Source organism: Eumetopias jubatus, unplaced genomic scaffold, assembly GCF_037043125.1.
Source record: "Eumetopias jubatus isolate StellerSeaLion01/CBP00866 unplaced genomic scaffold, mEumJub1_p1.0 scaffold_5, whole genome shotgun sequence".
NCBI lineage: Eukaryota > Metazoa > Chordata > Mammalia > Carnivora > Otariidae > Eumetopias > Eumetopias jubatus.
Genome location: NW_028274811.1, coordinates 49,729,534 through 49,939,312, shown reverse-complemented (window position 1 = coordinate 49,939,312; position 209,779 = coordinate 49,729,534). Strand labels below are relative to the sequence as shown.

Genomic DNA, 209,779 nt, shown 5'->3' with positions numbered 1-209,779 from the left:
CCCCGCCGGGGAGGCTGAGAGCCCCCAAGCCTCCTTCGTCCCGGCCGATTGAGTTTCTTTGTAAGACAGTAATCGGTGCGAAGGGTTCAAGTCCAGCCCCGATTTTAAGGCTGCAGGTATCTCTTTCAACTGCAGCACTCCCAACTTCCTCTAATGGCACGCTTGGTTTGCAGGAAACCACAGAGGCGGCTCGGTAGAGCTTCCCACGCCGGCCCTCGCTCGGAGCTTGCTCGCACAGCAAAGCAGCTGGGGCTCCTCCAAGTCTCAGCCTCACACCGGCGAGGAGACAAAGCTGACGCTGGGAGGGGGAAAATGGCCCGCGAAATTGCCTCAAGATAGTGCCTTTGTTAGAGGACGCGCTGGACACACTCCGAAGGCGACGTAGGCTTCCAACCCCAGCGGTTTCGGTGGTGCAGTCTTGAATTGCGCTGGCCCTAATAATTCAGTCTGGCAGGGTTTGCGTTTATTGCGGAGAGAGACTCTTAAGCATTCCATCAACACATATGGCATAAAACGCTTCAACCATAACATTGCCCAGTTTTTGCTGTTACCGCTTTAAATATGTTAACAGACAAGACGGCCTTGTTTTACCGGAGAAGGAACGTAATACGGAACAAACCATTCCCCGCCCCCAGTCTCTGCTGTTCTTAACCCTGTACAATGATGGTCATTAGTCTCTGTGTCCCCGAAGTCATTGCTTCAGTTCTTCCGTCTGTGTTCCAGACATAATTATTTATTACCTAGCTTGAATAAAGACCTGTATGCCCTATAATTACTGACTTGCATCCAAAGGAAGGAGTTCATAAAGTCCATCAAAGAATTGTTTACCAAAGTGAGTTGTACTCTAGTGAAAACTCTTGAAATAACTCCAAAGGTGTTCAAGACATTCTGTTAGTGTGACAGCATTTTAACTACTTCCAGAACTGCTGGAATTAACACAGGTAGTTCTTTAGGATAGAGCAGAAGTTGAAGGTTCCCAAATAGTACCAAAGTGTTCAGTTTTACTCAGTGCAGGACGGAGGTAAGAGAGCATTTAACTACAGCTAGGAAATGAAACGACAGCCAGGTGTAATAGTAACACCAAGCTAGTTAAGCCGTCTTATGAGAATATGAATCGTAGCCGTTGTATAAAATCTAAAGTTGGTATATTGCTTATGCTATTTTTAATCTCACAAGAAGGATTTCCTGCTCCCCTTTCAAAGACAGGCTTGCCTCTGACCAAACTCAGTAGCATAGCCCTGAACTCAAAGGGTCCCTCTACTAAAGCGTCCCAAGATGTAGTATCTCCCATACCAGCCTGTCACCGGCTGGAATCTGGAATTTCAATGTTGTATTTAGTCTCAGGTTGGTTCAAGACTCCTTTAAATGTGGCATCATAGATTCAGCTAAGCCTAACCACCACCACCCCTTCCCAAACCTAAATAATAGGACCAGACCAGTCCCTAGGTTAGGGACTTTTCCACCCCTACTTAAACGCCTACTGGGGTCCAATCTGGCCGATTACCATTTAGGCTAGAAAAGTTTTTATAATCAAAACCCCTCCTCCAACTCACCTAAAATTTTAATGCTGGAGTTTAATCCCTTTGAGTCGTTTATTTCTCTAGCACAAAGCCATAATCCTGGGAAAGGTAATATTTAAGCCTTATTAGTCATTTATACCTAATTCATCATATTGCTTCCCCAAAGCAGCTTTGGATGGGAGGGAATATAGAGATTGCATATGATGATGCTGAAAAGGTAGGAGAGGGAAATGTGGTTCCATTCTTTGGGGAAATACATGAAGAGAAGTATAGACAATAAAGTGCCCCCATTTGATTGTTAAATAAGTCCTACGTGTACTGCAAAATGAGCCCCAAAGCACTGACCTTAAGAGGTTGGAAGCCAGGATACACTTACCAATATTAATTATTTTGACAAATATTTCTTTAATGATGCCTTTGTAAAATATCTTTGGCAGGAATTCTGTATCTGTGCTCATATAGAAGAGTGAAATGACAGATATATGATCAGGGTATTCAGTAATCAGAAATAATGATTCATCTTTGTTATTCATCAGTGACTACTTAGTTCTAACTCACATGAGCAGCACATACAGATATAGCCAAATCTTCCATTTGTTCTCTTATTATAAGGCATTCTTGTTCTGTGCTTTACAGATTTGTTTCCTTTGAAAATCCTCCTGCAGTTCAACTAAGATGGACTTAACATTTCAATTATGATTAAAAGGAGAACTAAAACCCCACCTTCAACAAGCCTGCCTAACTGTGATTCTGTAATGATTAACTGAACTCCAAGACCACCTTAGAGAGAAAGCTAAATGTTGATACTCTAGCTTCATCTTCCCCATTGTGATTCTCTAAATAATTCTCTGTGAAAGGCAGGGAATTCTTTCTTTGGGATTCCCCTTCCCAATGGCTGGGCTCAGGAGAGGAATTACTGTCTGCTAGAGATAAGCCACATATCTGAAGGAAAGTCTTAAGGTCTTAAGCATTCCAGTGAATGCACATAGCATCCATCAGGGGAAAAAAAAAAAAAGTCTCAGCAAAGAGCCTGTCTACTGTTTTAAAAAGGGTCCCGCTGTCATTTCCCTGTACCAGCTAGGCAGCTATGCAGAAGCACTGTGAAAAGAAAGTAAGGTAAGTTCAGGATGATCATTCTTCTTTTCTTCCTTTCTCAACACCTAGTGAAGAATTGGTTACCTAAAACCAAAGTCTTTATCACGGTAGTATTAGGGGAAAAATAATCTAGAATAAAGTCAGATTTTTTAAAAGTCTGGAAGCATTAGATCAACTAGATCAAAATGTATTATAACATGTATTTTTAATAAGGATTGACTTCCCTATTTTCACTTCCCTCTTAGCCCCTTCATAGGGAGAGGGCAGGAGGTTAGGGTAGCAAGTGTGTGGGAAAAGGACACTTGGGTTCAAAAGAGGCAATACATGCAGGAACCAAAATTAGGGATCTTATAATACTTTGGGAATGGAATCATCCCTCCTGTAGCATGCCTTTCTGACATATTTTCAATAATATTTTTTTGGAACAGAGGTAAGTCTGCCTCTTGTGAAAAGCTTTATGAAAAGCTTTCAAGTTTTTTGCCCTTGTATATACTTGATAATCTTTTTTTCCATCCTATACATTTTGTAGCCTAACAGGATTGAATTTCTCCTCAGATGTCTTATGAATTTTTTTAAAGTGGAGAGAAAATAAATAATGCATGGTGGTTATTTATATGACCTCTGAAACAAGACAGCTTGAATTAGAAATTTGGCTACTGAGTGACCTTGGGCAAGTTCCTGAATATCTATAAACATAAACTTGAGCTTCCTCATCTCTACAATGGGGACTATAATATTAACTGCCTCATAGATTATTGGGAGGACATCATAGGACAATGCTCATAAACTGCTCAGCACAGTGTTTGGCACATAAAAGCGTTAACTACTATTAGTAGTTCACTTTAAAATGCACTGATAACATGTACCATGCTTCCATCATTTCTAAGATGGCCACATAGTGTATTATTAAAACCAGAATACTTTTGAAAGGAAAAGTACACATTAATAACAGTTACACAGAGACAACAAATATAAAACCATGACTGTCCTGGACCAACTAAAACAAATAGTCACCCTAATTATTTCCAACTTTACTACTTCCTTCTGATCACTTCCCCTCTCATATCTTCCCTGGTATGAACCATAATATATGTCAATCATATTATAGTATGCATACTTCCTTCTAAATCATAACAGTATTAATCAACAGAAAAGTTTAAATACTGCTGCCTTTCAATGCAGGCTTTCACTTATGAATACCATCTTTCTTTGGGTAACGAAACAGCTATTTTCCTACTCAAACGCACAGTAACTTTATATTTTTCTATAGTTTTTTTTAAAAAACTGTTTAGCATCAAATATGAATGAAAATAGCCAATACATGAGTGTGAAGCATAATTTGAGATATAGTGTGAGGCTAAATGCCTTGCTCTCAATGGCAACTATGTAACATAAAAACTTGTTTAGCTAAGCAACATACCTTTCCTATTTCAAAATAAATCATCTCTATGTTGTTGATGACAATATCATCAGAATACTGGAGAAATCTCACTTAAATCTTGCTTAATCAGTATTTGGAAAATGAAACTTCTCAATTGGATTTTCTAAAATAATTCTGGATATACTTTAACACTCATACTTTCTTCCATTGGGGAAAAAATGTATTTTCTGGGAATTGAGTGTAAATTTTCCTTCAAAGATGTTGAGGTAAACAATAGCATATTTTAAAATGTTTCCTCTATCTTGTTTTCCTTAGCCCAATCCCTTTATTTTTCTGCCATTAATGTCAACCATCAGATCAATCATGTAGTATTTTAGTTTTCTTAGTTTTTAAATTTTCCAGTTTCCCTCTAAAATAGATACTAAATTTGTCTTCCTTCTACCTCTGGAAACTCCTTCCGAGGGTTTATGTTTTCCTTATACAAAACTTTTTATTGTATATTTTTCATATTTCCTGCCATACACCATGCCAAACTATTAATAGAGATGTCATTTTCCTTCCAAAGGATTTGTAATTCTTTACATAGAAATAAATATGTAGAGAAGAAATGGTTTTCAAATATTTTATGTGATAATTTCAACATAATTTTTATTTTTCATTCTTGATATTTTATTTCATTTACCTGATTTCCAGCCACTTTACTTCATAGATAACTGATATTTCTAGTTTGTCTTCTGTCATAATGAAACCTTAGCTAATAAGTTCTTTGTCATCAATCTTGTCATCTTTCGGAAAAGTTCTGGCACTGACATTAGCATTTATTAGCTGATGACCTTGGACAAATGATTTAATCTCTGTGTAATAATTCATGGTCTATAAAATGGAAAGATAAGCCTTTTCTTATCTGTCTCATGGGGTTATTGTAGATAGCAAATGAGATGAGGTACATGAAAGCACACTATAAATATTACATAAATAAAAACTGTCTTTTTTCTATCAGTAGTAATACATTTCATTATCATCAATAAAATATCATAAGCCATATTCTATGTCCATTGACTTAGTGGCTCTAATAGTATGCATACATTAGATTACATATTAAATGCAGGGTTTATTTTCTATAAAGTCTGTAACCTAAAAGAAGAGGTAGGTATAAACTCATCAAATTCTATATAAAAATTCAAGTCATTAATTCAGCTGTCCAAAATTCAGAAGCTTTATTATTCAGACACTGGCTAGATTTTACACCATGAAATGTTGCTAGGCAAATTAGAAGTGTTAATTTTAGGGAGAATCTTTGGCCTACTTAAAGATAATAAGCTTTTAAAACTCTAGAATCTGAACATTTTTAGTAGTGTTTGAATAAGCATGAAGGGACCTTAAGAGGTGGGTCATCTGGTTTCTAGTTCAGCTGCATTTTTTTAAAAAGATTTTATTTATTTATTTGAGAGAGAGAGAAAGCACATGAGGGGGGTAGGGTCGGGGGAGAAGCAGACTCCCTGCCGAGTAGGGAGCCCGATGTGGGACTCGATGCGGGACTCGATCCAGGGACTCAGTCCAGGTACTCAATCAAGGTACTACAGGATCATGACCTGAGCTGAAGGCAGTCGCTTAACCAACTGAGCCACCCAGGTGCCCCTAGTTCAGCTGCATTTTATAGGTGAGAGAACTTAGATTTGAAGACTTGCCCAAAGTCATATTACTGGTTAGAGGCAGAACCATAATTAGAACACAGTTCCCCCCCCATTTCAGTATGTGTTCTTCTATACCATACTGCCACCATATAGTAATCTAAACATGAAACAACCAGAAACTGCCAAAGAAAAGTTTGACAGAATTACCTAAATGTATAGACCGTCTGTTGGCAAAAGCCACTATAAGCCAAGTTAAAAGACAAATGACAGTTGGAGGAAAAAAAAAAACATATATAAGAAACAATAGCTAATATAATATATAAAGGGCTTTTATAAATCCAGAACAAAATAATAATCCAATAGAAGTATTTACAGAAGACATAAATCAACAGTTAATACACACACATACATAATACAAAGAACCAATAAAAATTTGAAATATGTAATGGCCTCAAAAAGCAGGTAGAGAACAATCTCATTTAAAAAACCAAGATAAGTTGGAGCACCTGGCTGGCTCAGTTGTAAGAGCATGTGACTCTTGATCTCAGGCTTGTGAGTTCAAGCCCCACATTGGGTGTGGAGGTTACTAAAATAAATAAACTTTGTTATAAAACAAAACAAGATAACTGAAAGTCCAGTCAGCTTTTGCTATTGGTATTATAGTTGGGGTGATAGCTCTTTTTCAACTCTCTCAATGAGCAAAAGGAACCCCAGTGGGCTATAGCAAAAGATGATCCTATGACTTTGATAGAAAGGGAAGTGAGCCATTCCGATGACAACTAAATTGGAATTAAATTAACTTATGGGGCGCCTGGGTGGCTCAGTTGGTTAAGTGGCCACTCTTGATTTCAGCTCAGGTCATGATCTTGGGGTCATGATCTTGGAGTTGTGAGATGGAGTCCTGCCTCTGCTTCTCTCTCTCTCCCTCTGCCCCCCCCCCACATGTACATGCTCTCTCTCTCAAATAATCTTAAAAAAAAAAAAACAACTTAAACATGGTCCCAGAAACTAGTCTTTTCTGGTGCTGCTGCTCTCCATGAATGTCTATAGGGAAGCTCAACAGCACCAACTGGAAAGGGTCAGAGCTGGGCATACACTAGTGGGCCTCTCTTTGGGCATATTCCCCTAGGCCAGACCACCAGGCTTCTCGATATGCATTTGCCACACTGTGCTCAAATTAAGGTTATATACTTTCAAAACCATGGATTTTAAGATACTAGGGTTCTCAAATAAGTGCTAAACAGTGTGAAATGGTAGCAAATTGTTCTAGCAAATCAAAATTGTGTTTATGTAATGAGTTTAAGGCCCTGAAATTAACTCCCAAATTCCCTTAGGGTTACAGACTGAGGTTCTGTTTAGCGCTGGGGAATCCTGTGAAAGGATCCAAGGAGTCAAGTGCAGGAACAGCCATAGGAGTGGGGAAGAGGCAGAAGAAAGTTGGCCTCTATTTCTAATGTGAACTCTCCCTACTCTTCACACCTCCTTGGACTTGCTTCCTGGCAAGTGTTCCAAAGACAAGTAATAGGGAAAAAATGGGATCAGGTAGGACAAGAAGAGAAAAAAGTAGTCCTAAAACGATTTTTAAAAAGAAACCAAACCTAAAACCAGAAAGTGAAGCAAAATATTTTTAAAAGATTGAAATAAATTTGTAGAAAACAGGGGCGCCTGGGTGGCTCAGTCATTAAGCGTCTGCCTTCGGCTCAGGTCATGATCCCAGGGCCCTGGGATCAAGCCCCACATCGGGCTCCCTGCTCGGCGGGAAGCCTGCTTCTCCCTCTCCTACTCCCCCTGCTTGTGTTCCCTCTCTCGCTATGTCTCTCTCTGTCAAATAAATAAATAAAATCTTAAAAAAAATAAAAAAAAAATTTGTAGAAAACACAATGGATGAAGGGAGAGAGAAAATAAGAGTCAGAAATCACTAAAAAGAGCAAATAGAAAAAAAATGTTTAAGGGACACCTGGGTGTCTCAGCTGGTTAACCATCTGCCTTCGGCTCAGGTCATGATCCTAGGATCCTAGGATTGAGCCCCACGCCAGCGAGAGAGGGAGAGGGAGAAGCAGGCTCCCACTGAGCAGGGAACCTGATGGTGGGGTTCAATCCCAGGACTCTGGGATCACGACCTGAGCCGAAGGCAGAGGCTTAACGACTGAGCCACCCAGGTGCCCCTAAATAAAATCTTAAAAAAAAAAAAAACATTTAAACCTTCCTAAAAGCCAGAAAATGAGATTGATTTCAACATACTATAAAAGATGAATGACATTGGATAAACTCAAAACAAGACAAAGAAACCCCCCAAATCTATAACATAAAAAAATAATAAAACAATAATACTTGTGAATGCATAGAAAGAAAGAAACTGCTTGAGGCAATTCAGTTTCTGAGTAAGTCTGATATCTCTAGGAAACAGGGTCCTGCTGTACCAGGACCTCCTAGGTTAATGGAACAGAGGGCTCCTCCGAAGCTGCCCTGGGACCCTGAACTACCTGTGGAAGCAAAGATCTGACTTCTACAGCTGATTCAAGCAGCATTACGTGGCCTGCATGAACTTCTCCCAAGCCAAGCCCTGACTTCCCTCCTCTTCTTATAGGCATAGTAAGTTATATTGCCAGTTAATAGATAACCTGCCTGTACAAGATCACTTAGGTAGGAATTTGTAGAGCTAGAGTATGAACCCAGCAACCTGAACCCAGAGTGTCAATGCCAACCATTAAATTCTGTGGTGTCCCGTAATGACTTTTAATGCCTGTACCAGTAGCTTTTCCACAGCCATTTATAAGCCGACATTCTCACTTTTAATCACTGGGGATTTTTTTCATAATTCACAACCTCCGTAGAAGAAAAACAAAAGCAGTTTTAATTTCATCTTGAAATACTTCCTGTTTCTTAGTCTTCTTCCTCTGCTCATTTAAAACAAAAGCTCGGCCCTTTCTTTTCTTCTTGTTTCCCTCTATCATAAAACCCATGTGTATACATTGTAGAGAATAAAGGGCTTACAAAGCATACAAAACAAGAAAAAAATATTCCACCGAATACAAACAATTAAAAATAGGACCCTGGTAATGAGGTTATTCAAGTGCCTGAACATATCTGTAGAGACTCGATGGTTTTAAGGCCTTTTCGGCAGAACCCAATGCTCATTTTTGTGTAGCAGCCAAGATTGTGCTAGACTGACAACTGGAGTTACATCTTTATTGGTGGGATTGGATAAAAAATAAGCCATTCCGGGGCGCCTGGGTGGCTCAGTCGTTAAGCGTCTGCCTTCGGCTCAGGTCATGATCCCAGGGTCTTGGGATCGAGCCCCACATCGGGCTCCCTGCTCCGCGGGAAGCCTGCTTCGCTTCTCCCTCTCCCACTCCCCCTGCTTGTGTTCCCTCTCTCACTGTGTCTCTCTCTGTCAAATAAATAAATAAAATCTTTAAAAAAAAAAAAATAAGCCATTCCAATTTGGTACTGCAGTAGTTTACTTTCAAGTGTTGATTCTATGTTTTCTCTTAACCTCTTACATAATCATCCCATCTCATTTTACCAAAAACCATTTCCATGGGAACCTTGCTGATAATTATTCTTTATGCATGCTTAATGGAGTATGACAGAAACAGAGTGAGCATGGCTTCAATACCGATGTACCAAGTGCTGTCTAATATCTTGATATTCTTCTCTTCCTTTAAAGTATATATGACTCATTGATGCTTCTAAGCCACTGGCAGAGAAGGTAGTTTAAAAATCATTACCAACAGGGGCGCCTAGGTGGCTCAGGTCATGATCAGAGGGTCCTGGGATCGAGCCCCACATCGGGCTCTCTGCTTGGTGGGAAGCCTGCTTCTCCCTCTCCCACTCCCCCTGCTTGTGTTCCTGCTCTTGCTATCTCTCTCTGTCAAAAAAAAAAAAAAAAAAAAATCATTACCAACATAAATTTCCATCCAGAGACTCTACTTTTTACTTTCTCACACCACCTCATTTAAAGTCTTTTGTGTTTAAAAGTATGTAACAGCCCTACAGGAAGGTATTATGTGTTTCATCTATTGCTCCAAAAGAAGCGAAAAACTAGACTATTAACCTGCTGTGTAATCCCTGCACAGACTACAACGCCTTTCAGTGGGAAGCCAGGCTCTGCCAAGAGCTGGGAGGACTGCAGTTTAAACATTACAGGGTCAAGTTCAGCATTTGTTCCATTCACAGATCTCCCACTGACATCAATGAGAGTTTTGTGCAGAGTAGAATTTCTTCCTCAGTCAAATGATTTCTGTAATGCCTTCTATTTTGCCAGAACATATTCCACAAAGAATGTAATAAAGGAAATATACGTAGTACCTCTCTTTTTTTATCCCTACTCTTGATTTCAATAACATGTCATCTCCAAAAAAAGCATTGTTCTTATAGAACATGATTTAGAAGGTAAATAAGCCAGTGCAGAGAATGTAAAGAGATTTTTCAATCAATCTAGGCTCACTTATTCACAGGTTTTGAAAGGGTTTTGTTTTTTTTTTTTGCCTGTGATATAAACATCACAAATGAATTCAGTCAACAAGGCTTTGAACCAAAGAAATTTTATGCACTATGATATATCATAATTGACTGACTGGGAACATGGAGTTCCTAAGCTATTAGACTAAGGTATGTGGAACTAAGTATCAATTCCACAAACATCCCTAGGTAAGTAAAGCCTGCTAAACAGGACAAGTGAAGGTACTGAATTTTATAGAATTGTTGGAAGGGTAGGCAATCTATATTAGTGAAGAGTTTGAACACTACAGTGTAATTTTATTGTTCTTAAGTAATACAGTAACATCAATAAAAATTAATGTACTTCAACAAATGAATATGGATAATTTATAATTAGCCCATTGTTTATGTGAGTTATAATTTTTGTGGGAAAGAAAATATTAGAATAGTAAAATATTAAATTCCTTTTAAAGGAAATAAAATATTAGGTATTTTTCTTTGAATAACTATAGTAATTATCTGATTAACACTTCTATCAGCTTGTAAAATGAGACATTAATTTACATTACAAATTCACTCTGATGTCTAATATCATAATGTAAGCTTCTCTTTGACTTTTAAGATTTAAAAAGAAATCTGCAATTTCTTATAGACTTGAAAATCTGGTGTATGTTTTGCTTAATCTTCAGAAATATTTTAAAACAGATTGGATCCTAAACATCATTAGTATTCTATAAAAAGTTTTGGCATGACACATTCATACTTCATGTAAGGGAGATGCTCTTACTTTTCTGTTGCTCAGGAAAGTTTTTAAAAAGGCAATCTGAGGACAAAGAGAGCTGATAGAAGGTAAAAACAAAATAGGCACTTTGGCCTATGCAACAACTCACTCCCTGTTATGTCCAACAATTGCCCAACTTCAAAATTTCTTGTTTTCTTGTTTTTTTTAATTTTATTTTTAAGTAATCTCTACACCCAGTATGGAGCCTGAACCTACAACCCTGGGGTCAAGAGTAGCATGCTCTATGGACTGAGCCAGCCAGGCGCCCCTAGAATAAATTTCTACAGAGGTTCACTCCTTCAAATTGGAACTGTGCCAGGCCTTTTAGAAAAATCGCAAAGTTACACCACCTGCTATTTATTAATGGTACACTCAAACAGTAAAAACCTCTTCGGGAATTCAAACAGACGTTAGATATCAATGGCATTTGTGGAATATCTATCACAGATCCAGTATGAGGCTAGGCATTTCACAAGCGATATCTCACAAGGCAATTTAAGAGATATCAAGTTAAGAAGTTTTAGAGAAATCTATGATTTATATGGCAATTTTAGAATTTCAGGAAGAATCAGTTGTTCTATGGTCCTAGGAATCAGAAAAGTCCCCACTTAGGAGTTACCATTACAAACAGACCATCAATTCTTTTGTGGTCTTTTGAGTTGGGGACTGTTCATCAGATATCTGGGATGGTGTGGCAGTTTTAAAATATATCTACAAATTCTTTGGGGTGCCTGGGTGGCACAGTTGTTTAAATGACCAACTCTTGGTTTCTGCTGGGGTTGTGATCTCAGGGTCGTCAGAATTTACGCTCAGCATGGAGTCTGCTTGGGACTCTTCGTCTCCTTCTGCCCCACCCCTTCTCTAAAATAAATAAATAAGTCTTTAAATAAAATAAAATAAAATACATTTACAAATTCTTTGATATCCCTCTCACCAAAAGTGCGATCTATGCACTCTGTCCTTGTAAATGGGCTGCTTTTGATTTGGCTTCAACCAATAGAGAACAGAGAAAATGACACTAAGTGATTCCCTAGGTGAGGGCATAAAAGGCAATATGCTTCTACTTTATTCACTGGAATACTAACTTTTGAAGACATCAGCTACCAACTCAACATTCTGTCTTCCCCGAGGCCATCATGTATGAGAAAGGTCAAATTAGCCACATGGCAAGACCGCAGAGAGAGGCCCTGTGACTATAAATAGGAATTGAGAGAGCTGACCAGCCAGTCTCAAGTTCTGCCAGCCCCCCTTCTCCTTCCAGCCCTCCCCTCCCCACAACTGTCACAGCTCCAGCCACAATCACACGAGAAATTACGAAGGCTGGAACTGCATAGCCACGCCCTCCCCAAGTTTCTGACCCAGGGAAAATACGAGATATAATATTTATAGCATTTAAGCCAATAAATGTTGGGGTATTGTGTTACACAGCAATAGTAACCAGAACAGATACAAATTTTTTTACTTAAAAATTTTTTTGTGTTGAAACAAAAAATTTTTTATTGAAAAATTTCAAATATAGTCTAGAGAGACTATACAATGAACTCTCATGTATATAATGCAGATTCAACACATTAAAATTTTGCCACATTTGCTTCATTTCTTCCCCTTTTTCTTCTTTGTTGAAATACTTTAAACTGCATCCTAGACAATGTGTTATGTCAAGTAACATGATACTGAAGTATGAATATCTAAAAAAATAGACATTTTCTTACATAATGAAAATGTCATCATCACACTTAACAAAATTAACAAAAATTCTCTGGCATCATCTAATATCCAGATTATAATCAAATTTTTTGATTGCCTCAACATTGTGTTTTTACAGTTCTCAGAATAAGAATTCAAACAATGTCTACATATAGCGTTTGGTTATTGTGCCTGTTAGCCTTTTTTTTTTCCTAAAAAAAAAATCACTTCTCCCACCCTTTCCCCCCAAGCCATTAACTATTTGCAGAAACCAGATAATGTCTGAAGAATGTTTGCTTTCTTGTGGTGTCATTTAGCTTGCACCTTTATTCCCGGTAGTTACTATAAATGAAACTTGGATCAAAAGAATTGATTAGATTCAGGGTCAACTTTTTTCTCCCCACAAGGATACTTGATAAATGCCATGTGCATCATAATACATCACATCGGGAGGCACAAGGTATCTGTTGTTTCACTGTTAAAGTGCTAAGATTGATTAGTCATGCTGACAGCCTTATTATCCCTCATGGTAAAGTTCTTTCTCATCTGCCTTTCAACTAATGGTTTCACTCAATGATGATTGTTGCCTGAGTCAAGTATTACATCATTGCTACTGGGATGTCACTGCTCCTAGACCTTTTCAATAGCTAGTAGTAGGAAACATGTAAATTAGAAAAAGAAAAAAATGCTGATAGTAGTGATAATCCCAATTCAAAATTAATATTGTGACATTATAACAACATAATCCTGTAGGATTTCTCTTAAATTCTCTGATTTTCTACATGTTTCCCTTACACTGAAAACCTTCATTCTTAAGATCAATATAATTATTTATTTGCATTAATCTACAGTGTGTTTAAAATAGTTTCAGAATAATAATATCAATATTGTCTCTAACAATTAGAAACAGAACACAGCTTACAATTTCTTTGTACTTGTTCTTAGAATATGTTCTGTTAAGGTATACCTTTGAAATAATTACTTTCTTTGTATCTTTTTAGTTGTATCTTTTGTGTTACTGAGTTGATATTAGGTTCATTTGTTTCAATTCATTCAGCTCAGTTCAAGTTAACTTCATTTGTTTCAGTCTGTTTGTAATTTTTATAGATTGCTTTAAAAATGTTTTTATTTTATTTTTTGAGTATGTGCAACATTCATATACTTTACATGGCCAAATGATCTAACAAAATACATGCAGAGAAGCCGGTTCATTTTTTTTCCCCACCACTCCAATCATTTCTTTTTCGAGATGGTGATTTTTTATTAGTTTCAGTTTAGTGCTATGTTTTTAAAATATTTTCATTCACTTATGTTATTTTTGAGAGACTGTGAAGGATGACAATTAGTCTTTAGGCTGAATTGCTAAAGTTAATTCCTAGGATCATGACAGCTGTAGATTAAGGAAGAATTAGTGTTCAGATGCAGTGGTCTTCATACAAACAATTCATTTTGGCTTTTCTCTCATGGTTTCACCATCAAAGCCTTTTTTTTTTTTTAAGCGGGCTCTGTGCCCAACATGGGCCCGAACTCACCACCAGGAGATCAAGAGTCCTCATGCTCTACTGACTGAGGCAGCGAGGGGTCCCGCCATCAAAGCCTTTTTTAAATGGAGAAGTACTTCTCTGGCTCTCTTCTTCATGGTTATTTACCACCTCTACAGAAATGTGCTTACCTAGTTAAAAGATTCTTTTTTTTTCTTTAAGATTTTATTTTTTTAAGTAATCTCTACACCCAACATGGGGCTCAAACTTACAACCCCAAGATCAAGAGTTGCATGCTCCATTGACTGAGCCAGCCAGGTGCCCCTAAAGGATTCTTTTTAATGGTTAGAAAACAAAATGCATAATAGGATTCCATTTTGTATATATTTTTCAAGAAAAAAAAAGCAGTGACATGATATACCAAAATAACAATGTACTTATTTGTGAAGAATGAAATTTTAGATTATTTAATTTTAATTTTTTTCTATATTTTCTTATTTTTCCAATGACGATATACTTGCATAATGTTATAGGGAAATGTGCTTTACTTTATATAGAAAAATAATAAAATAATCTTTTAAAAATGACCAGGTGAATGATAAATTAGTATTATAGATACAGAATTTTTGTTTGGGATCATGAAAAAGTTCTGGAAATAGATAGTGGTGATGGTTGCATAACACCGTGAATGTACTTAATTCTAGTGAATTGTACACTTAAAAATGGTTAAGATGGTAAGTTTTATGTTATGTATACTTTACTACAATAAAAAAATAAAGTTAAAGAAAGTAAAAAAAGTTACTGCATATTATCCCTAGTACTAAATGAAACTCACCAAGTACCATGATCTTGCCATATTTCAGTCATGTTTTTTGAAAGTTTATTTATTTATTTATTTTTTTAGTAATCTCTATACCCACTGTGGGGCTCAAACTCATGACCCTGAGATCAAGAGTCGCACGTTCTACCAACTGAGCCAGCCAGATGCCCCATAAATTTATGTTCTTTAGGCAGATGTCCAAAACATTATTACTTGCTTGTTGCATAGAAAGAATAAATATAAACTAATATTTACTGAGGGACTGAATAAACATGTTACACATAAGATATCATTTAATATTCCCCAAAGTCCATGAGATAAGTACCATTATTACCTCCATTTTAAATCCAAAGAAACCGAGGCTAAGAAAGTTGAAATCACTTGTCAAAGGCCACTCAGCTCGTAAGTGGCAAAAACGGGATTTCACCAAAGGTCTGTTTGACACCAAATCACTACTTTTAACCACCATGTTATAATACTTTGACTATACTAGCTCTGGATTATAGGGACCAGTTACACATTCTTGTGCTTATATTGTTTCATAACTTTTCAGATATGAGTTGACTTAAGATGTCTGCCATGTTTACTTTTAAACTTGTGTTTCTGCGATGTTTAAAAATTGGTTAATTAAGTTTTCATAGAAATCATTACTAAGATTATTATTCTTATTAATTTCATAGTCATGTCAAATAATGATGATGGTGGTACATTTGCTCTATTTCAGCTGAGAGACAGAGTCAACAAGAATGTGCAATTTAGGATGGATTTTGAACACATTTTTCCAAGACGAGGTCAGCAGCTTTCTGGAAATGCTGGGAGGGAAATTACATAATTAGCTTTCTAAACCCAGCAACTTTAGAGTCTCCAGGGTCTGGGGAGAAGATCAGGGTTTGGGTTAGATCTGAGTTTAAGAAATGTAGTCACCTCTCACATTCTTCTAATTTAGAAGCTTGAAGTGTACTTTGTTTGTATACTCCTACGGCAGCATGCTGCTCCTAAGACCCACTCCTTACTTCTTCCTCATACTCCAAAGTTCTCAGGAGTGAGTTCTGGTTAAGAGGTGGTAGTATTTGGACCTATTATGGTGTTCTGGCATGGCTTAGAGCTCCTGCAAGGATCCTGGAGTCAATCCATTCCCCTGGATGCTGTTATGAATTTCAATTCTGAACCAGACCTGTGGCCACACTCCTAGATGGACTATTAATAAGATCACATTTCTTGGGCTCTTTCAACTGACCCTTTAGACACTGAAGACTCAGGTTAGGGGAGCAGTAAGCTACCTAGGATTTGGGTGCACACAAGCAGTCACAAAATGAAAAGTGTCTCTACAGGGAGCCTACTTATAACTTTGCATTGTACTGACTTAATTTTCCCAAATAAAATGTAATTTATTCATTTAAAAGAAAGAATGCCATTTCCAGAGCTGTTGAGACAAATGTAAATTTAAGAGCAATACAAGGCCACTCTTGAAAGAAATGTGAAAAACAATTAAAATTTATCAATATTAACAGTACTTTTAGTATGAGAATGAGAAAGTAAGTTTCACGCCAAGAATTTGTCCAGTCGTGCAGAACTGAAGTCTGAGCATGCAAGTAACTCAGTTAATCAGGGTCAAAGGAGGATAATTAAATATGCCTTTGAGGTTAAAAAAAAAAAAGAACATGTAAAAATTGGGTGAACATGCAGAAACCAAAAAATCCAGAGGTCTTACCCCCTTGGAGTCCAAAAGATCCGACACTGAGAATATTTTCCACACTCTTAGTTAAGACTCTGAAAAGTTCTTCACATAAATTTCTACTGCCCACAAATATGCCCTTAGCCATTGTACACATGACCAGCATTAGACATTCCCACTTAAAAAGAAGGGGTGTCTACCAGGGGAAGGCATGCACAAGGAATAATGAGTTCATATTCAATGTCCATTATCCTTGTCCATGAAGAGAAGCTATGGAATAGGGCATTCAAAACAGAGGATAACCCCCAAATCACTCATATTTCAATTTGAAATACATTTGTTCATTGTAAATTGCTTCTTTATTGTATCTTTACGTAGGTCGAAATGTCTCAACTTTAAAACTACTGACATTCTGGACCTGATTATTCTTTGTTGCAGGTACCCTGTGTATTGTAGGATGTCACCAGCACCTCTGGCTTCTATCACCAGATGCCAGTTTTGACAACCTAAAATGTCCCCTGCAAGGCAAAACCAGTCCCAACTGAAACCCACTGATTCACACCAATATCAAAGTTAATTTGTCTCTTCTGCTGGCACGCACCAGCTGGGTGGTAGGAGAAGTGGCAAAGAGGAGAAGAAGAAGCTGACCCGGGACAAAGAAAATTTATTGCAGATAATCTGCAGTGTAGATAATAAACAAGTAATTTATGGAAATTAAATATAGGGCTGAAAGCATCTTATTAGAACCAAGGTTCTCAACTGGTAGACAGTGAATGATTGAGGTTGATATAAACACAGGACATGGTTGTAATCACCTTCCGGCTGCCAGACCCCAGCCACTGATGATCAAATCAAGTATTCCTTTTATAGAACTGAATGACTCGATACACATTGTGCAGTTGAGAGCTTGCTTGTTTTTCATTCATTGACAGCTGGTCTAGCAGAAAGTCTGCCAGACGCTTGGGTCAGGCAACCAAATTCCAAAAAGCATATTGAACCTGAGAAGCTATAGGCCTGATGAATAAAGATTTTCACAAAGAAGAAGTAATAATCACTTCTAACTGAAATATACATTTGATAGTATTTCTGATGCACTTAAGCAAAGTATGTTTTAGCCTCTCTTATGTGTTTTATATATAATTTATGGTCAAAAATCTATTTCTATCAGAAAGTCTTAATTGTTGATAGCAGGATGGTACATGAGTAAGTACAAAACACAGGTTAATCCCCTACCTGCCCCCTTCTACTCACTAACTCCCCCAAGGATAGTCACCAGACTGATTTCTAACAGTGTCGATAACTTTTGCCTGTTTTTGTATTTTATTTAAGTGGAATAATATAATGTGTGTTATTTTGTGTCTGGCTTCTTGACATTACTTTGTGAGATTCATCCAGGTTTGTGTGTGTGTGTGTGTGTGTGTGTGTGTGTGTAACTGTAATTGTTTCTTCTTTTGTTGCCATGTATTAATCCAATGAGTTAATATCCCACAATTAATTTCTCTATTGGTGGGTTGTTTTCAGTTGGAATTATTAAAAATAGTGATTCTCAGGGCATCTGTGTAGCTCATTCGGTTAGGCGACTGCCTTCAGCTCAGGTCATGATCCCAGGGTCCTAGGATAGAGCCCCACATCGGGCTCCCTGTTCAGTGGGAGGCCTGCTTCTCCCTCTTCCTCTGCCGCTTCCACTGCTAGTGCTCTCCTGCTCTCTCATTCTGCCAAATAAATAAATAAAATCTGAAAAAAATAAAAAAATAGTAATTCTCTGAAAAAAAAAATACAGGCTGCAAAGGGTACATTCTTTAGGAGACTACACATGTTGACTGTATTTCTTCTTGTTCTTCTATTAATGAAACTGACTGGGTCCTGAACTCTGTTGTCTGCCTGGTGTGAAGCATTTAACAAAAAAGTTGAACAGATGTGCTTGTGGAATGGGAAAAGTCTACTCACTTGTATTTCTATCAGGTTCAACAACCATACTCTTTGTATGTTCATGAATAGATAGGTATCTACTTAGAGAAAAAAATTAAGAGTTGAGATGTGTCCAGGGGTTGATCCTTGAATCTAATGTGTGCAATCATTTTATTCATGAATTTAATGAAGACCACCAGAAAAAAAAAACATTTATTGTATATCTGACACAGTGCCTGGAACAAGAAAGGCACGTATTTGTTGAATAAGTGAGTAACTAAATGGACGGATGGCAAGAGACGTCGCATGACTAAGAGACAAAGCCAATATGGTTAGTAAGAAAAAAATGTTATTTAAGAAAATATTAACAAGACAAAACAGTCTGCCCAGCGTCAGACAGCCAGAAAATGGATGAACTGAGTTCTGAACCCAAGCAGTCTAACGTCAAAGCACTTAACTTCCAAAGCAGGTACAATGCTCAGAAAAGTAATTCTAAGAGGGATAAATGTAAATTCCTGAATTTAAGAGGAAAAAATAAATCACACAAGGGAAGAACTGTGTACTGTGAATGGCCACACTTCATATAAGAGACCTGATGACTTTAGTTGACCACATCACAGCTGAGCCCACAGAGCGATGTGCTAGGTGAAAAAGCAGATGCCGCCTGAGGCTATGTTAATCGAGAGAATATCCCAGTCAAAGCAATACGAGCTCTGTTCCAAATAGCTCAGCATCTTTGACTTCTCTCTGACCAGTGTCTCGGATAGGATGCTGTAAAAAGATTCAGCTCCTATCCCTGTGTTCTTGTGTGGGTTTTTTTTTTTAAGGCAGGCTTGAACTCACGACCCTGAGATCAAGACCAGAGCTGAGATGGAGAGTCACAAACTTAACTGACCAAACCGCCCAGGTGCGCCCCTCTTGTGTTTTACTGTCACTGGAAATATGTAGGCTTTACCCCATACAGACAACTAACAAGAACACGTTAGGTCACTTCAATTCAACCATTCTGGATTACTAATTTTTTGCTTCAGGTCCAATTCTTGCCCTCTGTTCTCCTTACTTGACATTTTGAATTGTCCCTTACTTCTGGGCCACACCTAAATGGGAAGTATCTTTGCTTGTACTTCACAGACCCAAGCCAGCAAGGTCCACTCCCACAACCAGCCTAAATCCTCTGGCCTGGATCACCCTCTGGGCCCAAATAATTTGGAAAGGGGATTCGGTATGTCTCAGTTCGCTCTAAGATGGCACATTATATTTGGTTATGTGAGTCTTGTTAAAACATAATGATAAGCTAAGGGCAATCAAGATGATGAAATATCTAGAAACCACGCCACATGTACACGTTTGATCTTAGCCAAAAGACTGAAAAAGAATGGGTTACAAAAGGAAAAACTGAAGAAGCTGGAGGAGTTTATTACGGACAAGAAAAGGAAATGGTGTATGGTAGGCCTGATTGTGTTCTGCATTTGAACAGCTGTTATGCAGATAAGGGAAGAGTTAATCTCATTTCATTAGTAGGAAATACAAATGGATGGAAGCTTTAACGGACACTTTGGATCTGATGGGAGGAAGAACTTAACCATAAAAAGCCATCTATGTTAGTCATTTTTGACACACTGAAGAGAATGTAGTGTTATTCTACTTTTCCTTTTTTTTTTAAATTGAAGCATAAATAACATACAATGTAACATTAGTGTCAGGTGTACAATATAATGATTCAACAATTCTGTACATCTCTCAGTGCTCATCAAGATAAGTGTACCCTTGATCCCTTTCATCTGTTTCACCCCTCCCCCACCTTCCCTTCCTGGCAACCACCAGTTTATTCTCAGTGTTTAAGAGTCTGGTTCTTTTTGTCTCTTTTTTTCTTCGTTTGCTCATTTGTTTTGTTTCTGAAATTCCACATACAAGTGAAGTCATATAGTATTTGTCTTTCTCTGACTGACTTATTTCACTTAGCGTTATACTCTCTGGGTCCATCCATGTTGTTGCAAAAGGCAAGATCTCAAGGAATGCACTGTCTTTTGAAACTGAAAAATTCATGGGAAATGCTGGCTTCAGAATTGAGGGGAACACAGGGCAAAAACACAACAGAGCATAAGATTCCACAACATTCTGAGTCACTTTAAATTATTTCCAAAGGTTGGAGTGTTTTAGCCTCAATTTCTTGGAAGAGGTTGGTTTTTAAAATATTTTGAAGAATAAAATAGAGATGACTTTCAGGGACACAATGAAAGACTGCTTGACACAATGCAGCTGCAGTGGAGAGAAGAAAATAATGGGTATAGTAAGGGGTTTTCTGTTTGACTAGACTGGAACAAGAAGTATATTGGATGAAGAGTGAAAGGATGGGGAATTTGAGAGAGTGGCAGAACACATGGTGAGTCAGTCTTAATCTACCTCCCATGGTATTTATGAAACACTTTAGATCATAGATTCCTAAAAAGTTCTTAAATGTTTACTTATATGGAAAATGAAATCGGCTTATCTGGAAAATAATTATATACAAAAACATATCAATATGTTATTAAAATATCCCATTATTGGATAATTTGCCAATAAGTCTATGATAATATTTATAGACCTGAGATTTCTAAATAATATATCAAATAATATATAAAGTATCAAGATCCTATGCTTAATATTTTTTTATTCACAGAATATCTTTGGAAGGGCACCTGGGTGGCTCAGATGGTTAAGCGTCTGCCTTCGGCTTGGGTCATGATCCTGGGGTCCTGGGATCGAGTCCTGCATCGGGCTCCCTGCTCCTTGGGAGCCTGCTTCTCCCTCTGCCTCTCTCTCTCTGTCTCTGTCTCTCATGAATAAATAAATTAAAAAAAAATCTTAAAAAAAAAGAATATCTTTGGAAGAAGATACAAAAAATTGGTACTAATTGCCTCTCAGAAGGAAACTTACAGGGCAGGGGATGGAGGTGGAAGGGAGAATTTTCATTTCACACCTGTTTGGTACTACTTGAAATTTTATATCATATGTATGTATTATCTAGTCAACCTTAACTGAATTATTAATTAATAAGAAAGGAAATCTTTGATACAGGTTTCAGTCAGTATCAAAAGTTTAAAAAAAACTCCATATACATTTTTCCATTGATCTGACTGTGGGTTTTCATCTCCTTCCCTTTCCACATAATTTGGATCTTGTTTTATTTTTTATATTTTTTATTTATTTATTTGAGAGAGAGAATGAGAGAGAGAGAGCACAAGAGGGAAGAGGGTCAGAGGGAGAAGCAGATTCCCTGCTGAGCAGGGAGCCCGATGCGGGACTCGATCCCGGGACTCCAGGATCATGACCTGAGCCGAAGGCAGTTGCCCAACCAACTGAGCCACCCAGGCGCCCTGGATCTTGTTTTAATAAGCTTCTTTTAACAAGGAACACGGCTAACTAAAAATAGCTATTTGATCTACCTTATTTGAGGGCAAGCCCTTGAACCAGACTTATCTTCTCCTTGCTATCGGTCATTGTGGAACCTTGATGGGAAAATTACTGAGGCAGGAATGGCTAGAAGTAGTTTAAATGACCACCTCTCAAAATGTCCAATTTTCTCCATTCCTGTTGTTCCTATCTTAACCTGGGACATCAGATGCTCTCTCCTGTTTGCCTCTAGTCTCCTCAACACACTGTTTTCAGTCCTGTGTCTCTGACCTTTTTCTCCACTTTGCGGCCAATGATCTAATCATATCGCTCCGGCTCAAAGCCCTTGGATAGCTCACCATTGTCCTCAGGAGGAAATCCAGATTCCTTCATGTGACTTACAAGGCCTTTCAGGATGTGGTCCCTGTCTCTTCATCATCTCTTGCCACCCTCCCCATCTGAGCTTTCCATCTCTGGCATGCCTTCTCTGACTTTCCATGCGTTCTCTGACTCTTGGGATAGCAGAAGAGTCTGCTACACCATCTTTGCCTGGCTAATTCCTATTCTTGAGTTCTTATAGATATCACATCCCAAGGAAAGCCTCTCAGCCCCCCGAAATCTGGGTGAAGACACCCTCTCTTTCGGGAGCACCCTGTACCTCCTTTTGTTGTCTGTTACTTCACTGCTCTGTACTCACTCCACTTCCCCTGCTTTCCACACAAGACTCTCAGCTCCAGGAAGACAGGGATCATATACAGTTACACCCCAGACCTTAGCACAAGTCTTGGATCGGAGAAACATTTAAGCCAATTACAGGCATATTCAGGAGAAGGAAACTGTTTTTATTTATTTGTTATTATTTGAAAGAGAGAGAGGGAGTATGAGAGAGAGAGAGAGCATAAGCAGGGGGCGGTGACAGAGGGAAAGGGAGAAGCAGACTCCGCGCTGAACAGGGAGCCTGACACAGGACTCGATCCCAGGACCCCGGGATCATGACCTGAGCCGAAGGCAGACGCTTAACCGACTGAGCCACCCAGCACCCCGAAAGGAACTATTCTTTCTTATGTGCTGAAAAACAAGATTGTCCTGTTTGGTAGTAGAGACTCGCCTGGCAGGAACCATGGAAAAGAGGGATCTTATCAGTTTAATTTATTAAATTGTGTTAATATAGTTTTGTTCATGGATATTGTCTTTATTGAATTCCTGGAAGGAAGGCATTAGAATATTTCCTTTGAGTTGAGGGTCTGTTTATATCCAGGACACACATTAATAAGGTTGGCTCTGTGGTTAGAGAATTGTATAGTATAAGAATACCTGGACATCTAATTTATTTGATTAGGACTTTATTAAATTTTCCTGAAAGTCACCTTGCTTGCCACCACTCTTTCTCTTATAGCTCCTACCTCTGCACAAAATACTTTGAAATAACCTCTTTTCAGTTTATAGTATTTTATCCTAGTATGAGCAAGTGCTCTTACCTCTAAATAAAATGGTATGAAATTCAATTCTTATAAAATCACACATTATAATTCCTCAATTTAAAATTTGAAACATTTTTCTTCCTTTTCAGGGAAAAAGCAAATATGAAATTAGATATAGCCAACAATCTTAAGCCTTACTAGCATATCAGATAAGCTGTAATATAAGAATATGTCTTAAATACACGTGAACTCACATAAACATAGACCTACACGGAGAAAAGAATGGAAGAAAGCACAACAAAATATTAAGTTTGGTGGATGTGGGATTATGAATAGTTTTTGTTTTCTTTAATTTTTTCCTCCAATGTTTCTACAAGGAGGAGGGCTGTATTTTCCGTATAATTAATGAAAATCAATAAACTTTAAAAATAGGTCTGATGTATTTAATGTATCTTTTTCTTTTCTCCCGATGCTTGAAGTCTCTGAGTTCTCAATTTATGAAGTGAATCAACACACTCTTGTCTTAACTTTGGGTGACATACTGTCCCCATAGGAACCTAGCATTAATGGCTCTGCTTCTAGTCTTTTAACAGGAATGTGATTCTTCTTTCTGGATGTAATTCCATAGAAAGCTTGTACATAGTCTTCAGATCATTATTCCTTGTGTGGCTACCAATTTTTGTCTTAATCTGCATGTGTATGTTTCAGGACATTCAGAACATGAATTAGGGCTTCTGACATAACTACACATCTTACACAAATGGGATATGACAGAAATCAGTTTCCAAGAGCCTGCAGATGGTACTAGATTTTGTGACTATTTGCTTACATTAGGTAATGGTAGAGAAAGTAGGTATTCTGTAAATGCTCTTATTTCCTTCTCATGTTCGTGATACCTGAGAAAACAAGAAAGAAACTCAACAACCATTTTTACCTTCCATTCTTTTTTCCTGTAGCATTTCTTAGCCCAACAAAAAGTCTCCAGATTTTATGTGTCTTTTTCCTTTATAAAAGTTTAAACAAATATCTTGGAAAATGGCCCTTCAAGTAAAGCAAAGTTAACTTCATTTCTTGACAGTTTGCCTGAGAGCCGCTATACTGGTTCGTAGGGGCGCTGAACTCTTGGAAGTGGAAGGACAGAGGTAATATTCTGGGAGAAATAGCCAGTACAATCATCATTTGTACATTTTAGAGCGCTTGTTTAAAAGCTCATTAGGTGGAAGAAATATGGGAAGAAGCATGAGCTCTCTCAATCAATAATGTAGGACCCTCCCCCCCCGCCCCCGCTCAAAAGACAGTGTTCTTACCTGTTCACTACTTGGTCATTTGAACTTTTGAGCCATCTTGGGCACTTAGCCTTGAACGTAAAAGCCTCTAAATTCTGAGAGTAGTAATAATACACTGCTTCAGTCTTTCGGGTAGCATATTTCTATTCTTTTCTAGCCATTCTCATTGGAAAAATCAATTGCTTTCTAAAAAAGTCAACTGATTGTTTTGTCCACTATACCCCATGAAGAACAGTAGATCTTATCCAGTCTTGTGGCTTTAGTTCCCACCTCTACACCAATGGCTCCCAGTTCTCCATCTCTTACCCAGACAGATCTCTCTCTCCTGAGTCCCCGACAACCAACTGCCTGCTAAATTTCTCAATTTGAATGTACCAGAAGCACCTCAATGCTATGTATTCAAAACTTACCATCTTTCCATACTTTAATTTCTTCTTTCATCTTTAATTTCTTACCCAAGTGAATGGCCCCACTATTGACCTAGTTTCCCAAGCCAGCAACCTATTATCTTGACCCATACTTGTCCATCATCTCCCACATCCAAATGTCAAGTCTTGTTGATTTTGTTTGCTAAACAGATCTCAAATCACTTCTCTTCATCATCATTGCCACTCACAGTTTAGACCACTAACATTTCTCACCTCAATTACTGCAAAATTTTTCTAAATCACTTCCTTGCCTTTGGTCTCTGTCCTTGAAGATCTAATCTAGCTAGAGTGATCATTCTAAAACACAAATCTGATCATGTCACTCTTGTACTACAAATGATGTATTGGATGTCCACTGCCCTCAGAATTAAGTCCAAATTTCTCAACCTGGCTTTATAAGATTTTCATGATCTGGTCCCTAATCATTTCTACAGTTTCAGCCCCCTTCCACCTCCCCTTCCCCCAAACTTTGTCATGGCCACAATGAGCTTCTTTTTGCGTGCTCTATTATTTCCTGGTCTTTGTATATACCACACTCACCACCTGGAACACTTCGGCTTCTCTGCATCACCTGATACTGGTTATCTGCTACACTCAGTCTCAGATCTCAGTGTAAGTGGCATGTTCCCTGGGAAGCCTTCCCAGAATCACTCCCGCCCTAGATTGAGTAAGGTACCTTACTATATTCCTGTAATGCTCCCCACTTACCCTTGTGTTTTCATTTTTTGGTTTACTTGTCTGTGTCCTTCTACTAGATCAGTAGCTCCCTATGGACAAATAGTGTCTTGTCTACTTTTACATCGCTTCTAAAGTGATATTGTAAAGGTCTTGTAAAGAACCTAGTAAAGTTCTAGAGCCAGTATTTCTCAACTAACAGTTGTTGAATGAACGAATAAAAAGTTATAGAAATAACAGGTTCCCTGGCTGCTGGAACATTTATAAATAAACGTTAAGTTATTCTGACTGCTTGGATTAGCAAGTAAACCTGTAGACCTAGGCCAGATTGGAGGAAATCAAGACTCTGATTTTTGGTAGAGCCTGGCCTAGATTAAACTGACTTGAGAGCTAGTTGTTTCCTTAAGGATCTGAGGCATGTGACTTGTAAAAAGCCCCTAATCCCCGATTCCAAAAGAAATAATTTCATCTTCAAAACTTGTATTTTTTAGGTTATAAACTAGGCAGAGTGAATTTGCTTTTCTTTTCCTTGTTGGAGTATTCTTCTAGGGATTAGATGTTTTCAACCTTAGATTCCAGAAAAACAGATAAGAGAAGATTAGTGCTACAGAACAATGTAGTGACAGAGGTTTTGAATGGAAGGATTGAACAGTTAGAATATTTTTATGGGAATATGCCAGAAACTGAGGTGAACAAGAGATAAAGCCCCTGCTGTAGAGAAGGGAGGAGTCAGACAACAAGCAAACAAATAAATCAAGAAGATAAAATCAGAAAGTGATCAATGTTATGGTGTGAAAACAGGATGATGTGATAGAGGGTGGGGGGAGGGAGGGGGCTGCTTACAATAGGGGGTCAACGAAGGCCTCTTTAAAGAAGGGACTTTTGAGCTGAGATGTGAATAATGAAAAGGAGGCAGGCATGTAAAGAAATGAAGGAAGAATAATCCTGTTGGAAGGAATAGCAAGTGCAAAGAATAAATTTGCAAGTTCAAGGAACAGAAGAAAAAACAATGTGGCAGGGCAGATGAGCACAAGGAAGTGGGCGGGAGCTGATGGTACAAAGCCTTCAGCTTGTGCTGGGGAGTTCAGTTGAATAAACAGGGTACTGGGAAGCCACTGGAGGGTTCTAAGCCAGTGACTGGCTTTACCTAAATATTCTTGAATTTATAGATCAAGGAGGAAGGAGTTAAAAGTGAAAGAAAAAGTATTTTTTCAACCTCTCTTACTTAAACTAAAACCATGTGTTTGTGCTTTTCAGCATTTCAGGACCCAGAATGATTTGTTGATATATTAAAATGCATTTATTATACATTCCATTCCCTTAATTGAAGGAGAATTTAGAAATATCCCTGCCAATAGTGTTTCTAGGTGAAGAATCAACATTCCCTGGACATTTTAATTTTTTTTTATTATTCCTACCCATGGGGAGATTAGAAAGTAATTTTGTTTAAGAATTAAAATTAAAGTAATTACTAATTTTAACCTATTCTGCTCCCATGTGGTTATCTCAATTAAAATCAGAATCTGTAACAGTCACATCCAGCTGGAATTCAGGGTTTTAAAACCTTTCATTCTAGACCTTTAAGTGAATAGATGAAATCTTGCAAATCTCTGCTTAATTGCAATTTACACAGCCTTTCTAGTGAAACTATGAGGTTTAAATGTGAATTGAATCTGAGTTCAATTAAAAAGTTATTTGGATGGCATTCCTTGTTAGGAAATGTGATTTACATGGTGTTTGTTGATGACTGTAAAGCTTGGTTTGTTGTCTATAATTCAGAAGCTTTATATGGTTCTCTGTCAAAATAAAAATGTAATACACTGTAATAGTGAAACAGTATTTTTTTTCCTAAGGAGCTCAAAGCACTTTACTGATGTTTTCTCATTAGTCCTCACCATTTCCCCAAGGTAAGTAGATGGAAAGTATTATGCACATTCAGTAGAAGGGGGAACAAGGCCAAGAGAAGTGAATGAACATGCCCAAGGTCATATAATACGTCATGGCAGGGGAGGGATGAATCTCAGGTCTTCTAATTCCCAGGGATCTGGCATTTTGTAATGCAGGGCAAGGTACCAAACCAGTTCTTGTTTAGTTTGGTACATTTGAATCCCCACGTATACAAAATACATTTGTTCTAAGCTGTATCTCTGTTTGCTGTTTACATTGGCAATAATTATTGTTATTTTTTTAAAGATTTTATTTATTTATTTGAGAGACAGAGAGTGAGAGTGGGGAGAAGGGCAGAGGGGGAGGGAAAGGGGAAGAGAGAGAACCTCAAGCAGACTCCTCAGAGAGCCCAGAACCCAAGGTGGGGCTCCATCTCACACCCCTGAGATCATGACCTGAGTAAAAACCAAGAGTCCCACGCTTAACCAACTGAGCCACCCAGATGCCCCAATAATTATTAACTGTTATTTTCAAATGAAGACATTTGGGGGAGTTAAAAATGCAGTAAGATTAAAATATTAATCTCATATATTGCATGTGGGTTGTCTGTCTAGGAACATACCCTATAGGATATAGGAATTTTATCATTTTGTTAAAGACTAGATTTGTTGCTCACTATTTAAGGAATTAGAAATGTAAACACAGACACATATACACACACTTCATTGTATCGTTTTCTCATGAAATGTTTTTCCTCCATAATAGGATATTTGAAACCTGTGAGCTCCTATAAAAAGTTAAAAGTTGTTTAAGCTTTGGTTCTTAGGTTTTAAAGTGTTTACATGTCCTCTCATTTTAGTATATGTTCTTTTTTGCCTTCTTTTCTCTCTCTCCCATTTGGAATATGTGTAAAAAAAATCCAAACACACATAAGCATAGCAAATATAGTACAATAAACCTCCATATACCCTTCACCCTGATTATAATTACATATAATCATAATCACATAACTATAAAATTTTGCAATATTTATTTGTCCCTGTTTTTGCCTTTGCTGAAATTTCAAAAAGTACATCTCAGACATCAAGTCACCTCATCCCTGCATTCCTGACCTATGAATTTCTAAAATTAGGAACTTTATTTTTTAATTTATTTTTTAAAGATTTTATTTATTTATTATTTATTTATTTATTTATTTATTTATTTATTTATTTATTTATTCATTTCAGAGAGAGAGAGAGAGAGAGAAAGAGAGCAAGCTGGGGGAGGAGCAGATGCAGAGGCAGAGAACCCCAAGCAGACTCCATGCTGAGCACGGAGCCCAAGCCAGCCAGATGTGGGCGGATCCTGCAACCTGGAGATCCTGACCTGAGCCACAATCAAGAGTCTGTCACACCCACTGAGCTGCCCAGGTGCCCCAAATTAGGAACTCTTTTATTTATTTATTTATAAGATTTTATTTATTTATTTGACAGAGAGAGACAGTGAGAACAGGAACACAAGCAGGGGGAGTGGGAGAGGGAGAAGCAGGCTTCCCGCCGAGCAGGAAGCCTGATGTGGGGCTCGATCCCAGGACCCTGGGATCATGACCTGAGCCGAAGGCAGATGCTTAACGACTGAGCCACTCAGGTGCCCCCCAAATTAGGAACTCTTAAATCACACTCATGCTGCCATTATTGCACCAAAAATTTAACAATGCCTTTATATGATCTAAAATCCATTCCTTAATAAAGTTTCTCAGATTAGTAAAAAAACCCAAATCTTCTCATACGGGTGCCTGGGTGGTGTAGTCGGTTCAGTGTCGGACCCTTGGTTTTGGCTCAGGTCGTGATCTCAGGGTTGTGAGATCAAGCCCCCTGTTGGGCTCCCTATTCAGCAGGGAGTCTGCTTCCTCCTTTCCCTCTGCCCCTCCCACTTCTGCTCTATCTCTTAAATAAATAAAATCTTTTTTGAAAAAGTCTTGTGATGAGGACTGGGTATTATATGCAATTGATGAATTCTTGGACACTACATCTGAAACTATGATGTTCTATAGGTTGGCTATTGGAATTTAAATTAAAAAAAAAAGCCTTTTCATAGTTGGTTTGTTCAAAGCAGGATGCAAACACATGGCATCTGGTTATTGTGCAGCCCAATCTGGAGCAGCTTTTCTCCACCCACTGCTCTTAACTAGTGGCAGAAACCAGGTGAGCTGCCCTGAAGAATGTCCCACATTCTGAAATTATCTGTTTGCTTCTTTGTGGCATCATTTAACTTATTTCTCTATCTCCCATATTTGCTACTGTTGGAAGTAAACTCCAGAGACTTTATTATATTCATTTTTAAAAAAATTTTTGCTGCAAGGGTGCCTGGGTGGCTCATTCATTAAGCGTCTGCCTTTGGCTCAGGTCACGGTCCCAGGGTCCTGGGATCGAGTCCCACATCAGGCTCCCTGCTTAGCAGGAAGCCTGCTTCTTCCTCTCCCACTCCCCCTGTGTGTGTTCCCTCTCTCGCTGTCTCTCTCTCTGTCAAATAAATAAATAAAATCTTAAAAAAAAAATTGTTGCTGCAAGAACACTTCACAGAGACACTGTGAGCTTCCTAGACCATTGTATGAGGAGGCCCACATGTCTGGTTGTTCCACTCTTGGTGATGCTAAGATTATCAGAGGGTTCATGTAGTGACAGCCCAACCCCTCCCTTGTAAAGTTCCCCATCGGCCCTTCCAATAATGGTATCAACCATTTGGATCTTTGCCTGAATCAGTTATTTCAGGGATTTTAAATAATTATTTTACAAACCTATCATTCCTTCCACACTTAGCTGAAATTCTTCTGTAAAGAAGAATGTTTCCTCCTCAACTAAACCTATTAAACAGAGAATTGATGCTTAATTCTTTCCTTTGATTTGACAAGGGGTTGGTATCCCAGTTACATTCATCGGTGTCCAATGAAGTGGGTTTCAGATAACTGTATTCATGATTTTTCTTGATACTCAAATTCATGCACTGAATTTTTACTTCTAACAGCAGCAGACAGTGGAAGAATATAAAACAATCTATATTGTGTTTTGGAGAAAGCAGTGGAAGAGCACATAGGCACTTCTCTCTAGTATAAGGTACTTCCCTGACTCAACTGAGCCTTTTCTTTTGTTTCCTCTGGCTTTCCTTCACTCTCTCATGGGTATGAATGGGGTGTAGCAACCAAAGAGGAGGAAAAAGAGGGGGAAAAGGGCAGGTACAAAGAGGAGGGGTAGAATTGTGACTCATGGTTCAAAGCAAGCATCCTTGAAAAAAGAAATACAAAGGAACCAAATAATACTCCTATGCTATCTGCAACCTGGAAGGAAATGAACCAACTATAGGAAGTTCTTGATAACTTTAAGGTACATAACACTGAGCTTTATCAGTCTCTTGCCTTAATAATTGTGTAATTAATTGGTGAGAGTAGCTAAAATGGGGAGATGCTGATGACCAAGACTTCTTGCAATGCTAAACCTTTCATGTTGTACATCAGAACAAGATGAAATATCCTTATAAACCCATAAGCCAAGTTGGATTGTACTTTTGGTTTACCTATGAGTCCACAGGGTTTGTGGGATACTACCATTAACAGGGAACAAGGCCCTGTTTATGCAACTGCCACAGGCCTAACTGGTTGGATAACTTCTTTCTAATAACAACCCTTTATTCAACGACAATTATTGTAGGTGTCAGAAATAATTTCATCCTTTGCTCATATACAAAACGAAGTTGGGAGACTAGTTTTCAGCAATGAAGAGGATACTAACATTTTAATATCTTTTAATGTTAGAGATAGTTACATAACATAAAAGATATTTCCCAAATTAAAAGGGTTAATTGACAATATTTTCTGAATGGTTTAAAAGTTCATGTTAAAAATCATCCCTCAGAATAAGAATGCTTTGTTTTTCATTCACCTTCCTGTAATGGATATTAATCCCTTTAAGTATAAAACTTGAGACTGCTCTGCCAAATTACACATTCTAAAGACCAAATCTTTAAACACAGCCTAACATTCCTCAAAGACAAACAACATTAGGGATAGAGGTCTTAGAATATTTGAAGACAGGTGGGAGTAATAAATTACTGACCTTTTATGGAGAGCAAGCTTCAGTGGTGTCTTTTTCTAAAAACAGTTGAAAAGCTAAATCTTGACACTAAATTCTGCTGTCAATGTAGAGACAGTCCTTGTGGGGAAAGTTATCCAAAGGTTAGACTGGGAAAGTTTGAATAATGAGTTCCCAGAGGTTAAATGGAAATGACTGATTTTTGGTGTCTTGAGAGTACTTCTCATTAAGTAGCATATATATATTTGTGGATGGACATATGAGAGTTGGCATGGAATGTGAAGATCTTTGTTTCACACATTAACACCTACTAGGGAGAAACCACCATGAAAGAGGCACTAAACAACCAAATAGACAAAATGACTTGGCTGGTTGATGGCAGTCAGCCTATGTCATTGATCACCCCACAGCTGGCATGAGGGGCACATAGACAGAGCCATGGGGAAAAACAGAGACTGTGTATGAGCCCAGTTGCACAGGTTACCACTTACTGAATCTGATCTAATGGTGTCACTGTCCAATGGGCAACATGTCAGTAACAGAAAGCAATGTTGAGCCACCATTGCAATACTGTTTCCCAAAGAAGGGACACCAAATAGCACCTTGGTAAGAAGTTGAATACACTGGACCCCTTCCACTCATTTTTTTTTTGACAGTAATAGACAAATATTCTGTTTATATGCTAGCTTTTTCTGCCTACAGAGCCTCTGCTAGCACCACTGTCCAAGAGCTTATGGAACATTTGATCCACCAACATGGGATCCCACATAATAGCCATCAGACCAAGGACCCACTTCACAGCAAAGGAAATGTGAGAGTGGGCCCATGACCATGGGATTCCCTTGGCTTTATCACATGCCATCCCAACCAGAAGCTACTGGCCAGATAGAGATTTGGAATGGTTTGCTGAAGATATGCTTAAGTACCAGCTCAGAGCCAATAGTTTGTAAGGACAGGGCACCATCCTCAGGGTGCAGTGTCCCCAGTAGAACAAGTTCATGACACTAGGAGATAAAAGGTCAAAGCAGGAATGATCCTACTTACCATCATTCCAATAACCCACCTAGGGAATTTGTGCTGACCATCTCCTTACATTAGGTTCTTCAGGGTTAGCGATTCTGATCCCCAAAGGGAACCATTTTCCCCCAGGGAAAACAATAAGAACCTCATTAAACTATAAGCAGGCTATCCCTGAGCATTTCAAGCTTCTTGTGCTAAGGGACCAGCAAAGGTGAAGAGGAGTCACTATTCAGGCAGGACTAATTGACCCTGATCAAGAGGAGGCAGGGCCACTATTACACAATGGGGGCATGGAGGAACATGTGGAACTCAGTGATCTACTTGGGTACCTCTCGTTACAGTCTTGGCAGATGGTGGTGGAAACATGAGAGAGATGAGAGTAAGTACTCCTAGCCTGAGAAGGACATGGAGACAAGGGGCTCACTCCCCTTAGGAATGGTCATGCCACCAGCTAAGCCACCGAAACCAGCAGAGATGCTACCGAGAGTGAGGGGATTCCAGAATGGTGAGTGGCGGAGAGATACACTGAGTCTTAGTTGCAGGCCCAAGACTAGGCTCAGCAATAGCAGGTGTACTTTGTTTTGCTAGCCTTCCCCTCCTGAGGAAGGGAGGCCTGCTGGACATACACAAAGCACAAGGGATCATCTGGCAGTGCATCTGACAGACCGCCCTCAGCTGTCGGTTCTAGTAGGGATTGCCTTAGCTGCAGAGATCCGCCTTCCCCAAGGTCACACCCTTCTAGGGTAGCCCATACGCAGTGAAGGGTTAAGGTAAGGATATAAAGGTCGGGCTCATTTGGCCCAATGTGGGACAAGTCTGAGGGGTGATCTGATCGAAGCTCCAGAGCTCCCTAAGGAATTGCCTGAGGCGTGCATTGAAGTTTGGCTTCTCCCTCTGCTCAATCCTTCTTTCTCTCTCCCCTGGCAAATATACCAACCAGTAAGTTGCGTCTGAAGGTCCACTTCCTGGAGGACTACACAAACTGTGATTACTGGTTACAGAGAATCCTGCTTTCATGAATTTTCTTATTAGCCAATTTCTCTGGTTAGTCATGTCTATGTGGGGTGGACAGACTGCCCAGGCAGAGCTGGCCTCTCGCCTCTGCCGCCACACCTCGAAGTTTTCCTCCTTGCATTACGGCACTCACCACCTCGTGTTCAATTGTCGTTTATGCCCCAGGTCAGTCTGCCTTTCTGGCCTGCCACTCTCAGTCTGGAAACAAGGGACCTTCTCCTCACCAACCTTTGTGTTCCCAGTGTCTAATGCATAATCAGTGCTCAAACTATGCGGTTGAATGGGGATGAAGGGAAGAAAAAGTCTTCACTTTCAACAAGGCTTTTGTTTCACTCCTTCTTGAAGTTCTAAGCCCTTTAAGAAACAAACAAAAAAGATCATCATCAGACTATTTTCTATATTTGACTCGGTGTCAAAAAAAGTCATACTGATCACATTGGAACTTACTTTCCCTTTGTGTTGATTATGAATCAAGTGGTAAATGGCTACCAGCAGCAGCAGAGCAGGACCCGGTTTTCCAAGCAGGGGTGAAGTGTGACTGAGTCCCGTCCACTACTCTCGTCACTATCCTTGAAGTCAGTACCTCTGTGCTGACACATGCAGTCACCATTCACTGGTGACTAACCTAATGAGGAAGACAGATGAGTAAATAAAACCTGGATGCAGATAAGCCATGTTCTTCCTCAAACACCTGTGACAGCATCAGTAGCAGGACAAGAGAGAAATGTGAAGGCTTCTTTGAAATGAAGTAATAAAAGCCAACAGTAAGTAGAGTTTCATTGAAGACACACACACATACCCACAACCAAACCATCCCCACCTCCACCCCCACCCTTTTTCTTCCATAGGTAAGTAGCTAAGGAATCACAAACCTTTCCAGAAGAAGATAGTAATAGAAAGGGCAGGTTATTTACGGGAAAAGAAATTAGGTGATTAGATGACAACGAAGGGTTTGTGCAGTAAAAGTTCTAGGAAGATTGTACCAAAGATGAGCTCAGGGATCAATGGGGGGCACCAGAAGACTCATGTTCTCTCTTTCTCTCTACTTTGAGGGGGATATGGATTCAGGGAGCAGGCAAAGAATGGATTCATAGTCCTTTCTTACAAAATGAGAACCTAACCTTTAAATTAAGTGTTTAAAGGGATAGAACAGGAGGGATATAAAGTTTTGTACCAGGATATGAATTAATTACTTGCACATGGAAAAAGAACAAAGTGTCAGAAAGTTAATGCATCTTCTGGAAGACTAGCACAAGAGCTGACATCAGCAAGATAATAAATTTTACACTAAATTAATGAGTTGCCCTTTGTCAACAGTTAAGAATGCTACAGCACCCCCATCAGTAGGACTTGCTCTGTGAAGAATAATCGTGGATTTGTCCTAAACCAGCTCTACTCTTTTACTCTTTGGTCAGGAGCGAGAGCAGTGAACAGATTAGGAAATCAGCAGGATCTGTACTTAAGCACTCACAGAAGATCACACGATCAGGGGAGAACCCTGTCTAGGCAAGCATCATAGTCAGAGGAATATACTAAGGAAGATGCCAAAAGATAAACGGAGCACAGCACTGATTGAGGCAAGATGGAAAGTTGGCCATCATCCAGGTGTCCACTGCAATGCTCTAGGAACGTCCCTATTAAGCTTTAGTCCTAAAGCTACATGGAACCTTGTGTCTTACAACTGGGTAGATTGTGTGGGAGCCACAGAGACTGCTTTTCCTCTGACCTAAGGTCCACCCTGAAAGCATGCTCTCTCCTAACTCTTGGTCTCCCCACTCCAATGGTGAAATGAGCCAAGGGGAGATAAACCTAAGGAAAATGAACCAGTTAAAAGAACAAAGACTAACAACATGGGTGAATAGCACAGACATAACAGTGAGCAAAAGAAGCCAGATACAAAAAGAACACACTGTATGATTACATTTATATCAAGTTCAAGAAGAGCAAAACTAACATATGGTGACAGATGTCAGAATAGTAGTTATCTCTGGGTACAGGCTGGTGGGGGTGTTAGATATTGCCTGGAAAGGGATTCAAGATCTCTTTGGGGCTGTGAGGAATGTTCTGTATCTTGATCTGGGTAGGGGCTTCCTGAGTGTATCCAATATGTAAAAATTCATTAAAATATACATTTAAAAAGTCTGTGCTTCATGTATGTTACACCTCAAGATGGGGTAGAAAAAAATTTAATTTACTTACCTTTTTTTTTAATTTACTTACTTTTTTTAATCACTTATTTTTCACCCCATTTCCCTTTCCTTCCTTCCACCCCCGCAACACACCTTCATACCACACAAGTTATATAGACCAAGGACATTGGCCAGTTTACATCTGAGCTCCTCTTCCTCGGGAAACAGTGTAGGGAGGGGCCACTTTGCATCTTCTCTAGTGGCTGCAGGGTGCCAGGGATGCATTGGCAGTAACACAGTCCCAGACAGGGGCAATCGGTATGCGTAGAGTGCACTTCCTGAAATTTGCAAGTGAGGAGGGAAAGTCTGGAACCCTAAAGGAAAGGGACATCTGCAGAGATAGGACTAGGTACTTAACAGGGACTACAGAGCCTCAGTCACAAAAAGGTAGACCAGTGTCCTTTCCTGCCTGGAGGTTGCAATAACAGAAGGGGACCAGATACAGCGACAATTTTGCTCCACGCCATAGAACTAATATCCCAGGTTCTGTGATTTCCCTGGTCTCACAAGAGGATTAGCTCCAGAATCTGCAGTGGAATTAAACTACAGGGAAGGATTGTTGTGTGGCCCCATTTTTGTGAAAGGAGCCAGGGCAATCATTAGAAATACCATCCAAAGCCAGAGAACCTAAAGGAAACTCAACTCTCACCAAGGGATTAACCTGAAACCTTAGGCCCAATAACATTGTATTTTATTTTTTTTTAATTTTTAAAAAGATTATTTATTTATTTGAGAGAGCGAGAATGAGAGAGAGAGAGAGCACCTGAGAGGGGGGAGGGTCAGAGGGAGAAGCAGACTCCCTGCTGAGCAGCAGGGAGCCCGATGCGGGACGCGATCCCAGGACTCCAGGATCATGACCTGAGCCGAAGGCAGTCGTTTAACCAACTGAGCCACCCAGGCGCCCCAATAACATTGTATTTTAATCATGTGTCTTCCAAAAGGTAGTAAGAGGCACTGGAAACAAAAGCAACCTTGAACCTTTTCAGGATGTGAGACTTTGTCTATTACCTTCACGGCTTTTAGCTTTGCGAAAAATAGAATGTGTCACTGGCACAGTGCACATAACAGAATGGCAGGATGGACTCTCCCGCTGCAATCAGTAGATGCACGAACATAAGCATGGCTTGTGTAAGATCAGACATAGATGCTATTGTAACCCCAAAGACAGAGCAGCTCTCCGTCAGTCATTTAAGGACAACGTTAGCCATTTTAGCATGCAAAGACAACAACGCTGTCCGAAACAACAGCTGCGTCTGAGAATACACTCCTCATCAGAGACCAGCACCAAACTGGGCAATCACATAGCAGTCTGGTAATTAATTAAGCTTAGAGATTGTTCCAAGTTAGCTGCTGCTCTTATTATTCACCAATGCCATTTAATAGAAGGCTTTTTTCCCCCCAGTCAGGACAAGAGTACATGTTTATAAAGGTGAAAATCTTACTCCCAGGAATAGGAACTGTGCTGGTTACCTCTTCCTGAAATACCTCTTCCAGGATGCTCTTCCTGTACTCAACTGTTCTGGCTCTTCTTTCCAATGTATCAAATATGCATCATTCTAATTGGCTTTCAAGATATTCCATTACCTGGCCTCATTCTTTTTTTTAAGATTTATTTATTAATTTGAGAGAGAGAGAGAGAGAGAGAGAGAGAGAGAGAGAGAGAGAAGGGGCAGAGGAAGAGGGACAAGCAGACTCCCTGCTGAGAGTGGAGCCCGACTCAGGGCTTGACCCCATGGCCCTGAGATCATGACCCAAGCTGCAATCAAGAGTCAGATGCCCAACTGACTGAACCACCCAGGCACCCCCCTGGCCTCATTCTTTATAGCAAAATTTCTAACTCTCTGTGGGACTCTTTCTGCTTTGTCCAGTTTAGAAAGCCTTTGCTGGTGCTGTTCCCTTTACCTGGACCACCCCCTCAACTTGCCTCCTGTGTATTCAGATGCAAAGCCGGCTTCAGAACCAACTTCTAGATTTCCCTTCTACAGATGTGCAACTGTTCTGGATTCTCTTACCCGTGACTTAGAGAGTTCAGTCAGTGAGTTCATCCTCAATTCCCTCAGCACCTGAAAACAAAGCCATGATCCCTCAGACAAGTCAGTCCTCCCTCTCTTCATTTTATGGGGACAATCTTCTGTATTTTCTTATTGTTTGAAGTAATTTAACCTTTTCCAGTACCTTAGAAGCCCATGTGGCCCCTTCCTGATAACATCTTCATCTCTTTCCACCAAGAAGAACCCCATCGTAAATTTTTGGGTGAGAATTTCTCGAGTATATATACCTAAGACCTGGAATGGAAGTTTTAAGATTTCTTCAACTTTACCAAGTAATCCCCAATGGTTTTATAAAGTGCTCATAACAATTTATATTCCACTAGGGAAGGAGACTCTGAGACAGAGATTACGTGCAGAAAATTTATTAGGGAGAACTCTTGGGATCAGACCAAGTGTGGATGGGAGAGGGAAGGGGCTGAAGCCGGGCTGGACAGAGGGAGAAGTTGGGCTATAAAGCAATCTTGAGGAAAGCCTCTGCTCACTCACAGGGAGCTTTGAATCTGAGGTACTTCAGAGTTGTCCCTCTCTGGGGCTGGGGGGCTAGGCCTTCACAATCCCACGTGGCCACGTGTTAGCTATAGGATGCCACAGGGAGACTGCATCACTGTGGGCAAGACAATTGTCTTTAACGGTTTTGTGACACGGCCATAAACCGAATTCCCATAATGTGCCGACTGTGTCTGGGCTCTCCATTCTTTTCCATCTGTCTCTTTATACCACATTGGCACAATCACTATTCCTCCACTGGACCCATAGACCCATTTCGTGAGAATTTCCTTAAAATACTGAGTCTTCCTATCTAAAAAAGTGGTTTATCTTTCCAGATACTGAAATCTCCTTTAATGTCCATCAATAAAGTATATAATTATCTCTATACAGGTCTTGCATATGTTCTGTTAGACTTATTCCCCAATACTTTGTACTTTTCGTTGCTATTGTAAATGGTGTTTTCCACACCATGCTAGTGTTTAGAAACACAGTAAATTTTTATTTTGATCTAGTAATCTTCCGAAATTCTTACATTAATTTTAATAATTTCTCTGTAGATTCTTCTCAGTTTTCCAGTAATTACATCTATTTCATATTATCAAATTGACAATATGTTTCTGTAATAACTCATTACAATACAAAGAGTGTAAAATCAAAGTAATTATTTCCCTCTTCCGCTGCCACATTCCACACTCTGCGTCTTCATCTTCTTGAGTTTACCAACGTTAACAACCTCCCATGCATTTCCCCTTGTTCTTTCACTGTGTGTCCCAGTATGCAGGGAACTTTATTTGCTTTTACTGGGATGAGACCATAAGAAACACATTATTCTGCAACCTGTTTTTTCCCCTTGCCTATTACAATGAAGTTCCGTTATTCCATCCCTTTTTCTAATATCTTTATACATTTTGCGTAGATGAGCTCATATCACATATGCTAGTTGGCTTTTTTGCTTGGTTGGTTTGAATGCTTTCTTCCTGAAAAAGACAAAAACTGTGGCTAGTCAGCAGGCCAAATGTGAAGGCCTTGACCCTTCGTGAAAAGACTGCTGAACTAGTTACATAAGTATTAAGTTTAAATAAAACATTTAAGGTACTGGGCTGCCTGGGTGGCTCAGTTGTTAAGTGTCTGCCTTTGGCTCGGGTCATGATCCCAGGGTCCTGGGATCAGACCCCGCATCGGGCTCCCTGCTCAGTGGGGAGCCTGCTTCTCCCTCTCCTACTCCCCCTGCTTGTGTTCCCTCTCTTGCTCTCTCTCTCTCTCTAATAAACAAATAAAATCTTTAAAAAAACATTTAAGGTATCTATGTATCTTTTTTTAATGACTCACCCTGTGATTGACTTGTTTGACTACTGGACAGGACACAGAGTGAGGCACACATGCTGAGGGACCGAGTCTGTTCAAGTGTAAAGTCATGAGCAGACAACACAAGAAGAGGCCACGCTCAGCAAAAGACCTGTGAGGCCTTTGAAGATAAACGAACACCCTCACGTGCGTTGTCCTTGGGTAATGTAGTGTAGCAGGTGATTCCAACTGTTTCAGTGTTACTCTTGCTGTGCCACATGGATCACATCTGTCCCGTGGGATTACGTGACAACAGAAACTCTCCCAGTCAAGCTGCCAATAACTTGACTGAGATTTGAAAGCAGTAATCTCGTAGTGATTTTAAGCTAGAACTGAGGAAGTGAACATAACAAGACTTGGGGATTCTTGTTATGTCTTTGCAGTAGAGTGTTCTACTTCTATGACAACATACAAAATCCCATTATGTCAAAAATCTTGAACACATGGAGCCTTCTACAGAAGCATGATGTGTTATCTGCCAACAAGATATTAAAATAAATTCATCTGGTGTTTTCTGTAAATAAGTCACTATTGTTGTCTAGCATCTTGTAAGTACTGACTGTGTTTGGGAAAATAGAATTCTAGGAATGACTTATCCTATTTTCTGGGATTTCACTAAATGAAAGAGCATATTGTTTCTTTTGTGCATTTCATGTCAGCATTGTTTTACTGTTATAATTTCCTGTTAATATTTTATTCTTAGGACCATGAAGTCATAATTTTTTCCAAACTGAGTTGTTATTTCTTTGAAAGTTAATAGTATGTATATTTCACAATCTTCATGATCATCATTAACAACAAGCATTAAGTGCATATCATATAGGAAGCCCTACTGCATAGAGTTTGGAGGATACTAGAATATACGGCACAGAGTTTCTGCTACCTGGTAGTTGACTGTCTAGATGGAGAGATGAGATGTCATCAGATGATATAAAAGATAATCATAATACCAGCTATTTTATGGATTACTATGTTCTGCTAATATGGTAAGTGCTTTTTATAATTACTATAATCCTCACAATAACCGCACATGATAGGTAGTATGTCTCCATTTTACAAATGAGAATACCAAACTTAACAGAAATTTTGAACATGACTGTGAAGATTTATTCCTTTCTTCAATAATGATCACCTCTTGAGTATCAGAATCATAGTATATAAGAATTCGAGGGACAGAGAGCTCTGTTTGGTAGCACTCAATCTGAGCTTTGTAGCTTAGTTGGGTTTTAGCTCATGGAGAAGAGGGAAAGCAAGCAAGCAAGAGGAAACGTATTCCCAGAGGCCGAAAACATGAAAGCAAATTTGGTGAGAACAGTTGGGCTCAAGTGAGTATAAGTAGGAGAGTGAAGGTGAAATTCTGTCAACAAACATTTCTAAAAGACAGGCAAATGTGGTTTGGGGACAAGTTGAGTGCTTTAGGTATGAAACTAAGGAGTTTAGACTTATTCCACAGGAAGTGGTGATTCAAAAATGATTTAACAATGTTTAAATTATTTAAATGATAGTAGTACCATATGCATGTTTAAAAAATTCAATAATACAGAAGTATAGAAAGAATAAGGCAAAAATTCTCCTCCCTCCCATCATATCATAATTTTACTTCCCAGAAACAGTCACTGTTAATAGTTTGGGTTCCATCTTCCAACCTTTTAAAATTCATAAAAATATAGATCTACTTTTTATTTATTTATTTTTAAAGATTTTATTTATTTATTAGAGAGAAACAGCATGAGAGGGGAGAGGGTCAGAGGGAGAAGCAGGCTCTCTGCTGAACTGTGAGCCTGATGTGGGACTCGATCCCAGGACTCTGGGATCATGACCTGAGCTGAAGGCAGTTGCTTAACCAACTGAGCCACCCAGGCGCCCTAGATCTACTTTTTAACATAAGTGGGATATACCATCATGTTTTTTGCCCACTTGTTTTTTGTGGGTTTTTTTTAGTTTGTTTTTTTCACTCAGTAATGTACCAGGAATACCGCTGCATGTTAATACATGCTATGAGGACTCTTGGGCTGCCCCAAGCATTTCAAAGCTTGGATGCACTGAAATGAAAAAAAAAATTAGAAAAAATATATTAAAATATATTAACATAACCAATGTTGCAATAAATATCTTTGTATGATTATCTTCCTTGCCCAATTATTTCTTTAGGCTATGTTCCTAAAAGTGGAATTGCTGAATATATATATACATTAAAATTTGATATATGTTTTCAAATTGTCCTCTGGAAAAATTATGTCAGTTTCTACAGTCAAATAAAGTGTTTTGGAATGCTTTTTTCTCTGCACCTTCACCAACATCAGATCTTATCAACAGAGAAGCTTTTTGAGCAAGGATGTGACATGATCCTAACTGTGGTATGTCAGGTAGCTGGCTAATTCCAGATCATTATTTTTAATGCATGATTCATTGTCTATTTTAAGTCTCAAAGCCAACAACGGGGTAATCAGACATCTTAGAAATGAAGATTTCTAATGTAGTAGGAAGTCGACTGAACATAATAAATCTCACCTGCCAGAAAACTAATCTTACTACGTTAAGCCAATGGTTCTCAAACCTTGGTGTGCACTGAAATCATCTGAGGAGCTTTAAAGACTATCAATGTCTGGGTCTCATGTCCAATGTCTGGGTCCAAAATTCTCAATTGGTCTGAGCCTGGGCATTGAGATTTTTTTTTCAAATCCCCTTAGGTGATTCTAACATGAGCCACAATTGAGGATTCCTGCTTTAAATGTTAATTTTAAAAGTTCTGGAACTCCATGCCCACCCACCTCATAAATATGCCTGATGTAGCTTCCTTTTTCTGAGGCTGTCTTGAAAGTATGATATGCGTTCCACATTTGGGGGAGATCTCACTAGATTCAAACCAGGCACTATATAGTAACAGTCTGAAGAAATTTATATTTCTTTTTTGGCAAAGACCCTAGATTGTATTCCAAGGCTGAATTTCATTTCTACACTTTTAAGCCACAAAGGCTAAGAAATTTAAGTATTCACAGCTTTGAGTCAGACATTCTGTTAGGACTCAGGTGAATTAAATAGAGGTCTGGTTAATCTGCAGAAAACAAACAAAATGACAAACATGGTTCTTAGAACATTCCTTGGAAGGGGAAATGTTAAGTTAGAAGCTCTGGCCTGACTGACATACAGAGAAAGCAGCGTTTATACAAGGCAATATTAGTAGAATAATGAATGATTAGTCTAGTGGAGAATGGTTCTTCAAGTATTTCAACTGTGTGAGTTCCAATTTTTCCCATCTTGTTACTCTATGATCTTCAAACATATGCAGTATTGGAAGGATAATCCCATCATGTTGGGAGGGATGAATGTCCCCTCACTTTACCGCCCAGGAGAATGAGTAACTCACTTGCCACAGACCTCAGGATATTTTGGTACTCCATGTCAACCTCTCGTTTCCAAGCAGCAGCTGACACTTGAAAGAGAGCTTCTGCCCTTCAGAGATGGAAACTGATCTCTAAACATTGCTATTCTGAGTTTCACATTTGCCTGGGTTGGTAACTTTCTAGGTATTAGGAGAAGCAGGTTGCTGATCTTTGGCAATAGCATCTCACTGCAAACAGGATGTCCCTGGGTGTGATGGTAAACCAGCTCTGTGGGGCAGAAGCCAGGTGGAAGGGGGCTGATTTCCAGCATTTGCCAATTTCTGTGGTGTAAATGCTTCCATTGTGACTGATTTTAGGTTACCAAGGTCTAATAACCAGCACTCAAAATCATGAATATTTAACAATCAGCTCTCACCATCTGGCTCTAGTATGCGGCGGATTCTACCTCACCAAGAATCAACAATCTTGGTTTTCTGGTGAGTAACTATAGATTGACGGCTAAAATACACTGCAATTATTAGACTTGAGGCCATTTTGTTATTTAAAATTCAGTGTAAGTAAGCAGCAAAGCCCAGCTCACACCTAGGTCACAAGTTTCTCAGCATGGACTTTCAAAGACTCTAAGGTCTAACAATGTGAAAGCTAAGCTATTAGCACTTTTAGGAGGTTTATTTATAAGAATTTTTAAGAATTATAATCTAAAGTAAACTGATTATTTGGGGCTAGAACCATGGAATTTATTGAAATTTAAAGGATATTCAATCTAACAACTAAATCAACTTATTAGCAGTAATGGTTGCATGCTTGACCATGCCCCTTTTTTCTCATGAAGTTCAAATGCTCTTTGAGAAGAGAGCAGCTGTTCCAGATCCCATTTTGTTTGACCCAACTATAAGTTGTAATCTCTTTACTTTAGAGAGAGGATTTATTTTCCTTGTGAAGTCCTGTGTCCCTCAAGTGGATGCCTTCCAGAATAGAAAGGAGCACTGTTTGGCCTGGTTCCTATTTGGAAAAGGAACTGTCTACATCATCTTAGAAAATGATCATTTTTTAATATATCAGTTTGTAAGAGGTAGTCATTATTTTTATTTAGCACTATTCCCTTAAAAGTATATGAAATGTGTAAGTAAAACATGTCAGTTAATTACTATTTGAAATAATCATGTGTATGTGCTTTCTACACCACCATGTCATAAAAACTGCTTATTATATCACCATGCAAAGATAATAATAACACCTTGCATTTGTAAAAAGGTTGAGAGTATTCAGGAGTCTGAATAAATGTTAGTTTGTATCCTCACTTGTATCTTCAATGTGTTAATTAGTATCCTTCCTTGTAAAAACAAACACAAAAATAATACCTGCTTCATGGGGATATTTCGAGGATTAAATGAGATAATATGAATAAAGCACTTAGCATAAGCTTGGCATTTAGTAGATGCACAATAAAAATCAAGAAACTTTATTTTTGCAGTGCTATTCTTTTGTCCTTTTCAGGGTTCTTTAATTAATCCAATCTCATATGATCTTTTATTATAGTCATGTGAAGTATGTAAGGCAAATATCACTATAGCCCTTTTATTTTTTAATTTTATTTACTTATTTATTTATTTTGAGAGAGAGAGAGCGTGTGTGAGTGGTGGGGGGGTGGGGAGCAGAGGGAGAGGGAGACAGAAAATCTTAAGCAGGCTCCACGCCCAGTGCAGAATCTGATGCAGGGCTGGATCTCACGACCCTGAGATCACGACCTGAGCCGAAACCAAGAGTCACATGCTTAACTGATTGAGCCACCCAGGTGCCCCTATTATAGACCTTTTAAAGATAAGAAATGAAGGCTTAGAAAAATCAACGGTTTGATTCGAATTCCCCAGATGTAACAGCTGGTAAATGGCAACCTGGGATGGGTTTTTCATTATAATACATTATATATAATTAACCATAATACTATTTTGCTGACTCAAAATCGGGCTAAACTGACAAATAGCAGGAAAAGCAGTATTCTAATCAGAAACTTTTTTTTCATTCACAAGTAATGTAAAGATTGCTAGCTACTGATTTTGGAAATATTATTTCTTAAAAACAACCATGAGTTTTTTCTACTGGTTGCAACAGCAGAAACTATTTCTAACTGTCTCCTTTGTGCTGAATGCTATGTTCACAGCTTTATCCCTTTTGATCCCCAGAACAACCCTCTATGACAGAATTCTATTCTTTGTATAGATAATCAGTAATAGCTAATACTACCACCGCTTACTCTATGCCAGACACGGTGCCCAAGTGTTTTACATGTATTGTCTCATTTTAAGCAGCTTGACAACCTTCTGAGATAGGGAGATACCATGTTACTATTCCAGTTTGCTAATGAACTTGATATATAGACAAATTTGCTGGAATTATAGAGCAGGGAACTTTTTCTTAGGCCTCATCTCTGTGTAATTACATAATTTAAAGGTCCTGCAAGGATTATCTTTCCAGAGCCAGTAGCATTAAAAATAATCACTGAAGTACAGATTGGAGAGAAAATAGTTGTTGGAGCAAAATTCTGTTCCAAGTATGTTTGTGCCTTTCCTGATACTACCCCTCCCCCAGAGCTGTAGGATAACAAGACATGCTATGAAAAAACTTGAATTCTGGGGAGTCATTGTATTAGTCAGGCCCTATCCCATTTGAGTAAAAATAAATTCAGTTTGGCCACTGCACACTGAAAAGGAAACTATTCTTAACACCCAGTAACACATCATAGCCTTTCCAAAGATAAAAACGGTGATGGGGTCAAAGAAGTATGTTGTTTCAGGGCGTATGTTGCTATTATTAAAACAGTCTCTCTGCAGGAAGTATACACAGACAGCACACAAAAACAGGAAAGTCACTCAGGAACCTGCTTTAATACTCCTGGTCTGAACGCATGAAATTGCTCTAAAGTCACAAGGAATGGAGATAACAAATTAGAAGTCCTGAGAAGAACATAGCTTTTCTCCTACTTTAACTTGGGCAATATTGTGTTTTCAATCCTGTGAAAACTGATCCACATGGACTAAGGAATATAACTTTTTACCCCAACCCCATCATTTTACAGATAAAGAAACTAAGATTACAAGATTACTAAGATTATGATGGATATCTATCTAGCGTTTTTGCCTGCCCAGAATTTATTTCCCCTTCTGGTAACATCCCATCTCATGGAATTTTCTTTGGTACTCCTCTCTGATTCATGATCTTCCTGTTTTTAGAGGGCCGATCCCAGCCCTAAGTCCAGGAACGGGAATAAACCAGGCATGGACAAAGGAGGTCACACTAAGCGTTAACTGACAGGCATGAATCTGAAATGATTTAATAGAGGTTAAAGTAAATCCAAGACCACAAAGTTAATGCCCAAACTAGGGCTATATTCCAAGCACCACTGCTCTTTTCATACCATCATGCCACATAATCTCTGTAAATTAAAAAAAAAAGAAGTTCTTACTAATTTAAAAAATAGTCGTAGGTTCCATTCTAGTGCTGATAAGCCAGACTGTCTCAGCGTCAATGTCACTTCCTGTTTATATATTAGAATACGTGCAACGTATGCCCACATTTCCTTTTATTTCTTAGAGTAACAGCTTCTACTGGGGTACGGAGTGAACAATGATAACTTACTCCTCTATATTCAATATTCTTCTAGCCTAAAAAAAAAAATCATCCTATGGCACTAGGATCCCACAATCTATTTTATCCTTCCAATGACTGCAGTATGATTTACAGCTATGTGAAAAGGGGCTAAGGAAGAAATGGGAGGGAGCACAGTATTCCCGAATGCTTACTGTGGTTACATTGGAAGGACTAGATCAGAACTAACTTCCCCTCATTCCATTATTTTCCCATTTGGGGGAAAAATATATTTCAAAAATCGGTAAACTTATACTTTTCTAAAAGTCTATTCAAAGATCAGTTATCTGTACTTCAAATTATTCAGTCCTTTTTTATTCTCTTTTCTACTGTGGCCATTAATCTCCTCCTTAATTCTGCCAGGAGAAAAAGCTGTGAGTCAAGCTCAAGGCCGTTGGGCCTATCCTGGGCTGTCATTTTCCTAGGAGTGCCTGTGTGAAAGTGTGGCTCGGTCAGGGCTCCCAGGAAGACAGCCAACTCCCAGAAAATCAGTGAACAAAGGAAGAAGGAGGTTTAGGAATGACCCAGATCAATTTTAATTAACCATATCGATGTGGTCTCTTGTGACCTCAGGAAATTTGGAAATTACTTAGAACTACATTTGGGTGTCACACTTGGCCTCAAACACAACATATCTGAGTTCTTTTATCTTTTCCAAAACAGTTGTGTACTCCACACCCCAATATCTCTCAGCTCTGCCTCACTGCCTACATCTGATCCGTCATCAAGTGCCAGCGTGTGTTCTTCACCGTTCTCATATTGCTATATCGTCAACTGTTGTGTAGACTAACAGTTTCCCAGCTGCCAGGCTGGTCCTCCTCCCTCTAATCCTCCAGGGGCATCTTTAACATTACAAATAATCCTGCCCCTCCCCCACCCCCGCTTTACCTACAACTCAGAACCATTCGGCGGTTCCATATTTCCTTCAAGATAACATCCACGATTTTCTAGGATGGCATCCAAGGACTTCCAGGATCTGTCCTCTCTGGCTATCATTTCAGTATTGTCTGTCCCCAGCCCCTGGACACTCATGGCCTCGCTTTAGTCACATCAAGCTACCTGAGTTACCTATCTGTACAAATTACTATGGCCCCCTGGAAAACCTTGATCCTTCTATCTGGGGGGGATTAATTCACAGCTGTTGACAAAAGAGTTTGTATTGTGTGGTTGCTTTGGTATAAAACATGAAATGATTCATACGTAGGCTTCCCAAATGCAGAGTGTGTTTCCACAGGAACACACAAGAAACCGGCAATGTTGGTTGCCTCTGGAAAGGAGAACTATGAAACTGGAGATATAAGGGTAGGAGACTTTTCACTCTATACTCCTTTGTGCCTTCAGAATTTTGTGCCATGTAAATATGTCAACAGTGTGACTAAAGGGAAAGATTCATCTGCTTTATGAACCAGCAGTTCCACTCATTGGTATAAACAGAAGAGAAATGAATGCATATGTTCTCCGAAAGATGCGGACAAGAATATTTGTAGCAGCTTTTCTCATAATAGGCAAAACCTGAAAACATTCCAACTGTCCATCAACAGGAAAATGGATATACACATTGAATTATATTTATTGAATGGAATACCATGTAGCAATAAAAAAGAATAAACCATGATGCATTCTATCAGGGAGAGAATGTTGAACCACAGGATTCAACACAGAAGGGTAAATACTGGAAGGTTCTACTTATTTCAAGATCAAATACAGGCAAAAGTAATCAATGGTGACAGAAGTCAGAAGAGTGATTACCTCTGGTATGGAGGAGGGTGGGGCATGGAGGATATTGACTGGGAAGGAATAAATTTGGGGGTTCTTGGCAGTGTTCTATATCTTGAGGCGGGTGATGGTTAGAATGATATATACACATGTAAAATATGATTATATACCAGATATATACATATGGAAAAATAATTGACCATTACATTAAAGATGAGTGTATTTTACTGTACATATGTTAATGGAATTTTTAAAAGTTTTTAAAAAGCACAAAAATACGTTACCAATTTGAAAAAAAGTAGATAAAATAATTTTTTAAAATTTCACCCAAATGGAAAATGATTTCTCCCTTTACATCGACAAAAGTCAAGGCAACTTCCATACTAAAAGTCAGTAAGGAAAAAACACAGCAATAAGGAAAATACCAAAAACTTCTTTAAATTAAAGAAAGCGAGATGTTTGAAGCAACTGTTGATTGTAAAAAATTACAAAACAGAAACAAAACCAGAATTTTCTATCATAATCCAAAAGCTGAAAAGACTGTAATGTAATGCCTCAACCGACCAGGGGTAAGGAGTTCTTTTACACATTTATTAGGCAACTTTTAGAAACGTAGGTGAATAAAAGGGAACTTAGACTGATCTTTTATCTGGAGACACCGCGGGAACCTGGAGACAGAGCTCACTTTGTGGAAAAGCGGCAGCTTGAAATGGAAGCGACAAGGGCGGTAATGAGTAACTAAGGTTTACCTGGCACACAGAGGCAGGGCAATGGTGACCTTGGTGGGGGAAAGGACAGGAGAACCAGGTGGAAAGGGGCAAGGAAGAGACAAGGCTCTTGGCAGCCAGAATGTTTACAAGTGAATTTAAAATGTGTGTGAAACTTCAAAATAAGCCGTGTTCGACTAGATCCAAGGAGCTCAAGATCAAGAGGAGGACAGGAAGAGTCACCCAAAGTGAAAGCAATATGTGCTGCTTTTTAAAGACTCTTTTTTTCTCCGCCCCCCTCCCCTCCCCCGCCGGTTCCGGAGAGGCAGTAAGGTGCCAACAAGAGGTAAGCCCTCCACGTTCCCAAGATTTAATACTTTGAACTTATTGTCTGTCAGGTTTTCTTTCCTCTTGATAAGCTCTCTCTCTCTCTCTCTCTTTTTAAATTAAAAAGCAACAGAGTTTCATTGTAGAAAATTTGGGAAATACAGAAGAACTTTAAGGAGAAACCAAAAATCACTCACAAGATGACCACCGTAGCATTTCAGTATAGGACGATTTCTAATAGGTAGAGAACAGCCCAACAAGAGCAGGTCAGAGGCTCTCCTGCTCTAGGAACCCAGGTGGTGTTTATTATTGGAGATCTGTCATTTTTATTTTACTGGTGCATTTTCCCACTGGAATTTCCACGAAGGCGGAGATTTTGTTTGTGTTGTTCACGGCTATATCCTGGTGCCTGGCACATAATAGACACTCCAGAAATATTTGTTGAATTAGCTATTTTTTTCACATTTACTCACAAAGATTAGCTGCTACTTTTTATTTTTTCCTCCTCATAATTAAAACATTTTAATTCCTTTTCATGTTCCATTTCACGACTGTTCTTATTTTTCAGAACAATGTAGTCATTAAATAAAAAATGTCTGTTGAAATTAGGAAAATGTCAAATGTAAACAAAATTTTCATGATTTATATTAACACCACATTGCATTTCTTCTGTGATGCCTCCTTGTGCATTCTCCTGAATATTTGAAAAAACAATTCCTTCCATTCCTTACATTAATCTCTTGTTCACATAACTTACAAAACAGAACTTGAAAATCAGTTTAACTCTAGGGCATTGCAGCTCATTTCTCCTTAAAAACCATGATTTCTTTTTAAAATTTAAGTTGGGCTACTAATTATTTTCCCCCAAATTCAGGACTTGGCTTTGTTTTTTTTTTTTTTTTAAGATTTTATTTATTTATTTGACAGAGAGATAGAGAGCACAAGTAGGCAGAGGGAGAGGGAGGAGCAGGCTGTCCGCTGAGCAGGGAGCCGGACGTGGGGCTCGATCCCAGGACCCCAGGATCATGACCTGAGCCGAAGGCAGCCGCTTAACTGACAGAGCCACCCAGACGGCCCCAGGACTTTCTTTGATTAGTGAAAAATGATCCAGGAGATCTTATGATGCTTAGAAGTCCAGTGAGGGAAGTAAAGAATATTGAATATTTTTCAGTAAAAATTTTCAGGGAGGGCAGATGGAATTACTTAAGCTTGAAATATACCCAAAATTCTGTAGTCAATATTCCTACTCTTGGAATTAAAACAAGACCCTTGGAATCTTCCATAATCAGAGATAACCAGGGCCCTTCAACCATCCCAAACCAACCACGGCCTTGGGGACTACAAACACAGTTATTTTTGGGGGGGGAAAATACCACATAGTTAAGGGTGTTTTGGTTCATATAACTGGGAAGTCTAGAGGTAGAACTAATGGACGACGCTGAGTCCAGGGTCTTAGATAATGTCAGGGTTCTCTCTCTGAGCACCCATGTGATCAAATCTCAGAGGACCAGGTGGTCCTGCTTGGATCATGTACCCTATCCTGGATCATTAATAAGCGACCAGAGGAGAAAAATATTTGAATTGGCAGGACATGGTCAATGCCTGGGCATATACTCATCCATATAAAGAGGGAAGTGGGATCAACCTCACTCAAACCAAGTGAAGTGGATTCTCCACAAGGTGCATTCTGTTACCACATGGAATGGCAAAGGGAATTGGTGACCATGTTGAAATTTATCTGAGTCCTGTGCTCCTGGAACACAATCTCCCCCATATACACACCCACTCATCCTTTGTGTTCCAAGAAATGGCTTCCTGCAAAGAACCACCCTTCCCCATGTGATTTAGATTAGACTCGTGACCGCCTTGTTTACCTATGACAAGGCCAGACACAGACTGTATGAATTTCCATTCTTTGTCTCATAAATGATTCGCTGAACTGTTTACCCCACTGACCAAGGTGGACAAATGGCCATTAACTTAACTTGAGTAAACTTTAATCAGGTTTCTCTCCTTCCCCCTAAATTTGGTCCCTGAACTTGGCCTACCTTTGACCTGCCTGACCTCTGAGAAGCTTGCAAATCTTACGGTCTATGATTAGAGCCCTCCCTATTGCAACAGTCCCCCTCCCTTCACTGCAGTAATCCTTCGGAATAAAGTCTCTCCTTACCTCACTCCAGATTTGTATTTTACTTGACACTGGCCACACAAAACAATAGATGTTTACTGCAAACACTCTATTGTCCAGTCTGCTGCGTCTTAGGGGATGAAAATTAATTACACCAACCCTTCCCATCCTCTGTTTTGAACCAACAGAGAAGTAGAAAGAGAAGCCAGAATCAGTCAGGTAAGAGTTCAAAATGTCAGCTTCATCAAGGAATAAATAGAGAAAGAAAATGTGGTAAACACATACAATGGAATATTATTCGGCCTGAAAAAGGAAGGAAACTCTGAAACATGCTACCACATGAATGAACCTTGAAGATATGCTAAGTGAAATGAGGCAATCACAACAAAGATAAATACTGTTGGATTCTACTTATCTGAGCTACCTGGAATAATCACATTCAGAGAATCAGAAAGTAGAACAGTGGTTGCCAAGAGCTGGGAGAAAGGGGAAATGGAGTTGTTGATTAACAGATAGTGTCAGTTTGAAAGACAAAAAAAGGTTGTAGAGATTCTTTGCATAACAATGGGAATATCATTAACAATGCTGAATTGTATACTCAGACATGGTTTAGATGGTAAATTTTATGTTCTGTGCTTTTCACCATAATCAAAAATAATTTTTATAGAAGTCAGTTTCTTAACTAATAAAGCTGATAGGAGACTGTGATGTAGATCTGTGGTCAAATGAGCTTACTAATACTTTGCAGGTTTAAAATAAACTTCCAACTTCAGACCTTCTTGCAGGACAGGACCTACTGTAGTAAGGTTATCACAAGGTCAGTCTTTAAGGACAGGCCCCTCTGAAAGAAAAGAAGGGCCCAGTGACACATTAACACTTCCCCTCACTCAGTCTCACCAAAGAAGGTGCTTTTTTCCCAAGGCAAGAGTGAGCAAGGAGAGGCCTGAGTTCCTCCAAGTTGTCCTCACTGGGAAGCAGACAGGTTTCAGGGGATAATCATTTATTCCTAACCAGTCTGTTAAAAGAAAAACACATTAGAATATAGCCTGGGAAGGAATATGAAAAATGGCAAAGTTTTTCATAGTTTTGTTACTAGGATAACAGAATTTGGAGGGGTCTTTCTCTTTTCTCAAAATAATTTTATTGGTGTGCCTTTTTAAAAATATAATTTTGCTAACATTGGAGGTGTTACATTAATAATAATTTGATACATTTAATTTATTAAGTGGCCAAAAGGGGGAAAAAGAAAAAGGATTATTAATATACAGTTCTCATTTTATAATTAACTATTTTCTGGCTTTTTGTTATGTAAGTTTCATTAATTCTATCAGTGAAGCTAAACAGTTTCAAAATGCTTTTAATTGATATGAATGCCAAAACAAGAGGATAATTTTGTATTGTAAAGCATACATCTGACTTACATGTTTTCATTTGAAAAAGAAAGACATCCCTTTGGGCACAAAAACTTCAAGGTCAGATATAAGTCAATTAGATATACTTGACTGGCTACACATTTTTTTTTTTTTTTAAACGTACAATTCAGTTCCCTATAGGATTGGGACATCTCTGTCTTTCCAACATCTCTATGGAGAAGGTACAGCAGATTTCATTTTTCTAGGTTATCAGATGAGAAAACAAGCCTATTATGTTAAATTCAACGCTTGGGATTATATATCCACAGAGTGAAATAGCTGATTTAAAACTCTCTTGGACGCCTGGGTGGCTCAGTCAGTTAAGCATCTGCCTTGGGCTCAGGGCATGATCCCAGGGTCCTGGGATCGAGTCCCCCATCAGGCTCCTTGCTCAGCAGGGAGCCCACTTCTCCCTCTGCCTGCCATTCCCCAAGCTTGTACTCTCTCTCTCTCTCTGACAACTAAATAAGTGAGATCTTAAGAAAAAAAAACCCTCCCTTTTCTTCTTTCTGTGCTTTACAAAGAGGGTATATTTAAATATATACTTCTCTCTCATTAATTTGAGGTAAAAGGATTATCTTTAAAAGTTATGTGAAAAATGAAGGGGGGGGAATCAGGGGGGAGGACGAGCCATGAGAGACGATGGACTCCGAGACACACACTGAGGGTTCTAGAGGGGAGGGGGTGGGGGATGGGTCAGCCTGGTGATGGGTATTAAAGAGGGCACGTTCTGCATGGAGCACTGGGTGTTATACGCAAACAATGAATCATGGAACACTACATCAAGAACTAATGATGTAATGTATGGTGATTAACATAATAAAATAAAATTATAAAAAAAAGTTATGTGCAATCAGATTTTAAAGAGAAAAAACTTACACTAAATGTAAATTATACCTCAATTAAAAAACTTACAAAACAGAAAACAAGGTCGGTGAAAAAAATTTCTCTGCAGGAACTTTAGACAAATGAATGAGTACATTGAGAATCAGCTGTGATATGACACTTTGAATAAATAGTACAGAGTGAAACACGTTGCATCTTTTTAAAAAAGATAGATACTGTTATGTCAAAAAAATGTATATCCTCTATCAACCGAAAGCACATTTGGTTTGAATAATTTCTACATCCTCAGAGACATTCTCTCTCTAAGGAATCAATCCATTTAGGAAATTGCTTCCTAGAACTTGTACTAAAAAATGAAGAGGACTTATCTATCACATTTGCTTTGAGGGGAAAATGGTGTGCTTTAGATAAAACATTACAGTGACCAAAATACCTCCCATCTGTCAACTTTATATTCCTCTCATTTAGTTTCACGTCATGCACTTTGGCAGGATTCATGGGAGGAAAGCAGACAAGAACCTATTTTTACCATTGTTGAAAGCATGCCAATTTGGCAAGGGTGTGGGACAATGGGTACTCTCATACACAGTAAGAGTATAAATTGGTTCTGCCTTTCTGGAAGGTAATTTGGCAATATAAAGGATATCAAAAATTTAAATATGCATATATTTTGGCCCCAAAATTCAACTTCTGGGAATTTATCCCAGTGAACAAATTGAACAAGTATGTAAAGAGATACATAAAGGGTCTTCATGAAGCATTGTTTACAATGAGGATAAGTTAGAAACCACCTCAATCTTTTATCACTGGTAGAGTGATTAAATACATTATGATATATCTATTCAGTGGAGTACTTTGTGGTACTTTAGACCAATCATATATACTTGCGTTTAATGCTAAGGAAAGGTTATAGAATAGCATGTATAGTCTGGGCTGTGAAAATTTTTCTACATGCATAGGAAAATGCCTGGAAGAATATACAGCAAAATAATGTTATCTCTGGGTTGTGCAGTTTCAAGTGGTTTTTACTTTTTTATTCCTTTTATTTTTTTTTTTAAACCATATCATGAGCCTGTTCATTTCTTTAGTCCTACAATACATGTGTTCTGGCTTGAAAAAAGTTAAAACATGCCAACTTAAACAATTGTTTTAGGAGAAAGTACTTAAAATCATATATCTGCTAAGGGATTAATATCCGGAATATATAAAGAACTCCTACAATTCAACAACAAAAACATAAACAACCCAACTAAAAAATGGGCAAAGGACTTGAGCAGACCTTTCTCCAAGTATGATATGTAAATGAACAAGCACATAAAAAATATTCAAAATCACTTATCATTAGGGGATATGCAATTCATACCCACAATGAGATACCAATTCACACCAATTAGAATGACTATTATAAAAAAAAAGAAAATAACATGTGGCAATAACAATTTTGTGGAAAAATTGGAACACTTCTGTTTTGCTGGTGGGAATGTCGCTGTGGAAAACAATACAGTGGTTTCTCAAACCATTAAACATAGAATTGCTATATAATTTACCAATTCTACTTCCATATATATATATGCAAAAGAACCGAAAGCCGGGACTTGAACAGATACTTGCACACTAAAGTTCATAGTAGTATTAGTCACAATAGCCAAACAGTGGAAACAACCCAAATGTTTGAGAAAAAATGATGGGATAATAAAAATGTGATACACCCACACCCACACACACACCCACACACACACACCCACACACACACCCACACACACACACTGGGATGTTAATTCAGCCTTAAAAAGGAAAGAAATTCTAATATATGCTACAATGTGGATGAACCTTGAGGACATTATGCTAAATAATACAAGCCAAACACAAAAGGGCAAATACTATATATTTCCACTTCTGTGAGCTCTATAGAGTGGTTAAATTCATAGAAAGTAAAATGCTGGTTGCTAGGGGATGGGGAGGGTGGAATAAGGAGTTGGTGTTTAATGGGTACAATGGTGATGGTTCTACAACAATGTGAATGTACTTAATGCCACTGAACTGTGCACTTAAAAATGGTGAAAATGGTAAAGTTTATGTTATAGATTATTTTACCACAATAAAAACATTTTCTTTTCCTACCTAGCACTATTTCTGTCATGACTAACAAAGATCTAACTTGTCAGAAAAATACCTGTAGACTTTGGAAAACAGAAAACTGTTATTCATCTTAATTCATTTCCCTTAACCAGGCTTGGCCTTCATTGGAAGGTATAAGTGACCTTAATCCAAATTAATAGGGATTGAGTTAATCCTTTTCATTTCCTTCAATCCAATTAGGTTTATTTATATGTGACCCTTATTTCTTCAGCTTCTACCAGATACCTGAAAGACATGGGGAGATTGTGGGTAGTAACAGGCAGATGTTTTCAACAGACATGTCCGCTCTTTCAGCCCACCTGAAATAGGCTGGCCTGTCAGCGATTATAGCTCTCCAGGTTCTCAGAAGTAGTCTGGCTCTTACCAGTTTTTAATCTTTGTCAGGGACCGAGCTAGTCATGGCCACGACTGCTGTGACCCCAGCCTGTGCCACTCTCTCAGGCATTTTCGACAACCTCAGCTCCTGGCCTCAAAAGGAGCATGTACCTCCCTCTCTTCAATCTGACGGTAAGTTTCTATTCTTTTCAGGGACCGTCTCTCCACAGGTGGGGGCAGCTTTCAACTCCGCTGATGGAAGAACCTTATTCTGGTGGGGAGGCTCTCCATTCCCAAGTCCCCTCTGCTATTCCTCTCAGTGGCCATGGTGGCACGAAGGTGGGCAGACAGTGCTTGGCTTAGGACTGGGTGACGGTGGAGTGGTAATGGCATGAAGGAGGGCTGGGTCACAAATGACCTGACCTGGCCTCTGCTCGGTCACACCTAGGCAGGTCAGCAGCACCCCAGCTCCCCTGATGAGCCCCTGTGACAGGATCCAGATAAGAAATCTACCTTAGAGTATCTTCCATTCTGTGGCAATTTCCCTTCTAACCACCAAGAGAAAAATAAAACAAAAACAAACACCAGTCCCCTCCCCCGTTTCACTCTCTAAAACCCCATTCTTACTTAGTTAAAATCAGCTTTTCATCTAGAAAGAGAAAAGAAGGGTGTTCTTCTGTTGTTTTATGCGGGGGTGGGGCACCGTGCACTGGCCATATTTTTAACCTACAACTCGCTGTGGGTGGAGCCCAGGAGAACCTATGCAAGCAGGGCTTCTGCCTTCCTGCCCTGTACCTCCTCCTTCCTCGGGCAAATTCAAACACTGCTTTGATTCTCAAGGCCAGAGCACATAGCCTCACAGGACTTTAGAGCTAAAAGAGACTTTGAAAAACAGCCAGTCTAGTTGCTTTAGCTGCTGATGAAGTTCAAGGACCTTAAGTGATCTGGCCAAGAACGCGGCTATTAGGTGTAGAAATCTCCAACATTAAGTCTAGAGATAAGTAAGATCTCTCACTTTTTGTTGTTTGTTTTCAATCACTGCTTTAAGTATTATGAAGGGAGAAGTGAGAAGAGAAAAAGAATCTCAAATAGTTATTCTTGGGAGTTGTTCACAACTTGGAGGCAAGGTTTTTGTGGTGAAGGCAGTTGAAATTCTTGACTAAAATGAATAATTTTTAAGAAGTTGATATTTGCGTAACATTCTCCCATTCTCAGTGATATTTAAGAGTTAACAGAATTCAGCATATCGGGCTATTAGCTGCATAGATAGAATGGTTAAGAACTATGGATAATACAACAAAACAGCTAGTTGAAAAATAAGTTTCTGAAAATAATCAAAGTCACAAAGTTAGGCATGTACACACACACACACACACACACACATACACACACACACAGAGCATGTTTTCAATCTCAGCTTTGGAAGATTTTGGGTTTGATTTGCTTTTAGAAAAGGCCCTATTCTTTGTGACTGAACCACATATAATTACTTGGAATTGTCTTTCTAATCATCTTTCACAGTTTATACCAAGACTAGCATGCCTGATGTTTTGCTGGTGGCCGCAGAATGAAGTTGGAGAGATGGGGAAGGTTTAAGATCTGCCCATCATGTTTGGACAGCAGACAGACCTGGCTGCCAAGGTGGACTCCAGAAGCCTAGCCAGTTGGGACAGGCAGAGCCACTGATGCAGTGTCCAAAGGACACAATCATTTCAATTCCAGAAGTGATAACCACTGGGCTTCCAATAAAGCAGGCTGGACACAGCTGTCGGAAACTCAGGAGGTACTCACCACTCAGGACTCAGTCTAAAGGGTGATGTAGGGGCAAGGGTTAGAAGGACAGGGAAGGATAGGGGGATAATTTAAGTACAAAGATCAATACAGAGCTGACCTTACCGTAGACAGGGGGAGGGAGGAGATGGTAACATTACCATTTTCGTTCAGGGCTCATCCTTGCAGACACCCTAAGTCCAGTTAAGAACATGAATACTTGGGGACTAATTAGCCCCAGGCATTATCATTATGACATTGATAGTTGGAAGAAGTCACATTTTCAGCACTCCTGCATGCTTTTCATTTATATCACACAGAGAGAGAGAGAGACAGACAGACAGAGAGACAGAGACAGAGATTTATTACAAGGAACTGGCTTATGTGATTGTGAGGGCTAACTGGGCAAGTCCAGAATCTACAGGGCAAGCCATGAGGAAGGACAGCTGGAAACTCTCAGGAAGGAGTCGACCCTTAAGTCAACGGGCAGCATTTCTTCTTCCTTTGGAAAAACCTCAATTCTGTTCTTAACCCTTCCCACTGACTGGTTCTGGCTCACCCAGATTATGGAAGATAATCTCCTTTCCTTAAAGTCAAACAACAGTAGATGTTTATCACATCTACAAAATACCTTTACAGAAACACCCAGATGAGTGTTTGATTGAATAACCAGGTACTTTATAGCCTAGTCAAGTTGACAAATTAAACTGACCATTACACCAGTTCGGTATCATTGAGTTTGCATTACACCATGCTTCCCTGGGAGAGACAAATGCATTCCACCTATCTGTTATGATTATCATTCCTAAGATCTAAAAATGTGGGAGAGATAAAACCCAAAAATGTATTGCCTGTCTCGGAGATTTATAAACCTGAAATCGACTGAGACTGAGCCTTCTGGTGAAGACCTCAGTGGCGCCAGTCACGGAAACTAGGTAGGGCAGAGGTTAGGGGAGGTGGTACAGCCTCATAAAAAGAGGATGGACTTTGGAATCAGACACACCTGGGATTGAATTACAGCTTTACTACTCTGCAAATGTTGACTTTTAAACAAATTGCTATGTGAAAAAAAAAATCCATCTCTTGAGGTATAATTTACATACGATATAATTTAAGTGTATATGTCAATGAGTTGTAACAAATTTACACGTGTGTAATCATACACATGATCAAGATGTAGAAGTTCCCTGTACTCCTGCGCAGTCAACTGCCCCTACTCACCAGCCCAAGGCCACCACTGACGTGCGTTCTGTCACAATTTATCAATTCATTCATTTTAAACTAATATTATTGAGCACTTACTATGTGTCAGGCATCGTTCCGGGCACTGGGACATAGTAGTGAATAAAACAGATGAAAATAGCTGCCATTATGGAGAGAGAAACCGAAGGCAAACAAAAATCTATAAGGAAAATATAGGTAGGTCATATGGTGGTAACTTCCACAGATGAAAATAGAGAAAGTAATTGGGGAGAACCAGGGTGGGAGTGGGGGTGGGGCACATGTTGCTCTTTTCCCTGGGGGTAGTCGGGGACCAGCTCACCAGAAGGTGATGTTCGAACAAGCTGCAGATGGGAGTGAGGGCATGAAAAATGTGGATATGAGGACAAGCATGGTCTAGGGAGAAAGAGCAGCATGCACAACAGCCCACTGGGGAGTGTTGCTGGAATGTTTGAGAAACTGCAAAGAATCCAGTGTGTTCGGAGTGGAAGGGACAGAGAAGGAAAGCAGAAAAAGGTAGGAGAAGTAAAGAGGTCCAGCTAGGATAAGGCCCATAGTCCACTTTGACTTTTTATCTTAGTGTCATTAGAAGCCACTGCAGGGTTTTGAGTAGAGGACTGACTTATTCAAAAGAATCACTCTGGCTATGTTGGGAATTGACCCCAGAGACCAAGTGCAGAATTAGAGTAATGTGCCTGATACACAGTAGATGTTTGATACATTTTAGCTATTTGGGGGTTATTGATTTCTTAGCACAAATGAGGCTGTGATCTCTTTTTGTTTCTTTACTTGTTTCTGTATAGTGCAAATACAAATCCATTCATTTACCCAACACATATTTGTGGAACATGTCCATACTGGGTGCTGGAGAATAAATGTTGAGTTAAAGGAAGATACGATTGCTGCAAATTCATAGAAACAGAAAGTAGAATTGTACCGGGATGGGGGAGGAGGAAATGGAGTAGTGTATGTACAGTTTCAGTTTTGCAAGATGAAAATGTATGGAAATCTACTGCACAAAAATGTGAATATACTTTACTGAACCATATACTTGAACACGGTGAATGGTAAATTTTATGTTCTGTTTTTTTATTTAACCACAATTAAATTTTTTGATGAAAAAATACGATTTAAAGTTTTTTAAAAAGTGAAAAAAAGAGAAAAGACTATTAGGGGAGTTATCCAACAAATTAACAAGAGAAGTGTTAGGTAGGAATAAGTAGTTATGATGAAAAAAATAGTGGTGATGTACTGTGACTGGAGGGCTCCTTTAAAAACAAATTAAAACCAGTAAAAAAGGAAAGCATGACCTTATTTATATAAAGGTGTATTTAGGTGTCTGCTGCCTAACTAGACATTAATCACTTACAAGCAATATCCCAAACAATACGAAAAAGTCTTACTTCTTGGGGCACCTGGGTGGTTCAGTCGGTTGAGCCCCGAATCTTGATATCTTGATTTCGGCTCAGGTCATGACCTCAGGGTTATGAGATGGAGCCCCACGTCCAGCTCCATATCAGGCTTTGCTTGGGATTTTCTCCCTCTGCCCCTCCCCCCACTCACGCATGTGTGCTTTCTCTAAAATAAATAATCTTAAAAAAAAAATCTTACTTCTTTATCTCCTAGGAGGTGTAATCAGATATGTACTTAAAATGCTACTTGTTTTTCCTACTAAAAAGAGATGTGTACATGTGTGTATAACTTATGTATAGGTATGTATGTGTGTACACACACACACACACACACACCATTTGCTCATACATACATATACTTGTGTGTATATATGCATGTGCACGCAGGTGTGCATGCCACATTAAACAGAGATATGTCTGGTTGCTTACCCAGCTTATTCAGCACCCACGGAGTAAGACGACCATGTAATTTGTATACTTTTCTATATTGTTTTAATTTTTAAAGTAACAAGCACATAACATTTTCCCCAAAAGAATAAAGCTATTTTAAAAATTAAAACTACAACTCTACAATCCAGTTCTGGTATATGAGTTGATAAATGTGAGGTGCATAGAGCATGTCTAGAATGTAGTTAGTGTTAATAAAGCTCTAAGTACTCTACACCAATTTTCTCCCATTTTTTTTAAGATTTTATTTATTTATTTGACAGAGAGAGAGAGAAAGCAGGGGGAGTGGCAGGCAGAGGGAGAAGCAGGCTCCCTGCAGAGAAGGACTTGATTCTAGGACCCTGGGATCATGACCTCAGCTGAAGGCAGACGTTCAGCGGACTGAACCACCCAGGCGCCCACAAATTTTCTCCCTTAACCCTGACAGATACAGCAGATACAGACACGTTATACCAAAGATCCCACAATTTTTAAGTAAGGAGACCATATTTTATGGACAAATTTAAAAAAATTTTTTTTAAAACTCCTTTAACATAAATGGCTATTTAAAATGCCTCGGTCCTGCACTCGTGTAAAAACTCTTTACTGAGGATATTCTCAATTGATACTATAAATATATAACTGTTCTATGTGATTCGAAAGAATGACGTACACATTCTCATAAGGTTTCTGAAGTATCATTTAAAATAAATGAATCAAATAACTCCATTCTAAGATATACATAATTCACATAGAGAACTAAAATTTTTATCCCAACTTTATAGCAAAATTATTAATAATAGCACCAGTTTGCCCTTGAATAGTAACTTACGGTTTACAAAGCACATTCACACAGGTTGGCTCATCTTGAGCTTCAAAACCACTCAGTGAGGTGGTAGGGCAGGCCAGACATTAATATCATCGCAGACGGCTGAGGAAGCTGAATCCTGGGTGTATGCTTCAGCTAGAATGTCTTTGGTCACAAGTAATAAAACCCAATTCTAACTGGTTTAAATAACACAGAGATATGCTGGCTCACTTACTTGGATGCCCAGAGGTGAGGTGGTCTTCAGACTTGACACCATCTACCTGCACTTGACTGTATTTCTTTGCAATTCTCTTGTGTCTGCCCTTCATGAAGTACTGGCTTCATCTTGAGCCTCATACAGTTCTCGGCCTCAACACTCTACACGACAATGCCAGAGGAGAAGACCATTTCTTTCTGTCCCTTTGTCTTGAAAACGAGGAAGCCATCCTCAGAAGTCCTTAGCAAATTTCCCTCACTTATCATTGGCCCGGAGAAATTCATATCCCCATTCCTGAGTCAATTATTGGCAAGGGCCATGGGATTACCCTTAGATGAATCAAGATACTTGAGAATCTGGGCTCTGTTAGGAAAGAGGAGAAAGCGGAAGGGTAATGAGCACTGGTTGAGTACTACCACCTGGGAAAGAGCAGTCAGGAGTCAAATCCAACTCTCTTAGGTTAAGTCCTGTGGCTAAGAGTACCATGGAGGCCATGAGAGCAGGACTTGGGTCCTCTCACTCTCATGTTTTTCCTATAACAATCTCAACTTGATTTTCATTGGATTAGAATGCTCATTTTTTGGTGACTAACAACATAACATAATAAAATTAAAAAAAAAAGCTCATTCTTGACTTCTGTGGGGACACCCACGGAGCATCCTTAAAATGCTTGAATGTGGGAATTATCTATGCCTGCATCTTGCAAGACTGAGGTTGGATGGACTGGTAAAAATTTGCTTTGACAAATCTCTCAAAAGTGTTATGTTTTTTAAGTTAAAAAATATTTCAAGGAATAAAAAAACAAAGTTTTAGAGAGAGAAGGGGCAGAGGGAGAGAGAGAATCTCAAGCAGATTCTGTGCTGAGCTGAAACCAAGAGTTGGATGCTAAACGAACTGAGCCACCCAGGCACCCTGCATTGGATTTTTAAAGAAAAAATTGCTGCAGTTATAGTTGGAGCACTCTGAGCATCTCTCCCAGATCCATTCTTTTTCCCTCACCAGAGGAAATCATATTCTGAATTTGGTGTCCATTTTCATGTGGATGTTTTTATACTTTTAATACTACCTATAGATCTAAGATACATAGTATTATTTTAAATATATACACACACACACACACACACATGCATGCACACACACATACACTACTTTATATAAATACAAACCTGAACATAACCTTCTGCAATGGGACTTTTCATTCAATATTCTTTTAAGTAATACCTATATTGATATACGTACCTTTAGTTCACTCATCCTGATTGCAATAGAGCCTATTATTCAAATATACCCCAGGGTATTATCCACTCTTCTGTTGATGGATATTTTCTTGGTTTTCACTATTTTGCAATTCCAAACAAAGCTATTTGAGCATTCTAGTAGATATTTCATGATACACATTTAGAAGAATTTGTCTGGTACCTATCTTGGAGCGGAATTATTGGACATGTTCGTCTTCAACCTTAATAGGTCTCGTATTGCCACCTGTGATGTGGAATAGCATTGTTGGTTTCAGAAGTAATTTCTTTCTTCCCTTCTGTTTCCTATGCATTTGAAACTCTACAGTTTCTTGAATTTATCCCATTTTCTAGATTGGAAATTTGTTTTCTTTCCCTCATCATGGAAAATTGTAGTGCTTATTATGAGTCTCTTCATCTTGATATGTCTTTTTTAGGTTAGGCTGCTTTTTCCTTTGAAATATATTTTACTATTTATTAGACACAGTGAAATGACAATGAGAGAAAAGAAATAAACACACTCATCACTTTCTCTCCAAACTGTTGAGATAAAGTAATTTTTCTTGATAATTTTTTACTCACTTAACTAAATATACAATGTAATCAGAATTTGTGTATCTTGTACGGAGAATGGAATAAATATATCCCTCTTTCTTCTCACGGGAGAAATCCCAAGGTCAGAAGGCTTAAGAATAGCACTGATAACCAATTAGTTTAATTAGTATTTGGCAACTCTGTTTAGCAGAATCCTTGGACTTGCACCTGGAGTATAGAGATGACACTACTGAATGATGCCACTTTAGCATCCTAAAGCACCACTCTATTTTTACAGTGTCTACACCTAAGAGATTCAGCTGTACTTGGATATGCTTACAGCAAGCTCCCTGGGGACTTTCCCTGTTTGGGGGAAGAAGTAAGGTCAGTAAATAAAAATATACACCCTATTGTCCTAGGAAATGCAAAGGCAACCCAATAAACAAACATGAGATCATATTTCCATTTTGGTTGAGGACAAGGGGAACATTTAATCCTGAGGACAGTGAGAGAGAGACAAGAGGAAATTAAACACACGCTGATTGAGACTGTGCTGTTTTCTCTTGCAGTTTGCTTTGCAAAATCCAGATGGGAAAGGAATAAGCATTTACTTCTCTCGCTTTCCACACTTACCTTTTAAGTGTCTTAGCATCAGAAGAAGCACCCACCCTTAAACTGTATTTTCTTTACCCAAAGAATGTGGTGTGAGAATGTTGTATGAGAGGGTGGAGGTGCAGGCTGAGCTTTGTGGGCACAAAGAAGTATTCAAGATAAAAATCATGATAAAAAGGATAATTACTAAGACTTGAGACACAAGTTTGATTGGGGAGAGTTATTTATGTTGGTTATAGGTTCCTAGAGAGTTGACCCACACCATTTATCCTTTTGTTTATTGATTAGGCTGTTTAGAAATCTTAGAAACGGTTGTCAAGTTTGTCAAACAGCTCCTTTTATTGCTTCCCCTAGAGTCTCAAGATGACAGCTAGATTCTTCTGGCATGCACAGTAAAGGTCAACTTTGGTAATGTTCCATTAAAACAAGACTACAAAAGTTTCTATACATAAGAGGTAATAAGGAAGTTTTTAGGAGTTTTCTTTTTCTTCTTTTTCAGATTCTATTTTTAGGTAATTTCTACACCAAACATGGGGCTCGAACTCACAATCCCGAGATCAAGAGTCGCATGTTCCACCAACTGAGCCAGCCAGGTGCCTCTGGGAGTTTTCTTCTAACTTCATACCTTTTTATTATTAAAGGTAAGATCTGAACATTTGTTGGAAAGTAATGAGATATTCTCTTATATTATTTTTGAAAAGAGAACTTCCCTACTTATCTTGAATTAGAATAATAATTTGTATATTATTATATACAAGGTATATCTTGGGGAGCTTGGGTGGCTCAGTTGTTATGCGTCTGCCTTCGGCTCAGGTCATGATTCCAGGTCCTGGGATCGAGCCCCACATTGGGCTCCCTGCTTGGCTGGAAGCCTGCTTCTCCCTCTCCCACTCCCCCTGCTTGTGTTCCCTCTCTCGCTGTCTCTCTCTCTCTCTCTCTCTCTCTCTGTCAAATAAATAAATAAATAAATAATCTTAAAAAAAAAACAAAAAAACAGGTATATCTTGAAGCCAAACACTCTTTTCTTAAATATCACGGCCCCCCTCCCCTTTGAGTCCTGCAATGGTTAGCAGCCCCCACTTCCTGCTGTCAGGTTCTTGCCCCTGCAGTCTAACACTGACCTCCCGGCAGTTACCTTCAAACCGCAGCCTCCATACCAACCTGTCATTCCCGTCTCCAATATCAGAAACCTCTGTGTCGCTAAGTGGCACGTCTGCCTCACCCTTTCCCGGCTACAAGCACCCTTCCAGCTGTCGGTTCAGTGACCTTAAGCTGGGAGCGCGGGTGTGTTCAGGGGGAGAGAAGTGTATCCTCAGCACATGATCCACTTTCTGATGTAATGACTTCATGTCTATTATCCCAGAGGAATGCAGCAGGCGTCCTGACATTTTGTCTACTGGTACCCCAGACGACAGTGGGTTGCTGTACTGACATGCCCGGCTAAATCTGGATATGGTCCTGAGAATCTTATTAGGTAGACAGAGGAACTACTCGGGTCTCTGCAGAAGGTAACACACAGACACACCGCCCTTATAAAAGCAGGTGGCTTTAACTAGGGGAAAGTTAAATTAGGATTCAAGACATTTAACTAGGGCTTAATGAATGTTTTTTCCACCTTAACCTGATCTTCAGTAGATAAAAGGTCAACCAGGTAGCAGCAGTCTGGCTTTCTAGAACAAGTCTATAACCTTGCTTAAAATTGGGTTGATGAGCTATGAAAGAAGCCAAATCTTTGAGAGCTCTTAGGAATTCTGCAAACATTTTAAAATGGCATTTACTTATAGGCGTGGTTGTATATAATTTACCCTATTCTAGTCCTTCCAAACGTCTTATTTAGCATGCAGGCATTAGAATATTGACTGTAATTAAAATGGGATGTTGTGAGAAAAGCCCTCCAAGCTCCCGCCCTCAAACTAAAAAGCACCCCGATCTTTGTCCATGGCCTCACTAGCTCATTCTGCCTCAGACCTCTGTCATGCTCCTCCTGGGATTTGGAGACATTTGTGTAGATCTTCCATTTATCTAATTAGTCTTTTGGGAGAAAGACAGATGAAATAAAGGGAAGGCAGGAGAGAAAGTGAGTCTTCATAGGGCTGGTTAGACCACAGGGTGTAGCTTATCTACTGAAGAATTAGTGACAGGTAAATCATTACACAGAAGGACTGAGCTCTGTGAATTTGGAGGTTGTCTTCATTTAGATAAGTCACATTCAACTAGTCCTCTTTCCCTCCTTAATTAAGGCGGAATTAAAAAAAGGAAATGTAAAGTTGGATCACTTTCCCGAATGGCTTCAGAAAAATTGCCCTCAACATGGGCCCCCCAAAGGAAGAAATATGCTGGGGTATATAAGGGATTGATAGATGAAGTGTGAGAAATTTCTCTCTTGCCACCTGATCCCAGCTGGAAATTCACTGGCTAACTCTGCTGCTGACTGAACAAAACAGAGGATAATAGCCTCTGGCTGAAGATTTTATAATTGAAGCTGAGGCAGAGTGGGCCATGTGCGTGTTTAGAACAGTGATTGCATTGTGAATTACAACACAAGTCCCACTTGTCAGTCACACAAATGTTTAAGACCATAGAAAGGCATCTGATTTGGGACAGGGATGACAAAATGGATCTTTTGGTTTTCCCCACTTATCCCTGAATACAAAGGACTGATGACTGCTTTGTTCTGGGATAAAGTCTTACATTCCTTGTAGGACTTATCCAATCACTAACTGAAAGAAAATTCCTGTCTGGAATCACTCCTACCACTTTCCCAAAGAAGTATACTTTAGTTCTCATCACCCAATGGGGGAAAGAAAGCAATATAAAAGATATCACACCAGATTTTTTTTTGCTTTGTTTGCTAATCATCACTTTTCCTCATTTATCTTTAGTGACTGCCTCAATGTTAAACAATTGTAGTAAACAGTATTAAGAGACATGGCTCTAATTTGATAATATTTGTCAATACTTAAAACGTTTCTACCCTTTGAACCAGGAACTACACTTCCAAGAATTTATTTAACAGATAAACTGATAGCTGTAGAAAACGATATATTTGAAAAGATAGTCTTGGCAGCATTGTTTGTAATGTCTGAAGAGTGAAAATGTCCTAAAAGCTCACCGACAGGAAACTGATTAAATAAATTACAGTACATTTACACAAGGAAATGGGGTATAAAAGTTTCATGAAACTTGGAACTCTAAAGTTTTTTGTCTTGCACTGATCTGCTTAATTAATTGCTATCCCTAGTTAGAGAAGTTACAATGGGCAGTAAAGGGATTGAAGAGTTGGGTGCTTTTCCTTCAGCTCTTATTAGTAGTAATGGAAAATTAACAGTGATGGGAGAAGGAAGTAAGGAATCTTGACTCATTCTGGACCATATCTAAACAGCTCAATGCTCATCTTAATTAACAGTGTGTTTTCTGGATTTATAGGATGTACCAGTGCTTCTTGGGTATATTATACTTACCAGGTCAAGAGGAGTCCCATGTCAGTCCTCAAAGGGCTAGAGGTTTACAACTTTTTAAAAAATTTTTAAGTAGGCTCCATGCCCAACATGGAGCCTGACGTGGGGCTTGGACTCAACAACCCTGAGATCAAGACTTGAGTTGAGATCAAGAGTCAGATGCTTAACCGACTGGGCCACCCAGACGCCCTGGTTTATAACCATTTGATCACAGCACATAGATAGGGTTAAAGTGAGTATTTTCCTCTCTTACTTGTAAATCCCGTAATCACAGGGCCTAAGAAACTCCTGGATGTAACAGAGACGGAAGAGCACCATTTAGTTCCATTGCTGACAGGCTGAAAAGAGAAAATCAACCATTTTGTTAGAAATAAGTCTGTGGTGGCAGGTGGCATGAAAATCATAAAATTTGGTGACACAAAAGTCAAACTATACAATGGAGTCAACCAGTGTCGAGAAAAACAATAGAAAGGCTTTTTATACATATTCTTCTAAAATTTTTCTCAATGTATTTTAAACTTATTTGTCTTGGGGTACCTGGGTGGCTCAGTCGGTTAAGCATCTGCCTTTGGCTCAGGTCGTGATCCCAGGGTCCTCGGATCGAGCCCCATATGGGGCTCCCTGCTCAGCTGGGAGCCTGCTTCTCCCTCTCCCACTCCCCCTGCTTGTGTTCCCTCTCTTGCTGTGTCTGTCTCTGTCAAATAAATAAATAAAATCTTAAAAAAAAATAAATAAATGTATTTGTCTTCCCCCCTACATTTAAGCAACTTGAGCTCAGGATTTTTTGTCATTTTTTTTTGGTTCCTCAGTAGCCAAGCACAGTGCCTAATGGCACTTGATAGTCTTCAAAATGAATTAAAAAATAACAGTTTGAAAGCAAATTGTTTAAGATTGTCCTTAAGTTTTTCTGATTAATGCTAGGGATCCTTTTCCCAGAAAAATACACATATCCACATACACAAAAATTTCAATCGAATTTCTGGGCAATCACGGAGGTCTGCTTTCTCTCTTCTTTTCATAGATCTTCTAGGCAACAAGAGATTCTAGATTAAGAAATTCCTGGGTTTAGAGTACATGATCACAGAGAGAAATGGAAGAATCTTTAGAAATATTTCCTATTCCCCAATTTTTCTTTCACAAAAAGCATGTTTCTTTCATCTAAACTTCATGGAGAAACTCTTTGTCTCTAAGGAAAAGGGTCTCTTCATATGGAAGGTGTAAAAAATTCTTTATCTATGTAGTTTTAGATTCACCTATAGATACTGTGCAGTTATTATAGTAAAAAACAGCCTTATAGCAAAAAATAGTTTTAAAGAAGGTATTTTTTTAAAAGATTTATTCTATTTTTTTAAAAGATTTTATTTATTTGAGAGAGAGAGAGAGAGAGAGAGAGGGAAACAGCATGAGAGGGGATAGGGTCAGAGGGAGAACCAGGCTCCCCAGAGCTGGAGCCCGATGTGGGACTTGATCCCAGGACTCCGGGATCATGACCTGAGCCGAAGGCAGTCGCTTAACCAGCTGAGCCACCCAGGCGCCCAAGATTTACTTATTCTAGAGAAAGAGTGCGTGAGTGGGGGGAGGAGCAGGAGAGGGAAAGAATCCTCAAACAGACTCCCTGCTGAGTGTGGAGCCCAGTGTGGGGCTCAATCCCAGGACCCTGAGATCGTGACCTGAACCAAAATCAAGAGTGGGATGCTCAACTGACTGAGACACCAAGGTGGCCCAAGAAGGTATGTTTATTTAACAAACATTTAGGGACTACTCACTGAGTCAAGGACTGTGGAGGACAGGGGCTAGAAACAATGACTCAAATCCTACTAAGGTAGAGCGTGTGCATAATGAACTGGGTATTTGAGTTAGATTTTTGCCTCTGTGTATGTGTAATGAAGGTAATGATGGGTGGAATGAGCAGAGAGCAACTATAAATTCTGTAAAGGAAGAAAATGCAATTGCAAGAACCTTTGGTTTTATTACGGTCATACACAACTATTAGCTTCCCATCCTGTTCCCAGATTACCCACAAGGAGTCTGATGATAACCTCTGGATAAGCACTGACTAATTACAGATGAGGAGTAAGGCAACACTTGAACTATAAGTGCTTCAACTCTATCTTTGTGATATGAGTAGCTACAACCATCTACATGCCATTTCTAAGACCAAGCATGTAAACGTTTCTTCCACCTGAGTGAGGTCTTTCTAATGATTATATGTTTGTTGCATCTTAAACTTTGGGGAGACCTCAAAGCTGATGTGTGATGAATGTCTACTCAAAGGAGGAATGCCCTCCATAACACTCTGGGAAGCCACAGGCTTTGTTTGAATCCTCATTAACAGCAGCAGGATGAATTTGCAGTCAGCAGTAATTATTAGAAACCACTTCCTCATATTGAACTAAAATCTTGTATTTTCCAACCATTTCTCTAAGCTTTGGCTTCTGGAGCAATGCGGAGAAGATAATCCTATCTTCTCTCCCATACCCTTAAATGTTGGAACACAGCCATCATTTGTATTTCTGAATTCATCTCCAGGCTGCACTTCCCTTTCTTCAATGTATTCCTCTTGAGAAGTATTTTCAGTCATCACCTTCCTGTTCCTATTCACACACCGTAATACTTGGCCAAAGTCTGCTTAAAATGTGACACCTAGAACAGAACACGATATTCTAGCTGTGACTGATCTTAGCACATCTGAGTCCAGAGGAATTCTTTTGATCTGGACACAACCTTCCATCAACCCACTCTTACAGACTTTCATTCTTACCTCCTGCTCCCCTCCTAGGTGTGCTGTATTGTGGGCAAATAAATTTGGAATTTGGTTAAAAAAAATTGTCAGTGTATTTTTTTCCTGAGTATCACTGTCAAGTTTCCCTTCCGTTCACCTTGGCAATGGAGTGTGTCCAATTTCATCTTAAATTTGCCTCAGCACTGAAATGATTTTAAATCTTAATAAGATCCTATTTAACCACTGCAGATCTGTTATCTGGAAATTTGATAATACCCTTTATGGAATTTCTTGTGTCTTCATTCAAAGGATTGGAAATTTCCTTCAGTTTAATGTGAACCATTATTCAACTCTCTTAGTTGTTTCAATAGCTAGGAATCCACCTGGCTGATTATCCATCTAAGCCACAAAGATTTCAAAAGAGATGTCAAGTATCTTGTTGGATTCAATGAATCTGGTACCTTTAAACCAGCCTAAGCCAAACAGTTTCTCTGACAACAAACGCTAGGGACATTTTATCATTGCAGTAAAATTTTAGGTGAGCCTCCAAGGTCTATGAAATAAGCAGCCAGAATGGGTGCCAGGTCATGTGAGCAGAAACAAGAGAGCCTGTGTCATTTCCCTTTTCTTGAACATACACAGTGGACCAGATGCACTGGATCTATATTTTATTAGGAAAAGCAACTATGAGGTAAATTCAGCCAAATAAAAACTCAAGAATCATTCACTGGAGAGGGATATGAGAGGGGTTCTGTTCATTACCCCAGTTGTCAAGATTTTTTTCAGACAAAATCTTAAGTCTTACTGTGGGTGTGTCAGAAAAGGCTACATTGATCTAGTATTTAGATTTTATAACTTTACCCTTTGCCTTTGATAACAGCTGGTACTTAGGTGGATGTGTTTCCCATGTAAATTTCTCCATGAATGACAAATGAAGAAGTAAACTTTGGACATTGATGGTTTTTCAAAGAAACTGAAAGTATGTTTTTTTTTTTTTGCTTTTATTCTCACCAAACATTCATAAGAGAAGGCATATTTGATTTTGAGGGGCTAGCCAATTTCAGATGGGAGACACATAACTGTAATAATGTTGTGTTGAGAGAAGAAAGAAGCCTTGGTCATTGCATCTATTCAGATGAAATAGGGTTTCTCTTTTAACACTTTTAGGGGCTCAGTTAACCATGGCTAAACCCAGTTTTAATTCAATTCCTTCAGAGCATGAAAATTTCTTCTTGTGCATGACAGCAAAGGAAAAAATGAAAAATGGTCATAAACAAACCAGAGGATCCACTGAGGAGGCAGGATTGTTATACACATTAATTCATACACAAAGGCTAAAGGCAAAATGAGAAAGTAGAAAGTTAAGTCATTCCCTACTAGTTAAGGAAAGTACAAGTACTAAATCGTATCAATTAAAAATTTTTGAAAAAATATTTTCTCTATTTTGCCTTCTTACACAATGCAGTTTGTCAATTCTACAGAGCTACAGATATTTACCTGCCATCCTATTAGCTTTAGAAAAGCAAGATTTTCACGTAAATAGCTCAGGTGATAACTCTTCAAGATAATTTTTAGTTAATTCATCTAGGTAACATGCAGCATTCCTACTAAAGGGAAAAAAGTCTATGTTAGGTGGCATAACATCATGCCTTTTCTTTCTCTTCTCTGTAGTTACCCAAAACATCCCTAAATCTCCTGGATCAATAATCAAGAGAGAGACTTTATTATACATTGCTCAGTTCACAAATCTGAAGTGTAAGTTAGCTAATGACAATTTTTATAGTTTATCCACCATTCAAAATGCCTTACCAAAACTCTATGCTCTGATCTGGGAAAAAAAAAAGAAAAAGAAAAAATAGATGAATGGCTATATTCAAAAAGACATTAAAAAATAAGTCCTTAGTTTTTAATTATGCTAAAGAATAAGTATTTGAATTTACTGCTATGCTTTGGAAGATTTTAAATATCAGATGTGGACTTTATTTTTTTAAAGATTTTATTTATTTATTTGACAGAGAGAGACACAGCAAGAGAGGGAACACAAGCAGGGGGAGTGGGAGAGGGAGAAGCAGGCTTCCCGCGGAGCAGGGAGCCCGACGCAGGGCTCAGTCCCAGGACCCTGGGATCATGACCTGAACCGAAGGCAGACGCTTAACGACTGAGCCACCCAGGCGCCCCAGATGTGGACTTTAAATAAAAAGAACATCATAGAGCTTTTGTTTTCTTATGCATTTCAGTTTTAACATTAAAGTATGAAAGAAATGTGAGCTCACTGTCATGGATAATAATGCAACTTTATTGTGTGCAGCCTTTTTCACACCAAGTATTATTTTTCCATGTGAAGTAAGATTTAAAGTGATAAAGTTATTGTTAAGGAGACACACAGAAAGGCAACAGAAAAAGCTGAAGAGAGTTTTTGTCTGAAACTGGAAAACAGAACAGTCTGGGGGAAAAACAAAAGATATGAGAAAAGTACAAGTTAGAAAAAAACTACTTTGGGGGAGAGAAGGGCCACGCAATTGTCTCAGGGGGAGGGTAAGATTTCATGTGCATGTTTAATGCATGTGCTTGGCAATAATAATCTTAGAATTTTCTTCTGTGTTGTCTGAGCTCTTAATTTTTCCCACTGTCTATAATTTTATTATGCAGCATAATAAACATATGTATATATGTTTTTATTTAACACACAGTCCATTTGTCTAATTTTGTACCTCACCAGCAAAGTCATACCTCAGATACACAGTGGAAAACAACTGGAAGACCTATCAGAGTACATTCAGAGTTTGGATTTTTTAATTAAATTTTTTTTTTTTTTATTATCCTGTTTTGGTTTCCTTATTGAGTAGGCTCCTAGGGAAAAGTAAGTACTGTAAGTTTATTGGTCTGCCATAGAAGTAGAAGTTAGACTCATAAAAAAGAAAGTTAAAGAGAGATCCAAAGGTTCACTTAAAATAAAAATCACCAGACAAGATAGGCTACGAAGAGCCTCCTCCCTGTGGCTGAGTTAAAGAACACTTTGGATCAGCCGTCCTCAAACACTTCTGTCCAGAACTTACTCCTCTTCTGGAGTTTCTGAACTCTTTCTGCCTGACATCAGCTCTAGCTCTCTTCACTACACTGCCATTTGTGACATGTTTATCTGCCACCGTGAAGGAGATAAAGGAGGCAAAGTCCCTACCACTTACCAGAACATGAGAAAAGAAACATATCCTTGGACTTGCTTTAGTGCTCTAGTTGGCAAATATGTCGAAAGACTAACAATCTTCATATGCTGAGGTGGAAAGGAACCTCTAATACAAGATCGAAAATCCTCTAACACCAGATACAGAAACAATACACATTAGGCCAGTTCAGTTAAAACTCGTACTTTTTTTGGTACTCTCTGACAGGACTTTAGAAAAGATAAACCCCAATGTCGGAACATAATTTAAGTGTGGCAGAAAGGTGGAAATCGTAAGACCTGATATGCAAAGATAAATGCATTACTGAGGCATATTCCCCTGGCCCTGAGGTATGTGGGCAAAGAGGTCACACTTTACCATGAGACAGAGGGTCAAAGGTGATGCAGGGCTCCAAGAAAATATTTACCAGAGGAATGTGATGATTCATTTTCAGTCCAGAAATCTCAAGTACAAAGCTTTGCGATATAAGAAGGATCAAATTATATAATGTATATGATTCAATTTAAAAATTCTTAGCCCTCTTACATTATATTATCTAGAGTACAATAGTAAAAAATCAAATTACATTCATATGAAACTTTTATAAAAAGAAATCAAATCCATTTTTATGAAATTTTATAGTACAATTATTTTCTAATGGGTGTTTGCTTAGGTCATGGTATTTATAGTTCCATTTACATCTGCAAAATTTTTCAAAGCGAAAAACAAAAGGCAGTCAATAGAAATCTAAACTTTCATTTGTAAAACTCCCTTCAGTTTCCAGGCCAGTAACACATGGCGATGTCAACTTCTCCTCCAGACATGGACTGCTACCAAAGATCCCCAGTTTAAGGAGCGTGTAGGCCTCTACTCATTAGGAACGCTTTCTGGTTTGGCTCACGTTTCAAGAAATTCTGGAGCATGTCCATGCCGTCCAGAGATCCCCCAGGTTTCAGGATTAGGTTTCTGTATTTCATTCCAACCTAATAAAATAAAACATCATGCCTAATAATTCATTGTTAAAGCAATTTTCCAAATCCCTAGATGCAAAAAGAGAAAGGGGTAAGGGTGAAGAAAAAGGGACTTTACTCTGGATATTCTCTTTTGCCTAGACTACAGCTCTGTAGTACTTATTTGTTTTGGTAGCTATGAGATCTGAAGCTTACAAACTCTGGTCTTCTACATTCCTCTTTATTATTGTCTTATCTCCTTAGAGTCTCAACAGTGAGCAAACAGATGAACAAAAAACAGCCAAATGGAATGTATAACAGATTCTTATTTGTTAGCCCATCTCCCCATGCTATTTTAAAGGGTTAGCAAAGCAAGTGTTCAAGAAGGCCACAAACAGGGGGTCTGTGTACCTGTAAACAGTGGCACAACTATGGCCAAATGTTTTTATGAGGGGCTTATAGAAAACCCCTCATCTTTATGAAAGATAGTGGGAGAACAGCACAGGTCCCATGGTGTAGAGTAAGGTATTTCTGTGGGCCCAGAGCTGGGAATAAGGACGTTTGTGCAAAGTCCTCTTTGGGGAGGAGGTCTGGAATTTTAAAACACATTGCAGTTACTCTGCCTTTATTTACATAAATACATGAGCAAATAAGTGAAAGAAAACGATGGCAATGCAGAATCAGTGCTATTCAATATTTTCACTTCCTTTTCATCAGTATCTTTTGGGGAAGCAAAGCAAGACAATTCATGAAGCCTAATTCTAAATATACATATAAAATAAATACTTCACAGAGTAACACTTGGAAATGTATATCCATTGTATCATTTGATCAATATGACTAATAGTTTTTTTTTTTTTTAAGATTTATTTATTTTAGAGGGAGAGAGAGGGCGCACGAGCAAGCAGGGGGAGGGGAAGAGGGAGAGAGGATCCTTAAGCAGACTCCCTGCTTTTTTAAAAAAGTAAAACAAACAACAACAACAAGAAGACCCTTGGTAAAATTAATTTTAAATAAAATATTTTAACCACTATATCTACATTATCTCAACATGTATCAATATAAAAATTACTGAGATTTACTTTTTGTTGTAGGTCATCAAAATCTAGTGTGTTTTTTACTTTTACACCCAATTCTTCAGTGGCGCTAGCCACATTTCAGGTGCTTGACAGCCACAGGTGGCTACCACAGTGGACAGGTGGAGGGCCTAGAACATGCAGTGATCCTTAGAGGGGCTTGTTGGACAATATTCTAGTCTGACATTGAAAAGGCATGTAGTAATCTTGTTGCTTTATTTATAAACTTTGGATTAATTTTCTTAAAAAGGGTAGGGCCTGTAATCACTGATATTTGAATTCCTGAAAACCTGGTAATGAAGGCTTAGATCTAGATTTAATGTTCTTTAGGGGAAAAAAATGATGTGTAGTTTCTTACTTGGTCTGCAGCAATTTGTGACTGTTAGGACAGCAATCAGGGAACCTAAAATGTGAATGATGCCTACTCCTGCCAGAGACTTTATTGTTCTAAGAAGTAGCAGCTCAGGGGTCTTGAGCCCAACACAGTCTCCCTCCCTTCCCCTTCTTTCATTGCCCAATGTGCTTACATTTGCCTACAGTGTTGAATCAGCAGGGGGACTGGGCAGGCTGGGGAAGAAAGACTGTAGGGATACAGGAAGGACTTAGAAAACGTGAATTAAATTCATGTGCAGAATTACAAAAATATTTTAATCCTTTTTAATGGAAAAAAATGTAAGTATATACTAATAGCAGAGACAGCAGTATCATGAACCCTATGTACCCACCATCCAACCTCCATAATTAATATTTACCTGCAGAAATTCTTTTTTTTAAAGAATTTATTTATTTGAGAGAGAATGAGAGAGAGAGAGAGCACATGAGAGGGGGAAGGTCGGAGGGAGAAGCAGACTCCCTGCTGAGCAGGGAGCCCGATGTGGGACTCGATCCTGGGACTCCAGGGTCATGACCTGAGCCGAAGGCAGTCACTTAACCAACTGAGGCACCCAGGCACCCTACCTGCAGGAATTCTTAATGCTCAAGATCTGAGACCCTTTTACTTATTAAAAAGACCTATTTCGTTCTACAAATATTACAGGAACGTCAACAAAAATCTAGATTAAGATAAAGAATAAATCTCCCACAATGCTGATGTCTCACAAAACAGTGTCATTTGTTACAGAGGACTGTGGTTTTAGGGAGCAAAGAAAAGAGGCCCTTGAGGGAGCTGCCCGGCACTGTGCAGAAGCGGCTCAGGGCTCCTCCAAACAGTCCAGCCACCGTGGAGCTGGGTGCTATTCTGTCTCACGCACGGTACGCGGCTCAGCACAGCTCCAGTCCTGCCCTGAGTACGGCTCCAAACAAGTAGATTCAATTTTCTGAATTACAGAGCAATGGTCTTTTAATAGTTTCATTTCCTTCAAAATGAAGTTTGGAGAACAGTTGAAGAGTCATTTTGGTAATAGGATCTTGCTTTTCTTTAAAAATAAAACAAAACAAAACAAAACAAACCAACCAAAAAACAAACCAACAAAAAAAGAAAAGTTAAGTGAGTTTTCGTGTTTTCGGAAGGTACCGGCTCTCTGGGTGAGAGAACACCGTCTGGGAGACATATGTCACAGATGGAAGGAGTCTTTGCCCTAAGTTGTTCTAGTTTGTTTACATAATAACGAACCTTGAACTGGGAGGAAAGCAAAAAGAAGTTCTAAGACAACCATGGAGATCTTTCATGCTGAAAAAAATCCTTCAGGACGATCTGCAGATAGTAAGAGCTTCTATTAACTATTCCATGAAGGTAAGTCACATTAGTCACCTGTGTGGTTTTTAATCCTGGAAGATTAGAGTGTATCTACTGGCAACTGTGCAAATCCTCTCTAACATGATGTTCTCTAAAGCAAGGTCAGGAGTTTGGGAGTCAGGGCCAAATTCGAATCTTGGCTTCACCCTCGGCTCTGTGACCATGGGCCTTGGTTTCCTTACCTGTCAAGAAGGAATATACCTCCCTCACTTAGTCGATGGGGAATTAGAGATGATTTCAGTACACTGCCCACTCCCTAGTGTAACACATGGCATCCAGGGGCACTCAGTAACCCTCAGTGGTCATCCATCTCTCCTCTCATTTCCGCCCCTCTCTCACTGGCCCTACGTTCAGTGTCTCATGTACAGAGCAGGGACACGGATGCATTCCTGGCTTGGCATCTCCTTAAAATTAGTTCTGTCTCCTAATAAAGCTAAAAAAAATCACAAGAGACTTCATCTCCATTATTAAGAAGAAATAGACTCCCTAATTCAGTAGGAATATTAAGTAGGAGAGACAAGGCACTCATTTGATCTAAGAATATGTACCCTTTATTTGAGGTAATATTTTATTTATTTATTTATTATTTTAAAAGATTTATTCATCTATTTCAGAAAAAGAGAGAGCACGAGTGGGGGGTAGAGGCAGAGGGAGAAGGAGAGAAGCAGACTCCCCACTGAGCAGGGAGTCCAACCCGGGGCTTAATCCCGTGACCCCAAGATCATGACAGGAGCTGAAATCAAGAGTTGGATGCTCAACTGACTGAGCCACCCAGGCACCCCTTGAGGTAATATTTTAAGAACAATATAATGACCTGAAGGAAGGATGCCATCATCTATCAGTAATGAGAATATGTAAAGAGCCAATAACCTGGGTCTCTTGCTATCTCTGGCATCTGTGAGGCAGCACATGCCAACTTCCACTGCCTTCCAACCCTCCCTCCTTCCTGTTGTGACTGACTCTGGGGAGCAGAGCCAGAGTTGTCTCCTTCCTACTCTGAGGAACAGACATCAGGGCAAAGAACACAGGTGATGACAATCAGGCATCCAACAAGCTCACTGGGCAGCTTTAAAGGTGGACTTTGAAACCTTTCCTTCCACAGCCCATGGGTGAACTCCTTCCCAACAGCACACCCTTTGTTTTCTGTGACAGTTGGGAGATCGTGGGTGGAAAAGGAACACCTTGGACAACAACACAGAAAAAGGAAGAGAATCAGAGACTGGTGCTGGTAGTCAGGGAGATGGAAACGAGGACAGTGGGTAGGAATCTTTGCTTCATTAGAAGAGGCCTTCTGGAAACCTTAAGCAAAGTTTCAATTTGTGAGGGTAGAAGGACAGATCTTTATTTATGGGGAGGGAGATGAGGGGGAAAAAAAAAAGCAGGCTGGGCAGTAGTATAGAACGACCATAATTAAATATAACAGTTTTGAAGTAGAGGACACACAAAAGTGAATAAAACAGCTATTACAAGGGTCTTATGATCTAGGATGTGAGATAAAGGAATAGACAATTAACAATGTAGATTATTAGGGTTCAAAGAGAAATACAGAGAAGGGCTGTAAGAACACAGAGGAAGAAAAACTGCTTCTAGTTGGTTGGGATTCAAGACTTATAAGATCTGGCCTTGTAAATATGCAAGAAGTAAGCTGGAAATCAATCCCATTTCCTTCCTTTATCCCTAAATCAGGCAAAATCTAAGTCTGTTAGAAAAGGCTGAAGTGTAAGAAAAATCAGCTTTGGGGTGGTATATCAGGAGAGCTGAAGCAGAAGTTAATCCATTTGGAAGGACCTGCAGGAGAGGAAATTTCATATTCTCCCTTAGCAACACATTATAGCAGGAGCCGGGACCAGAATTGATTGAAAGGCACTGGAATACTTAGCTTTATATTACACATTCTCTGTCAGGTAACTTTTTTGTATGTTAACCCCAAATTCGCCATGTTTCTGTGTCTGTTACTGCAAGTAAAGATCTAGCTACTTCCTTATGGCATTACAGAATAAAATACATTTCTTCTTCATTGACGGAAAAACAAAGGTTAGCAATATTTCTAAACGCAAAAGAGGTGAAAGATAATTCTAGCTTAATAATATAATTGTCTTTGAATCCACAATGTCTATTACCTCTTAAGAAATTTTCCCACAATGAAGTTGCCTTATAAAAAGAAATGGTCCTAGTTAAAATGCCCCCATTTTTTTCAACCCTATGATTAGCTGCTGTATTTTGAAACTACATTTGGCGACCTTAAAGTTATCTTCAAAGAGCCCCTACAGCTTGCTGGAAAAGTGTTATTCCCCAGCAGCTCCCTTCTGTAGTTATTTAAGAGATGAGTTGGAGAAGGAAAAGATATGTCTGATAATGAGACATATTCTACTAGAAACATAGATTTTAGAATATATTTAACAAACTAATTAAATAGTTAGAATGGTCTATCTATTTATAATGAAGAAAAGAGAAAATCACAAATAAAACCAGAGGTAGCAAACTTCTGGCTATTATAGGTAAGTGGCCAATTCTAATACTTCGATAGAAGCCCTCAAAACAGAACGAAACCATCGTACCATAAAATATCCTATTGCTACATTTGGTATTAAGAAGACTATATATAGGTTTGGGGTGCCTGGCTGGCTCAGATGGTAGAGCATCTGACTTTTGATTTTGGGGTTGTGAGTTCGAGCCTCACACTGGGGGTATAGATTACCTTAACAACAACAACAAAAAGCTTTATATTTGATCCTCCTTATTATGGTTTTCCCAGTGAGTAGGGCACTTTCTAGTTAGGATTGCTAAGATCTGGAATGTTTCTCAGAGCAGATCTTGAGCTTTGCAGGATGGTAAGAGGTTACAGAGAGAAGGCCTGGAGATATTCTTTTGTTGATATCAATGACCAGGACCAATAATGTCAACAGTCCGCGATCTTTCAGTCTCCAGCCTCTGTGGAGTCTGGGGACTAAGAACAGCAGGCTCTGATTCCTTGAAGGGCCACACCACTATCTTCTCAAAATGATTCAAACACTTACTAGGTGAAACTAACATGTCATTATGTGTCAACTATACTTCAATTAAAAAAAAAAGGTGTCAACCTTATATACTACAGTGGCACCAATATGTACTCAATTGTGATGCTTATTAAGAAAGCTAAGACAGTCTAATTCTCCTTCCTTTCAAGGTGTCCTTTTATTTGTTTGCTTGCTTTTATTGTGGTTTATTACTGAAAGTTTCTAGAGTCTATTATTTATCCTTATTATTACAGAATTTTTATAATGGCTTTGGGAAACAATCTTTTTAACTCACTGTGCTGGGCAATAATAACTGGTCCCTTTCTACTGAAAACTTTGTAATTCTAGAAAATATAGCAGAATTCAATGATAAGGAAAAAAACATAAAACACACTCAGGAGGGTGAGGGCCTTGAGACAACATAGTCTACAGATACACTGTGATTGCTGTGGTACCCATGACTTCAGATCAAATTCAGTATTTCCTTATACTATGAAAAGTCTCTCAGGGCACCTGGCTGTCTCAGTTGGAGGAGCACGCAACTCTTGATCTTGGGGTTGTGAGTTCAAGTCCAAAGTTGGGTGCAGAGATTACTAAAAATAAATAAATAAATAAATAAATAAACAAAAAAAATTCTTTCTCTTCATCACAACAAACCTGTAATAATGACTGATGTTTTTGTAGAATGGGATTACTGTCTCAAAGTACTAACTTTTAATAAATGGGTATTTGAATTTTGTAAATAAGGTATTACTTTAAAGCAAACATTTGCAAAAAAAAAAAAATTAAAGCAAGCAAAACCAAACAAACAGTGCACTGTAGGAGGGAACAAAACGGCTATTTAAAAAGCTGTTCTAGTATCTGCCACTGCAAGGAAGAGTGTGAGGGTGAGGTGCACAGGGATTCCCCTTGTCACTGGAGCCAGATTCACTACTGTTGTGACAGCAGGGGAGCAAGAAATGACATGATATCCCAGAGTATTTGACAGGAAAACAAAAAGGAAGGGATTAAAGCTAGCTTCACGGCGTAAAATGAATAATATATAGCAATGTCAAATCCAGAATTATAGTAAAACTGAAAACTGTTTTTAACATTACAAAGCAACAATTCCAAGTTGTTGGGAATTTTGCTTTCTCCAAGTTCAACCCAGGTCCCTGGTCTAAATTAAAAGTAGTCTGGCTGCCTGCCAAGCTGTGAAACTTGAGAATAAGAGGAAGTACATGGAAGCATAGTGGCAGGGATTGAGTCTGCTGGAATTGCAAGTTCCTTGGGGTCCACTGGGATCAGTACTTTGGCTGTTCTGTTGACCGATGGAAGAGAAGAGGTCACGGTGAAGGGTACTGGAGATGTGGCCGCGTGAGTGGAAGCACAGAGGAGGTGAGTGAGGAAGCCTAATTGAAAAAGGTACCGGAGCACTTATGCCAGGAAGCCTCACCAACTAGTAAGAGCCAGTAACAGGTCATAATTGTACCTTTATATAACTAGACCTTGTGTCTCTTTAATCATTGATTTCTGATTTCTGCACTAATATGTGCTCTATGCAAAAATAAGGAAATTCTCCACAAAAAGCATAGGAAAATATTTAATAATCACTCATCAAGTTATCACCCGAAGCTAAGAATGGACATTTTGATGTACTCTTTTTCTAAACATACATTTTAAAATAAAAACTTACATTCTATGGTATAAAATATTCTATAACCTGATTTTTTTTTTCTGTTCTGTGTAAGAGTTATATTAAAAATTCCAGACATAAGAAAAAGCTTGTTGGAGCCCCTCCCTCATGCCCAAGTCCATTCTGCTCTTCAAAAAATGGAAAGGCCACTTTGGGTTGGAATGATTTGGAAGATTTCCAAAGTGAGTGGCCATTTGAGTAGGGCCTTTCAGAACGGTAAAATTTTTAAGCGGCACAGATGAGAAGGCACACATTTTAGGTGGAAGAAAGAGAAGGAACAATTTGTGAAGGTGCAAAGAGCTACAGGAACACACACATCTGGCTGACACAGAGTTCTGAGAAGTAAGGAAGGGATTGGATGGCTAAGCTGAGGGCTGTGAACAAGGAGAGGAATAACAAGGAGGAAATAAAAGAAAAAGAAAAAAATGGTAGGTGAGGGCCTTTGGAAGTTGGCGACTGGGTCATCAGTGGTAACTCTGGAGAGAAAGTAACTTTCCAGTTCAGTTGGTGGAGGCAAAAGCCAGATAAAAGAGGTTTGCCAAGACTGTTTCTTACAGCGAGAAATTAGGCTGTAAAAGGAAGAACAGTTGAGTAGTAGCAATAGGGTTGTCAAAGTCAGTAGCAATAACCCCAGTGTTTTCCCCAAGATGGCAAACCAGTAAGGCTTGGTATGAGAGACATCCCTGAGCAGAAGGGAAGAAGTAGTGAAGTATACGAGGAGAAAAAAAGATGAAGTACTCAGTCTTGATGGCCTTACTTTTCTTAGTGGAGAGGAGAGAGGTAGTGAGAGACTCAGGGGAACTCAATAAAGGAGGTGGACAGGACAGCAGAGTAACACTGCGTGTCCAGACAGGTCAGATAGCATGACTTTGTAGCAGGGCATGTTAATGGACTCGCACCATCTTCTCCAGAAAGCTCTGAATCCCAAGGGCACCATATCTAAGTGAGATGGTGGAGGAATCCAGGGCTGGGCACTTGGCTGAAGGTCATGCAGAAGTCAAGATATTTATGAGCACAGTCAGTGGTTGACCAAGGCAATAGGTTGGCCGGGGAAGGGAAGGAAGCATACAGTGACCTAAGAGCCTGGGTAGGGTGGGATAGAAGATGGTGTGATTGGAAAGGCTAGTGTAGAATGTAGGTGCCCTGGGAGTGGTTTTTTCTGGGGTGGGTGGGGGAGGTTGGGGGGATGGTGATCTAAATTACAGCAATGTATTTCAGTATATGTGTGAGGCACTATGCAATCCAGAAACATAAAGTTTGGGGGAACAAATCAGTTGGCTAAAAGAAGCACAAAGAGCCTGATTTTGATAATTTGTTCTTCTAATTTCTGAATCAAACAGAATAAAAAGCACACTGGAAAATGCATCAGCCCTAGAAATAATCTGACAGCTGAGTCTTCAACAAGAGTGGAGACTGGGGGACTGTAACTCAGGAAGGTTTGGCTGGTAGCCACCTGGCAGCCAATTCACTGTACACAGAAAGGAATGGCTCAGGTTAATGAAGCAGCTTAAATTACTTAGAGGAATTTGGGTTACAAACTACGTAGTAGGTGGGGTATGCCAGCCACAGAGGAAGGGTACCTCCCACAGAAAATGTATAAAGAATCTGTGTAGAGAATATCGCAACATACGCAGACCATTTCTATAAGGAAGGAGTTTAGCTTTCTTTCCCAACCTCTTATAAAACTAAAACATTGTACGGCACATGTCAAAACTAGCTGCTATAAATGCTCAAATGCATAAACAAAGCTTTGAATTTTAATTATGCAATATACTGGAATGTTAATAAGCCAGAAAATGCAGGTTTTTTTTTTTAAACTTAACAGAATTAGAGTTAGTCACTTGTACACTACAACTTAATGATGTATGATATGAAAAGAAGCAAGACTTAAAAGTTAAAAGCTGTTACCAAATCTCTTGCTCTAAAATCTAGGTGTAATAAATATTTTACACTAGGAATTAAAGGGGAGGGAGCAATTGAAATCAACAAAAGGAGAAAAGAAAATACAATACCTCTGGATTCATTATCCCTTCTTTTTTAAAACAGCTGTAAAACATGTCCATGGAAAACACTTCACTCCAAAGATATCCATAATATTGGCCATCATATCCCCCTGCCAAATGTCCAAAAGTGGCTGGCATATTTGTGCCTTTAAAGAAAGATACATTTCAATCAATGTGATGGCCAATGTTAATAATCAGGTTATCAGCTGGCTAAGGTTTCCCTATGGGGAGTCCAGACCCTGGGGAGAAGAGACAAGCAGGATCTCACCTGTAGTACTCCCTGGGTTTACCTGTGCCCTTGGCCAAGATGTTTACAAACTTCTCTGCTATGATGACTCAACCTCGGAGATGGTTTCGGCCCTAAGCTCTGGAATGCCTAACAATAGTTTCAGAGGCTTTGTCCACACCCATCAGATAGCTCAGTGTTTCAGAACTACTCAGTCCTTTCTTATACCTTAGACACATGTGTCTTACAGATACTTTGATCGTAAGCCTACTCTGCATCATACCTCTTTATATCTAAAATGTGTCAGAATGGCACTTATTTTAGGTTCATAATTACTGAAAAATAACTCTTTATTTAAAAAGCTAAAAAGGTTTTACCAACGCAATCTACCTCTAGGGCTACTTTTAAAAAAGGATTTTTTTTGTCAAAGTAGCCTCAGGCACAAAGTTGTTCTATGGTCTACTCTAAACAGATCACAAAAGGAAGTGAGGAGCCTGGATTGACTCAATTAACTCTTCTGATCTTCGGTACCACTATAAATGTGATGGACCCATTTAAATAACGACCTCGGTGGTGAAAAAAGTCACCGTACCAAACTATGTATACATGAACAACTACATGTTGGCTTAAAAAATATATATAACTATAAATGTGAATACACACGTGTGAGCACCTACCCACCCACATAAATAACATAAATATTGGGTTAGAAAGTGCTAAACTACCTTAACCGATCTCAGAACCAAACACAGAAACATGGCAGAAGCTTGTGCTTCTCTCTAAAATTGCCCCTTCTGCCAGTTTCTTAGTGAAATCACTGGGAAGTCAGTTGTCTATACACGGAGGGAGGAGCCAGGTGGGTACTGCCAAATGTGAATGGCTTTCTCTGCTCTGGGGTGGAGGCCAATTGCTCATGCCTGATTACACGAAAATGGGGCAAAGTGGGAGCCACCTCTCCTTTAAGCACATTTGGATAGGATAACTCATATGGACATGGTAAGCTTATCTGAGAGTCATGGCCTGATTACAGGAATCAGAAACAAATTACATGAGGTAAGCTGCCTGACCAACTCTCCCTTCCCTGGCAGGGCTGGTAGGTGTTTACCCTGCGCCTGACAGAAAAATGAATTCAAGTCTCGGTATTTACAAACCTGGAGTAGCAGCAACACCTAAAACCTCGGTGCAGTATTTGGCATATTCACTTGCAGCGTCCAGCGATGCGTCCGTATGGAGAGACTGGTCAACTTTGCTCAAAACAATCTGGCGTAAGGTCAGAAGACCTAATAACATAAGAATGTTTGGGCATGTTTTGGAGAAGAGAGAACTATGTGTTCTAATATCACAAGATCAAAGATTTCAAGAACTGATGCCTGTAGCATATACTACAAAATGGGAGCAAGGTATCTCATTTAAGATTTAAAAGGAGATAGCAATTCTAATGTATTTTCCTTTTCTAAAATTACAAGTCATACCTGTGTTGACCAGTCTGGAAGCAACAAGTTTTTCAAGCAGATCATCCATAATAGGGCTTCCATCTTTATAATGTTTTGACAATCTTCGGAGGGAATCCATGTCCCATACCCAATTTTCAAGCATTTGGGATGGCACCTCTACAAAGTCAGTTTCCACATTTGTTCCACTAAATCGTGCAAAATCAGTCTAGAAAGTAAACATAGAAGTGTTTTCTTTTTTTTTTTAAAGCACTGAATGAAAACTACCTATGTGATGAATCATAATTAAGACTCTCTAAAACTTGGGCACCTGGCTGGCTCAGTTGGTAGAGCATGTGACTCTTGATTTTGGGGTCATGAGTTTGAGCCCCACAGAGGGTACAGAGTTTACTTAAATATTAAAAAAAAAAAAAAGACTCTAAAACTTAAGTCAGAATCAGAGTCAACTGCCTCTTTGAATAAAGGGTTAGGATAACTTCAAATTTAAATGAAAGCAAATGCAGTAGCCAAGCAGCCTGAAAAATAACCACCAAGTACTTTATGTTAAATTAATATTTCATTCTTTTGAATCATAGACAAACTTGGAACAATCATCAGGAAATATAACTGAAAACAAAAATCGGTCTGAGTTAAAACGAGCCTTAAGCTTTGGAAGTAAAAATATTAAAAAAATTTTTTCCATTAAAAATGAATAGATTTAAGACAATTTCTCCCTACTTTTCTTTTCTGTTTGCTTCCTTTTGTTTATTCAATACATGCCTTTCTGGGGCACTCATCACTATTATTTAACTATTCAAGTTTCAATCAAAATCAACGAGTTAAATGACAACACTGCAGGCAGATATCCTTCGCATGTGTGTTATGTTTTGTGTTCTAAACTTTAAATGATTCTGAGATAACTGTGCTGTGGAAAGCCTGGTTGTACCTCACAGGGTAGAAGAGGTTATCTTAACACAAGAAGCCACTTCAGTGGGAGTTAGAGTTGTGGATGAGCCAGCAAGGGGGGTGAGTGAAATGCGTTTCCTGGACAAATAAAGGATATGCTCAGAAGTTAAAGCATCCCTTGTAAAAATAAAGGGCTTATTCTGAGGGTGTGGGCTAAGAGTTAAAAAAAAGAAAGTTTTTTTTTTTTTTTAAAGTGAAGTTTAGTAAATTGTTGACTCAGATGTCAGAAAAGCTCTTGATCAGAAAGAGGGGAATTCACTAGAGGAGCCTGATGTTTTCTAACCTGCACACCAGCCACAGAACTTCTGTAAAATTGACACGGGCAGAGGAGATTTAGCATTAAACCAACTGGGTCATCTGCAGAATGGTGTTATCGTTGTGTTGTCTTTCCCTGAACCTCTGTCCTGTTTCCCTCACAGATGTGTGACACCCCAACCCCTCCCTGACTTCATCATCCCTGGGGCTCTGCAGGGAAGGGAAAGGAAGGGCCGAAGCACCGGAGGCGGCAGCAGATGGGATGCCGAATCAGCAGCAAAGAACGATTCTGCTTTTGGCCCAGGGCAGAAGCACAGATGTCAACGCCATTCCACATTCTGCCTTCCTCTCTTTATGCAAAAAACTGTTTTGCTTGACTTCCTATTATAATTGCGGTGATTCTAGGTATGAAGAGCTGCAAATACTGAAGGGCCAAAGGGAATGAAATTCACTAGGCATTGGAATTGGGCCACCTGTGTTTGAGGACATCCCAATAAAAAGTTCTTCTAGGAAAGAGGCAAAGGTTCCAGAAAACTGAATACTTTGCCTCTTTCTGGTATATAATCTTCTAAAATAACAAACATCCTACACTTAGATAAAACAACCTGATACAATAATCATAATCGACATCTATTGAGACTTTACCAGGTAAAGCATTAGGCTGGGCCCTTTACATGGATTATCTGATTCAAATTCCAAAATGATTGTATGAAGTACATATTGTAATCTCTGTTGAGATAAGGAAATTGAAACATACTGACATGAACAGGAGAATGAGGATTTGAAACCCACGGTTTTAACCACAAATGCTATAATGCCTCTCTATCTTATAAGAAAGATGAAAAACATAAAAGGTTAAATTAGGATGTTACTAAGTGGCTAAATCCTCCTGGACGTTGTTTAAAGTAGAAAAGTCTTATATCAAACTTGCTTTCATAAGAAGAGCAAAACTGAGGTTTCAGTTGTGCTTCCTTAGAAATCCTACTTCCTCTCTACACTGGAAGATGTTTCAAGCACCAAACCTGAGGCTGCGTGTAGGGTCAGCCTTGGTAACCACCTACCCTGTTCCTGGGATTCTGTTACACTAACTGTATGACTTTCTAAAGATTACAGTTTTTAAATAAGTACTAACAGAGCAAATACAGGCGAATAAATCACACCATCAGCGACCACTATACAATTATTTTGACAAAAATACCTATTTTGTATATTCTGCTTGTGTGAATATTTTTCGATCAGCATTTGCAAATGAGGGTGCAAATCAACCCCAAATAACAAAATGCGTGTGTGTGTGTGTGTGTGTGTGTGTGTGTGTGTGTGTGTGTGTGTGTGTTTGGAGGCGGCGGCGGTGGTATTTCAGAACCTAGAAAAACATGAACAAATGAATAATTCATGAGCTAAAATTGAATAAAATAAAAATTAACGCAGTTATGTCATTCAGAGTAGAGAAGAGAGGGCTTATTCTGTCCAGAGCCATTGGGTGGTGGGGGAGAGAGCACAGCAAATGAATGAACAGATCAACAATGTCTTCTAAAGAACAAAAGGAAATGTTTGCAAAGAGTAAAACCTAAAAATAACCCTACTGCTTACTAATTTCCCGAAAGTCAGTCACGCTGTTTTCTCTGTGTGCCCTTTGAGCAGTATGATTTAAATATTTTTCAGATGAGGAGGACAAAGAACCTATGGGGAAACGCAAAAGCTCAATTTCCAGCAAACAACTAAATTCTGAAAAGAAAGGACTCCACAGTCAGCCACTGTATAAGTCTACAAAGAAACCCTGAACAAGTCTTAGGATCTAGTAGCCCGCTGGGGGTCTGACACTCAAAACAGCATGACTTCTGAATGATTACTCACTGTTGACCAGCCAGCAAACACCACTCCCTCGTTTTAAACTGTAGGTTCCGAAGAACCCTAAAAAGTCCTTATATAGTTTTCAGTAAGAACAATTTGAAGGTGTTGGATATATAGTAGCTTATAGGCTATAGTAACTACTGATGTTAATACACTTCCCAGATAAAGCAGAGCATTGTGAAATAAAAGTAATCTGATTAACAAATCACTTTGCAGGTGATACTTCAAAAAGTTCAAGAGCATTATTGCTGCAAGAAATGTTTTGACAATAAAAGCCTAGAAAACAATGTAAACTCAGATTTCTGTTTGGTTATAATTTCTTGAGAGGTAGAAAGTTGTCTAAAATGATGAGATTTTTCATTATTACTTTTTTAAACAGACAACAGGATGCTTAAAATATACACTATTACAGATTTTTACAACAGATCACTTGATGCTATAGAGATTAACTTCTCAATTCAGACAACACAGCAGGAACCAGAGCAAAATTATATAAACTAGAGCTCAAAAGTCATGTGAGCTTTTGGTGTATTTAAAGACCAAAGTCGTAAAGGACTATTGTTCTAATTAAGTGACTGAATGCTTTTAGGGGCTGCAACTAAAGTTTTTTTGTTGTTGTTTTTTAAAGATTTTATTTATTTGACAGAGAGAGACACAGTGTGAGAGGGAACACAAGCAGGGGGAGTGGGAGAGGGAGAAGCAGGCTTCCCGCGGAGCAGGGAGCGCGATGCGGGGCTCGATCCCAGAATCCTGGGATCATGATCTGAGCCGAAGGCAGACACTTAACCGACTGGGCCACTCAGGCGTCCCACAACTAAAGTTTTATATTCATGATACCAAATCCCAACTCAAAGAAAAAGCAGTTGCTGAAATCAGTAAGTGTCCTGTGTTCAGAGGCCCCAGGAGAATGGACTCTGGCTGTCTGAGGTGATCCCCTACTGATTTCCTAGCAGTCATTCCATATCCTGACATGTCTGATTTACCCCTAAACCTGGGGATGCTGCAGATGTTTATGTAACAAAACATTAAAAAAATAAAAGTGCCACTGTCTCCCAGACTTTGCCACAAATAGAGAGTTAAAATTCATACTTTTAACTTCACATACACCTACACATCAATGGAAGTAAGAGTAATAAAGAGACCCTGAATAATACTTCGTTAACTTGCTTATTAATCTTCACAGCAGCCCCACAGTTCAGCAGATCAGTATCACCACCATGATTTAAAAGACAATCTGCAGAGGTCTTAAATACTGTTCTTCTTTTTCTTTTTTTTTTTTGAGAGAGAGAGAGAGAGAGAGCTCGCACGTGCAAGTAGGGGCGGGGGTGGTAGTGGGGAGGGGCAGAAGGAAAGGGAGAGAGAATCTTAAGTAGGCTCCACGCCCAGCATGGAGCCTGAGGCTCTGAGAGATCATGACCTGAGCTGACATCAAGCACATGTGTACGTGTGTGCGTGTGTGCGTGTGTGTGTGTGTGTGTGTGTGTGTATGGAAATAAACACACAAATAAATAAAGTAACAAAAAAGAGATCCTGAAAGAAATCACTTCTAACACTTCTAACTGTGCAGGGCTGGGGGTAGGGAGCAGAGGCAATGAGGTTGTTGGTAAGTGTTTACTGTACTTGAGGACTAAAACTGAAAGGTCACCTTACACAGAGGGAGATGTGGAACTAGATAAACTCATTCATTCCACACATGCTTACGTGCGGTTGATTTAGAGGGAATGTCATTTAAGGGGCTAAGGAGAAAAAAGTCCATCCAACAGGAATACATACTTGGGAGATCAAATTCTGACCACATGACACAGTGCTGTCTCTAGGGCGTGGGACTGAGAGCACAAAAGTGGTTACAGGCAACAGAGTGGTGAAGAGCGTGACCATCAGATCGTGGGCGAACCATTGAACCCTCTTGAGTCTCAGTTCTCCCCATCTGGAAATGGGGGGGAATAAGAGTTTAATAAGAGAAGTAGGTTGGTAAATCTACTTCAGGAAATACTGTGAGGATAAAATTAATTAATGAACGTAACACACCGATTACAGCATCTGGCACATGGTCAGTGCCCACTAAATCTTGGCTGCTATTATCCTTCTCAGCCTGCCCAGTTTACCTAACCAGGTATGGTCTTGGCTGGTCTGATCATGCTTGTCCTTGGCTTCCTCCAAGGATCTATTTTCAGTATTAATACTGAAGATAAAACAAACCCACATTTTTTTCAACTCATTTCCCACCATTCACAATACTCGAAACTGCTTATTCTGCTCTAGCTTCGGGAATCAAATTTCCAAATAGGCAATAAACATTAAAACAACAGAAAAGCAAACACAAACCTGATGGTTTCTTTTATTTTTTTTATAATTTTATTTAAGAGAGAGAGAGCAGAAGAGTGTACATGAATGGGAGGGGCAGAGAGAGAATCCCAAGCAGACTCCATGATGAGTACAGAGCCTGAGACAGGATCCTTGTCAGGACCCTGAGATCACGACCTGAGCCGAAACCAAGAGTCGGAGGCTTAACCACTATGCCACCCAAGCGCCCCTAAACCAGATGGTTTCTAATCACCTTCCACAGATCTTTACCCAAAACTCTACTGAGGGTAGGCATTTGTGAATTTCTTAAACAGGAGGTGACAGTACCTTGCCTCATGGCAACTTTTTTCCTCCTCTTAAATTATGACTCGTGTGCTATGTGTTGATCCCCAAAGGGTTGAGTTATGTATAAATATATTTAGAAGAACACTTCAAATATGTATGGCACTTAATGCTTTCCCAAGTACCTTTCACACATTATTAAATCTTGCAGGCACACAGGGAAGTAGGTATGAGAATTGCTGTCCTCATTTATGAATGAAAAAAATGAGATGGCTCAAGAAGGCATAATAACTTGCTAAAAGTCACATAGTCAGGCCCACAAGTACATGGATGATTTTTAATAGTGTTTTTTTGTTTCTTTTTTTAAGATTTACTTATGAGAGAGACAGAGCGTTTACAAGCTGGAGGAGGGGCAGAGGGAGAGAATCCCAAGCAGACTCCTTGTCCAGCGTGGAGTCCCACATGGGAATCTGATCCTACAACCCAGGGATCAAGACCTGAGACGAAACCAAGAGTTGGACACTCAACCAATTGAGCCACCCAGGCGCCCCTAAAGCAGTGTTCTTATCCTAAACTGAGGGTGCCTTCCTGACCCCTGTACCACAGGGTTTATTTACAAGACAAGAAGCTCTCTATTAGTCTTCCGACCAAATTAATACATTATTTGGAACTACATAATTTGAAGTTCTTCTGCCCTTGCATCCTTTTCACTTTTAATTACTAAGGCTTTACTGTGATTCTGTGTTGCTTTAAGACATATTTATTATACATTTTTTGGGAGACATAGAGAGAGAGAGAGAGAGCAAGAGCGTGCGCATATACACGCAGGAGTGGGAGAGAGAACCTCAAGCAGACTCCACTGTGAGCGGAGCCTGATGTGGGGTTCGATCTCACAACCATGACATCATTATCTGAGCTGAAACCAAGAGTCGGCTGTCTAACCAACCGCGCCAACCAGGTGCCCCTGTGTTGCTTTAAAATAATGATCTTTTAACAGTCTACAACTGACTATTTCTAATGTGCACACCAACACAGACATCATTATGGAAACTGTTAAGAAGCATTACTTTTCTTTTCTAGCTAAGTTCAAAAGGCCAGTGATTACTGAGAGCTCAAACCACAATGAAGTCAAGAAACAGGAACAGATACTAGAGATGCCACCTCTTGATTGCTATCTTCAAAATTATATGCCCCATAGTATTAACACAAGAAAATACAAGTGAAACTCATCTGCTGAATGATGAAATAGTACACATATTGAACTACTGCACCTACATGTCTGAAAACTGGATGTTCTGGCAGTCACATTTAAATATTACTATGACAAGCTCCAACGAGCTCTTCTGGTCATCACACTTGCACAATGCCAAAGTGGGGAACGCAAACACTGAGCTGCCATATCTTAAAATCAATCTAGTGGATGTGTATGGCAATTTTTTTTTTAACTAGAGAAATAGAGAGAGAGAATCTTAAGCAGACTCCTTGCCCAGTGTGAAGCCTGATGTGGGCTTGATGAAACAACCTTTAGATCATCACCTGATCCGAAATCAAGAGTCAGACACTTAACCGACTAGCCACCCAGGCGCCCCTGTATGGCAGATTTTTAATTCACTATGTATTTCTCAAAGAAGTCAGAAGTACTACTAACCACAGAAGCTATTATGCTCTTTATTCACTACCACCCAATTTAGGTCAATACAAGAGGTTTTGAAATTATTATAAAGCTGCAAAAAAGTGGTTCTGTGCCTATTACTTTTTTTTTTTTTTAAAGATTTTATTTATTTATTTGAGAGAGAGAGAGAATGAGAGATAGAGAGCACGAGAGGGAGGAGGGTCAGAGGGTCAGAGGGAGAAGCAGACTCCCCGCCGAGCAGGGAGCCTGATGTGGGACTCGATCCCGGGACTCCAGGATCATGACCTGAGCCGAAGGCAGTCGCTTAACCAACTGAGCCACCCAGGCGTCCTGTGCCTATTACTTTTGAGACAAAAGTATTGATTATTGGTTCCATATACGATTGAAAGTTCTTTTTAAAAAATTTTTTTCAATTGAGCTGTAGTGGACATACAATATTATATTAGTTTCAGGTATACAACATAGTAATTCAATGTTTATATCTTTAAAAATTCTTAAAACATTACAGTATATTTGAAAGAATTAATAGACAAAAAGATTTTTCAAAGATAATCTCAGGAGCAGATGACCAATCAAAGGACTGTACTACATACTATTTAACTAAATGACACATTCTGTGTTCATGAAGGAAGTTAGGCAAACTCTAAGAATTGAATATAGTCCACTGTTTCAAGACAGAGACACCATATACCAACACTATCATCACCAAAATACTGTCATCAGTATTTCAGTATATATACTGATCATGTAAATATATTTCCATATAGTTTATATATTTCAGTCCCGAGTCAAAGAGCTCTAAAATGACATAATACCAGCAACATTATTTCCCAGCACTAAAAGTGGCTATCTCAAAGGATCAAAAATAACATAAAAGATCATGAGAATAACAGAGTGGTAGAGAAATGCATTATGAGCACAGGGTAAGCATATGGTACTCAGGTTCGAAGAGGACTGTGTCTAAAAACAAGAACACACATGAAGAGCACTGAAAACCTGATCCGAGAATCACTATTATTTTAATAAATGTGATCAAGACACCAAGTTACTTTCTTATGAAATCATTAGCTGATAATCAATATACAAATAAGGAGGAAACTGCTATAACCCAGGAGTTCTTAACTTGGAATTCATTATGGTCTGGGCTTCAAGGAATCTGTGAGCGCTTTGGAATCCCACGTAAAAATCTGAGTGTAGGGTGCCTGGGTAGCTCAACTGGTTAAGCAACTGCCTTCGGCTCAGGTCATGATCCTGGAGTCCCGGGATCGAGTCCCACATAGGGCTCCCCGCTCAGTGGGGAGTCTGCTTCTCCCTCTGAGCCTCTCCCCTCTCATGCTCTTTCTCACTCTCTCTCTCTCAAATAAATAAATAAAATCTTAAAAAAAAAGGAGAAAGAGAAGACGATGAAGAAGAAACTTAAAAAAAAAAATCTGAGCGTATGAGGTGTACGTACATTTTCCTAGAAGAGGTATCCACAGCTTAAATCAGATTTTCATAGAATCCTCATATTCAAAAAAGATCCACTATTCTAAAAACAGGCTACAGTTTATGTATGTACAAATATATAACTGGATCTTGGATAATCTAAGTAATATTCCAAAAGTCTAAAATTTAAAAAGGTATTTGACTTTTCTAAATTACTCATAAAAACATTTTAGAAAAATGGAAACTAGACTTATCCTAAATAAAGGAAACAGCTGGGGTGCCTGCATGGCTCAGATGGTTAAGCGTCTGACTTCGGTTCAGGTCATGATCTCAGGGTCCTGGGAGCAAGTCCGCATCGGGCTCCCTGCTCAGTGGGGAGCCTGTTTCTCCCTCTCCCTGCCACTCCCCCTGCTTGTGCGCGCTTGCTCTGTCTCTCTCTGACAATAAAAAAAAAAAAAAAAAGGGAACAGCCATAGAATGGACACTGATTGAAAATAAATATTTCAGGAACCCTATGGCTGTGAAAGTACTTTAAAACTATGTAAGAAAGAAAATTTAGGTTATTCTGGAAGATTTCTTTTCCTTAGATTAAAAACAGGATAAAAATGGCTCTATCAGTGTATGAGGACTTCTGTATCTGAATAGATTCATATCTTATTTCCCCCCCTTTTTTTTTAATAAACATGGAAACACCAGAATGTAGAGATAAGATGTTTGAAAGAACTAAACAGATTTTTTTTTTTTTTTTAAGAGAGAGGGAACACAAGCAGGGGGAGTGGGAGAGGGAGAAGCAGGCTTCCCATGGAGCAGGGAGCCCGACGCGGGGCTCGGTGCCAGGACCCTGGGATCATGACCTGAACCGAAGGCAGACGCTTAACGACTGAGCCACCCATGTGCCCCACTAAACAGATTTTTAATAATAGTGACAGTAATATTTTGGAATTGAGTGGGTACATTTTTGGTTATTACGATGATTAGGGGATATTCTGAGGTCCAGGGTTGCTAGATGTCCCGGACTGAACTGCACATGTCAGGACCAAAAAAAAAAAAATGTCCCATATGCTGCACACCATTCTTATGTCCTACTGGACATTCACATAAGTGAAAATTCTATAATTAAGTGAGCCCGGGTTTAAACTAACTCCACATATTTCTGTAAAGTATTTTGTACCAACTTTTAATTTTCAGGACTCTCTTTTTTAAGACTTTATTTATTTATTTGACAGAGAGAGATCACAGGTAGGCAGAGCAGCAGGCAGAGGGAGAGGGAGAAGCAGGCTCCCCAACTGAGAAGAGAACCCGATGTGGGGCTCAATCCCAGGACCCTGGGACCATGACCTGAGCCAAAGGCAGATGCTTAACTGACTGAGCCACCCAGGCGCCCCAATTTCCGGGACACTTAACTATTGGGATCTATATGTAAGTATAGATGTATAGATGACCTATGTAAGTCAAAGCAAGACTGCTTTTTCATAAGTTTCCCAAGAAATGTTCACCATTTTGGAAAATCATGTCACCACTGGTGCTATAGACCAATATGGAATGTCTCTGTTCCCCCCAATTCCTATGGTGAAACCTAATCCCCAATGTGATAATAGGAGATGAGACCTTTGGGAGTAATGAGGTCATGAAGGTAGAGCCTCCATGAATGGAATTAGTAGTGTCCTTATAAGAGAGAACCCAAGGAGCTCCCCCACCCTTCCACTAGGTAACGACAGTGAGAAGGCTCCATCTCTGAACCAGAAAGCAGGTTCTTACCAGATAAGAAATCTGCCAGCACCTTGATCCTGGACTTGTAGCCTCCAGAACTGGCTGAGAAATAAATTTCTGTTGCTTCTAAGCCACCCAGGCTATGATATTCTGCTACAGCAACCTGAACCAAGACAGCTGGCAATACCAGTCTAGGGCCTGAGTTGACAACACAAACCACATTTATCAGCCTGTAGTTTTTGCTGCTGGATTCAGGGTTATTCACAATGAAGACTTCATCATGTCTTACTACAGAGTCATGTCCAGGCATCACTATTTGGAAAACATAATTCAGTGAGGACATTATATCAACTAAAAAGAATTCTCTGTATGGAGAAAGGCTGTTAGGGAAAAATGAGTAAAATCCAAATAAAGTGCTGAGTCTTGTTAGGAGTACTGTAGGAATATTGGCTTCTTGGTTGTGACAAATCTATTATAATAATACTAGATGTTAACAGTAGAGGAAACAGGGTAAGGGGCATGTGGGCAATTTTTGTACTATCTTTGCATCTTTTCTGTAAATTGAAAACTATTCTAATAAAAAGCTTCTTATTGGGGTACCTGGGTGGCTCAGTTGTTAAGGGTCTGCCTTTGGCTCAGGTCATGATCCCGGGGTCCTGGGATCGAGCCTCGCATCGGGCTCCCTGCTCCGCGGGAAGCCTGCTTCTCCCTCCCCCACTCCCCCTGCTTGTGTTCCCTCTCTCACTGTGTCTCTGTCAAATAAATAAAATCTTTAAAAAAAAAATGCTTCTTATTAAGAAGTTTGCCTTTAGAGATGTATAGAGATTTCAAATTTGGAAAACTGTTCCTCCATTTCTGTTAATATCAGTTTTCCAAACTGTGAGGTTGAACTACTAACTTGATGTTTTCTTATGTCAGATAACAGCTAAATATTAACAAGTTCATATGGTTTATCCTCGAATATTATGGGCCTCATTTACTGAACTGTATTAAGAAGTTGAGAAAAAAGGTACTTTTCCTTTTCAGAAGTGGAGAAATCAGTTGCAATCCACTGCACACGCCCTTTTTGGCAAATTCTCCACATGGTTATACTATGTTACCTACGATTTTAATTTGAGGCTAGTCATGGGAGGTGTTTCAACATATTTATTATTAAAAAAGAAGTAGAGTCTGGGACAGTTGAAAACCACTCAACTAAACAAGCGGAAGAGAGAGGTAACAGCACAGTTTATCTGTGAAACTTACACTAAACTCCTACGGAGAAGAAAAGAATAAAAAGGAAAAAACAGACTATCTGTATGCCTTAATGATAATCATCTTTTTCCACAGGGTGGTATTCAATGAAGATCCTTCATCTGTGGATTAACCTCTGAGTAAAAGATATGCTATATAAGAGGATACAGTAAGAAAAATTTTTTTACAGAAGGCCTAGGAGATTTTTTTTTTTTTTAAGATTTTTATTTATTTATTTGACAGAGTGAGAGAGAGCACAAGCAGGGGGAGCGGCAGGCAGAGGGAGAGGGAGAAGCAGGCTCCTCGCTGAGCAGGGAGCCCGACAAGGGGCTCGATCCCAGGACCCTGAGATCATGACCTGAGCCAAAGGCAGACACTTAACTGACTGAGCCACCCAGGTGCCTGGCCTATGAGATTCCTGAGCATGTTCAGCTTCTGAAAAAACATGTTAAGGGGAGGAACGTAACAGCAGTAGAAAAAATAAAAAGCCGGAAAAACAATTGGTAGGTTTATGATAAAAAAAAAAAATCTCTCACCTGTGCACAAATCTGATGCATGACATGTCCAAATTCATGGAAGTAAGTCCGCACCTCATCGTGCCTCAGGAGAGAGGGACGGCCCGCTGTTGGCTGCGAGAAGTTCACCACGAGGGCGGCCACCGACATCATGCGGCTTCCATCAGGAAGGAGGCAGCCAGGCTGGAGACCAAAGCAGGCTGCGTGGTTGTACTTTCCTTCCCTGGGAACCAGAAGCATCACTGGTGAGATAGGAACACTCTTCCGTAGCAACAACACTGCTGTGACCTCTCTCAGTCATGAAGTCTTATTTGATACCAGAGGACACTTTGAAACATGTAATCCACCCTTGAGAAAGTAGGTCCACATTTTATTAAAATGGACAAACTGAAACTGAGCAAACAAAAACCCCACTATCACTTCACGTGTTATCTCCAAGGTTTCTTTTGTGGAAAAACCTTAACGTCAGAATCAAGAATATACACCACACCTAGTGCAGAGCCCAGTGTTTACTTTGATGGGATCTTGCTTTTCTTCTTCAAAGATGGTGTCACTAAACACAACTGTGTTAAAGCAAATTTGAGATAAGAGATATAGTTTGATTTACTAAGCAGATTTTTCTTAAAATTAGAATTGATAAAAACCAAATACCAGACAATAAGGTTGTTCCTTTTATTCAAGGAAGGAAGAATCAATATTCACAATTAAGTGTGCTCCTTTCTTTATAAACTAGTCAGGCCTTTTTGAAACAGAACGCTTTTAGTTAGCTTGGGAAAAAGCATAAATTACACTATAAAGTTATCTATTCTTGGACAATGGGGTATCAGTGATGGTCTCCCCAAAAGCTATGTGCAATTGGACTTTATTCTAGAAGTAGGTTTCCGTCTTTTTTTTTTTTTTTTTTGCTCAGAAGACTAACAGTATATTAAGGTTTTGGGGGTAGAACTTTTAGTTTTTGTTTTGACTGATATATAAATTTTTTATATTATCTTTTCTTTGTGACTCCTTATTAATCTGTTTACCCTGCTGATGTTATTCAAGTTAAAAAAAAAACCAAAACAACAATTAGCTTTTTCCAGCTTCCTATGATGAGGTATAGAGCTGGAAAGGGCATTGCTCCTATCCACACAACAACAATGAATTCATCACTAATGGGAAGGCAATCAACTAACTTATGATCTAAGACAGATGCCTCCAGGGATAGAGGAAGTGAGGAAGCAAGTACTTTTTTTTACCTGGGGAAAATACTGCAGAAACCAGTAAGTCTTTTAACACATTGATAAAGGCCGTGGTGGACCAGCAAAAGCAGGGAGCCACTGGGAGCTATAGATAAGGACCCTGTGCAGCCATTTGCAGGGTCTTCTCCCTGAACCTCGCTGTGGGCACACAAAAAGATGGTGGCAGGGTGACACCCTGCTAGAGCATCAGTCCTGATGCAGGCCTGGAGAGGAAGCGGCTGCCTTGACGGAGGAATGGAGCATTGCCCTGCTTCCAGGAGAAAGGGCAAGGAACTCTGCTGCCCTAAAAGCGCTGGTGAAAACCCACTGCCGAGGCCAGAAGAACAGAAAAAATCCTCTACCTCTGAAGGAAGGACAGGAACGCAGTGTGGGCCTGAGTCTGCTGAGTCCGGCTAAGTCAGCACTGAGCAGGGACATGGGAAGGAAGGCCGACAAAGGAGGGGACAGAAGCCATGAACGGGTACAGCAGAAACAATACAGGAACGTGATAATATTTTCAGCGAGCCCAGATTCGGTGGTTCAATGGGCTAGTCAGTGCTTTCTACAACAATTTCATGTAGTTAGTTGTAAATGTGTAAACAGATCTATAAACCTTATTTATTTCTTTTTAAAAATTTTATTTATTTGATAGAGAGAGAGACAGCGAGAGAGGGAACACAAGCAGGAGGGGTGGGAGAGGGAGAGGCAGGCTTCCCACGGAGCAAGGAGCCCGACGTGGGACTCGATCCCAGGACCCTGGGATCATGACCTGAGCCGAAGGCAGACGCTTAACGACTGAGCCACCCAGGCGCCCCTATAAACCTTATTTTTAACAGGGGAAAACTAAAGTAATCTGGACATGTTTATCCTATTATATTTTATACCTCTTAGTACATTAGGAAAGGCCAAACGTATTTTTTTCCCCAAAAGCATATTCATTTGAGAATAATACGGGTGCTACTGTGTTAGACAGACAAGGGTTGAGATATTTGGAGAAATTTTAAAGTCTAAGAATAGCTTAAAATCGGGGCACCTGGGTGGCTTAGTCGTTAGGCATCTGCCTTCGGCTCAGGTCATGATCCCAGGGTCCTGGGATCGAGCCCCACGTCGGGCTCCCTGCTCAGTGGGGAGCCTGCTTTGCCCTCTGCCTGCCGCTCCCCCTGCTTGTGCTCACGCTCTCTCTCTGTCAAATAAATAAATAAAACCTTAAAAAAAAAAAGAATAGCTTAAAATCAAAGACTTTCTACTGATTTAAAAATCAATGGCATTGAGGGGTCTTTAATCTTTCCTTGTAAGAAGAAACTTGATTTATTTAATTTTAAAGGATTCTATATTCTGACGTTTCACCTTTTCACATTGTCTATAAAATGATGGTGATTTTTAAAAATGTCCCTATCGCTCCTCCCCTAAGCAGCCTGAGATGATTTCTGAAAATGGTTTGCTATTCACTTGACCCAGAAAACCCTACAAAATCATGCAAATCAAGAGGTTCAAATCTGCATGTTCACTTTAAGAACACACGTGAAACCGCCCAGGTCATCAAGCGTCTGCAGATCCAAAAAGCCCCCAAGTATCTGAAGGATGCCACTTTGCAGAAGCAGTGTGTGCCATTCTGTCTCCACAATGGTGGAGTTGGGAGGTGTGCCCGGGCCAAACAGTGGGGCTGGACACAGGGTCGATGACCCAAGAAGAGTGAATTTTTACGGCACATGCTTAAAAATGTAGAGAGTAATGCTGTACCTTAAGGGTTTAAATGTAGATTCTCTGGTGAACAAAGCCCCCCAGATGTGGCATAGAACATACAGGGCTCATGGTCAGATTAACCCATACATGAGTGTTCCCTGCCACACTGAGAGGGTCCTGACTGAAAAAGAGCAGACTGTTCCTAAACCAGAACAGGACGTTGCACAGAAGAAAAAGATATCCCAGAAGAAACTGAAGAAACAAAAACTTATGTCCCAGGAGTAAATTCTGCATAAAATAAATGTAAATTAAAAAAATAATAATAAATAAAAAATAAAAATGTCCCTATCAAGCACCTTATGTTGGAACCATCAGAATATTTTTGGTTTTGTTTTGTTTGAGAATCTCAGTATTCAATGAATAAATACTGAAATGCGATTAAAAGAAAAAAGTAACTGGTTTTTCTTAAACGTACTCCAAATATCCTTTTTTGAGTCGCTAAGAAAAAACAAGTTACTCCATCTCACTTTTAGGAAGTGACAGGAAGGTGACAGGAAGTGAATATTAAGTAGGTCACTACTTTCACAAGAGATCAGCTTCTGATTCCCATACCAGTGCTGATAGCAATGGCCAGATCTCAGAGTACAGAAGAAACCAATTATATGTTGGCAGGGAGACAGCAGGCTGGGGTGGCAAGAGCTGCTATCTTTGACCCTGGAAGTAGAATCTGGGGACAGTTCTAGAAGACTCCAAGGTTGAAGGATTTCCCCTGAAAGAATTTCTGGCTTAACACAGTATGCTAACACTCTTATTAAAAAGAGACCCATCTACATTTGACAAGGGTTTATTTTTAGATCATTTCGAAACTGAAAGTAAGTCCATAAAACATTGCGATAAGGCACCATTGTCCACTGTCTGGATGACACAGTTATCCAACCTCCTTCCCAGCAGCCACCCAAAGTCATCCCAAGTCTGGGTTAAAAACTTGTTTGTGCTACAAAAGTAGGGGGTTACTGTAATTTCCTTTGGCCTAGTTAGTAAAATGAATCGGTAATTGTAACAGGCTGGCTTTGTTTTAAAAACAGCCTAGAGAGGAAGTGATCCAAATCCTTTCGTGTCTGATGAAGCACTATAGAGTCCATAGTTACCACATGTTTCAGAGACAATAATGTTTTCAATTCTTACCAATGATGGACTACCTAGCTTGGGTGATATGTATATATGGCCTAATGCACAAAACAATCCTAAAAAGGGATCACCAGTCCCATACTACCAAGGAGGAAACAGAATCTCAAAGATTTTAAGTCACTTAAGCGTCCAACTCAATTTGAATGACTACAAAGATTTTGCTATTCCTACTGTATTGTGCTGCCCCTCAGCCAGATTCAGGGAAATGGCCAGAGACTGAAGAGTACTGGCAGACAGATTACCTGAATAATAAATATTTGGAGGGCCAATTTTAAATTAAATAAGTGCAGTGCACACACCAGATGATGGTAACGATGATGATGGCTGCAATCATTTATTAAGCAATTGCTATAAGCAGGGTAGTCCTCCAGTTAATGTTTTGTACATAATTAACCAACTGTTTTATCTTTACAACCCTACAAAGCAGGTAGAATTAATATTCCCCTTTTACTGAACCTATAATATAGGTAAAGAAACTGAGGCACAGGAACATTAAGTAAAGTGGCCTAGTAGGTGACGGAGCCAGACACTCTGGCTTCAGAGCCCACATCTTTACTCCCATCACTAAGAACCATACATGAGCACTGTGGCAGACAAGGGTCGTAATCTGGGTAGGAATCCCCTCCCTAAGGTCCCTTCCCACAATGTGATTCTCAGTACCTTGGATAGAGGTCCAGGTAGAACTGTCCCAGAACTTCTCCTGTGGCTTTATCCTTCACAGTGTAAAGCGTCACACTTTTATTCCATACATGAGCATCTGCCACTTGCTCAAATGAAAGACCCAACAGCTCCTGGTAGATGTTCAGCAAGCCTTCAGTGACCACTTCAATTGGGAAGTATTCCTTGAGGATCTCTTGATCTATGGAGTACCTGAGTTCTTCTGTCTGAGTCATGTAGTAATGTAGGTCCCAGGCATTGATTTTCCCATCATATTCGAAACCTCTCTCTTCACATTCCTTTTTCTTCAAATTCAAAATAAACTCTCGCTCTGCCTCACCCAGTGGTTTTAATTTCTGGCTTAAATCATCTGTGCGGGAAGTGGGAAAAGTCCGTGATTTATTGCTTTTGGGAGCAAGCACATTCATACACATACCAGTGTTTTAGCATGGTGCTTCCTCCTTTGTAGTACTTGATGCAGATAACCGGGAGGAAGGAAGGGCGGAAGGAAGGAGGGAGGGAAGGAAAGCAGGCTCGACTATGACAGCCCTGCTGTTCTCTTCCCGGTAATTTATTTCGTGGCTCTTTGCCCTCCCATTTTTTCAGCACCAGCCAAACCAAGCCACAACTTTCTCACACCATCAACAAAGCTCGAGTTTATCTCAGAGAACTCTGACTCCAGAATGTTATAATTCAGGAAACAAAACAATAGTGAAACCATCTCATGTCCATGATTATTCTTCAATGAGATCAGGCTCCTCAAAAAGCCAGAGAAATGAAATCAGAGGCAACCTGTGATCACCATTACTAAAAACTGCTCAATACCTTTAACAGCCATGGGTTTTGTTTATCGCTAATCCCTTCCTATAAAGAATGTCTATTTGGATACAGCAATTCCACTTTTTAGATGGATACCATAATTTATATACTGTGGTTAATTTTGCCTATTTCACATTCTCCCTAATTTATTTTAATTTACAATTGGCATATTCCCATCTGAGTTGCCCTCTTGGCTGCCTGTACTCACCTACTCTCTCACAGGCCTAATCAGAATTAGATCACTTTGTATCTTCCATAAGTTTCCTTCTTTCTCTTTAGAGGGCTTCTCAGGCTGTAGCCTTCACCTCACACTCTGGGGTTGCCTCCCAAACTGCCATGTCCCATAGAGAGCCAAATACATGTTTGTCTTACATTTGTGACAAATCGTGCAGGACAAATACATAACAAGAGCATATGCATTTAGGCAAATACAGTGAAAACAGTCAAAGAAGAAGAAAAATGGAAATATACAACTGATTAAAAAAAGACCCCACCTAGAAAGGCTGTTACATGGCTTGTACGCTTTGCAGTGTTCATTTCGAGGACAAAGTCAGCATGTGTGCTATAGCCGAGGAGTTTGGCTACTTTGGCTCGCAGTGGGAGTAGTTGCTGCAGAATTACGGTGTTTTCCTAGTAATAAACAACAACAAAAACAAAGATTAATCATTAATTGGATCCACAGCATTAAAAGGAAGTTATTACATGTATTTTTAGGTTGGTAAAACGTCAATTATTTTTAAACCATCTCAACCTCCTAATAAATGACTCTACTTCAGTGTTAAAGACTTTTTTAAAATTCATGATCCAATTTTATTTCTGAAATACTTGACTTTTTAAGTCTCAGGAGATTGCTATGAGGTCTTAATAAAATTGTAGGTATTATAAACTTAGAGTGAAAATGTATTCTTAAGGACTACAGTGATTCCCCATTTAATTTCATTGGCAAGACTGCAACAAATATTGATACTTAAATTTGTTTTTGGGAGTTATAAATACATATAAACACAAGTTTGCCACTTTAACTTCACATCCATTAGTATGGCTATTATAAAAACAATAGAAAAAAGTGTTAATGAGGATGCGAAGAATTCGGAAACTTTGTATACTGCTGTGAATGTAAAAAGTGTAGCTGCTGTGGAAAACGGTATTGCAATTCCTTAAAAAATTAAGCACATAATTATCATATGATCCAGCAATTCCACTTGTTGGTATGTGTCCCAAAGAGTGGAAGCAGGAACTCAAAGAGAGATTTGTACACCTGTGTTCACTACACCATTATGTGAATAATAGCCAAGTGGTGGATGCAATCCAAATGTCCATCAATGGATAAATGGATAAAGAAAATGTGGTATACACATATAATGGATTATTATTCAGTCTTAAAAGGGAAAGAAAGAAATTTTGACAAATGCTAAAACAAGATATTATGCTAAGTAAAATAAGCCAGTCATAAAAGAATAAATATTACATGATTCCAACTTACATAAGGTTCCTCGAGGAGTCAAATTCATAGAGCCAGAAAGTAGAACAGTGGATGCCAGGGGTGGGGGGAAGGGGGGCTAGGAGTTAGCATTTAATGGGTGCAGAGTTTTGGCTGGGGAAGATAAAGAGTGTGAAGACAATGGTGGTGATGGCTGCACAGCTATGTGAACATAGTTAATACCACAGAACTCTCTACACTTATGAATGTTTCAGAGATTCGTTTCAAATCATTACAAACTTTTTCTTTGTTTTGTATGTATTAAGAACACAAATAATGATACTGCTTTATTTATTTTTTTGAAGATCTTATTTATTTAATTGACACAGAGAGACAGAGACACAGCGAGAGAGGGAACACAAGCAGGGGGAGTGGGGGAGGGAGAAGCAGGCTTCCCGCTGAGCAGGGAGCCCAAAGCGGGGCTCAATCCCAGGACCCTGGGATCATGACCTGAGGCGAAGGCAGTCGCTTAACCAACTGAGCCACCCAGGAGCCCCATATTTTATTAACAATAAAAGGAAAAGTTATCTCTTGGAGAAAGTAATAAATATTGAGGTGAAAGAAAAATTACCCCCAATAATTAACTCATATTTATAGACATGTTTCTAAGGAAGATCACACACCAGGGACAGTCTGGAGCAGTGTGAGTGACCACCTGGGGTCACAGCCACAGAAACTTCCCCCACTTGCCTCCCCTCCTGCTTTGAAGGACTCATTCTTTCCTCCCATTTCCACCCCAACATAGAGGAGTAGTTACTTTTTAGTCCATTTCGTTTTCAATACAAATTAATATCGACCCCTCCACCCCCTACCCCTAGACCAACCAGGGTTGGAAGGTGCCACCATTGGTGCTGCCTTCTCTCCCCACAGCCTGTAACTTAGTGTTTTGTTCTTAACTGTATTGTGATGGTTAGAAACTTCACGTATAGTTTGTGGAAATCATAGAATTAAACATATTGCTTAAGAGAAAAAACAAAACTAGTTGTGGCCACATGATCTACAATAGGACAGGGGACTCTCCAAGAAGTGATGAGTAGAATTCCCGGGTCGTCTCTTTACAGAGGCCTGTCCTTCGAGCTGCGAACTGCATATGACAACAAAGACTTAGGATGTCACAATACCAAGCTTTGGATCACTCACCTCTGCGCTGTTAGTTGCAAGAGAAATAAGCCTTTCTTTAAAAACTGTGGTAAAACATATATAACACAAGAAATGCCATTTTAACCATTTAAAAAATTAATTTAGACCTTTTAACATGTGTTTGCCATTTGACTTTTTGGGAAAAAAATCAAGTTGTAAACTTTTATTACAAATTAAAAATGAGGTTCTTAAAAATCTCAACTTGACCAGATATGAAACAATTTAAAAACCTTTAATGGTGTATTGAAAAGCACCCAGGCTTAAAAACACACACACACACACACACAAAAACCCCAAGCACATTTATCATTACCAAAAATGGACCTCTTCAGGTAAAAATAATAGAAACCCCATGCTGCATAGATAATGCAGATTAGAAATTCTGGTTATCTGCTCAATGGGCAAAAGGCAAGCACTTAAGGTCTTCAGCTCCAGTCTTTTGCTCATTTCTTATTGCTGGAATTTCTTATTTACCTCTTCTTGTTGGATGACTAAACCGGATGATGTCAGTGATGGTAAGCCCACATTTACTTAGCCCTGCTCTTTCAGGCTTACAAGCCAACCAGTTCTCAGCTGTAGACTGGCTGGTTTTGTCTCTGTGAAATCTCATAGTTTGGGGTTTTATGGGCATCTGCGTGGGTCACCAAAGTTCCATTGGCAGGGATCTTGAGGTGGCTGCTGATGTTGGGTCTCATCTTAATTTTCCTTACTTTCTTCAACTGGAGGTCCCCTGCGGAATCGTGGTCTCTACCCCCATATACACTGTCTCACTGGTCTGCCTTGCTCTCCTGCACCCTGCTTGCCGGCGCCCTCCAGCACTTCTCCCTGCACAGGGGGTGTAGGGGGTGGGGGAGACTGGAAGAGTGGTTGCCGCCCACTGCCAGGTGCAGTCAGGTGCGAACTGTGGCCTGCAGGCAGGCCGGCACGATAGGGCCCTCCTTCTTTCCCCACCCTCACAATTCTGGTACTTCTGCGGGTAACTGTGGGGAGGATCCCCGTGATAGAGAACATCTTTAATGGTGATCATCTGCTGCGTATTTACCGCCTTGCCCTGGGGCTCCACCAGCGCCGGCCATGTTTGCTGCCTCTGTACCCTTTCCTCCTCCAACATCAAACTCCAGCCTCGCTCTCTCTTACACTGCGCGGGTATTTCCCGCGGTTATTCTTTATGGCAGTCTGGTATACAAACACATCTTCCTCGGTCTCATTCCTGTCGATGGAACCACTTTACTGTTTCCAGAACCTTTGTTGTAATGACTTTGCTGTTGCCAGTGGGTGCCACGGAGGCTACTGCCCAGGATGCTGAGCCTGGTGTTCAAAGAGCAGAGGGTGAGCGGGGGCTGGGTCACCTCCCCCCACTTGCTGCTGGTAGTGACAGTGGTGGGGACTGGGCCAGCTGCACCTCCTGCTGGGTGTGATGGTAACTAGGCCATGGGGGTGGGGCTGCTCAGAGCTCTCTGGGGTCCACTCTCCTTCCCACATCTGCTGGAACTCCCATTTTAGCCATTTTTAAGTGTATAATTCAATGGCACTAATTGCGTTCAGTTCACACTGTTGTGCAACCACTACCACTATCTGTTTCCAAAACTTTTCCAACACCCCAAACGGAAACTTGGTAACCGTTAAACAGTAATTCCCCAGTGGCCCCAGCTTCTGCCAACCACTAATCCTTTCTGAAGAGAAACAGCTTTTATCTTATTTGAGTCACTGTGCTTTTTGTTGGCTTTTGTGTAGCTGCTTAACCTGTATCCTTACACCCACAGACGCTGATATTAGGAATAGGGTACTGTTATAAGAAAAATGAAAGTTGTACAGGAAGAGAAGGTGGGGACAGATACAATGCTGGCTGGGAAGCTGGCAATCCTCATTATACCATGGGTAACATTCGTTAAAACGATTTCATGTCATAACTTGGAAGAGAACAATTACCTACTGAGGCTTAGCTCTAGGGGAACTTCTGGGGAAAACTAATGTTGGTGCATGTTTTGTTGCTATTTGTGACTTTTAGAAAGATTACGAGAGAGATGAACTCACTTGAGAATGTTCAGTTTGCAGAGGTGGAAGGAAAAGACTTCTACTAACAGAGGTTCTGTCTGTGGTTTACAATCTAGGACTTCGGATGGATGGCAGAGACAATTGCTCTGTCCTCCTAATACCAGAGAAAAGACTGTCAGATTTACTGAATTGTAGAGATTAGTTTGAGAATGCTGCCTTCCCTCCTCAAGCCTACTGTTTCAGAAGGCCCCAAAGCAGATTCCATTAAATTGAGGAAAAGCAAGAGGGACAGGGTACAGGAACCAATATAAAAAGATCTGGTAGGTTTAAGAACGACTGACCAAAAATATTATTTGGGTTGAATTATTTTAACATGAATCGGACTGGATACAAACAGACAAGAAACCTACTAAGTTTTTGAGCGTATTATATTACCAAAGGCATCACGAGCTTGGCCTGCAAAAGCTTGTGGTTATTTGATCCCTAAAGCAACCCCCAGGCTTCAAACCAGCACCAGCATGAATCTTTACTAGTAGCCGCCCAGGATATGGTTGTGGAGGGTAACAGACAAGAAAAAATTCTTGGCAGGCAAAACCAGGGATCATGTAGTACAATTGCTAAACAAATTTCTGCTAGAAAAAAAACCCCAAATCACTTTAATGAGCTCTTCAAGGAACTTCATCAGAGCAAGGAATCCCCACAATTCCTGCCAGTTTTTGAAAATTGGTACGGGCCTACTGTATGTTTTCTGTTCTTTCCTTTTCCATATAGGAGTTTTTAGTGTGGTTACTGTGTTCCTATTCTACCACTGGGCGTGTGTCCTGGGGATGAATGGACCAGACAGCATGCCCTCTCTTTCATAGACTGCTAGATCATGAGGAAGCTCCAAGTGGGGAGAGCTCCAGACGTCATGGTCTTTGAGCTCAAGGCAGTAACTGGTCATGGTCTGGCATATGGTGAATGGGTTCTACGTGTGGGGAAAAAAGGCACTCACAGTTATCTGGAGAGGGAGACTGTGGTGGAGCTGTCTAGCTGACTCTGAGAATGCATTTCTAATTCTTCCTTTTTACCCTTTGGTAATAGAATCCCCTCAGCTGAGCAAATGGCTGTCAACTGAAGACTACATTTCCCAGGTTCCCCTGCAGCTGGGTACGACTAGATGATGGTATTTGAGTCAATAGGAGGTGAATGGAGTGGATGTATGTCATTTCCAGGTCTTCTTAAGGTGTGTCTCTGTCCTTTATTTTCCCACTTCTGAATAGGCCGGGAAATGGTGACAGCTGGAATGGCCTTGGAAGTCACTTGTTAAGGGCAGAGAGGTGCTCCACTAGCCCTGGACTGTTGACTTGGTGAAAGAATACAACTTTTAGTTTATTTAACCCATTCTATTTTAATTAGAACAGCTTAGGCTGTGGCCACACCAAGGCTACCAGTGAGCAAGAGAAAAGTTAAAAGCCTTCAGGAATTAGGAGGCATAATACTCAAATAGGCATGTTGGTCTCTGAGCTAACTTCAACACTGGTGAACAAAGCAAACCCTTTTCTCAAAATCTTCCACAAAAACGAAAGAAAGACAAACATTCAGAGTACCTCTTTGCACCTTGTATTAAATGCCATTTCCATCTTCCTTCTAGTTGCAGGGATACAACATTTCTTCATGACAGGAAAGTAGTGTGGATATTTTAAGGTAATTTTATACTTGTCATCATCTGTCTTTTCTAAACTGTCAATGAAATCATCAGGAAGAGCACCTGCAAGAAATCATTTTCTTATACATCAATTTTTCCACTCATTATTAGTTTATTTAGCATTGGCATGGTGCCTTTAAGAAGCTCTAGGAATTCTGTGGAGTAATTGAAATTCAAGTAAAATAATGACAATCCTTATAATATCATTTTGACGTTACTGGAATGGGGTGATCATTAGAGGACAGGTGGCTTAGGAGATGGTAATTCAAATTATGAATAGGCTTCAGTGTACTTGTGCAGATGGTGTTTTGATGGAGAACAGGAAAAACTAAGCCAAGAAAGATCCAGAACATATTGAGAAGAGACTAGTTTAAGTTATAATGTAGGGGATATTATAAGGTAAAAAATTTCAAGGCACTGAAGGCTGTTAAACACCAGCATAAGTTACCAAAAAATATTATGAAATTTCCTCTGGAGCATCTCTAGAAATAGTATACACACTTTTATTAGCGTAAAATCTAGGCATGGTTTGGCTGTCTTTTCTGTAGAAGGGGTGATAGGTTCTGTACAAGGTACTGGATCATTTTTTAAAGAATTCTTTCAACTTTGATTTGGCAAACTGTGAGGTAAGATTATTTCTCTAAATTATATTATTTAACCAGAAAAAAACCAGAATTTTACCAAGTTCAGCCTTGGAAAATACAAGGAAGGTATCGTCCTCATTGAGGTTTTTGTTGAAGTCAATACATAGCTCACTCATTCTTTTCTTCATTGCTTTGATTTCCTGAACAGAAGATACAAATATAGAACATTAACAATAAAAAGAAACTTTCATTTTTAATGCCATCAAATAAGTTTCACTTTTATATGAAGATTGGCTTCTATGCCCAACCCTCAGGAAGTATGTTTTTTAATGATGTGTTTCATAAAATGGTTTCCTGCCATATTCTATGCTGTGTCTGTGAGGATCTGTATGCAACATATACAAAAAGGCAATCCCAGTGATGTGTTAGAAATCAGTCATAAACTGGGCACCTGGGTGGCTCAGTTGGTTAAGCGACTGCCTTCGGCCCAGGTCGTGATCCCAGAATCCCGGGATCGAGGCCCGCATTGGGCTCCCTGCTCAGCAGGGAGTCTGCTTCCCCCTCTGACCCTCTCCCTCTCATGCTCTCTCTCACTCTCTTTCTCTCAAATGAATAAAATCTTTAAAAAAAAGAAATTAGTCATAAACTCGTAAGAACTAAATAAATTTAGGAGGTAGAGTCAAAGCAGACTCAGGCACATAATATATACACAAAATGAATAGTTGCTGGGTGAATAAATGATTCTAGTAGCCTGTTAATAATTAACATCTTTCAATCTTTTCCAAAGTTTTAATGTAGACATCAGTATTTGGTGCTGAAGCAAACCAAGAGACAATTAATTCTATGGTTGCTTTGGAAAAAAGGTCATGTCTTAGTTTTATAGAACTTTGTAAACTAAGGTGATACGGGCCTTAACATTTGTATAAAAACTATTAGGTGTGAAATCAAAGGAAGCAAAAAAGGAAACCACAAGAAAAAACACGAAATATTTTTATTAACCTGTCCCATCTTCTAAAAATGCTAGATAATGAAATTTACATCAACATCACCTGGGAATTTGTTAGAAATGAATATTCTTGAGACCCACACCAAGCCAACTAAAACACACTCTCAGAGGTGGGACCCTGTACTCAGAGCTTTCACAGCTTTGCTGTAAATCATCACTTGGTTTGCATGTCTTTCACACTTGTTTCCTGTTCTACTGTGTAGAAGAATGACCTGGTAATTCTGATGTGCACTAAAGTGGGGTCTGCTGACTGAACACATACTGTGCAGCACTGTTTTTGGACACTCCAGTTGTCACCCCAAGCTCCCTTCCACCTTTCCCCCATTCTACACTAGCCCTGTAGTTTGGGTGGGATCTGACCCTATCTGAAGCTCCAGGGTAACTCTACACTAGTTAGGTAATCCCATCCCCACTAGAGTATTGACTGGTTCGGGTAAGCCAGGCCTGGCATTCTCCTGACTAAAGGGGGATTCAGGATTAGGCATATGATCCAATCTGGGCCATTAAGACACAAGGGGAGGTTCGAGGGAAGCTTCTCTACATCCTTCTGGATGGTGGATCTTCTAGTTAATATAAGCAAATAAATCTCTTCTATTGTTTAAACTGTGTCAACAGGGTTTTGTCAGTTGTAAATACATTGCAACTAATACAATGCCTCAAACAGAAATGATGACTGACCTGGAAGACCAAAAGGTAAGGAAAGGGAGATCAGTCACACATTTCTCCTCTAACTAGGCTGAAGAGGATACAAGGTGTTCGAAGGGCATTTACGTGATAGAAAGGTACCTGTATCTCAGTGGTACCTTCAGTTATATCTACTATGCTGACATCACTTGGTTTGGATGTCTTTCACACTTGTTTCCTGTTCTACTGTTTAGAAGAATGACCTGGGGGCGCCTGGGTGGCTCAGATGGTTAAGCATCTGCCTTCGGCCCGGGTCATGATCCCAGGGTCCTGGGATTGAGCCCCACATCTGGCTCCTGACTCAGCAGGGAGCCTGCTTCTCCCTCTGCCTCTCCCCCTGCTCGTGCTCTCTCTCTCTCTGTCTCTCTGTATCTCCGTGTCTCGAATGAATAAATAAAATCTTAAAAAAAAAAAAAATAGACGAATGACCTGGAAACAGATCATGGGTTATATGTCCTGTCTAAGAAGAATGATTTAATTCTGTAGCTGGATTTACTTCTGAAACTGGAAGATGGGATCAGCATTAGACAAAAGAAAAAGTTTGAGAAGCACTTTTCAGTAGCTAATCTGTCTGCCTTTAAAGGGCATATGCAGTTGGCCCTTGAGCAACAGGGATTTGAACAATCTAGGGCAACCTATATACAGATTTTTTTCAATAAATAAAGTTCAGTACTATAAATGTGTTAAATGTGTTTTTTCTTCCTTACGATTTTCTCAACAACATTTTCTTTTTTCTGGCTTACTTTAAGAAGACAGTATATAAAACATGTAACATACAAAACACATGTTAATTGACTATGTTATGGGTAAAGCTTCTGGTCAATAGCAGGCTGTTAGTAGTTAAGTGTTTGAGGAGTCAGAAGTTATATGGATTTTTGACTGTGCAGCGGGGTTGCCACCTCAACCCCCAGGTTGTTCAAGGGCCAACTGTTTTAATCATAGGGTATTCCATTCCAAAGTGCTTATATTAAAACTCTCCATCATAAAAATTTTATTACCAGTGACCAAGGGAGTGTGGAGAGTGCAAATCAACTATTAAGACCTGGAAACAGCAATAAGAAAATGTAAAATAGAGCAGGGAAAATAAGCCCAGCACACATGAAACAGATATAATTTGCAAAGGATTAAAAAAAAAAACGATTATCAGTTGTCTGTCAGTCACCATGAGATTAAGAGGAGTTGTAGAATTTAAAACCACTGACTACCAAATACATTGTAAATGGATTTGTATTATGTATGCATTATTTTCCATATTACAAATGTGTTGTTTCCCAACCTGTTTTTTGTTGTATTTTATTTATTTATTTTTTCCCAGTAAGAAAAAGAAACACAAACTCACATTTTGTACTTGTTCTGGAAGATGGAGCCCATTCCTTTTTCCCATTTTAATGGACTTTTCCAAGTATCTTCTGGCTTCAGGTTTTATCTTACTCAGATCACATGTTTCCTGAAATGAAAGAGTGTGATAACCATTTCTGTTACAATAGCGCATGGGTAATTATAAACTGTGAGACCAAAGCAAATTTATTCATCATCTCTGTTGAGTTATGAAGCACATAGGTGATTACAAGGCAGGTTCTTTTGAAGACCTAATTTCTTTTATGCTTTAGTTAGCTTTGCTCATTTAAAAGAGAAAAATTAAATAAATAAAAAGCTAACCAGAATTGCCTTGCATCAGAATCAAGAGTGCCTGTACCACTTGAAGTGTGATAAAAGAAACATTTGCATAATCTCATTCTCAGCATTCTCTACGACCATGGTCTTTTTCAAAAAACATATTCCTTATCACAAATCATCTGGATTTAATTTTCCATCATTTGCTAACCTGGTTCCACCTGAGAGGCCAAAAGAGAAATAATGGGCAAATTCTACACAAATGCAGAGTGGGACTCTTTTGCCAACATACCAAACAAGGACAGCTGGATAAAACCCCAGCCAAAGGCTTCCAACACTTCAAAAATGCTTTACTGTCATTTGGCAAGAGAGATCAAGAGACTACAGCAAGCAGCATATGAACAAGTATCTGGGGAAAATGAGTCAACACTGCACAAAAAGAAGGAAAGCTGGACAGAACATTTGAACCTGTATGCAGCAACACAAACAACATCACTCAAAAGAATGGAGGGCCCTCGAGGAGAATGGAAAATTCCCCCGGCAATAGCAAGGTAATAAAAACACCAGATGTTTCTTCAAAACAGGTGGCAGAATATACATGGCACATCTGGATGGCTGGCCAGTTCATGTCCCTGGGAGGAAATGCACTCCGGACAGACTCTGCACTCCGGACAGACTCAGCAGGTGTAATGGATTCAGTTTGGGTGAGAGCCAATGAGGGACATCTGTCTCTAGAGCCTTAGAGACATACCATTGGGTACACTCTCTCTCTCCATCAAGACCTGGGCTACCCACCTCTCAGCTTTATATTTTCCCAACTAAATACATCTTTGAAAGAACAATGTTTAGCTTTAGAGCCTGCATTTTAGATTGTTGGTGTTAAGGCTTTTGCTGCAGTAACTCTGTAATTTTTCACATTTTGTTGCAGCAAGCAAATAGTGTATTTTATTTTTTTAAAGCTTTTATTTATTTATTTGGGGGGGGAGAGAGAGAGAGAGAGAGAGAGAGAACATGCATGAGTAGGGGGGAGAGGCAGAGGGAGGATAGGGAGGGGGAGAAGCAGACTCCCCACTGAGCAGGGAGCTCTACACAGGGGCTTAATCCCAGGACCCTGAGATCATGACCTAAGCCGAAGGCAGATGCTTGACCAACGGAGTCACCCAGGCCCCCCCAAATAGCTGTATTTTAACTGAGGGTACTACTTAATACAATGATCTGTATTTCACTTTGCCTATCAATACAAAATTTTATGTTCTAGTACTAAAGCACTTTTGTGCACATTACTCACTGTTTCCTCTGCGTTTATTCTCAGTGGAGGCAGAGAACAGTTAGATACCTTTTTCCATAATAACCTCCTTTTATATCCTTGGAGAACTTCTGAGCATGCTGGCATGACTGGAGTTGGAACCCTTCCTAACTGGTATTGGCACACGCTGGGATCCCAGCAGTAGGTGCTTGCAACAGGAAGAAACCCATAATGTCTAGGGAGATAACAGGGCTGTGGGCTGGCTCCCTTAGGGATGGCTAACAGTTCAAGTCACAGTGTTCATGTGCAAGTGATTAACCTGGGTTGATCAAGGCTGGTTTTAACAGCACAAGGAAGTATGTCCTGAGGTGTGGGGCACAGGAATAGGAGTTTCTAGAAGGTATAATACTGGGTATTGTAAGGTTGGGGAACGTCTAGGCACGAGCTATGTGTAGCAGGGACAGAGGAAAAAAATCCCCCATGAGAAGGGCCTAGAAAGAGCTGGTTAGTTGTGAAGGACCCAAATATGCAGGCAGAGATCCCGAGCAGAGGGCCTTCCCAGCAGGGCAGTGAGCCAAGGCAGAAGCTGGGCACAGTGCTGGACAGCAGGTCCTAGTACTTGGGTTCATGGGTTCACCTGGTCACAATGGCCCTGAGCTTAGGCTCATGACAAGTCTCAGCAGCTGACATGAGCAGAATTCTCACTCTATGCTACACTAAATCAGGAAGGGCTCACATACAATGAGCGCCTGGACTTGCCGTATCTTGGAGTGAGTACTTGGGCTGCTACTTCAGAAAGCCTAGAAGCATACTCAGTACAGTAAACTTAAAACTCATGGTCTTGATGAGGTAAAAACTATTGACTCCTCAAAAAGGTAAGACAAGCATAAACAGGTAGAAGGATGTTCTGAGAAAAATCTGCTCCGAATCAGGTTTAATTAAAATATGACTATCTGTACTGAAATATTTGACTTACCACAGAAATGACACTTAAAATTCTGACTCAATTGTAACAAGGCATCATCTGCCAGTCAGACTCTGAGGTCTCAGAAATCTCTGGAGGGCTCTCGTAGGAGTAAAACACTTCTAAAATGTGCTTCTAAAGCACATTCCTGTCCCAGAGCTGATCATATGAATATTCTCCCTTATAATCTCCAGGCAAGATCAGAATGACAGCTTAAGGATTTTCCAGCAGGGAATCAGCCAGTACTTCTAGACTGCTCTGCTGTAGTTGCACCTTCCTTCCTAAGAATTTAATCCACTTGAATTGGAACCAGGTCTCAGACATCTTTGGGTGAAGTTTCTCCTCTTTAGGGGTGGGGGAAGGCCTAAAGTGCTCTTCTGTAATTTATATCATCTGACAGTAGAGGCTCTTAACTTTATTTAATCTCTGTGGTGACAAGATTTAGTTTCTTCCTAACCTCCTCCTATAACAGAGAGGTTTTATATAAAAGTCTGAATGCGTGTGCACGCATTTGTGTGTACACTTACACATGTGCTTGTATATTCATATCACAGACAAGAAAATGATGTTTAAATGATCTTCCTAATATCACTCAGTTATTTATTAGGAAAAATGGATAGAAACAAATTCTCCAAAATTCTTACGTTGGTACTTTCCCCAATATATTATACCACTACATTACAACACCTTAACTTATTATCATTCTTCAAAATTTCATTACAAATAAGTGAAGATTTTTTAAATTTCTCTCCAATCCTCCCCACCGTCTATCCCTTAACTGTGTCCTTTTCTTTTTAAGACCCTCACATTTCCAGTTTCTAAAATATGTAAATAAAAAATAATTTCAGTGGGACTTTCTATATTGTGTATACAAAGTAGAAAATACATTGTTAAAAGAACCCTGGAAATTAAGATAGTATATTTCTCTGAATATCATTTAGGAAAATGGATTTATAAGCTTTGAATATGCTAAAGCAATAGAACATAACAACAGAGTAGAATACAGATCCTATTGCAAAAGCTAAGACAGAGGCATAACTTAATTAAATGAGTTATATTTGCAGTTTTCTTTCTTTCCTGTTCTTTTCAATGCTATATTTTCTGTTAGGTTTCTATCTGACTATTGTGAAAAGGGCATTCTTAGGTAGCTGCTTGTGCTACCAGAGAGGGGGGCCACACAAAGGCCTGCTTGCTGACATATTCAGCATACTACTACAAGCCCCTGCTTTGGTGTGAGCCAGAGGCCCAGTGAGGACACTGGGTGTGGGGAACCATACTTCATGAAGACACATTTTAACGGGGGCCAGTTCAGTTGCATTCAGCATACATTCACTGAGCTCCTACTCATATGCCAGGTATTGGAGAAACAAAGATGAATATCCTTGAGGTGCTCTAAGTAATATGAAGGAAAACAAATTTTTAGCAGGTAATATCAGTAGTAGGTAGTGAGTGAAGAGAGAGTTAAGTACTTGGGAAGCACAAGAGTGGTGTCTGGCTAATGGGGAAACTAAGGCAAGGTAGTTGATGCTTTGTATTAGGTCTCCAGCTACAATTTTCAGTAGTACTGATTATGACCAATAACTAGACTTACATGTTTCAAAATCAAGACGGGATGGTGTACGGGTGCCTGGGTGGCTCAGTTGGTTAAGTGGCTGCCTTTGGCTTAGGTCATGATCTCAGGGTCCTGGGATCGAGTCCCACATCAGGCTCCTGGCTCTGCGGGGGAGCCTGCTTCTCCCTCTGCCTACCACCCCCCCTGCCTGTTCTCTCTGTGTCAAATAAATAAATCTTAAAAAAAAAAAAAAAGGAAGGGATGGTATAGGTTAAGAAAATTACCATTACCACGCTGAATTTTGGACTTAGTTTTTTCTTTGCCTTTCTTTCTTTTTCTTCCTCCTCTTCTTCTTCTTCTTCTCTCTCCATTTCTCTCTTTCTCTTTTTTTTTTTTTGCCATAGTCTTAAGACACTGGATTGTGGATTTTAATTTGGCATAAGGTCTCCATGGCTGGTAGAGTAGGAGACCATACAATGCTTAAAAGCATCTTTACTTAATCCCATGACTTATTCTTTTACACTTTAACATTAAAACTTTAAGTCATTAATTGAAGATGAATTGGACTGACCAAAGCCCAGGGCTCTGAAAAAAATATAAACAATATTACAATAGATACCTGTATTTCTCGATTCAGCTGACATCACTGAGACTCCAACTTCACTAAAGAATCCCTCTTCTGTGCTTATTGGTTAGCAATCCACTGGAATAAAATATTATATGCCTGGATTGTTTTATTTTTTTTTTAAATTTTTAAAAAAGATTTTATTTATTTATTTGACAGAGAGAGAGACAGCAAGAGAGGAAAAACAAGCAGAGGAGTGGGACAGGGGGTCGATGCGGGGTTCGATCCCAGGACCCTGGGATCATGACCTGAGCTGAAGGCAGACACTTAATGACTGAGCCACCCAGGCACTCGCCTGGATTGTTTTAACATGGAGACACTGCATATTTTTCTCACCAACATGGCTTGAAAGAGGGTCTATGAAGCCTCTACTGGCTTCTGAGCCAACAACTAAGAAACCTTTGTCAAGACTGGGAAATGCCAAGACCTATGGCCCTGACTGCTGGCTTTTGATAATTGGACAAGTTTTTAGCTAAAGGAATGAGGAAATGCTTGTTTTAATTTCTTATTCTTTTTTTTCTTCTGGTGGAATTAAGGCTAAATTTAACATGTTAAATTTGCATGTAATATTTTTAATCTACAAATGAATAAAATTACACACATACGTTATAAAGACAAATTAAATCCACCCTTCAATTTATGAAATACAATAGTAACAACACTGCTGCATTTACCTGTGCAACAGAAAAACCATTCTCCTGACTTCTTTCTTTTTTTTTTGATAGAGAGAGAGACAGCCGTAGAGGGAACACAAGCAGGGGGAGCAGGAGAGGGAGAAGCAGGCTTCCTGCAGAGCAGGGAGTCCGATGCGGGGCTCAATCCCAGGACCCTGGGATCATGACCTGAGCCGAAGGCAGATGCTTAATTAACGACTGAGCCACTCAGGAGCCCTCATTTTCCTGACTTTTATGCTAAACATTTTTTCCAGTTTTACCACTTACATGTATATTGTGTAGTTTTGTTTCTATTTGAGCTTGCTAAAATGATATCCCAATGTATGCAGTGTTCTGCAACTTTTTTCTTTCATTGTTACTAAGATTCAGCCCTGCTGCTGCATGTGGCTGTAGCTTATTTACTGCTATAAAATATTCCAATGTAAATATACTAAAATGCATTGGTGCATTTTCCTGCTGATGGAAATCTGAGTTGTTTCAGTGTTTTGCTATTATAATGTTGCTATGAACATTTGTCCAATTTCACCTGTGTACAAACTCAAAAGTATTTCTAGGTCAACAGTGAGGGGGACAGCGAGGTTATGTTGAGTTATGGAGAATGTGAGATCCAACTTTCCTCCAAATTAGTTACTACTCTAATTTTTGAATTAATTTACACCTTTACCAGCTGGGCATAAACATTCCCACTGATTCACACTTGCAGATACTGGCCACTGTTAGACTTCTTTATTCTTGTCAGTCTGGTGAGTAAAAATGGTATCTTATTGTGACCTTCATTTGCACTTCCCTGATTATTAATAAGGCTGAACATCTTTTCATGTTAAATTGCCATATGTGTTTCTTCTGAAATATCTTTTCATGTCATTTGCTCATTTTTCTTTTGGGATGTTTGCCTTTTTTATTGATTGTAGTAGATCTTTATATATCCTAGGTACTAATGCTTTGCTAGTTTCACGTTTTACAAATTCTTAATTTAGTATTTAAGTATTTCAGTATTTTTAGTATTAGTCTTTTTTTTAAAGATTTCATTTATTTATTTGAGAGGGAGAGAGAGAACATGCGCACAAGGGGGGGGGGGGCAAAGGAAGAGAGAGAAGGAGGTTCCCAGCTGAGCAGGGAGCCTAATGCAGGGCTCGATCCCAGGACCCAGAGATCATAACCTGAGCTGAAGATAGATGCTTAACCAACTGAGCCACCCATGTGCCCCAGTATTAGTGTCTTTTCCCTTTATTAATGGAAGATCTTTATTTTTTTTAAAAGATTTATTTATTTTAGAGAGAGAAAGGGGGGGCAGCAGGGGAGAGGGGCAAAGGAAGAGGGAGAGAATCCTTAAGCAAACTCCCTGATGAGCAGGGAACCTGACTAGGGGCTCAATCTCAGGACCCTAAGATCATGACATGAGCCAAAACCAAGAGTCGGATGCTTAACCAACTGAGTCACCCAGGCGCCCCAGAAGTTCTTTATTTTGATCTAGTCATGTTTATCAGTCATTTTACAGTTAATACTTTATAGTTAACAAATATTTCCCTGCTCAGGTGTCATAAAGATATATTTCTATATAAACTTCTAGAAGCTGTTTCTCAGTTTGGTTGTGAGGAGGGGATCCAATTTTTCCTTTTCCTTCATGGATAAGCCATGTCCTAGCACCAGTTACTGAAGGCCTATCTTTTAGATCTGTCACCAACTGTTCCCACTTTCATTTGAGGAACTAAACATTTACCTCTGTGACTCCTAGGAAGTTACCATTTCTTCTTTTTTTTTTTTTTAAAGATTTTATTTATTTATTTGACAGAGAGAGAGAGAGCATGAGAGCAGGAACACAAGCGGGGGGAGTGGAAGAGGGAGAAGCAGGCTTCCTGCCGAGCAGGGAGCCCGATATGGGACTTGATCCCAGGACCCTGGCATCGTGACCTGAGCCGAAGGCAGACGCTTAATGACTGAGCCACCCAGGCACCCGGAAATTACCATTTCTGAGCTTCACTATCTCCATTTATAAAAAGGGATGCCTCACAAGATTGGTATAAAAGTTAAATTAGATAACTACAATGCTGTGCCAATGTAAACTACTAACCACATGTTAGGAAGGAGGTAGGAAGACTATGGTACACTAGTCTCAGGCTCAATTATAATTTCATCCATCTATAGTCAACACATGACTTATTTTGGAGATTTTGAAACGTGACTGCAAATTAGTTGATACTTCTTACGCTGAGATGTAGTGTCCCTTGAATTTGGGCAGACTGCAGTCAATCAATACAGTATGGCCGAAGTGATGTTATGTAACTTCTGAGATGGTCAGAAAAGGCAATGCAGCCCCTGTGGAGTGCGCTGCGACACCCTTGTTGGAGTCCTGAGTCTCCACGAAACATGTCCTACTACCCTGATGCTGCCATGCTATAAGAAAGCCCAAAGCACATAAGGAGACAATGTGGAGATGCTCAGACATGAAATGAAGAGAGAGGTATCTCTGGTTGGCTTCTGCATGCTTCAGCTCCAGACACCACTACCTCCAACCCATGCAAGACCCCAAGCCAGGGCTACCCAAATGCTTCCTTTCTCAATTCCTGATCCACAGAGACCATAACAGAAAATAAAATGATTGCAGCTCTTTCCAGCCAGTAAGTTTTGAATAGGTTATATACATCAGTAGACAACTGGGAGACTTATTGAGCACAGATTTTACATAAAGAACTGTGAAAAGTAATGTCGTATTTCTATTCATCAGTCCTAAGTGAAGAATGACATGAGAGCTAAAATAACATTTTAGATTGAATTAAGACCATTATAGATTATTGTCTACATTGGTGGTATCTTGAGACCTCAGTATTATTCAAAGCACCTTCATTTTAGTAGATCATGCCTGAAATTGCTGACTTCATATAAATTTAAGATCCTATTATCCAGCTTAATGAAGGCTTTACGTGTTACATCATGGTTGCCATATTTTACTTACAACATAACAGAGAAAAGTAAATAGAATACTTAGATATACTTTGTTTTTTTTTTTAAAGATTTATTTATTTATTTATTTGACAGAGAGAGACACAGTGAGAGAGGGAACACAAGCAGGGAGAGTGGGAGAGGGAGAAGCAGGCTTCCCACCAAGCAGGGAGTCCAATGCGGGGCTCGATCCCAGGACCCTGGGACTATGACCTGAGTTGAAGGCAGATGCTTAACGAATGAGCCACCCAGGTGCTCCTACTTTGTCTTTTTTTAAATTAATTTATTTTTTGAGAGACAGACACACACACAGCAAGTGGCGGGGAGGGGCAGAGGGAGAGAATCTTAAGATTCTCCACTATGGAGCCTGACTTGAGGCTTGATCTAACAACCCTGAGATGATGACCTGAGCCACAGTCAAGAGTTGGACGCTTAACCAACTGAGCCACGCAGGTGCCCATAACTTTGTCTTTTAATTATGAATGGGATGAGATTTACCATTTGTTAAAGTGTCCAATGCTACCAGAAACTCATACTGATAGTTTCAGATCTTAAAAAATACTGCCTAAATACTGAGCAATATATAGAATTGTTGAATCGCTATATTGTATACCTGAAACTAATTTAACACTGTATGTTAACTATACAAGAAATAAAATAAAATAAAATAAATACTGCTTAAACACAACTATTTGTCAAGGAAGGTGTTTGAAGGTAACTAAATTCACTAAATAAGCTTTAGTGCATTAAAAAAACCACAACAGCTATTTTTTATTATTCTGATCTAACCTTAACAGACATTGTAAAAGCTTTTAAAAATGGTCACACAACAGTCGACATGTATAGTAATAATTAATTACTCTTTTGGGAAAAAGTAAAAACTATGGAAACAATTCTGCAACTACTGTAAATTACCACAATAAAACGCTGAAGTGAACCTGCCCAAACACATGAACAAATATGATGAATCCACTGGCGTCTAGTTGGCATAGAACACTAGTATACTATACAGGCAGCAGTTTATTCCCAATTTAATGGGATCAGATCACAATACATACAGAATTTAAAAGTGTAACAGAAATCTAAAGTGACAAACCTCCCATATTGTGATAATATTCATAAAAATCAGAGAAAAGCATTAGATAGGACATATAACATTAAGATTGCAATACCTTCTTGAGGCTAGAAAGTCCCAAATGAAAACTTAGAAGTCAGAATGAAAACAGAGTTGATCAAAGGAAATTAGAAATTCTGGGAAAAAGTTCTAAAATACATATATAATATAGAGCTAGAAAGGAAATTAGATTTTGGGGGGATGAAATAAGAAATAGGAGACTGTAGGGACACCTGAGTGGCTCATTAGTTAATTGCCTGCCTTCGGCTCAGGTCATGATCCCAGGGTCCTGGAATCGAATTTTGCAACGGCTCAGGTCATGATCCCAGGATCCTGGAATCAAATTTTGCAACGGGCTCCTTGCTCAGCAGGGAGCCTGCTTCTCCCTCTGCCATTCGCACTGCTTGTGCTCGCTCTCTCTCTGACAAATAAATGAATAAAATCTTTAAAAAAAAAGAGAGACTGTAAGGGCCATGATTTGAATCACATAGAATAATAACTGGGGTCAAAAGAATAACACAATGTAACAATATAACTGTTACATTGTAACAGTTATAACAATTTATGTTATTTTTATAGTGCTAAAGATGAACAGTTATGAACCACAGAGATGAATATAAATTACAGGGGGAAGAGTGCCTGTTTGACATGAGGACAGATAGCATGAACATTTTACATGTCTAAATAAAGTCTTGATTACATATTCTTTAGTAAGTTACATATAAAACATCTGAAATAAAACTGCTTTTTTATTTAAACTCTTGCCATTATTTGCTAAAAAGAACAAAATTTTTGAGGTTTTGCATTAAAGACACATGCAAAATTAAACAAAAATGTCTAAGATTATAAAAAAATGGTTGTTTTCCTAACAAACTGCTGAGTGTCATGAAAATTTCAAAGCAAAGACATAATGAAATTCTAGGAAGCAAATCAACATTGGTAATGAAAAAAGCAAAACATTCAAGACAGACCCACCTAAAACATTCATTAGCCATCATTTCTGTGAGTCCTGAAAAATGTACAGGAATGATGTGTGCAGCATCAACAGTTAGGTCATCAACATGATGGCCAAAACCACATGATATTTGCAGATAAACTCACAATTCCATATGCTTGTAGCTGACCTGATCTAATATAAACCCTGCAACATTTTGAAAATTCTAAGAGGTTTTTACATTGAACCATTATGTTCATGATGGTTAAAAATCCTTAAATTTATAGATGTACACTTCTTTTACACTTGGTCTTCAGTGTTAAGTGAATATAACTGGCAATTCAACATAAACCTATGTGGTATAACAATATATAACACTAAAAAAAAACCAATATATAATGCTACGCTATGCCCATTAATATAATCATTAGAAACAAAATCCAGAAATTTTCAAATACTTCTTACTGTTGGTCAAAGATTTTTATTTTTTATAGTAGATTTCATTTTTCTTTTAAAGGGATTTATAATGTTAGGGTGCCGGGGTGGCTCAGTCGGTTAAGCTTCTGACTCTTGATTTTGGCTCAGGTCATGATCTCAGGATTGTGAGATCGAGCCCCATGAAGGGCTCTGCACTCAGCAGGAAGTCTGCTTGGGATTCTCTCTCTCCCTCTCTGACCCCACCCCTCTTTTGCACGCACATGTGCGCGCTCTCTCGCTCTCTCAAATAAATAAATAAATCTTTAAAGGGATTTATAATGTCATTTACCTGTAAATGTACAATTCTCAGAAATATATCTTCTCTCATGCTCATCTCAATATCAAAACGAGAAAGTCTTTTGTCTGCTTCTGTACTTGCTGCCCGTACATCTTTGTCAGAGGAGACGTGCTGGGGAAAGTCTAGCATGGTTCGTTCCACTGTCAATAGAGGAAAAAACCATAAGGACTCATCAAATCAGTACTAAGAAAAATACCTCCTACCTAGATGAATGATTATCCCAATTTAACTTTTCATTTTATACTTTCTGTAAAGGTTCCTAAGGCTATCAAGAAACAGCATCTAATGCAGGACTTGGCTGTGGCACTGGCATTATTAGGGACAATAAGGGTGTACACTGAGCACTTAACAAAGTATATTTAGGGTGTAATTTATTAACTGGGAATGCAGAAGGATAAAGACATAGTTCTCATAGTGACGCGTTTTATAGTCTGGGATGTGGGAGTATGGAATAGTTTGTGAAAAGATAAAGAACAATACAGGATAGAGCAGCTTACTTGTCAACGAATGGGATAGTAACTCAAAGACAGCAGTACTGAGAACTGGAGCACTATGTAATGCCTCACGGGGAAGGCTGGACCTTAGTATGGGCAGGGTAAGAGGAAGATCTCAGGAGAGGATTGGAGGGGAGACTAGAACAAGCATGGGGACTGGAAGAGACAGAGGATGTTTTAGAAAAAGGCAGACCAGGGGCGCCTGGGTGGCTCAGTTGTTAGGGGTCTGCCTTCGGCTCAGGTCATGATCCCAGGGTCCTGGGATCGAGCCCCACATTGGGCTCCCTGCTCCGCGGGAAGCCTGCTTCCCCTCTCCCACTCCCTCTGCTTGTGTCTCTCTGTCAAATAAATAAATAAATCTTAAAAAAAAAAAAATTAGGGACGCCTGGGTGGCTCAGTTGTTAAGCATCTGCCTTAGACTCAGGTCATGATCCCAGGATCCTGGGATGGAGCCCCACTCGGGCTCCCTGCTCAGCGGGAAGCCTGCTTCTCCCTCTCCCACTCCCCCTGCTTGTGTTCCCCCTCTCGCTGTGTCTCTCTCTGTCAAATAAATAAAATCTTTAAAAAAAAAAAAAGAAAAAACGAAAAAGGCAGACCAATTTAGTGGGAGGGGGTTTGTTTAGAATAGAAATTCTTAACCTTTACTACAGATTCCTTAGAGAATCATGTCAAAAACCCTCCCCCAAATGCTAACATTCATACAAGCATAAAAAAGTTCCATACAGTTACAGAAGATTCCCAGAAATCTCAGTGGACACAACCAGTAAGCAGCTCAATATTGGGGCTATTCCTGTTACATGATGGTGGTAATGCAGTCTGCTCTAATTTTCACATATTAGAATTGTTTCTTGGGTTTTTCATACATTTGTATTTTGACTTTAATCGGGCAAAAATCTGATGTCAGTAAAATAACCCATCTTACAGGAAAAAAATGAGTATCGTTTGTAGGGATGGTTGCAGCTATGCTGTGACAGTGAATACATGTTTGTTGTCTTTAGTACTTGGGCGGTATTCTAAAGAGGTAAAACTTCCACATGTGATACACAGTAGAGAGTAGAACATACCAAGAAATTGTCTAGTTAAACCAGCTACCTCACTTATGTCGGTCCTCTTCGAACATTGCTACAAATAAAGCTATAAAAAGTTGCCTAAAACATCTGAATAAATTCATAAGGTATGGTTTTAAAAATCAAGTTAAATAATTATTCTTTAAGTATTTCATGTAAAATATGCACTTTTATGTCTCTTGATTAAAGAAAGAATGGAACAGAATTAAAATTTCATATACACAGCACTTGTTTGATAGAGTTAACTATATAGTTACAATTTGTTTACTTTTTAAAATTAGCTCAAGAAGATATTAAGAAAAAAATCAAAATTGCTCCAGAACTAAAATGAAGAGAACAAAATGCAGGAGCCTAAAATTAGAAACATATTCTTTTTTTTTTTTTTAAGATTTTATTTATTTATTTGACAGAGAGAGACATAGCGACAGAGGGAACACAAGCAGGGGGAGTGGGAGAGGGAGAAGCAGGCTCCCCACCAAGCAGGGAGCCCAATGTGGGGCTCGATCCCAGGACCCTGGGATCATGACCTGAGCCGAAGGCAAACGCTTAATGACTGAGCCACCCATGTACCCTGTTAACATATTCTTAAACGAACCATTTCCTTCCTTACTTTGCCACAAAGACCTGAACCAGACTTATGTGCTCATTGCCAAACTATAAACAGTACCTGACACTAGACAAATGAGGTTTTAACAGCCATTGCAGGAGGCAGATCGAACTCTGAGAATATGTACCAATAAGAGAAAGTTAGTCTTTTAAAAAAAAGCTACTCCTAAACTCAAAAATTTTTATGATTAACTCAAAAAGCTAAACTTATGGGATAGCAAGAATACCAGACAACTAAAAATATATCCAAAAGATGTATTATTGGGGGGGGGGGCGCCTGGATGGCTCACTCGTTAAGCATCTGCCTTCGGCTCAGGTCATGATCCTGGGGTCCTGGGATTGAGCCCCGCATCAGGCTCCCTGCTCGCCAGGGAGCCTGCTTCTCCCTCTGCCGCTCCCCCCTGCTTGTGTTCCCGCTCTTGTTGTCTCTCTGTCAAATAAATGAATAAAATCTTTAAAAAAAAAAGATGTATTATTGGGGAAGAGGCAGAATTTAAGATAATTTTTAAAAAGATTTTGTTTTCTCCCCACTGATTTCTGTATTTGTTAAATGCGTAAGTCACCAGGCTGGCATACCATCTTGGCCATATGTGACTGAAGAATTGACACTCTGAACGAAGGACAAAACCACATACAGGGAGGGAGATACACATGAAGCTGCCTTCTGGGAAAACTCTGCCAAATGGGGACCAATTCCATCCCTCTGACTTTTTTTTTTTTTAAGATTTTATTTATTTATTTGACAGAGAGAGAGAGAGAGCATAAGCAGGGAGAGTGGGAGAGGGAGAAGCAAGCTTCCCGCTGAGCAGGGAGCCGGATGCGGGGCTCGATCCCAGGACCCTGGGATCATGACCTGAGCCGAAGGCAGACACCCAACGGACGGAGCCACCCAGGCGCCCCATCTATCCCTCTGACTTTGACTAATGAGACCAACCAGGTCTTTTTTATTCAGCAGTTTAAACTCAAGACTTTTAGCCAGATTTAGTGGTCATTAATCAGAGTGAAGCAGGTGGTGGTAAGAGGCAGAAAATGAAACAGAAGAGGTAAGAGAGTCCCTATTACGGTGGGACGTAGGGAAGGGAACTCTTGGTGATGAGGGGCTGATGGGGGTAAAGAGAGGACTACGTCACTAGGGCTGTGCAGGATTCTGGACAACCTTCCAAATTCCAGAATACATACAAATGTTTATGATATCCAATTCTACAGATAACCTATGCTCTTACAAAGCCTGGATACATGGCCAAGGTTGCTTAGTCATAATACACTCGAGAGTACACCTAACCCTTAGGGGCAACTGACGTGAATCTTCATTCCTTTTAACTCAAAGGGCCTAATACTTATATTACAAAGATAATATATTTTAAGTGTAGGAAATATGGAAAATAGAGAAAAGCAGAAAGAATAAATTTTTAAAAATCAACTGTAAACCTAAAACTTAAGAAATTAGCTATTATTTAAATCTGTGTATTTTCTTCTGGTTTCCTTCTCTGTGATTTTTTAAAAATGTTATTAAACACTGTTCCTTAACATGATCTTAATGGCTACATAGTGTTGCAGAGGCTGAATGTATCATTATTTGGCCTTTCTACTGGTTGGCACCCAGGGGTTGTTTCCAGGCTTTTGCTATGACAGAGTACCTGTTTAAACATGAATTCATACACAATTTTTCCTGTATCTGATTATTTCCTTAGATTAAAAGCCTAGATGCAGAACTGGAGGGCTAGGATGTGAACTTCTTAAGAGTTTTGGTGTATTATGTCAAAATACTCTCTAGAAAGCAGCTGTAACGAGAAGGTACATTTCGTAGCACCTCTGCCAACATAATAAAAACATTTTAATCTTACTTAATTCAATTCTAGGCAATTAATTAATGATTATGGAAAAATCAATGTCTTGTAAAATTGGAAAATGGACTGCCCAAACAGAATGCATAAGATGGGTTACGAGGCCTACAAAATGAACTGTCGAGGTGTTTCTGCATCCCACTCACCTATATACTTCACTTCTACATCTGCCAGTGCTTGCAAACAGTTCTCATAAGTTACTTCCTCAACATCAAGCATTCCGATAGCATCGTACACCTGTTTGGTCTGCACGATGAGCTCCTCAGTTCTTGTTTTAATTTGCTCTGGTGAAAGATCCCATCTTAAAACATTTCTGCCAGCTGCAGTATAGGAAGACATTGCCTGAAGAGGAGACATCACTTCTCTTCCTAAAGTCATTCTGAATAAAATCCTGGAACCACCAACTCTAAAAAGAATCAGAAAAAGAATAAAAATTAAGCACTTGTTGGTCCAAAGTCAATACACAAATGCGTATTATCTAATCGAATTAAAAAGGACTTTTTCATAAAATTGAGCAAATCTCTTTCAGGTGAACACATAAGCACAAAACTAAATGCCTTTGTATTTTTTTTCCTCCTTGAATGCAGATTTAATGGAATTAGTACTTACCAAACACTGAATTGGTTATGTAATTAAATCATGTTGAGAAATAAAGTTAGTGTCAAAGACATAATATTGTCCTTTACAAATTAAACAAGCAATCTTTCTTACTTAAATGTTTTTCCTGTGCTGGGATGCCTGGCTGGCCAAGTTGGTAGAGCATGTGACTCTTGATCTTGGGGTTCTAAGTTCAAGCCCCATGTTGTGTGTAGAGATTACTTACAAAAATAAAATCTTTAAAAAATAAAAATTAAAAAGAAATAAATGTTTTAAATGTTTTTTCTGTGCCAACATCCACTTACAGTGTAACAGACTCAAAACATATTTTGGGATTCAGCAAGGAAACATTTTCAAAAATGCTCTTTTTATAATGAACAATGTAAAGATTTTTTAACAAAAATTTCATGTAAATCAACTATGGCAATTTGAATTTAAGACTTGGGAATTAAACTCTGGTATTGCTATGACGTTATTCTAAAAGATAAAAGAAAAAGGAGATTAAGTGTATGGTACCAAGCTTTCACTTCCATAAAACTTTAAACTAATAATTGATGCCATACATGTGTATATACACCATATAGTATAATTTTAGAGTCTATAAATAAAAATATAATTAATAGCTAACATTTGTTGTGTGTTTAGGTACTGTACTAAAGGTTTTCCATTTATTCACTCAGTCCTCACAACAAAACTATGAGGCAGATAATGTGGTTATTCTCATTTTACCAAAGAGGAAACTAAAACACAGGAAAGTTAAGTAACCTGTCCAAGGTCACACAGTTGGTAATATGGTAGGAGCTAGGATTAAAAACATAGTAGAGATCCAGAACCTGCACTCTTAACTACTATGCTAAACTTCATTCCTATTATCTTACAAGATCCCAAAACAACCTTATGTGGTAGGCAGCACGTTATTCCCTTTTAATAGAAGATGCAGTTGAGGCTCAGAGAGGCTAAGTGACTTATCTAAGGTCATTCACTTAACAGATACTTCTGAGCATATACTGTCTGGTCATTGTGACAGGCATCAAAGAGAAACAGGCAAATTGAGTAGGACCCTGCTATTATAATACAGTGGAGAAACGAATTGATAAATGAACTATTATACTATATTGAGATGAGCCCTATGACAGGGATAAGCGGAGGGAACTCTGAAAGACCACAGAAGGAAGTTTTCTAGGAAGATTTTCCAGAGGGTACAAGGAGCAAGCCAAGATCTGGACGTGTCTAGAAATTATCCAAATGCCAAAAGCTGTAAGGAGAGAGGTCTGATAAGGTCAGTTGGAACTAGAGAATGAAGAGCCTTGGGAATCACTGAAGAGTTCAACCTTATCCTGAGGGCAGTGAGAGAGCCATCAAAGGGTTTTAATCAGGTAAGACATGAAGTAAGGTACACATTCTAGAGAAATCGCCTGAATTATAGTGAGTTGAAAGGTTTGGAAAAGAGAGATCATACTAGGGGAAAGCGATTACTGTAACTGGGGCATAATATATGGTATCCTGAACTAGGAAATAGGGGGAACTGGAGTGACTTAGAAGATATTCAGGAACTAGAATCAATATGATGTGGTACTTGGTTTAGGTGTGGGTAGAGGGAGAGAGAGTCAAGGATGTTGTCCGGGGTTCTGTCTTGAAACCAGACGGATGGGTGGTGGTGGTACCATCACTAAACTAGGAAATTCAGAAGGAGGTGGCTCTTTGCGGGGAAAAGGAGAAATTCAATTTTGGACTTGCCAAGTTTGAAGTGGCTGCAGCACATGTAAGTGGAGTTCATTAATATTAGATGGTAATTGGAGTTAAAGGGCTGGTTGAACTGGCCCAAGGGAGTCTGCAGAATAAGAACAGAACAACTGAGCCTTAACTCTAATTTAGTCATTGAGGTAGAACGAAACAAGCCAGAATGGATTTAGGAAGTTGTGAAAAGTACGCACAGAAAAAGGGAAGGAGTGCATAAGTGCTAAATGTACAAATCTCAAAAAAGATGGAAGAGTCTGTTAAATTTAGCAGCAGGAATGTCCCTGATGGCTCTGGCGAGAGCAGTGTCAGTGGGATGTTAGTGGTGGAAGTCAGAATCCTATGACTGAGGGGGAGGAAGAAGGTAAAGAACTGGAGAGTGCATCTAAGCAATTCTCTAGAGCTGGATATATTTCAGATAAGAAGAGAGACTACAGCCTCAGTAAAATAAATAAAACAGGTAAAGTGGGAGAACTTAGGTTATAGTAAAAAAAGTATGGGTTTGAATTTAAGAATTCAAAGGTTAAGCAGTCTGACAAGATCCAGGACATTTTCCCAGAAGTGGGCGGTTGATATAAACGAGGTGGAAGAGTACAAATGGCCGACCATCTAGTATTGGATAAATTGTCTATGTGAGGGGTCCCTGGGTGGCTCAGTTGGTTAAGCGGCTGCCCTAGGCTCAGGTCATGATCCCGAGGTCCTGGGATCGAGCCCTGCATCAGGCTCCCTGCTCTGCGGGGAGCCTGCTTCTCCCTCTCCCTCTGTCTGCCACTCCCCCTGCTTGTGCTCCCTCTCTCTGAGTCAAATAAATAAATAAAATCTTTTAAAAAAAATCATCTATGTGAACACATAGAGTCAGCAGCTTGATAGCTGAGCCTGGGAAGAGAAAGGAAGACTGAGCCAGAAACCAAAGTCTTCAAAGACTGGAGAAGACCAACCAGGTAGTTGGTGGAGGACATCATAAGCAGGGCATACAATGATAAAACAAGACTGTGAGCCTCAAAGGTGTTTTCATACAATGGTGAAGAAGTGTTCACCGGGGAGCATAACTGGGGGGGGAAGGCAGGAGCTGGGGAACAAAGAAGATGCAGTCTTTCCTCCTTACTTTGTGCTATATGGGGTGTGGAAGAAAAAGGGATGTAGAGAAACTATTTTCCCCAGGGTTGAATGTATTCCAGTAAAGGTTAATAGAAGAAAAGACAATCCGGAGAGTATAAAAAAGTGGAGGAGTTTGTTTATTATGGGACAAGGGTTCCAGAAAAAATGAGGGAGAAATCTAAGAGTAGAATAGATAGCTAGATAGGTGTTGGTTGTCCAGCCATTCGCTGCTTCTGTCTAACTAAGTATGTATACATTTTTCTTCCCGGTACCCATGCACCACCAACCCCCCTGCCCCAGTCCATGATCTGTGAAGGTAGCTGTCTTTACCCTCAGAACTCCTGTTCCCAATGTGTGTAAATGAGCAAGCTTATGTCCTGGACAGTAGCTGGTATCCACCTTAGGACAAAGAGAAGAACCTGACTTAGGATGAAACAAACACTGTGAACAGAAGGAAGGAAAGCAAATATTTACTGATATCCCTGAGCCCCTGCATCAGTTAATTCTGAAACCTGACCTAGAGCTACTTTCATTATGTTTAAGCCAGTTTGAAGACAGTTTCATGTTATTTACTTCATAGAGGATCCTAACTGATACAGGAATGAAAACTGATAAAGGAATGAACACACACACACACACACACACACACACACACACACACAAACAAGTATGAAGGTCACAACAAGAAATAATGGATGACTGGAGGGTCTTAAATGCTTGGTGGTGGCTGAAAATAATATGGACGAAAAGTTCGGTGTGTGGAGTTGGCTGAAAATGTCCAAAATAATTATTTCCATAATCCCTCATGGAAACACAGAACTGAGGCCACAAGGAGGAGTCAGCCATGACCATGACTGACCGGCTTTCCAAGGAAGTTCCAGTAAGAGTGAAGAGGCTGGTCATGGGATTGCTGATGTAATGACCAGCAAGTGGACTGATGACCGAAACATAGCACTTCTGCAGCTTAACCCTGTTCTTTTCTCGACTCTTCCAAGTACAAACCAATTATTACAGACAAATTTTCATTATTGTTAAACACTTTTTTTTTTTTAAGATTTTATTTGTCAGAGAGAGAGAGAGAGCACAAGCAGGGGGAGTGGCAGGCAGAGGGAGAGGGAGAAGCAGACTCCCCGCTGAGCAGGGAGCCCGACGAGGGGCTTGATCCCAGGGTTCTGGGATCATGACCTGAGCCGAAGGCAGCAGCTTAACCGACTGAGCCACCCAGGCACCCCACTGTTAAACACCTTTAAGAGAAAATTACTTCAAACATTTATTGATAAGATAAACCTCCACTAGTTTTCCTTTATTTCCTAATATTTATCTAAAGGTTGAGTGTTTGATCACAGCATACGTGATTTTAACTCAGTGAAACTGGTAAAGATATGAGCACCTCCACCCTGGCTGAAAAGGTATACTCATAATCACCCTTGTATGGTTTCTGTTGCAATTAATGAAAAACTACCCCTTCCTTGAAGTGACACTATTCCCCAAATATGGAAGGGATAAAAAGAAAGGAACAGAAGTTAGAAACCATAATTTTATGGGTCAAAAGAACACATTATATATATATATATATATATATATATATATATATATATATGATTTTATTTGTTTGACAGAGAGAGACACAGCGAGAGAGGGAACACAAGCAGGGGGAGTGGGAGAGGGAGAAGCAGGCTTCCCGCGGAGCAGGGAGCCCGATGCGGGGCTCGATCCCAGGACCCCGGGACAATGACCTGAGCCGAAGGCAGACGCTTAACGACTGAGCCACCCAGGCACCCCTATTTTTTTTACCTTATACTTTTTCTAACCTTTTGGGATTCTGTTTTAATCTCTTTCAGGATTTATAATTCTTGTTACCAAAGAAAAGGAGACAAAAGGATTCCCTCCTACTTGTAACTAAAACATTTTGATCTATTAAGAATTTTTCTATCTGCATCGTCTCTGCTTTTCCTCTTCCTTCGTCATTTTGCTGAATTATCCCTATTCCCCTTTGTTATGATTTCAAGCTCACTCAACACTTCAGATGCTGGTACGTTTATCTTTTCTTCCCCTTCAGTGGCTCCACAGCCCTGGAGAACTGCACCTGTGTGGGAGAACCAGTACACCTGCAATCACTCTAGCAAATGTGATTGTACCCTTGAGACTCTGGTGAGGATTTTTCTGGTAACTTTTTGCAACTACGAAGTACCAAAGTTGAAAGCAGGCAACGCAGCATGATTCTGTCTTCTCTACAGGAGTTATTACATGTAATTATTTGAAAATGAGACTCTAGATTAAAGCTGAGGTTTCTACTATGTAATTAAACACTAATTTGTTTGTTTTTCTTTCTATAAACTTCCAGGCTCTATTATTTCTGTACCATCCATACCTTCTTCATTGTCTCTTCTCTCTTTAAAGCGCTTTTCAACACAAAACTCGGAAACTTCTACCTAAGAAATAATACAGCATATTACAATGGAATTGACAGGAAGGTGCATTTGTTAGGGCTGCTGTGTCCTGTGTCCAACAAACAAATAAGGCTTGGCAAAAACAAAAACAAAAACAAAAAACAAGTGGCACAGATTTTGAAAGAGATCACCAGGTTGCAGAATTTCATTAGGAAAAATGAGCATGCTACAATTATTCTGAGTTAATTACTGTTTTAAAATTTTTGCAAAACATTTTATGGAATGTACTTTCAGAAATGCTCTGACTTATTGGATCATATTCTTTTGAAGCATAGTTTAAAGGCCCCCATTTCCTGCCATCAGGGCTTCTTTGACCATTCCTGTTCATCCAAATCTGAGCTTCTATCGCCTTTTACTTATGCCATTCATTTTAGGCATTTAAATTACTATCATCCACCTGTTCAATTGGCTTGACTCATACTCTGAATTAGACTAGGGCTTTCCCAAGCACAATAACCACTGTACATATCTTCTGTCAAAATCCCCAACCCTAACACACTGCACACTGCTGAGCACACAGTAGATGCTCATTTTGTACTTGAGATGGGACTGATGTGGCTAAAACACTGCAGCAACACTATCTTCCTTCAACGTCACAAATAAATACCCATGCAGGAAAACGTGTTTTATTAGAGCCAGGACTAGAGTGAAGATCATTCTGCAAAATGTCCTAACTTCTATTCCCCAAAATTTACACTTTATCCATGTCCTCATCCTTTCTCTAAAGTGGTGGCATAGCATTTCCTGAAACTTCCCCAATTCCTTAAAACACCCGGCAAACAGTCCTAGTATTGACTTTAGAACTAATGTTTATCTATAAGCTGCTATTGAGGACTGTAATGTTCCCAGACTGGAATTATGTTTTCGATCTCAACTCAAACTTCACCTTCTCCAGGAAGCCTTTTTTGACTATCTTTAGCTGTTTTAGGAACCATTCCTCTGTTAACCAATAGTACTCTACATGTCCAATGACCAAAGCACTTACCATACTGAAGGGTAATCACCTATTGACTTGGTTGTGTGTCCAATAGACCTTGAGCAGAGACTGGGTTTTAGTGATACATGCACACCCTGAACCTAACATTGTTTGTGGTACATGTATATTTTAACGGTGACAGGCTTACCCAAAAAATTCCACTTAAGGTTATTTAATACTTTTCTTCTATTATCTACATGTCCAATATACAAGTAGTTCCATCTGAGAGTATTTAGCCTCTGTTGAGCATTATATAAAGCTCTGATCTGCAATTAGAGAAGATGGTACAGACAGGAAGACAGCACGTATTGGATGGACTCAAGCATCCTGAATGTTGCTAATAATTTTTCTTCTGAATCGACTGCTGAATTGGAGAAACAAATTCAGGATTAGTACTCAATTGTCATTGAGCCCTCCAGTTTGGGTACTTAGAGCTCTCTAACAAAGGTAAGCACCTGGTATTTGAGTTACTAGTGGTCTAGGCAACAGCTTTTTCATGTAAGGACTTTTTATTTTTGTATTTTATTTTTTTTAAAAGACTTTATTAATTTATTTTGAGACAGAGTGAGAGTGAGAGAGAGATCATGAGCAGGGGGAGGGGCAGAGGGAGAAGCAGGCTCCTCGCTGAGGACCCTGGGATCATGACCTGAGCTGAGGGCAGATGTTTAACCGACTGAGCCACTCAGGCGTCCCCATTTAAGGACCTTTTAATTTGGCTTAGGATAGACCTGTTCCATGAACGGAATGTTATAGAATTACATGCCTTAGAATAAGTCACCTTTTACCAGTAAACAGAGACTCAGAGTCTTAGCCAAAATTATTTTTGATGTTCTTTAGCAGAACTGATGTCCAGAAAAATCCTTCTAGCTTGACTACTGAGTTTACAGGGAATGCAATTAAGTATGATAATCTCTTGAACCTCTACCCATTCCCGTGTTTTTTCTCTTAGTTTTAAAGAAAGAGGTGTCTTCCAACTTATGGTCTTCAATTTTCACGTCCTGCAAATTTTCCACTTACTGTCTCCACTTCCTTGTCTTATCACTAATTCGTCTACATTATTTCACTAAAAGTTCCCTGGCAAAGCTCACTTTTACTCTTCCCTAGTCCTTCTTCCACTTTTCTGACCATTTATTCTCCGTCTCCTCTGCTGGCTTCTCTTCCCGTACCCACCAAAAAAAGTTGGTGTCTCCCATGATTCCATCCAGATGCCTAGCTAGAGCTCTAGACCTGAAGACATCTCAAATGTAACATGTTCAAAATGTGATCTTTCTCATGAATTCCTACTCCCAGTTTACTCATCATCTAGGCTCCGAAGCTAGAAACTTGCCACATATATGACTGGTAAGTATCATCATCACTCCCACTATTTATTAAGAGCCTGTTAATGTGCTGGCATTATATCAAGAGTTTACATGATTTTTCTTGTTTAATCCTCCCAAGAAGCCAAGAGGCACATATTAATAACCTACTTGTATGGGGCATGGAGAGTAAAGTGTCAAGATCACAAAGCAGGTGTGGAGGTGGGATTTAAACCTAGATCTGCATGCAAAAGCCCATATTCTTAACTACTATGCTATACTCATGTTGCAACACATCCTAGAGAAGGAAAACAGTAGATTTCTCACTAGTCACACCTCCATGATTGTCCACCCGGCTCGTAATGGGTAGAGAATCAGGCAAGTCAAGCATACATACTGACGTCACTTGTCTCATCTGCTATCCATACCACTCCCTGAAGGAATGCTGCAAGGGCTGTGGAGGAGTGCCCAGCTTCAGCTTTCATCCAGCTCTGAAAAACAGGCCATGTAGGCATAGGCAGCTTAGAGTCACCCATTTTCAAAGACTAAAACACCTCAAATTGGGACAACCTGATGGTTACTCTTTGCACCCAGGTCTCATTCTTTTCCAGAGCCCTTTGATAACTGTTCTTAGGTAAGCAGTAAACTACTTGAAAAAGTGTACTCACCAGAAGCTGCAAACACATTCTTAATGTACTCAGGAAAACAATTTTACATTTCACGTAGATAAGGTTCAGCTGAAGCATTCTAAGAAAACTTTTATGCAACAAATGCTAGTTCTTTATTCCCTGGTGATTTCTCAGATAAGATACAGTGAGCTATTACCATCATCTGTGAATATGCCTACACTCCAGATTATATTATCAAGAAAAGATTCATCATAAAGGGACTTCCCATGAGGTAAATTAGTTGTTTCAGTCATTCCTTTAATTAATACTTACTGAAGTTACAAAGGTGAATAAGACACAGTTATTGCCCTGCAGGAGCTTACAGACTAGTGAGGAAGAGACAAAGAGACAGAATACAAGGCAGCAAATTTTATATGAATAAAGTGATGGGGAATTTAGAGGACAGAGCAAGCAACTCTGCCATGGGGAAGTTCTTCTGTATTTCTCACTCTCTGCATACAGACAGACAGACACACACACACACACACTTCTTTCTTTTATATCCTTTGTATAAAATATTTTATTTTCAATATTTTATTTTTTGTTCTTATTAGCTGTTGCTAAATAGCTAACAGAATTGATCTAGAGTTACTATACTTCCATTTTATTTCAATTAGCATTTGTGGAAGGTCTTCCACGTGTATTCCAGGAAATGTTCCTAACATTAGCTACTTCTAACTTCTAAATTCCTTAAGTTCAATGTTTCTGGGTCTATATGTCAACTGGATACTTACTCTATACAATCTGTATTAAAAAACTAAAAAATAAATGACACATCTAAAGACTGCTTTGGTCTTTCTTCAATCTATTAGGAAAAAAGCATGAATTTATAAGTTAAGTCCCTATGAAGTACCTGATACTCAGTAGATGTTTGTTGAATGAATTAAAATCAGTATGAAGATCGAATATCAGCCATAGATTGGCTGGTGAAACACTCAGAAGGCTGACTGATCTGTTTCTCCTAGGTCAGGGGAAGAATGAAGACATTCTCTTTCTAATTCTACTAGAATGTAAGCTCTTTAAGAACACACTCCATGTCTTACTCACCTTTGTGTTTCTTGGCAAATGTGGAAGAATGTCTTAGTTCAAAGTATACATGTTGTAATTGTTGAATCAATGAGATAGAAAAGTGATGAAAAATCTAAATTTGTCCTAGAATGACTATTAAGTTCAGCCCAAGACACCAAGTAAATAAGGTAATAAGGCAATCAAGAGAAAGTGCCAAGACAATAAAGTTGTTGAAGAAAAGTAATTAAGTAAGGGATCTATCATAAAGATACTTTGAGTCATGGACACATTATCTACAGAATATGCCAGTAGATTTGGAAAGTGAAGCACACAATAAGACTGCTCTTGCTTCCACCTGCTGGTATGGGAAAGTAATTTCTTAGATTATACAGAAAATGTTTAGCAGCTCTAGGAAAACTTTGAAAAAAAATGAACTTTCAAAGCGCTCTTGCAAAGGTAACATAGAGCGCTTTCCATAAAGAATCCATTCACAAAAACGTATACCATGATCTCAGCCACAAATACTTTGAATACAGAGCAGAACTACCCTAAACATAGAGACATTCCAGTGGCCTTTATTTTGAGTAGCCTCCTATGTTTGATAAAGCTAAAAGCAGTATCTATTTTCTTTCATTGTACAGTCCCTTTTTTGCACTCACAGAAGTAGCATTTAAATTTGATGACTAATGGTCACAGAAATTCACACATGTGAAAATACACAAATACATAGAAATGAGTGGATATAAAACTGGTGAAATGTGAATAAGGTTAGCAGATTGCATCAATTCCATATTGTAACTGGGGAAAACGGTATGAAGTGGATATGGGACCATTCTGTGTTATCTCTCATAGCTGCATGTAAATCTGTATCTCAACATTTAAAGTTTTTTTTAAGATTTTATTTATTTGAGAGAGAAACACAGAGATAGTGACAGAGGCAGCAAGAGAGAGCATAAGCAGGGAAGAAAGGGAGAAGCCGGCTCCCTGCTGAGCTGGGAGAACCGACTCAGGGCTCGATCCCAGTACCCTGGAATCATGACCTGAGCTGAAGGCAGATGCTTAACCGACTGGGCCACCCAGGCACCCCTCAAAATTTGAAGTTTTTTAAAAAGGTGGCTGAGTGCTGTATATACCACTGTGGCTCCTTTAAGGGGAGGGAGAGTCAAAGTATGACTGGCTTTTCCAAAGTATAAAATCCATGACTCCACAATGACATACATGAGTGAAAAAGAAAGGAGGAAGGAAGGAAGGAAGTAAAGAAGGAAGGAGGTAAGGAACCAAGGAAGGAAAAAAACAAGCTCCCGTACAGGTGATTTCCAAATATTTGGTGTAGACACTCCAAAATGCTCAAGAAGGTGAAGGTGAAGATTAATTTCTCTCCTGCCTTGGGTATGGGCTGCACTTAGTGACTTGCTCCCAGAGAGGAAGGGCATGGAGAAGTGGGGAAAAGTAACTTAACTTAATAGGAGAGAAACCTGGCAAACCCTACCTCAGCCAACTGACCAAGATTAACATCATCAGTGATGTCAAGTAGACACTGTGTACCCCTAAACATGATATGATAAAAAGGGCACAATATCTCTGCAATCTTCTTCCCCAAAACCTATAACCTTAGTCTTATTGTGAGATAAACACAAATTGAGGAATATTCCATAAAATACCTGTTGGTACTACTCAGAACTCTCAAGGCCGTTAAAAAACAAAGACTGAATCATTCTCACAGCCCAGAGGAGCCTAAGGGAACATGTGGATTAAATATAATGTGATCTCCTGAAAAGGGATTCTGAAAGAGGAAAAGGACATTTGGGAAAAATAAGTGAAATCTGAATAAAGTATAGAATTTAATTAATAGTAATGTACACATATTGGTTCCTTAGTCGTACTAAAGAACCGCTCTTGGTTCCATAGTAATGTAAGATGTTAACATCAGGGGAAACTGGGTAAGGGATTTATGGGAACTCTCTGTACTATCTTGGCAACTTCCCTATAAACCTGGAACTGTTTAAAAAAAACAAGTTTATTTTTAAATATCAACAAAAATTTGATGACTAAAATGACTGGGGCAGCTATAAAGGTCCAATCTTGGTCTTACATAATGAAAATATACTATTTATTCTGGAGCCAATGCCACATACAACTTTAGTTGTGTACAACTTCCTATTATCAGTAAGGCTTAAAAGCAGAACTAATTATATTGTACAAAGTCTCCCCTAGGAAAGAATGATGATACAGTTTGGTGAACTCTTTCTTAAAATATTCGTGATCTGGGGTGCCTGGGTGGTGCAGTCAGTTAAGTGACCCACTCCTGGTTTCAACTGACTCCTGGTTTTGGCTCAGCTCTTGATCTCAGGGTCGTGAGACTGAGCCTGGAGTTGGGCTGGGCTTGGAGCCCGCTTAAGATTCACTCTCTCTCCCTCTGCCCCTCCCTGTTTCCCTGCTGCCCCTTGTGCTGTCTCTCTCTAAAATAAATAAATGAATCTTTTTAAAAAGTTAGTGATCCACTTAAAAAAAAAAAAGGAAATTTTTAGATTTTGGAATGTAATGTAAATAAGTTCTTGTTCCCAAATTTCACTGTAAATAAATGAGAAGGGACTCTTCAAAGTCATCTTTTCCAAGAAATAGGAATAAAAATATAAAATGTTAGAAAGAAATTGCTTAAGGTCATGCGAAGAACTGTGTGACACTAGAAATACTTGTACTATTTCTACTGTTGGCAAAGAGAACTTATAGAGAAGGCTGATTACAAAGTTATAAGGAAGGAAATAGAAAAATCTCAGGTTCTGAAAAATAGGAAGCAGAAGATATTAGTCTAATTGTTTTTCTCCTAATGTTGTATATAGGACATGTGGTTTAATATTTATAGGTTTTAAAGAAATGCACTATAAATGAACATGAAAAGATTGCTTTTCTTAAATGCTTTAACTGGCTTAAGTAAAGCCACCTGAGAATCAGAGCATGTAAAATCAAGTGCTGCCTCACCAATGAAATCAAGACTTCCTTAATAATTCATTAGTAAATGGCCTACCCACACTCATGGAAAACCACAATTCAAAAAAGACATTCCACTTTTATTTTTCTCTAGGAGGATGAATAAATCATTTCCGGCACATTTAATTGGTGTTTGGGGTATACTTTTCACAATTGAAATCCTTACTTAATTACTCAGGAGACTTCTCTCCTCGGTACATTAGTTAATACTTAGGCCCTTTTTTGGGGGTCATCTCACATGGACATTTTGTTGAATGAATGATGATGGCTAAATCCTGTTAGGCCTAGCTAACAACTAGCTTGTTTTTCTTTTTAAAGACTGGTTCAGCCACAAATAGGTGTTTATTGTCATTACATGTGATGATGATATGTAGATTATGTATCTATTATCTATCAATTACTGTAGATTATGTATCTTTGAAAAATAATTTATCTCTCAGAGCTATATACTGAAATACTTATGATTAAGGTAATATAATGTTGGGAATATGTTTCAAAATAATTGAAGGAGGAAGTATATGAAAATAGACTGGCCATGAGCTGACAATTTTGAAGCTTGGTGAGGGAGGTGCGTCTACTAATTTTTGGCTTTGGTTTATGATTGAAATTCTACATAATAAAAAAATTAAAATGAATGACTTTTCATGTGCCTAGCTCTAGTTATTATTCTCACTTCAGACATGGTCTGAAAAACAGAACTTAACATGAACTCAATATATGAACTCATGCTGACAAGCATAGTAAAAGGGACACGAGGGGCACCTGGTTGGCTCAGTTGGTAGAGAATGCAACTCTTGATCTCAGGATTGTAAATTCAAGCCCCAGGCTGGGTGTAGAGATTGCTTAAAAATAAAATCTTAAAAATAAATAAATAAAAAGAAAAGGGATACTAAATGGAGCAAACCTTAAAGGAAAACAAGAGCACAAGAATAAATATATTTAACCCGTGAATGAAGATTTACAAATTCACAGTTTGAAGGGGCCTTAGAAACCAGCCAGTTCAAATCCTTTAATTTGGGATGAAGGCCAGTGAAGCCAACTATGGGCTTAGGCTTCAGCATTTTACTTTCTTGTAGATATAATGAATGTTCCATTGTAAATGGGTTGTTAGCGACGCTTCAAGGGACATGGCCAACAACTTTGAGTATAGCTATCAGATGGCTGGCATGCTACTTCACCTAGTTAGGAGTAAGCCTCTGGCAGCTGTGGGCCACTGTCAACCACCAATACCAGCACCATCAGCCAGCTGCCTGTACTTTTGTGAGAAATAAAGAAGTCAAGAGACTATGTGAGACAGGAAAATAATGACGACACCTTGTACTTCTATCAGATATGTACATCCTTAGCAAATTTTACATGATAAAAATGATTTCAAATTCTAGGACTGCCTACACAACCAAAAGGCTACTCTTTAAAGCAGAGAAGAGTTTCCTCACCAATAAAAGATAAAAGGTAGGTTTAAAAAATTTTTCCTAACAAACATGAAGATGAATAATTACCAACCCTCGGTCCTTTAGATTTCAAAGTCACACTGAAAGCAAAGGAAAGCACCTACCTGAATATAACACTAGGTCATTTTACTGACTTGTGAAGTCCTACCATGTCTATGCGCTACGCTAAGTGTTTCCTCGGCATCACCTCATTTAATCCTCACCCTATAGATGAAGAAACCAATGCAGAGAAACATTCAATTATGAACTCCAGAGTCACGTAGCTAAGTAAGTGGCATGTGTGGGATGTGAACCAAGCAATCTTATTCCAGAATCTGATAGCTTAACTATTTACTAAGCCAAGCTGCTGATTATCGGTAGAATAACAGAATTTCAGAACTGGAAGTCACTCAGAATGATTCTACTTTCTAGTGGAGCCCCAACAAGATTTGGTTAAGTGAGGATAGAAGGAGAAGGGGCATCCATGACCATTTTTCTGTTTTGCATAGAAATGAGTGAGAGCTAGAGGATTCAGGAGGAGAAGCAGATTAGACTGTTTCTGTTTCTTTTTCTTTTATAGGGGGAGGGTGAGAGGACTGGAGGAAAAAGGAGCTTTACATGTATTCAATTTTAGAAATATGCAGTTTGTAACACCAGTAAGCTATCCAAGTGGAGATACGTAATAGGCATTTGGAACTCAGAAGAAAGTGAATGCAAAGCTAGTTGGTAAAGATAAAAAAATGGGAGACTATGTGAGAAAGGAAAATAATGGCTTCAAGGAAGTTAATGGCTAGTATGGCAGAGAAACACATTAGAACTTAGCAAACACTGGGGCGCCTGGCTGGAGTTGGTGGAGCACGTGACTTTTGATCTTGGGGTTGCGAGTTCAAGCCCCACACTGGATGTAGAGATTACTTAAAAACAAAACCTTCAAAAAGTAAAAAAGAATTTAGCAAATACTTATTGATCATTTTCGTGTACCAGGCAATATAGGATTGTAAATGCAATTATATATAGTGTTACATCAAGATTGTTACAGTTGGATAGAGGACCAATACTCAACCCAGACTGGGGGAGTCAGAGAAAGCTTCCTGGAGATGGGATATGAATAGGAATTTACCTAGGAACGGACGCACTAGGATGCGTGAAGAAGCCTAAAAGCAAGCCTGGAATAATGGAAAGACTAACAGAGGTCCATTTTTAATCACTGGGTAGTGTATTCTAGGAATCACAGCCAATGTAGAAGTTAGAAATGGAAATCAGAGAGAAATGAAGCTGGAGAGGTTGATAGGCAAGACTTTTTTTTTTTTTTTTTTTTTTTACATCATGCTCGACTAGATTCTGAACTTCATCCTGTAGGCAATGGGATGCCCTCAGTGAGAGGGTAAGCTCTATCATTTAGCCAGGCAGGTTTCTTTCTTTTTCCACAGATAGCTGAGGGTGGGGGTGGGGGGTGGGAGGGTGTGGGAGACCAATTTTAGGAGGTAAAGGAGAGTAGTTGGGAGGCTTCACTAATCCAGATGGACAATGAGAATTTAAAGTGCGAATAGGAGTGGGAGAGAAAACAATGAATTCAAGAAATATTCAAATGGTAAGACTGGCAGGACTTTGTGAAAGACAGGATGCAGTGGTTTGTAATTTGGATGAGAGGGTGGATGGTATTATGGTATTACTGATCAAATACAGTGAACTTACCATTGCAAATAGAAACCACAACAGCAAGACCAGGCTGGGAGAAATAGTACTAGGTAAATTTCAGACAGGTTGCTTTATGAATGCCTGGAAGATATGGCAGGATGTGGAAGCGTGGTAATTCGGCAACTGGATATATGAACCCGATGACAGGACAGGGCTCTTGGTAAGAGACACAGACAGTGATGTCTTCAGATGTCCTTAGAACAGACTGGGACATCTCAGAGAGCACACATACAACAACAGTGGGGTTAGTGTGGAAAAGTAGGGAGGGGAAAAAAGACCGCAAACTAGCTTGGATTGGGGAAGGTTTCAGACAGGATGGTATGTGTAGAAGAGACTTCAGCATCTATGTAGGCTCAAGGAAAGGATACAGAAAAGGAGCTTTACAGTAGACATTGAGGAAAGAAACTTGAGAAAAACTAGCATTTGAGGGGCAGGTGTCAGGAAAAAGAAACTTGGTAAAATTTGAGGAATGCTCATAGTAGAGAAAATTAGGAATTTGCATCTCTGGAAGTCACGAATGTGTGGCCAACAGTGTAAATGTTACATAAAGACTAAGGCAAGTCAGGACTGGAAAGTATGCACTGGATTTGGCAACTGACACCCAAGACTCAATGTGTCATCTGTTAAGTGACTCTTCTCTCTCTTATTCTTTGGCAGCTAAATGAATCGAATTCATATTGAATTTGGAAACAACAAGAGGTTCTGAGTTTTTTCCTATGTGCTGCTCTTATGTTATCCTGCTTTCGTATAGGTGTGATTTGTTTAAATACAAGACTTCCTATTTAATATCATTCAGAATCTCTTTATTAGAATGGTGCTCTAGTGAGATGTGATCCTCTGGAACTTTAATTTTTCACCTTTACTTAGAGTCACCTGAAAACTTTATCAGTGGGTCATCTGTATCCTCCACCAGACACTGATGAAGCATTTGTGACTTTCAATAACCGCAGTCAGTTCTTATTACCCAAATCCTTAGGTCTACTTTTTTCTACCTTGAATGGAAGGGAAGAAATTATAAGTCACTATGTAGCCAGGTCGTATCAAGTATTGTGCGAGACATTTTCATGTACGTTAATTCCTGCAATCCTTACAAAAATGTCAGGTAGTTAATACTATCTCTAACATAGGGTTGAGGAAACAGAGGTTTTGTGAGATTATGCAAGCATGTGATACCGGGTCTACTTTCAAAGCCATGGAGATTATTGCACATTCCTTTTCCTTCCTTCCTTCCTTCCTTGTGTAATCTCCGTATACTGAGATTTGTTTTTTTCCAGTTTTGTTGAGACTAATTCATACATAATATTATATAAATTTAAGGTGTAGCACATTGTCTTTCTTGGAGTCATTTCATTAGTTTTTAGCATGTTTGCCTTGGATATTTAACTTACTCAATGTGGCTATTTCTAAATTCTGATAAAGGTCTGAGGGTATGAGAACACCCTTCTCTGATCTTCACACGTCCAAATTTTACCGCCTTCAAGGATCAATTATGACCTTGTCCCTCCCTTTTATCTTGGAACTATAATCTCTCCCTCCCCTGAACTCCCCTATCAATTTCTCTATTACTCTTTCTGGTACTTATCACCTTCTACCTTGTATTCTCACTTCTGCACTTACTGTATAAGTATTCTTAAGACTATCATTCATTGCATTTAATTTCTTTTTTTTTTTTAAAGACTTTTTATTTATTTATTTGACAGAGGGAGACAGTGAGAGAGGGAACACAAGCAGGGGGAGTGGGAGAGGGAGAAGCAGGCTTCCCGCTGAGCAGGGAGCCCGATGCGGGGCTCGATCCCAGGACCCTGGGATCATGACCTGAGCCGAAGGCAGACGCTTAATGACTGAGCCACCCAGGCACCCCTATTTAATTTCTTTTATACAAGGCATCCACATGATAAATTTATCTCACGAACACTACCAGGAAAAACTGTGTTCCTGATACTTCTTTTTAATTTAATTTTATTGTTATGTTAGTCACCATTCATTACATCATTAGTTTTTGATGTAGTGTTCCATGATTCATCGTTTGCGAATAACACCCAGTGCTCCATTCAGTACATGCCCTCCTTAAAACCCATCACCGGGCTAACCCGTCCCCTACCTCCCTCCCCTCTAAAACCCTCAGTTTGTTTCTTAACAATATAATTTCCCTTTGCCCTTATCGACAGAAAGCTTACAGTAAAATTCTGGGCCCCATTAAATTAACGAGGCTAACCCTAATGTTCTTTTTGATTTTTTTTTGTCTAATATTGTTTTCCTTTTATTTTTTTAATCTTAATGTGTATTTTTTAGGTAAGCAATCACAAATTAATTTTGGTAAAGAGGAGACCACAAAAAAATTTCAACAAGCAAATAATGCCAACTTAGGTGCCTTGCTTGACACATCTGTTCTCGTGGTATTTAGTAGCCCATGACATACAGTAACCGTACTCAGTTGATCTATGAGTGAATATAGATTTGGAAGTTACATATAGGTTTCAATCAGCCACATTCTACTACCCACCATTCCTGTAATTTTGCAATTTTTCAATGTCATTAGAAACATTTTTGATGAGCTGTAATACACCTTTACAAATCAGTAGCTGTGGGTCCTTTCTGCCATGCTAAGAAAGTTTTCGTGCTTTTACTTTTTCTCAGGTACCTCTGTGCAGTTATTGAAGTATAGTACTTGTAGCAAGGGTCTAAATCTAACAGCAGGTATAAGATGTGTTCCATCTTCTTTGGGTTCTCCTGGGTATTTTTTCCACTAGATAGGTCAAACTCCACGTCATTACCTTCTTGGTCTGACCAATAAGTACTTTTGCTGCACATGTCCAGACCAAGATTATGTTCTGCTCAGTGGCATGTTTCACCAGACCCAAGTAACTCCCAAATCATACAAGTCCAGCAAGTCTGGCTTTTGAGCCCTCGGCTGACCCCAGGCTCACTCACGAGAAGTTTGCCTTCTGTTCTTTCTCAGCTTGGTTGCTTCTGACCCAGTACTTCACAAGCTGGCACCTCCTTCAATTTCTTCAGTATCCAAGTTGACATATTTAGAATGAGTCTTGCTCCCAGAATATTCACTAGATTAGACTATTACTCTTCAGATCCATCAACTAGGTCTGTAGGGCACTAAGTCACTGTGTGAATGCCCCCAGCTATGACAAGGGAATATGACCAACATGATCTTTTCTAATATATGGCTTCTCTTCTGCCTCATACTCACCTAGTATATACTAAAAACTCCTCTGTATTTGTTGGTTAAGTTAACTTCCTATTGTGTTTTACTCTACTCTAATTTTTTATTATTCAACTAGGCTTAAATTAATACTTAGACATAGGTACTTTCCCCTGGAAATTCTATTTTTTGAGAAAAAAATGTGCAATAAGCTATTTATTTCACATAGGGTTTGAAACAGTTACTTTCTACTGTATTTTACCTGTTGTCAATATCAAAATGCCAAATCCAGGGGCCTATACTTCTTAGGTGTCACCACAGAATGCTGAATTTTCAGGTATTATCACTGATAACAACTTTTCATTCATCCATCCATCCATTCATTCATTTATTCAATAAATATCTATTAAGCATCTACCATGTGAATAACACCAAGCTAAGTGCTAGAGACGTAGAAAGAAACAACAATAACAAAAGAGGCTCCTGATCTCGGAAAACGTGTCAACTAGTGAGAAAGGCAAACATTACTACTAATGTGTGTGCTATGGAAGTACTTACAGTATTCAAAGGGACCAAATTTAGTAGGAATCAGGTAAGTTCATTCTGAGGAAGTGTAAAGTAAGCTGATATTAACAGCACCTATTACAATCTATTTTTTTTAAAGATTTTATTTTAGAGAGATAGAGAAAGAGAGAGAGAGAGAGAGAGAGAGAGAGAGAGAGAGAGAGAGAGAGAGAGAGCATGCACGTGCGTGAGCAGGGGAAGTGGCAGAGGGAGAGAATCTTCAAACAGACTCCCCATTGAGCATGGAGCCCAGCTCGGGGATCATGAGATCATGACCTGAGCTGAAACCAAGTGTTGGACGCTTAACCAACTAAGCCACCCAGGTATCCCATAATCTAACTACTTTAGAGATCTGTTTCATTATTCTTTGACTCCTTCAATAGAGTGAGGACCTGAACCCATGTGAGCAGGGATGGTTCCTTTTTGTTTTATTAAGTTTTAAATTTTAATTCCAGTATAGTTCACATATATTGTTACATTAGTTTCAGGTGTACAATATAGTGATTCAACACTTCTCTACATTACTCAGCGCTCATCATGATAAGTCCACACTTAATCCCCTTCACCTAATTCACCCAATCCCCCCACCCACCTCCCCTCTGGTAACCATCAGTTTGTTATTTCAAGTTAAGAGTCTATTTTTTGGATGGGCTCTTTTTTTCCCATTGTTCCTTTGTTTCTTAAATTCCACATATGAGTGAAATCATATGGTATTTGTCTTTCTCTGACTGACTCACTTCACTTAGCATTATACTCTCTAGCTCCAAGGCATAGTTGTCCACATGTATATTCTCAGTTTAGCTCAGTATCTAGCATAGGTAAAATATAAGTATCTTTTAAAAATATTTTATTTATTTATTTATTTATTTAGAGAGAGTGCAAGCATGGCGAGGAGCAGAGGGGGAGAGAGAGAGAATCCTAAGCACACTCTGCCTTCAGAGTGGAGCTCTACATGGGGCTCAGTTCCATGACCCTAAGATCATGACCTGAGCCGAAACTAAGAGTTGAATACTTCACCAACTGAGCTACCAAGGCACACCTATAAGTATTTTTTATGAGTGGAAATCAAATGAAATATATCTGTATGTATATAAATAATGCTCAAATCCAGTATGAAAAAATAAACAACCCAAAAGGAAAACAGACAAAAAACACCATATGAATAAAATACAAATGGAAAATAAACATGAAAATATACTCAAACTCATTGGTAAACATGGCAATGTGTACAAAATCCAAGAGAAACCATTTTACAACCACTGGATTGGCAAAAGGTCTGACACCGAGTGGCTGAGGATAAAGGATCAGTGGTTACTCATGAACACTATACAGGGAGAGGAAGTAAATTAGTATTACCACTCTGGAAGAAAACTGGATATCATTTGATAAAATAGAGAATGTATAGATCATACAACCTAGCAACTTTTCTCTTAGGCCCATACCCTTGCACATACGTATCAGGAGAAATTACAATATTCATAGCAATTGTTTATAATAACAAATAACTGGAAACAACATTGACAGGGAAATTGATAATAAATTTTGGAATGGTCACCCAGTGAAAGGTCTTATAGCAATAAAAATGAACCACAGCCATGTAAAACTAGTTTCATCATGTGAAACCAAACCACATGTTGTTAAGGAAAACATATATTTGTGTTATGACATTATAAAGAAAAACAACAGGAAAATAAACATACAGGACAGTGGTTAGCTCTGGAATAAGGAGGAGAGATATGGTCAGAAAGGGCACATAAAAGACTTCAAAGGTACTAGAAATCTCCTTTTAGATACACACTCTTTTTTCATTCTTTTAACTATAGATATCTAACTTTTTATATATAATACTTTATAACAACTTTTAAGATGAATAACAAGTATTAGCCAGGTTGTGGAAAAGTAGGGAGAGAGAAGAATGTTCCAAATAAGGGATCAGCATGTGTTAATTTAAGACGAGGAGATAAAGACATGAACTCTCTGGTTGAAACACTGAATTCACTGAGTGAGAGGAAAAGCTGGGACAGCTAAGTAGTGGTCAGACTGTATAGGGATTTATAAACCAATCAGAGTTTTGATTTTATCCTAAGGTTAATGGTGAACTAAAGATTTTCATTTTATTTTTCAAAGATTTATTTTGGAGAAAGAAAGAGAGAGAGAGGGAGGAAGGGAGGGAGGAAGGTGGGAGAGGGGCAGAGGGAGAGGGACAGAATCTCAAGCAGACTCCCCAGTGAGCGTGGAGGCTGATGCAGGGCTTGATCTTACAACCCTGAGATCATGACCTGAGCAGAAACTGAGTCGGATGCTTAATGACTGAGCCACCCAGGAGCCCCTGAACTAAAGAATTTTAAACTGGAGTGCGCCATGTCACATTTGGACTGCATAAAGGTCTCTGTTTTCATAAGGAAAGTATATTAGTAGGAAGCAAAAATTGAGGCTGTGATTCATGATAAGGATTTGGATTATAGCGGTGGTACTGCAAATAGAGAAAAGAGAAAGCCTTTAAACCTGGTAATTGATGAAAAAGATAGGGACAGAGAAAAAGGCCAGGGACAGCTCCTAGACTTCTGAGGTCAGTAAATGGTAACATTCATTGCGACAGAGAACAATGGCAAAAGAACAGATTTATAAGATTTGTAAATTGGTTTAGGATAAAGTGATAGTGAGATTAAACAATAACAGGTACTCAATAAATATTTGTAAAATGAAAAAGTGGACTGAATATAAGACTTCTAAAAGGAATTTCATAATTGGCAGTTGGAATCTAATATCATTCATCTATTTCTTTCAAATAAATAATTTGTATTTCTCTATGTTGTACCTTGGCATAGAAGAATTCCTCTGAGAACTGAAATCTGAAGTTGTATATATGTATAAACCACTGTATTAGAATGATAAGATCTAACAATGGGGTCTTTATTGTATGTATGTTATCGCATTGTAGAAAGCAGGCTATGCCTGAAAGCTGTGATTATTTCAGTCACTATGACCATTGTTAAGATGTGGGGCAGGAAAACTCGAAAGACTCCACCAAAAAACTGCTAGAACTGATAAATGAATTCAGCAAAGTCAAAGGATGCAAAATCAACATAATGAAATCTGTTATATTTCTATACACCAATGATAAAACAGCAGGAAGAGAAATTAAGAAAACAATCCCATTTACGATTGTACCGCAAACAGTAAGGTACCTAAGAGTAAACCCAAACAAAGCGGTGAAAGACCTGTACTCTGAAGACTATAAAATACTGATGAAAGAAACTGAAGATGACAGAAAGAAATGGAAAGACATTTCATGCTCATGGATTGGAAGAACAAATATTGTTAAAATGTCTACACTACCCAAAGCCATTCACACAGTTAATGTAATACCTATCAAAATACCAATAGCATTTTTCACAGAACTAGAACAAACAATCCTATAATTTGTATGGAACTACAAAAGACCCCAAATAGCCAAAGCAACCTTGAAAAAGAAAAGCAGAGCTGGAAGCATCATAATTCCAGACTCCAAGTTATATTACAAAGCTGTAGTAATCAAAACAGTAAGGTACTGCTACAAAAACAGACACAAAGATCAAAAAATTGGAATAGAAAACCCACTAATGAGCAGTTCAGGGCACCTGGGCTGGCCCCATTGGTAGAGCATGTGACTCTTGATCTCAGGGTTGTAAGCTCGAGCCCCACGTTGGATGTAGAGACTACTCAAAAATAAAATCTTAAAAAAAAAAAAGAAAGAAAGAAAAGAAAACCCAGAAAAGAACCCATAACCATATGGTTGATTAATCTTCGACAAAGCAGGAAAGAATATCCAATAAGAAAAAGAATGTCTCTTCAACAAATGGTGTTGGGAAAACTGGACAGGAATATGCTAAAGAATGAAACCAGACCACGTTCTAACACCATACACAAAAATAAATTCAAAATGGATTAAAGACCCAAATGTGAGACCTAAAACCATAAAAATCGTAGGAGGGAACACAGGCAGTAACTTCTTTGACATTGTCCATAGTAACTTCTTTCTAGATAAGTCTACGGAGGCAAGGGAAACAAAAGTAAAAACTAAACTACTGGGACTATATCAAAATAAAAAGCTTCTGTACAGCTAAGAAAACAATCAAAACTAAAAGGCAACCTTCGGAATGGGAGAAGATACTTGAAAATGACCTATCCAATAAAGGATTAGTATCCAAAATATATAAACAACTTACAAAACTCAACACCCATAAAACAAGCAATCCAACTTAAAAATGGGCAGAAGACATGAATAGACATTTTTCAAAAAAAGACATACAGATGGCCAACAGACAGGAAAAGATGCTCAACATCATTTATCATCAGGGGAATACAAATCAAAACTATAATATCTCACATCTGTCAGATTGGCTAAAATAAACAACACAAGAAACAACAGGTGTTGGCGAGGATGTGGAGAAAGGGGAACCCTTTGCATTGTTAGTGGGAATGCAAACTGGTGCAGCCACTCTGGAAAACAGTATGGAGATTCCTCAAAAAGTTAAAATTAGAACTACCCTATGATCCAGCAATTGCACTATTAGGTAATTTACCCAAAGAATACAAAAACACTAATTCAAAGGGATACATGCACCCTGATGTTTATAGCAGCATTATCTACAATAGCCAAATTATGGAAAGCCCAAGTGTCCATTGACTGAAAATGGATAAAGGAGATGTGCTGTGTGCATGTGTGCATGTGTGCGTGTGTGTGTGTGTGTGTATAAAATGGAATATTACTCAGCCATACAAAAAGAATGACATGGATGGAGCATTATGCTAAGCGAAATATGTCAGAGAAAAACAAATACCATATGATTTTAATCATTCGTGGGATTTAGAAACAATACAAATAAGCAAAGGGGAAAAAAGGGAGAAAGAAGCAAACCCAGAAAGACTCCTAACTATAGAGAACAAACTGATGGTTATGAGACGGGAGGTGAGTGGGGGATGGGTGAGATAGGTGATGGGGATTAAGGAGAGCAATTGCCGAGATCAGCGCCAGGTGTTGAACGGCAGTGCTGAATCACTACACTGTATACCTAAAACTAATGTTATACTGTATGTTAACTGAAATTTAAATTAAATAATAGTTAAAGGTAAAAAAAAAAAGGGTTCATCTCTTTCTGTATGGATATGCAACTGACCAAATATTATTTATTGAAAAAAGCCCTCCTTCCCCCTACTATAGCACTGGGGCACCTTTATTGTAAAAAATAGTTGTCAGGTATGTGTAAGTTTATTTCTGGACTCTGTTCCTTCATCTATTTTTCTATCCTCCCACCAATACCACATCGTGTTTTGTATTTTAGTAACTGTAGCTTTGTAATACCTTGATATTTGGTAGCTTACATCCTCTAACTTGATATTTTTCAAGTTTGTGTTTTGCTATTCTCAGCCCTTTGTGTTTCCATTTTAAATTTTAAAGAATCTATGTGTCAATTTCTACAAAAAGGTTTTCTGGGATTTTGACTGGAATTTTTTTTAAATTTTTTTATTGTTATGTTAATCACCATATATTACATAATTTGTTTTGGTGTACTGTTCCATGATTCATTGTTTGTTCATAACACCCAGTGCTCCACGCAGAATGTGCCCTCTTTAATACCCATCACCAGGCTAACCCATCCCCCCACCCTCCTCCCCTCCAGAACCCTCAGTTTGTTTTTCAGAGTCCATCATCTCTCCTGGTTCGTCCCCCCTCTGACTTACTCCCCTTCATTCTTCCTCTCCTGCTATCTTCTTCTTTTTCTTTTTTCTTAAAATATGTTGCGTTATTTGTTTCAGATCTGTGATTCAACAGTCTTACACAATTCACAGCGCTCACCGTAGCACATATCTTCCCCAATGTCTATCACCCAGCCACCCCATCCCTCCCACCCTGCACCACTCCAGCAACCCTCAGTTTGTTCCTGAGATTAAGAATTCCTCATATCAGTGAGGTCATATGATACATGTCTTTCTCTGATTGACTTATTTCACTCAGCATAACACCCTCCAGTTCCATCCATGTCGTTGCAAATGGCAAGATCTCATTCCTTTTGATGGCTGCATAATATTCCATTGTGTATATATACCACATCTTCTTTATCCATTCATCTGTCGATGGACATCTTGGCTCTTTCCACAGTTTGGCTATTGTGGACATTGCTGCTATAAACATTGGGGTGCACGTACCCCTTTGGGTCCCTACATTTGTATCTTTGGGGTAAATACCCAGTAGTGCAATTGCTGGATCGAATGGTAGCTCTAATTTCAACTGTTTGAGGAACCTCCATACTGTTTTCCAGAGGGGTTGCACCTGCTTGCATTCCCACCAACAGTGTAGGAGGCAGAACCCTCAGTTTGTTTTTCAGAGTCCATCATCTCTCCTGGTTTGTCTCCCCCTCTGACTTACTCCCCTTCATTCTTCCTCTCCTGCTATCTTCTTCTTTTTCTTTTTTCTTAAAATATGTTGCATTATTTGTTTCAGAAGTACAGATCTGTGATTCAACAGTCTTACACAATTCACAGCGCTCACTGTAGCACATATCTTCCCCAATGTCCATCACCCAGCCACCCCATCCCTCCCACCCCCGACCACTCCAGCAACCCTCAGTTTGTTCCTGAGATTAAGAATTCCTCATATCAGTGAGGTCATATTGACTGGAATTTTATTGAATCTAAAGGTTCATCTAGGGGAAATTGACAATTTTACAATATTAAGTAGTCCACTTTTCTGCGCTCCCCAGGAAGGGATCCATATAGTGTTGTTCTGCATTCCCACTGCAACGTAAAGGGAAACTATCACAATGTCTAGAGCCCTTGATGTCCAGCAAATGCAGCAGGAGGATGTCCTCAAATTCCTTGCAGCAGGAACCCACTTAGCTGGCACCAACCTTGACTTCCTGATGGAACAGTACATCTACAAAAGTGATGGTATCTACATCACAAATCTGAAGAGAACCCGAGAGAACCTTCTGCTGAGAGCTCATGCCACTGTTGCCATTGAAAACCTGGCTCATGTCAGTGTCCTATCACTCAGGAATACTGGCAAGCCAACTGTGCTGAAATTTGTGGCTGCTACTGGAGGCACTCCCATGGCTAGCACTCCTAGAACCTTCACTAACCAGACCCAGGAAGACTTCCGGGAGCCAAGACTTCTGGTGGTTACTGCTCACAGGGCTGACCACCAGCCTCTCACAAAGGCATCTTACATCAACTTGCCTACCATTGCTCTGTGTAACACAGATTCTCCTTTGTGCTATGTGGACATTGCCATCCCTTGCAACAACAAGGGGGCTCACTCAGGGGGTCTGATGTGGTGGATGCTGGCCCAGGGAAGTTCCGGGCATGTGTAGTACCATTTCCTCTGAACACCCATGGGAGGTCATGCCTGATCTCTACTTCTACAGAGTTCCTGAAGAGACTGAAAAGAGCAGGCCGCTGCTGAAAAGGCTGTGACCAAGGAGGAAATTCAGGGTGAATGGACTGCTCCAGGTCCTGAGTTCACTGCTACTCGAAGTCACAGACTGGTCTGAAGGTGTGCAGGTGCCCTCTCTGCCCCCTTCAGCAGTTCCCTGCTGAAGACCAGAGTGCTCAGCCTGCCCCTGAAGGCTGGTCTGCAGCTCCCACTGCTCAGGCCGCTGAATGGGACCAATCATTGAGTGGTCTTAAAGAGCAGCTGAAGGCAAACAAAATGGAAATAAAGTTGACGGAAAATAAAGACTTTCTACATTCAGTGGTCGAATCTCAAACTGACGTATCCTTTCGTTTGCTTAGATCTTCTTTTATTTCTTTCCGTAGTGTTTTGTAGTTTCCTCTGCTGATGTCTTACACACTTTTTGATTTATTCCTGTATAAAGTTTTTAATTCTATTTTTACTTATAAAATTTAAAATTTTCATTTCCCAGTTGTATCTTGCTAAGATAGAACTATAATTGAATTTTTTTATATTGATCTTTTATCCAGGAACCTTGCTAAATTCACTTATTCTAATATTTTAACCTTTAAATTTTCTATACACACAATTATGTCATTGTGAAAAATGGCAGTTCTATTTCTTCTTTTCCAATTTTTAATCTTTTTTTTTTCTTAAACTATTGCATTGGCTGAAACCTCAAGGACAGCATTGAATATATATAGTAAAAATGGTCATCTTTACCTCATTCCTGATCTCAGGAAGCCTTTTTAAAAATAATTTTACTAAAAAAAATAACTTTACTATTTTACATAAAGTTTTATGTAGGTTTTAAAAAATATACTTTATGAAGTTAAGGAAATCCTTCTATTCTTGGTTTGCCAAAAATTTTTTTTAAATCATGAACGGATATTAAATTTTATCAAATTCATTTTTGAATCTAGCAAAATAATCACATGATTTTTCTCCTTTATTCCATTAATTGGTTAATTTCATTGATTTTCTAATTTTTTTAAACTTACAAGAACCCACTAGTTTTCCCTTGTAGTGTCCTCCTGAATTCTTGGAATGAGGGTTGGTTGATCTCATAAATCTAATTGGGAAGTGTCAGCTGTTTTTCTATTCTTTGGAAATGTTTATATATGATTGGTATTACTCCTTAGATATTTGGAAGAATTCACTGCTGAAGCCATGTGGGTCTAGAGTTTTCTTTGTGGAAAAGTCTTTGAATACACACACAGTTTCTTCAATAAATATAGGATTTTCTATTTCTTGTGGTGTCCACTTTAATGTATTTTTCAGGGAATTTTTCCACTTACCTAAATTTTCAAATGTACTGGCAAACATTTCTTCACAAATACTCTCATCTTTGTAACATCTGTACAGTCTGTAGTGTTGGTCCCTATTTTACTCCTTTTATTCATGTGTTTCCTCTCATTTTTCTTGCTAAACAGTTGATCAATTTTATCAATATTTATTTATTTTTAAGATTTTATTTATTTGACAGAGACAGACACAGCGAGAGAGGGAATACAAGCAGGGGGGTTAGGAGAGGGAGAAGCAGACTCCCCGCTGAGCAGCGAGCCCAATGTGGGACTTGATCCCAGGACCCTGGGATCATGACCTGAGCCGAAGGCAGACGCTTAATGACTGAGCCACCCAGGGGCCCCATCAATATTTTTAAAGAACAAACTTTGGCTTTGTTGAATTTCCTTATTGCATGTTTCTTTTCTGTATCATTGATTTCTACTTTTTATTATTGCCTGCTTTCTATTTTCTTTGGGTTTAATTAGCTGTTCCTTTTCTAGCTTGAGATAAAAACTCAAATCTTCCTTCTTTGCTAATGTACTTAAAGACACATATTTTTTTCCTGAGCATTACAAAAGCTCTGTAATAGACTGCAAAAAGGACCACAAATTCTTCCTATCTCTGTCATTGTAATATAATTCAGCAGTTTTTTTCCACCAAGAGGTGTCTTCACCCTTGACTCTAGGTTTGGCCATGTGACTTGCTTTAGTCAATAAATGTTAGCAAATATAAAACAGAGACTTGGTAAGCTTTTAAGCACTGGAGCTTATCTTCTGTTGTGCTTGGAAACTTGAGAACACCAGGTGAATGAGAGCAATGCTTCCAAAAATATTTTTGTAGCTACATCTTATGCATGGTATGGCATACTCAAAGGGTAAAAAACCTACTCCTAAAGCAGAAAACTTTTGCACTGTTGGTGGGAATGCCAGCTGGTGTAGCCACTCTGGAAGAGTATGGAGGTTCCCCAAAAAGTTAAAAATAGAATCATTCTATGATCTGGCAATTGCCCTACTAGGTATTTACCCAAATACAAAAATACTAATTCAAAGGGATACATGCACTCTGATATTTATAGCAGCATTATCTATAAAAGCCAAATTATGGAAACAGCCCAAGTGTCCACTGATGAATGGGTTAGATGTGTGCACACGCACACACACACACACCACACTATTCTATTCCATATTGAATGGGATATTATTCAGCCAAAAAAATAAAATAAAATCTTGCCATTTGCAATGACACGGATGGACCTAGAGTATTATGCTAAGTGAAATAAGTCAATCAGAGAAAGACAAATACCATGAGTTTCACTCACATATGGAGTTTAAGAAACAAACGAGCAAAGGGAAAAAAAGGAGGGCGAGAGGCAAACTAAGAAACAGACTCTCAACTATAGAAAACAAACTGACGGTTTCCAGAAGGGAGGCGGGTGGGGGAACAGGAAGGAAAAATAAAAGACATGAGGCAGGAAAAAAGTTTTCCTCTTGGGTCTTGACCACAAATAAGACTAGGTATCAAAGGTACCAGCTATGTGTGGCTGGGAAATAAGAGGGTATCCTTTTGAACACCAAGCAGGAGGTATAGATAATCTCACAGTAGGTGAAATGGGATCTTCCAAAGTACACTGTGGTAAATTAGAAACCCTGTTTTGTAAGCTGGAGTTTCTCATACTTCCTGCAGTTTATGCTGATTTCCTTTTTGTTTCACTTAATAATTGGAAATGTCACTTCATGATAGGTAAAGGTTTCAAATGTGCAAAATGAAACATAAAAGTACTAGAAGAAAAGGCAGGTGATTTGAAAAATTATAGTCTTGGGGTAGGGACACACCTTCTAGGCATGCAATCAAAGGCAAAAGTCATAAAGGAAAAGACTGATATACTTGATTACAAAATAACTTTAAACTTTTGTAGGGCAAAAAAGCAGTAACAATCCACCCCAGAATTCAAAGACAAAAAAACCCTGCAATGTTTATGAAGGGCTATTACAAATTAATAATCTGAGGGGCGCCTGGGTGACTCAGTTGGTTAAGTGTCTGTGTCATGATCCCAGGGTCCCGGGATGGAGCCCTGCATCAGGCTCCCTGCTCAGCGGGGAGTCCGCTTCTCCTTCCCCTTCTCCCTCTGTCCTTCTCCCATTGCTTGTGCTCTCTCTCTCAAATAAATGAAATCTTTAAAAAAACCCAAAAAGCAAATTAATGATCTGAATTTGAAAACCTCCTAAATACAACTAGGTAATTCACAAACATGAAATAATAGCTAATAGCTAATAATAGCTAATATTTATCGAGATTTTATGTGCCAATGTGGTAGACTAACTGCTAACATGACCTCCATCTCACCTCTATATGTACCTATACTGCTCCTCCCATCAAGATACGACGTCTTTCTACCCATTTCTTGAACCTGGACTGGCCCTGTGAGTTGCTTTGGCCAGTAGAATGTGGCAGAGTTGATGGTGCTCCATCCAGTTCGAGCCTAAGCTTCAGGAGGCCTATATACACTTCACTCTCATGGAACTCTGCCATGGCCATGAGAACAGGTCAGAGTTAGTCTCCCAGAGAATTCAAGAGAATGTGAAAGAGAGCCAAGTGGCCCTAGTTTTCACCATCCTAGATTCCCATATATATGAGCCAAGATCAGCAGAGCTGCCTACACAGCCCATGGCTAACTGTAGGTGCAGAATGAGCCCAGTCAAGACCAGAAAAACTGTCCAACAAACATAACATTTGTCAGCAAACATAAATATCTGTCATTATACTCTGCGGAGATGCAGCTTGTTACATGGCATTATTGTGGCAATAGTAATGGACATAGTTAGGCAATGTTCAAAGTACTCTTTATTTACTCTCCATCTTAAAAAGATGATGTGAGATAATAGCAAATATATAGTGGTCTTTGTTCCTGGCTCCTGGCACTGAGCTCCTAAAACCCTTGTTATTACCTAAGTGATAAGAGCACTGGATCATCTTTTGTTGTAATATCTGGTTTCTGACCCTGGTTTCCGTCATAGGACTCCCGAAAACCTTGCAGTTTCCTGGGTGATAGGAGTGTCTTTTGCTCTGAGGAAGTGACTCTGTGTAGGCTCCCTGGATAAGGACTGGTCACTAGAAAGACTGAGCCATGATTAGAAGCTTGGAATTTTCAGCCCTGCTCCTCCCCCCATTCTCTTGAGAAGGGAGAAGGGCTGAAAATGGAGTTAATGATAGATCATGCCTACCTCATAAAACCTCCATAAAAATCCCTATGGTATGGGGTTTGGAGAACTTTCAGTTTGGTGAACAAATCCATGTACCAGGAGGGTGATATACCCCAACTTCGCAGGGACAGAAGCTACTGTGCTCAGGACCCTCCCAGACCTCACTGTATGTAACTCTTCATCTGGCTGTTCACCTATATCCTTATAATATCCTTTAATAAACTGGTAAACATGTTTCCTGAGTTCTGTGAGCCTCTCTAGCAAATTAATTGAACCCAAGGAGAGGGCCATGGGAAGCTCAGATTTATAGCCAATTGGTCAGAAGCACAGGTAACAACATGGACTTACAACTGGCATGTGGAGTGTGGGGACCAGTCCTTAACCTGTGGGATCTGACGATATCTCTAGGTAGGTAGTATCAGAATTGAGTTAAAATGTAGGACACCCAGCTGGTGACTCAGAGAATGGCTTGCTGTGGGGAAAACCTCCACACACATTTGGTGACTGTTCAGTGTCAGAAGTGAAGAGTTCTGTGTGAGTAGTAAAGGGACTCCCAGAAGGGAGAATTGTTTTTCTAATACAGATGAGTACAATTTTTCCCTCTCTTGTCTCATATCCTACTCACCTGTCTGAAAGATATTCTATTCTAGTCACAATGGCCTCTTCGATTTCTCAAACACACCAGGCACAGTTATCAACTTCTTCCTGAGCCCTCTCTTGTCAACGCTATAATTTCATTTTCACCAATACCGAATATCCCTCTTTTCTGCTTTATTTTTTGCCCCCTGGCACATGTCCCCATTTAACATACTTTATATTTTTCCTTAGTTGTCTCTCCCACTAGAACGTAAGCTGCATGAACACAAAGATTTTTGGCTGCTTTGTTCATTGCTGTATCATTAAAACTAGAATAATGTTTGGCACATAACAGCCACTCAAAAAATATTTGGTGAGTGAAAAAATCAGCCAATTAATTTCAACTTACTGATGAAGAAACAGACACAGAGAAATCAAGTAACTCTGCCTGAGACTGCAGTGCTAGCCAGTGGCAGGGACAGGTCCAGATTACTAGAGCCTAGTCTATTCTAGTCTAGAGTACTATACTTGCTACCTGCCTTTTTTTTTTTTTTTTAAGATTTTATTTATTTATTTGACAGAGAGAGACACAGCCAGAGAGGGAACACAAGCAGGGGGATGGGAGAGGGAGAAGCAGGCTTCCCGCGGGGCCGGGAGCCTGAGGTGGGGCTCGATCCCAGGACCCCGGGATCATGACCTGAGTGAAGGCAGACACTTTAATGACTGAGCCACCCAGGCGCCCCACTACCTGCCTTTCTAATGCAGAACTTGGCATATACATATGTATCCAATAAGCATCAATTTCCTTGGTTCTTCATACTTTAATCTAAGTACTTCTCCCCACAGAAGTTCTCTGCTTTGTCTTAACCAAAGAGGTGATAATATTTAAATCTGACTAAGTACCAGATGTTTCTGTCCAAAACCAGGGGTAAAGAACAACAAAAATCGTCCTTTACAACTTTTCAAAATCCATTTTTACAAATAATCTCAGTCCAGCCTTTGATATTTATAACTTAAAACCTTTCCCTCATTGGTATTTTTTTCTAGCACCATTGTCCTAAAATTCTGGGGTTTCTAGCTACTGGATTTGGGGGGACAATTGAAATTTTATTTAATTCCAGTTAAGATACAGAAATATTGTTAAATTTATGAATAACTATAATTTAATTTGTCTAACTTCCTGAGACTTCCCATATGAATAAATTCTCATATCAGAAACAAACAACTTTTTTGGTCTTCAGATCACAAGTCCTGAATTTTCATTAAAGAATTAAGCTCACCAAATAAACTCTCAAAAAAATGCAAGTCAATGCAAATTATAATAAGAAAACTTCCCGCTTCATAGACTGATACGGGTAAAAATTATTAAGATGTTCAGTGTTGGTAATGGTGTAGGAAACTAGCATTTACACACTCTACTGGTAAGAGGGTAATTTTGGTGGAATGTTCTGGAGAAAACTAGGATAGTAAGTGCCAAAGGCCTGGAAGATGTACATGCCCTTTGATGTACAAATTCCATTGCTCGGAACTTATACCAATGAAATAATTAAGGATTTGGAAAAAGACTTAAGAGCAAGAACGTTTATCTAAGTAAGCACTATTATTCATCGCAGGAAGTGGAAAAAGTTGTTACGTTCAAAAGTAGGGATTAATTATCACACATTTCTAAATGGACCACGTTGTAACTATATTATGGAAGGATGTTTACAGTACATAAGACTTATAAAAATATGGTATAATCCCATATTTGTAAAAAAAAAAAAAGTGTCTATATGAGGAAAAGATTTTGGGAGCTGTTAACAATTGGTTCTTCTGGATGGGTGGATTGTGTTTCTTTTGCTTGTGAATATTTTCTAAGTTTCCTACAATGAAAATGCATTGCTGTCATAATTTTTAAAACCACGGTTCTTTTTTTAATTGAATGAGGAAACTAGGGCCATTTTATATATATATATAAATATATAAAATTTGGACTAAATATCGTTGAGTCATCTTTCTTATTTGCTTTGTTGACAATGCCATCCATCCCTCACTCTACAGTATGCATCAGATTTTGCTTGGCTCATATGCTGTGTAATCTGGCTGAGAAAGGAGAAATTCACCTGGTTTAATCGCTATGGCAACAAAAGTTGAAAGAAATCTTAAGTATCATTGAGTCCAGTCCTTTTCATTTTACAAAATAAGGAACTTGAGAGAGATCCAAGATATTGAGTGATTTACCTAAGGTCACAAGATTATCTAAATGGCAACTACAACCAGTTTTCAGATTCTCTGTCCCCTTATTCCTAAGAAATTGGCCTAGGACCCCATCAATCATCCTGGCTGTCTAACTGGCTTTGGGAAGGGGGTATAGCAGCTCTACCAAGAGATAAACACAAAAGAAATCCTAAGTCAGTAAACAAAAACCTAGTTACTCTTAAAACACTAAAACGAACTCCCAAGTGTAGGAAGAAACAGGAAAAAATACAATCAAGAGAACACACAGGGCCTTCCACATTGTCTAGTATTGACTGTTTTTTAGAGGACAGAGTTCGAAACAAAGATTCTGTGATTAAGTCACTCACAAGTGCCATAAGTTAATGACTACTACTGCTATATATGTTGATTAACTGTAATATTATGCTGTTAAGTAACAAAATAGTTGATATATTTAGTTGGTTACCAGCTTCTAACAAGATAATAAACGCATGGCTTTTTATATATTTATTTTCTTCCACGCATAGACAAAGAATCTGAGTAACACATATCAGAGGTTCTCAAGATGTGTTCTGCCATCCTTGGGGGTGGGAATATGGGGAGGGGTCCTTGAGACCATTTCAAGTCATCTGGGAGGTTACAAGTACTTCATGATAATAGTATGATATTATTTACTTTTTTCACTTGGTTGACATTTGTACTGATGTTAAGAAGCAATGGTAGATGAAATTGTTGGCTCCTTAGAACACGTCAAGGCAGTGGCACCGGACTGTCTTAACAGTCATTATATTCTTCACTGCCACGACTCATGCTAAAAATGTCAATCTCACTTTCATGAAATAGTAAAATCTTTGATTTTATTAAATCTCAATCACTGAATGATATGTGTGGCAAAGTATGCATAAAGCACTTCTGCTGTATACTTGAGCACGAGAACTGTCCAGAAGATTTGGTTGCTGAAACCAAATGCACTTGTGCAACCGATTAAATTGGAGCTGAAACAGCTGCTTTTCTCATGGAACACTATTTGTACTTGAAAAGATGAGTGACAGACAAACTATGATTGATCAGACTGAAGTATTCAGCGGAAGTTCTCTCAAAAATGTAACAAAGTGAGCCTGTCACGTCGAGGAATGGATAGTATTTGTTACCACTGATAAAATTTCAGCTTTCAAATGAAAATTAGAATTTTGAAAAATTGTATCTGCCAGTGTGAGCTTGCCAGCTTCCGAATACCTCAAGACATTTATGATGGAGTGGACGATGATATAAAGGAATATGATTTGATATTGTATAATGTAATGTGTCAACATTAGGAAGATCTGTTTAACACAGTGTACTGTGATTTTCCAAGTAACCAATGTTTGATATTGGAAAATCATGTACGTGTAAAAGATCCATTTAAAATCCATGGATTTTAATGTAACAGAATACGAAAAGTACACTGATAGTTTCATATTCTGCATTGCAACTAATCTTTAAAAAACTACCACTTGTGAAACTTTGATATGATATCAAAGCATATCCATGATTACTTACTCCTGTTTTTCCAACTACATATAAGTGAGAGGTGGGATTTTCTTTTTAAACCAAAACAAAAGTGTAGCATATCAAATGCAGAAGCAGATCTAAGAATCCAGCTATTTTCTATTAAGTTACACATTTGTTTTGCACAAGTGTAAAACAATGCCACTCCTAGGATAGTTTTTATAAAAAACAGAAATAAAATGTTGGAGAAGATACAGAGAAGATGGAACTCTTGTTCACTGCTGACAGGAATGTAAAATGGTACAGGTGCTGTGGGAAACATAGTGGGTCCTCAAAAAATTAAACACAATTACCATATGGATCTACTAATTCTAAGTATACATGCCCAAAGAACTGAAAGGAGAGACTCAAACAGATGTGTGCACATCTATGATCATAGCAGTAATATTCAAAACAGCCAAAAGATGGAAACAACCCAAGTGATCACGGACAGGTGAATAAACAAACAAAATGGGGTATATCAATACAACGGAATATTATTCAGCCTTAAAAAGGCAGAAAATTCTGACCTAAGTCACAACACGGATGAACCTTAAAAACATGCTAACTCAAATAAGCCAGTCACAAAAGAACAAAAACTGTAGGATTCCACTTGAATGAGGTGCCTAATATAGTCAAAATCATAAAGACAGAAAGAATAGTGGTTACCAGGGATGGGAAAGAACATGAGGAGTTACTGTTTAATGGGTACAGAGTTTCACTTTGGGATGATGAAAAAGATCTGGAGATGGATAATGGTAATGGTTGTACAACTACGTAAATGTTCTTAATGTCACTGAATTGTGCACTTAAAAATGATTAAAATGGCAAATTTTACATTATGTATATTTTACAACCATAAAAAAAAACCTGAAGAAAAAAAAAAAGAAACCAAACCACAATTCCACTTTCTTTCTGATTTTTTTGGAGGAGTTTCAGAAAACAGTTATTTTTCATTAAAAATGTTATTTGTGCAGGTAATGAGTTTATTACTGTTTTCTTTTTACATAAATACTTTAAAAATCCCCTAATTTTCATTTCTAATATGGTAAATATGGGTAGTTATAATCGACATAAACAGAAGCTCTTAGATCCTCAGTAATTTTTGCAAGGTAAAGGCGTCCTGAGACTAAAAAGTTTGAGGACGGCTGTCTTACACAAAATTTATTCTCTTCTCACACCTGCGTTATGTATCTTCATTTGTTGGTATAGCTGCATTTGAAGCTGTATCACTTGCAGCCTGCAGACTAAAAGGACAGTGTGAAATATGGTAAAAATCATATTAACTCTTTATAATTATTACTGTCCCTTGGATGCACCATAATTACAGGGACTGAGAAACACAAAGCTCCACACAGATGAGTGGCCATATACAATAGAAAACTGTCAAAAAGCTTAAATGCTGAACATTTTCCAAAGTAGTTTTATAAGTATCTAGCCAGAAACACATATTTCCTTTTTTTCTGTTGGCTCTTCATTAGGATTTACAGTTCAAGGCTGGATTTGGGGATGGGGGTGGTAGAGGCATTGTTTCCGAAAACCACTCCATCTAGTGCATCCGTGCAAAGAATTTAATTCTCTCACCATCTTGCTACTGGTCTGTGGCAGAGGGGTGTGGCTTGGGAGCCAGGAAGCAATCCAAAACAGCAGCTGAGGCTGCCCCAAACCGTGTCCTAGCAATAATTTCCTCCATTTTGGGCCAAGTCAATTGGCCCCAGCAAGACGCCGAACGTTTTATGGGGAAGAGGTAAATAAAAAGGAAATTAGAAAGCATGGACCGAGATAAGCAGCAAAACCATAGCGGTTTCATCGCGCGCGTTTGTTAAACCATTTGTATGCTAATGATATGCGTGAGGGGCAAATCAGAATTGCTATTCCTGAGTCTACAGCTGCGGGCACTTTTAATAAGAGGTCCGCAGTTCTGGAGGGGGGGCGGAAGTCAAACGATTTTCTTATCCGAACCATCTTTCTGCATTCATTTCGGGCCAGGCCTGTGATCAGTCTTGCTGGCTGCAGCTGAGACAGTCCCAAACAAAGAGGAATGGATGCCCTCCCGAGGGAGTGGAGGAGAGAAAGGTGGCCCCAAGTGTCCGCGCCAGGTGTCCCTCAGGGTAGAGCATGCGGGCCGGGGGACGTAGAGTCCTAGGGCCGTCGGAGGGGTACGCTCGGGAAAGGCTGAGCACAGGCACCTGGCACGGACGGCACCACGCCCGGCCCACAGCCAAGGTTAACCCGCGCACGGGAGGTACCTGTGGAGGCCTCGCACAGCCGAAAGGCACTGGGCGATCATGGGAGGGACGAGAGGCGGCGGCGGCGGCGGGCGCGCTGTCCTCGGGTCTGCGCTGGGGGATGCGGGGCGCCGGGGAGCCGAGAGGCGGCCTAGCGCAGGAGGCAACAGCTGCGGCGGCGGCCAGCCGTGTCCGCGCCCTCCCACGTGCGGCAGCCCCACGCCGGAGCCCACTTCGGCCCCGCCCCCGACTTGCGCCCCGCCCCGCGCGCTGGCGCCGCCCGGGGGGCGGTTCTGGGGAGACCCAGTGGCCGGGAACGGAGCGCGCAGCCGGGTGGGCTGAGGGGCGACGGCGGCCTGGGAGCCGGGGAAGTTTGGGCGACCGTTGGCAGTGCTGCGATCGGGAGCCAGGCTGAAGCCGGAGGACCAGGGGGCGGGCGTCCCGGCTTACGGACGCCCCCGGGCCCGCTGCCACTGTCTCGCGTCCTCTCGCCTGGTAAGGGGCTTCTGTCTGGGATGGGTGCTTCTCCCCCTGCCCCAGATGGGGCCTGCACCGCGCACCCGCAGCAAACCCCGTCTGGGCCAAAACGAGGCCCGGGTAGAAAGGGAGGGAGAAGGAGGTCAATGTGCTCTGGGGAGAAGAAGGGGGAGAAGCCTGGAGGAGGTTGAATATCTTCGTTTCTCCTCCTCACCCTCTCTGCCCCCATTCTTTTTTTCACCTTCTGCTCTGGGGCCTTATTTAGTACTTGCAAGCCCATGGCCTAAAGACTGGGCTTGCCTTTAAAATAAGCCCAGGAACCATAAACATCCTGGCGGTGGGTACCACACCCTGGCTTTGGATTAGGGAACCTGGGGAACAGATGGATGATGCGATTTAGTGGAAATAAGCCATTAAGGCCGGCTGGCCCTGCGCCACTGTTTGGATGCGATAGTATTCCATGTGAATGAACATGACCGGGAGCTTCCAGCTTGTCCACGAGAGCACAGCTACTGCAGAGAGCACTGGTCGGTGTGTAGTATCCATCGACTTAGGCAATGATTTTCCGACAGTCTTGGTTAAATAGAAATGCCATTTTTATTAAGAATGACATTCAATGGTTGAACAACCTTCCATTAATATATTTCCTCCTCAAATAACAGTCTAACCCTACAAAAGTTGGTGCACGGTAAATTATACATACATTTTTAAAAATCTCATGAAATAGAGGAAGATGCTCATTGTAGATGAGCTTCTGAGTCAGCAGTATGAAATCTCCCTCAACTTAGTATGGAGGCCTTTTGGGGATTTCTACATCTGTATCTATTCCCCTGTCTTGATCTGTATCTGCGCTATATATACTGTTAAGAGACAGTGAGATATTCAGTGAGAGTCTAAGCTTCCGTTCTACATGTTTTGAGAAAAATTTACTTTTGCAGGTTTTAACATAATCTAATACTACTGGGTATAAGTGAAAATATGTAATACGTTGCCATAACAACACTTTGTGTTCTCCTGACTCTTTAAAAAGAAGAATGAAGGTAATAGAGGTTCTGTTTTTGCTTTTTACTTTTGATGTAATTTATAATCTAGTTATTTATAACCTTCCTGACAGATTCTTCAACATAACTTAGATCGCTGTTTTCCGTTTTTCTTATCAAGGAAAAGTGTTTAAGCTTTTAAAATGTCATCTATCAAGCACTTAGTTTATGCAGTTATTCGTTTCTTACGGGAACAAAGTCAGATGGATGCTTATACTTCAGATGAACAAGAAAGTTTGGAAGGTAGGCACCTGCTCTTTATGTTCATTTGTGTTATAATTGTAAACAAAGACTAAAATAGCCATAAGCCTGACTTTATGATCTATTAAAACAAAATTAAAATATTTTATTGATCTTTCAAGAAGAAAGATTGTGTTTCCATTTTCTGAGGCTTGTTTTAATTAACAACACAATACGAGGACAATTGTTCATTTATTGAACAACTGTTAAGTGTCAGAACTATGCTGTTCATACTGTAGGGAATTTTTTCTCTACAGTAACTGTTAAGTTAGTATTATCCTCACTTAACAGATAATGAAATGAAACCAGATAGATTGAGTGACATAACAGTGGAATGTGGCCATGTTGAGGTTTAAATCCTGGTTTTTACTCTGAAGATCTTGTCTCTTCCTAATAGGAAAGCATCCCATTTAGAATCAATATATGAAAATACCTTAGTCATCATAAAAGCAGTATGTAAAAGTGTAATAATTACATCACAATTAAGCTTTGTCAACTTTCTATTTGGGGATTTGAAAATGAGAGATTTCACTGTTGTTCTGTGTGAGCTTTAAATATTAGATTTGGTAATCTGTGAAGTTGAGCAGGACTTGGATGATAGCATCACGTGTTTCCTTGAATACCATCTTTTCTGCTTCACATTTATGCATTATAAAATTTAAATTCAGTATAACCATAACAGGGTAGAATTCTGCAGATGGGCTTATGGAGGTTGAATGACTGTAGCTTCCTTAAAGACTTAATTATTGCAATGAGACTGCATTTGGGAGAATTTAATAGATTATAATACAATTTGAATTGCCATCTTGAAGCTATTCCTCCTATCAAGGGGATGCATCTATTAATTTCAATAAGCACTTTCATTGTGAATATGCTTTTAAGAGGTGGGGATGAAAATTGGGCATTTGCTCTAAATCTGCTTGCAATCTGGTGAGACGCTATCTTTCCAGGTGGCAGTCAGAGGAATAGGTGACACACAGTTGGAGAGCATTGCAGTCGGTTCATTTCATATTAAGATCTTTTTGTCCTCCTTGGTGGTTAAACTATGTGAAGGTAAAGGTGACTGGTTATCTAAAGAAAACACTGGTTATGGTTGCTCAGTAGCAAACAGATAAAAGCAACCATTTAATAAAAGATGTTTCTTTTCTAATCAAAGGCAGTATAATACATCCTTCTAAGGGCCAGAAAGAAAATTGAGAGGTTTTTTAAAAATCAAGATGTTATGTCCTAATTTTAGGATGGTCTTCAGCCAAAAATATGTGCCTTCAGCTGTTTGTTATATATGGCAGTCAGAAATGGTGCCAATTGTTTTTGACCGACCCCTATTTTTGACTCTGTGAGTCTAATTTAATTGAGTATGAAATCATGTGGAGAAGTCTGCCCACCTTCTAGACATTTAAAAAACCCCTAGAAAAGGAGCCAAAGTTCTAGTACCAGGCTTACCATAGTGGTAAGGTCTTATAGTCTTATCAGCTTTGAGCTTTTTCATCAGCTAGTGTCACCCACTCCTAACTGTTGTCACCTACTGACATCTGTTTTATGTGCTCCTGTTCCCTGTCACTCTCTCTAGTACTACTCTGTCTGAATTCTTGGCAATTGCAACCACCTCATAGGTGTTTCTTTCAGTTCTCTCAGCAATCTGTTCCTTGACCTCCTTGTCATCCAGTGATCTCAACTACTCAGCCGCATGGTCATACCCTAGACTAGTGGTTCTCAACTCAGGGTGATTTTGCAATGTCTGGAGATACTTTTAATTGTCACCACTGAGGGCTGGTATTACTGGCATCTAGTGGGTAGAAGCCATCGATACTGCTAAACATACTGTAAGGCACAGGATGGCCCAAGAACAAAGTCTAAATTGTCAGTAGTGCCAAGGGTGAGAAACTCTTCCCTGGACCTTCTCATTATTGAAACTGCATTCTCTCCATGATCTCTATTGTAAACATTTCACTTCCTGACCACTACAGCCTGTCTGTGCTGCTCATTCCCCCTATAATCCCTACCTCAACAATCTTTGACCCTGTGGTACCTCCCGTCTGTTGATCCCTTACCTTTCACACCCCTCTTCTTCCCTTGCTTAGATTCCATGGTTCATCATTATGTTCATGCCCTTGTATATCTCTCCCTTTCTTGTAAAACCCAACCTTGCTTAAATTCAGCTCTCCACCAACTCTGTGTTCATATCCATGTGACTATGTATAGATGGAACAAAACATACAACTTTGCCGATTGGTCCCACTTTTAATTCATGACCATGAGCCTCAAGTGGACCTTTAATGCTGCCTGGCAATCACACTGTCTCTTCCAAGTTCTTTCATACTTGTGCTCTCCCAGACCACTACTTTAACACTTTCTCCTGTCTTCTCAAGCCCTCAAACCTTTTCCCCTGTACTCACTTTTAGTTGATGACCTTGCTTCTTACTCCACCAAGAGAATTAAAGTAATAAGAAAATAACTTCCACAGACTCCCCCAGCCCCCCTATCCACACACCAGCATCTACACACCCACACACTCTGCCTGCCTGCGTAGCTGTTACCATGTGCCATGGACTAAGTATTTGTGTTTTCTCGAAATTCATATGTTGAAACCTAATGCCCATTGTGATGATATTAGGAGGTGGGGCCTTCATGATTGGGATTAGTGCTCTTATAAGAGATCCCAGAGAGCTCCTTTGCTCCCACCATGTGAGGACGCAGTGAAGAGGCACCATCTGGGAACCAGAAAACAGGTCCTCACTAGACACTGAATTTGCTAGTATCTTGATCTTGGACTTCCCAGCCTTCAGAACTTTGAGATATAAATTTTTGTTGTTTATAAGCCACCTAGTCTATGGTGTTCTGTTGGAGCAGCCCAAACAGACTAAGACACCATAGACGAACCATCCATTGTCTTTTCTAAATGAAACCTCTCTACTGGCACACTGGATCTGATTCTGTCCTGTCTCACCTACTCTGGGGTATCACTCGAGTTATTCTACCCTTCTTGTTGTACCTCAGCAAATCTTCACTCTGTCCTGGATCATTTTTATCAGAATATACTTTTCATCATTTCTTCCTTCTTAAAAAAGCAAAAACAGCAGCTAATTACTCTTGCCGTATTAGCCCCCTGCTTCCAAACTACTGCCTACTTTTATTGTCTTCCCCTTTTGCTGGAAAACTCTTTGAAAGAATTGTATATATTTGCTTTTAAAAATTCCTCTCCTGGGGCACCTGGGTGGCTCAGTCATTAAGCATCTGCCTTCAGCTCAGGTCATGATCCCAGGGTCCTGGGATCAAGCCCCACTTCAGGCTCCCTGCTCAGCAGGGAGTCTGCTTCTCCCTCTCCGTCTCCCTCTCCATCTTCCTCTGTGTGCTCGCTTGCTCTCTCTCTCAAATAAATAAATAAAATATTAAAAAAAATAGAAAAAAAATTCCTCTCCTATTCTTTCTTAAACCCAATCCAGTTAGGCCTTATCCTCAGTCTCTCTACCCTGTTCTCATCAAGGTCATCCGTGATTTCTGGGTTATTTATTTCAGTGGTCAGTTCTCAGTCTCCATCTGTCTTACTAGCTGCCATTGATAAAGCTGATGATCTCCCTCATCTCCCCCCCACTCGCCACCACCGCCACTACCCTGTACTTGATTCAGTTGGCTTTCAGGATACCTCCTCACACTCTCTTAGTTTTCTTCTTATCTCATTGCTTGCTCCTTCCATCTCCTTTACTAGTCTCTTCTTTTCCCTGACCTGGAGTGCCCAGGGCCCCGTGCTTGGTCTTCTCTTCACTATCCATACTCACTTTCTTTATGGTATCCTTCAGTTTCTCGGCATTCAGTCAAGACCTTCCTTCTGAACTGCAGACTTTTATATCTGACTGCCTACTAGCTATCTCTGCTTCTCTGTCTAATAGGCATCTCAAACTGAACATTTCCAAGACTGAACTCCTGATCCTCCCACCCAAAATCTGTTCCTTATCTCAGTTGATGGCAACTCTGTCTTTTCAGTTGCTTAGGTCCAAAATTTGGGCATCATTCTGGACTCTTTTCTCTCAGACTCTGCATTTAATCATTTAGTTAATCCTGTTGGCTGTACCTTCAAAATATATCTAGAGTCTTACCATTTCCTCCATGTGCACTTATGTCACCCCTGGGTAGGATTAAGTGTTTCTCATCTGTTTTAATGTAGTAGCCTCTAACTAGTCTGTCTGCTTCTGTTCTTGCAGCTTTCTTGAATATTCCCAACACAACCGCCCGTGATCTTTTAAAACAGAGTAGGTCGGGGTGCCTGGCTGGCTCAGTCAGTAGAACATGTGACTCTTGATCTTGGGGTTGTAAGTTCAAGGCCCACGTTGGGTGTAGAGATTACTTAAAAATAAAATCTTTAAAAAATTTTTAAAAAGTATAACAGTATGTCAGATTCTGTCGTTTCTCTACTCAAAATCTTACAGTGACTCCTCATGTTACTTAGTCATGGTTTAAAGGATTTATATAATTTGGTCTTTTGTGATATGTTGTTCACAGACTCTTCCCCTTTCTCATTTGTCTTGAGGCAAATTAGCTTCCTAATTCTGAATACACGACATCCTCTTTCCTAAAGGCTTCTGTTGTAGTTGTTTTTTGCTGCTTAGATTGTTATTCCTCCAGTTAATGGTAATACCCCCCCATCTTCTTTGAGTCTTTTGACTCAAGTCTGAGTCTCAGATCTCTTTTCTGAAGGAGGCCTATGCTGGGCACTCTTGCGTCTGCAGCCTGCTTCCCTGCTCTGCTCTCCATACTTGCATCTCTTCGCCCTGCTCTACTTTTTATGGCTTATAGCCTACCTCTCCACCCCTGCCCCAAAAGGCCAGCCCCAAGAGGTCAGGGATTTTTTCTCTTTTATTCACTGATATATCTGAAGCATGTAGAAAATTGCCTGACACACGGTAGGTGCTCAGTAAGTATTTGTTGAATTGAATTGATGAATTGAGTCAAGTGATCCTGGGCCTATCACTCAGTTGGTCTGTATCTTAATTTCTCAGTCTGTTAGGTGAAGCTGTCTGCCTCCTCTCCATCTGATAGATTTGTCAAGAGAATCAGAATCAGTGATGGCAGGTACCTAGCATATGGTAGCTTTTGAATGAAGTGCTGTACAGATGGGATATGGTAGTGTTGAATAGAACTCTTCACTTGCCCTGCTCCTCATCAGTACCAAATGCACAATTATTGTTTGTTGTTAAAGTGGAACAGTAATTAGATACCGTATTTGTTTATATTTGTATGACTTATTCTTGAGTATGACCTCCTGAAAGGAGGATCAAATGTAATAATCCTTGTTTCATAAATGAGAATCTTGAGGTAATATAAGATAAATTATTGCACCTAGGTTATTTGATTTTTTTTGATTGGATGAAAAATGGTAACGAGGTAGTCCTGAGTTCTTGTCACACTACCCCCTCCCAGCCCCTCCCCCCCACCCCCGCCACTACTGCTTACTCTTTTTGTGTTCCTTGTGCTGGAAAACTCTTCGAAAGAGCTGTCTATACTTGCCTTTTCTAATGCCTCTCCTATTCTTTTTTGAACCTGTTCCAGTTGGGCCTTTGCCTCAGTCTCTCCACCCACACCATCATCATCAAGGCTAAACACTTTGGCAACTGGATTTACCTATCAAACAATTCTGTTTACCTACATAAGGAATCTAAAATAGTCAAACTCATAGAATCGGGAGTAGAGTGATAGTTGCCAGGGGCTGGGGAAGGGGAAAATAGGGAGGTGATGGTCAGAGGGTACAAAGTTTCAGTTATGCAAGATAATTGAGTTCTGAGGACTTACTAGTCTGCCTAGTGCCTATCACCAAGTGTATTCTGTACTAAAAATTTGGTAAGAAGGTAGATCTAGGTTAAGTGTTCTTACTACGCACCTACACACGAGAATAAAGGTGGTGAGAGGAAACTTTGGGAGGCGATGAGTATGTCTCCGGCCTCAACGGTAGTGATGGTTTCATGGGTGTATACTTATCCCCAAACTCATGAAGTTATAGACATTAATATGAACAGCTTTTTATTTTTTTAAAGATTTTATTTATTTGACAGAGAGAGACACAGCGAGAGAGGGAACACAAGCAGGGGGAGTGGGAGAGGAAGAAGCAGGTTTCCCACCAAGCAGGGAGCCTGATGTGGGGCTTGATCCCAGGACCCTGGGACCATGACCTGAGCCGAAGGCAGATGCTTAATGACTGAGCCACCCAGGCGCCCCACGAACAGCTTTTTATATGTCAACCATACCTCAGTAAAGTGGTTTGAAAAAACACAGGCCAAATAATTGTGTTCAAAACAGAACAGCCACCTCCTTTAATGATATTTAATTGTGTCTATTATGTACCAGATCTGTGTTTTAAGGTTAGTGGCAGCAGAGATAAAGGAGCTGGACTGAATTTCCTCAACAGGATAGAGCATAAAAATCCCTCAGTTACCATATGGACTTTCCACCTGTCAGTGTTTAACAGTAAAGTTACATACTGTGGGTTTTGGTTACGGACTTGGTTGTGTACTATCCCTCTTTCCCATGGCCATGCATTAATGTTCTGGAGGGGAGAAGTGCTTTTCTCTACAGATTTTATTGTTGTTATTTCCTCTGTAATTAAACTATTACTTCACTGTAAACAAAGACGTAGATTAAATTTATTGAACACCTATTATTTGCGAGATCTGTTAAAGTCAGAGATGAGTTAGATATAGTCCTTATCGTCGGGGACACTCTAATGTGGGAGACAGACGTTTAAACGCATGTAATATAGTATGGTAGGTTCAATAATAGAAACAGGTACCAACAACATGGCACAGTAAAGGCAATAACCATTCTGATCAGGGAGGAACAATACTGATCAAGAATAAATATATACACATAAACACCCACGTACATTTACCATTATTATTATTGTCGTTGTTTACATTGACTGTCTTCATGGCAATGGGAGCCTGTTTCCTTGTGGCCCAGTGTTTTTAGTGCTGGTACAGACTGAAGTTTGAGAACAGCCGCTTGGCAAGAATAGAAATTGAGAGAATGAGGAATGGGTAAACAGTGGATTATGTTCTATGTAAAAGACACTCTGACTTCTTATACTTGGTAATTTAGTTGCTTATTCAGTCCCTTTTCTAAGGAGAATTGTTCTCTGGATAGAAAAAATAATAGTATTTCTTTTGTGACAGAGGTATTTTTGTCAAGACCACAATTAATACATAATGTATCTTTTAGAAGTCATACACAAATGTAAGTGAATCTATAATAAATCAGACAGAGGAAGATGAATACTGTATGATCTCTCTTATATATGGAAGCTAATAAACAAACCAACCAAGCATATAGATAGAGAGAAGAGATTGGTGGTTGTCAGAGGTGGGGAGTGGGGTGAGAGAAGTGGGTGAACTGTTTTTGTGTTATTTTTAACTTATATTGAATACAAATAATAAAAAGTCCTCCACAAATGTAAGTGAATCTCTTTCACACTGTCTGGAAGTACACTGGACACTTGGGCTTCATTCTCATCTTATGGAACCGGAAGAGAATTCCTTTTCAAAGGAGAGCATCCTTAAGATGAGAATCTGCCTCCATTCCCCTCCATGAGTACTCATAGAAATGATAGGATAGCTTTCTTTCCTGTAATTGCCCTGGTTTGGACCCCTTGTTTGTTCAGATCATTTAAGTGGGAACCCTCCCCGATCAGAGGGGTCATTTCCTTTACTCTGTTGTGTAGCTGGTACATGTTTCTCTTAGTGAACTTATTATACTGTATTACATGCATTTAACTGTCTGTCTCCCACATTAGACTGTCTCTGAGGATAAGGCCTGTATCTTATTCCCTGTCTAATTCATTCTCAGCATTCCTACCAGACTTTTAGTTCTAAACACAAATCCAGTTATATTATTCTTCAGTGAATTCTTTAATGGCTCTCCATTTGCCTGTAGTGTGAAGTGCACATTCTTTGAGAGCGTTATATAAGGTACCTTGTCATCCAACAACAGACTTGCTTTCTAGCATAATCTCCCACCATATCTTTCCATCCCATCCGTACCCTGGCCACATCAGTTTTCTTGTCATACACCGAATGCAGATGATACACCTATCACCATTTAGCATGCCATGTATTTTTCTGCTTGTTTGCCACCTTCTCTTAAAATGTAAGCTTCATCACATGGATAGCGATTTTTGTCTTCAGGTTAACTGCTGTGTTTCTACCACCTTAGAACAGCACCTTGCACATCGTAGGAGCTTGGGGTAAATTTGCAGGCATGAATGAATTTTTTTAAAGCCCACCTATTTTCACCTAAGTAAATATGCCAGGATTAATATTTAGTGCCTCCTATGAGCCAGAATTTGTTTCTGTTACTATTTTTGGTCAGGTTGAGAATTCTGTTTCTCACATTAAAAAGAAGATTTTTTTGTTTTATTCAAGGCGTTAGAACATTGGTGGTTAATCAGATATTGGCAGAGAGGAATCAGTTGTTGTTAATGACCTGCTTCAATAAGAATATGATGTAATGGATATATTGAGAAATTATATTCTAGGTAACATTTTTCCTTAAGTAAGGAATAAGAAATCAAGTTGTCTTCCCTTAGCAGCTGGTCTATAAACAGAAATCTCTATGTAGCTGAACCATTTAGTTTTTCCTTATGTTCTCTGATCATAAATACTGAATTACCACAGATTGCACTGAGTGCAGATTTCTACCAGAAAAAAAGGTCATTTCTTTTTTTAGGTTGCTAATTTTTTTTTTCACTATTCAAATTTATTTCAAGTTGCAATTCAGTGCTTGGAGACAGTTTTTAAAATCAGCCCAGAAGATACCCATCTAGCAGTGTCACAGCCTTTGACAGAAATGTTCACCAATTCCTTCTGTAAGGTAAGCTGTCACTGTTTTCTCACTAGTATCTGACTTAAGTATGACTATGATAATTATGTTGAGTTGTTAACATTTGAGCGGCTAGGCCTTTACGTAACTAACTTCTTCCTGGGTTTAAGTTAGATAGTCACATGGACGTGATTGGGGACCTAAAATATAATTTTAACATGCTTTAGATTTTCATATTAGTAGCTATTCACATCCTCTCACCTTCTTTTATATTTAATGATTTGTCTTAGTTGCTTTTTATGTCCTTTATAGTATCTGAGCATTTTTAGATTTCTGACATGGAATACAGGTTAAAAAACAAAATTTTCCTGTTTACGGAGCAACTATGTAAAAATAGATTCGTCAGGAATTGAATCATCATTTTGAAGCAGATTTCATCAAATTTGGCCATTGATAGGGCTCTTTAAAACAGGGGAAAGCTCAAGGTCATTGTGCAAAAAGTAACGCTGAAAACCAAGTTTTCTGATATCCGTGCTCTCGAGAACTGTTTACAATGGTCTCTGGTTTCTGGCCTTTTTAGGGAACATGGACCATAAAATTGCCTGAAAAAATTTTTTTTTCAAAGACAGTTTTATTTATTGATTGATTTTTAGAGAGTAGCATAAGCAGGGAGCAGCGAGGGGTAGAAGGAGAAGGGAGAGAGAGAGAATCTTAAGCAGGCTCCGTGCCTAGTGCGGAGCCCCGTGGAGGGCTCAGTCTCAGAACCCTGAGATCATGACCTGAGCCGAAATCAAGAGTCTGACATTTAACCAGCTGAGCCACCCAGGTGTCCCTTAAACTGTCTGAAAAATTTTAAGGTTACTGACTTTAGGGCCCCAGGGTGACCTCCCCTGTGTTTTTTCATTACATTTTGGTGCCTCATGAACTCCTTTTGTTATTCTGGTTCTGTATTCAAGCTTCAATACAGAATGAGGAACTGAGGCGAGAGGCTACAGCATGTAGTGTATGCTTCAGCCTGGCGGGGACATTGCTGAGACTACCACATTGACTGTTTCTAGAACTTGTTGGAAGAGGTTCTGAGAGTTGCAATGAAGATGGCAATTTGGCAATATACTGTTCTCTCTTTCTGTACTTAGAAAAAAGAATAGTGCAGTTATCAGACGGATTAATTCTAATTCTATGACAAAGATGTAAGGAGATAGTGACGTGTCTATGTGCTCCCCATCAGAGAATTCCTCTTTGCTTTGCTTCGGTTGCTGTGGTTCTTTGATTGTCTGGGCTTCTGGCCTCCTTAGGGAGCCCTGTTTCAGTGGTTGGATATGCCCATGGTTGAAGCTGACTTTATTTAACTCCTAGGTGCCCAAGAGGCCTGTGCTTGAGACAACATTTGGATTTGCTCATTCCTTAGCGCCTGTCACTGTTGACCTCATACTAAAGAGATCAGAACTTTTTCTTTACCTCCCAGTAGGCTCAAATTGACTTTACATTCTGTTTAAGTAGGGCTCTGTTTTCTTTCTCTCTTACTATTTCCCTCTGATTATATTTAATTGTAAAAATTTTTTACTTACTATTTTTAAAATATAATTTCCTGGAACTGGCTCCATTGTGTGTCTGCATAGTGTTATCTGTGGTGTCCGTTCTTTGTTATTCTTATTTAACAGCAGCAACTTTATCACATACGTGTTTGTTAGCAGAGTACCTTAGAGAGAGTCTCAAACTTGCCCGAAGCAGCATCAAAATTGTTATAATTAAAGAAATTATTTGTCTCTATTCAGCCATCAAAAAGAATGAAATCTTGCCATTTGCAATGACGTGGATGGAGCTAGAGGGTGTTATGCTCAGCGAAATAAGCCAGTCAGAGAAAGAGACCATATGATATCACTCATGTGTGGAATTTAAGAAGCATACAAACAAGTAAAGGGTAAAAAAAAGAGAGACAAACCCAGAAACAGACTCTTCACTATAGAGAACACACTGAGGGTCACCAGAGGAGTGGGAGGTGGGGGATGGGTGAAACAGGTGGTGGGTTAAGGAGGGCACTTGTGGTGAGTACCAGGTAATGTATGGAATTATTGAATCACTATATTGTACACCTGAAACTAATACAATACTGTATGTTAACTAACTGGAATTAAAATAAAAACTTTAGAAAAAAAGAAATTATTCGTCTCACCAAGTGTCCTTGGTTGCTATGTTGGCCATTTTAGTTTTAGGATACTGCTCTTGTGTTTTTCCTCCCCAGTTAAGTTTATATACTAAATGGATTCATTCCTTTTATATAAAGTAGATAACCCTCGTCCCCACGTTATGGGCTGCTCAAATGTACTGAATGAATGTGAGAATTAGTTTTCAAAGATGTAAAACTGTGGCAATTTCATAAAAATAATTCAGAAGGATTTAGAAGACAGAACTGATTAGAGTCCATTTATCAATATGCCGTTTTTGTGACTCAAAAAAGCCACTTTTCCCCCATGTATTAAATGCCCAGCCTTGTTAGAAGAATGTGAAATGGAAGAAACCCTGGCAGCAAGTACGCAGGGCAGTCCTGTGTCCTTGAACTACACTTACATCCTAGGAGACCATAGTCAGTTTTAAGTAGTGACCTCTAGTTACAAGGATTCCCATTTCGATTCTGTACTTTTTTATTCCATTTTATTCCGATACTTTATGTTTAGAAAAACTGATTAGTAGAGAAAGATTACAAAAAATAAGAAGAACTCATGTACTTGATGAATGATTTTATACTTGTGGAAATTTTTGTGTAATTAGAGAAGTATATTTCCATCATTAGAGTTATCAAGTTCTGTGAAACCTTAGTCAAGACAAAGAACATGGTGGACATATTCTAAATGTAGTACATAGGTATATTAGTTACAAATTATGTTTTCTTGAAAAACTGTAGATTCACTCATGAACTTCGGAGTCAAGTGTAAAGGAGCACAATTTTAAAAAAGATCTTTCAAAAATGGAAAAATGCATTGTGTTCCCAGTGCCACTCAAGATATTTCTGCATGCACCTTTGGTTTGAACCTTATGAATGCAAAGGAGGTTTGAGGATGATAGTAACTACTGAAAACAGGAAATTTACATTGTTTTTTTATTTTATGGTGAAATTAATATATGTCCATTGTTTAAAAAAATTTAGTCAACGTGGAAAGATATAAAGAAGAGACTGAAAATTTTACCTCCAAATATTACAGTTAACCTTTTGTGTTAGAATTTTCCTGTCTTTGTTTTTTAGCCTGTGTGCATGTGTATGTGTTTGTGCACATATTTAAATAATAGGGTCATATTATTAATGCTTCTTTTTGTAAACTGTGAATTTGACTTACTAGGATATTTCTTTGGATATTAAACATTATGTTTCAAGATTTTCACTAATATAAACAATCTCTTGAACATATTTCTATTCCTAGTCTTTGTATACTGGTTAGCTATTTATTTATTTATTTTACCAGAATTTAATAGAATTTATTAGGAATTTCAGAAAAACAAAGCTTCACGACTATAGCTAATACATAATCTGGATAACAAAATATCCTGTTTTTACTTATAAATATAATGAATTTATTTCCAACAGCATGTTCATTTAAAAACAGTGAAGCAGGGACACCTGGGTGGCTCAGTTGGTTAAGCGACTGCCTTCGGCTCAGGTCATGATCTCAGGGTCCTGGGATCAAGTCCCGCATTGGGCTCCCTGCTCAGTGGAGAGCCTGCTTCTCCTTCTGCCTGCAGCTCCCCCTGCTCGTGCTCTCTCTTTCTCTGACAAATAAATAAAATCTTAAAAAAAAAAAATAAAAACAGTGAAGCATTTCCATTCACTAAAAATGTATTTGTCAATAAAATACATAATAAACTTGTAGCATAAATGTAAACTAGTCAATTTATTTCCATTACCCATGTTATAATTTGCCTTTATTTTATGGTTATAGTATTTTATTTTATTTTTTTTAAAGATTTTATTTATTTATTTGAGAGAGAGAGAATGAGAGATAGAGAGCATGAGAGGTAAGAGGGTCAGACGAGCAGGGAGCCCGATGCGGGACTCGATCCTGGGACTCCAGGATCATGACCTGAGCCGAAGGCAGTCGCTTAACCAACTGAGCCACCCAGGCGCCCTATGGTTATAGTATTTTAAGTGTACTGATTATTTATATTTGTTGTGCATGAAGTAGAATTTTTTGATCTCAGAAAAGCAAGTAAAAAATTTTGATTCACAGTAGTCCATTATTTTCTAGAGAAATTCTACATATTCATTTTTCTAATAAAAGTATGTATGAGAGGACTTTTACCCTATTTCTTTCTAACCCATTTATTTACAAGTTAAATTTCATTACATGTAATTACAGATGAGTTACTGTACTAGTTATTCATTATTATTTATAGTTCTGTGGGATGACTCTTTTATGTAGCTAAATGGAAATACATTGATTTTTATTTAATTTCAGAATGACATTCTGCCTCTCTCAAACTCAGTGCCTGAAGATGTGGGAAAAGCTGACCAATTAAAAGATGAAGGTGAGGATTTCATAGAGAAATTACTTATTTAGTAAAACTTTCTGAAACTCTGGAGAAAATGACTGTCAGTTGATAAGATTCTGGTTTATACTGCCAAGACTGGATTGTCATAAGACCACATGGCATTTGTGAAACAGATAGATGTGATAGGGAAGAAGCCTAGAAACATAGAATGGCTTGTGAGCAATATAGTTATGCTTTGCTTCAAGAGAAGCAGATCTCTTGTGAATAACACTTGGAAAACAAGTAACTTAAGGGGTGATTACTTATAACTGAATTTGCTGTGTGTACTCTAGGATCCCAAATTATTTTTATGCTTAAAGAGATGAAAATAATTTTCAGTATTATTTTAACTCTTGTATATTTAGTGTTTTTGAGTTCTTTGAAATTTGTTAATGCATGTATATGGCACTTAACTATTAGCTAGCACATTTAATTACTATATTACTACATCTTCTAATAGTGGCTCTTGAAGCATTCTTGGTTCTAATAAATAAGTCGCTGTTGAGGATCTGTGTTCAATTTTTCTATCATGTCATTTATGTTAAGCTATAGAGGAGAGTCAGGTCAGGCATACAAGATTTGTACTAAGAAACTGGGGAGCAGTTTTGATACTAGCAGTGAATGAGAGCCAAGAAATTCCCTGTCCTATAGGCAGAGAGTTATTAGGGAATATGCCACGTTCCGAAGATATACGGAATTGGTTCAGAACCATTTTTTTGGACTTTTCCCTACACTGAAGGAGGTAGTTTTTCTTTACACTGAAGAAGGTAGTTTAGTTATTAAAAAAAAAAAATAGTTGGTGTCTAAAGTGGTAGATATGGAAGAGAGAATGCTTTTCCTATTCCTCAGGACTTAACCTCTCTATTAAATTTATAAATACATACCTATATCACTGTTTTTAATGGCCACATAGTATTCCATGGTACTGTAAGACCATGATTGACTTACCTAGATAGATAATTTTGTAATCCTAAATAACATTGTCTTAACATCTTTGCATTTTTACTATTACTTGATTATTGTCGTAGGATTGCATCATAAAGTTCTGTCTTTCCAACAAACACACTGCTTTCGATTTTCAATTTCTTATTTCCTCTAAGAAATACTACTATAGTGACTTAAAATTTTAGAATGATGGCTTTCACAAATTATATGCAACAACCAGGCGCGCCTGGATGGCTCAACATTTAAGCCTTTGGCTCAGGTCGTGGTCCTGAAGTCCTGAGATTGAGCCCCACGTCGGTTTCCCTGCTCAGTGGGGAGTCTGCTTGTCCCTCTCCCACTGCAGGCCCCCCTGCCCCCACTTGTGCTCTCTCTTTCTCAAATAAATAAATAAAATCTTTTAAAAAAAATTAAGCAAGAAGCAGATCCTTATTGTCATTGGAATCAAGAGTACTCTCCAAAGAATTTGAATTTAAGCTATCCAGATAGAAATACATTTTCCATATATTTAGTTTCTAATTGAAACAACTTAACCTGATGTTTTTTTTTTTTTCTTGCTCAGTTTTGGAGTGTGTGAAATCACTGAGGGTAATATTGAATAAATGGCAAATTGAAATTTTATTTTTGTCCCTCATGTTTACGCCCTCTACAGGAGATTGCATTGCCCACACAGTTTGCTATGATATAGTGAATGTTGGTAAGATGAGGATTAGGAGGATATGCAGAGAGTCATTTACTGTTCCAGAATGGGTAACTGAACTACTCTTGCTTTTGCCTTTAACCAAAAGCTTTTATTCTTTCTTTTCCCTAAGACATGTCACATCCAAGACACGCTACACACAAAGTTAAAGCAATTACTATTTTTTATTTTATTTTATTTTATTTTATTTTATTTTATTTTATTTTATTTTATTTTATTTGAGTGTGTGCTGGGGGGAAGGAGGAGAGGGGAGAGGGGGAAGGTCAGAGGGAGAGGGAGAGAGAGAATCTCAAGCAGACTCCACACCCAGTGCAGAGCCCCACAAGGCCATTGTAGATTGTCAAGCATTAGGCTATTCCAGACTGTGTGTTCCACTTATCTGTGTTAATCAAGGCTTCTAACCAGCTAGTACCTTCCTGAAATGTTGCTTTCAAATATTTTTGTGTGTTTTTCTGAAGAGCCTCAGTAAGATCAGACAAAACCAAGATGGTTTCATTTCTGTCATTCCCTGACACATCACAAAAGTCTAGGCATATCTTACAGGTTGTCTTGATCAGTGGAGACAATTTTATAGGAGAGTACCACGTAAGCATAAAGTGCTACACAATGTTCAGTTATATTTATCTTTACAAATTTCTTCATCTGTGTCCTGAAGTTTTGTAGGTTAGATATTTTGTGACTTTAGGCTTTTTGTTAATGTATATAAATATATATATATATATACACATATAGTTTGTAGACATTTGATGTGCTGGTTTACAGGAAAAGACATACAATAGATTTTAATAATTAATAATGATGATGACGATGATAACAATGCCACCCTATTAGCGAACGATCTGTCACAACTGCTAACTCAGGAAAGGAGTGGGTGAACCCTGGTGCTGTTGGGACCAGCTTCTCTGTCTCTGGGAACACCAAGGGGACTGGACAATCAGAAGCACAGCTCCTGGCTGGGTTTGCCAACACTGTCACGAACAAACTCGGACACACTCTTGCGGGAGTAGCCAATAACTCAAGAGAGGAGGGTTTGGAAAAGAGAAATGAGAAATTTATTTCAGGTACCGGCAGCTAGGGGAGGTGGCCTCTCAAGCCTTAACAACCCACCTATCTGCCCACAAGGTGGACACCTAGAGTTTTACAGGGAGAGGTTAGGGGAGTACGTGCCAGAGAGCAGGCAGGGAGTGCGTGATCACAGCTGCGGATCGGTATGTTTTCAGCACATGATCATGGGTAGGGAAGGGGACTTGCGGTGTGTGGTCTTCTAGGCATTCCCTTACTATCAGTGCTTTTCTTGCCTGGCGGTGGGAATGTTCTGGTCATTGCACAACACCTTCATCGGTTGCCTCAAGAAAGTGTGGTAAGAAATAAGCACAATGGATTTTAGTTCAAACATGAGTTAAGTGGTCCTGTCTATTTCTGGTTTTAACTTTTGGGGTCTATAATGGACCCAGAGGACTCCCTAAGAACCCAAGATGAAAACGTCCAAGAGCAAAAAGAAAATCCACATAACCCAGAAAATTCCTCTTGCACAGGAAAAACAAACCTATTTAAGTACCTAGGCTCATGTAGTTAATATTATCTTGCTCTGTCATAAAAACTATGTAATCCTCTTAGCTTCCTTAGAGGTTTTATAGTTGTTACTTTTGGGGGGTGGGGATCTAAATTACTTTTTTTTTGAGTTTTTACAAAACAGTTTTATTGAGAGGCGCCTTGGTGGCGCAGTCAGTTGAGCATCTGACTCTTTGTTTTGGCTCAGGTCGTGATCTCCGGGTCTTGGGATCAAGCCCTGCCTTAGGCTCCGCACTCAGTGGGGGAGTCTGCTTGAGATTCTCTCTCCGTCTGTCTCTGTCCCTCCTCCTACTCGCTCTTTCTCTATCTAAAATAAAGAAATCAATCTAAAAAACCCCAGCTTTATTAAGAGCTATAATTTGCATACCATGCAATTTACTCCTTTAAAGTGTACACATTCATTGGTTTTGTAGTATATTCATTGAGTTGTGCAACCATTACCACAATTATAGAACATTTTTATCACCTCAAAAAGAAACCATGTAGCTATTAGTGGTCACTTTTTTTTTTTTTTAAGAGAGAGAGAGTGCATGTGAGCCTGTGCAAGCGTGAGTGGGGGCAGAGGGAGAGGGAGAGAGAATCCTAAGCAGTCTCCACGCTCAGTGCACAGCCCCACGTGAGGCTCAATCCCCCCACCCTGAGATCCTGACCTGAGTGGAGATCAAGAGTCGGATGTCTAGCCAACTGAACTACCCCGGTGCCTCTAGTGGTCACTCTTTATATTCATTTCTGATTCTTAATTTGCAGTAACTTTTTGCATGATTTTTTCTATCTATCTATCTATCTATTTATTTATTTATTTATTTATTTATTTATTTATTTTGGGGAGAAAGGTGTGGAGGGGTAGAGAGAGAATTTTAGGCATGTAGCCTGATGCAGGGGCTCGATCTCACCCTGAGATCATGACCTGAGTTGAAATCAAGAGTCAGACTTTGTTTAACAGACTGAGCCTCCCAGTTACCCTACTTTTGCATAATTTTAGATGCTTTTGTCTATCTGTGTTTCCTTTAATCTTCCTGCTCTTGTTCCTCATAAAGTTATATACCCTCCTCTTCCTATTAAGTAGCCAATGATCTATTAAAAGACCAAGCTAATAGAGAGTTTCTGGTTTAGAGAAAGTCAGAAGGAATAATTCAGGTTTTTGTGATTTAATCCTTCCTCTTAAGCAGTGTTTTAAAATTTAGATTTTGAACAGTGGTTCTTCAGTGAGCAGGACACTTTCTTCCATTTCATGGAATACGGAAGATAGCCATAGGAAATCCCTTATTTTGCTGGCCCGTTGTTACACTAGCTAAATTATTGCCAGATGTATCTGTAGATGCCCTTCTTGATGATTAGTACCCTGTGGGCTAGCCCTGGTATCTGAAATTCTTTCTAGAAATTAATGTCCAACAATCCCCTTTTAAAAATCTATCTCTGGAAGGAGTAGCACATAAAAATATCTGCCAATAACATATTAACATGATTAATTTTACCAGCTTCCCCACACAACAGAGTTCTGAGGGCTTGGCTTTTCAGCAGGTGTATGTTTTGACAGGGAAGGAGTGGAAAAGGGGGTCCAGATTGAGATGATGGCTGAGAAGGGTGTTGCATCTGGAATGGGGTGGGCAGCTCTAAAAAGAAAGGAGAGAGATGAAGACAAGGAAGGTGAGAAGAGATTCGATTTTACCACGAGATATTCATAATTGTTGCATTTACTCACTGATTGAAACCTGGATTTTATAAGGCATGCAAACATTAATTATTTTAAGACTTTGCATTATTAAAATCATTCAAACACACTGACGGCTGAGGAGTATCAGCCGTATATAACATTTATCTCTAGTGCCACTGAAAAATCATGTTGATGGGGCGTGTGGTTCGCTCAGTTTAGAACATGTGGCTCTTGATCTCGAGTTCATGAGTTCAAGTCCCACATTGTGGACAGAGTTTACTTAAAAAAAAATTGGGGCGCCTGGGTGGCTCAGTTGGTTAAGTGTCTGCCTTCGGCTCAGGTCATGATCCCAGGGTCCTGGGATCGAGCCCCGCATCGGGCTCCCAGCTCCGCAGGAAGCCTGCTTCTCCTTCTCCCTCTGCCTGCCGCTCTGTCTACTTGTGCTCTCTCTCTCTATCTCTGTCAAATAAATAAATAAAATCTTTAAAAGAATAAAATAAAAAAATTAAAAAAAGAAAAATCATCTTGCTGACCTTCATTTATTGTAGTTTCTGTGATTCACATTTATCTTTTGGACTTTATATTTTTTGTGTATATTGTATTTACTGTACATATTGATTATTTCAGGCAATAACCACATGAAAGAAGAGAATTTTGCTGCTGCTGTGGATTGTTACACACAGGCAATAGAACTGGATCCAAATAATGCGGTTTATTATTGCAACAGGTAAACTAGCACTATTGTGGAGAGTTTACAGTTCTTAAACTGTAATTTGCATTAATAGCTCTGAAGGAGAACTGTAAAATTCATTTTGAAAATTTTGAAAGTTCAGAAAAGTATAAAGAAGGAAAAATAAAACCTCATAAAATTACTGCTCAGAGCTAATCACTGTTACTCACTAACCTTCCGGCATATTTTGTTTAATGTGAGTATAATCAATTTCAGATTCAATGTTATTCAGTAGGCATGTCATAAACACATCCTTACTTTGTTGAAACTCTTTCTAAACATTATTTAAATGGATACAAATTAGTCTATTAGTACTTGCTCATTTTTTTATACTTCCAGTACCTATCATTGTGGCTGGCAAGAAGCACTCGTTATTTTTTGATAAATGGATAAATGTACCTTAATTTATTTTATCTTACTGTTGTTTTTTTAATGTACCCTAATTTACATAACTGCTGACTTACTGGCCAACTTTGAGGTTGTTCATTTTTTTTCAATATGATGGAGCTGCTGTGAGCAACCTTGTTTCTCAAATTATTTTCTGAAATTTAGATTTTCTGGACTTTGGATTTTATCCTTGGACCTGCTTTCATTTGGTTTAACAGTGTAAACAGTGAAAATATTGTTGACGCTAATTGCAAATTTGTTCACAGTTCTCTGAAAAATTTTGAGACTTGATGTCCTTCCCTAGGAGTGTATGAGTGTGTCTGGTTTTGCCATATCCTTTTCAGCACGAAGTACCTGCATTATCATTTATTATTGTTAGTTTAATATTATTTTGTTTTAATAGTAATTGTTCTAATTTATATTTAATTACAGGTAAGGTTGGACATTTCTTAGATGTTGGGCATTTGTGGGTTTTCTTCTTTAAATTCTCTCCTTGTACCTGTGCCAGGCTTTAGCCTGTTTGACACTCTAGTTCTTTTTTCCCTGTTCTGCCCTTTTTAACAGAGGGTCTGACCCTAATGGTTTGCATTTCCCACGCTCCTCTTGGGTCGTGTCTGGGTTCAGCCATAGAAGGTGCTGGCAGGAGATTGGAGGGCAGAGGAGGAGAGAAGTCGGGATATCTCTTCCCCTCTTTTTACGACAGGGTGTTTATCCAGCAGGGGCTGCTTCCTATCCTGGTTTCCAGCCCCCACCCAACACACCTGCTGTGATCCCAGCTTTTGCCAGGTGATGTTGGGTTTTGGACTCTGCACTCTGTCCTCTGTCTTAGGGATAGTAATGGCTTCCTGTTGTTCCTCGTCTCTGGATTCCTGCACAACAATGCCTATCGGCATCTCAGCTCTCCGATTAACTATATAGTGAATTCCCTGAACTAAATTAATCTGTTTTAAATATTAAAGTTCCAATAGTACTTCTGCAATGATGGAGATGTTCTGTATCTTCAGTGTTCGATACAGTAGCCACTCGCCAGAGTGGCTATTGACCACTTGTAATGTGGCTAGTGCAATTGAGGAAGTAAATTTTTAGTGTTTAATCGATTGAAGATCAATTTAAATTAATTTGAATTGCAATAGCCATGTGTAGCTTGTGGCTACTGTTCTGTAGAGCGTAGCTGAATATTAGATATAATCCATTTGTCCTAATTGCACAGCTTACTCTTTGCCTTTTAATATTTTTATATGTAAAAGTTTTAAGTATTGATGTAGACAAGTTTGTTTTTCCTTTCTTTTGAATATTCTTCCGATGTTTTTCATCTTCAAGCTCTCCCCATTTGCAGACTTGACAAATAACTTTTATTTTTTTCCTCACATTTAAGTTTTATCATCGCGAGTGTGTTTTGGTGAATGGTATCTATTTTAACCAACCTGGAACTCTTTGTGACAGAAATGTATAAAAATTACCTTTTATTATATAGTAAGTTCTTAGATTTGGTCGAGATCTTTAGGTTATTTTGGTCTAATCTTTCACTGAGTTATCCTTATCCCGTTTAGGGTATTCATACCCTTGTGAGGTTGTTCCTTCTTCCCCGCCTTTTTTTTGTGGTCCTATCTGTCGGAAAAGTCTTCCTTGTGTTGGCACTGAATTTGTTCTCCCGAAACCCTTGTAGCTAATCCCAGTTGGCAGTTTTTATTTTTATTCTTAAGGGCAATTACAGAATAATTATGATCCTTCTTTTTTATAATAGTACCTTACATTTTGAAGTTTGTTACCCTGTTCACTTGAATTCTTTTCTCCACATTATATGTTCACAGCTTCTTCAGTTATACCTGAAATAATGCAGTTTATGTTCTGCACTTTTGCTCTAAATTTGTTCCAGTTTACCTGTATATGTAGTTCCCAGGAATTTACACAGTATTTCTGGAATTGGTCTGACCCCAATAGTCTTGTAGTAGGGCTCTCATTTAACCTACTGCTAGATAACATAATTACATATTAGCATTTTATAGCATTATTTATTAAGTTCATATTTTGCTTTTGGTTTATTAAAGTGTCTCTATTTCACACATTCTCTTTATTTTGTCGTTCAATCATATTTTCATTTGACAGATTCTTGCCAAAAACCTGCTGTGTACCAGTGCTCTCACTGGAGGTATAGTTGGTTTTCTGTACTCAAATGCAGGATCGTATATTTGATCCCTATGGAATTTTATCTTGTTACAGTCTCTTATGTGTATGACCCTTAATCTTTTTGGATAATTTGTAAAGTAACATATTTGCTTTTGCTCCTAGTTTCATGTCATCCACAAACTTAAGAATGCCATATATTATGTCAGTTATGAAGTCAACTAACAGAGCAATCAGAGGGAAGTGGTTAAGAGCAGGGGTTCTGACTCAGACTCTTTGAATTCTAATTTCTGGCTCTGACACTTACTAAGTATGTGACATTGAGCAAATGACCTAGCATATGCGTGCCTTAGTTTCCCCGTTAGTAAAATGTGGATAATAGTATTTACCCCATAGGACTTTTGCAGAGATTAAATAGTTAATACATATGAAGGGCTAGGAGGCGGTCTAGTAAAGAGTGTTGTACAACAATTTTATCGTTATATAATAATACTGTATAATTGTATGTTACAATTATATATTATTAATTATATATTATATTGTTAACTAAATATTATTGTATCATTAATTCTGTTATAATATATTTAATATTATCATTATTTATACAATCTGGGTTTTTTTGCTTTGATCAGAATATAAAGAGAGATCCAAATTTATTGAGGTCCAAATATGTTGTCAGTTGTGTTTCTCGATTTACCAGTCTGGTAGTAAGCCTGTTAAAATAAGAAAGGAAATGATGTTAGTCAGACAGGAGTTGTTCTGAATTAATCTAGTGTCATTTATCTTCTTTTTTGGGGGGGAGGGCCTCTTACATTTTTATGAAAAATTTTGAACTTGAAAGGAGTTTACAGTAAATATTCTTATATCCATCCACACCAAGATTTTGCCTTTAATATTTTAGTATATTTGCTATGTCACATGTTTATTCATCTGTTTGTACCCCTCTGTTCATTAGTCTGTCTTATTTTTGATGCATTTCAAGGTAAATTGCAGCCATCAGTACACTGTCCCCCTAAATACTTTATCATGCATGTCATAAATAGAGTTCAATATTTTGCATTTTTTTCTTTTGAGGTAAAATTTATAGGTCATAACGTACGCAAATCTTAACTGTACTTTGCTTGAGTTTTGACAAATGCATACACTTGTGTAACTCAAAACCCCCTATCAAACTACGGAAAATTCTACGTGCCCCTTCAGAGTCAGTTGCCTAAAACACCAGAGGCAACCACTGTTTTGCTTTATTTCCCTACTATAGATTAGATTTGTTTCTTTGAGAGTTCCACATAAAAGGAATCATACCATATGTACTTTTTTGTGTGAGACTCTTTTTGCTTACGTTAATGGTTTCGAGATTCACCATGTTGTTTCTTGTCTCAGTGGTTCTTGTTTTTAATTGCTCAGTCATACTCTGCTGTTTGCGTGTACCACAGTTTGCCGAGCCATTTTCCTATTTATGGTCACCTGGGTGCTTTTGGTTTTTTTTGTTTGTTTTGCATTTTGTCCAGAAATTATAGTTGTTATTTGTGGAAGAGTTGGATCCATAAGGAAGTTAGTTGTACATACTAGAAATCTACATTTCCTTTACCAAAAAATCCCTTTATTAATGTGTGCTAATAATCTAGCCCAGAAAAATCCAAATAATTTGTGGAAAATGAATTCTGCAAGCTGTGTTTTTTATTCTCTGTCCCCAGATGGATATATATGTTTTAATTTAGCATGTGAAATATCTGAAACAAAAACATTGAATAATGTCACTAAATGTTATGACCAGATATAGATGTTATCAGAAAATTGCTGGTAAAGACCACAGTAAGCCGTACACTTTTAACTATGAATATGATAAATTGGAGCCTAAATAAATCATTTATTTCAAATGAGATTAGGGTTCATGAATAGTCTTATGTTGACTACTACTGGACTGAAAGAGATTCTTGGCAATACCTGTGCTTGCTTTTCATTTAGCTGTCTTTAAGTTGAAATCAATAATCATGCTTATCTTTTCCATTTAAATAGTATCTTTTTTTCCTGAGTTCAGTAATAGAGCAAGAAATTTCATATTAAATAATTAGAACACTTTTTTTGTATATTTAATACAAATATTGAAAAAAAGTTAAAAAAATTTTTTTAGACCCTAGTAGTTGTAAATATCTCAATAGCCTATATAGTCTTGCCAACTACCCCTTGCATTTTTATTAGCCAGCCGGCTGCCAAGAATTGGAAGCCTGGAATAGCAGATCTAAATATTCCTTTTGATATTCATTTTCACAGTTTTATTCCTAATCAAAATATTGTTCATATATTAAACTTGCTAGCATGAACTGTAGTTTTCTTTTTATAGAAGTGACTTTCTTATATGTTAGAAAATAATCAGTTGGCACATTTCTTAATCATAAACCTTTCTTTTCTAGTATTTATCTTCTGTTTTAGCTTTTAGGATCCTAAGGATGCTTTAGGCTCAGCTTAGGTACCAGGAAAACCTGAGTCCTTCCTTGCAAACCTATTTTTTATTTTTGCTTTTTTTTCTCTACTCACTGACCATGATATATAACATTTATGTCAGTTTATCATATGTTGTGCCTTATTTTATTTGCACACTTATTTTATTTCTTCAGGTGAAGGGCAGAGATTGGATCTTGTATCTTTTTGTATCTCTTATAGTACCTAGCACTGTTCCTCCCAGGACTTCAGCCAGTTTTTGTTGGATGCCTGGAGGACTATAGAAGAATTATAAGAAATTTCCAGTGATGTTGAAGCGACGACACTCGCTTTAACACTTGTAGACATAAAACAACAAATGATTGAGTATAGATCTAAAACATTTAAAGTGCTTTATGATATGAAATGATATTTTATATTAAGCTAGCTAAATTTCTGTGTCTTCTATCCCTAAACTGTACTCGTATTTCTTTTGTACAACCTCATTGCTGAGTACATTACTTTACCCATAACTGTCATATGTTTCTGGGATGGATGGATGGTTGAATGACTGAGACAATAAATGGAATTAAAGGTGTACAGGAGAGAGAGCATGATTGAGAGAATTTATCCAGAGGCCTCTCAGGTGATGGGGAATTGGAGATGGAGCTAGATTTGATGGACAGGTAGAACTTAGGTGGAGGATAGGGGTAGGGGAAGGCGTTTAAGTTGGAGAACCTAGTTTAAAAGGCACAATTAGGAATGCTAGTGACAGTGTGAGCTCTGAGAAAGATTGGAACAGAGACCGTGCTGTTCTTCACTTTGTTTTCCTTCACCTCCATAAGCAGCATGTAGTCGTTAGGCTCACTTGGATTTGAACTTGGTTCGTTGAATTTGGAGTTGAATCCCAGGTCAGCCATGTACTAGCTCTGTGGTCTTGGGCAGCCGCTTAACCTTTTTGAGCTTCAGTTTCCTATCTTGTAAGATAGAGATAATACTAACCCTGTGATAGGGTAGTTGTGAGGAGTGATAATTATATAAATTACCTAGGATAGTTCTAGGCTTTCAATATTTGTTTCTTTTAAAAACAGTGTAATTCCTAGTTGTAGAAATAAATTTTTGCTGTAACTTATTTATGCATGACCTACGGTATGGGAGATTAAGTTACCTGTGATTTTTTTTTCCTGCCTCGTTTTCTATAAAACTAGAACACAGGTTATATTCATGCTCTTGCTCTAACAGGGTAAAGTAGGCGAAGGTGTCTGAAAACATGGTGACTCTGGCTGTATTGTTCTGTTGGAATTTCATTAGTTATGCCCTGATAACCAGACAGCAGGGGCAGAGAGAGCAGGCCACATTGATACTCAGTTCAGACACTGGCATGTTTGGCTTCATCTCACAGAAGATTTGAATATAGTCCAAATTCTCTTCCCTTTCCTGGCCTTAGAGGTTCAGGTGCTTGTCCTCTTTTGAAAGATCCTAGCTTGCAGTTTGTGATCTAGAGCTAAAACTATTGGGTGCCTGGGTGGCTCAGTCAGTTAAGCATCTGCCTTCGGCTCAGGTCAGGATCCCAGAGTCCTGGGATCGAGCCCCGCATCGGGCTCCCCAGCTCAGCGGGGAGCCTGCTTCTCCCTCTTCCTCTTCCCCTGCTTGTGCTCTCTCTGTCAAATAAATAAATAAATAAAATCTTTTTTTTTTTTTTTTAAAAGCTAAAGCTATCAGGATTGAAATAGTCATCTTCTTCCCTTCTGCCCACTCTTCTTCCTGGGTCTAATTCTCCCTGCCTTATTCTCTGTCTCGTTATCAGTATCTGAAGTGAGAGATCAGGGTGTCTTCTGCTCAGTTTACCTTTTCCGTATACCTCCCGACAGCTCATTTGTTCCCTCCTCCATTTCCGTCACTATTCCCTTAGTCCAGATTCTTAAATTTTGCTAAACTAGTGCTATAGTAACTTCATTTGGCTTCCAGTGTCTACTTGCACTCCCTGCTCCAGTCTTCTGACGAAAGGGTCTTTTTAAAATGTGAATTTAATCATTTAATTTTTGCTTTCTTCTTGCTAGACCCAAGTACCTATATGATCATATTTAAACTCCTCAGCATAAGATCTTTTATAATCTAGGCATTTAAAAAATATTTGGCTGTTTTTATTAGCCATTCATTTTTTTCCTTTTTTAAAAATAGATTATTTATTTATTTATTTGAGTGAGAGAGAGAACACGAGTGGGGGGAGGGGCAGAGAGAGAGGGAGAAGCAGGTTCTCCGCCGAGTGGGGATCCCATTGTGTGGCTCTATTCCAGGACCCCGGGATCATGACCTGAGCCAAAAGGCAGACGCTTAAACCAACTGAGCCACCCAGGTGTCCTGTCATTTTACTTTTTAAAATTTTATTATTTTCACTCTTCTTCCTACTCCATTCTTCTTTCTACTTTATGCACATAGAATGTGAAATTTGCTGACTTCTTTTTTTAATGTCTTCTTTATTTTATTTTTAAATTTTTATTGAAGTATAATTAACATACAATATTATATTAGCTTCAGGTGGGCAACATATTGATCAACAATTCTGTACATTACTGAATGCTCACTCTGATAAGTATGGTGACCGTCACCATATAATAACATTATTATTGGCTATATTCCCTTGTACTGTACTTTTCATCTCTGTGGTATTTGCTGACTTCTTAAGAGTACCATGTTGAGACATCTCTCCATGATTTTATGTGCTCTGCCTAGAATGTTTCATACCTTATTTAACTGGTCAACTGCCAGCCATCGTTCAGGACCCTGCTAGGTGTTACTTTTGGAAAGATTTTCTTAATTTTTTCTCTTCCCAAGCTCTTGTCCATACTCTTGCGCCCTTCCCTACCATGCCCTGTGGAGTGGTGCTGTCTAGGATGGTAGCCCCTAGCCACACGTGGCTGGTCAAATGTAAGTTAAACTTAATAAAATAAAAAATTCAGTTCCTCAGTTGCCCTAGCATATTTCAAGGGCTCTTTCGTCACATGTGGGCAAGGGGCTACTGTACTGGATAACACAGATGAAGAACTTATTTATCACAGAAAGTTCTCTTAGCTCTGCACAGGGTTAACTATACTTTTCTCATGTTGCCTCTTCCTTTGATACTTTGTTGATACTTCTTTTGACTCCATTGTTGCACTTATCACACTATTATTTATTTACATCTGTTTTTCTCTAGTAGATAGTGAAAGATTGGAGGGCAGAGATGTATCCTCTTCATCTCTGTGTATTTGGTTTGGATTTCAGGGTTTAGCATATTATAGTTTTCAACAAAAGTTTGAGTTGAACTGATACCGTGAATTTTAGGAGGGAGAATTGCCTCTACTTGAAAGACTTCTAATAGTGAAGCAGTTATATGTCAGCATGTTTTATATATATATATATATATACACACACACATAAATACGTATTATAAATAATATCGTAAATTTGTTATATAATAAATATTTAGGAAAATAAATTTAAAACTATTTAAAACCTCTTTCAACTTACTGAAAGAGTAATACATGAACATCTATATATGCTTACCTTAGAGTCAAAAATAGCTAACATTTTGCCGTGTTTACTTCCTCTTTTTCTTTCTCTCTGTGGGGGTTTTGTGAAGTGGGTGTATAAAATTTTCTTGCTGGTCCTAAATCCTTCAGTTATATCTCCTAAGAATGAGAATATACTCTGCATAATTATACCATTCACATGTAGGAAAATTAGCATTGACATTTCTTCATTTGTCCCTAGAATACTTTCTGTAGCTTATGTCTTTGATCCAGGAGCCAATCAATGTTTGTGTGTTGCATTTTGAGATGTTACTTTTGTCTCTTAATCTAGAAAATGTTACTGGTTTTTTATTTATTTTTTTATGACATAGACATTTTTGAAGAGTTCCAACCAGTGATTTTATAGCATGTGCCATAATCTGGACTTGTGTGATTGTTTCCTCATGATTAATTTTAGGTTGAAGTGTGGTATTAAGCCCACATAAATAATTATGTGTACCATGTATTGCATTAAAATAGGAGGCACATAATTTCAAAGTGTCCATTAGTGGTGATTCTAAGTTTGATATCTTAGGGTGGTGACCATCATCTCTGTTATTCCTTTTATAATTAAAAATTGTCTTTAGGGTCAGATCGTGTGAATATCCCATTCCCCAGCAATCTTTTACTCAATGTTTTACCATACGTTCATGATCTTTCCTTGAATCATTAAAACACTGATGGTTACAAAATGGTGATTTTCTAATTTTATCATTTCTTTTACATTTATTTTCTCACATATTTCTGTAAAGAAGAGCTTTCTTTCCACTCCCCCCCTTTCCACTTTCCTCCTCCTTTCCCCTACCCCAACTTTTTTGAGTATCATTATGGACTAATGAATTTTTAAAATCACTATTCGATGTGTTATAAGAAATTGCCAAAATTATTATTTTTGGCACTTAAATTTATCCCATATTTGGCTAGTGCGAGCCCCTTTAAACTTGCTGTGTGTCCTTTTATATAACTTTGTTTTGAACATTTTCTTGCTTCCTGAGAAAGCAAGGTATTCCACAATTGTCCTGCACGTACTTTGCCCTAGACCTTGAGCTCAGCTGTTTCTACAAGTAGCCCCTATTCCTGTTATTGGAGAATAGTATTTAGGAACCAAGTTCTGGTCGCAAGACATGATCATTGCTACTGAAGTGTTATTGCTTCTTCAGTGAACAGAGCTAGGAAATATAATTTTTGAAAAATCATCGGTTTATACAGATACCTTCAATTTGTATTCCATTGTCACCTTCCCCCATTTTATGTGGATTTCTTTTCTTCCAGAGTGAAAACCCTGCTTTCCAACACCACCAGTATGTTTACTCATTAGGGCTACCCTTCAGTATTCTTCAGCTGATAGTATAATACCAATATTATGCCACTAGCCAGCCTACTAAGTAAATTTCACAATTTCTTTTCTCCTTAGAATCCGTCTCATTAAAGATATACACTCAGAATACTACTTGCAAGTTACTTGAATTCTTTTTGATCTACAGTTAGCATCATTTGTTTCTCTTTTACTCACTTTGAAGGTTTGCTTTTTCATCCTTTTTGAAGTCTTATTCCCATTTTTGTCCCATCTACCCCATGCCCACCCATCATCTATGAGAGTGAGACTTTTCATATAAGTTTGATTTCTGAGCCATGTAAATGTTTTCCATAAAATTAAACAAGACAGGATGGTCGGTAATAATGATTCTCTTTATCCTCAACAGTGCTTTTTGCTTCGTGTTTTATATTTGTGTTCCTACATCAGCTTTTTTGTTTCCGGTTGGCCTGATTATCTTTTTCTAGCCTTTAACCTGTGTGTGATTATGTTTTAGGTGGTATGCATACAATTTGAGAAACTGATTTTTATCTACGTTACTTTGTAGTTGCTTTTATGTTTGAATTGGTTTTCTGCTATGATATTATTTGGCTGCCTCTCCCTTCCCCCTTCCCTGCTCTTTATTTTTATTTTTTATTTTTTGCCTTCTATGGTATTGAGTTATTTTTAGTTCATTTTTTTTCTTTCTAACTATTTGGAAGTGATACGTTCTATATCTCTTCTTTTAATGGTCATTTTTAATGGCCATCCTTCTCATGCTGGTTAGTGTGTGTTGAATGTTCAAATAAACCCATGCCTCTTTTTCATATGAACTACCAAATGAGGTTTGTTGAATTCTGGACTTTGACACTAAATTTTTTTTCACTGAAAGAAAGGAGACTGTATGTTTATTTTTTTAAAATATTTTATAATCTTAATTTGGAAAGAGAGTCTCAGTCATGCTCTATGAAGAAAAATTGACAGAAAACTGGACTGACCACACCACCTTTCCTTTATAGCCTGCCAGCTACCTCCCACCCCTCCCAGGAACCTAAGCACTGTTGAGGCCAGGAATATTATTCTGATTACTGCTCTATGCCTAGAAAAGTATCTGTGTATTAGCTAGACCTCAATAGATGTATTAGTTGAATGAATAAGTAGAAATATTTAGTCTGGGGAAGAGTGAATGGAGCAGTAGTGGGAGTGGCATGGAGGGCAGGAGAAATGGTGGAATGTTTTAGTTTGAAGAAGCTTGCATGTAGGACAGTCATTTTGCTTGTTTAGAATGGCCCTGAGGGTTGAAGTGAGTGTGACAGCAGGGAAACAGAGGGCTATCTACTATCAGGATTGTGTGGAGGAGTAGGAAGTAGCTTGATTATACCATCACACCCTGGAATCAAGTTATTCCAGGAGAGTTCCATTAGAAGTAACTGGAGGGTGGGGGGGAAACGAACTATGAGAGACTATGGACTCTGAGAAACAAACTGAGGGTCCTAGAGGGGAGGGGGTGGGGGGATGGGTTAGCCTCGTGATGGGTATTAAGGAGGGCACGTAATGAACGGAGCACTGGGTGTTATGCACAAACAATGAATCATGGAATACTACATCAAACACTAATGATGTATGTATGGTGATTAACATAAAAAAAACAAAATAAACAAAAGAAGTAACTGGAAAGGATTCAACAGTATTTAATCGCTCTGAGATTCTGTGCTAAGTGGATGGAATGCATTGCCATCCTTCATTTGCAGCCAGATTTAGGTTAAATTTTGATCTTAGACTTGCCCAATAATGATCTTAACCCTACTAGTAAAGTGACCATTTTACAGCATAACACTGGGTAGCCATCACTCTGCACACTTCCTTAGTAATCCCACATGTCCTGGTGCCTTCATTTTTCTGTTTGGGCAAATTAGAAAAGCAATAAGTAGGTAGATCACTGGTATGCTTCACTTATTTGTCTTTTCTCTAGCAAAGCAAACGGTGAAAGGCAGCCTGCATATTTTCTCTGAGATTTACTTTTGAATTACCTTTTTGTTTGATTATAGAACTATCTTAGTTTGATTTAGATATTTACTGGCAGTGATACACAAATTGGGACAAGGAAAATGTAGTTTTATGACAATCTAAATTAGTGCCTTGAGGGCTACCTATAATAAAAATCTCTTCTCTTTCTCTTAGGGCTGCCGCTCAGAGTAAATTAGGTCACTACACAGATGCAATAAAGGATTGTGAGAAAGCAATAGCAATTGATTCAAAATACAGCAAGGCATATGGGAGAATGGGGTAAGTTCTGGCAAAATGTTCAAAGAAGTACTAGGGAGTATCAGATTTGCTGTTCTTAATGGTTTGGTTTCCAATTTCCTGCTTAAATATTGCAAGGAAGATCAATATACCATTGAGAGAGGAAATGACTGTAACTTCTTTGACTTGGGATAGAGGTGACCAGTTGTATGATGAATGGTTGGTTGTTGGAGAAAATCATACAACCGTTTCATGTTCAAGGCCACAGATCTCAAATGGGCACTCAGTATTTTGGTGGACAATCCTACTATACTTCCTTCTATATTCACCTTACCACTTTCTTCCCACGTTCTCTTCTCTCTTCAAATTTCCACCACACGCTCCATGGTGACTCTCAGCTCATGTTTGCCTTGCACTTAATTGAGAAAATAGATGCATTTAGAAGAAAAGTAACTCCTCTTCCTGCTTCTCAATTAACCAATCCACCTGCATTTGTATCCTCACAGACTGCCTTTTGTTCCTGTTCAAATGGAAGGGTTCTTTTCTAAGACTTGCCTTCACTCATGCCTTATATCTCATCCCTTTGTACCTTCCCCAGGACTTTATGCTTGGAATCCTCTCCTTATCTTCTGCAACACCAGACTTCCTACCTCCATCAGTGACAATGACTCCATGTGGAAAGGTCATAGAAAATCACCCATTGGAACTGTCCTTTTCCCAGAGAGGCCACTTCCCAGCTCTTCTTTCTCTGAATCGCTGCCATCGCTGCCTGTGTTTGCCGTCTCATCTCCCTCATATCTCATTTGCTCTCCGCTCGCTCTGATAGGGCTTTCATCTCTGTCACTCTGTTGACAGCGCCGTTCAGTCCCCGGTTGTCCATATTTTCCCAGGGCCAGTGTTCACGTCTCTGTCCTTACCCTGCCCCATGTTTTAGTATCTGGCATGATTAACTTTTTTTTTTTCTTTTAAAGTTTATTTAAGTAATTTCTCTACCCAATGTGGGGCCCAAACTCACGACCCCGAGATCAAGAGTCACATGCTCTTCCAACTGAGTCACCCAGGCGCCCTGGCACGATTAACTGATTTTTGATATACTTCATTCTCTCCACTTCTGTGACATCACACTTCCTGGTTCTCCTTCTGCTTCACTGGTTGCTCTTTCCCAGTCTCCCTTGCTGGTTCTTCCTTCTGTACCGCCTCTAAATAACGGCGGACTTCAGGGCTCTCTCCTCTGCTGCTGCCATTTTTCTGTTCTTTCTTCTGATTCCATCCTGTCCCATGCTTTTAAATTCCATCTACAGTCAGTACTCATTATTCATGGATTCTGTATATAGGATTTGCCTACATGCTGAAGTTTTCTTGTAACCTCCAAATGAGTAATCACTGTGCTTTTGTGGTCTTTCACAGAAGGGTGAAAAATTTGAGTCACCTGTCATGCCAGTTCTCAGCAGAGGTCTGGTAAGATGATGCTCTGCCTTTTTGTTTTAGTTCTCATGCTGTAAATGAGCGTTGTTTTCACAGTCTTTCTGGAGCTGTTTTTGTTTTTGTTTTTGTTTTTTTTTGCATTTTCATGCCTTTTGTGGTTGATTTCGCTGTTTACAGTGGCCCCCAAATGTAGGCTGAAGTGTTGTCTAGTGTTCCTAATCGCAAGAAGGCTACTATGTGCCTTATGAAGAAAATATAGATCATTTTTTATCAGACATGAGTTAGTGCTGTTGGCTGTTAGTTCAGCACTAATGAATCATTAGTATATATTAAATAATGTTTCTTTAAAAAGAAACACACATAAAGTAAGGTTAGGTTTTGATCTGTTGATGAAAATGTTGTGACCAAAAACTCACAGGAGCCCAACCCTATATTTCCTCTAGGAGCAGTTGTTCATTATTTGCTAATTTATTGTTTGTGGTGACTTTATAGAATATAACTACTGTTGTTAATGAGTCTCAACTGTATATGATGATGCAGCTCTTAGGTTATATGTCTGAACTCCGTACTCATATATTCAACCACTTTTCATCTCCACTTAGATGTTTGATAGGCATTTAAAGCTTAACATGCCCCCAAAAGAACTTTTGTTCCCTTCTTAAATCTTTCCCAGCTCAGTAAATGGTACCATCATTCACCTACCAGTGCCAAAACGTCAAAAGCCTAGGAGTCATCCTTCAGTCTTATTGTGCCTGACACAAGTAATCTCTCAGCAAGTCCTGTCGTTTCTGGTTTCCATGTATCTTGAACTCAAGCATTGAATGCTATCTCTTTTCTAACCCTAGTCCAAATTACTATCTCTTACATAGGCTACTGCAAGCATTGAATGCTATCTCGTTTCTAACCCTAGTCCAAATTACTATCTCTTACGTAGGCTACTGCAAGCATTGAATGCTATCTTGTTTCTAACCCTAGTCCAAATTACTATCTCTTATGTAGGCTACTGCGGTAGCTTCATAACTGGTCCCCCCGCCACCATTTTACCCATACCCATCTTGATCATCTGCAGAAAAGCCAGAATGTTCTTTTCTTCTATTTTTTTTTTTTAAGAGATGGGGAGAGGGTGCCTGGGTGGCTCAGTTGGTTAAGCGACTGCCTTCGGCTCAGGTCATGATCCTGGACTCCTGGGATCGAGTCCCACATCAGGTTCCTGGCTCAGCGGGGAGCCTGCTTCTCCCTCTGACCCTCTCCCCTCTCATGCTGTTTCTCTCTCTCTCTCAAATAAATAAAATCTTAAAAAAAAAAGAGATGGGGAGAGAGAGAGAGAGGAGAAGGGTGAAGGGGCAGAGGGAGAGAGAATCTTAAGCTCCACACCCAGCACGCAGCCTAACATAGGGCTCAATCGCACAACCCTGAGATCATGACCTGAGCCAAGGTCACGAGTCAGAGGCTTAACCGACAGCCACCCAGGCACCCCCCAGAGTGAATGTTCTAAAGCATAAATCAGATCTGTCACTCCATTGCGACGAGAATAAAATCCAGACTCCAAACCATGGTCTTACATGATCTGGCATCTGATTATTCCCTGACATCATCTTTCCACACTTTATTTTCTGTGCTCCCTCCTCATCAGCTTTTGTCCCATTCCTGAAGTACACCAAACGCATTGTTCTCAGGGCCATTGTGTTTACCGTGTCTTCTGTTTAGAATGCTCCTCCTTTGACTTTCCTGTGACTGCTTTCTACTCATCACTCACGTCATTTCGTTGTGGCTGCCTTTGAGGAGCTCCCCCTCTCTTTAATATTATGATTTTATTTGTGTGTTTATTACTTATCTTTCCAGTTAGGATGGAATTTTCTTAAACTCAAGGACTTTATCTTTCTCATTGTGAACTACGAAATAGCATCTGGTACGCAATAGGGTTTTAATAAGTATTTATTGACTGTTGATTCATTGAGGACTCTGAAAAAGTATCTTTCATTGACTGGAAGAAAACAAATCAGGTTTTGAGAATTTTTCTGTGATTAGACACTGTATTCTGTCTTGATCAGAAGCCTGGGAGGTAAGTCATCCAAGAAAGAAGTGGAGTAATTTGTTAAAAACAACTCTATACTATAAATAAACCTCAATACTATCTGTCCGTATATACCATTAGTGTATAGTTCTGAAGTAATTTTCTGATAAATCAATTCTAACTAGGAAGAGGAAAACAAAATTTAATAACAAACTCTTTGATCTGTGCCTCGGATAAAAATGTGTTGAGTTGTAAAGATGCTAATTTTATCTACTTCACAGCTAAGATGTCTTCTTCATGAGTAGTCCACTGATTCCCCATTGCCCGTTTTTGTTTTTTATTTTTTTAATGGCAAATTGATATTTATTGTGGCTCAGTGTCTTTGTTAGGAAGAAGGAAGAAAATGGGACATTAGGAAGCACACATCTAATTCAGAGTCCCTAAAATGGTTTTAGCATCATGAGTTATAATGGCCACAGGTTGTTGGTCAGCTCACATCTTTGTGGAGCTTTATCATTCATAAGGCAATTACTTCACATACTAGGCTTAAAATTGGAAGAGTAGGTAAGTTTCATTTCTAAGCATTAAATTCATGACTTGTAGGACAGCTAAGCTTGTCAGCAAGCAGAATGGAGAGAGTCCAGACTTACAGAATCTTGGAATTAGAAGGAATTCTAGTGATATTCCTCTGAATCACATAGTACAGTGAATCAAGTAAGCGTAGTCTGTATTCGAATTGATTACCAAGACAGACGTTTGACTGTTGGTGATGTCCTGATGTTTTTCAATCATATATCTTATACTCCTATATTTTATTCTTTTCAGACTGGCCCTCACTGCCATAAATAAATTTGAAGAAGCAGTTACAAGTTACCAAAAGGCATTAGATCTTGACCCTGAAAATGATTCTTATAAGTCGAATCTGAAAATAGCAGAACAGAAGTTAAGAGAGGTATCCAGTCCTGTAAGTTATTAATGACAGATGAGGGAAATATTTTCTGTCATCCTCAATTTATTAAGATCAAATTATAGTGGTTGGACTAATTCTCAGATATAATTGTTTTACAGACAGGAACTGGATTGAGCTTTGACATGGCTAGCTTAATAAATAATCCAGCCTTCATTAGTATGGTGAGTATATTTCCTTTTCTGCTCTGCTGGCTCTGTTTTCCATAGAGCTTTATGGTTCCCAAACTTCTAGAAACAAATACGAAAGCTTTTGTGGTGGTGGTGGTGGTGGAGTGGGGATACAGCACTCTGGCTCAGGTTTTTAACCTGCCTATGTACCTCTTTGTGAGAAAGCCATGGAGAGACTTTAGGAAGCCCATGGATTCCCTGAAAATGTATAAAAAATTTTTTATACATGTGCACATATGCACTTTTCTATGGAGAGAACCATATTTTTCATCCAAGTGGCAAAGGGGTCTGCATATCTACAAAAGGTCAAAAACAACTCTTTTCCATGAAAGCAGCCCTAGGAAGATCTCTAATAATTCAAGTCTGAGTAGTTTGACTGTCGTGGTACCCTAAGCTCTCCTCTCATGGTCTGCTTCCTTTCTATCCTAAGAGTTTATTTGAACTTTTAGTATAATCCTCAGATGTATGTATTCCATCCTGCAAAAACAACAAAATGACCCATGGATCTTTTTGAAAATGCACATACTCTGGTCCAGTTTGTGGAAACTCTGATTTAGTGGATTGGGATGTTACCTGGGCATATAAAGCTCCTTGAGTGATTATTTCTGGTTGAGAATGATTCGTTCTACCACATGGCATGCCCTTGGAAGGCAGCAGTACCCCTTGAATTCATCTTTGGTTCTTTAAAAAAATGTGTCATGCATCCACGGAATCATTGAATTGAAATGCACAGATGGCTCATTCTCAGTGAGATAAAGAAGTCTTTTAAACAATTAGTAGGTTTGTAGCAATTGGCAGTTTACAATTGGTAGTTGAGATCTTTGTAGACAGTGGTTAATTTTTGAATCACTCACTCTAACTGAGGTGTTGGGAAAGCTACTACTTGCTTTTATTATCAGAGAGATAATTATTTGATTTGCAAATAATTCAGTAACTCTTCTCAAGTCTCAGGATTGAGCCCATCACATTTAAGTTGGTCTTCTTATGTACATGCCAGCATTTATATGGCTCTTTGTAGGTTTTGTGACATTTTTAGCATTGCTACCCATTTCCAGGCCTCAGGTTATGCTATTGTAGTAGGATGTGAAAATGGATTTCTTCTAGTTTCAGATTTGTCTTAGCCCTCAAGATGCTATGTACCAAAGTGAAGTGTTGCAAAAGGTGGCAGTTAAAAACATACTGTGTGACTTGTAAAAAAGAGGTTGATAGGCAGTAAGAGGATTTTTGGAGAAAGCTATTGGAGTTACAGAGCCTTTTTCCATGTGTGAGGGAGTGAAGGGGGCCTGTCCTCCTCTCAAGCCTCCAGAGAAAGGGCTTTTCTGGCCCACTCCTGAGAGCTTTCCAGATGGCCCCCAGTAGGCTGGTGTCTGACCTGCTGGCTAAAGGAGCCTGTGTGGTTTAGCAAGTAACTGTACTGATGCCATTGGAGTGGAGGGGTGTTTTTGGTGGACCAGGGTGAGCACACTTGCTCATAAGATAGTCCAGTGCAATCTGCCCGGAAAGGCCTCCTGAAGGTGACAGGACAGAGTCTCTAGAGGAGGACTGCAAAGGACTTGGGACTAAAGGGAAAGTCACAGTGTCCATGTAGAGAGTAAATTATCCTTCTCAGAGGATAGATGAGAAATGTCCAGAGGGGCAGGGGTGGGAGAAGTTTCTGAAGGTCCTTAGAAAGAGCCCCAAGAGAGATCCCGAGTAAACAATCTGCACAACCAAAGAGCACCAATGCAAAACCACTGAGATAGGACCAGTCATCAAATAACTTTCCTGTAGCCCTGACTCTCTGGCTTCCTCGAGGACCAGGACTCTTGCCTAGCGAGCTGGGGGGAGAGGCGTAGAAGCACTGTGGTGAAAAAGAGCGGGCCGTTGTGCCTCTCTCTTCCAGTGCAACTGGCCCCTGTGAAGTAGGCCCAGGCCGGGGAGGGGAAACGCTTTGCCTGTAAATGAAGTTTTAGGTATTTGGTTATTACAGTGAGCAAGATGTGCAGTACTGAACCGGAGGTCATTTTCTAACTTAAAGCGACTAGCGGGGGCCACCTGGGTCACTCAGTTGGTTGAGCAGTGGCCTTCAGCTCAGGTCATGATGCCAGGGTCCTGGGATTGAGCCCCACATCGGGCTCCCTGCTCAGAGGGGAGTCTGCTTCTCCCTCTCCCTCTGCCCCTCCACTCATCCTCTCACTTTCTCAAATAAATAAATTAAAAAAAAAAAAAAGAAAGCAGCCAGAGGACTGCTTACTTAAAGGTGACCAGAAAAGCCCTAGAATCTGCTCTGTATTTCTTCTAGGTCCTAGAATCTAGAAGAGGATGAACTGCTTTTGCAGAATCAGATTAAAAGGATTGTGAAACAAAAGGCTTTATATTTATAGCTCATAAATCCTGCTTTTTCTGTGTAAAGACCCATAGTACTTGTGTGTTGGTGCAGAGGCACCAATCCTAACCAAGACTTGAGGAAAGTTACTGAATTGCTTGCAAGTAAGTCAAACAGTTCTCTTTATGGCAATGAAGCGAGTGATGGCTTTTTCCAACACCTCATTTAGGGTCAGTAAATCGAAATTACTGTCCTCAAAGATTTAAATTTTACAAGAACATTTGAGGCCAAAAAAAAAAAATTGATATGCTTTCAAAATAGAAAGTTTTACAAGTTACCTGAGCCAAAGGCAGACGCTTAACCAACTGAGTCACCCAGGCGTCCCATTTGCAACGTATTTTCAATGCCATTTTTCTTAGTACTTCCTCTTTTTTTTACATTCATTCACTTTGTTTAAAAGTACACTAAAACTAGGGACGCCTGGGTGGCTCAGTCGGTTGAGCGTCCAACTCTTGGTTTTGGCCCCGGTCATGAGCTCAGGGTCATGAGATAGAGCCCTGCATAGGGTGCAAAGCCTGTGTGGGATTCTTGTCCCCTCCCACAACCCCCGTTTCATGCACAAGTGCTCTCTCTCTCAAAAACAGTACACTAAAACTCTAAAGAATGTTAGAACATGTGTGGTTTAGCTTTCATTCCTGTTTTTTTTTTTAAATCTTTGTTAAAGCCTCTTAAAATATTGACTGCCTTTAATGGGAGATGCCATTTTTAAATTCCAGGCAGCAAGTTTAATGCAGAATCCTCAAGTTCAGCAGCTGTAAGTATATTTTCCCCTCCCATCTGCCAGGCTCCTAATTTGAGCACATCGGCTCCACATGATAAGTGGTAAATGGTAGATGAATGCCAGCCAATTAGAACTTAGAGCCATTCACATTTGGCCTTCCTACACAGCGCGGGTATATTTAACTGACTTCTCCTTAGCCAGTGTCCTACTTGTTAGGAATATATGCCTATCTCAGTGATGTATTTCTTGCCTATTCTAGAATGTCAGGAATGATGACAAATGCTATTGGGGGACCTGCTGCTGGAGTTGGGGGACTAACTGACCTGTCTAGCCTCATCCAAGCGTAAGTGTTAAGATAGAAATAGTAAAAAAGTTTATGTTTTACAGTTTGTCTCTGAAGTGACCAGGGCTTTCTTTTAAAAATTTTTTTTGACTCTTAGTATCAGTGGCCTCATTAGTTACTGAATCTAAAGAAATTCATAACATGGAATTTTCAGACTGAAGGGCAGGAATTCAGAAGATCTGTACCCATGAAAAAGTTTTTTGGCAGATTTGAATAGCTACTCAAGGATGTAGATGAAAGTCAAATATATGCTTAAAGTATGTATTAATTTAGGTAGACTCATATATTTAAAAATCATGTATTCCATATATTAATGTCCCTACAATTTAGGAAACTATTTTATTTGAACTTTTTCAGTGCATGTCATCACCAAAGGAACTCCTTGATCTTCTCATTACTTGAGCACACTACCTTCACTTCTACCCAAGTTGCTTAAGATACTCTGCTTTTTGAATTGACTTTTGAATCTGTGTGTCATGTTGCCACTGGAAATTTTATATGAAGACACAAGGACCGTTTGCTTTTTGTGATCGCAACTATGTAACCCCACTTACAAGATTGCATTTTTACAGTGATCTTTACATGGCATGATTATAGTGATATGTAACACTTGCAGTTGAAGACTACACACGGAGGAATTTGTATTAAGATTCTTTGCCTTTGTAAAAATCAGTTATGTCAGGTGACATATAGGTGATGAGAATGGGTGTGGCACCTATCATACCTGATGACAAGAAAAATTCCTTGCATTGTATTTGAGCACCTACAACGAAAGCATGTACTATTCAGCCCTTTGTTTATTTGTGGTTAAGCCCTAGAGGGGGTGGATTTCACCCTGATTTCAGGAAGTCACTTTTTAGCGTGGGGTTGTTTTGTTTCTTATGAAGAACACTGCACTGTAGTAGTGCTATATGGAGGTTATTTGTAACTGGAAGATACTAAAATCCAGAGTCTAAGATCTGTTTTTGTAGAAAAATTTCCCTTTGAGTAATACCCACATCCTCTGCAGTTCTCTTTGCATGGGTATGATATGACTACAAGTTCCCTAATTCATACCACTTTGCCTCTTTACTATAGGGGACAACAGTTTGCTCAGCAGATACAGCAACAGAATCCTGAACTTATAGAGCAACTTAGAAATCACATCCGGAGCAGATCATTCAGCAGCAGTACTGAAGAACATTCGTGACTTGACCAGGAACCCTGGCCCAGAGCACAAATGATTATGGCTCTTGAGTGTTTGCTGTAGATAGTGGCCAAAACAAAGACACCTAAAGAATCAATCTGTCTAGATGATAGGTTTATCATAAAGACTTGAACATAACATGACTCCTTTGTAAACAAATGATCAGTAGCCCTGTGGAGTGCCAGTGTAGTACTGGACAGGGTTCCATTTTCAAATCTTCATCGTCATATTTGTATATTAGACCTAATAGCAGAGTATATTTATTGAACAGTAAGGCTGTTTATTGGTGAGCTCTCCAGCTCCAGATTCCCTTAAGCAAACTTCTTTGAAAGATGGAGATGATGAAGAGGAAAGGTTTCTCATGCTGGTTTAGGAGAAATATCTTGGCCACTGAACAGCGTGTCTGGAGAGAAGAAATTTATTGTCTAGATTTCATTTGGAAAGTGCTCTCAGGACTGAATATAGATCACAGGGCCAGTACTATCTTTAATGCTGCTTGTTCTGATGGGTAACAGGGAATACTGAGAGCTGGTGGGAAGCAGAATTTGGTGCAGGGGTTGTTTTTTGAAAAGGAAAATAGATGCTGTGAATGTACAGAGAGTGAAGGTAGGATGTTCAGGTTTTCTGCATAGTTCTTAATTCATCTTGCCTGCATTTTGGTCTTGATAACATTAGCATGGCCAATTACTCTAAGAACATAATAAAATACATTTAGAAATCCTTAATGGTTCTTTAGGTCCTTTGTATAACTATTCAATTTAATGTACACAATTTCTCCAGTGGTGACCTTACCATGGAAACTCTCAAATATATTTACATTTAAATAAGCCAGTGGTTTGACCCTCAAGTTAAGGATTTTCTAAGTGGCATTTAATTATGTGCATATAAATACTGATTTTTTAAAAACTCACTAATTATCTGATGGATTACAAAAAGCTTCTATCACTAACATTGCTTGTTCATGTAGACCTTTGCTGTAATTTGGCTTGGCATGTTGCTTTTATGCTTAATCTTAATTTGATGCAATGTAAACATAACAGGGGACTTAAAATATTTCACTGAAATCAGAACTCATAGTAGTTAATGAAGAAATGTGGC

General features: G+C 39.1%; 2 protein-coding genes and 1 long non-coding RNA gene across 3 annotated transcripts; 2 read left to right on the top strand and 1 right to left on the bottom strand.

Moving 5' to 3' along the window:
• The first annotated feature begins 49,396 nt into the window (after nt 1–49,396).
• On the top strand, nt 49,397–64,229 carry LOC114224638 (uncharacterized). The gene is made up of 3 exons (XR_003612425.1): nt 49,397–49,428; nt 56,319–56,441; nt 64,171–64,229. It is a non-coding gene; the product is annotated as an uncharacterized LOC114224638 (long non-coding RNA).
• An 8,450-nt stretch (nt 64,230–72,679) lies between these two features.
• On the bottom strand, nt 72,680–166,961 carry NLN (neurolysin). Its single transcript, XM_028123915.2, has 13 exons — nt 166,816–166,961; nt 128,826–129,085; nt 124,660–124,808; nt 113,570–113,677; nt 110,638–110,740; nt 109,859–110,019; nt 104,149–104,284; nt 102,839–103,205; nt 98,112–98,313; nt 85,959–86,145; nt 85,638–85,766; nt 84,270–84,406; nt 72,680–74,808 (listed from the first exon to the last, which is right to left on the bottom strand). The coding sequence occupies exons 1-13, from the start codon at nt 166,854–166,856 to the stop codon at nt 74,674–74,676; spliced, it is 2,115 nt and encodes a 704-aa protein (XP_027979716.1). The 5' UTR covers nt 166,857–166,961; the 3' UTR covers nt 72,680–74,673.
• Nucleotides 166,962–168,454: 1,493 nt separating this feature from the next.
• On the top strand, nt 168,455–209,357 carry SGTB (small glutamine rich tetratricopeptide repeat co-chaperone beta). Its single transcript, XM_028123866.2, has 10 exons — nt 168,455–168,554; nt 177,301–177,404; nt 181,802–181,871; nt 187,370–187,469; nt 199,428–199,532; nt 203,755–203,893; nt 203,998–204,060; nt 207,148–207,185; nt 207,412–207,495; nt 208,573–209,357. Exons 1-10 carry the CDS (start codon nt 168,455–168,457, stop codon nt 208,682–208,684), a joined length of 915 nt encoding a protein of 304 aa, XP_027979667.1. The 3' UTR covers nt 208,685–209,357.
• The last annotated feature ends 422 nt before the right edge of the window (nt 209,358–209,779 follow it).

Coding starts and splice junctions, on each gene's coding strand:
- NLN (XM_028123915.2), bottom strand. CDS start 166,856: ATGATCGCCCAGTGCCTTTCGGCTGTGCGAGGCCTCCACAG. Junction 104,285..109,858: donor TTAATACAAGGTGCAAAGAG/GTACTCTGAATG, acceptor GTTTATTACTAG/GAAAACACCGTAATTCTGCA. Junction 98,314..102,838: donor TACCTGGACCTCTATCCAAG/GTACTGAGAATC, acceptor TCTGGTTCCCAG/GGAAGGAAAGTACAACCACG.
- SGTB (XM_028123866.2), top strand. CDS start 168,455: ATGTCATCTATCAAGCACTTAGTTTATGCAGTTATTCGTTTCTTACGG. Junction 203,894..203,997: donor TAAGAGAGGTATCCAGTCCT/GTAAGTTATTAA, acceptor ATTGTTTTACAG/ACAGGAACTGGATTGAGCTT. Junction 204,061..207,147: donor ATCCAGCCTTCATTAGTATG/GTGAGTATATTT, acceptor TTTAAATTCCAG/GCAGCAAGTTTAATGCAGAA.